Source organism: Pipra filicauda, unplaced genomic scaffold, assembly GCF_003945595.2.
Source record: "Pipra filicauda isolate LSUMZ 115617 unplaced genomic scaffold, ASM394559v2 scaffold47_size6085603_pilon, whole genome shotgun sequence".
Classification (NCBI taxonomy): Eukaryota; Metazoa; Chordata; class Aves; order Passeriformes; family Pipridae; genus Pipra; species Pipra filicauda.
Window position 1 is genome coordinate 1,707,955 of NW_024104620.1, and position 243,793 is coordinate 1,951,747.

At 39.4% G+C, this 243,793-nt stretch overlaps 1 protein-coding gene across 1 annotated transcript; it reads right to left on the bottom strand.

Annotated features, from left to right (window-relative positions):
- Positions 1 to 60,662: 60,662 nt before the first annotated feature.
- On the bottom strand, positions 60,663 to 243,452 carry LOC114002759 (von Willebrand factor D and EGF domain-containing protein-like). Its single transcript, XM_039386360.1, has 29 exons — positions 243,356 to 243,452; positions 205,927 to 206,111; positions 196,344 to 196,572; positions 193,403 to 193,635; positions 183,632 to 183,721; positions 182,259 to 182,394; positions 178,474 to 178,691; positions 175,358 to 175,431; positions 168,569 to 168,839; positions 165,434 to 165,612; positions 160,933 to 161,876; positions 146,635 to 146,771; positions 145,455 to 145,610; positions 140,941 to 141,045; positions 132,057 to 132,171; positions 128,238 to 128,488; positions 126,797 to 127,016; positions 121,115 to 121,252; positions 119,070 to 119,210; positions 117,463 to 117,618; positions 103,264 to 104,148; positions 94,792 to 94,887; positions 93,927 to 94,022; positions 91,512 to 91,607; positions 89,848 to 89,943; positions 77,156 to 77,251; positions 75,932 to 76,027; positions 68,728 to 68,825; positions 60,663 to 60,853 (listed from the first exon to the last, which is right to left on the bottom strand). Exons 1-29 carry the CDS (start codon positions 243,450 to 243,452, stop codon positions 60,839 to 60,841), a joined length of 5,649 nt encoding a protein of 1,882 aa, XP_039242294.1. The 3' UTR covers positions 60,663 to 60,838.
- Positions 243,453 to 243,793: the final 341 nt, after the last annotated feature.

Below are 243,793 nucleotides of genomic sequence, written 5' to 3' on the forward strand. Positions count from 1 at the left end.
TAATTTTACCTAATGTCCTTTCCTGTTTCTTTTTTTTTTTTTTTTTTTTTTTTTTTTTTTTTTTTTTTTTTTTTTTTTTTATTGCTTCTTGGTTTTTTTTTTTTTTTTTTTTTCCTCTTTCTTTAATTCCAAAAATCTCCAAGGGGTGCAGTCAAGCTGCAATGGGGGAGGGGGGAGCAGGGGAAGGATAAGAGAGTGATTTTTTTCTCTTGTGCTATCAGCTGAAGAACACCTTGGAATGTTTGCAATTAGATTATTTTATAAATATTGTATTACAAGACTATAAACAGTAAAAAATCACTTTGTAAATACTTGTTTATAAGAATCATGTGTTTAATTCCTTCAGCTGAGAGTCTCTGAGGATAATACAGGAATAAATTCAGTGCAAGGAGAATAAACTACCTATGCCATCAGTTTTCTCCAGTAGTTAATATCAGTTTTAAACTGATAATGCTGGAAATTATTTTTAAATAATGTGCTATTTGAGATATTTGTAATTTTAAAAATTACATTTTAATGTGATCTTTGCTGTCTTGCGTGAGCTTACATTTTGAATGGTGTTATAACTAGAAAAACGAAAGAGGAGAAAAAACTCCTTGAAAAAAATTTCTCTAAGGTCGACAGGTAGGTAAAATCTTAATTTACATTGCAGACATTGCTTGAGACTCAGAAGGGAATAAATACATAGAGAGAGCCTGTTCTAGTCCTTACAGTGCACTGTAGTGCTGTCGAGAGCTGAGAAGGCTGCGACTCCTGCCCTTTTAGTCATTGCTGGTGTAGTTCTGTACATTGATGAGTAGGAAATGCTTCTTTATTTCCAAAATGAATTCCAGTCAGAGGTAAGCTAAAAGCACCATTCATTTAGATTAAAGATCCTGAAACTATCATGTTTGCAACCATTTGTCACAGTTTAAGTAGCAGTGCATAAATGTCGTGCTGTTGGTATACAATTTAATCTCTGCTGACAACAGCTCCATTTCTAAAGTTTCCTCAGCATCTTTTTTTAATGGCTTGCATTTCTTATAAACAAACTCTGCTGCTTATGCTGAACTGGGATGGCTCTGAGGGTTACCAGGCCTGAATCTCTTCATGGAGAAAAAATGGTAAAGCATCAAGGGCACTGTATGTGGAAGCATCAGGCAGTCTTTCATCTGACAGCATGTGCATCCAGCTCAATGCATGGGTTTCCATTCTGCAGGAGCATTTGATGGGTTTTTTTTGCTGTTTCATGTCAGAACAAATTGGGTAGGTTTTGTTTCTGGTCTTCACCTTCTCCTTGCTCCCTCTCATGTCCTCCCTTCTACTGTCCAAAAAAAGGGAAAGGTAACTCACAGGACAAATGTGATTTTTCTCCATGATCTTTCCAGTACCTGCAAGAAAGATGGAAAGAGTCTATTTACAAGTGAATGTAGTGACAGGACTAGGGGAAATGGCTTCAAACTGAGAGTAGGTTTAGATTAGATATGAGGAAAAAATCCTTAACTGTGAGAGTGGTGAGGCTCTGGCACAGGTTGCCCAGAGAAACTGTGGCTGCCCTGCCTTTGGAAGTGTTCAAGACCAAGTTGGATGGGGCTCTGAGCAACCTGATCTAGTGAAAGGTGTCCCTGCACATGGTAGGGGGATTGAAACTAGATGATCTTTAAAGTCCCTTCCAACTCAGGCCATTCTATGATTTTGTGATTCTATGATATTTGGAATTATTCTGTTAAAGAATATGAGCAATTAGTATAATTTTATCAAACACAAATGTTTAACTTCTAATGGATGTCACTCTTATTGTACTGTTGGCAGAATGTTTATAGGTGTAGGCCTTTGCTTGCATTAAAGCATTGGCCCAGAGAGAATAGGTTGTAAATCCCAGTGTCTCTTTCTAGAGATAGTGTCCTTTACAGACCTTCTTGCCTTGTCTTCTGATTCTGTCTGTGCTTGAGACTGTGCCCAGCCTGGAGCAGGTGGAGGTAAAAGTGGTGAATTATGTGCTGTTAAGAAACTTTGCTGAGCTGTTTCATTGCAACTAGGAGGAGTTTTATGGAAATATATCTTAAGGAGAAAAAATTAAGGTGTTGCTACATGGAAGACTAACTATTTATATACACTGATTGTTAGAAACATAAATTGCAGAAGCCTCATTGCTTCACAGTAGCAAGCAGAGATCCAAAAAACATTTACAGTCTAAGCACACATTTACTAACCCAAAGTGATAAGAAGGTACAACTGAGTCGAGGATATCCTGAAGGAACTGGAGCTCTGTTTTAATGGGATACTTTTGATACAGCTGAACGTGGCTCCTGATGATCAGGGTTAACGTGCTTCTAACAAAGTTACTGATGAGAATGGTACATATCAGTACTTCAGAAAAACTCTTTAGTCTGTTCTGCCAGGATTTGCAGTTATCATCTACAGCTTTTAAAATGCCTGCAATTGTTCTGGGTAGAAAAAAACCAGATATACTGGAGTAACCACTACATCCACAGAAAAAAAGTTTCACGAGCATGGAAACACAATTGGTCTCAACTGACACAATTACGTTGTGTCACTGCTAAAAAACATTATAACCTTCTGGGTCTGAGGGAGAGGTGCTGTCTCTTGACCAAAGGTAAGGTTAGCTGGAAGAAGCCGTGAATAAGTAGCAGCATCAAATTCAGGTAAAGAAACAGGATTGACAGAAAGTACAGGTTGAGACTGGAGTTTGGTGGTAGGTATTAGAAACCAGGAGCCAGGCAGCAAGAAATATCAAAGAGATCAGGGGTTATTCTATATATAATAATAATTACCCAAAATGCTATGAGCTTTAATTTGCAGCAGCAAATATTACATGAAAGCAAATATTACATGAAAGCAAATATTATATGAAAGTCCAGAGGATGGAAAGCCAGTGCTACTGAATTTAGCTTGCAATCCTCTAAAATACACCTCTTAGAAGATATCTCTCCATCTTGTTGGGTTACAAGAAGCTTCACAGTGGTGCTTTGCATCTTTTCTCATTGCCCTTTGTCTTTGTGCAGCTGACACCCACACTGACCCATTTTCCCTCCCCAGCCTTCTGCACAAGCTCTCACCACCTCCTCCTCAGCCCCACCAGTGCTGGGGCAAGTCCTCTTCCACCTCACACAATGTCCAAACATGTCTCATGATCTCCTTGGCCATTCTGATCCTCCTTGTCAGTCAGTCATCCTTTCCACGTGCCTGAGCAGGGCTGGCACCCTGATTCACAAGGTATTTCATATGAAGTCATCAAAAGAAGAGACCCTGGTGGCAGATTGAGTGTTTAATGGACCAGCTTTCATCCAAAGGAAACTTCTGGACCAAATAGACTGAGGACCTCTGTTCTCTACTTTCTCATACAGTGCTGATACAGTAACCTTGTCTTAGTTCCATTCTCCCCCTCCCCCCCTTTAACCACTGCCATGTTGTAGTGACCATTTATTTCCTTTCCTTAGTAAGTGTATCCAGTGGTTTTATATGGTACTTCAACTGACATACTTATCTTTTCCTCCTATGAATGAAGTCAAGATCCTAGAATCCTCTCTCTCTGTAAAAGGTTCAGGACTGAGTGAGAAGAGCTGAAATTTTGGATGCGCATTATGAATTTCAAGCAAATCTTATTTGCTCTTCAAAAACTCCCCTTTTTAAAAATTGAAACTTTTATTTTTTTCAAGGTCACTTCAGATTTAATTTACCCATACGATATATGCGAAGAGATAATTTAATAATGTAATATGGCATTTTTAAAAATTGCCTAACAAATACATTGCAAGTATGATCACATCTTTCTGTAATGAAAATCAAGACCACTCAATGTCCTTTTGTCAAACTGATTGTATCTAATTAAAAAAGAAAGAAATCCCAGCTATGCAGCTTTTCTTCCCATTAACATGCACCACACAGGTTGCTACCTAATTTAATACAGAATGTTGTCTTGCATTGCTCCATCCCTGATGAAACTGCTCTGTTTAGATGAAGTTATGTGAAATTCTGAGTTAGAAAAGAACCCCAGCAATCCTCACCCTAATACCCAATGATATATAATTTGACCATTTATTTCCTTTCCTTAATAAGTGTATCTAAGTATGGAAGCAGATGGACTAGCCCTTGGCCTCATACCACTGAGAGCTTGACACTCTGATTTCTTGGTAAATATATAAACATGCCTATAAGATTAAGTGACAAATTCACATCAGTATCCAAAGCTCTTTGATCAATACCACTAATCCATTAAGGATTACAACAAAGCATCTTATGTTTTTGTCCCTTCCTTCTGGTATTAAAAGTGAAGCAAAAAGTAACAGACTGAAATATTTCTAAAATTAAGTCAAAAGAGAAAATTACCCTTTGCGTATTTTAAAGATAAAGAACCCTCATTAATGTGTCTGCTGGCCTGGACAGACTGCCTTTGAAAGCAATTTAAGTATAAGAAAGTAATTTTAAAATTAAAAAAGGAGCAGCAAGTATATAAAATGAAAATGTAACAGGGCAGCCACACAGCCAGATCCAATATCCCATCTATCTCCTGAGTTTGACAACAGTTAATTTGACCAAATGGCAACAACTACACCTGAAGGAGAGAGGACAACAGCTGAATTAAAGCCAAGGCAAACGTCTGTTGAGAACTTAGCATGAGATTCAAAGTCCATTGGAGTAGGTGAGAATTTTTCTATTGACTTAATTGCCCAAATCTGGCCTTCATTGCTTTGAATAAGTGAAAACTTATGATTCGCTATATCCTTTTCCCAGTGGAAAGAGCCCCTGCAAGATGTTTCCCCAGAGTGACTGAATTTCAAACCAACAAGACTTTGCTGTAATTTATTTAAAGTTATTTTCATGTGTGAGAGTATTCTTGGAAGTCAGGTTCTGCAGTGATGGAATTGGATATGCTTGCTAACATAATGATGAGGTGACCCAGGTAGGTGTTCCCTGCTTTATGTGACCTCTTAAATAGTTTTGAAGACATGCCTGGCTATAGAAAGAGGTTTTGTTATTGCTTTTGATTCTCCTCCCTCTGATTTCCTTCTGTGTTCTCGTTTTTATTTTCCCACTCTCCTCTGACAGTCTTTTGCTTGTCACAATTGAAAACAAGTAAGAGAAATGTAACTTTCTATAAACATTCTCCATGAAATAACATTTAAAAATGTAGTGCTTGATGAGCCTCTGAGCCATCTCCTGGGGTTGTTAGATCAAGGTCGTAATGAGTTGGTACGTTTGCTTACTACAGTACATAGGAGCCTAATGGCAGCTGCAATCATTTACTTTCACTCCCTGGCTCTTTGAGAGTTATTTGCTTGGTTACATGAGGTGTCAACATTAATGCAGATGGGGATGAAACCTGGAGAAATTAACATAAATAGTGTCAACGTGCTGTCTTCTGATGTAGTGCCACTTTCTTTAGAATTTCGTTTTATTGCTATGAATATTTCCTTCTGATCGTCACTGCTGCAACATAATTTAAACACTGACACTTAATTTCATCTAAATGTGCTGTCCTGTTCAATCAGAGATGGAGGGTTCATCCAGTCACTCCCTCCTCCCCACTTTTTCTCACCTACTGTGTACGATTTGCTGTTTATGGCTCGTTCTCTGGACTTTCACACCCCCATCATTTGAGAAAGACGGAAAAATGCCATGGCATTTCATTTAGTCTGTGTTAACTCCACTCCCCTGGGTTGTGAGAAAGTGAAAATTACTTTGTAAGAAAAGACTTGGCTAACATAGGAATAAATATCACTAAATGCTGAATCTGAAAATCCAAGTGTGGACAAGGTGTAGACATTAAAGTAATTCATTTCATGATCTTTAGGCATGTCATTTTGTGACCAGTAGCTCTTGAACGCTCCTGTGTGTCTTGGGCTTCCATTACTTTCCTTTTCCTCCTCCATGCTGAACATTTAAAACACAGTTACCGGTTTCTGTGGTAGAGAAAATGGCACTTCCATAGAGTTCCTAAGGAAAGCTGCAATAGGGTGAACACCACAGAGGAAGGACAAGATTGATGTCTTCTCTTAAAAGATACATTTAAATCTAGTTTCTGAGTGGAATTCTGTATCCTGGAGGAAGAGGGAGAAGAAGAGAACCTGGAATGGGTAATAAATTTCACAGCTTCCAGCTAGGGGGGCAGGAGGGACAGAAATAACCCTGGATTGAATGCAGGGACTGTAGTTACTGGAATTTGCTTTTAACCCTTTCCTGGGAGCAGGTATAAATTCAAGGTATTCTGCCCATCCATTCCTCTATCTCGGAACTATTTTGCATGATTATAGTGTCTGTCTGACTCTTTGGAGTGAGTTCCACCATGTGGAGTAAAAAATGTAGGAGGAAGATAGGGGAATAGAGAATAATTAAAAAAGCAGGCAAGAAAAGTAAAATAAGGGGCTAAAAAAAGGGCACTTCAGAAATTCTTAAACAGAGTGGTCATATTTATATCCATGAGTTGCAGCTGCAGTTTCTTAATAGTAGCAGCAGGGCTGTCTTGCTGAGAAAGCAGGAGGCAAGAAGACCCTGGTCTTGTACAAGTCTGGAGTGTTGTAACCTGGAGGAGAGAGGAGCAGGCAGCTGCCACAGCCTGCTAGAGGTGATTGAGAGCCAAGGGCCAGGGCAGCTGTGACAAGGTACCCGAGGGAGAAGTGGACATCAAGGTTAAATCACATCTCCCTGGAGGCTGCAGGTGATGCCAAGCGGTAACATTATTGCCTTGGGCTCTGCTATTTTAAGTCCATTTGTCTGAGTGCTGTGTACCTTTTGACAAAATAAATCATACTTTGTTGTGAAGAATTTGTTTTCTGCATCACAGCCTTTTAGTAGAGCTTCTTGTCTTCCACAAGAAAAAAAACTCTGTTGGAGGGAAGTCTAGCAGGCTGCAGCAGCAATTACCAGCCAAGGGGATATGATTTAGAGACCTATATCAGAGAGGTCCTGGGATCTTATGTCAAACAGAAACCACTTCAGGCAGGTGGCTGAGAGAGATGCAGCCAAGGGGCTCTCTGAGAGTCTGAGAAGGGGCAGGCACCTGCTACTACAATTTCCTTTTCCTCCTATTGGTACTGAGCAGAACGGGAAAGATTCACCTGTAATGTGATTAGTCTGAATTATCCTTGATGCACTGAGCCCAGAAAGATGATGTGGGCACATAAGATGGGATGTAGGGAGAGCTGGAAGTTTCTCTTCAAGAAATTCCACGCTCAGATACTATCTGAGCAAACCCTTCAAGATGTCTGAAGCCGTTTGGGTTCTGTGCTTTGAGTGGCAGCTGCTGTGTATTCTTCAGCTGGACATACTCTGCAAACTTCCTTTGTGCATGGTAGGAGATACTCAGACAAATATTACCCACCAAGGGACAGCACACCTTTTGTACAAAGCTTTCACCCTAAAAGAGAGATTTTGTATTTTTTACTCTGTTTCTGGAAGGAGTAATAACAGTTCTGATAATTTCTGAGTGATAATGATGTTTAGACCACTGTTAGCTAGAACAGAGATAACCAAGAAAATAGAGATGGTAAATCCATATATGTTGATGCCTTTCTTAGTTTTTTGCCTTTGTGAGCAGGTGACTTTAGGGATCTGAGCATTTCTCTGCCTAGAGTGACTCATTACAAGGGCAGTCATTATGCTCCCTCCAGACAGATTTTCTTCCATATAAATTTAGCATACCTTTAATTACAACAAGGAACCCTTTAAATTTCATCTGTGTTGTAGGGGTTTTTCTACATTCCAATCTGAATTCCACCCAGTATCATTAAATTAGTCCAATTTACATACAACTGACCTTGCCCAAACCTATACTAATATTAAGGGGGAAAAAAAAAAAGCTCGGAGTACAAAGTCAAGCAAGTCAAGCAATTAGAAGTCAGAGGATCAAAGTCACCTATGAAACTTTAAATCACCCCTCTCCTAGTTCCAGATAACCTTTGCTTTGTTCAGCACAGAGTTCCTACTGAATAAGTAGTAGGTCACTATTTCCTCTATTCATTGTTCTTTGGTTATTTACTGAGTGCTACTGGAACCTTGCATCAACAAATTAAATAAAGAGTCTTCTAGTGCTTTTGCATTGTGCTTTCAGTGTTGTATCTTGCTGATTGGCAATTTTTTGTGAATTAATTAGCATGGCACCCCTGCAAGGTGAGGCAGTGTTGGCCCCTGTGTGAATATGACCTCGAGCATAGATTAAAAGTGAATGCTAATGTTGTAAATCCAGTTTGAAATGACTAATATTTAGGTTGTGCAAAATAATGGGTCTTCTGTAGCATGTTAAGTGTTCAAACTGCATTTTCTGTTGGTCTCAGTTACAGACGTGAGTGTTTACTTGTCTGCAAGTCAAATTCCTGATGTCTGTGCTTGAATTCACAACCTTATCTTCTGCATGAGGTGGAACTCTTGACTTTAAAAATTAATACTGTCATGTAAATGGAAGTTGTATCAGAAGCTGTATGTTAAAGGCAGCTAGAGAAGTGTCCAAGTGCAACTCTCACTTTGCCATTTTTATTTTTTGAGAACTTGATTTTTACAGCCCTAATAATTTCTTTTGACATAGTGTCTTGTAACGAAACTCTCAGAGGTATTTTTATATATATATATATTTATATATGTGTGTATAGTATATATAAAATGCATATGTTACAAATTATATGTATAATACATATAAAACATTTATATAGGTATACACACACACACACACACACATATATATATATATACATACTTATATGTATACAATTCTTCTCCCCTACATTCCAGCCCAGATTGGCTGTGACCCTTTTCCCCTTGGACAGGGTGGAAACACTAATTGTAGAGAAGAGGTGAACTGACTTCTTTCCATCCAACTGTGCCATGGTCGCTGACAGGAGTATTTGTCTTCTCAAAGGAACAGCTGCATGGAAGAACACACCGAGTTCCTACTGTGTGGGGTTGGTTCAAGGCTTGAACAAGCGTGGGCAGGAGCCTCTGCATGCAAAGTCCACTCAGACTGAAGTAGCTGAGAGGATTTAAGGCACTGAGCTGAGAAATTAGCTATGAAATTCTAGTGGGTTTCTAACCGAGCAAATGTTTTCAGAGACTGAAAACGCGGCCAGATTTGAATAGTTTAATGTGGTGGCAACAGGATTTTCCTTCTGTGCGATTTGTCCCTCTGCTAAAAATTCAGGTCTCTGCTTCCAAGCATAAAAGTATTAAATAAGACTGTCCCGAATGTTAACATGCACAAAGCACATTTTCACCAGACCTCCTTCCAATGAAGCAGCTCAACTGCTTTTCTCAAGAGGGAAAAAAACCCAACCAAGATGCAAAACTAAACGTCCAATTTGGAAATTTTCGTTTGTTACTCTGAGAGAGATTTATTTGCAAGGAAAAGCTGGACCTTGAAAAGAAAATCCTAAATGCTTTACTACAGCCTTCGATAACTATGAAGCCAATGCAAAGACCTTCCTCTGGGTCAGATACAAATTTTTAGGTCATATTCAAATACTCCAGTAATGTGCAAAAGTTGCAAATGTACCATATTTCCTCCTACTTTTTTCAGCAAATAAAAGACATCCACTTATCTGCCTTGTAAGGCTTCTGAGAGATTCCATTTCCTCTCGAATTTAGCTTGGATTAAAGCTTTGCAGCACAGCAATGAATCATGCCAGAAGAAAGTCTGGAGTTCTTACTGGCATGCTGGACTTCCAACAGCATGTTCTGAATTCTGCTGGCCTCAGGCTGGTAAGGCCACCATTTTCCACTTTAGCTTTTTCAAACATTTAGTAGACATGGATGTGTTGAAGCATGACCTTTTCTTTGCCCTTTTTTCTCTGATCTCTCACAAATCTTCCCCAGCCAATCAAAATCTTCTTCCTTTGTAAGTGGTACTTAAGATGATTTGTGGCATACTTACATCTCCAGAGAAAAATACACATTTTAATTAATTAATTAATTAATTGTCTTTACATTCTCCCTCTATGTCACTCTTTTGGTGTTTCCTCTCTTTTGTTTAGGGGACTGTATAACACTTGCAGGACCTTGACGCAGCTCTAGATTCAGTCATTGTATTACAGAATATTCTTCAAAAGATAACTGAGAAAAGTCTCATTCCTTCAAATTCTTATGAATTAGCCTGTAGGAAATACACCACATGAAGCAATCACACATTATTATTTAAATGGCCTAAGATAGATCCTTTTTTTATTTAATGGCATCTTTGACCTCCCTTCTTCCTGTACTCAAGCCTCCCCAAAATTGCATTTTCTAACACATATTTGTACGTGGCACTGTCATTTGGTTATTTCTTTTCCAAGTTAAAACTACGTTTCCCCTCTTTTTTTCCACCACCATCAAAAAGAAAATTGAGCTTCTAGGAACTTAATGTGCAAACTTCGCTGTTACATCCTGCAAAATTGAGATTACTTAGTGGAACCAGAAAAGAAAGATTATTTTTTTTGTTATGATCAAACTTAAGCAATTTTAGATTGTCATTTGCGGTCTAGTGAATGCAGGGAACTAAATCCAGAGTGAATGCCAGAAGCAACAATTACAGTTCCTTTTTTCCTAATTGAATTCTTTCATGATTTTCCCAGTTGACTTCAGAAGCACAAATATTCAGTCTGCAAAATTCAAATAGTTGGGAGATTAAAATTATGAACTTACATGAATATTACAAGTATATTTATGATATTCATGCCAGCTGAATAGTGTGATATGCTACATAGTTGATTTCCTTCCTTTAGAAAAATAAGGAAACAGTAGAGCTGGGATTTTAAATTTTATTCCTACTCTTTTTTAACCTTCAAATTGGTAAATGGTAATCAAAATTATAAACATTTTTCCCTTAGTGGAAATAATGGAAATTTTTTATAATTTTGGTGGATTTTTAAAAAATTACTTGTGAATGAAAAATTTCCCACTTCATTGGAAAATATTTCTGCAAGCTTATCCCCACTGGCTGTTTCTACCTTCACTTAGTACAAAATAATTAGCTCACAGAAAAATTCAATGGGAAGATTTTTTTTTAAGCTACATGATTGGTGTTTGGCAACAAAGAGAAAATGAAACTTCAGTACCTCATGGAAAGCTACTGCATGTGTTGCAGAGATTTGAGGGAATGCTGCTGGTATGTGTAGCAAAACTGGATGGTGCTTTTCGGCTGATTTGTAATGGGATACTGCAGTGTGCAACCTCCAAGTCTGATATAAATGCACTCAGTGTCACCAAAATAAAGAACACTTTGACTCATGCCAACCAAACCTGCCTGCTGTACTAGACACAGGATCATGGGGTGTCTGAAAAAGAGCTGGGGAAGCAGCTGAGAGAGACTACATGGGCTTGGTAGTTTTAATTAGCCATTCTCCTCTCTCTGTTCTCAGGCAGGGTTCTCATCCTTCAAATACATTTTAAAAATTCATAATGTTTACTGCTTTTTCACATTGCAAGCAATTTGATCTTTTTTTTTAGCTTAAATTTTTATAGTCTTGCTGGAAAACAGTGATATTCTGCCTTAAATCCCTAACTACCTTGGTCTTTCTTAGTCCAATTTTTTGGTCATTTGTTATATGTGTCATAGAAAGTCACATGTCCCTTGTAATATTTTCTTTCTCGCCTTCCTTTAGAACATCTTTATGCCTCAAAGACTTTGGTTCTTTATTTCTTCTTAAAGAACCTCAGCCTGATGTCTCTACTAAATCACTAGTCTGCTCAATTCACTGAATAACTTGTTTTCCCTGTGTTATGCCTTTATTTCTGTACATCATTTGTATAAAAATGAGGCAGTTCAGATTTGTCAACATAAAAAAATACTCTTCTGCTAAAATTCATTTAAAAAGGTAAATTGTATGACACAACCTGAAATTTTTCTTTCACATTTTAAAAATCTCTCTGTATTCTCAATGAAGTAATGCTGGGATTTGTGCTTTTAGTGTGTGTTCCCTGGAATTAAAGGGGTTTTAGTGTAGAATTTTCTCTAATCTTTTTTTTCAAGGTTCCGCATTAGCTGTTGCTGCTCATCGACTAATACCTGACTTGTTTCAGCTCACTCAAGGTATCCTGGTAGTTGGGTAATGACAGTTAAAATTCCTTATTTGCTTTGCTTGAATTTCTGGCCAGATCATGTTACAGAACGTGTGGGGCCTGCATGCGCCTATATGAACGTGACATGTATTTTTGTAGGTTCATGAAAGATGATCCTTCTGTTCCTGAGCACTTCTTTCCATTACATTATTATGAGGCACAACAAACCTGTTGTTTCTTAAGAAATGCTGCAGTGCAGACAACCACAGAGCTGTGCCCTGTGCTGGATGCTTTGAAACCCTATACCAAGAATTAGCCATTTTAGGGTGCAAATTCCCCGAGATTATAAGGATATGTGTTTAATGGAATATTTTCATCCTGTTTTTATGAATGAGAGGAACTGAAGCGTTCAGACAAGTGAGTGACTTGCCCAAGGTCAAGAGGGGAACTGGAGCTGCCTCTGCATCTCCCCAGCTGCAGTTTCAGTGACTTAAATGCTTGCTCATCCTCCATGTCAGTTCCCAAGCGTGGTTCTTTGGTGCTTCAGGCACTTTTCTTAAATAAGAACTTTGTAGAATATATAGGTTTTGGTGTTTTTTTTCCCAGTTTGTTTTGGAGAAGTAAATAGACAGTAAAATTAAAGAAAGAAGAAGCGTTGAAAATGATATTCCATAAAACGAGAGTGCAGTAGAAGCAGATGGAAAAATAAAAACATTCTGGCTTTGATTGCATGATGATCTATAACCTCTTCTTTAAAAGTTTGAGAAGATTATGATGTTGAAGCACAGAAAGAAAAAAGTCAAATTCTGCAGTTAGAAAGGACTGATGTTTTAGCTAATTTCAGAAGAAACAGTTTACAGGGATAGACTCAGTTTAGCAAGAGAAGAAGATCTGAATATATATTTTCAAAATGGACTTCTACTTCCCAAAGTTTCTTTTCCTATCACGTGATACCGATGAGATAGCAAGGCAGGCCCTTTTCTGTTGTGATATTTCTGTGTCAATGGATAGCGTGAATGAGAATTTGACTGAGTCAGTGCTCTTGGTCCTCCAGCTTGATTTCTTCTCTACCTCCTCCCGCTCATTTTCTTATTTTTTAAATCTTATTTTTATTTTTTAATACTGTAAAAGAGCAGTCTGGTGGAATTTTAAGGTTTCAGACTAAAATCTGCTGTGACAGGTTATTTGGCCAATATATATGTTGTACAGGAGTAACAATGCTATTTCAGTGCAAATGTAAGCAATTATCCTTACAGTTGAGCTATCAGTAAAATCATCACCAAATATTAACTAATTATATTTATTTTTCCAGGTTAATATTGTTATTTTCCAGTACACAAGATCATAGTGGGGGAACCTCAGTCTCTGTGAAAAGCCAGAGTAAGATCCAGCTGGTGTGATTACACCACAGCTGGTGAATTCCTGTAGCTGTAGCATGTGAGACACGAGACATTTCCCAACTGACTAATTGTTCCTGAAGTTTTATTAAATCTAGTAATTTTATATGTTGGGGGGGTGTGTGTCTGAAAAGGAGGTGCTGCAGTGCTATGACATAAACAACGCAGAAGAGCAAATCGGGTGTGGAGAGGATAATGGTGATTCCTTGTGTTTCGCTGATGGTTGGGACTGACAAAAGTAAGGATAGCCCTGCTGGTGGCCTGATCCCTGAGGATAAGGAATTTCTGTGATGATTTTCAGAAGCCTTGTTGAGTCTTGAGCCAGTAAAATGAACTGTTTCTTGCATTAAATCCAATCATGAGCAAAAACACAGCAAGCTGTGACCTGCTCCATGTTGCTCACGACCAGTGGGGGGGGTCCAGGAGTTACCCCGTGGAACTGGGGTGTGTGTGACCATTTTACAGGTGCCCTTTTCTTTTAGCCTTCACATGTTACAGCTTCATTTAGGATTCCTTGTTAGTAAGAACTCAGTCTACAAACTATTTCTTTTGATGTTTTTTATTTTTTCCTCCATCTCAATTAGTTTGTAAATTGAAGTCTCTTGTTACTGCTAATGTGCTTATTGCAACTTTTAATTTCTTTTATCATTTCTGCATATTTTGAGGGAATCAGGCACTTTATAGTAATTCATATTAGCAACATGATCTATTTTCTCACCCCAAAAATTCAGCCCTAAAATAATTTACCTCTCTAAAAGTTATTTAGAACTGTATCTAAGTGCTTAATTCTGATTTAGCTATATTCAATAAACAGCTATTTATGCAAATTCTGTTACCCTTGGAGTTCAAACATTCAATTAATTGTGAGATTGATGTGTGAAAAAAATTTACTTGCAAAATGATTGGATTTCAAAATGCCTTACAGGAAGGGCTGCAACATATCTCCTGTTTATAGATGGGAAAGTGAGGATTGCAGGAGTGAGGTGCCACTCTAATAGTGAAAAAAAGCTCATTTCAGTTGAAGTCTTACCTCAAATAATTACTTATGCAATGCTAGGAATACTTCAGACAATTACATGTAATGAATATAATATATACAGAGTATGTAATGTTATATATGTAGTGAGTATTTAAGATTTACTCTTGCATTATGAAATTGTATATATCACATGGGTTATAAAGGATATTTCTTGAAAATAGGATATGAGGGTATTTATGCTTTTACTTTAATAATTTATGTAATTTGATTTTAATTTTTTAAAATTTTAAAATATTTTTGAGGTGTAGACACATCCCTTGTTGGAAAAATAAGTTACAATAAGAGTTCTTTACCTCAAAACTCTTGGCAGAGTCAGGGGACTTTGTTAACTCCTAAAGCTAGTTTAGGTGTCAGAGGAACAGTGTCAAGCTGCAACTTCCACTGAATTATAAAGAACCTGTAAGTGAGGTATAAAAGAAATTAGAACTGGGTGAGAAAAAATGGCTTCATCATAAATCAAGTGATATTTCAGGTGAAACAAAAAATACATGTACAGGCAGAATATTGTAATTGAGTCACATTCAGAAGTATTAAAATCTTCAAAGTGAATAATTGTTTCCTCTTGTGAGCTCCTTTCCACCATTAAAGATCATGTGTAATATTGATGTATCACCCAAGTCACCTGGAATGCTCCTTATTGCTGGAGTAAACAAAGTCACTATAATATTTTTGAAGGTTTCTCTACATTGTAAGAAGCATCCTGGAAGCTTATGAAGTTCATTAGAATGCTGAAGAAATGTTAACGGCAGTTCTAAGTGTTTCTTTCTTTCAAAACAAGTTTGTTTGTTTGTTTGTTTTTATTTTATTTTGAGAAGAAAAATACAGGCAGTGAGCATTGGAAAGAGACTGATGCTAGATGAAACGAGGAGAAAAAAATGTAGCCACTATTGCTGTTTGCAGTTGTGGGATCTTTTGGGAAGCTTTTGAGTTTAGGGAGACTAAAGCTTTTTTCACATCATATGAAGAAATTTCTAGCAAGAGACAAAACACTAAAATAAAGTTCTGGTAGCAAGATGCAGCTTTCAAATATCTCAGCAGAGATATCTCAGTTGGGGTGTCTGGGGCATCTGCTAATCTGACAAGTTGCATTATACACAAACAAAATATATACCTTAAAGGACAGTGTATCTCTCCTCCACTAAGATACTGCCTGAAGTTGATGCTTCTCATCTTCAGACAATGACAGTATGAAAAGTTATGCTGGTCCAGAGCACCATCTTACTTTGTTCAGCACTGGGATCCAAGATGAAAGCCTGATTATGTGGATGCACAAGAAAGCCTTTGGAAAAGAGAAAGGACCTCCTGGAATCAGCCTGGATGTGAGAAGCCAGAATCAGGTTTGAGCCAAATGCACATGTGCTGTGCATGTGAGAATACTGCCTGTATCTGTGTTGGAAGTAAGGGTCTTCTGGGACTGAACTGAAAACTTCCTGGCCTTTGGATGACTCCTGGCGTGTAGAGGATGCCAGAGAGAGAACACCTGGGTAGTTCTATCTAAGCTGAGAAGCAGTTTTGTGAAACAGTAGCCTGAAGGCGATTGCAGAGTTCGTGGTTTTGATGACATTATCCAAATATACAGTGAGATAGGAGCAAAAATGGTGACAGGGGATGCAACTCTGTGGAATGACCTAGGAAGTTTGAAGAAGGGTAGAAGGGTTCATTAAAAAAGTAAAGAAGGAGAAGGAATGAAAACTGGGAGGTAACAGGGTCACAAGAGAATCAAAGACAAGAATTCGAGTGAATTCTTCCCTGGTTGCAGGAGGGAGACATTCACAAATGAAGAACTGAGGCTAATTCAAGGTTTTAGAGACTACATTAAGGCTATGTTAGTGGTAGCTAAAAGCTAGATTGAGCTGGGTCTAGTTTGAGACTTTAAAAGGCCAGCTCTAATCAGCTGTTGTAGGCAAGAAGTTCAACAAACTCAGAAAAACGATCAGCTGAGAAGCAACGGGACTAGTGAAACTGTAACTCTCACAGGTTTGTACAGGGGGACACGACTGCTGTGGAGCAATGGCTTGAGGAAAAGAATAAATAAGGAAATGCAGAAAGTGTGAGGAAGATCAGAGAGTGGGATGGGCAAAGAGATTAAAAGAGAAGAATAACAGAAAAGATGAGTTACAAGAGAAGAAACAAGCGTCTCTGGCATGGCAAAAGGAGAGGCTTCAGCCTAGCTCTGCAAAGTGAAATATTGTGCCAACAGTAAGAATCTCTCCTCCCAGTTTCTTCTGTCTGCTAAGGGACTGTTTACTTGATAGGGAGGCCCAAAGGTGAGAAGTATTGCCTAAAAAAGAAAGGTCAGTGTAATACACTGAATAGAGTGATAACAATGGTAGAACACCCCAGCAGGAGCAGTAAAAGAAGAGACCACAGAACGAGACAGATGCTGGTGGATTCATGAAGAATCTTGTGCATCATGGTTACCTACACCAGCAGAGGGTAGGATTTGACCCTCTCATATTTTTCATATTTTCTTTAGTTCATCCTCAGTTTCTGAGCTGGTGATGTGACTCTTAATCGTGGAACCCAGAAGTGGCTCAGAGCCCTCCCAACGACACATTTTCCCTCTGGGCACCCAGTATCTCCAGTCCTTGTCAGCGATTCCCGAGTAGCTAATTACATTGGCTTTCTTTCTTTTTCTTTTATTTTGTTTGCTTGATTTGGGATTTTTTTTTGGCATCGAGCCTCTTGTGAGGATATATGAAGCAAAGATCTGCCCTGTTGTGCCTAACTAGAAAGGAAATCTTTCTCATCCAGTCATCCTTACGTAAGTGTTTTGAGTCCTCGTCGAAATGATGTATTCCCAGGTGGCAGCAGTGCTAATGTGGATATTGAATTAGGAATAGATTTTTATGGCACATACATCAGAGTTTTGAAGATCACTAGGGAGAGTATTTCTACTGACTGCAATTTGATGAAAAGCACACAATGCCCAAAATAGCTGTTGATTTCAGATGCTCTTGCAATTCCAGGTATTAGAAAATAACCAAACAGGTAAAGTAACATTTTTCTTCATTTAATGTGTATGTTCTAGTTTCACTGTCAGATTTAAACAGCAGTGATTGACCCTAAAAATAAATAGTTTTCAGAATAAAATAAATAAATAAATAAAATCCTTTGGAAATCTCTAATACAGTCATTGATTTTGGCTGACTATGGGAGAAATTTTGGAGCAGTTATGACAGTAGATTTACAAGTCTCTGTGATGCAGAGTTTAAACAAAGCCCTATTGATGGTGCAGAGGCTTTTATTTCTTTGTCTGAAAAATGGCACAGAACAAATCGAAAGGTGCCTTCATAGTAAGATATTTTACTCTTTGATTTCAGCTTTCATTCTCTTCAAACATGCAACATTAGCACCTTCATTTAGGTGTTCTCAGTATGAACAGAAAATAGATGAATTCAGAGGGGTCCTATGAAAGAAGACAGTGCCACATGGGAGAAGAATGTTTTCATTATTTATTCTAAGTTTGGCTTCCTGAACATTGAAGTGCTACTGTTCTTGAAAGACAAGTTTTTCTAGTGGAAATTGGTGTAAAAATGATATGATGTAGTAATTGCTAATGGAACACAGTCTTGGGATGCGTTAGTGAAAGAAGCTTCTGTTAGTAAAAGGCAACAAGTCTTCTGGCTGGACTTGTTCTTTACTGTCTCCTTGTTTCAGTTTTCTTATCAGTAAAATGGAGAATCCCATACATTAACCATTTTTTGAGATTCTTGAGTAACATGCTATAAAAATGCACATTTTTATATATTTATTTCTTAGTTATGCATTTAAGATTCCTTAATGCAGACATAAAGAGAACCATCTTAATTTCCCTTTGACTTTTAATTTAAAGCAAAATAGTAATTCAAAAGATGGTACTATGTGAGGTCAGCTACGTTCCCTCTATAGGCTGTATAATTCATTTCTAGAATAGCTGAGTCAACTATTTATAATAGTCTTTAGAGTTCTTGGTAATAAGCCAGGAAGTCAGTCTTCAGAAAGGTCAAGAAGACCAAAACATGATCTTTCTCTGAGTAGTTGCTGCTCTTGATAAATCCCTTTTCATTTGTAATTTATCATTTGCACTGGGTGTGCCTCTAAAATGCCAAGGCTTCTCATGTGCTCAGGATTAATTGCACAAATTCTTAAGTTGAGATTGCAGACCTGAGCACCAATGGTACACCCGAGGAATAACGGAATTGGGACAGGTTGTTTTGGTCTCACAAATCACTTGAATACTTGCAGAACAAATAAACTGTCACCACTAGATCTGTCTGTAATGGTCAATAAGTATCACCTCCACATGATTGCAGCAATGTAATATTTCGCTATCAAAGCTGACCGGTGTTGTTGATTGTCATGCAGAAACTTAAGAAATCAGCAGAATCCATATGGTGTCATAATTCTATACTGTATAGAATAGTGCTGTGGAACTATTTTTTATGTCATACTCTTTTTTTTTTTTTAAATTTTATATCTGACAGCACATAACAAATTACAGCCAAGTAATACCTGTGGAGGTATTATTTTTTATTAGTATAAATAAATACATTCAATCAGGCATAAAAGATTCATTTGTTTGAGAGACTAAGATTTATTACTTTATTTTTTGGTCATTTAGGTAAATAAATAATATTCTATGTGGCTCATAATCTTCTATGAATCATTTCTTTATTTTCTTTCGTTCTAGCAGTTCATAAATGCATTAAGTACAATTCCATATTTAAATACCATTAAAATGGTGACACAAATTAAAACCATAGCAGTGTAAAAAAAAAAAAGTACAGGCTGTCAAGATAAATTTGAATGTCCTAATTTTGATTATTTACATTGCAGTCTAAATGCTGAACATATTTTTGTAATGAATATGTTTGTAAATTTCCAGTGGGACTTCAATTTTTTCAAACACAAATTTACTGAGGAAAAGAAAATATACGATGGCTATAATTTGCTTGCTCCTCTGCTGACACAAACAACTGCACAAACTTTAAAAGTATGTTATTTTATCAGAACACATTTAAGCAATGAAGCACAATGGGTGGTGTTGTTATGGTAAGATAATCACCCCCTGAGGTGCACTGAGGCACAGAGTGGCTGATTACCTCTAATCCTATTGGGACGTAATTATTTCATGGTAATGATATTCTTGGAAGTGCCTTATTGCTGTTATCAAATTTCTTTTAGCTTTATATCTAAACACATTAAACAATGACTTTGTCAACTTCGAGGTCCGTTGAGATGAACCCATCTTTTCACAACGTTTAATTGGCAGTTGAAATATTTTTTTCAAGTCTGGTTTCGGTTTCCTTGTAAGATTCCAGCAGAATTGCAAACAGAAGAGTAGAAGATTGTGATACACCTGAATGAAGCTGCAAAACACAAAGAGTTTTAATGAAATGCATTAAAATTAGAAAAGCAATCCTGTTGACTAGCAGGGATTCCAAGAAAAGTAAGAGTATTAAGAATTCAAATTATATTAACTTATATTTATATTATTTTTAAATTATTTTTAAGTTAGATTTGAATTATTTTTAAATTATATTTGAGTAATATAAAGTTAAGAATGCACTGAAGTCACATCAGCTCTGCCAGCCTCCTGTTTTCAGTGCAGGGTAAATATACTGATGAGTCTGAACTATGGAAGCTCACCATGAGGGCCAGCCTGGAGGTCCTAGCAAGGTCTTATTGACAGGTTCAAGGGAAAATGCAGCTCTTTGCAGGACACTTTATCTTGCTCTTTTGTGGATTTTGCAGTCTGCACTGAGCTCCTTTCTCCTGGAGTAGCCAGCAAAGGTTTCCCAGCCGTCCAGGCGAAACCTGGTTTGTGTGCCGTGGCTGCAAGGTAGAGCTGCCATCAGCCTCTTTTATATAAACCCTTTCTCAGTGGTCAAACAGCTGCCTGACCAAAGTCTGAGCTGCTCAGACTCTTCCAATTCCCATCAGATCTCTATCCCAGGTCAGCACAGTGACATACAGGGAGAAGGTGCAGAATGAGGAAACACTGCAGTCTGAATGCTGACACCCACTCTTGCATCGTCCGTGGCTCGTGAAGGCAGGTCTGACCTCTTCAGCCCAACTGGTTGCCTGAAGGGAAGCTGTTCAAACAGTGGGTACCTACAGACCAGTTCCCTAAATTTCAACTGGGAGAAGTGACACAGAGCAGAAACTCAGAGTAAAACTTCCATTTCTCTTTCTGTCTTTGGTCTGCATCTATTGCCAAATCAAGATATTATATATATATATATATAATATATATATATTAATTATTTAAGGAATATTTCATGTTATATCTGATTTGGAGGTTGGAGGTTATACTTAGACCACAGGGCAGACATTTCACAGTTGAGCTCTTTTGCTTGAAGGATGCAAGACCGTTCCATGGCTCTCCTCCAATGTCCTCCTGGCTGTCCTGCCCAGAGAAACCAAGATACAGGAAGAGGAGACCTCCAACCCCAATGATGAGCTGAAAAGGTGGATTGAGGAGAAGGATGAATTCCCTGTCATACATCTCAGCCAGAGACTGAAGCTCAGAAGTCTCTCTTGGTAGTTTGTAAAACTGAAAAATGGATCTAGGAGTTAAAATGGATTGAGCTGAATTTTGTATTTTAGTGTAGAAGAGGGAGAAAAGCAAGAAATTCGTCAGAATTTCATCACATTTTGGAACTATGGAGCTCTTCTTGGAGATGAAGAATTATTCTGCTAAATCCTCTGAGCCCTATTAACTTGAGCAAGGATAAAGAGTTGAAGAGTCCCTTTGGGGCAGAAGAGATTATAGAATGGAAGAGGAAGATCCCAAAGCAAAAACCCCTAGAAACAGTTATGGGGGAAAGGCTTAGAGTAAGATTCATGGCTTTTTGTTGCATAAATTTATGAAAGACTCAAGAAAACTGAAAAATTTGGACCACTGTTTCTTTTACAGCATGATAGCAAAAATTCAGGTGGCTTATTTTTATTTATAATTATTGTATATGTGCATGTTGGCTTTTAGGGATGATCTTATTACAAAGAAAGGAGGAAAGGGCAAGCAAGATGTAATGCCTTCTGGACCTCTGCCCATTCCACAAATCACATCCTCCTCCAGGCTTTCTCAGCAGATCATCTTTGTTTTCTCCTGAATGGCCTACTCAAAGATGAGTTGCATTCATTTATTTTCTAAAGTAAGGCTTGTTTGCACTCTATTTGGAATAGATTTCTGTCTTATTATACTAATGCACGTTCAGTCCTACTCTAATAATCTGATCTAGATTACTAAGTGCTAACAGAGCTGTTATCTATCAGGGATGAGTTTATCTCAGTGAAGGCAATGATTTCCAGAGAGAATAAGTAAGATTTCAGAGTATCTATGTGAATAATAAATGAAGGTACAGGTAGCACATTTCAGTAATGAGGAGGTAAAATGATAATTGAGTGGCTCAAAGTTGCTGTGGTCTAAAGTAGATTTTAATTGATAGAGATTAGCAAGGTACATGACCATTGTGCAAGTCAACAGTGTTGAACTAAGAGGACAGAATAATTTTAAAAATTATTTTTACAACAGAGGTGGTGTCATATTTCGTTAATTCAACTCAAGTTCCACCTGGTGTGGTGACATTCTCCCTCTCTGAATTCTCTTTGGGGTTTATCTGTAATATTTTTTTTAATTCTCACATACAATTTTTACATAAAGTCATTGAATTTCTGATCTGAGTCATTGAAAATGGTTCTTAGAGCATATTCTAGCCTTGATAAAAACAATTTTCATTATAAAATGAGTGATGAATTTTTCAAAGAAGCATGCATAAAGTCCAAATTCCCAACTCTTGATGGCAATGATACGACTTTTGCAGGTTGAAATGTTGACCTTTTTTTTTGGAGATGGGTTTTGCTTTGTGTCATAAGGTAGCAGGTATTATCCTATGGCCTAATTTAGGAGTTCAGCTTTGATCTGTGAAAGCTTTGTTTGAGATATGGAACCTTGATCTAATATTTGAGTTTTACTTTATTGTTTGCTGAGTTGCTAAAAGAAGAGACTGAACAGGTTTAAAAGCTGCAACAACAAATATTTGAGTAATAAGTTTAGAGTAGTTAATGGGAATATTTCTATTGGGAGTTCAAGTTCCAGTAAGTCCATATTTTTTTGTCAATGATAAGAAGGGAGAAAGAATGATCAGTTATTGTGGCCCTATGGGACATGATGCATCTTCTACCTGTCTTGAGGGGAGAGAAGACTTTGTTTGACTGAAATGTAAGTTTGTACTTCTAATGGAAGAGATGGCTTGTGATCCTGACAAATAGGTGACTGTTTCCCAGCACCAAAGCGATTGAGGATTTCTTGGATCCACAGATGTCATCCATATAAAAGCAGGTCATATAGAAGTGGGTGGAGGAATGAAATCAAGAAGAAAAATAAATCAGGAGGGGAGGAAAGGAAATGTGACTGCTAAAAATGTATCAGTTTCAGAAGCAGAAGGATCTGGAGGCTGCCTTCAGAGCTGGAAATGTCACGTTGCACCAGGGTTCAGGAAAGAGGACGAGCGCTCTGCAGGCTTCAGGAAGTAAGCACATAAATTATAGGAAAGGAACAAGGCGAAGTACAAACAAACAAGGCAACAAGGCAGCAGAAGACACTTTCAGTAAGGATTTGACCTGCTGGAAATTGCACTTCACCAGGCGTGATTACAGGGTTTTGGGAAGAGAACAAAAAGAAACACCTATCTGCATTTGTACATTGTTTTTTTTTAAAAATCCTTTCTGTCCCTTCAGTCGGAGAGGAAAGACAGAAGAAACCACTTCAGCTGAATCCTTCTTAATAAGACCTGCTACCTATTTTGGTTGTGCTTTGTAGCAGATCTTGTACCAGTTTTCCTTTTTAAATTTGCATGTGCGTTTCGATGTGACTCACCAAGCAAACAATCTTGCAACGAATTGCAATAACAAATAAACATTTTGCAGATGTTCTTCAACTCTACTTTCAGTGTGGGAAAGTTTTAGTGGTAGGACAGTTTCTTGTCCTCCTTTGTAGTTAGTAGGAAACATCTTCATTCTTGAAGAAGTTAGAGAATTCCAGCCCTCCTATTATTTCTCTTGACCATGAAAATCAGGGACATATGCTCAGGGGAATGTTCACAATCCCTCCGAGTTAAAAAAGCTGAAAAGTCTTTAAAAAGCTTTAAAAGTCTGTACCTTTTGCAAATAAAGAGGAAAAAAAGATTATAAATTACCAAAACCAATATCTCTGTTCTTTGGACATCACGAATGCAAACATTCAAATGCAAAAGATAGAGCTACTCTTTCCTTGGGTTTCCAGCACCAGAGTCTGGGATTTTGCTGGTGACCCTAATGGCTGCTTTTAGACCAACACCTCACTTGGCCTTACTGAAAAACAAAGCTTCTCACTTCTAAATGTTTTTTATGATGGAGATTCCAACTGAAACCTTGGTCTGGGTAGGCTAAAATACTTTAAATTTTCATTCAAAAATGCAATTTTCCTTACCAAATGGAAAAAAATTTAAGATCTGAATGATTCAATGTAGGTTTTTAATAACTGTTTTCTTAGTACTAGATAATCCCTGGGATGTTCAGAATATTATCCTTAATGCAGGAAGACAGAATGCCTGCATTAGAGAGTTTATTACCTTTGAGCAAGAGTGTTACTATGGTTTAAACCCCATCAGGACCTGGAGGAATCCCTCTTCAAACCCTGCCTCTACAAACTTCCTATTAAACTTGTGCCTCAGAGCTACTTCTTAAAAATAAAAAGAACTGTCTGTTTTACAAATGAGTTGAGCAGATGCATATTTATGAAGGACACTTGTGGTACAGATGCCCTAAAAACCAATGTGTGTTTTATTTGTGGGAGAAGTGCCAGAGGTACCTGGCAGGAGTGTTGCATGATACCTGCAGGAAAGTGATGGCTTGGTGTTTCCTGGGCAGCCTGGTGCATCAGCTGAGGAAGGAGGAGAGCTGGCAGGAGCTGCTGGACTTGACATGACTTGGCTGCCCTTGGATGTGTCAGCAGAGCGAGAGTCCTTGCAGGCCAACCATCAGTGGAGTAATAGGTCTCTTGGAGAATTCCTATCATCTCCTGTCTGTACTCCATTACCATTCCTTTTTTTTCCTCACTTTTAGCATTCTGGTCTGTATGGCTGGCAGGTTGTGGTTGTCATTCTAGGACAATTTCAGTACTCTTAGGGAGCAGAGTACTCTTATTTCGAGAGTATGAGCTGGAGATAAAGGGTGAGTTATAAAGGCACAATTTTACCTGTGCCTTGCATACTTATCACCAAGTTATTGTAATTATTGTTAACCACCCTTCAATTATGTTTGACACTGCTATGGTTGCAGTACCTCACATTCAAAAAGAACATGATCTCTGCAATCTAGTCTTTACATCTATTTTGATGAGCAGACCTCAAATCATTAACCACCTTGCTGATGTCTAAGGACATCACTATTAGTGGTGGGTGAAATGCATATGGACTACATGCACTGCAGAAAAGGGGGTATTCTGCTGGCCTTAGTGTCTGCTCCTGTAGAGCCTCCAAGGTGGAGGGAGTATATGTGCTCCTACCAAAGGGGTCTGCTGCATAGATGGAGAGGCAAGGCAAGGATAATTAAGAATTTGGTAACTGAAATACAAGTCCCGAATGCCCCTTTTTCATTTTACAGTAGCCTTATAGAGGATCCCAACAGAGTTAGAAGTTGTTTAGTTGGGTTTGTGTTTGACTTTAATTTATTGTTAAATTGGACGTGGACTCATTATTTACCTCTTCTTACTCTTAATCTCTTTCTCTTTCTTCAAAACAAGACTCTTACCAAAGTAAGAGTGCAATCTTTAAAATGTGCTCCTTTCCCAATCTCTCATGCCCTTTAATTCTTTTCAAAGTAATTTTCATTCTCCTAGCTCACCTGAGTCATCACTGTTTTATTCCCTTTATATCTTTGTGCTATTTTCACACTTCATTTGCTATTCTTTCATTCCTTTTTTTTTTCTCCCTCAAGCTTCTGACATCTTTTGCCCAATTTCTTCCCTAAGTGTTTCCCATAAGGCCAGCAGTCAGGATCCTTAATCAGCCCTGGTGCAGGAGGCTGGCACCGTGTCCTGCCTGGAGCTGTGAGGCACAGGAGGCTGTAGCACAGATCAATGGATTGTGCAGAGGACGCTCCGTATTCCCCCCCCCGCACTCTGTCCTTGGGCCGAGTTGATGTGTAAGAAACTCAGTCTCACACCACAAACCAAATGAGATTGTTTTCATTAGCCCAGGAAGATCTCAGCGGTGAGACTTACTTTATATCAGAGATGAACTGGGGACCAGATCCTTAGGTGGAGTTATCCCAAATGCTGCTCTGATGAGTGGGAGGGCAGTGGCACTGATTCACTGCAACAGTGAATGTGGACCATGACAGTCTCTGTTCAGTTTTGGCTGTTATCTTTCCAGGTACCTAACAATGCCAGTTTTTTATTATTCAAAGAGAGAACACTAGCAAAGAATATAAAAACCCCTTCCACCACACCAAAAATCAAGTTTATGAGGCCTACGTAAGATTAGTGAGTAACAGAGTAAAAATGCAGCAAGAAGATTGTCAATGATATACCAGAGAAAAGAATGACTGAGTCAAGAAATGAAGTTCTGTACCCAAAAGAGTAAATGAAAAAGCATTTTTGATCACTGACAATAATTACAGCAAATTGTCTGGTAGCACATATGAAAGACAAACAATATCTTATTTCTGTTCCTTTTTGGATTGGATAGAAATGTAAACTGGGATTCTTGACCTGTTTTACATTCTTTTGAGACTGATCTGAGTGCTTGTTTCTATCAGGCACTGTCCAGTTCTGCCAAAATGATGGAAACAAAGAAAATATCTTTCATTTATGTGCAATGTTCTTAGCTGAATTCCTTGGATTTTTTTCCTGTGAAACCTTTCCTATTTTCCTCTTGCTATTTGAAAATTATTTCTTCCTGGGGAAAATGTAATAGAGCAGTTGGTTAGGCTGTCTTTGTAGATTAGCTATTTGCATGTAGGATTCTGGAGTGTACTGACTGTATCTCACATTTTTGCATTGTATCAATTTGAATGACTTTCTCCTGGAGATTAAAAGGTTGTAAAGGTATTTCAGGTACTGAAATGCTCAATAATTAGAAGCCCAAGGGAGGAGAAACACCTACTTTGGACTGGTTTTTGTGGGTGTGTGGATGGGGGTGCTGCTGAAGGAGCAACAGGTACCATTTGTACTCATATATTTTGGTGTATCCCTGTTGAGAAGCTGGAGGTGGTAGCACAGACTATGGGTCTTCAGCTCCTGGAGTTGCCATTTACTTATTTTAGAGTATTATCATGATCAAAACAGGACAAAGAGTTGTCTTCCAGAAAGTCAGGATTCCTGTGTGGTTTTGAATTTTCTTGAGTAAAGGAACTTGTTCCCCAAATATCTGGGACAATTCTAAATATGTCTTCTTTGAACAAATCCTCTGAGGTCACAGCCTGTCACAGGTATGTTAGCTGACAATATGCATTTTGTAGCCTTTTACAATAATGATAACTGAAAATGTCACTGCCATTATATAGTACATTTTATGCTCTTTGTTGAATGCCCTCAAGCTTCCTGTCCTGCTAAACAAAACTGCAAATTACTGGTCCTGCGTAATCTTCCCTTGGTGGTTTGATATTTGTGTTTTTAATTGTCAAACCAATTACCGAGGCTTTCTGCTAGGGATGCTAATATTGCTTTGTGCTTAGCCAGGGGAAAAAATAATAACTATCTTCTAGGAAATTATGTTTTGAAATATAGGAATCTAAAACCACATACTTAAAACTCAGAGAAAAATGTGAGAATACTGGTTTTATTTGACAACTTGTGTACTTTAATCATAAGAGAATTAATACTGTTTTTCATTTCTGGAAATCTCGGTGCATGAAGGGAATTCAAGCTGGTAGTGGAATATTGTGAAGGAACTTGTAAAAGCTTTGATAAATGTAACAGCCTGTGTTGAAAATCATTCTTGAGTTCCTTATAAACAAGATCAATGTAGGTTTACATAGTGTCAATGGGGTCCATTTTTTGCTGGGCTGTGAGGTCTTTTAGCACACTTTTCCTCACACTTAGACTCTGATCAAGGCCCTGGGCTGTTTTAAAGAGTCACTGTAAATGTGAGCATTTACACTGATTGCAAAGAAGTGCCTCTGATCACAAATCCAACCTCTCAAAAACAGTGGAAGAACAGGGGCCAGGAAAGGCAGCAGCTTGAAGAATGCGAGCCAGTTCTTTCAGTCAGAGCTACGTGATAGGTCTTCCCCCCCCCCCCCCCCCCATGAGGTTTAAATGACTGTAAAGCCCAGAAACTTCTTTGGGAAATGTTACTGAATTGTCTTGTATCTGTAAAGGAAAGCTGTGTTCTTCCTGCATTAGGCTGCTGGGTTTTTTCTGTTAAGATATGCAGAAACAATTTTTTTATCAATATTTTCAGTTGTTGTATACAGAGAGGAAATAGTGGGCTGGGCTCCCTTGGCAAAAGTTGCTTAGTGTGAATGAATCATCTGTCTAATTATGTGTGTTCTGACCAGAGAATAAAAAATGACGATCATAGTGAGAAGGATTATAATGGAACCTATCCATGATTTGGGGGTTTATTTGGGAGTGAGTCACAATACTCTGTGGAACAGACGCGTGCACTGATTTTACCTACATATTTCACTTTCAACTTTTAAATAGTGTGACCTGATCATAAAATAAATCCTTTTTAATGATTACTGCTTGCACAACATTTATCTTCCAGCCCATCCAGGTCTTCCTGCAGGGTGGCTCTCCCTTCTTCACTCAGTTTGGCATCATTGGCAAACTCTGTCAGGGTACGCTTGATCCCATCTTCCATATCACTTATGAAGATATTAAACAACATATTGTCTGTAAATAATGAATAGATGCTGACTATTTAGATACCCCACTGAAGTATTTTAAGTTTAAAATGTGATTGTACATTTATTGATAAATCACTGTTTTCCTGCTGATGGCTCTCCCCTCAGCTGCTTTATTTGCAGTGCCATTTATCAGCTCTTTGCCAACTGAAATCTTTGCAGAAATACTGAATGACCACAGTTCAGGTGACCCCTGGGCTGTAGTTCCCTCAGAACCACTTCGTTTTGGAGCTGGGGGGGACATCCAACATTCAGACCCCTTGGATTGGAAAGGACAGAGAGCTTGAGTGAGATCAACCTCACAGTTCTGTTGCTCAAACTTGGACTGTTCTGGGCCAAGGTACCATTGGTACCAGGAGAAGACTGTACACTGATTTACATCCTTAATCCGCATCTGGTTCTGTGTGAGCTCAGCAAACAGGGGGCACAAGCCCAAAGCAAGCAGTGCAGCCAGTCAAAGCAGTGGTCATTTCATATTATTGCTCTGTTTGTATCCTGCCTTTCCTGAGAAAGGGAAGGATGACTGTCTTCTATTAGGAGATGGTTTTAATTCTTTACAACAGAAAATGTAGGGCTTAATTTGTCTTATTTTTACATATCTTTGACAAAAGCTGGAATTTTTTTAAGACACAACCATAATAGTTACAATTAGATGAAATGTTTCATCCCTTGCTTGTTTGATTCTTTATTTTTAGTAAATGGTTTTTTTTTCAGATACTTTTTTTTTTTTAATTGGAAAAATCCAGAGACAGGGATCTGTTACAGTTTTATTTGGATAAGTTTCATATTAAGTCACCACATGGGAGAGGGAGAAGATCAAGAAATTGGCAGAATACTTCTGGAACGAAGTGTGGAGGAATTGTTCACATGCTGGTGTGGAGGCCCATCCAATTAAAAATAAATGTTGATACAGAAGAAACTGTAACACAAAGTGATTCTAAATACTGAGATGACGGAGTTTTACCCACCTTTGCAGTGTTAAAGGAGGATGTCTTCCTTCTTTATGCCCTTGTGGCGAAATGTAATTAGAGACTGATATAATATAGAGAATGTATGGTTGAACATTATTTTTAGGCTCATAGTGCTGTAGATGTTTAAGAACAGCTTGCAAACTGATTAGTTTTAAATCCCATAGTGTGAATAGTTTCTGTATTAAAAAAGAAACCTGCCAGGTGGAAAAGATATTGCTGGAGAAATCCACTAGGAATGGAGTGCTGCTTCTCCACAGGAATACTTTTGTGCTCAGACCCATTTTGAATATTGTCCTGCAAAAGTATTTTGTAATGTTGGAAACTAGTTGACAAAACTTTTCCTATTTTTTATTTGAAAAATTTAATTTAATATTAATTTTTCATCTCATATCCTACTTAGTGAAACTTTTGAATTTCAGTGCATACATTAACTGAACTGAGCAACAAGCTTCAGCCTGCCTGTGGCAACAAGATTGCTTCCTTCCTCCAGAGAATTTCTGGAAAGACAGTGTTTCAAATTGATCTACAGTGGAATTCTGCTGTCATTGGTGAATCTACAGCAGAAACATGTTAGAAACCATTGCACCCCAAATCCCACGTGCCTTTGGCGTAAGGGACAGCATCATATTCTCACGGGCAGGACTCCAGCCCCTCTTGTGTTGCAGTTCCTTGCTCAATCACTGACAAGTGTTCTGCAAAACCAACATTTGCCAGCGCTGCATCGCTCCCTCTGCTTTTGAGTAGCAGCAGCCCAGTACTTGGCTTTTGGGGACAACCAAATTTTTGGTTTAGTATATCCATGACTGAAAGAAATGTCACAGGGGCGGTATCTGCACTTGCCACTTTTCCGGCCCAGGCCATACTAATTTGCACACAGTGTGTTTTTCTCACCTTCATACCCACGTATATATTTTGACCTTTTCTTATTTTCAAAATCTTAAGCAAGGTTTTTACTAGAGGCCTTTTTTTTTCATTTTTTTTCAGACATGAAAAGTATTTGTTCATCTAGAGTCCCTAAAATTGCTGCTCTGGGATCTGAGAGGATCAACAAACAAGATTCTTCATCTTTTTCCCTTTTCTCCCTGCTTCTTTTTTCCTCCCAATCCCCTGCTCCCTCCTTTTTTTTTTTTTAATTTCCCTCTTTTTGAACCTTCTTCCTCTTCTGTTCTCTCTGAATGCAAATAACATGTTTTTTCCAACTATTTTTTCTTCTGGTTGTGACAATGTGACACAATGTGTCAGGTCATCTTAGTCCATCAGAGAATAATAATTTATTTAAGTATAGATTACTAGGCAAAGCTTTTTTCCTAGAATCGTTCCTGTGGAGACAACTACCCTAGTGAAGATTATTTTAAGTGCTGAACTTTGTCCACATATTTATTTTGGCAGAGGCCTTAGAATTCATGCATCATCTTTTAAAAACAGAACTCTGATAAAATGCCGAACCTCTCAAGGACCCAAATATCTCTTCAAATCATATTTTGTTCTTTATTTCTGTGATTGTGTCCCCTGTATGAGCCAGCTTCCTTAAGATTCTTCACCCTTTCTGCATAAAAACACCTTTTAGTAATCATATCCCTCTTGATATTCATTGGCCAGAGGCGAATCTGCCCTCTGGTTCTTGCTCTCCCATTTTCACTTGCGTAGATCAACAGGCCATGGTGAGAAACCCTTGCTCCCCCATTCAAAGTTCTTTCTCACATATCACAAACAATTTAAAGTTTGTCTGAGTCTTTTCTCTCCAGCACTTATGAAAAATCATGTCAAATCGTCACGAAATGTGAATGTGTAACTCTACTTGTGAGCTCCAGTGAGGACTGAACTGTGACTGTAGGATGTATCACGTATTTGTGCTGTATATAATCTGTCCCTCCAGAAATTCCTACACTTTCTGCTTTTTGGCATGTCTACTACTCATCTTAATCCTAATGGTGCATGTGATAATAATCGCATGATCTTTATTGCTTTTCTTCATTTGCATTGCTATCAGGTGTCATGAACTTGAAATTTATACAAGTACTTATATAACTGTAGCAAAAAGGGATCTTATCTATTTTTTATTCCATTTTTCCTGTTCCTCAGCTGGAGCAAAGCCAGCTCATGCTACTGTGGGCTCTCAGCTTTATGTATATCAAAGGAGGGGGTTTAAATATTTTAAATACTTTATTTTCTTGTACAATACTAAAATAAATAAAAAAAAAAAACCAACTCAGTAAATATATATGATTTAAATACCATGTGGTTTGAAATGTTGCACAGAAGTCACCATAGACACCTGACCTGCAGCTGTCATCAGGATTAAAGAAAATCATACCTTAAAATACTTTTATAAAATACAATCTTGCTTAAAGGCAACAAGTGTGTGTTCAACTCCTATTTCAGTGAGAAATGTTTTAATGATGAACTTGCATACAATTTAAGAATAACCACTTAAAAAATACAGCAGAAGTGCATTGTTGTGTCTGCACAGGGAGGCTGGGACTTGCAGCAGAGCCACTGGCCCTGCAATGCCAGAGCTGGGCCTTGTGTAACTTGGGCTCCTGCCTAAACCCCCAGGGATGGAACTGTAAATCAACCCAGGGACATGATAAGCACGTGTTAATTAGACAAAAAGCCAGTTTATTGATGTGGTGAACTTTATCTTTGCTGGTTGCCTGCCTCTAGATAATCCTCTTTGCTGAATAGTCATCTCCAGAGCAATTTAGCCACAACCCTGTTCACATTACTCACTGTCTTGAGGATCTCCGTGCACAGAGAGGGAAAGGACAGCTCGGATTTTTTGCTGCCTCTTGTTCTCCAGCCACGCCAAAGACACAAAACAAATATGTAGCATTTTAGTTCAGGGCAGGGAGAAATAAAGTAAGAACAAAGAGGAAAACTACATTTCTACCTGTCTGCATATCTATGTGAATTATGTAAAATGTCCTTGATAATCAAACCACACTTGTGTTTATAAATTTCATCAGAGACATAAGGTAAACATATCCACAGGCATAAATAGCTGAAAAACTAGCTTTTCTCCTGGATAATGTACTTCCAATTATACTTTTGGCAAAATACTAGGAGACAGTAATTCATATATAACCTCCTGCAATATTTAACTATCAGATATGTCTTTCTAATTAGAAATTCAGAAGGCATTAAAAATCATTAGAGGAATAGCTGGGTGAATGTAAGTGATCTTTTTTCCATGAAGGCCATCTTGAACTTGCTAATGAATTCACTTTGACAATACTTCCCCCTCTTGGAATTTTAAATCCTACAAACATCTGAACAACTGGATTTTAGCATTATGATCAAAACCAGAAAATAAACCTGAATGTTTAAAGCATGGATATATTTTGGATAGGATATAACACCTTGTGTGAGGATAGGGCTTAGAAACTCCATGGCCAGCACTCTAGCACAGACATTAATGTGAGCCAGATATGGATCTTGTCACATATATTGCAATTTGTGCTTAAAAACAGATGAGTATCGAGGAATAAATTCAGACTGGTGACTATTGGGATCTGAGCTTTGCAGGACATGGCTGTGTATGTGCAAGTATAATCCTCATTGCATATCCCAGGTACATCTGATTCCATGCAACAATACTGGAGTGCATCAGAGCAGTTTTCAGGGGTGCTGCTTCTCAGTAGTGGGCAGCCTTAGTTCATAGGGTAAAAGCTCACAGAACTTCTTGTCCCAGCATGATTCTGCTGTTCTAGTAGTTGGCAACCAAACTTTTGTCACTGCTCACAAACATCTGAATGTCTCCAGATGTGGTTTGGCTTTTGCTGAGGAACCTCTCCTAGTTCTCCGGTTATGCTTTGGATTAACTGACCACCTGTCTTTGTGGCCTAAATTGCTGTTTCTCTTTGTAGGACGCAATTTTCAAAATAAACAAGTATTTTCCGGTTCCAATATTATCGTAATGACATCTTTAGTTCAGGATATAATTATTGCACTGCCTGGCATGTGCAAAAATACCACGAATTCCAGTAAATTAATTTCATAATTCAAATACTGTAAATTCCTTTATTTGAGCTAAAGGGAAATTGTGTGGGCTGAAGAAAGTGCAAAATGAAAATAGAAAAAACCACTAAAATTCTGCTCAAGTGGGTGATGGAGTGAAAATACTGCACCTTTATCTCTCCAGAATGTGAGTCATCAGAACCTGTGGTTTTGCTCATAATTTCACTAATCTCCTTTACACATAGATGGAAGATAGATGTACTTCCATCTTTCCAGCTAAGAGCTTAACCCTCTACATTTGCAGTGTGATACTTTTAAAGGAGGGAAAGCTGTCCCAGAAAGCTTTTATTAGCATGTAGTCGTGGCAACAGATCTCTGAGAAAACAGCATGTGTTGCATCTTCTTCTGTGTTGCAGGATATTGTGATGTAGAAAAAGAATCATGTCAATAGGAAAAAGGCTTTTATCTCAATAGAAAAAGGGCATTTTTCTTGCCAGGTATTATTAGAAACCTACATGCCTACAACTGCCAACGCACTTGTTAGCATTCAATGGAATTGTAGTAATAAAATTGGCATTTAAATACGGATTTTTAAAGGAAAATTGAAACTGTTTGAAAAAAATCCAACAACCCAACCCTGACTTCAGCTAGATAATCCTCTAGAAAAATCTCTACTATAAATTTAGGGCAACAAAAAATTGTATAAAAACAGATGGAAAATTAAACTAATATAAGATTTCTTACAGGGATTTAGCTCAAAGTAACGGTTTAGTCAAAGAAATAGCACAAGATGTGCCCCAATGCCAGCAGGGATGTCATTTATTCCCTGGTAGAGTGCAACATCTTTCTCCTGATCTGGTCAAACTGAATCATTGATTGTCCTGAGTGAATTGTTCTTGATTATTGAAAAAGGACTTCTTTCTGGACATAACTGCTCTTTAATCTGGTAAGTTTTTGGCCTTCTCTTTTGAAACTCAGAAGTTTGATCTCAGGTTAAGTATGGTTCGAATTTATGGATTTACTGTAAGTAGATTTAATAGGTCAATACTGACACTGAAACTGAGTTCAGGCCACCGAGATCTCATGCTGGTTTTAGGACTGAGAGTGATATGAATTTCACAGGTTATGACATCTCTTTTTATCACCTGCTCTACAGCTCTTGTCTTAAGGGCCAGCAGCCTGAAGTGAGGATGTGATGGATTGCTGGTGAAGATACGTAGAGGAAGAACTGAAATTCATCTTCCCTGCCATAACTCAGATAGGTGGTATCATATACAGGATCCATCTAATTGCCTAATTGTAATGATCCCTTCTGGAGAGAGTGTACAGTCTATATTTGAAGCATTCCTACAGCTCTGTAAAGATGTGCCTGATGCTTTTGTGCCTCTGTAGAACTCAAACTGCAAAGGTCTGTTTCCAGAGGACTGAATCAGACAAAACAGGTTAAGTCTAAAGCACATCTGAGAACCTCAAATGACAGCAACAAACCGTAGGGGTGGGAGAGGAAGTGTGAAGGTTACAATTACAATGAGGAAGCTCTTCAGGATGATTTGGCATGGATAGCTCATTGTGTTACCACAGCCAGTAAGTCATATGAACATAACCAATTAGACCCTGAGTAATTCCAGGCCTGACAAAGGACAGTGGTTGTTCATTCAGTTTAAAGTGTCTAATGAGCTTTTTGTGCATCAATATTCCTGGAAAGCACCCAAAACAGTCTTGTCAAAGTGAAAATGGTATTTTATCTTTGAAATTAGGGTTAGAGAATTTCATTGCCCTGAATATTCAGCATTTTTGTCATCCCTGCTCTGCTCATTGCTCATGCATGTAAAACATTAGTGGCATGCTGGGTACTGAATTAAATTCAGTCCTTACCATTTGCAATTCTACTCACTTTGGAGGTCATGGAATGTGGCAAGGCTGTCTTTTAGTTTTAAAAGCCATGTAAACCTCTCCCTAGCCTGCTGCAACCTGTCAACCCAGGGAGCACCAATGTATGTCTGCTAGGAATGAAGTGCAGTCCACAGCAAATTAGCTGGCTTTGAAAAAAACCCTCCATGAATCCTTTGAACCTCATGTGCCAGTTGGGTTAGCAATAGGAACCTGCAATGTAAACTGTCCACAAGGCTGCCACAAGGACCAAGGGCTTTCAGTGTCCTGACTCTTTACTTTCCTATCTTCCTTACTTCCACATTTACCTCACCAATGTTTTTTTCCCTTTCAACCCCACTTCTTCTTGTCTTTATTGTGGTGAAGTTAACCAGCACAAAAGAGATTTTCTTGAGATGACACCTTTTAGACTTAGAGCATTGTATTAAACTCAATTATGATTGTTATAAATACCAATTGCTATTAATATATAGTTACATACACATCTGAAATGCTGGATGACATGTAACACTGCAAGACAACAAAAGACTCCATTAAAACTATGAAATTGGAATCTGTGAGGTTAAATATCCTCACACATATCCTATACTGGGCATACCTTTGCCTAAAGACATATGCCTTCCCTCTTATATTTGGTCATTTCTTTTCATTTCTATGGGGAAAAAAAAAAGTGAGAAAGACAGCTAAATCCTCACCTTGTTTCTTAAAAAGTCAGTTAATATAATAAATTGCCCATAATTTCATGTTTGTATGAAACTGCGCTTCCTCTGAACTGTAACAATCTATTTTGATGCCAACAACAAAAATCCTTTTTTTTTTTCTAAGTAAACCCCTCCGTTGAAGCTGAATAGAAACCCATAAAATTAATTGGTGATATTCCTGGGAAAAAAGCTAGAGGCCCAATGATCCAAAGTACCGGAGTCTCAAATCATGTCAATATTTGTCCTGTTCACAACAGTCTAAAACATAATTACAGATAAAAACTTTGGAAAGAAGAAGTCCACAAGCATGTGGCAATAAGCACAGACAATACACTTTGTGTAGTACCAAATGTGCGTTTAATTGACAGCACATGGTAATACAGGCATGGATTGACATATTTCTTAGAGGATTTTAGCTTCCTCAGAATATTTTAGGATATTTTACCACTATTATACTTTACAGAAATACTATTTTTTCTTCTTCTTATACAAACTATAAAATTAACTTCCTTGTTGCTTGAGCCCCAAATCCCATGGCAGGTTAAAGACACGTTTTGTTTTAATCAGAATTAAATCTTACTGAGGTCAAAGAGGGATTCTCAAGTGCTAAAAACTAAGCAGGACTTAAGTGTTTCATTGGAATGAGTCAGAATGAACAGCACTTTGCTTGATCAAGGCCTCATGGATTCAAGGTGGGATTAGTTGTCTGATTACAAGTAAGTCTTTGTGTTTTATTAAGTTAGAATACAGAGAAAATGTTGCAGAAGCTCTCCAAAAAGAGCTTTGGATAGTCTTCTCTAGAGGTTTATTATTTTTTTCTTATTCCAATTTTTTTGAATGATTTGGAATGATTATGCATTCTTTCTGTGCACGTTCTTATTGTGCTTTTTGCCCTTTGTGTGCATTTATTGTTGCTTTTCTCCCCTTATGCACACTAGAAAGTTAAATAGTAAAGCAGGAAAAACAAGCAAGGTATTATGTGATAATTGAACCTTTAATGGCAGTGTTATGATGCAAGAAATGCAACCTGAGGTCTCTTATCCTTCAGTACTAGACTGTAATTGCCTGATGATAATCATGATAACTGCACTCCCTGGAGTTACTCAACTGCTGTTGAGAAATATCTTCTGTATCTCTTGCATGAGAATGATGAAAACGTCCATGTTCAATTATTCTGCTGAAAGTTGAATGATTATGATGCATGTTCCCTGACATGGTGATTTACACAAATAGGAGCTTTATTCTACGAGGAAGGATAATATTTTAAGGTAGAAGTAATTAAATACAATGTGGAAACTTCATTCATTGCTGAATACAGGGTCTTCTTGTTTGCAGAGCAACATTTTATTACCTGCAAATTGCCTGCATTACGTCCCTCAGCAAGTGGGGTTGTACCAATAACTGATTATATTAAGTGGCTATTTTTGAAAAATGCAGTTGCAATGAGTAATCAGCTCAGACCTGCCATGAGGGGTGAATGGAAATACATCCTGTTAATTGTTTTAGCAAGTTTGTCATTGCATGAATGATGATGACTTGTTAGCCAGCACAGCTACAGCCAGGCTACAGCTCACCCACACAGCCCAAGGGGTCCATGACAGCACAATTGTTTACACCACCTAAACCAGGGACAGTTATTGGTGGGTTTCGAATATTGGTTTACTATGAAAAATAATCTTTTTGCAATGGATATTGCAGCGGATTGTGGATAATAAGGTTTAGTTTCTTTATGCAAATTATCAGAAACCATTAAATCTTGGAAACGGACAGAAATATGCCAGGGTATTTTTTATTGCTTCCTTGGGAGGTGAGGAGTGTTGAAGTACAGATTGTGGAACATCTCAGTAACAATGGCTTTTGTAGGAGACTGTTTTGTGGCTCTTGCGTAGCTATTCCTGTAATATATGAGGTGTACTATGAGAATGATGTGCTGGATGCAGGGATGGCAATGGACAAAGGCCATGGAGATGATCCAGGGGTTGATCTCCTCTGCTATGGAGACAGGCTGAGAGAGTTGGGGTTGTTCAGCCTGGAAAGACTTTAGAGCACCTTCCAATGCCTAAAGGGGCTACAGTAAAGCTGGAGAAGGGCTTTGTACAAGAACCTGGAGTGACAGGACATGGGACAATGGCTTCAAACTGACAAGAGGCAGGGTTAGATTGGATATCAGAAAGAAACTCTTCACCACGGGGGTGGTTAGGCCCTGGCACAGAGAAGCTGTGGCTGCCCTGTCCCTGGAAGTGTTCAAGGCCAGGTTGGATGGGGCTTGGAGCAACCTGGTCTAGGGGAAAGTCTCCCTGCTAGAACAGAATGTCCCCAGATGATCTTTAAGGTCCCTTCCATTCCATGATTCTTTGAGTTGGATCATCTATTATTGAAGAATGCACAAATCCAGCAGAACCAAACAAATCTTTTTTTTCCAGCTGACAACAGCTTTCTCCAAGTCTTGAGGCAGGAATGGAGTGTTGCAAACCAGTATTGCCTGTTGTGTTATCAACTGATCGTGTGAGTTTCTGAGCAATTAAACAAGGTGAACTAAATTCTTTGTGCCCTCTTAAGATGATATACTGGTACCTTTGGAAAAGTTTCACCATTTGCAGGGGAGTTTCTTCAACTTGCATCAGTTATATTTTCTTGTGCTTTTCTGAACCTCAAAGTAATCCGAAGGGCATGTATTTGTATACATCACAAGATAAAAAATGTTTATATTCTAAAGTATATTAAAACAATGACTGAAAAAGAACGTGTTTTTCAGTGATTGCAAATGTTATTCATCTCTTTGGAAGTCCCTTGTCTTCTCTGAAGATGATGATGGTTCCAAGGACAACTGGTCAGATGTAAATCCCCTCTTTAGGGTTCACTCCTCTGGAAGTCTAAGGCAGCCTTAAAGATTTGAGACAACATATTTCTTATTGCCAGTGGAGAATGAATTTTTAAGACATGACAATGAGTATGTCCTACAGCTGGATTTGAAAAATATCTCCTGTAAGTCATCCCTGTTTTCTCCCTCTCTCTGTTTCTTTTTTGAAACCATTCACATAGAACTATGCAAATTATTTTAAATAAACCTCAGGCTGATGCCACTGTTTTAAATGTTACAACACCGTGAAAGGTGTCAGCACACTGATTAATTTATTTGCAACACAAGATCAGCATTTTTCATATTTTCTTCATTTTTCAAAAAAAAAAAAGAAAGATTTAATCCATGAGAGAGCAGCAGCCCTAGTATTCTGCTCAAGGATCCATGTCCCCCTCCTGTGTGGGGAGCACTGGGAGGATGAGGGATACACTAATAATATTTTTCTGCCGTAACCACCTCCATTTTCTTCTTCAGATGCTTTGTTTCCTGCACTAATATTCTGGTTCTCTCAACATAATGAATGAGCTTAGGGACTTGCAGAAGTTTCAGTACCATTTGTTTTTTATCCTAAAGGAAAATACAAACCCCTCTGTCAGAGAGGACTCTGCATAAAAATAAGTGCTTTCGGTAATACAGAAGTTGAAGGTGACCTACAATAGTAACTGGCACAAACTTTTTTAAGCTGAAAGCTTTCCTCCCTAGGTTTTATTTGTTCTAGATAACGTTTCCTCTCATGATTTAGGGACTTCGTAGTATTCAAAGCATATGCATTTAAAAGGTAATAGATAATAGAGCATCTTAATGGGCTGTCTTTTAGCTATCAAATATTGTTTACTCATTTGCTTGGTGGGAAAATGATATTGAACTTGCATAAAAATTGATATCTTCATTTGACTTTTGAAATCTGAGAATGAAAGCAAGTGCTTTTCCAAATCAAAAACTGTTAAAATCATTTTTTCAGTCAAAAAAGATGCTTATGTTTCCTCTCTATTAAAGAACTATGTAAAGGAACTATGAAAGGAATAATTTAAAATGAGAACAGAATCAAGAGATCCTATTTAAAAGGTAAGAAGCTTGTGTATTTCTCCCATTTCTTGTATTTTTTTTCTTCTACTTAATTCCATGTTATGTGTCAACATTTTTTTTTCCTTTAAAATTTTGGTGTAAATTTCTTTGCATAGCTCTACCTCTCTATGAGAAAGAACATTTATTGTAATATGACTCTGTGCTATTGATCAATATTTATGCTATTAACCAAGCAGTTTTATAACAACCTGTCTGTTCCAATACTGAACCAAAATATTTCTTTTTTTTCTTTCTATAAATTGCTCCTTTGCATCTCCATTTTATTGAGAGAATAAGTTACTTTATTTCTTCAGTAATAAAAGTCAACCCCCACAACTGAAGATCCTTGGGGAGTTGATAGCAGCTGGGGCCCAGAGAAGTGACAGAAATACCCTGAGCAAAGACAAGAAGGGATGATATTATTCTCCTTCCTATCCAGAGATGTCATGGTTGGTTTAGGAGCTCCCTAGTCCCTTGAATTGGAATTTTCTCTCAGTTTCCATAAAGGCAGGACTGAGGCCCATAGATCCACTAAGTTCTTAACAAACTAATTAATATTCACAAAAGCAAGCCAGGAATTGGAAAGATGAACTAATGAGAAATGATTAAGAGTTAAATATGCATGGCATGGCTTAACAACTATTAAAGCAAAGGACACAGTAGTTGCCTGCAAATACAGAATGTAAATAGAAGGGGCAGAGGAATTAGTGAGGTTGGTTCTGGAACTAATGAAATAATATGCAGTAAAGTTGTTGTCTTTTTGCTTATTAAACTTTCCCTTAAGCTCTAATGCAATAGGGGTTTCTGGAAAGAAAAATGAGAAGGGAATTTCAGGATAAGACTAGAAAAATACCAGATTTTAATGGCACTTTGTGCCTCTGAAATAATTAAAAAATGCAAGAAAGGAGACATAAGGCACCAGAGGAGTGTCAGCCATGAGTGCTGTTCTGCTCAATGTCAGCACAGCCATCAAGGGAAACTCCACCACATCCCAACAGCCAAACTGGAGCAGCAGGGACTAGCTGGGTGGCTTAGGAGGAGGGTGGACCTCGGAGGAATCTTAACAGACTGGAAAGACTGGCCATTGGGAAAATCACAGAGCCCAGCAAAGGCCAGTGTGAAGTCCATCACCTGGGGATATCGATCCCCCTCCTGGGGATGGCACTGGGGAAGCTGCATCCACAAAACCATGTCTCATTTTAGGAGATGCACACAGAAAGGAGAGCTCTCTGTGGAGGCTGCTAAGGTGGATGGGAGCACCTCCTCCTCACTAGCAGAGACTGGAGTGTTGCTTTTCCTAGATTGGAGAAGGGTGGAACGGGGCGGACCCAACCTAATAACAATCTCCCCCAGCTCTTCTCAGAGAGGCACAGAGGAAGGACAAAAAAGCAAAAAACATACATTGCAACAAGGGAGACTCAAACTGGATGCACAGAGAAAAAATGGCACAGTGAGCATGGTTAAACAGCAGGGCAGGAGCCTGGAGAGGCTGTGGAGGTTTTCTACACCCGAGTGGACACCTCTCTGGACACGCTGACCTCGCTGGGAAGCTGGCCCTGCTTCCAGCAGGAGGCTGGACTGGGTGACCTCCAGCCTGAGTTTTCCTGTGATTTTTGCAATGGCCTGAGGATCTGATTGCAGCTGGGCCTCTGCTCAAGGAGAGTGATCAGAGAGACAGAGTGAGCAGGGAGAGAGAGAGCAATCCGATGGATTAATTAAATATGAGGAGGATTTCTGAGTGGAGTCAAGAAGAAGGTTGTGGTCAAAAATTGCACATATTGTAGCCCAACAGAGGTTTGGGGGACTCCATAGAAAGCTCGTAGCTAAGAGAGATGATCCTACGAGGAACCTAAGTCTCCATCTGGGCATGGAAGAGCCATATGAGCTCTGCATTGTCATCAGAAGCCATTTATGAGAGATTTTGTGTTGGTAATTGTTTTCTGTATTGTTTTCACCAGATTAAAAAATGCAAGTCTATTGCATTATTTTTTTTTTGTATTTATTGTTCTAGTTTAGTTGACAAATTGATGCTACTATAGAGCCAATGTTCTGTTAAATCCGGTTTGCTTGAAACAATACAGGTGAAACACCAGAATAATTGAAGTGTGCTGCCTATTATGCTGTTTAAAGTGATTCACCTGCCCTTGCATGCATTCAGCAAGATTTACTTTAATGCCCAGTGTCATACAATAGAACATTTCAGAACAACCTGCATATTTAAAATGCTGTAATTCCGTTTGGCGAGTCAACTAAACAAAGCACAGGCTAACAGAGTGGCAGAGCATGTGCTCACAAAGCCAGATGTCTGTAAAACACAGCTCTGGAGCCCAGATTGCTGGTGGGGTGATACCACAGCTGTGGCCTGGACATACTGGTGAGGTTCAGAGGTGCAAGGTGAGCCCCTACATTTGATCCCGGAAAGCATTTAGAAAATATACCAGCTTAGAAGTATAATTAGAAGTATACTAAAAATCCCGATTCAGATCTGCCGACATAATAGACTTCTGCCACCTCTAGAATATATTTTATTTTAAAATTGCACTATACACGCCAAGTAGCTTTACTTGTGGGGATGTGGAGGAAACACAGGATGAAAAACAGAAGATTTCAGCCCAGCCATAGATTGAATATAGTTGATTTATATTGGCAGTGTTGATTTCTGTGCTTAGAAGTTCAAGAGTTCCTTTAAATCTGTATCTTACTGTAACAATATTGGGTCAGAAAGCATCAACTTCATCTAGGATAAAACCCCCACTTTATGCCTTTCTTACAAGAAATACTATTATTGCAAACTTGAAGTATGGAAAAAACCCATTATTGCCTCCAAGGTGGTATGCCATCTTAATAAGACTTATCTTGAAGACAAGAAAAAATGTACTTTTCAAATCCCACGCGCATTATAAACCACCACTTAAAAAACCTTTGTTCTAAAGTGCTGGCAATTTTACCTGGGGCAGACATTTTACTGCATTTAAAAGGTCTCCACAGGATACTACTAAATCTAAGGTGAACCATAAAGGCCTACAGATACAATGAAATTTAAAGTTTTTGTTTTTACAAGTTTGTTGGTTTTATTCTTTTTTTTTTTTTAAAAAAATCTAACTTCCATCCTACCAATATAATCTTAGTTTATATTTAATATCCTATTTCAAGAGAGAAATGGATAGTGAAATGAATAAATTGATACTTTTTCAAGAAATATCATTAAAAAACATAGCACTGTGGCAATTAAAGCAAATAGAGTTTTGAAGTAAACTAACAACATAACCAGCAATCTACTTGGGTCCTGAGCCAGAAAAGGCCATCTGGCATTCCCAGGGATAGCATGAACAAGAGCTGCCACGTTTTATTGTGTATTGATAAGGTCTGGTAACTGCTGGATTGTTCCTCCTGAATGCAAACTCGCAGACTTGATGGGCAACACTGAATCATGAGTGGTTGTTAGTGCAACAGAACAATAACATCACTGGGCACGCAGCCTTCCCAGTTAGGACCTGCCTACTTTGCTCCAAAGACCTGGAAAATGGAATTCGGCAACCAAAGTGCTTATTTGAGAACAATTTGGGGACTTCTTATTTGAGAACAATTTTGTTTATGCACAAATAGGTTCAATATTTGACTGACTGTCAGGCCTGGCCCGCAAAATGTACCTCCAGGCCAAGGGGGGGTCATCACGAGAACCTCCATACATTTAATCATAGAATGGTTTGTGTTGGAGGGAACCTTAAACATCATCTCATTCCAACTCCCCTTCACCTGTCCACATGCTCAAAAATGCCAGATGTTTCCCATGTGAAAAGAAGGCCTAACTCCCGAATCACAGTCTCACAATTTACATTGCACTGGTCACTCTTTAAAATATTAGAAATATTCATATGACTTTGTTATGGTTGAGAGCTTTCAGTGTAGTAACTGGAAGATCTGTGTTTAATAGCAGTGTTAAAAAAGGAAGAGAAAGATGGTGCCAGAAAGGTTCTTCCTCACCAGTCATTTTCCTGGCATATATTTAGATGTCTCTCAGGCTTTTATACCTAGGAGCAGAGGTTATAATAATGGCTTTAAATGTGTAATCTTGTGCAATAAAACCCCTGCCATTAACACAAGGTTAAGTACCTGATTTTTAAACCTATGAAGGTCAAGAAAGAAAGGAGATAAAATTACCAATGCAATTTAGCTTGGAAGTTTAATGTATTAAACAGAGTTTACAACTGCACACTGCAGTGGAGGAACATCTGTCCCAGTAGAATGAAAAACATGTTTGTAATGACTTAAGTGGTTCTCTGACTGATCTGGACACAGAGAAATCAATACCAAGCTGAGGCAGGACCACATAGAAGGGAAGCTGTAGTTCCTTAGGCCAGTGAATGGTCAGTCCTGTTCCCTCACCACTTGCCTTCCCAGGCACAAAAAGACTCCACTGCACAGTGGAATATATATGGCCAGGCACTGGCTCAATTATCTGGACAGAGAAGAAAAAGGCTTCTTCAATCAGTCAATAGGGTTTTAGCCTCAGGCTTTAGACCACTTTTGTCTGGTGGGATTTCTTGTAGCATCCTGGGCAAAAGTCTGAAATAGCAACTGGAGAATTCTTGCACAATAAGGACCAGTTATTTTTGAAAGGTGATAGCCTGTCTCATCCCATGTCTTTTACAGAACCTATAAAAACAGCAGGAAGAAAATTGTTTTGTTTTACTTCCTAATTTTTTTTGACCTTTATGAAGCTCAGTTAAATTCTTCTCCCTGACAACTTAACCATTCCAAATTTATTGGTTTTTTGAATTTGGTCTTGGAAAGTGGCTTGATTCCTGCCTGATATTCTCTTGTGTGATGCATTTTGTCTGTTATTGGCTGTGAAACATTATGTCAGAATTCCATACAAAAGAAGTTTCCAAAAAGTTCTATAGTCCCTTTGCTTGCAGCACGTCCGGCTACCGCAGTATTTAAAAAGAGGGAACTAAAGTGAAAATCTCTCAAAAGATTCAGTGCAATGATTTTAGTTTGCTTTTAATTAACTTTCCTTCTTTCTCCCTTGAAGCTGAGTCTCCTCTCAGGCTTGGCACGTGCTGTGGAAATAGTCACCACGATTCACATCAGCTCAGGGAAAACTGCAGCAAGGCCCAAATCACATCCAATCTCCCAGAAACTCAAGAGGCACCTCTGATGGGTGCCAGTTGTTTGAAATGAGTCAAAATTCAGCATGAATTTAGTCTCAGTCACACATGAATTTTACTTGTATTGAGCTAATATCCCTAAAAAAAGCATGGGAAATTATGTGTTAATTTGATGTGTATCAATTCACTGTGAGCTTTTAAGGAAGCTCATTCAAGGACTCAGCTTATAAGAGGAGAGAAGCTGCAATTAAATAGAAATAATTTCACCTCTCTTGGGGGGATCTTTGCAACTGTGCTTTTTCTTGTTTTTCACTTCTTTCTTCTCCATCCTGCCATCACCGGAATCATGGAATGATTTAGGTTGGAAAAGACCTCTAGGATCATTTAGTCCAACTTTTGACTGATCACCACCTTGTCAACTAGATCAAAGCACCAAGTGCCACACCCAGGGATTTCTTGAACACCTCCAGGGATGGTGACTCCAGGACCTTGCCACTCTCCTTGCTCAGCCTCTTCCCTTCCCTTCCATTCCCAGACCTCCGGTTTTGGATATCCACCTCCTTCATCCTTACCACTGCAAATGATGGGGAGATGGTCTGAGGCAATAAGGAGGTACCTCTTCATCCCTGGGTTCTTGCACACATTATATCCATGCCAGAGCATTTGATTGCCTGTTACCTCACGGCAGCTCACATACTGGTAAACAATAATTTGGACAATCTCAAAAAAAAATATTGCAGGCTACAGATGTTAGTTGTTTTGCTGGAAGACTACAAAAAATAGCAGGGAAGAGAACTGTTACCAGACTGGATTATCATGTGCCAAGAATGAGTTTCTACTCATGGCACAACTCAAATTCAGGTCAAAACCAAGACTCTGCTACATATGTGGTCTAAAGGCACAGGTGTTTACAGGTGTTTCTCTGGTAGGTTTGATGCATCACTGAGACATGGAGGATTCAAAAACTGTGATGGGGAAGGGTGTGGAAAAAAGTAGAGGAACACAGGGAGGCAGATGAGTTCATAACTGGCCTGGTTCTCTGCCAATCCTTACGTGTGTGGTGCATCTGGAGGGACAGTTGCAGTAGGTGATGATGAGACATACCTCCAGGATTGGTGGACCATAAGGGATTTGTTCTCCATTAATCCTTTCCATGAGGTCATCCTTTTAAATGGAAGATTTTCAAAACAAAGGAAGCTCTTTATACATCTTAATAATGGAAGTTATTGAAGTATAGAACATTTTAGTGCCTTTGCTGAAGGTCTATGGTAAATTTGTGGCAGATATGGGATTAAAACTGATGTTTTTTCTCCCCCTGTAATCCTAAATTGAGTCTCACACAGATCTAACAGAGTTTTTCTAACTCAGTCTTATCTAGCAGGGTCTTCCAAGAAGTGTGTACTGTTAACTCATTCCTGCAATGTGTTCTACTCTCTTCCACAGTAAAGAAGACCTAACCATGTATATTGGGAAATGGAATAAATCAGAATGGGTGCTAATCTTAAAAAAGGCAAATAAATCTAGAGGAGAACAAGTTAAATGTAGACTGACCACTTTCTGTCCCTTGGTGCAAACAAGATCTTGTCAGAAGATTACTGTTGCATAACAGACTTCTATGCAGTCTGTTATAGAAGGCCAAGTGGAAGAATGCATCACACTTAAAGGAGTATTTTCCAAGAGGTAGCTTCCTTCAGCTGAGCCTTGAGTCTGGCCTCTCAAAAATAAATGAATATCCAGCTACATGTAATATTACTTAGCTTGTTGCATAAGAAAGCTGGAAAGATATTATCGGTACAGTTAGTGAAGGCAGTAAGAAGGAAATTCGTACAATAGGGGGAAAGAGATGATAGTTTATGGAAAATGTGTTTATAACCTTAGCGGACTTGTTCATAGTTTTTACTGTTTTCCCCAGAATGGTTGGAGAATGTGTCATAACCTATATTTTTTTAAAGTGCAGCAGTTATAGTGTATTTTTGTGGTCTTTCTTTAAAGAAGCCTTGGGATTCATAATAAAATAAAACAACATTAGTAAAGTTTAGTTACTTTGTTTATCTATTTATCTGAGATCAGAACATTTATATTAAATATAAGTAGGCAAGCATATTATAGCTGTGATGTATGTTAATAATGGAAGTGCCAGCAGGTTTCAGAATGCTTTTAGCACATTTTTGCCTGAATTGTTTGTCATAAGCCTGTACCTGTGTTTAATGCATGTCTGCTCTGTGTGTTCAACACAGAGTTTGAGAACTGAGTGATAGATATTTAAGTCCATTATGGTAATGGACAGAGAGTTTCAGAAAGGGAGAAATTGAACATTATGCATTTTATTGGAGCTTTGTGAAGTTGCAGACTTCAATTTGCTACAAACCAGTGGAGCTAAACCAGTGCTCACAAAGATGAGAAATTTTAGAGAAATAAACCCATGCCTTTTTTTTTATGTCTTAGAGGTTAAAATTCTCTAATACTTTGAGCTAACTGTAAGCTTTATGACATGGATTTTGCAATTTTCAGACTACAGCTGCATTATACTGCTTTATTTTAGCACTGATGCTGGATACCAACTTCCAGGTAAAAAAGTTCTGAAGGATTAGTGAATTTTACACCACAGTAGTATATTCTCATTCTGTTAATAGTTTGTATTACACATAAAACCATGCTAAACTACAATGAGCTCAAGGTTTATTGATAATTCTTTTCTTCAGCTCATGTAGAAAGCAAGTGTGCAAACCACTTTAAGAAGTTAAGAGGTAGTAACTCATTATTTTGTAAATGTCTCTAAAGTAGAATTAAAAATGGCACAACTATTTTTTCCACTCAAGCAAAATAGAATTATGAGAAAAAACAATAATACTTTCTGATAAGCTACGATCTGAAATATCACTTATGTAGACCTCTCTCCTTAAAATTAAATTCTTGCTTTTAAATTTGAAAGTAGTATTTTTTTACAGGTCAACTTTGCATTTATTAATGATAAAAATGCTGAAATAAGTTGTACAGCCTGTAGTAAATAATTTAGGAATAAAAGGAAGTATTTTAATGTGAATATAATCAGTAATTGAACAATTATTCATTATTGTGACATGCATATCATGTGAGATGAATACTGAATGCTATTCTACCATAGTAACAGTGACAGTAGTATTTACCTTCAATATAATCTTTTACTTTTAAAATTATAAGCTTGTCCAACAACTAGAAAATAATCAGATTTTATGTAGCATAGCTCTAGAAATTAAATTCAATAAGTTTTCTATCTGTCTATCTATGTTTAACTGTTTTCTTTCACATAACAGATGAAGTTCAGTTAATGAAAATGATGTACTAATCTGGTAAAATGCCACCTCACTTTAAAGCTTTTCTTGCTTGCAAAATTGACTTGTTCTAAGGGGAAAAACTTCTATCAAATATCCCAGCTAATTGGAAAACTGTACTTGTACTATAATGTGATAGAAAGCAGCCAAGACAGCTGAAGGTCTCTAAGGGACATTAAAAGGTAACAAGTCCTTCTTGTGTGGAGCCGACAGCTGCACTTGAAATTCAAAAGATTAGCAGATAATTCTTTATTGCTCTGGCCTGATTATCATAACTCTACATTTTATTTATATATTTTTAAATGAAGCCTGCAGGCAATGAAGTTTGTTATGTTCCTCACCTCTTCCTTATTTACTTTATCTACATCTCTCTCTCATCCCCTAATATCTCCAGCAGAGGTTATTTCCACAATCTTTTCTCATCTTGCTGATAGAGTTAGTACCATTTTGTTTAGCTATCAGAATTTAATCAGGGAAGGTGCCTGAGTAAAGAGAAGAAAATCTGCACTGTGCTCATAGGTAAGAAATGCCAGATTTGTGACACTATTGCTATCTGAGTCTAACCCCTTCCTGTGTCCATACAGTGCACCAGCTGAAGCAGGATCCTGTGGAAAACTGTGTCCTTGCAATTAAAGCCCATATCACTCCATTTGTGAGAGTTTTGTCAAGGTTTAAAGGTTAACTATTGGTCTGGTGTTATCTGACACTGGCAGCCTGACATAGAAACTTTAAAAAGACAAATGGCTCGTTTTTAGGAGAAAAACCAACTGAGCATAGTCTCAGAAGATGTTCCAGACTGTTACACTTGCAATCCTGATTCTCCTGTTGCCATCGCAGCAGCAGTGGCATTAGGTGGCAGTCCCACGGTGCTGGTGCCCACGGCAGGGAGGAAGGGCTTGTGGGACCTGCTGCCTGCAGAGCTCTTCCCTGGCACGCAAAGTGGCCTTGAAAACACAGCTTTGGCCAGTCTGGAAAAGCCTGGGACAAGATTACTCTTTTCAGACTATTCCTGCCGTGAAGAGAGGTCTGAGGGATGCTTCTTGAACAATGCTATGGTCATTCCACATCCCAACATTTGGCAGGCACAGTTTGCCCCTGTAGCTCCTGCAACTGTGTTCCAGAAACTGTGAGGTGTTCCAGCACTTTGGGAAGCTGGAGACAAACCTAAGCACATTCCTGTGGTCCTGGCAGCTGAGGGCTCACAGGGCACAGTGAGACCGTCCTCCCCCTGCTCCCACAAAGTGCTTCAGACTGTTCCCATTAGACCTCTTATAGAGTTGTGTTAGCACAAACCAGAGTTTCCATGGAAAATAATGTCCTACAGCCAAAATTAAGTTGTGCTGCAGTGACTTAATGAACCTGTGTTACTGAATGCTCCCTGCCCATTTCTGTTTTCTTGGAATGCCTTCTTGCTGTATGAAATCACCAGTGAAACAGAATGCTTTGCTCAAGAAAGGGCTTGACACTTCTAAGAATATCAGTTTTGGGTAGGATAGCAAAAATTCCCAGTGCAGCTCATCAACAGCTGGGTTTTGTGTGAATGTTTCTGTCCACGGCACTTGGTACCCATGAAAATGAGATTACTAAGTCTCTTCATAAATATCCAATGAGCTATAATGTCATCAGTCTTCCTAAAAATAAAATATTAAACACTGTAAATGGTATTTGACCTCTATCACAGTGTCTAGAGGACTAAAAATGCTCCAATTTCAGGCTGTGTACTGTCCCACATGCCTCAATTTTGTGCTGTGTGTTTGCAGTTCGAGCCTGTGGCAGGGGATGCTCGGAAGGAAGTCAGCCTGAGTGAGAGCTGCCTTTCCTCCAGGATCAGTGTTGAAAGCACAGCACTTTTCTGTGCTTTCAGTTGTGTTTTAGACATTTTGTTGGAAATATGGAAAATGGGCTGCTGTGACATTACTCCAGACAGGTTTGCTCACACCGAGCCGTGTGGTGTGGTTGACACGCTACAAGGAAGGGGTACTGTCCAGAGCAGCATGGACAGGCCTGAGAGGTGGGTTTGTGTGAATGTCAAGTTCAACAAGGTCAAGTGCAAGGTCCTACACCTGTGTCACTGCAATCCCAGGCATAAATACAGGCTGGGTGGAGAATGGATTGAGAACAGCCCTGAGGAGAAGGACCCGGGGATGTTGGTTGACGTTAATCTCAATGTGACTCAGTCACGTGCGTTTGCAGCCCGGAAACCCATCCATGCCCTGGGCTGCATCAAAAGCAGTGAGACCAGTGGTCAAGGGAGGTGATTCTTCCCCTCTACTCTGCTCAGGTGAAACACCTGCATCCAGCTCTGGGGCCCCAAACACAAGCAGGACATGGACATGTTGGAGTGAGTCCAGAGGAGGCCACAAAGGTGCTCGGAAGGCGGGAGCACCTCTGCAATTGTGACAGGCTGAGAAAGTTGGGGTTGTTCAGTCTGGAGGATAGGAAGCTCTGGGGAGACCTTAGAGCACCTTCCAGAACCTAAAGGGGGTTACAAAAGAGATGGGGAGGGACTTTTTACAAGGGTGTGGAATGACAGGACAAGGGAAAATGGCTTTAAACAGAAAAAGGGTAGGTTTGGATCAACTATTATAAGGAAATTCTCTACTGTGAGCTAACTGATGGTGGTGAGGCCCTGGCACAGGTTGCCCAAAGAAGCTGTGGCTGCCCTATCCTTGGAAGTGTTTAAGACCAGACTGGACAGGGCTTGGAGCAACCTGGTTTAGTGGAAGGTGTCCCTGCCCATGGCAATGGGGTGGAACGAAATGAGCTTTAAGATCTTTTCCAACCCAAACCATTGCAAAATGCTGTGATTCTATGACTGTGTGACTATCAACAGTATGATATGAAACTGCATTCCATCAGTTTTGCTTTCAATTTTTCAGAGGTAGTGTCTTTTCTAGACTATTTTTAAAACCTATGCTTACAGCTCCCTTCTGAGCACTGATAACACATGTTTAAAAACAAAGATGAATTTGACATGGAGAACAGCCATATTTTTCTTCAACAGCCAATAAATAATATTTCGTGTTGCTGAATGAGTGAAGCTGAACTAGTGCCTTAAGTTATTTGAGAACAGGATTATTATGGCCTAATGTGTCTGTTCTCATTTCTGTCAGAATATCCATCATACTTCCATTTTGAAATCAAAGATAGGGAGCAAGGAATATCATCTGGCTCTAGGGCTTTGCTTTACAATGGGATCTGTTTAAAGAAAGGAAGGGAAAAAAGAGGAGCAGGTTGATGATGAGGTTTTTGTTTCAATATGTATAGAGGACACTAAGAAGAAAATGAATAACAGCCAGCATAAGTTTATTAAGAAAATGTCATGTCAAACCAACCCTTTTCTCTGGAAAGCTGTGTGTGCCTGAACTTCATTGTCTTCTGCAACGGTGTCAGAATTCTTTTCACAAGTCAGCTGAGGAAACCTGGTCCAGGTGCATTTGGTTTGGGAAGAGGAGGGAGAAAATCTGACGAGCTGCTGGTGGTTCACAGTATCTGTGTGGGCACATTTCGCTAGTGAGGCTGCATGGGGTCTGCCCTGTGTCTGGTTGCAGCCTGTTCTTGTTCCTGGCTGGGATGGTAGGGCAGAGATCCTGCTTATCAAATGTGCAGGTAACACACAGCTGCACATGAGCTGGAAGGCAGGGTTAGGATTCAAAGTCAGGTTTATAAATTGGAAAATTTGTCTGGAAAAAGTAGTCTGCTGTTCCACCATGGAAAGAGCAACGTTCCACACACAGCAGGAGTAATTCACAGCCTGAGTGTCTACCACATGGGTAGGTGGCGTTGTTGCAAAAAAAAGCAGAGAGGATTATGATGACAAAATTGAGACAGTAGTGTCCTGCTACGGAGAAGTCAACAAGCATTTAGGGATATATGAGGAAATGTCTTGCATTAGTATTAATGTTGCCTGGCACCAAAAGGCCTCAGCTTTTTCCCTGAACTCGACAGGGAAATTGGACCTCAGAAAAAGTCTTAAACATTACAGAGAAGAGCAGTGAGAATGATCTGAAGGTGAAAATTAGAGCAGGAAGTACAGACTGGGAGACACTGAGCCTAAAGAAGAGATGATAGATCCTAAAACAATCAAGAAATATTGACTGCTAATAATGCATCACTCGGTTATGAAGAGCTGGTAAACTCTGGTTTTAACTGTTAATCCCTTCTTCAGTTCAAATGTAGGCTTTCAACTATTCTCTGCTTAGAGTTTGTAAAAGGGAGGAGATAGCAGTTGAAGTGCATTTAGTGATAATAAAAATATTGCAAAAATAGGAAATGAATCATTTTATCCACATATTATACAAGACTTTACATTTTGAGACCTTATATTGGCTGGAAAAATTAATTTATTTTCCCTCATTTTGAAGATGGATTTTGTAATTTTTTTTCCCCTTTTCATTATACATTTTGATCCAAGTCAATTACAAGTCTTGGTGTTTTGAGCTGATATATTTTCTTGATAGAAATTGTTTACATGACTAGAGAGATAAAATGTAAATATTTTCATTGTCTTGGTAGTAATTTTATAAAATAATGATAAGACACGGTAATATTAAATTAATGTTTAGAAAATCTGACGGCTAAATTTGATCTGATTCTGTCTCTTTGAGTTATACATTATTTTACCTATAAACTACTAATTAAAAAGTAAGTGCATTGTGCTCAATAAATGTCCACTTGGATTTATGTTCTCCAGTAGTTACTTCTATCAAAGAGAAGTAAACAATCATTTTATAATTTTTAATGGAAGTGTATTATTTAATAATGCTTTAGCTTTTGTCTTCGATAACTCGCTGTAGTTTTGTTAACGTAATCTCTGATTAGTTTTTAGGGCATATTAAACAATGACAATATGCTTTTCAATAAAAATACGCTGAGGGCTGGCTTCAAATCCCTATGCCTAGTAGTCATCTTTCTAATTTACAAATAATTCAGCTTTTTCTTTTGCTACTACAGACTGATAAATCCACAGCCTAGAACTCAGCTACAAGCTCTTCTTTTCATACTTCAGTTCTGTGGCTTTTGAATTCTTTATATATAAGCTTTTGAAATCAAAGAAATTCTCTCTTTTGTGAGGGTTGGTTTGCTTGTTAGTTCACTGCAGCCCTTGAATAGTTCCTGTTCCCTGTTCTGGCTCTTGAGGAAGCCCAAGGAGGAAATGCAGATGGTTTTTAGGTAGGTCAGTGGATGCACACCGAATGTTTGCTTCACCAGGTCCACCTTGGCTGCAGGATATACAAGCGAGAGTGCCTGTAACTGGAAATCCAGCACGGATAAAGTGGTGTTGAAAAGCATGTGGAGGGGCTATGGGAAGCTGCAGGAAAGAGAGGAGCTGGAAATACTTTTGGCCTGGCTTCAGTCAGGCAGGCAAAGCACGCGTTTTTCTGGACAGCTGTGTAGTCAGAGGGGATTCTACTCTCCTTCAGACATCTTCCTTTGTGTGTATGAGGGCTGTGAGACTGTTTGATCTTGAGAAAGCTTGACCTCAAAATTAGCCAGAAAACTTTACAAACTCCTGCCTAATTTGTTTTGCTGTTGCTTTAAGTCCTCCCCCCCATTTCTCTTATTAAGTTTGTACAAACTTTGCTAAGGTAGGAGCTACTTCAGCAGTGTACTACAAATCTGGGAGCACCCCTAACTTGCATAAAATTGAGAGTATTGCAGATACCCTCTCTTTCAACTAGGAACATTTAAAGCTACTGACTACAAATCCAAGCATGAAATGATCCAAAGTGAAACTCTTTCTTGTGTGGCCTTTTCTCCTTCATCTAAATTTAGCCCTCAAGTATACAGATGCATTTTGCTGTGCCCTTGCACCCAAGGACAGGACTTAGCCTAGAGCATCTAGTCAAAACACTCTCCAGCACTCTCAGACAGTAACAGATTGCAGTACTATAGTTGTCAGTACAATATTAAAATTGCAGATTAAGATTTCTTTTCATGGACACAGAACACCACTCAAACCTCAGAAGCAGCTTATCCCAGGCTCCTGGCACAAAACTTTTCTCTTTCAGCACAGGGACAGTTTCTCCTCCGTCTATAGAATATTTATTAGTTTTCAGATTGCTAATTAACTAGGATGAGTGTACAAGTGCATTTAGGTTCATACTATAACTTAGGTATTAAAATGTGTTTAAAACAGCTTGAACTTCACTTTTAAAAGTTTCTTTTAGCTGAACTGCGGGCTAAACAGTGGCAGCATGGCCTTGGAAACATTTGCCTTGATTTTAGTTTCTCTGAGTTTTAGCTTGTCCTCATGGTGCCCTGTGATTGTAAACCAGTCATGTAGTCTTTGAAAGAGTTATGACTTTTAAGTAGTGCATGATTTATTTGATGTAACTGGCTCTTTTTTCTGTTCTTCTTTTTTTTTTTTTTTTTTTTTTTTTTAATATGGCAAGACTGAACTAAAGTAAGTTCTTTAGAAAGGAAAAATGTCATCATTGTAAGAGCATTGATCTGGGAGTCTGATTCTGTCAATTATTTAAAAACACAACAGATATCATGACTATACAGATTTTATAAGCATTTCCATGGAGAGATTCCCTCAGTTCAAAATCAGCATATATGCAGCTCCTTCATGATCAATATTTTAACATTTTAAAGAGATATCATAGAATATGAGGTTGGAAGTGACCTCAAGGACCAACCTTTCTGGGCAAAACCATGGTGTAGACAAGATGGCCCAACACCCTGTCTGCCTGCATCTTAAAAATGTCCAACCATAGGGAATCTGCCACTTCCCTGGGGAGATTATTCAAGTGTCTGATTATTTTAATTGTGAAAAATTTTCCTCGTGTCTAATTAGAATCTCCCAGGAGTAACTTCTACCTCTCAGCCCTCATCTTTTCCACATGACTCCTCATGAAAAAAGTGTCCCTATCTTCTTTATAGCCACCCTTTAAACACTCTTCACATGTAAATGTTTTCCTGTTTAGACTGTGATCCTAGAATAGTTTCCTATCATTTGATATAAAAGTTCTTAAACTTTCTTTTTAAATCCAGGTAGTCTCTAGTGTAACAGTTTCTAATTCAGATCCTATCTGCTCTTCTCCCTCAGTTCCTTCCTAATGTTATCATAACCTTACCCAGTTTCTTTTATGTTTGTTGTTGGTTTTTTGTTTTGTTTTTGTTTTGTTTTGTTTTTTCAGACCGTATAATGCAAAAAGTCACCCTCAACTTCTGTTACTTTGAGGCTGAGCCTGGCTTTCCTTTGTTTATTTTGCATGCATTCCTCTCCATCTCTTCTGGTTTTTTTGGGGAAAGGTAAATCATTGTTCTGGGCTGACTTTGTAGTATCTATATACCCTTATGACATAGTTATCTTTGTGCTTTTGCTTTATTCACCCTACTTATTTCACTGTTTTATTTTATAATGACCTGAACCTTGCATGATTTCAACAACTGATGGTTTTGCTTCTTGGTCTTTCTAGCTACAGTCTTTCAAACAATTTTGTTTTAAAATCATTGCCTGCGACTTGACTTGTATCTTTATTCTCAGATGTTTCCAGATAGAAGTTGCAGAGAAACAGTTTTTGTTCTGTATGAAGAAATAGCAAATAGAGCCAGGTTGGAATTTCATTTTGTGTGTGAGTAGTTTTGTGTGGTCATTTTTATCTTCTGCAAGAAAACTCCGCCTCTTGCCTTCATGAACCTCCAATCTTCTTCAGTAATTTGGTCTTGTAAAGTGATGGCAGGTCGTAGCTGTCGAGGGGAAAATGATTGCTTGGTTTATAAGGGCATAAGCTTTTAAAGGTGTTTTAATAGCAGGAGAAAGATTTTGAAATGGTCTCTGTATAAAAGGGCAAATGAACATATGAGGTTGATAGTGGCTTGTGGTATTAAGCAGATCGGCTGCTTCATCTTGTGCACATTGAAATTCTTTTTCAGTGCCACAGACTTAGTTAAAATGGGAAATAAACAGGCTTGATAATCACAAAGGCTTGGATCTTCATCCTCTGAGACATCCATGTTAGTGACAAACTCTTTGTTGACTCTCAGAGGCTTGGTACGGAGTATAGGGAAGGCATGCAGCTTTTGAACAGGGTAATCTAGGCTTGCTGCACCCTTATGACAAATCTGTCTTATACCTGACATAGACTCTAACAGCACTAACAATCTAATAAATCAGTCATGGGTAATGCATGCTGAAAGCTGCTTCAGGGAAAAAAAAAAAAGAAAGGAGAAAGGAGGAGACTTGAAAGCAAACCAGGAGTAGGTTTCTTTCTTCCGTGGCTGTAAGGCAAACTGATTAAAAGTTTCTGTATTGTCTCAGTAAACTTATTGCAAGATATTCTCATCTTCCTGATGCAGTACAAATGCTAGCAAGTTACATGTCTAGATTGAAATTATTTCTAAACAAGGGGAAAAAAAAGCCTTATCCAGGTGTCAAAGGAATCAGCTGGGAAATTGGCTGATCCCATCAGGAACACTATCATGACAGAAGAGTAAAATTTCAAGAGCGAAGGTCGTACAAAAAAAAAATTTTGACAAAATTATGATCATTAGGATAAAAGTTCTTTCTGATTCAGGCTGAGAATTTGCTGAGCTAGGGTTTTACCTCAGAGTCACTTTCCATTTTTTTTGATCACTTTTAATGGAGAGGCTTCTCCAAGCTGGGTTAGCTGCACAGTTTAGGGAGGTGTGAAGTTATCTGACAAATGGGAAAGTCATAACAGAACTGGCTGTGGCACAGGGAAGAGACAGAAGGACGTAATTCTTTGAAATCTGAGGAGATCAACTAATTTGGAATTGAGTTGCCTGTAATCCAGGCAGAGACAGAAAAGAAAGGCACCTTGGGACAATTTTTGTCTTAGTTCAGGAGCACAGAGGAACACACAAGAGGAAAATATCCTCAGAAAAGGAAGGCAAGCGTGGAGAGAAGACAGGCATGGGCTGTGCCACAGGAGCTGGTCTTCACCTCTGCAGCTGGAACTCCTGCACCTCTGCTCACCTACCTCTGTTCACAGGGCAGGGCTCTTATAGAAAAAACACACAATGCATCCATAAGCTTCTCTCCTTAGGGGAAACTGGCTACCATCAAATCTCCCAAATCTCAGCTGATGCAGATAGGAAGCGATTTAGAAGAAAGAGAAATGTCTGTGTCCTTAAAGGCAGAGACCTTCTTCTTTTCCAAACCCACCTTGCAGATGTCCAGGGATTGACCCTGAGCTCCTGTTCTCAAGCACAGTGAAAACTTGTTCTGAATAATGATCATTGATTTTGGATGTGGCAGCTCCTACCCAGAGCTCCTGAGCATGAATTAATTTGCTGAAGTATAAAAGGTAATCTTAGAGGTACATATTGTTATGCACACCATGTTATGCACACCAGTATGTCCTGCTCCTTCCTCAACTGATATTAATGTTAAAAAAATTAATTGAGCATAAAGATGTAGCATTAGGCCCACAGAGAATATCATTAACTACAGCTTTTGTAGTTAAATAATTTAAAGTGAAAATAATTTTATGCATATTTCTATGTGCTTCTTTACGTATACTGAGCATTGCAAAATCTTTCTCGTTTGGGATGTGATATATGAGTTGGCAGAACCTCTCACTGTGTCACCAGCCTGAAATGAGCCCCAAACTGTACTCATTCCAATCCATCACTGGCTGTTGTCTCAGTGATCCATGTGAAACAGGATTTTCAGTCAGGAAGGCTGAACATTAAATGCACATGGAGACCAGATCATCCTTCTCTCCCTTATGGGTAGTCTGCCTAGGTCAGAAGTAGTGGCTTCTGCTGCTGTCTTTATTTATGGATAAATCATGGAATGACATCTGCAGGCCCCCAAAAGAGGTGCATTTGTGGTGCAAAACTGTGCATTCTAAAAGGAGTTAAGACGTTGCATCTAAATATCTACTCTGTGGGGAGTAAACAAGCTTCTTTCGACTTAAATTGTATTTTTTAACATCAGAGAAAAAATCCTTTTAAAATTAAATTGTACTTTTCCTTATGGAATACTGAATAGCATGGTTATTTTTCCATTAAAATATTTTCTTTGCTTTAAAGCAATGTCTATGAAGTTTTGAGCTGATGTACTTTGGCAATACACATATATGTGCATATATACATATGTCCAATGAAACTTGTAACCTGTCACATTTTTTGGCAAAGGTTAATAGTGGCAGAGTAGGTACAAAAATTAAGTCACTTCTACTTTTTGCAGTCTCCTGCTTTCTGGACAGAAAAAGTGTAGGTGACATCTTTTGTCTTGAAAACGACACAAACCCTATGAAAATCCTAAAAGAATAAAGGCAGTGACTTAATGTTTGAACATCCACATAATTGAATATTATAAGCCATGGATGAGTTAAATCTGTCAATTATTGTGCTCTTAAAAGGGTTTATATTAAGCAAAAACGCCCCAAGCTTCTGCTTCTGCCTAATGGTTCTGTTTGCTATTCCCATAACAAGAGATTCGGATTTATTGTACCCTATTTATTTTGGGTTTAATAGGATTTTGAAACAAGTCCTCAGCAAACAATGAATATTGGAAGTCATAATGACAATTAGAAGTTAGAACTAAGTAACTTATAACTTCAAGTAACTGTATGGAGCTGATACATTTTTTTGGTAGAGTGCAATTACTAAGATTCCTGCCTTAAGCTCCTTGCTATATTTTTTGACATATAACAGTTAGAAGTGGCTTATAAGACAAAGTTTAAAAAAATAAGACCCTGTATTTGCAAGGAAATGTCCCAACTGGGTAGTTTTCAACAAGGTATAATACAAGTATAAAGCACTAAGGAATAATTTTTTACTTACATTATTCAATACCTTGTTTAAAACACAATCTGGGAATACAGTAATTGCCATATCCAGTGATTTCTTAGCAAAGTATATTGAACAATCAAGCGAAGAAATTCAGTTAAGTGGTGAAGTGGATAAAGGCAAGAGTGACAAATTCATGCTTCTGAAAGAAGAGTTACACTGACATGAACTGTGAACTAAAGTAACAGTAGGTTACCTATAGTTTGATATCAGATATTGAAACATGAGCTTTGCTATTTATTAAAAATTATATCTGTTTCATAACCATACATGAACATTCCTCAATGATGCAAAACAACTTTCTAATTGTCTTTAAATAGACGGGGATGAATGTTGACTCAAATAGTCACTTCTAGAAATACAGTGAGAAGCTGCAAGGTGTGGAAAGCTGTTTCAGGTTTTCAAATCCAATCCTGGCAAGGAGTTTTGATCATTAGCATTGTCTCTTGCAGACATGGAAGCAAAGCAATAGAAATCTTTTTTATTGGTTGAGACAGTACTTCAAGAAAGGTGTAATTGCCACCCTAAATTTAATCTCGTAGATACTCATCGGGTGCCAATGTTCTGGTTTAGTATTAATGTCTTCCTGGAACTGTTAAAGTGAACACTAAAAACATATTAACATTGCTGACTGTGATCTAGATCGGTATGTAATAGTAAAATATAGAGGATTTCTGAAGTCTGGTGCTTTGTTTAAGTGTTTATAGGTAACTTGCAAGAAGTGGTTAGTGTAATTTGCTTTTTTAATCTTTGGCATTTGGGATCCTACTTACACTGGAGCAGTTGATAACACGACAAGAAATTTCAAAAATGAAGAATAGAGAATAATTTATTGAAGAACAGACTAGATACATTTAAAAGCATTTTGCTACGTTAGTTACACATGGAGAAGAAGCTGCTATTAGGAGCTGGTTGAAAGGGATGAGAAATGTTTCATTGAATTATAGTAGCAACAGTTTCTCCAAGTTTTTTTAAACCCTTAATTTGCAGAATTCAAAGGTCTCACAATCAGGTTTTTGTAATTCTTATAAATTGACAGTAAGAGTCAGATCAAATCTTACATCTGCTGCAGACCTGAAGGTTCAATCAAAAAATCCTTGCTTCTATCATTGTTCCCCTAAGTTGCTTCCAGAAGAGTGAGGGAATGTCATAACTTCAGCATTCCTCCACCAAGGCACCAAGATTTCCCTCTAAATTTGCTCCAAATCTTCTAGTAAGACAAACAAAAGGAGAGGGTGGATGCCCAGAGCATCATTTAGGGTTTACCTTACTGAACCTGAGTTGTCCAAGGTGACACTTTAGGACTCTTTCTTCCCAAGTGAGCTTACAGCTTTTGTCCTTATTCCCTTCCTTGCACTCCTTCCTCCAATTTTTCCACATTACCTGCGTGTGATGAGATACATGACCCCTCATAGGTGAGCCAGTGGTAGAATTCTGTAAATACGAATTTTCAAATTAAGTTGTGAATCTCTGAAAGCACCTAGATTTTCCAGGATCTTATTTATTCATTTTTCTCTGGACATACCTGTGTTTTTTTTTTTTTTAAAAAAAAAAAAAGGAAATTTATCTGTGCCTTCAAATTTCAATGAAATCAGAATAACATGGCACTAGTCTTTTTTATAAAATGGTCTGTACCATGGTCTGTAAAACCTTTTTGATGTCGGGAGCAGTGGTGCTGGTGTCACTACAGCCGTGGATCATGAATTTGAGTCTTGCCACAGACAGGTTTGAAAATAAATGTAGGTTTATTGACATATGAGAAGGGGTTTGGCTTTTTTTTTTTTATTCTTCTCTGTGAGATTATATAAGGCTAAAAGGGAGAGAACTAGCAATTTCTTCAAGCTGTATCTTCCCAAATGAAAAACGTGCTCAGTTCCCGATTACTGATACCCAAACGATTGTCTTCATTGTCCTGTTGTTATCTTCATCCTATTGGGAGCTGTAAAAAAGAAATGAGGATTCAGCTGCTTATGGAACTGCAGAAGAAACAGCCTCATGCAAGTCATGTAAGAAATATTATGTGCAAGTGCTCCAATGATTTATTGTAGTTGCTGTATTTTTCTGGAATTTATGTAATTATGGCAAAATCACAGTCCACTTTTGGGTTTTTTTTCACAATTTTGACTTAGGCAACCAAAGTTTTTATTAACCAGGGAATGAAGAACATGTTTTTGAAAGGGATTAAGCAGTGAAATGATGAATGGAACTGTTCCCAAAGCATGCACATAAAGTGATATCATCTAGCTATGGCTGATTTCTGCTCCATCGCTTCAACAGGAAAATAGCTATATTGCTGAAATGATTAGGCTTAGGCTCTATTATTTGCGGTGGTACTTGACAGTTATGGAGTTGGAATTCAATTTCTTTCATCTAAAGCAGGTGTGCCTTAAAAAAAATCACTCTGCCACTTCTGTATAACGCATGGAGATTGTTGGCTTCTTGCCTGAAAGTGTTTCAGTGCACTTATCCCATTTTCATGCAGCAGAAGTTGTCCAAGAATATCATCCTTGTTTAAATACATGAGCAAATTTTCTTTATCCCAAAACAAGATGAGAGATGATATGAAAAGCTTTATTTTATGCTAGCACATAGATTTAAGAACCCATTTTGAAGGGCATTTTTATAGAAATCTATATTATAAAGCACATAAAGAGGTTGATATTAATTTACTATTTAGGACAAGAAGAAAGGTGCTCCTTAGTCTTGATATATCTGTATTTGATATGACAGGTTAACCTTGATATTAGCATCATGTATCCGAATTTTACTTCCCAGTTTGACTCTAAAATACCCTACCTTAGTTTCTGGTAGTGATATATTCAGGCAGCAGTTGTTTATTTGTGAATAGTACATGGCATGTTTATTTTATATGAAAGGACTCCTACAAGTGCCTGCTGCAATTTAGACAGTTTTAGTTAGAACAAAAGTTTACATGAACAAAAGGTGTGTAATATCTAGAAGAGTATATGTATTTATTGAGGTCAAATATAAATATATGGGCATGTCTCTGCCATATTACATATTTCCATATATATGTATACACATTTATGCAGAAATATCTGTCTAGATTTTAGATATTCATATTTGTATATATAAATTTATATATGTATATAAAATCATAGAATCACAGAACCATTTGGGTTGGGAAAAACCTCTAAATCTGACTGTTAACCCAGAACTGCCAATCCACCACTAAACTATGCCCCTGAGTGCCCCATCTCCGTGTCTTTTAAATACTTCCATGGATGGCAACTCCACCACTTTATTGAGCAACCTGTGACATTGCTTGATCACCCCTTCTTTGAAGAATTTTCCCCTAATATCCAACCTAAACCTCCCCTGGTGCAACTTGAGTCCATTTTCTCTTATCCTGTCACTTGTTATTTGGGAGAAGAAACCAACCCCTCCCTGGCTACAGCCTCCTTTGAGGTAGTTGTAGAGAGTGAGAAGGTCCCCATGTGGGGCTCTTTTTCTCCAGGCTAAGCCCCTCCAGCTCCCTCAGCTGCATATTTTAAGAGTTGTGCTCCAGACCCTTCCTCAGCTCCCTTGTCCTTTGGACATATATATTTCTTATGTTTATATACAAAGTAGGACATATCATGAAATTTAATGTGCTGCAAAGGCCCAGTCCTATTTTCTTTCAGTAGAATCATGTGTGAAGAAAGCTGGAACACGTATTGAGTACCAAATAGGGCAGAGACTTCTAAGTATTCATGTTATACAAACCTGTCTGCAACCACCCCAAAACTCCATTCTGAAGGCATGTGTCAATTCAAGCCAATGTACCTAAGGGAAAACTTTCCTCTGTTCATGAAAAGCTAATGAGAACTAAAGAAAGACACTGTGATTTCCAAATCAGAAGTACTTTTCTGTCTTAAGGAGAATATATAGGGTGCATCCTTTTGTTGCAGGAAAGCAGCAGAAGTCCAAAAGGAACACTTCTATAAGTTTTCTTTCATCATAAGATTCTCTGAAACTAAAAGGGAATTTAAGTATTCACACTGAGCATTACCACAGGTCTTTAAATCCTTTAAGAACCAGACAAGCTTCTGTCACCAATAGGATGGAGCATACATGGACACCCACCCCCGGGTTGGCAGGGACCTGAGCAGGCAGGTTCACTTGGTGGGGCACATCTCTGTGTGGAATTATTTGGACATTCGGGTGCTTCCAGGTCTAGATTAATTAGAGTGTAACATGATACCTCTGAATTCAACCTGAATACATGAACAACAATATGCGTCGAAGGTGTTCAGTTGTATGATGAGTCAGTCTTTTTTCTTGCTCGAATTGCATTAAATACCCTTAGATTCCTTTGTAATGTGCAAATAGTCGGACCAACATACATGTGTAGCTCGATACTTCATTTGACTTTGCCTTGCTAACCTCACATTACTTCCATTTACTTGTCAAATAACTTACAAAGAGTCAAACCATTTTTTCGTAAAACTGCACAGATGACCAACTTGTGTATTGACTGATGCTGAATACAGCTTGTATAACTTGAGCACCCTGATTTGTGGTTTAATGTCTCTCAATGTATAAATGAAGAAAGTAATAGTGATGTGAAGGTCACTAGCTGCAGCAAAGGCTTGCCTAATATGAGAAATTGTTTATTAAAAACATCATGTATTTTCAGGCTGTACTGAAATCAATAGGATGTTTAATCTTCGGGAGGTAGTCACTGGGTTCATTCCTAGGCAATGAATGTCTTGTTGCTGTTCAATTCACTGCTAAATTCCACTGTTAAAAATATCTGCTACAAGATATGCCTGTTCTTAATTATTATTTTCTGTAACAGGCTACATTTCTCAGTACCTTTATACCTTAGAATAAATATTCAACAGACAGACAAGTTTAGCACATTAATATTTAAACTCTTATTGGGAAAATACACCATCACGATAGCTTGTAGTGTAATATTATGTACCATTTATATCTAACTAGATGACATTGTTTAACTTAAATTAATTCTGTCGGCTTAATTAATGCTATTACTTTAATCCATTTAGGAAGGCAAAAACAACAAGGAAAGCATGATGGTATCAGTTAGGACAACAGATACAATATCAATTTCAGCTTTAGGAAAAACTCCCAGTTGTACAAAATGATGCAGTGATTGCCTTGGTCTCTTTTGGGACTAATGCCAAAGTTTTTAACTGTAGTTCCACTGGAAACGAGGTTTGTTTAGTCTGTTTTGTTTGGGTCACTCCTTGCAGCCCCGAATAAATGTGGTCTAATGGCTGCTCTGAATGTGAAAGTCAGCAGGAGCATTTGTCTTCATGTCTGCCATGAAACTTGCTAAATTATCTGGATCTCTCAGAGAGTCAATACAAATTAAAAGTACGCAGAAGGTTTCTAAGAGAGTGATTGCTATTCTAGCAAGTTCATTAGCCTTCCGAGGAATGCTGTTGGCAGGCTTTGTTTAGCAGAAGCCCAAAACAAAGTAAACCAAAAATGTCAGAAAATGAATTGCAAATCAATTGGCAATATAAATGTGAGGAATAGGATGTAGATGATGAATAATTTAGGGATACGTATATTGTTCCTCCAGGAATCTTATATGCACAACGGGGAACGATACTAAAGATTACAGCAGGGAGAGGGGAATTAACTTGTTTGGGCAAATATGGGCCATCCAGCTTTTCCAAATGCACTGGCAGAACCAGACTCCAGGCACTATTTAGATGGTAGGAAAAAAGTTCTGCAGTGAGGTCTTTTTTTTCCAGTTGCCTGCATCTGTCTCCTTAGCGGTTTCAGTCTACACTGTGAAAAAAGAATCTGCTACAAATGAATTTTCCCCTCAAATTTTGTGAGAATAAATTGAAAAACAAAAATTAAGTTTAAATCAGTCTCCTTAACTGATTTCACTAACTCTCCCAACTGCCTAAAAGAGGCAATTACCTTGCATCTCCTCCCCTCATCTCATGACTAGGCTTCGCGAACGAAGATTTGGGAAGGCTTTATCCACATTTGCTACAGATCTCCTCCCCTAGGAAAAGGAGGATGGCAGGATTCACTTAGCTTTAGGTGCAGTCACCTAGAACATCCCTTGTCAGCTGCTGTTGAAGGAAGGGAAAAGGTTGTTCCTCTCCAATTTAATCCAGGTTTTTTTTGACAACTTTTGCATGTCACTGCTACTATATTGTTCCCATTATTTGAAGATTCACAACAGAAACAGAGCAAAGCATGAGTTTTAATTCCCACAGCAAAAGATAGTGGTGAATCCAGCAGGGAGGAGAGAAGGTTGCAGATGACACAGGCAAGGCTAATGTGCTCAGTGCCTTTTCTTCAGTCTTCTCAGAAAGGTTAAATGTGACAAAAGGTTTGACATGATCAGATTTAACAAGGGAACAGGAATGCAAGGGAGAATAGGTAAGGAACTGAGTATTTAAATTCAGAAAAGTCAGATTTAAGGTCTGTTTACAAGGTTAAATGGCTGGGCAATAAACTGGGATTTGAATTTATGTGATACTATCTACTGTGTATTAAATCCCCATATGGAACATCTTAGCAAATAAAAGGGTCTTTGCATGAAGCAGCTTTTCCAGGTCAAGAGATCCTCACAGTTACCCCAGCATATTTAAGGAGGCGGTTTCTAAAGCAGCAGTGATTTGCTTTGAGAACTCCCAAAGGATATAAATAGTCCCAATAAGCATAGTACACCCCTTTAAATGAGGAAAAAGAAGGAAAAGTTAGAGAATGACAGCCAAAGATTCAGACCAAGTTGGTATCTGGAGAGATATTACCATAAATTATTAAACAGTCAATTTATAAGCTTCTCAGTCTTAGTAAGGGAAGCAGTCACTCTGTCCACAAAGAACAGATGTTTTTCACTTTAGAGAGGCTTCTGGTCTGACTCAGACAGTCATACCAGTAAGTATGATTCATAACAAATAAATAAGGAGCAAAGCCTTTTTGAGAAAGCATTATCAAGAAATAATTTTATCAAGTCTGTAGGTCCTGATTCTTCTACTATTCTCCACTTTCATTAATGTCTTAGACAATGAGATGTCACATTTTTGAACAATGTTGCACTTGGATGCTGTGCAAGCAGGCTTAGAATTAAAAATCTTTTTGATAAATGGGTGAAACAGCTTGAAATCCATAAGAGAAAATTAAGTAAAGACAATAAAGATGGTGCTTTCAGAGGAAAAGTCAACTGCACAAATGCCAAATGGGAAATAAGTGATAAGGTGTCAGGACTGTGGAAAAGACTGAGCTGGTTGTAAGGCTGTCACAGCAAAATGTAAATCTCTAGCTGTAAATTTATTAATCAGAGACGGGAGAGCCACACAGGGAGGCATCTACTGGGCTACAGCACATCAGGAAGGATATGGAGAAACTGGAGTTTAAACAAGTAACAGAGAACAAGGTTTGCAACTTGATTGGTTTAGCTTTGGAAAATGGGATAAAATCAGGCAGCAGAGACTCTAATTTTCTTCAGACATGTAAATGTTGTCACTGAAAGAACTGAGCCAACTTTTCCCATCAAGGTTGCCCCAAGAAGTATCAGTTTTGCTTGCAACAGATTTGGTTTATATTTAGTGTCAGGAAAAGCAAAACTGTGCTCAAATAATGTAGTCAAATAATTAAACAATTACTTAGATAAATTGTGAGGTCTCGATGACTGACAGGTTTGGAGAAGGAGTTGATTAAAGCCTACTCAGATTGTTTGCTTAAACCCAGCCCAGTCTGATAAAGAAACTCTTGGGAGGCCTACTGTCCCAACTTTTTTACAGAAATATGGGTATGTGTACGATTTACTATAATCCATGCTAGTAAATGATCTTTGTATTTTGATGTCTCATAATTTTGATTTTTTGCAGGGGTAGCTCATTTGCTTTCATATAACATAAGCCATGTAATTTAAATTAGACACCATGAAATCCATAATTTTAATTACTAGCTTTGATTCTAGCTTTCAGTAAGGCTCTTGGATTGAAGGAAACCTGTTAAGTCCCTTTTATTCAGAACATTTCCTTCTTCACATCAAAGCAATGCACGTCCATATCAGCGTGGCCAATCAGTATTTCTGCAGAATAAGCCCTGAAAATGAAGAGTGCTTCAGACAGTCTTAAAAAATGTGAGATGAATCATTGCTAGAGAGACACGTGTGTTTGCATGTGCCACTGATGACTTGGCATTTTGAACACACATTATTTGCAAAGTTTTTTTTTTTCCTGCTTTATTTTTCTTTCAGGACTGATTTAGTGTGTAATAGTTTATTCATGTGATAAAGGAGGGCTGATTGTTTGTTTTAGTATTTTCTCTTAAGTGCAACAGAGTTCCACTTTATTTGTGAAATGAAAAATATCTTTGCACATCCACAACTAGAATGATGCTCTAAAGCAACACTGGGAATCTTGGTTTGATGGATCCAAAAGGGCAAATCTTGACCCTTGAATGGGAATTCTCCTGGATATAAGCACCAGCAGAGAATAATTCCAGTTTATCTTGTCTTATCCCTGCTTCCATTTAGACTTCTTCTGTTAATTATTTGAGAAAATGTGCACCTCACTTTCCTAGGCCACAGCCAACCCGTTTAATAGATTTTTTTTATACATGGAAAATTACAATACTTACTCATCTTATCTACATCAGCTGCATTTCCTTATTGGTGTAGCAGCTGTAGTTTAGTATGAGAATGTACCTGTTAGGAAAATCTATACAGAACTTTAATTGTGATATTAAAATCTAATTATCATTAACAGAATTAAGTGACTATCTGAACAGATTTTCATGGTTTCTCTTAATGCTTTGTGTAATTGAAAGGAAAATACGTTGATTTTTGCCCCCAGCCTTTCAGTGTAGGTAAATGAAAGGGCAACCCTCCTGTTTGGAGATGTGGAAATTGGGTCAGTCAAGTGGAAGAGTGAAATAGTGTTTGAGTTACAGGAAATGACTGTGGCTTAAAAAAACCCAGACAGTTTTGTCTTAGTGGTGATGCAGGGCATAAACTGGACTTGAGGACATAAATTGATGTGATGGTCAGGTCAAGCCCAGCTGTCAGATGTTCTATAACCTTGCAAACCATGTGGTTGCTGGACATATCTTATTTCTCAACTCAATGCTTCTCAAATTCATACAAAACATATTTGCATGAACTGGACTCATCTTGGAAAAGAGCCTCTAACAACGTTACTCGGAGAAGTAACAAAGATCCCCCTCTGATCATGAGAATGCTTTGGTGTTTTGCCTTCGGGTAGGTAGGTCTGTAGTGATATTTGATGCAGAGTTTGAGGTCAAGCTCAGCATGAAGAGGTGAGCTGTCTGTGGACTTTGGAAACTGGAGTGGAGAAGGAGGGAACAAGAGTAATTTTTGCTCACTGACCTCCTGGGTGCAAGAGCTGAGATTTCATGTTGTGAACAGGAGGAAAAGTTAGGAACGCAGGGCGATGAAAAGCAAGTGAGGGGTGTCTAGCGGGGAGGAGCAGGTTGTCCTTGCAATTCAAAAAGGTTTCAGATTTGCCTGGACTGCAACTGGATGTTTTTCTCCAGGTTTTTCTCTGTAGATGATTAGTGGGTTTGGACTGGCACACTGTATTAAGGATGACCCCAACTACCAGAATAGACACATCTTTTCAGGGTTCTATGTTTGAAATATTAAACTGTTCCATAAGAGAAAATTCTATCTAGAACTTGGATACAGGGCTAGTTTGTGGCTGAGCAGCTATTAAACTCCCTTTAAAATATTCTTATTTACATCTTCCATAAGGTTAACAAAAGTTTAATCCATTTACCCCTAAACAATTTCAGTTACATTTGAATATTTTTGTCCTTACTATAAGAGTCAGTGGGTTTGGACCTTACCTTCTTTTCACATGCTGAACCAGTGTAGCCACTTCTGCAAGCACAGACATTTGGTCTTATGCATCTGCTTCCGAATAGACATTTTTGCTCACAAAGTGCTAAAAATGAAAGACAAAATTTTTTAGAAATACACTTATTCTAAGTCTTTTCATTAGGAACCGAATATTTAGATGCTCTTGAAAATTAAAGATGGTTTTTCACAGGCTTTTTATGCCTGTGTGTCTCATATGTTTACCATTTCCTTTACTTTTTTTCTTTTTTCCCAATGACGGGGAAAGGGAAGACTGTAGCAAAGCAATAACCTCGGCTCAATTGGAAATGGATCAGTTCAAGGCCTAATTTTGAAAGCCAGGATACATTCTGGGCATTGATGTTTGGCTAAGATTTGTGCCAAAACTGATTTTCTTTCGTTCCAATCAAAATCAATAAGAGCTGTTAAAAGATGGGGTCTCGAGTTGAGATGAAAAGATATGTTAAAGATGTACTTCCAAAGGTGATATTAACACCATAAATAAATAAATGGGAGAATTTGATGAACTGTACACTTTGCACCGCTGGAAAACAGGGTATAAGAACATGTGATTTCATGGGAACACAGAATCAGTAACAAGCTACTTATCCCAAGGAAAAAGGAATCAGAAAATTTTTTATCTTATCTAGAGTGCCATAGTCTAGTATTCATAGAGGACCATTAATGTGAAGATATTCTGTTAGTAAAAGAATCAATGGTGTTTTTTTTTTTTTAAGAGAGAAAAAATAATTAATCAAATTTCAGCTAGTTTTTTATGCTCATTAGCAGTTTCTATTGTTATGACATTGTTTTGGCATAGAGGAAAGAGAACAGCCAATTCATAGGGCACCAATTCAAGAAGAACACACATGTCACAGTATTTTAATTAGATCTCATGAGTTAAACCTTCCATAAATATTGCCAGAATATTGTATCCTAGTTACAGTCAGCCAAATTAAATGCCTTCAAAACTGGTCAGAAGTGAATCAACAAGTGGCTTTTTATATTTTCTTGTGTGGCAGAGGCATATAGGAAGCTGCCAACCATGCACCATTAAGACAGAGCTGAAAATAAAGTAGACCCATGTCTATGATCCTACACCATCTCCTTCAACACAGACCAAAATGTTCCATTGGTTTTGAATAATTTGCTGTATCCCCATGAGGGATTTTTTTACAGCTTTAAGATATTCTGGGGCTTAAGGATCAGCTTCCAAACTGTCAGTTTGTTGGACTTAGGTTCTGATTTTGACACAGATTTGAGTTCATGCAAATCCTTTGTGTTGAGATTGGTAGTCTCAGAGCTAGACCAGGGTAGTGAGGTTTCTTTAGGAAACACTATGAGATCCTAAGCTTTCCAAATGTCATTCTCAGAGTTATAATAATTGTTATAATGACCTTGGGAGGCCAATGGCAAGACGTTGAACAACACCTGGAATTTGTATTGGTTTTGTTCTATCAGATTACCATGGCAGCTAACATTCAGTGAGGAGGCTGAGATTTTGCCAGAGTAGGGAACATTAAAATCTAAATATCTACAGCAAACTTCAGACCTGCTAGCTATGGGGCAGAGGAGGACCAGACTTACTACCACTGTACACATCTCAAAGAGGAGAGGTTGTAAACAGCTTTGCAAACTGCTCTTACCCTTACGAGTAGAGTCAGGTACTGAGCGCTCATGTTGTGTCAGAACCACTGACCTATAACATGTCCAGAACAAGAACACACAGAGACCTGCATGTGCTGCTGACCTTCAGGTGCTCCTGTTTGAAAAGTCAGCTGTGTCGGTGGTGATTTGCTGTAGGACTCCAGTGACCTGGAGCTGGGAACTTGCCTTCCTAGTGTATGAGCTAGTTGATGTATTTCTGATGTTTCGAAAAGGTAAAAGTGCTGTTTTCTTGAAACAAGATTTTAAGAAGAAAACACATTTTTTTAGGTGTCTGTTGCAAAACATTCCTTAAGGTCCAGAACAGGCAATTGCAAACTTCTGAATTTCTCCTTCTTCTGGAAGGTGAAGGCCAAGTTTGAATTCTGGGTGTGGATGGGGCAGAGGAGGGATGGAATGACACTCGAGCTAGAACAGAGAGCTCATCAGCTGCTGACCGCTTCTCCAGCTCCTCCATGAACCTTGAAAGGGCTCAGATGTATAAGTGGAAAAAGTTTCATTTGCTGGAACAAAAACATGTTAGCATTGTCAGCAGAAGGGTCTCCTTGTGCCCACTCCAGTTTTGTTCCTCTGCATGATAAGTAGGAAGAGAAAGAACTCAGTATGATACTCTTATTAATGAGATAACTGTATCAATTTTTATTTCTCATTTCAGATGAACTTGGGCTGGGGAAAAATGGAACCTGATTCTCCTGTCAGCTTGATAGTGGATCAAGTAAGAACAGGTAATGCAAAGATTTTTCTATAGACCCCTATATCATCTGGGGGTGTTCTGGTAGACATGGGTAGAAGAAGAGACATTAGATAAGGTACCAGGCTTTTTTTTTTTTTTTGTTTTTCTCCCTGTGGTTTTTCTGGTGCAAACAAAGTAAAGAGAGGGAAACTATTCCTTCCTTTTTTCATCCTTTGCTACCTGCCTGTCTCTCTATGTCCACCTCCTGCTTCTTCCTGTAGTGCTCAGAAAAACAAGAGCTCAGTCAGGAGAAAAGTTAAAAACATTTTGGAGGAAAATTGGAATTGACATCACAGGGGATAATAACATAGCTGAAGTTCAAATGAATATTTCATAAATGTATTTACAAGGGATGCTAAGCCTCTAAACACTAAAAATGACACTGGCTATGTATGCATTATCCTGTACAGATTCAGCAAAGTCATTTAACAAGCTAAGCTTATGTTAAAATTATAATCAATAAATGCCAATTACAGAAAGAGATTTATCCCTGCATGTTAAAAGAACAGAGCTATAATTTGCATGCAAACGACATTCTTTTCAAAAGAATTTTCTGGTTTTTTTAAGGTTTGAAAGGGTTACACAGGAAGGCTGGAAGAAAGCCTGCCTGAGATGTTGTTCAAGGCAGAGAGAGAGCGGGGGAGAATACTGAGGAAATTATAAGGCCATAAGCTTGACACTTATAACATGCAAATAAAGAGAAGATATTCTGAAGGGCAATGAGGAGCCGGTATGGGTTCAATAATATTAGAACAGAAGATAGCAGCATGAATTTTAATGATGAAGATCCTTCACAACTATAACCTTCTTATACTTTATAATTAATTATCAGAATTATACCTTGATCCTGCATTCAGGGCCTTAAAAAACAGATTTATACTCCTGGCTGGAAGCCTTCTGAATGTACTGGGTTGTGTTTTGGCTATATTTGTTGGGATAATGAGATTGTACTGCCAGGTGTTGACTTATTTGGTCTAATGTTTCTTTCCTATCTCATGAAAATAGAGATATGAGTTACCACCATGGGAGGCAAGGGAAAGCCTTGCCTCCCTCCAGCTCATAGGTTGGACCTTTAGACTGGATATCTAATATGGAATGGGAAGGAAATCTCTAATGGGAACACAAGGTGACCCTTGGATACTGTTTCTTTCTTTTTACAGAAGGAAGTTTTTGAATGTTTTTACTACTGTCATGAAAGCTAAAAACAAGAGTCAAACCAGAAAAAAACCCCAACTTCTAATAGAAGAAGCCTAATCTATAATGCTTCTGGTTTCTGCAGTTGAGACATTTTGAATATTTCAAATTACCTTTTTAACCTGTCCTTCCAAAAGTCTATTTCCCTACATTTGCGGTACAGTCTGAAACTTGACCATTATTCCTTAAACTGTGCTCCTCAAAGTCATAGGTATTTATCAAGGATAATGTGTGTATTCCACCATACACCTTATTTGTTGGGACAAATGACCTATTTTATCGATTCTCTTTCAGAAGCCATTCTGTTCAGTTACAGATGAGTGGGGAAGAAAACTATTCTTTTGACTGACCTCTTTATTTACAGTCTGATAAAGGAAGACTATTGTGTTTTATCCATTACCAGTGCCTCCTAGAAGTCTCTTCTTTTAATCTTGCCAAATTCTTTAGTTTAGCTGTAGCTAGAGGTGGGTGAAACTGCAAATAAACAGTCCTGCACAGATGTCTCTGGAATGCCATTGTGAGTTTGGCTGATTGTAGCATTAAGAAATCATAATTCACTGCATTACACGGACATGCAATTTCATTGTGCATCATTGCAAAAGAGGCAGAGTTTTTGCTTGTGTGATTCCATCCCCAAAACACATCAGACCTGTTCCAAATTAGATATGAGTTCCTTAATGTGTGGTGAAGACCTCTGATATTACAGAGGTCTCTCTGAGACATTTTCAAAATATTTTAGACATAAAATTATCCCGACTTAGACATTGCCAATCGTTACAGGAGAATGGAAAATTTGTTCTAGGATAAAACCACTGAGTTTGTCTGATGGAAGGCTCAAGCATTTTGGGCTATCACTTGTAAAAAAGATCTGTGTCTTTTTTTCCTGGTGAAAGGTGGGAGAAAATCTGAGATGTTGGTATTTTCAGTTGTAAATATTTAATTTAGTTATTAGAGACCTAAAAGTAGAGAATGTCAGGTTTTGCTTTTTCTGGTTTTATAGAAGGCTGAAGAGAAAAGATTTAGAGAAGATTTATTGTGGCAGCTGTATCTACTGCTGCCTCCAAATATCTTCTTGAACTGTCCATGTAGGCTTAGAAACTGCACTGATGAAGGTGATCTGTGACTTTTTAAAGATAAATGAAAAGTAGATGTCCAATATAAATTTTTAGTATTGGTCCATTGTCTCTTTTGTTGGCTTAATGGCCTACTCTGGCTATCTCTGTAGAGAGGACTGAAACAATTTATTCCATCTGAAAAGAGTCCAGAAAATAGTAGTGGAAGTCTCTGTAAATCCTTTGGTTTAGTCACCCTATTGGATGTATGTCAGGAAAAAATGAGGTTCAAGGTGTAGATGAAACCTGTATCTGCATTTCCATCTCTGCCATCCCAATAAGGGCAGCTGAGTGAATCCACAGGCTGCAAAGAATGAAGCTTGGGTTAATTAATCTTTTCCTACCCTAGAAAAAAACCCAGAGAAGCAATCCAGACATAATGGATTCTGGATAGTGGAGAAGGTACAGTGATTGCTGAGAAAAGTTATCCGCCAGTTTGTTACTTGTAGAGTGAGGTGAAATATTTTTCATTTGTGAAATGGAAAAAAGTGAGATTAATAAAATGGAAGCATTTGAGATTAATCATATGAAAAATATAGAATTAATAGATAATATAGTATTAGATTCACATATAGTATAATCAACAATAGTTATTGTTTCAATACAATGTTATAGAATAAGTATAAATAATAAATAAATAATATTTGAATATAATGAATAATATGTTACTACTACTTTCTTATCTTAAAATGTGAACATTTTGCTCTGTTGTTGAGTTTAACAGCAGAAGTCTGTAGTAAAAGTGTGCAAATCAAGGCCATCTTCAGCCTTGTTAATGCTTTAGCGAAGCCCAGAATTTGGGCACACACATCCAAGCAAGAAGGGCATGCTGAGCACAGGGAAATCTCAGGAGCTTAAATGTGACAAAGCAGTTTTGCACAGGGGAGTAGTGAGATGAATCAAACACCTCCTTTCCAGAAACACACTGGCTCTGGCAGAGTGTGTGGATTTGGCCCACTATCCCTGTGCTGCTGGGAGATGGGAAAAGGGCCAAAGCAAAACAAGGACAACAGAAAGAGGCAACCAGAGGTTGGTTACAGTCAGCAGCTTGCATGGCAGTGCCAGAGCTGAGGGGAAGGTGAGAAAGGGAAGCACTCAGGAGGCTTTTTATATTTAGGCAGGTAAATACATTTTTCATCGAGTTCTGGATTTAAGGGAGTAACCTCCCATGAAAACATAAAACCTGACTTGCTTTCAGGGGTTACACTTCTGTGCAAATTTTTCTGCCTAACATCTGTGAGGATGAAGACTTTCCTGTTCCCCTGTTTCACCTCTACCTTACTGTAAATACCCTGGAGCAACATTATAAGACCTCACCATCTGCTCTCTTTCCCCTTAAAAACCCAGAAATTCCAACCACTTGGTGATTATTTAGGTTTTCTGTGGGACCTGGGATTTTCAGCCAGATCCTTTTGGACAAAAAAAAAAAAAAATAAAAGATTTAACCTCCCAGTACAGTGAAAACATGGGAAGAAATAGTAAAACACGAGTGATTAGCAAGTGAAGGGATTTGGAGCAAAGTTCCAAAGGTTAGGTAGATCTATAAAAACTTATCTGGGCTTGTGTGCCTGCACAGGACAGCAGAAATTGTTAATGACAGTAAGCCTTACTTGTCTTTCACAGGAACAAGTACCATTTGTTTATTTATTTAATAAACTGAGTCAAGAGTATGTCACCAATGAATAAATAACTTTAAACATCCCCATGTTTGAACTAGAAGGCAGCTGGCACAAAGAAACAATTACACAACCATTGGGATTTCACTGACAAAAGATTTCCATAAGTAATTATCCTCTGCGAGTGTGAGAGGAAAGGAAGATTGCCCTTTAAAGGGGATAATGCCTTGATATTTTCCTCATCTCCTTATGCTGTAAAGCTAATAGCAGACACAAACTGAAGTGACCCCCATTGTAACTGGCAATAACAGGTCTCTTCCTATTTCTGGTCTTCCAATCCCTTCAAATGCAAATAATTCCAGCCATCTTGGTGGTCAGTCTGAACACGGAGGATTTACAGGGTCTGGCTCTAAGGTTGGCAGATAGATAGGATTTCTCTCTGTGCTTAATGGCACCTAGGTATTTCCTTTTCTCCGTGAATCTTTCTTTTTTATCTTATATTTCAAATTATTGAATTTAAAAACTATTTATTTTGTCTGACAGGTTGAGCTCATGATCCACATAATAAAAAGATGAGTCAGGCCTCTTTCTCATGCTGATGTTGAGTCCAGAAATGTCTTTGAAAGTAATAGTTTTACTGGCAGCATAGGGCAGTTCTGACAAATAGAAGGCAGAATTTAGGTGCTAATCATGTTATGGTTGACTTTTACACATAATGGAATCATAGAATCATCTGGGTTGGAAAAGACATTTAAGATGATCGAGTTCAACCATAAACCTAACACGATATACACATAGGAGAGAATTTAATGTGTAAAAATCTCCGGTGCTATGTGCATGGTAACAGAGCTGTGGTAAATGAAGGATCACTTACGGGTCTGGCAGAGCATTCCCACCCATCCTCTGGAGCACTCGCAGATGTTTGGACCGACACATTCTCCACCGTTCAGACATTTCTGCAGGCAAACAGCTGAACAGGTTGACATGAAACAAGTGAGAAGATGTACGTGATATATCTGTGTGCTCAAGGTCTGCCTGAAAGGTGACCTGCTAGGCTTTGTTCCATATGGCTAACTTCCAGAGAAGTGAATGTGTTCTGTTCATCACATAATCAGTATTCAGGATTCCTTGATATTTTCTTCTTAAAAATTTTATCTTTGATGACTGTCTACTGGGAGACTTGCAATTTCTAATGCTCAGTTCACCATCAGCTGAGAATAATCTTCATATGACATATTCATGTGTGTCATATGCCTACTATGTGTTCCACGTCAAAAATAAATATTTTCGTAGTAAAGTCTGATATGTTTGTTGCATATATTGTTTGTTCAGAGATCCTGAAAGAGTGCATGATATGTGTGAGAGACACTTCCTCTCTTCAGTATATCTGAATAAATTATTAATATTATAAATTCAAACCACTGGTTCTGAAATCATATTTACTATCAGGACCCAAAGGGTAAAGAGCCAATATTTTAATCTGGTTTACATACAGGATGTCACCTTGATTGTAAATTTATTCAGTTTATCTGTCAGCTTCATGGTAATGAATATCCATGTAAGGAAAAATGTTCCTTGAAAATATTGCAGGGTGAGAGGGTTTTTTTTAATTACATTTTTATGTAACTGTAGTCAGATCTGGTAGAGTTACAGAGTAAGAACACGTCATTCTCCAAATTATGCACCAATGACCTTGAGAGTACATCAGTCTGGAAAGCTTTATAGCAGGCTTTAAATAGTTCTGTATTTTGAAATATATGACATTTCTCTGCAAAATATAACAAAATATGTGAAGCTGTTAAAACATAAAATCAGTGCTTCAAGTTTAATACTATAAAAATGAATTTCCATAACAAGATGTACAACAGAGCTGCATGAAGCAGAACCAGGGTTCCCCTACACAGCTTTTTCTCCTTTGCAAGCATCAACTGTTTATATTTTACATTACCTGTACTTAAAACCAGCTTTCTTCAAACTGCTGAAGTAGCAAAACAGATTTTTTTCACTATATTGTTTTTTAGTATTAAAAAAAGATTACAACTGATGTTGACTGGCCCAAGTAATAATAATCTGTTTGATGGGCTGTAGAGGTGCTTACGTTTGTTGCAGTGGTTTCCCCTCCAACCAGATGGGCAGTCACAGACATTTGGGTGGACACATTTCCCTCCATTCATGCACGTGGGATCACAGACACCTGCAGGAACATATCAAGGGAAGAATGTGGTAGCTGGGAAATGAGGGAAGGCTTTAGGAGAGACTTACTTGCTTCCCTGCAGCAGATTCATCTGCTTGTAATTAAAAAACTGGAAAGTAATTTGGATTTGAGAATCTGAAACACAAAGGCTTGATAACTCCCATAAATCCTTCCAGAAAATGTTGTGCCTTGTGTGGAAATTCTTTGGGGGAAGCTCCATTAAGAGCTGCCTCACCAGAAAAAGCAGAGAGGTACTGATTAAAAAGATTCTCAGAAAAGCAAGTGGGCAGGCCAACTGCTTGTTAGAGCTTTCTCTTCCTCATTGGAAAATTCCTCATTCATGTTCTCAGATGTTCATTTGGATAAGAAAAGACTTGAAGAGGATAGATTGCTTTCACACAATTTTGGGTATGTTTTTGCATTCAACCAAGTGTAAAGACTAAACAGATCTGTTCCTCCACTGTCTTTTTGTACCATTATTTGTTAAGTTACTTACCTTTTTACTTTATTCTTTCATACAAATAAAATCAAAAGCTGTTCTTTCAACCAGAGGAAACCAGAGATTTTTATTGATTTCATTAGGAATCTAAGCTCTAATTTTTTTGTCTCACATTAAGCTGTATTTATCAGTATTGTCTTAGAACATCCATCATTAAAATCTCACTGTTCTGGTAAGTCAAACATCTGCAATCCCAACCTGCTTTGATATAGGTAGATACCCAAATTCTTCTCCTATTTCTCCTTGCCTGTTAGGGTATGTGTAGGAAGGACCCATCAGAGGCAGGATAATTCAGAAACATGGCAGTGCCGGTATGATGGGAGTAGGAATGATTTGCATTTCACATGGAAGAAGGCATTTGATAAGTGAGTGGAGTATAAAAAGCCATGTTACACAGCAAGTGTCTGGACTAAGGTATGAGAGCCAAGTCAGGAGGAGTCTGGTAGTGAAAGTGTGAGAACACATTTGTGTGGAATGACTCCTGCCATGTTTGAAACTTTACACATACAGAGGATTTGCCAGTGACTCATTAACAGCAGTGGTGACCAGTGCCAGCCCTCCCTGCTTGCAGAGATGGGTGGCTGTGGAGCACCCAGCTCCTCCTCAGCAGGGAGCAGCTTCCTGCTTCTGCAGGCACCCAGGGGCTGACAGCTAAAGCACAGCACTACAGTGCCTTCATTAGCCTTGAGGTTGTGATGTCTTTTAGCACATCAGCAGTAAGAACAGAACTTGAATGCTAATGCTGCAGCAATTCTGATTTTCAAGTCATCACTACATACAGGACTCTGAACTACCACAACCCTCCCTCAGACCTTTACTGTAGAAGGTAGAATCCTGAAAGGAGCTTCAAAATAGGAATGATTACTAAAAAATAGCATGCAAAAATACAGCAACTGTTATTTGATGGGAGAATAACCTTCTGTTCCTCTCTCAGGGACGATCAGGCATTTTTAGGTTGGTAAATTTAGGTTCCCTAATTATTCCTCTGATGTACTGAAATATTGCTTTTGTGGCACTTTGTGTCCTGGTCTATCCCTTCGGTCCAGATGCTGCTGCACTGGCAGCTTTTAGCATTATATTGCTGCTCTTGCTTGGCTGCCACATTTACATTTTGTTCTGTGCCAAGACTCCTGGATCCCTAAGCATAGTGACCTGCCCTTAAGCAGAGCAGACTTGCCCACGCTTATAGGAGCTGCTTGGATCCCAGCCCTTAAACTGTCATCCTCTATTTCCTTCTTTCTCCATCTCTCCTGATCCATGTTGTAATCTTGGCCTCTGCTTACCAAGGCTAACAGGGATCCACAGTTCTTGCTGAGCTATCAAAAAATGCTGCAACCACTAGTTAAAACCTGGGATGAGTTCAAAATGTCATGGCATCCATAACTCTGAAATGATTTAATCTCTTATTTTGCCTCTTCCTTTTTCTCTCCCTTTTGATTTCACATCTCCATTAATAGACTTTTGACCCACAATCTTCTGTTGTGTTGTATTTGACTTGGCATTTCAATTATAAAGCAGCTTGGACATTCAGAATTTAGAAAAGATGATCCCAAACCATAAAGTTTGTTTCTAGATTGCAAATGACCTTATGCTTTGTGATATTGATGGACCATAGTATTCCCAATGCTAACCCGCTGTCCCAAAAACTATAGATTTGGTTTTGAGATCATATGAAACTTGCACAATGTCTTTTGTCCACCTCTTAAAAAGTAAAGTCAAGAAAAAGTAACTAAGGACAGTAGCACTTGTTCAAATGGATATTTCTCTTTTTCTTTTTTCTTTGGTCTCTTACATTTTCTGTATATTTTTAACCTGACACAAACAATCACATTCCTGGTTGTTTTGTGCTGATAGCAGAAATTTTAAATTGTACAACAGAATCTTTCTTCAGTTGCAGGGAGACAAATTACTGTGTTTTTTCATTAATTCTATTTCTCACTATGTGTATAACTGCACTTGTTGCAGCTCAATTTTCACTGTAATTTGGCAAAATTTTAATCAACAGGTGAGGTCCAGTCTTGATCTGAATAAAACACAACTTCAAACTAACTTTCAACTTGGGATCCATTTCTTTCTTTCTTTGTTCAGCTGCCTTACAAATGACCAGGTAGCTATGAAAATATAGGATGAACTGCCTTTATTACTTCTGGCATCTCTGACTTCAGTGATAAATCCAAAGGAGTTCAATTCAAAGGGAACTAAGGGTTCAAGTAAGTTCTGAACTGGAGGAACACCTCTGCCTGCCTGCCCTCCGGAGTAGATCCTTTCTCTTCTTGCCGAGGAATTCACAGCACCTTTATGCGAATGAATGCAGTGTTATCTCACCCCTTTTCCTGCCTGACATCTCCACCTTGTTCTCCTTCTCTTTAGCTTTCTTAAATACAATTCCATCTCAATACCCATCAGGCAGACTTCAACATTTGTTAATGATAACTAGTTCAGATCCTCTTTAGTCCCACTCCTTGGCCTCTGTGGAGGAGTTCCAATTTCAAAATAGCAAACAAAAATGTTACAGCATCTCCCAGGAAAACTAAATAAATTATCAGACACTAGGAGAGCAAAACGAATTATTGCAATCCTCCCAGGCACTGGCATGACTTTGAAAAGACATTTCTTTTTTTGCCCTCCCCTTAAAAAAAGTCTGGCATCTTGACCCAGAGACAACAGTGGTTTGATAAGTTTTCCATCTGCCTTGGGGTCTGGCCCTAATGACATGGATATAAACACGTTTGTCTCTTCCTTTTGATGCACTTTGGTAGGGTGTATCACTGGGGGTAGGGAGAGTCCTGTACTACCCACACATACCGAGTGCAAGCTTGCTGGAAGTCAGTAAGTGTCACTAAAGCCCTAGTCCCGTTCCCCTTACAGTCAACATTGACATTTCCACACAGAATTTCATAGGCAATAGTGACTCAATTCTCTAAACCACCACGATCCTTTAAGGACACTTTTTAAAACTAGAAAAGACTTCCATGATCTTGTGTTTTCCAAAACTGGTGTGTTAGATAAGGTAAGCCTATGTTGAAGGTGATAATGCAGGTTAAAGAAAAAGCATGGTTACATATTGTATTTCATGTAAGGGGTGATTTTGATAAGGTAACAAGCAGCTGCAGGTGTTAAGATAAAACATAGGTGTTGCACAGGACATCATAAAAAACATGTGCCATCTTTCCGTGTGATGAAAGGCATTCACAAGTTGCTGAGCTTTCTGTTTTATGCAGCAACCATTTCTCTTTGATGGCTTTAATGCATTTTGACCTTGCAATCACTTAAAATTTCCTGCGACCCTTTTCATGGCTTATCCCCTCCAGGCTCACTTGACCCAGTGAAGTGCTTCTTGCAACTCTTTTTATCAACTTCCATGAAGCTCCACAGTTCAGCTCTTCGGCCCTAACATCTTTAAGGTAGTCAGTCCTTCTGCTTTTTTAAACAAAGGGAAGAATTTGCCTGCAAAATAAATATTTCCAGAGATTACTAAAACCAACCAACGCCTGCAATGTTGTGTATAAAGTGAAGTCTGTCCTCGTTGTGTAAGTAGCACCAGTGATGGACACCCACAATTTCAGTGTCTTCTGCCTGCTCTTGTTCCCTTGGATCTACACTAACAGTCTCCCTAAAATATACGCAGTATTAAGCAAACTATCCCTGTTACGCAAAGCCAAAAGTGACTTGGGGCAAAGTTAAGCACTGGGTATGCTTTGCTGGACTGCAGATACTAGAAGTGACTCTAACAGTCACACTGTTAGTCTGCAGTATCTGCTGACTAGTTTACAGTGATTAGAAAAAGTCAGACATTTCCTTCAGACTGCCACTGTTTCTGCAGATTATCAGACAAAAACTTTTCTAGTTGAACCCAAGCCACTTCTTGATGTAAGTACTTCATTACACCTTTTCTCACTGAAGGAGATCATGATAATTAGCAAAAGGCTTGTAATTTTGTTGAAATAAGACAGTCTTCACCACTACCCTCTTAAAATAGAGGGAATATTAAACCAGGCTCCTAAAATCTTGGCAGAGAGAGATCCTCTGCAATGTTTCAGAAACTGAAACATCCATGTCCTTTCCTGACCATGAGATTGCACAGACTATTTCTTTCTGAATCAAAAATTACCTGTCATCACGTATCCTGAGCCAGGCCGCTGATGAGGAGACAGCGTGTTACACTGCAGTGATAATTAGAAGATGTAGTTTTCAAGATAGCTTTTCTTTTTCTTTTTCTATTTTTTTTTTTTAGATGCCCTGTAGAAACCGAGAAAACTGACCTGAATGCATCCTGCCTTTGGATGGAAGAGAGAAAATAGCCTCAAGCAGTAACATCTGTGTGGGCCAGCTAAGGCAATGCATCAGGCTGGAGCTTGCTGACAAAGAACACAGAATTGCAGCCAAAAGAACACCTACTGGCACATACATACTTCAATGTATCCTGCAAGTCACCATCCCTGTGCTGACATTTCTAGGTGATTCACAGGCACTGCTTTTATTTCTGGCCGGTGCTGGTTTTGAACTGATGACTTCTCTGTGGGCCTAGTGCATATTTCAACTTGCTCTTTTGCTCTTTTGAGGAGCAGGAAGCTTGATCATTCTCAGTTTTTTTGTTTTTTTTTCTGCATGTACATGTTGTTTTAAGGTTTGTTTCCTCCTTTCTGCTTAGTGGTTATCTTGATTTGGTGTGACATTCTCCAAAAGAATGAACTGTAGCTGGGGAGATACGACACAGTACGGACACAAAGAATGGGAGACATTTAAAAATAACACCAACTGGTTTTGTCAGGAAAATACAGCTGACAGAACTCAAGCTGTGAGCAAACCTGAAACCAGTAGATGTGAAAGCAGTGGATTTTGTATTAAAACTGGCACTTCTAACCCTTTTCTGATGTTTACAGGTAAAATATATCATCTATTAGCAAAACAAAAACGTGGAGAAGCTCTGTGCCAGGAATGGCACAATCATGAGACTGAAGCCTTAAAATGTAGGGATATTGCTGATCTTTTTCATAGGACAAGAACTGGAAGGTCAGATCAGCAGTTTCACAAAACAGCACAGTTCAATTGATCCACTGGAAGAAGGTTTCCTATCTCTCTGGATGCGTTATGAACCCTGCTCAGATAAAATATTGCCCTAACTGTAGTTAAGGAACAATTGGTTGAATGCTTCTAGGCTCCAAATAAAGATTTGATCTTGCTGAATGATCTTCAATCCTTTGGAAAAAAAAACCCCGAAACACAAAATGGGTGTGGTCTGGCCATATAGGATGTTTCTAACAATGGGCACCATTGTTTGGATTGTACTGGCAGAAACCTGTGGAGGTAAACAATGTCATTCCCCCCTTAGAGGGTATAACTGATGCTCAACAGATCATTAGCAAGATGGATGTACCAATATATCTGCTGCTGTGAAGGTCCCAAATGCACATAGCTCTGAAAAACATGTTATGGATTCGGGACACCAGCAATTTCTAGTCTCCTTTTTTCTACTTCCAAGGGCAGTGAGGAACTAGTTTTGCTCATGCTGAGTTTTAGGCACATATGTTGTTTCAGAGTTTGATTTTATCTGAAATTCCTCACCTGTGTTGATTTGGATTTGTAAATAAAGGAATAACTTTCTCTCCAAGCTCTATCAGAGTAACCTCAGACGTGTGATCCACTGAATGTCAGTAATTATAGCCACTGATTAAATTTTAAGAAGAAGTAATACTTGTCATGTAACAAAATTGAAATTTTAGTGCAATGTTCTAAAATTCGGATCCTTATCCCTATCAAGCTACCAATCATTTTGAGGTTTGCTCGTCCCTATTTCTCGCTTCACATACCTCTGACAGAGATGCAAAGCACCTCTTCAATAAATTACCTTTCTGAATAGTAAAAAATAATCTGGTAGAAACCTCTGAGGGATGCAGTGCGTGAGAACAAATTACTACAAGACACAGAGGGAGCTGTAAATGTAATTGTGATGGGTGTGGTGACAGTTTGCATTTCTAATATATTCACTTTACCACACAGCTTTAGCAATAAGAGTTAGTTTGCATGACCTAGCACACATTTCAGAAGAAAAAATGGTGTGAAAAGTTGTAAACCATATAGACAGCAGTGCAACACCAGTGCTTTGCCTAATTATGTCTGGTTTTCATTCTGATGTGTAATCTGATATGCTTATGGGGCCTTTTAGAGATATTAAAGCAGAAAATAAATCTAAGTTAGTTATTAGTTCAGGAAAAATGAGAAGAATAACTACTACTATTTGGGAAAACTACTGAGATGCCAGACTGAGCTCTGAGTCAGTGTGCAGTGCGCTGCATACCTGTTTGCTGTCATGTCCCTCTCATCAGATGATAACGTTTCTATCAGCTAAAGAGGATTCCGATCTCTCTGACTGTACCACCAAAAGATCTCTTGGTAGTGTGTGGTGGGTAAGAGTCTTAAACCTCAGGAAGCTGTGGAAACCAGTGGGGGATTGTCACAGGCAGGGGACCCTCCCCTCTCCTCGGACTGAAATGTCTCTCCCTCTTGGTTTCGTGATCTTCATTTTACCTTATATTTATTGTCAGGTGAAACTCCTTCTTGACATGCAATGGTATGATGTTGAGATAGCTGCAAAATACTTCAGCATCTTTCAGAATGAAAGCCACTATAAATAAAATATGCACATGTAGGTGCACATTTGTATGTTTGGGGAATATTCTGCTAGGAACCATTAGATTCTGAGATCATTAGCAAACCCTTTTTCTCATTTACTGACTGGTTTTAGTCTGATTGCAACTCTATTAATTTGAAAGAGGCTACAGCCCTACTTTATTCTCATCTTTGCAACTGTTAATATATAATTAATGTGGGGAATTGCAAAGTATACTCTGAGCACAGCTCATATTCCCATCTTGTTAGGGGCTTGCATTTGGTAACATTTTCTCTTCATTGAGGAATGCTCTGTGTTTTATTAGGTCAGTGAACCATTCCAGCATGTGCATAAATCGTTCTGTTGAGCTTTCTTGTCATGCCTGAATAAGAAGAGAAAAAAGATTCTCGTACACACAGTTTTCCTCTGTTGACTGTTTCTGCAGCTCTGGGCTTGCAAATATGACCTGACATTTAGGCACGTTCTTGTTGTGCTGAGTTGGTGAAGTCACTGCCTGGGCCTGCTGAAAGTTGGTTTATTTTCATCTGTACAAAGGAAAAGGGAGATTCAGGCAGAGTAACCAAGGAGAACTACAGTGGCCCAGGAGATGAAGTCTCAAGCCAATAAAACCAGCCACAGGCCACTGTGGTCTGGCTGATAACCCAGCCAAGAAGTGAGGACCTAAGGTGAGAGCCCGGTCAGAAGGTTTGGAATAGGACCTCTGTCGGCATTGGCACTGCACTGATCTCTTCATCACCCTGTTATTATCTCTCTTAGAAAGTAAGCTTAAACTGACTTGGAAAGCAGTGCTGGAGGGGATTGTCTTACGAGTGTCTTTTTGTATATAAACAGACAACATTAATCGCTATAACCGTGTGCCCTCTGGGCTTTTCAAGTGGTAGATCCATTGCTCCTTTTTTAAGAGACATTTAAAAAATATTTTAGTTAAATATAGACCCCCTAAAGTATTGTTTCTTAAATCAATTAGTGGGGAAAAGCACTTATCCTAAGACAGAGGCCCACTGCAAAGAGAGGTGCAGTAATTCAGGAACCCCTACTCTTTTACTTTAAAGATGCTTTTACATACAGCAGCAACTCTAGCACATTTCTTCAGTGCCTTTAAGATACGAGGAAAGAAATACTGTATCAGAATTTAGATTTTCTACTCTAGTAAAATTCATGCTGTAGTTTGGGAATGTTTTGCTTATGGAATGAATAAAAAATTTAATAAGGCTTTTGGGCTTATTTAGGATATATATTCAATTCTTACCCAGATGTATTCTTGTTCTCTTCCTGAAAAATAAATTTTGACAGCTGCATGTGCTCAGAACCCTCATTAAAATAAATGCATCCGCTACATATATATGAACAAAATGTGATTTTTAAGAAAGGCCAACTAATGGTTTTGTGACAAATCTTTACTAAGAGTGAGCAGAGAGAAGCACTGCTCTGAGAGCAGACCAAAAACCAGGTGGTACCTTGAGTCTCTCTCTCCTGTTTGGCCCTATCCCTTACTCTGGGAAGTCACAACTCTCCCTGTTCTCCCCAGGCAACACACACGGATCATGTTGTGTTCAGCTGAATGGGAAAGACAGCAGTAGCCCTGATTTTTTTTCCTTCATCTTCTGTTGTATTTCCTGCCCAAGGAAGGAAGATGACATCTAATATGACCCTATTCTGTTACATCAACTGGAAAATTTGGTAAGGACTGAGACCAGTGTTTCCTTTTCCCATATCTCCAGACTGGGCACCAACCAGTCCCCAAGCCAGCCTGCAAATCTTTGTACTTCTGTTGCAAAACTAATGCTTTGAGCACTAAGTTACAAGTTTCTCTGCTATAAGCAGCTGTTCATTTTCTTCCAAACACCCACTGCTCAAGGATATTTGCCATCCAGAAATCTTAGAGAAATACCTGTTGCTTTTAAGCACATCCTTGACATATGAAAAGCAAGTCTAATGCAAATGATTCCTCCATCTGTTTAGATGAGATACACAGTTTGTTCCCTGCTTGGTTTGTGTAGGAGAGTAACCTGGACCTCTGGTTTGCAAACTGGCTGATTTTAGACAGCTTAAGTCAATCTGGCTACTCCGTGAAGGCATTCCAGAGAATATATCACACGGTGTCAAAATGACAACTCGGTAGGAGTCTGATTTGTTGAGCAGTAAAACTTCCTGCTTATGCAGCTGGCGAGGCAGTAATGTACAGAAATATTACATGGGAAGGCTGGAATATGGGAAACCGGTGACTTTCACAATATGACATTGCTTAGCAAAAAGCTGCCTGTGAAACCCAGTGTTCACATTTCCAATTAGTTTGCCTCTAGCTCTCATGCAAGTAAAGTCCTCATGCTACCGGGAAGGAAAAAGGAAGGGGGAGGGAAGAGGAGCAAGCAGAGCTGGAGAAATGAGTGTGACTTATATTGTGCACTGTGTATTGGCTATAAATCCTGCCTGCAGGAATTACTGAAATGGAGAAATAGTTATCTCCTAACTTTGAGATCCAATCTGCAAAGTCCCTATGTCAGTGTGATGATTTATGTGATACAAAGTCGTCAGGATTCAACCTGACACAATGAAATAGATGTGTGCAGGAACATGGTCTCGGTTTTAAACGGTGAGTAAAGCCCAGCTTGCCGACTGTGCTACGGAACGCGGGTCCAGCGTGCACGGTGCCGACACAGGAACAGAGGTCAGGCTGCGGGTGCGCTGGAGAAGGGAAGAGGAGGATGCTCGTCACTGTTCTCCCGTGACCTCTGCTTCCTGATGAGCTCCAGAGGGAGCTGTGGCTCGCCTTTTTGCTCAGAGATGCACTCACAAGAAGCAGATAGTGCAGGATACATGTGCGGTACCATGAATCCCTCCTTTTCTCCCCTTCTCTTTGCTCCAAACATTCATAAAGAAAACTCAGGTTTATGAGATTTTATTTGTAAGAGTTTTTCTGCAAAGCTGTCCTATGCAAATACAGGTAGTAAATAAATGAAACCTAGTGTGCTGTCTTTGTAATTTTAGTAAGGATGCAGTAGAAATCAGTGAGAACCCTGCTTTAGAGCCTCATGAAAAACAGTGACATCCCAGGATTGTTACAGCTGTGCATTTTTCAAAAGGGAATCCAGACCTCTGTGCAAATAGTTCTTCTTTAGCGTTAGTGCTGAGTGTGTTTGTTTGATGCAAAGTTGATCCAGAAATATATTTTCTTTTGAGGTGCTGCCAGCATTTGCCTCTTCCCTCTCAAAAAGACTGATTATACCGAAAACAACACGTAGCAAGTGAGGATACAAGGTTGTAGGATTGGTGAGGCATAACCACACATTTCACTGTCAGTGCTGCCACCCACTCGTCCAGGTTGTGGGCGTCTGGTTTGCATAATCACCAAGCAGTTATTTATCAGGAAACACACCAGAAAAGCCTTATATTTCAGCTGGTAGCCAATCAGACCTCGATGATTTGCACTTTTTTTTTTGGTTTTGAGATGATGTTTATTTAGATACCAAACACAAACTTTCCTGATGAATGCCTTTCTCCATACACTAAGGAAGCAAAGAGGAGTGAGTCCGAACAGCAAAGCCATGGTGCCACCACTCTATCCTGCGCATTTTTGGCTGTCATGCAGAGAGCAGTAGGAATTCCAAACTGTACAGGAATGAAAGTGAAAATCCTACAGCATACTGTGTATATTTAAAATAAACCGATAGCCTATTTGGGTTCAGTTTAAAAATGACCCGTTTTTGAAGGGCCACGTGGATTTTAGTTTTAATTCTCTCCTTCAATTGAGAACCCGAAGCTGCCAAAACCAAACAGAAGCTTTTGTTTCTTTGTCCATGCAGGAGACTTATTAAGAAGGAAAGATAAATGCCTAAAAGCAATGGAAACAATATCAACATATCCGAAGGGTAAGTGATGAAAGCACTGATTGGACTGTGGAGGAAGGCTTGCAGAGGTCAGCTGAGACTGACTTCTGCTGTGTGCCATGCAGTCCTTTGCTCCAGAGGAGCATAAAAATCTAGAACCTCTGGCAGAGGAGAGAGAAGGTATTTCATATGACAACAGTGAGAAGACATACAACTCTAATAGCAACTGCTTGTCATGAAAAGCTTGTGAAAAAACTTGTCCCATGATACTTGTCCCATGTGCTGTTGATTTTAAGCAAGAAAAAAAAAAAACCATTACTCAACAATTTCCACCAATTAACAGTCAGTGGCCAGTAAGAGTCAGCAAATAGTAGCATTTTCCTTCTACTTAGTCATGTTTCTCTTCACTCATCACATTCATAGGTCCTTTATTTAAGTTTTTATAACACTAGGCTAAATAAAACAGACTATGTAGTGACTGTGAAAGTAGAATGGAGGCTTGGATCAGACAGAACAAAAATATTTTCATCATCTCGAAAAACCTTTTTGCAAAAGATTACATCAAGATGGACAACAAAGCCTCACAAACTTTTGGAAAGTGAAAAGAAACACTCTGTGTTGGTAGTGGTTGGAGGATTTCAGAGAGTGCTTTGCTAGACTGCAATCATCATCACCGCGTTTTCCTTTGATCTGTCTGGAGACGTGGCAGGATGTTTAAAGCTGGAAACAGCACTTTTCTAATGTTCTCTAACCTCAAAAACAAGATGCCGAACATAAGGTTTTTTCCTCCTTTTTTCTCCCTCCAGCTCATTCCTGCCAGAACAGACTATTCAATTGTGTACTGTGCATCAGGACTCTCCCTGCTGAAGGAGGGGAGAGCTGTAGTACGAGGAATGAGAGGGCTTTTGTTGCTGGAGGGAATTTTTTACTAGCTTTTTTCTCTGTGTGTGAGAGACATAAAGTGCTCTGGAAATGTACAGATTCTTCCTGCCAAGAACGCTTGTTTTCACAGCTCCCCTTTAGCCAATTTCAAACTGATTAAGAAATAATAATAAAAAAAAAAAAGTTTCCACATACATATCCTAAACTCCCTGGCTGACAGATATTGCTGAGCAATAGAGTCTGTAAAAGTGCCAAAATAATCTATTTGCCCAGAAGAATAGAAGAATCAAATATTAATACTGATGGTAACGTGAAAAGAGACTTTTCAGTGACAAGAATAAATTCAAAGCTGAAGTGTGATTAACCAACTGTCTTAATTAAGCTATAAGTATGATGTACTAGTATTTTTAAGGACCTCATTCAGCTGCTTGGCCTTTGGCTTTAAATTTTTTCCCCCAAAAAACTTTAATGCAAAATAATTAATTCCTCTCCAGATTTGAGTGTTACTCTTTTTGAGTGAAATATTTAGAGAGGATTCTATCAAAATGTTCTACTCCTGACACTGACTTGACTTAATGCTATTCTAATAAAAAAGTAGATTTTGCGTATAATGTAATGCTATATGAGCTCTGATAGAAATATAGGAGATCACAGCATAAATACAGGCTGAATATTCTGTGGAGCATGTACAGAAAGGAAAAAAAAGCTGTTTGGGAGTCAGAGAACATTGGAAAACAAAGGGAAATCTGTAACTCACTTTTCTGGCACCTTCTCCCGGTGTAGCCCTCGGTGCAGGAGCACACGTTGGTTCGAATGCAGTGACCGCCGTTCTTACAAGGGGGAATGCACACAGCTAGTGAAAGGAAAGGAGAAGTTTTGTGCACCAAAATCACACAGGGGATCAACACTGCCTAAGTACAGGTACCTTATTTAGGGGCCTCTGTTGGGAGACTAGCCTGCAGAGGGGTTTTTTTCACTTGGGGCAGGGAAGGTGTCTCCCCAGAGGGTGATTTTGGCAGATGCCCGGATGGAGAGCCTGATTCTGTCTTGTTCATGGAAAGAATGTGGGACATAACTCCTAGCATCTAAGGGGCTCAGATACCTGCAGTTAAGACGTCAGGATATTCCTGAGAATCTCTTAGGTTTTTAAATCTCCAGCTAAAGATCTTCCTCAAGGCTTCTGCCTTTGAAATAAACATCAGTGTTTGACATTTGCTAACTTGACTTTGTTGCTGTTACTTCCCCCTTTCTCAATGAAGCAGGAGGAAGGGTTTTGCTATTCTTCAGCATCCATCCACTATACCCCCATATCAATTCCATATCCCGTACAAGTAGATATTTATTTTCAAGTTTGAACTTTATCTAAACCATAACACTTAAAGGCAAAAATTCCAAATCACCTAGGTGTTGGAAATAACCTTCCATGGTAAATCTCAAAAGGGAAAGATCATCAAGTTGCAGTCTGTATCATTTTGGTATCATTTTTGTGCTCTCCTTCACCCCCAACATCATAAAAGCAAAGAGCTTCCAGCAAGTTTCATTTACAACTAGATTTTTGTGTGCGAATCATTCACTTGCAAAAATATGCATTGGGACTGCATTCATCTAGGAACTCCAGGGAAACAAAAGAAAGAGAGTAAGAATGAAGAACATTTAATATTGAAATAGTTCAGGTTTGGTAATAAGGATGTATTTATATTCCGAGATTAGAGGGTTACTAGAGCTATGCTCAAAAAGAAATGAAAAATGACTGGTGTAAGCACAGGTGCCTTCCAGCTACTTGAGCCCATAACAGAAGTTCCTCTCTCCTACATGTTCTGCCTCAGATAATGGGTCATTAACTTGACTTCTCAAGCACAAAGTGAGCAAGAAACCCAAGATATGGTTTGCCTCAGTTTAGAGCTCAGTCTAGAACAGGGATTCAAAATCAGGTCCTGCTCTATGTCAGTCAGAGCAATATTTGATATCTTTGAGCAGGGACCTGATGGAGTCCTGTTCAAGTCTCCCACCCATGGCACTTTAGGGTGGTCAAGTAGGTGATATTGTGAGCCCCATGTGAAGATGAATTATCATCTGGCTCCGATAGTACCTTCCACAGGGTATGCAAAATGAACAAAGTAGAGCCATGCTTCAATGTTTAATTGAACAGTTGTTAAGTAGTGATATCACTGACTCAGATAGCTTTAGATTAATTATTTAGTTTTCATTAATACCATAACAAATAAGTGCTTACTCCTTCGCAGTACCATTAAGAACAATATAATGTGGATTTATGACAGACTATAACACCAAAGGAGAGCACAGAATTATGACAAAGAGAGTCTCTGGATATGCTTCATGTGGGGGCAGGTAAAAATATAGGTGCTGTTTGTATTTTGAAGCCTGGATCCTTTATCAAGATGATAAATAGAACTTTCTTACCTCTCTGGCACTGTGGTCCGTAGAAACCATAAGGACACGAACACACATTTGGCCGTACGCAGATTCCTCCATTCAGGCACACGGGGTTGCACACAGCTGTATGGGAATATTAGACAACTCTATGGACCTTTGGTCACGAACTTTTTAGAGTAGCCACTCTTTTACTGCTGACTCTTTTACAGGTCATTAGAGTAAATATTTCTAGTAATACTGTGATAAGTTTCATGCAGTCCTTGCTGGTCAGTTGTGCTGTGGCATTTATTTATGGTTGACACAGTGGGAGCATTTCAATGGTGTTTTAACATAGCTTGGGGGATGAAACGGAGTATAATTTAATGTAATGATTTAATTTATTTCTGATGTATTCCTTTAGTTCACACAGTTCATTTGCTTCCATTCCAGTGTCCTCACCAAACACAATCCCGAGGTAGTAACTGTGGTCTCATTATATGGTCCCTGGGGAACCTGGAGTTGAGATATTAACCATTTGCTGCTTTGGCTGCGTTCAGCAGAGTATTGTGGCATTTTCATGAAGTCAAATAGGTGTGCACCCCAAAACCTGTTTGTTCTGCCTCATTTAAATGCCACTTCCTACAACACATTGGCTCATGCATCACCAGCAAAGCTACTGGCTGAGCTCCCTTTGCCTCTCTATGCAACTGTTATTACTGTAGATGATATAACAAGCAGTAGGAATTAAAAGCTGTCTTGCATATTTGTATGTGGCAAGTACCAGACTGGTAAAAAAAAAGACTATTAGAATTGCAAATTGATTTAGCTGAGAAGTCAGTGTGTGAAGAATAAAGAATCTGATAAAGTTTTTATTGTACAGCAGAGTGACAATTTAAACCAGGCTTTTTCCTTCTATTCCGTTTATCTTTCAATATCTTGCAGAATAGCCCATTAAATAAATTAAATGCATTTAAGTTTAAATAAATTAAGGGTCACTAAAATATTTTAGATGAACTAAAGAAGAAATAAAATGTCAATTTGGAAAGAGAAAATAAGTGAAATCGTAGTCTAGATGAGAGGCTTTTTTGACTAAGAAAAACCACTTATGAAGTCAAAATGGACTTCATTCATTCCTAATGGAGAATTTGGATTAGTTGCCTCATTGTCCTGGCTAGTTCACAGATGTCCACAGTGTCAGTCTGTCAGTGTTTATATTTCCATTGGTACAGCCCCCTAAGTCCCTTTTTTTCTTTCATTTCTGTCTCTGTCTTCTTTCAAAAATTCCTATGATATCACTTCAGGTGGGAAACCCCAGCAGTATCCAGAAAATAGTCTGTGTAGTGCACACAAAACAGTGCCAGAGAGGTGAGCCTGATAGTCTTTCCCCTAAGGTGTCAGCAGACAAAAAAAATCCTGCCACTGTGATTCTGGGTTGGAAATTACTGTTGCTTTTGCTTCTTGCACATTCTCTTGGAATAATCCTGTTAAAGCCATGCCAAAATAAAATTGCAGAACTCAATGAGAAGAAAAAGAGGAGATAGTGGGAACCAGAATAGGTAGTGACAATCCCAGTCATTCTCCGTGGATCTTAGCTAGGCTAATTTATGTGTCCTCGTTAGGTCTGTCATTTTAACACTTACAGGAAGAGCAATCTCTGGGAGATGGAGGTTAAAATGACATCTCTCACCTTCCAGGAAAGGTAATGTAGGCTGAAGGTGTCTTAGTCATTTAGCATTCACTGTGGCAGAGCAGACTGCCTCTGTAGCCTTGAGGTTTGGCACTGATTAAGGTGGTCCTCGGTCTTGCTCCTTTTAATATTTCACTATTTTGCATGCCTTGTCCCAGGTGAGTGCTGCAGTTGCTGTGCCTTTGGAAGAAAAATATGTACTCCAGCTTTTAGCACTTCGATCCTGAGAAGGAGATCTGAGCTGTGTCTATTCAAAACAGGGCTCAGAACTGTGAGTACCGTCTAGAAATAGGTACCTAGTTCCAATCCTCACCTTGTCACTTTGTACTGACTGGTGGAGGTGGCTTTTCCCTGAGCTCCCACGTTCTGTGGATGCCTTTGCAGGTGCTGTGCAAGTACGAGATGCAGGCAGGAGGAGCAGTGTGAATTCTGGCAGCAGTGCATTCTAAGAAATAACTCCAGAATCACACAAGCTTAAAAGGCTGTGAAAAGGTTTTGTTTGTGGGTTTTCTCTCCGTAACCCTGATATTTAGATAAACATCTAAACTTAGGAATACTTACATAAACGTCTAAACTTATGAACACTTACATAAACATGTGAGCTTAGGAATACTTACATAAACTCAAAGCCTTCCGAGCTTTTGCCCTTTACTATTCTTTGTTCTTATGCTTTAACTCTTTAAGCAGCAGATACGAATCTGACCACTGAATTACAGGAACCACATGGATTTCAGGCATCAAAAGGCTTGAGAGACCAGCCATTTCTAGCCCTTTACCTGTTTCACAGGAAGGGCTGCTCCACCCACTTCTGCATTTGCACTCGTCTGGTGACACACAGACCCCACCGTTGTGACAGTGCCTGTTACACACCACTGGAAGACACAGAAAAGATCGACATGTCTTATCACTGGCACCAATGCATATCCTAAAGTTGCTCTATCACAGGAAATAACTAATAGTATTGATGCAAGAGGCAAACTGAGGGTTGAATCTGTCCTTTTCCTTGGTTTTCTTTCTCTATTAGAAGCCTTACATCTAAAATTCTTTGGTTTTAAAGTATTGCAGCTACTCTGGTTCAGACATGAAATTATGTTCCTGTCAAGGGCATCCTGATATTTAAATAAGCAGCACTGTAATGATGGAACTGCACATGTTCTGCCATTCAGTTAATATAGAAGGGTTTGAAGGCTGGAGTTTTTTCCTCCAGACGTTCTCTGTATTGAATCTCTTTTTTAACTTGCATTGCAGAGTAATATGGCTCCTAATAGGTATGGTTAGTATTTTGTGTTCTCAAAATTAGCATTTCTACCTTCACTCACAACCTTGAATTTCATAAATGTTACTATAAATAACATGCACGTTTTTACTTCTTTGTTTGTTTTTCCAGAAACATTTTTATGTAGAAAATATTGATATAGATGTGCATATTTTTACATAATACAACTACACTGCTGGTAAATAAATGCTCTGAAATAGTTTAGCTACTGTATTACTTCAACATGTTATATTTTGTTTTTCTTCCTGTATTTATTAATAATTTTAAGGGGAAATATAGAAAAAATAAAAAGTCATTTTTTAATCTTGTAATTTTCTGCTAATTCAAACATGTAATGAGAAAAGCCTGAGTGAGTTCATACGTACTTGTTTCACATCGAGGACCTACAAATCCATAAGCACAAGAACAAGTGTTTTGAGGTAGACAAGTTCCTCCATGCTCACATGGCGGATCACACTGTGCTGCAAGAATAGAACAGGAGACAAAAAAATGCAGTTCAAATATTACATTCTGTGTGGCTCTGAGCACAGCACAGGTTTCTTCTCTCCCCATATGATTTTATTAATCCAACAAGTAATTTGGCTGAGGAAAACACTGCAGGATAGCAGTGGGTATCACATTAATAATACAGCACTAATGAGTAGCCATATAATGTCTGCAAGGGAATGATTTTTGCATAATCATGTTTAACTTCTGAGCATGCACATTTTTAAGTACATATTTTTGAAGTGTAAGGATGGACCAAGTACAAGATTTGCCTGGTGGATGGTCAGTAAGCTTTAACCTGTGACAGAAGTTACATTAAGGCAGAGATGAAGTGTTTCTTCTGTAGAGAAAAGTGTTGTATGGGGATTTACCTGCCAAATGACAAACATTTAAGCAAAAATTTTAGTATTTCATGAGTAGTATGAGCTCTGTAGTCAAAGCAGCAAATCAGATAATGATTTCTTGACTTATTGCAATATACAGTGTCATTCTGTTGAAGAAAGAGGATGAGCAGTTGTACAGTGTAAAGTTGGAATGGACAGCAGCTCTTGAACCAGGATGTTTGCTGAAGAGACTCACCTGCCTTTTAGATGTTGATCATTATTAATCTAATGGTTTTATTGTAGAGGGAGCCTGGAAGGTTTCACCTCTTAAACCTGAGATCTAAGGTAGGTACCTGACACTAGATATCATGAACACTGCCATTTGTAGCCCTCTAATAAGAGGTAATCTTTTTATGGCAAACTCAAGAGGAGGAGGAAGATAACTGAAGGGACAAGAAGATCACTGACACTCAAAAAAGAAGTGCTGTGTGCAGGAACAGAGCAAGACACAGGTGTCAGCTGGCTCTCATGCCTCTGGGGAAAAAAACCCAAAACACCTCACATACCAGAATGAAAAACATCTTTCCTTCTGCTTGGGAAGTGAATACGCAGAAAAATGTTGTGCTTTGGCACACTTTACTGGCAGAGTTTTGTCTTTTCTAATGAATATGAAGCTAAGCAAGCTTATTCCAAGAAAAACGCAAAATGAAGCTAAAGAGATCTGAAACAAAGTGCTTTTCATTTTAAGTATTGTTACAAGGGAAAAGAACCTTAATGCACCACATTTTGTTCTTAAAACTGGAAAACGGACTGTGTAAATGGAAAGCTAAATGGAGGACAAATTCTTGGGGCACCCATAATTTCAATGCAGTTAGTGTGTTGAAGACCTCCTCACCTCTTGTAATTGTCACAAAGCCTTCATGTAAAGCCATGGAATATGAATTTTTCCATCCCAAAAAGTAATAAAAGCCTACACACATTGACCAATTCTAGTTAAAAAGACAAGCTCCGAGAAATCAAACATTTTGACAAAAATAACATTGAAGAAACATATTTGGTATTAGATCTGCTCTTCAGGTACTTTGGTATTTACATTTCCTGTTACCATACAATTTTAACTGTGAAATTTTCAATGCTGCATTATATAACTTTAGGATTTGATATACCTGAGAACAGAAAACTTACTAGATGTATTTTAGATCCATACTACACATGCTGAGAATGTCATTAAGCTAAATTTAGTTTTGATTTGATGGGCTATGAGGTTTAGACATTTGCAAATCAACATATATTTAGCTGAAATTCAAAGTGTACATCTATGAGAAAAAAAAGGATAAAAAAATAATTGTCTGGAAAACTAAATAGATTTAGATAAGTTTAGATTAGATACTACTGTATTACTGTGAGGGTGGTGAGGCACTGGCACAGGTTGCCCAGAGAAGCTGTGTGTGTCACATCCCTGGAAGTGTTGAGGATCAGATTGGGTGGGGCTTGGAATAAACTGGGCAAGTGGTAGGTGTCCCTGCCCACAGCAAGGGGGGTGGAATGAGATGATCTTTCAGGTCCCTTCCATCCCAAACCATTCTGTCATTCTATTATTTGATTTAGACCCATTTAAGCAGCTAACATTAACCTTTCCAAAAGTGTTTCTAATTCAGCCACCAGTAGCAGCCGCTGAAGCAAGTCAGAGGCTCAGGCACCTGGGGGACTCATGCCATTAGGGCAAACTGGAGGTAACAGCCCATGGTGAAATGGAAAGTCAACAAAAGGGGAAGAAATTGAAGCCGGCTTTACATAAATGTGTTATTCCCTTAAAATTTCAGGGCTATGATTATAATTTGTCACTTGTGTTTGGGGGCTTGCACTGGATCTCACTGAAGTGAAGGGCAAGTGTAGGGCTCTGAAAGGAAGGTGCTGCTGCACACATATCCATCTGAACCCTTCCCATTTCCCTGGGCTTGGGTAAGCACAGGGCTTGTTTATAAAGGGATTTCTTTGCAATTAGAAACTAATGGGGGGTAGAAATGGTTAATATTATCTGTGTGGTGATAGGGGAGTACAAAACCTTGCAAAAACGTACCACTCTTTTTAAAGTATGTGAAATATGATTGCCTTTCCTGTAGGATGATGGTTGTATAAAGCCTCCAGGTGCCTAAGTGCTATGCCAAGCACAGTGACATTCAAACATATTATGCTTTATTTCAGTGTGGTTTGTATGTAGCACTTAGAGCAAATGTGTCCGTTTGAATAGAATACTTTCCATCTGGCCTTTACACATTCCAAGATGCATCTGAACTGTCAGAAAAGAACATGGTATTTTGGATATTAAAACATTTAGCTCTTATGGTGACATTTAATAGTAAAATGTTTAAAACTGTTCTATTACTGGGGAATAGCAAAAGATAAAAACTGAGCACTGGCTGGTATGTGAGAGCGAGAGTAATATTCACCTAAAAGACATTTCCCTCTGTAATAGAAATACATTGTTTGTGTCAGATTTTTTTCCCAAACTTCTATCTTTCATCTTCTGGAATGATTTTTTTTTTTCCATAAGCATTTGCTAAACTGTAGAAAGGTATTGCAGTGTTTTTATACTAAGTAGTTTTGGATGGGATAAAATAACAGCAAAGAGGAGAACATTGCTGCAAATGGTCAATCTTGCTGTCAAATGTATGTTTATGTTTATAATTTAAAATCTGGAGATGAAAATGGAGAAGTGTATTATTGTTTTCTTTGAAAAGGTTTTTTGGGAAGTATCCCAAAACTTCTTTTTTTTCTATTAAAATGAGATCATAACCTTTTTATAAGTTTGTCTACGATAACTCCGGGGGCACTCAGGAGTACTAGATGCTGTGTTGTTTTCTCCATTTTCAGTATCCTTATCAGCAAATATCTTCCAGGACAGAGTTATTGCTGGGCATCTCAAGTGAGTAACTCTCTGTGCCATCCAGCACAGGAATTCCTGGGTCTGCACCACTAAAGCCAGGCTTGGAAGTGTGAAAGCATTACCTGCTTAAAATTTTGAACACCAGTCAGATCAGGACAGACTTCACTGGAAGGAATCTACATTGTTGTACATTGTTTCATTGTACATTATTTATTTTCTTTCAAAGATGCATCTATCTAATTTCCTAAATGGATGAAGTTTTAATATGTACAGCATAAGGTGGGTAAAAAAAGGGAAAATAAAGTTAACAGGTTATTGGTTTTCCTTTTGAAAATTGTGGGCTGAAGCATTTCTTTTGCATGCAAGATACTCAGACAAAGGAAAGAAAGCATAGGGTTAAAGCATGTGTTAGTCCAATTAAAATAACTCATATGCATATTTAAATAGTCCAGCGGTCTGGAGCCCAGTTGTGAGAGAAATGCCCATCATGCAGCTAGAATATTAACAAGAGTAACTTGACTGAATAAGTTGGGAATACAAATGCAGACTCTGGTTCTGGTTAGGTTGTACTAATGGATTTTGTGAAATGTCAGCTGAGTGCTCATCTACAGTCAAAAAAAAGCAAATAAAGTCTTAGGAATTGCTAAGAAATGAGCAAAGCACAAAATGTCAGACTTTATTATGGTCTGTGTCCATGGTGAGCTGCATCTGAAATACCGTGTGCAGGTCTGATCCCCCAGCTCAGAAAAGATACAGTAAAAGTGGAAAAAAATTGCAGAAAATGGTGACAAGGATAACCAAAGTTATGGAAGACCTTTTGTACAAAGAACAAGTGAATATATTAGGTCCTTGGGAAGGACATAACTAGGTGGTTAGGATAGAAAACTGTAAGTCTGACATGGCCCAGAAGGGGTGAACAGGGTAATGTTCAAAGGCATTGCCTTGATATTTTTAAGCACATGATCCATAACTTGCTGAGAGACTATTCTGGACAGTATCCCAATATCTTTCCCATATACTACCAGGCAAATGCTGTTGGTAGCTGTTGGAGCTAGGAGAAGGACTTTTGGTCTGATGTGGTAGATCTTTTTTGTGTAAAATGACAAAAGAGACGAATGTCAGCTGCCTGATTTTTTTCTACCTCGTTTCATCCAGCTGTTCATCCTGAGGTCATAATGCTATCCCAGCTACTCCATCTTTCCTGTTATTTTAAAAATTATTTACTTCGAACAGTGGTTTTTTAATGTCAAAGCAGTGCTGTGTTTTTAACTCTTGAGCAGAAAGCATTACTCCTACTATTCTAGGCTATACTTTCCCTTAGAAAATACAGTGCAAAGCCTATAAAATATCCCAGAGTTTTACTGACTTCACATTTTTAAGAAAATATTTCTAAAGTAGCATGACTTTATCTTCCATAGGAATGCTGCAGTTCTTTTATGACTACTAAAAAACCAGAAAGATGCTAGTTATTAAATGTCAATCTAATCCAAAATAGTTCAAAATAATTATCTGCATTCTACTGAATAGAGACTTTGACTATTTAAATGTATAGTTTCAGTGACCAGACACTCCCTATCAAAGGGTTTTGGAAATATGGAAACACAAATAAAAGGATGACCAGAAATTTGGCTTAAATCCTTATCTTTCTTCAGTCTTCAGGTCTAGGCCTCTCAAAAAGAAGCCCAAAAACTATGCCCAAAGCAGAGTTTCTGATTAAATTCAACCCTGTTATCAAATGGAGAGGATGTGTTCCACCTTAGGGCACCCTGGGGAGCTTAAGGACTACAGCAGCTTCTCTTGGGCAGTGCCATATGCACAGACCCTGGTGAATGAACCAGGGAAACAACAGCATTTGTTTCCTTTCCCTTGTCCAGAGGGTGCAGCATCTTTGAAGGTGCAGGTCTGTGTCCCTGTAGTAGAGTGGGGAACATGGGCAGGACAAAAAGTAATTGCTCTGTAGGGTGACTAACAACATTAACAAACATTCCAGAGCAATACCCTTAAAAGTTACAAAGTGCTGTGTTACATGTGCCACTTGTAATAAACCAGACAAAAACGTTCTGAAAGTAATTCTGAATTGGAATTGTTTTGCATTATTACAGCACTAGGTTTTCATTCCACTGGCATGCTGAGCTGAAATGGGTAAAGCTCTGTAAGCATTCTGAGGCTCCTGGAGTGCATGTTGGCAGATGATATGTGCTGTCCTGTAAAACTGCTGAAAGTATGCTGCAGTAATGCATGGGGTTTTATGGCATATATCCTTGGAAATGGCACTCAGAGTGAATATTAGTTGTTTAGCAACCTCCTTCATCATCAGAGGAACTCTTGGCTAAGTTTACTCCACAAAAGACAGAGAGCATTTTCTCCAAGAGGAAATGTGGGACAATCCAGGGGACTACAGCAGGCCTGATCCCCCCTATTTATATTTTAATTTTTGTATAGGTGATGCCAGCTATCTCCAAAACTGTATCTCCAAAACACTACTCTGAAATGAAGCTTTTAAAGCTGGTCTGTTTGGGAGACTAGTCTTGACCTTAGGCCACTAATAAATGGCCATATTGCCTTTGTGCAGGAAGGTGAAAGAGCTTTAAGAACTGAGAAGCTGGTGAGCCTGCAAGAAGAGACAGGGGAATGATGAGTAGAGCCTTGAGGAACTGCTTCATCTCACCTCATCTGCAGAGTATGTAGTTGCCGTCAGAAGTGAAAGAATTAAGAATCTGTAATCCTTATTGCACCAAAGCAAGATGAGGAAAAACAGGGTTCTACTTCTTACAGACAACATAGATGTCAATAGGGTGATCTAAATGGAAATTGCTAACAGGATCTGAATATATCTTAATTTAGATGCCTGAATGCAAGCAAAACACATTGATATCTAGCTAAGTTCTTCTAAGAGAAGGTAAGAGGTTGTACCTGATGGTCCCCAGGGATCTCTTCCAGCTTGTGGTCCTGTGAGCCTGTGATTCCAATGTCAGAGTAGAGGGAAAGGACTTCCAATTAAACCATAACAGGGAGACTGAGGGGCTTGTCCAAAGGGATAAGAATATCACAGATATAGAATGTGTTATGATTTACATTAGAAGAGAAATTAATTTTCAGGATGTTTTTTTTTTCCCTGCAAGTCCTCTGAGCCTGATTTTGAATCTGCACAACTGGAAAAAAAAATATTACATTCTCTCACAAGACAAATACCACTCAGAAAAGTATTTATTATCTTAGAATATTTCCAGACATTCTTATTAAACAAAGGTCACATCGCCTCAAGCACCACAGGTATTAAAACTTGCTACCAGTGGGCTGTTTCTTTTATCTCTGAATTTGGATATCAAATGGGAAGGTGACAACTATCAATAGTGTCTGAGTCTGTCGACATTTTTGCTCACTTGGCAAGGATGTTGTGTTGAAGCCTGAAGATTTTGCAAATGTTGGTCTCATCTAAGCTTTGATCCCTTGCCCAATTTTCCTGCCTGCTGTTCTTAGAGGGGGCCACTGTCTTGAAAGGATTCAGTACAGTTTTGTCCGCATTGTAAGGTGATGATAGCTGAGGTTATGACAGGCCTTAATCCAAGAAATTTTCCTTGTTTTTCAACCTCATCTGTCATGATGAATCATCTGCCTCTGACGTGGGAAGAGACATCCACGGCTGGAGGTACAATGGGTGCTCTTCACACTACTGGCCACGCTCCAAGGTGCTGCCCACAGGTGGGCAGAGGAGCTCAGGATGAAGCAGAAGAGGGAGCAGACAGGCTAATTATTGAGTCAGGTGTCACAGTCAGTGACAAGAGACAAATAAAGGATGTTTGTGTATCATGTCATCAAGCCCCGAGACACAGAATGATGTTGGTAATAAAATAAAATATTTCATCCTAAGGACTCTCTGGAGAGATTTTCAGTAATACCAGTAATTGAAGAAAACATCTCATCTTGCAAGATAGTAAAAGGCAGAGGGAGATTTATATTTTAAGGTAGACTTATCTTTTAGGGTTTATACTGATGGGCATACTAAACATAGACACAGCAGCTGTGTAGTCATATCTCTAAATATTCTTTTGTACCTGGGTCTGGTCTTTGAGGGGAGGACCTTTGGGGGTCGGACTTGCTTTGGGCTTCCCAGTACTAGTAGCTAGTTGGTGCTTTTCCATCTCCAGGTATAAAACAGAGGTCAAAGACAGGATCTTTTGTGCCGAGTAACCTTAAGTCCTTTAGAAAGGGCATTTCAGAAATGTGCAAACAGGCGAAAAATTATAGCGCCCAAGATAACAGTAACCTTTTCTTGTACATTTTGTAAACGGTCTCCAGCAGCTCTCTGAGCTCAGAGGACTGCAGCAATGGTGGGGGCTTTACACCCCCACAAAGCCTTGTTTACAGCAAGGAATCCCTGAAAGGTCCTCCACAGCACATCACAGCTGAGACCCCCCTACTCCTGTCTGCTCTGGGCATGGAACATGAGAGACCAGTAGTGAAAGAGAGTGAAACAGATGATGCAAATGCTTTTGCTTTGTGCAGTGAAAGGTCAGTTACGAGATGAACTTATCAGAAGCATGTCAACAAAAGGTGTGATTAATGATAGCTAAGTCAAGGAATTCATTACTTCAACAATGTGCACAATTCAACAATGTTTTACAGAGGTATTCTCAGCTGTCTCATGAATAACTCAATATATTGTGAAAACCCTTCTGGTATTATACATTTCAGAGGGCAAACTCAGTTTCGTATTTAAGATATTAGATAAATATTTACAAGTAATTCGTAAGGTAGTAGAACACTTAGTTTTCATAGAATATGTGTTGTATAGAGAAATGGAGTCAATTTTACTCTTTCCTACAGAAGTTTGATATGTTTTCAAATGTGATGAGTTCAGTAGAATGAACCTGGCCTTAACGCAAGGGTAAGTGAGATGACAATCTGTCCCTGGTTTTAATAGATTAGATATTATCAAATAAACATGTCATTTTTGTAAGCAGAAAGAGCTTTTTCAAAATTACAGACTTAGTTTCTTATTTTGAAATATAATTGATTTTGAAAACAGAATGATCCCAGCTACAAAAATCTCTGAATTTATAATAAAAATTAATTTTTACTTTGGAGAATTGTTAGACCTGAAATTATAAAAGAATCTTAGAGAGGATTTTCCCCCTTACCTTCACATGTAATTCCATCACCCTTGTATCCAGAGGGACAAGGGCCACATTTAAATCCTCCATCTTCAGCTGGCTCGCACCGCACATCAGGAAAGCACAGTATATCAGCACACATCACTTTGTGATGCATCCCAGCGCTGGTTTTGGGCGGTTCCATGTAATCCATTGCTTTGCTGAACAACTTTCTGGCTGCTGTGGTCTGTATTGGAAGCCTTGCTATGGAAGAAGACCCTGCTGGGTCACTCTGAGAAGCTGTATCAAGAGAAGAACCAAGGAAGTGGGAAGGGGAGGGGAGATGTTTTGCCAAAGGTGATGCTCTCGGCTGCTCTGTTGGGAAATCTCGGGATGCTTTAGTCCTCAAGACTGCAACTCTACCAGGCCATTTCCTGGGAGAATAGCCATACTTGGAGCGAGTTTGCTGAACGGCAGGTGGCCTTGCAAAGAAGGAACTTGCGCTTGTGTTGCGATGAGAAGGAACAGTCTGTGTTGTAGCTGGTTTGTGTTGTTTGAAATGGAGAGGAGTTTGGAGTGTCACACTGACAGCTGGGGCTCTGGGGTCTGGCTCCTCGTGCAGAAGTGGGGAGTGTGTATCACTTCTTTTTTCAAGAAAAGATTGTTTTTTGGGTGCTGTGAACTCCACATCAGGTTTTTTTGCTGGCAGTGTCTGAGCTTGGGAAGTTTTCCTTTTCACTGCAAGGGATGGAGTGTCAATGACTGTGGGGTTTCTTTCCAAAAAGTATGTAATATCTTGTCTTGGAATTTGGGTTTGGGAAAGAAGGGAGAATACATTTCTTGATGTCTTTAATACATCTTCCTGGTGAGAACCTCTTGCATCTTCAATATTTCTTCCAGGAAAATCCACGTGGCTTTGGGAAGATCTTGAAACTAGGACAGAAGGAAGATCTATATTAGCTAAATTTGGTGGTCTGGAGTTTAAAGGAACCACAGTGAACACTTAGCTTAGGAACAAAAAACAGAACATCAATTCTAGAAGTAAAGGAGTTAATTATCATGATGCCAGGGCACATTTATGCTGACTGACATAGGAATGACATGGGTTTATCTGATATGGGTGACACCGGTGCTGCTGCAGAGGGAACTGCAATGCTGAATCTTACAGGGTGGTAGATCATGAACTTGAAGTCAAGGAGACAAGACATTGCAGTTTGTGACAGACAGATATGGGAGATGGAGAAGCAGACAATGCTAAGATGGTCCTTGGCAAGACTGTGTCCTAGAGAGACTCTAGTCCAGTGTATGTAACGCTTCTGTAGTCCTTATGGCAAAGGGAAGCTTTAGGAAAGCATTTAAAGGAGACAAATGGCAAAGCTTTGTTGATGCTGTGTACAGCTCCCTGCAGACGTGAGGGGCAGCGTGTAAGGGAGTTGCTGGTTTGTTACTGTCACCCACTTGTTCCAGAGCCAGCCACCTTTTCAGCTGTGTAAGGAGGGATGATAGATGGGCAGAGGGGAGTCTGTGAAGGGCCTGGAAAGTGGAGACGAGTAGTTTGAATCAATACTTTCAGGAAGATTAATGGCCATCTGCTGACACTAATGAATGGAAGAAGCTATTTTTAACAGGTTCTGGCATACTCATTCCATAGGATATGGAATATATTGGATCCTGGACAGAAAACCTCACTTGGTTCTAGGGTTAACCCCATGCAGGATGTACCTCTTTCTTTTAAATATGAATATTAATCACTTTCTAAAAACTCCCATTGACGTGGAACTTAGCCATAGTTAATGAGGAAAGAGATTCAGATGCTTGGCAAGAGTCAAATGAAAGTTAGAGTATGGACTAAGCAAATCCTGGCAGCCAAAGTTGTGTTTATTTGGCTGATAAACAGTGTCATTTTGCTGGCAGCTGACGAGTCTCCATTGCCCTGAAGAATAATGTTTTGGAGTCTTACAATGGTACTGGATGGAGCTATGGCCATCAGTAGGTAAATATATGGTATTTAGTAGAGCAGTAGGCAAAGAGAAGGATTTCACTGTCCAAAGTAAGCCTGATAAAAGATAAGGTACGCAGAATGGATGAAAAGAGATGATGAAGCAGGGAGGATGTCAGCAAAAGGAGCATGAAAGGATAGGAGAAGCCAAAGGATTTTAAAAAATGAATGGAAGATGAAAGAAATATCTCCATAGAAAATTATCGGTAATAGATGATCATTACTGCCCCTGGAAAATTTGACTCAGGGACCAGAAATCAACAGGAATGACAGTGAAGGGCTGAATGACCTCTCTGATAAATTTCCAAAATGAGCCCTGATTATAGCTTTGAGCTCCTTCCACTGTGTCATAATTAAGTGGGTCTTCCTCCTAATTAAATTTGAGTAACTAGTAAGGAGATCAAACTGACTACCTGAGAAAAGGAAATCTTTTATTTCTTTAGCAGGTGATATAGGTGATATACCCATCCCACAAATGAGATTCATCTTTCCCTGTAAGGCAAGGGAGAGCACACTGTTGGAGTGATTCTGTGTTTTACATCTCAAATGACACTATCAATGAGGAGTAATGATACATTTTGGTTGGTTGTTCATTATAACATACACTGACCAAGGTCCTTCATCCACTTTGTAGAGGCCACTGAATCTCATAAGATGTTGGCACCATTCAAATGTGGCAACTAGAGTGTCTTCTCAGCGTTCATTATTTCAGATATTTATACTGTGTAATTTAGTTCGGATTGGAATATGATAGATTTTATTCTGTAATACCTGAAAATTTCTTTCTGCACTCTTCCAGATAACTAAATAAGCTAAAACAAAGAAAGTAAACCAAAAGATTGCACAATCAGTTGTCTGTAGTCAGCAGCTTTCTCAAATCCTGTGTTACTTCAATTTACTTTCCCTGATGTTGATCAATATCTTCAAATGTATAATCCATTATCAATGCAGAGTGTGTGAATCTGTTTTCCCCTGTGATGCCAAAATATTGGACTGGATGAAAATAACAGAAAAAATGACAAGGCAAAGTGCTCAAGGTTATATGACTAAACAAAAACACATTTTCACTACCTGTCAGTATTTCTGCCTACAGTAACAGCGAAATGTGCAGCAGTGGAATAACTGAGTTTATTTTTCACAGAGGTAGATGAGACCAAGAACCTACTGCTTTGCCCCTGCTGTGCATGGCAGGACCTCTACTCATTTTCATGGAGCTACACCACTGTGAGCACAGAGTAATGCTGGGATGGTTCAGGGCCCGGGACAGATTCCTCTGTCATCTCCTAGCTGGGGAAAATTAGAACAAGAGTGACAGAGGGCAGATTTCTGAGACACAGGTTTAACATCCCTCTTTCAACTCGACACTGGGACACTTCCCATCCACGTGACCCTCCAGGCTTTGGTTTGCCCTGGTTTGCCCAGTGTTTCAGACATTTTGTGTTGCTCACACCAAGCTCATAAATCAGAACTGTCACAACCGTGGTCTCTAGTTCATGCTTGCCAATGCCATCATGGTGTTGCTAAGGCACAGCAAATTTTGACTTCTTCTCTCCCTTGAATTGCATTTGATAGGGAACTACTAAAGAACATGAAGAGGATCATGTTCATTGCAAAGGGAATGAAATGACTACTTAACCTGCTGAAAACAGTCATTCACAAACACGGAAGGCACTTGACATCTCTCAAACACATGGTGAGATATCAACATTCTGAAATACACAGAATAAATCCAATATATTTTTTCTCTTCTGAGTTTCTTTTTTTTTTTTTTTTTTGCTTGATTGGGGTTTTTTATTTGCATTTACAACCTTTCAGAAAAAGGTCAGATCCAGACCTGAAGCAGGAGAAATCGCATTCCCTTCTGACCCCAGCTATTTCTGTTCCCAGAGGAACAGCACACATTTCATGCTCTGCCTAGGACAGGGTGCACCAGTTTGGTTGCCACATTCCTTCTGCTGTTCAACGGAGTCTTTGTTGGCCTTAGACTTATGCACCTTCACACCTTTCTTCACAAGCCACTTGCCTTGGACACAGCCCCATCCTGACCCAAACTAGCAACTGACACCTCAAACACTTGCTTTAAACTTCCTGCAGACATCAGTATTTATTGCCTTTTCATTGCCACGCTTCTCTTCACAGCTTAGAGTCAGAAACTTGCCTTTTGGTTCTTAAAAGCAAGTGTAACTTTTTTTTTATGCAATGACATGGCTGAGACTCTATAAACATTGCAATGTAATCTCAAGTGCTTGTGTCTCTTTTAATCTAATAAAATGCCTCAAATCAGTACCCTCCAGGTAGAGACTGGTTTCTTCTCCTTAGCAAGCTCCTCTGACTGTGGCCACTTCTGTCTGTCACTTCAGAGGATTATGGGCACCTTTAATTCTGATCAAGCTACAACTGCTTCAGAATTCTGTGGATAGTTTAAGAATTCATTATTAACACAATTCTATAAATTTACAATTTGTGTAGTTTTAGAGCTATTAACATTTAGTAGTACCTACTGTCCAGCACATTTCTCATTCAGAAGTGTGTCGAAAGAGAAAGGCTCTTTTGACATATTACACAGTGTGGGTCATCATTTAAAATTTGAAACATCTACCAGCGCATAAATCTTATTTAAAATGTCAAGAGAGAATAGAAAATTGCACTGGTCTAAGAAGTCTGGCTACCAGAGTATTAAAGACCTTCTCATTTCTTTCTGTATGTTTCCATGTTAATGTGTTTTTCTGCGTTTAGTTGGTGACAAAGGGGAAATGGAGCAGCTGTCAATAGGAGCTTCAGGGAAATTATGTTTTTACCTCAATTCCTAATCTGCTCTTTAATATCATTATGATCTGGGTTTGCTTTCTTCTCTGGTCAGAGCATATTTAATTCCTAAATCTTCTGTTTAGCTAACAAAACATACCCTAATATCTTCCCTCCCCCAAACATGTAGCAATACAGTTTTGATCCTTCCTTCCTCTTAAGCATCCAGAAGCTTAGGTGCTGATTGGGCTTCCCAGTCACCATATCTTCTCTTACAATCACAAGCAGCAACTCTCAGACTAAATTCCTCAGTACCTCTGTAAGTGAGGTACAGTTTTGACTTCCCAATTTTTACAAAGGGTATACTTCTAGGATTACATCTGCAGAAACAAAAGCATTCCAAAGACTCCTTGTGACTGGGATATTAGTATAAATTTAGAAAGGAGCTTAAGTTTAGACCTAATGATCCTTTACCTATTTTTTTATGTAAAAAACTGAAAAGTGAAATTTTCAATTTTTTGTGTGTGTGAACACACAACACACTGGAAGTAGGCACAGGAAAAATTAAGCCCCACTTTGAAAGATGTGGAAATAGAGAATATGAGCAATCACATTTATGTAAGAGACGCCCAAATCTGTGATTCAGAAAGCAGAAAACAATGTGGAGCTGCGTGAAAGCCATTGGCTGCTCACAGGCACACGGAAGGAGCCAGCTAGCCTATTTAGCTCATGCTGGGTTCAAAGAACCAGGCATCTGCCATGCCTCACGTCCAGACAGGTCAGCACTGACTCTGTATCCACGTATATTCAGTCTTTGTAAAATCTGTGCTCTCAAACCACCACTTCTGTGATGGGTAAATTTACTCACTTGATGCTTTAATGGCGAAATTAAAAGGTGAACATCTAGTTCATTGTCCCTGAGCTGTTTCAGCCTGATAGAAAATGAGATTGTGTTGCTGATGTTGCTATCTGGTGAGCAATTTTCTTCCCCTTAACCTACCAAAATCGTGAGCAATGGGGAATAGTCTATGGAGTCTGCATCACTCAGCCACTTCTGATTAAAGCTATTCCTCTGCTTCAGGCTCTTGTTTGTCAATGTGGCTGCAGCTGCATATGTACAATTCTGTTACACCATTCATAATTTGCAAGGCAAATTTGTTTTGTGTCTATGAAACACATTTTGCTGTAACACAACACTTTTGCGGAGGAGAAAACCTGGGATCTCCAGTCAGCTCACCCCCTAAACCTTGTTTAAGAGTATCTCTGTGTTCAGAATAAATGATTACCACAAATGGGATCTAGACTCTGCCATCAAGGAGATCCTTTTCCAGTTCTGGGATGCTGAAATCCTACATAAGAATAAAAGAAAATATTACCTCAGTATGAGATAGTGTGTTTGCTTATGTCCCATTAAAAGTCTTTTGTATTTTTTTGCATCACTGCACAGTTTGTTTGCCTCAAGGTTTTCTGAATATAATTGACATCTCAATTCATTAGCTGATGTACTTAAAGAAAATGGAGATTCTGAGGTGGTTAGTTGGGAAGCAAACAGTTCACAAACATAAAAATTACATAACTGACTACATGCTGGAGAACATTTTCGGTCTTATCTAAGGTATGTCAAGGAACACGTAAAGACAACCCCTTTCATACTGAACAGGTACAAAAATAGTGCCTTAGAAAGATTTTCTTAGGTATAGCTAATTTTTTATAGGGAATATAAGGAATTATGATTGGAGTTTAAGAAACAAAAACCTTTTGTGAAGGTTAAGAGACAGAGAACATTAATTGAAGATTGGTTGTGAAGATTAAGTGAAAGAAAAGACTAGGAGGAGAAAAGAGGGAGCACTTACACTACCTGAATTTATATTCACTTCAGCTAGGTGAATGATTGGCTACTTTTTAAGGATCCTTAGTAGATAATAGTAGTATCAGGCTGTGAGCTGAAGTCCTAGAATGACACTCAAGTCTGAAACTAATAGAGCAGTTTTAAATATGAAATTCATCCTAACCCATGACATTTTCACCTATTATATGTGGTTCTGCTTTCCAAGGAGGTATCCATCAGCTTTTGGTAAGTAAGATTCTTGGGCATCATATACAAGGAAAGTGAAGGAACAGTGCAAGAAGGTGATGAACACAATGACAGCTGCACAAAAAAATGGGTCTTTGAGGAAAAGAATGTGTTTTGTGCACTTTGTTTGCAGACTGTGTTTGTTGGTTTTTTTTCTTTACTTCTTTTGTGATCTTTTCTGTAAGTTTTCAATAGAAATTTTAGCATCAGGGTCACCAGAGACAGTGTTTTCAGAAATACTGAAAGAATTAGTGATTGCAAAGATATGAGCGTACTCCCCAAAGAGGGATCTTTTTTCCTTCTCTATCAACAATTTCCTTTATCAGTACCTTTTTTTGGATTGCATATGGAGATTTATAAACCTGCTATGCTTTTACAAACAATGTTTTCTCAAACACCTCTCCTACCTTCCAGTTTATTTCCAGATTTAATTGAAAAGTTCTCTCCTGGGGGTTGGAAAAACTCAAAAGGTCTGAACTGCTCTCACCCCTTGCACAGGAGCCGTGCTCCCATCACTCCTTTGTTGTTAGGTCTCCTTCAGTGCTCTTTACATTCCTCGGGTCTAATCCCTTCTCTGCTGTTGTTTTCAGAAGTGCTCTTCCTGTGCTTTTCTCTGAACATCCAGCCAATAAAACAGGAAGTGAAGCAGAAGCATGGCTGTGTTTCAAAACACCATGGATCACCCGCTTAATCCCCTCATAACTGTTTTATCATCCTTTCTTTCATTATCCCTTGTCCATCTTGCAGGTCTGAACTTTTACCTCTCCTCTTTGTGTTCTACCTTCTCCAATTATTTGAGCCTGAAACTGTATTATTTCAGAAGCTACAAAGATGGTATTAAGATAGAGTTCATAAAAGTAAATTATATTTTCTATTCAGGAATTGACAGTATATTTTACTTGTCAGCACTGAGATAGATGGAAAAATTAATAGAAACTGTGTTCTTATCTGATGATTCCTCATGGGCCTCCAGACTCTCTCATGGTTAGAACAGGTTGATAGATATATACAAAGTAGACTAAATCAAGGCAGATTGTCTCTGAAGCATCCCTGTCTAATTCTCTGAAATATCTATGTAGAATCCTTTAGAACAGTAATAATAGATTATAAAGAAAGTTCATAACATTTCTTCAAAAGAAGAGCCATAATATTTCTTCAAAGAAAAAAATAGCTTAAATTTGAATATTTTACTGAAATTCTCCTTTTATTCAATTCAAGAAATAAATGGTCTAAAACTATAATTATGTTGTTTTGGGCTGTAAACACATAAAAATGAATTATTTTACATTTGAAAGCCAAGAAACAAACCAAACTATGCCTTACTGGGAATCAGTAATGAATCTATTTTAATATCATATAAGCACATAAAAATACTCTCAGTGAAATCATGCTTCAGTGGAATTCTCCACAACTTCAACTGATTAGGTTAACAACTATCTATAGTTTCTTCCTAATTTAGAAAACAAAAAGCAAGGAATTTCAATAATAAGTTTTCAGATGGCATGTCACAGTAGTTCTTACCTAGTTCTCTGAGAAAATAAAGCTTGGACCAGACAACCTTTTGAGGTCCCTCCCAACATTGCTACTCTATGAAATTCTAAATTTAATATATTATCAGCGTGAGAGATCATTTCCTCCCGCATCCCAGAGGATCAGTTGTCTTGTCTTAGCTTTAGGCTGTCGCTGTATTCCTTCAGAAATAAACTAGCTCTGTTTGTGTGACGTGTAATATTGGGGGCAAAAGTCACGTGATTTGGCTGTGAACGTTACCTGATTCTGCAAGAAAGCCCCGTGAAGTGGGTGCCACTACATCTCTAGGTACCTGTTCATAAACAACAGCAAGATATTAAGGAACTAGCCCTAAATTTGCCCTTAGCAGGGATAAGTCTATGTATTTCACACCTATTTTTACCCCCCTACGCTGGACTGTGCTTTACATTGCTTACGAATCCTTTTTCTTCAGCTCCTGCTTTGCTTTATCTGTTAGTAGCAAAGCTCTTGTGTTGCTTTAATGGGGCCAGGATATTGGTCCAGTATGAGTTACTTACAGTCTTAAAGTGCTTCTAAGTGCCTTTAACAAAACAGCAGTCTTGTCAAATTTGTGCTAACAGGGTTGTCTCTCTTTAAAAGCTGTGTGCTGTTATAGCTGGATGATTAAATGAGCCTGGAAATTCTAAGAGAGGATAATCTGCTCTCTGCTCTGTCAATGTAAAAAACTACTGGGCCTGTATCCTACGCAGATTATTTGTTGAAGACTGAGTTGTTATTATCACTTAAAAGTCATGATGGCACAGTGATTGCTTAAGCAAAAGGTGGCACATTCTTGGTAGGAGAGAAATGTAATCTGTACTTGATGTTCTGATTGAATGTAAATATTATTCATGGCATGTAGCTGAGACCTCTTCCCTAGTGGTTTTATGGCTTGGGCTTCATTGGTCTTCTATTGCTGAGCTACATCGTTTCCTAAATACATCATCTGTATTGGAAGCACTTAACGAGTTCTGGATTGACAGAGTGTATGGATCAGTGATGCTGGAAACCGTTTATCTTTTAAATTATCTAAACATATTCTTCCCACTGTGCCTATTTTGGTTGTTATGTTTGGGTCATAGCATATACGTTACAGGCCTCTGTTGATATTTTTCTGAAAATGCTTAATATTTTATTAGGTATCCCTCAGGAGGGGAAAGCCATCAGAAAGACTCTCCGATCTCCTTTCTGTCTTGACAAGTACAGGAGTGGATTTTCAGTGGCAATTACAGACTCAAAGGGTAGGAAAGGGTCAGAGCTTATGTCCAAAATGTCAGGCTGATCCTGGCCTCATGAGAAGATTACTGGTATACCATTTGCAAAACTGTGTCTTTCATGACACCAAATTTATATGGAATGTCTTCGTGTGGCATTTCTAACTCCACTTCAGTTGCCATTTCATAACACACCCCTTGAAGGACACATAATTACATCATAACTGGTCAAAAAAAAAGAAAAAAAAATGCACATTTTGTCATGATATACACCAACTAGAAACACAGTTTATGAAAGGGATTGGACACTTTCAGCATGCATTCCAAAGATGAGCTGTGGGCAGAGTTTCCATGCCCTGAGTCAGAGCTAAGAGCTGGAAGCCATTGAGATGCAATACTTCCTGGGTTTGGAGCCTGCAAGGAGACCTGAGAGCTATTACCACACAGAGGCAAATCACAGTATCATTTACTATTTATTTGGTATTTCTGTTATGCCTTCTTTGCAAGAAGCTCAGGTAACCTCACAGCTAATGGCTGCAGCATCAAAATATCCCCACCTTCAAGCAAGCCTTGCAACTCATTGCATAAACCATGTCAAGATGGTTTAGTAACTCATTGCAAACCGCCCTCTGACTGCTGAACAGTGTGTGCATTTTATCAGAGTCCATATTTAAAAGTTCTTTGTGGGATGTGCCTACCTTAACAGGTTTTAAGTGGTGTCTCCCAGGAACACTGCTCAGCTTAGTCCATTAGGATAATGGAGTCTCTTATGATTTACACTGGTATAAGTGAGACTGGAATCTGGGCCTTGATCTTTTTAATGCAAATTCATCAATTCTGTTAGATAAGAGATGAAAGGAGTCCATTATGTTCTTCAGTCATGTCTTGAAGCAAAATCATTTGATTGGTTCCAGGCAGAAAGAGGTCCCTACTCCTGCACTTAACTCCAGACATGAAACTTTGGTTTGGTGACAAAAGCTGTTACTGGAGTTATTTATTTTTCATAGAGAGTGATCGGTGGTGAGTGCTAATAATGACAGGGGTTATTTCGCAGTTAAAATTTAAGAATGTAAAATTTATGTTCCTCTGGTGTTTGACTGAGCACCAGGGGTTTAAACACACACATGTTCTTTTACTTCAAAACATTTTATTCTTCTTTTAAATCCACACCTTGATGTTGATCTGACAGTGGTGCAAATGAGAAGGTGACAGAGGTCTCTCTGATGTAAAATCAAAGTGAATCCAGGCAGATACTGGAATGTAAAGCATACAGCACATAAACATAACAAATAGCTGCCACATACAAAGTATAGCAAGTGCCAAATGTCTACAATACTGCAAATTAACTGCTATGACAGGAGATCTTGCAGTGGTGTTCAGAATGGTAAAGCAGAACTCGATTACAGAGATCATAAAATCATCCTCTCCCTTGATCATGAGCTGCCTAAACCAGGAGAGGCAGAAAGAGCTGGCTCTGAACAATCTTTTATCAGTGATGGATGTGGCACTGCTTTGTCAAGTAAAATTGCTGATTTACTAATAGGAAAAAAATAAATCCTGTGTGATGACATCAACCTCTCTAACCTGCTAAAGAAAGTGCAAACAGATGGGTATCTCTGTGACTGTGAGTGATGAAACTAGTCTAGAGAAATACTTGCAGCACGTGATGAGAACTGATATTGCAACATGTAGGAACATCACTAATCCCCCCCATTAGGATATATTCATTTTCTTTGTGCCAAGAGTACGACCAATGATACTGCATGGTTTGATTTAATAGATCTACCTCTTCCTGCAAAAACATAACAGATATTTTATACAAACGTGAAATGTGCCCAGGGAAGCCTGGACAGATTTAAATTCCTTAGACTTTCCTTTTTATTGCAATGCCAGCAGACTTAAGGGATTTTTGGTCCTCCTAGTAAATTTTTAGATAAATATAGGATACCTGCTTGATGGATTTTGAAGGGAGAGAAATAGTTTTTTGTCTCTGATAGGAGAATTTGTTTTAAAAAAATAATAATTTCTCTTTACATATGAAATTCTATACTGGTTTTTCCTTAAGACTATTCTGATGTTCTTCAAGAAAAATTGCAACCAAGTTTGGTCAATTTAAAGTGGTACCAACTACTGATATAAGCCAGGTAAAATATGTAAGAGAGAACAGAATGAGGCTCTGCATTGTTGGCAGAGGAGGTAAATACAGCTCAGGAACTTATTTGTGAAGTTACATAGTTTGCAGTAAGTCAAGTACTTCCAAAGATGAATACCCATCACATATCAATGCTGTGGAAATGGTACTTTTTTGATTATAAATAAAAATTGACGGACTTTTTGGATGCAGCTCATCAAATACTGACTCAGGAAACAATTTTCTTCTGGCATATTTTTCTCCTCAGTAGCCTACAAAGGCAGTTGGGTAATTTTTGTGGTTTTAGTATGAAGAAATACTTATCCTTTAATCCTTAAATCACTGCAATTGAGTATAATTTCACATCAAAAGCAGCCAATAAAAGTACAAAATAGGGATTAGCAGGAGTATTTTTAGATTAAAATTACTAGAGTTGGAAAGAAGTGGCACATAATCTCAGTACCTTCACAAGCACTGTAGCAAGCTGGAGAGGATTTATTCTGTTTCATTTGAAGACTGATACCATAAGTTACAAGGGAGAGAAGCTATTATTCTAAAAGGGAGGATTTAAAAATAATCATAATCCGCAACTGTACGTAAATTTAATTGAAAGCTAATTCTTGTTTTTGTCTGATATCTTTTAATCATCAGTGCTATACAGTGCTTCTGCTTCAACTAGCAAAGCACATGGGAAGGAAAGTTAAACTGATCATTTTGGCCATAAATTAGGACACTCATACAGCTGCAGCAATTGCTTTCATTTCTAAATATTAAACCAAATGACTACTCTCATTTAACCTTAAGGTACAAAATTCTCATTGTTTATATTGTGATATAATTCACAGGAGTGAGTATAAGCTTCTGATGGAACAAAAAGTAATTTCTCTTCATTCCCTTCCCAAGGTGCTCAAGCTGGTTGAATGGCCACATGTCACCATGAAGTTCTGACTCAGTTTGCCTATTCGAGAGAAAAATGTGAAACATCCCCCAGCCTCTGATATACAACTCACTTGTGAAAGAAGCATTGACTAGTTTCACATCCTGACACTTAGGATGTTTCTGAAATCTTGCCTGGAGTTGTATATGACCTGTATGAATCACAATAAATGGCAGCTACTGTCTGCATTTCCCTTTTTAGAACACAGACAAATTTATTGGTTAATGTTTATACAAGCATGATGTAAGTGTGCCTGATTTACTGTACCAATAACTACAGCTGCAAAATATCTGTTCTACTCAACAGCATTTGAAGACCTTTGGGGTGTACAATGTGTATCCCATTATCCCATTAACGACAAGGTGCAGCTTTGGGCAATAACAGAAAAGTTATTTATATGCACAATGATTTTCTTTTTCCTCAACCACTTTTACAGCTTCCCCAAGTTATAGAAGAGTCAATAGCTGACCTAGTGGTGCTGGCAGACTAAGTAATACTTTGTACATACTCACTGCTAGAGAAAGAAAAATGTTGAGTTTATTTTTGTGACCTTTAGATTCGGAGAACTGGCTAAAATCAATTTATAGTTCAAAGAGATTGGATGATACTTACATTAAGCAGTAAAATTGCTTCCACTTTGATAGAGTGTGCTAAAATACAACATCAAGGTAACACTCATTGATTTGGATACAGAAGGGGGAATGAGGTGGGTTGGTCAAGTGTAGGAGGTCAGGGAGCAACTTGACAGGTTTCAAGTCAGTCTGTCTTGAATGCTTAAAAAAAGGTTTAGAAGCAAACCAAGGAATCTGACCCAGCAACTACTGCTATTAACGAATAAACATGAGTTCTCCTGGCAGATGACTCTGTGCAGTAAAAAGAGAACAGCTATCCAGACTGTCCCTAGAGAACCATACATTGAATTATGAGAATATCATTGAGAGGGAGCAGGATCAGATGACTGATGAGTGGTTGCCATGCCATTGTCACTTTCTGCCTGAGGTCAAGACCCAGCTTTTCTTTTACCAAAGTAGAAGACCTCCTCTAATGATCAGCCCTCAGAGATTAATGGGACCAGCTGATTTTCAGAGCTCCCCAAGGAAGATTATTGCTCAGGCTATGAACAATACTATTGAAATGCTTTAATTATCTGTTGCCTTCAGTTGTTGGTGTAGTTGTTCTCACATAACACTTTGTTTATCATTGTCTTCACAGGTCACCTTGCAGAACAGATGCCTTGCAGCAAAAGAATTAGGAAAAAATGGAAAGAGTAGTGATACTGGCATGTGTCATGTTCTGATCTTACTGAGGAGGAAACGTGTTCTGAAGTCCTCTGCCAGCACTGTGGCAGAAATACAGATGTGGTGATTCATACCACTGAGCAAGTCCTGTTGTGAAGAATTCCCCCTAGTAGCAAATGAGGTGGTTAATCTATTGAATTTCAACTCATAGAGCCAGGTATTCCTGAAATAAGACCTGCCAGCTGCTCATCAGGTAAGCGTGAAAGAACACAGCCTTCAGATTGCAGAGTACAGTGTTGTTGTTATGCCATACTAGTTCATACTTCCTTACAGCCTTTGTATGCAAGACATTTTTAAAATTCTAAAAAATTGAAAGTACCTGGTCTGGGAACTTTGGTACAGACTCGACCATTCCCAAAAAACCCTGCTGGACATCGGCCGCAGACGTATCCAACGTAAGGGGGTTTCCTGTCAAAGCACAGCACTCCAGGAAAACATGGCCTGTTGGCACAGGTGGTAACGTGTGACAGTGGTGCTGCACGGCCCAAAAAGGAAAAAAAAAGTAGGTTCAGGCATGTTTAATAATTTCTCAAATGAAACACATATATAAAATTTAACAGTGAATGCCTGAGCCCAGCTAAAGCTTTTACAACTGTTTTTATTCTTTTAAAGTCTAATTAATGCAAAATGTTCCCAAACCTTGAGCCAAACATGAGAATGTCCTGTGGGCACAGTGTATTGGAACAGCTGTTTCTCATTAAAGCAAGATTTATTAGTCCTCTAATTACATGTTTTCAAGTTTATTACTCAAAGTTGTTTGGCATTTATCATGTACAATATAGAAAGTGTAATTTTCAGCATAAGTGAAAGATTAACTGAGTGAGAATCTGCATTATTTGACATCTTTTTGGTCTTCTATAATTGGAAGGTAATTATCAAACTTTACAGCACCTACACCCTACTTTTAAAATTACACTGTCAAGTACATATGTTTCTGATCTAGAAATCATCCCTCATGCATCAAACCCTGTATTACAGGAAACTGCTTTAATTATCTTAGAACTATGTGCAAAATTTAACACTGGTAGTATATAATATTTTATCACTTATGATGTCACTGAACAGCAAGTGTATATGAACTGACTGTGAAGTATTTAACAGTGTCAAGACATAGAACAGATGATGAATACAATCTTAATGATGGTTACAGATCTTTTTTAATTGCCTCCGGTGAGGTCTCCATCATGATTCTCAGGTATTTTCTGCATTATTCTTGCACCTTGATATAGCACTATGATATAGGATATCTGCAAGAGGCAAGGTCTGGTTAGGTGTTGACTGGCCTGGTACAGATATTAAAAAAAGAAAAAAAGGTAAGAAAAAAATCTTTAATTTTACATATGCCTCTACACAACAGATATACCCAGTCTCAATTTTTTTGCTGCCTGCTTTCACTAGAAAATCAATTAAATCTGCAACACTCATTAGACCAGGGCCAACATAAACATTGTGCAGGTGCACACCCATATTTAGGGAGTGTTGTAGTGCTCCCCCTCTGGGAAAAGCTATTGCCACAGTCAAGTTCATACATCAAGTCTACCTTCACTTATGCTCAAAATTATTAATTCAGTAAGTGCTCACTACCGAAATATCAGCATCACTTGGCTATGGCAAGCTGGCATAAGCTGTCACTCTTATCATCTCGCTTCCCATTGACCAGTAAAATTTGGGGTGGTTTTGTTCTACCTTAGAAGTGATGTGATTTCTAGTTAACCCTGACCATTCTGATTGCTATTGCTGTAATGCCTCCCTTCCATGTAAAAATTGTTTAGCAGCTATCTTCAGTCTGGTGTAGTAGGAGGGTTTTTATTTTTAGCTCCAATTTTCCATGTTGTATTATAAACAGCTAGTTTGTATCTGCTGTTAAGATGGCAAAATGTATGATTTCTGAACGCAGAAACTGCTTTCATATCCTTGTTTACCTACCACGTCTATCACTTATGTCAAAATTCTTAATTATGGGAGAATCCTTCGCCTCTAAGGATTGCAGTGGCTGCTTAACCTCGGTCCTGTTCAATTCACCTTTGCCATTGCTTAAAGGTTTTGTAACATCAGCAGCAAGCACAGCTGTGAAAAGACATCGAGGAGACAAGGAAACAAGGTGTTAGGGCTTAGCTGTGATTGATGATAAAAAGCAACAGCAAATCAGGTAACCTGGCGTAAGTTTACTCTGGAAGCCAACCATCAAGCAAATAAAGGCAAATCAGGTGAGTCAGCTGCTGACACACAGCAAAGCTTCAACACAAATATAGGAAAAATTATTATGCCCAAGCTCACTGAACTTTGCTGATCTGGGGGACTTAATATGCACAGTGATCTTTTATTGAGCTCAGGGTACTTAGAAAGCTTCAGGTCAACCAGTATTTGACAACACTGTTGCTTGGATGAGGATGGTACAGTGCACACTGGGACCTGTGCTCTGACTGGTTCCTGCCTCTCCTTGAAAGCTTCTGTCTGAAATCATATTGTGTGTGTTTGTTGGTTTCAGTTAGCTCAGCTGCAAACTTTGTAAGTGTCAAAATACCTGTACAAAGTATATGTGGATGGAATGAGAAAAATGATTGAGAATGGATGGAATGAGAAAAACTCTCAAAAATGTTAATTTTTGCATAATCTTAAGGTAATTTCTTGAATAAATTAAGGATAAAGTCTACATGGATAGTGTTGCAAGTTGAATTGCCCCGGCTCTCTTGAATATTCTCTACTCTTAGTAAAGCCTGAAACTCTGACTCTTTACATCTATTAAACAATGCAATGAGCTGCTGCTCACTCTAAGAGCTATAAAATTACTTCAGTTTTCTCTTCCTTCCTCCCAAAAGCCTTTATATTTGCTTAGGCAAGGGAAGTGTGAGCAGGAATGTTAAATCTGTGTATCAGAAATACAAATAATAATTTCTGTCCTATCTTGGGTGAACAAGGAAACCCTTAGGTTTATTCCTTCTGATAAATGTGCATTTCAGAAAAAGAAATTTATTTCTGTAATTAAAAAATACAAAGTAAGAAATTAATTTTTTTATATTTATCAAAAGCACATTATTTTGCATGTCCTTCTTGCACTGGTCAAATTACCCACAAAAATATGCATTAGTGAAACAGATGCAAAATCACTTTGAAATAACAAATGTAGCCAAAGGAAATATTCCATACAGACGTTTGGCAATATGACTGAAGAGAAATTTGGTAAATTAGGGAAAGGCAGTCCTGCTGGTGCCAGGGTCCTGTAGTTACAAATCAGTCTCTTTACAACAGCTATTTTTATTTTCATTTCCTTAGTGAATTTGAGGAAATGCTAATATCTCCACAGTAAATATCTTTATCTCTTGCTTCTTGGATTTCTTTGGAAATACCAACAAACAAACAAATACAAAAGACTTCAAGTGTGGTTTTCTCTCTTCTGGCCAAAAAAATATTATATTTTGGAGAAGACTTGTGTCTCTATGACTGAAATAAGCAGTGTGTGTGTAAATCACATCAAGTGCACTGGGAAGCACTACTTGGGATCTGTGGAATGACTTCATGCCAACATCTGTGGGCTGTGTCCTCTAGTGGAAGCACACCTTGGAAACAGGTGAAAAGATGGGAAGGACTGGCACATGGACCTTCTTTCTTTTACCTTCCATCCAGAAGTCACCTAAAGCAAAACCAATCCCAGAGGTGCTCCCCAAGTACTTGTTAGTGAATCATATATTTAGTAGTGAAATAATGGAGAACATCTGGAATGTCCTTGGCAAATTAACTAGCTGGCATCTGGAAAATGCTTTTTTGTGTACTATGGGGTTCATTCTAACCAAAAGGAAAGTAGCAGACACCAATTTGCAACTATCCATATTAATAGAACATGACAATAGTCTGTTTTGTATATTGAAGATTTGTACTCAAAACGAGTAGCAAAGTACTTTATTAAGGATAATAGCAGTAGAATTGAACCCTTTTCCCCCCATCTATTAAAATAAATTACATAAAACACTTACATTTGCAAGTTTTACCATTTCCCTCCATCCCACTGGGGCAAATTCCACATGCATAAGATCCAAAGGTATTCATACAAGACACTCCAGGAAAACAAAGACTCTCTTCACACTCGTTCCTGTCTTCCTGACAGGTAAGCCCTGTGGCAAAACAAAGGGGAAGTTAATAATCAGGAAAGATTCCCTGTTTATACTTCAACTCAAATGTTGAAGCAGATGAAAGCTCACTTCTCTGCTGTAAACTCATTACAGGGCATGTCACTCATGTTCCAGCCAAATTCCCCACTGTCTCACTTAAACCTGCTTTTATCACGCTGTTTATTACTGTCGTTACTGGCACCAGAAGTGCTGAGCTGGAGTCTGGTCCTCATAGAAAGCTGTGCATGTTAAATAAAAATGCACATAAATAAAATTAATATTTCCCCTGCATTTCACATCTTTTCTGCTGCTTTTGTTGTCTTGTTTGTCATATACTAAAGAAGTCAATGAGTGTCACCATTTCGGCTTTAAGATATGAAGAGCCACGTACTGACATACTGTGCTTTCCATTTCTATGTGAACCCCACATAACTAATAGATTATTGTGAACTAGAGACTGGCTGAGGGTAAACCTTAAAAATGATGGGATTTTTTAGTGACAACCCAAGTTTTTCTATTTAAAATTAAAATCTGAACAAACATTTTGAAAATGTCACTGAGCCACAGTACTGGTGTTCAGAAGATAAACCACCGTAGGACCCGAACCCAAAACAATATCTCTTGACTATTGCTGATTTTGGAAATAGGGTTTTAAAAATTCCTCAAAGAAACTGATATTAAATTTCACAACTTTGGATGATTTAGTGAATACCTATAGGGGTAGGTGACCCAAAAGTTAAAATTACTATCTGAACAGCAAATGATGCAGAGTAATCACATAAAAACTCCCTCAGGCTTGGCGTGTGCGTGCTGCTGTCTCTGTGCACTTGAGCAAACTTTCTTGGATATTGCTGGTTACAGGATATGCAGCCCTGATAGCAGGTCATAAACTAGCCCAGATCACTTCTATTAAGGCATGTCCTTTGTCCCTGAAGGAATATACAAGGACATTGGGACAACTTCGGGAGAGTCCAGGTACCTGCTTCAAGACATACCACTAGGTACAGAAAGTTTTGTTCCATATCAGATATCCAGCTTTATCATGAAGAAAGGTCTAAGGATAAAATAATTGCTTTTTTTGTTTTCTTCTAAAAAGACATTTGTCACAGTGCAATGAATTATCGGATGATAAAAACAGAACATTGTTATTCATCTCCTACAACATAATCGCTCATTGCTTCAGCATTTCAGACAGCTTCCGCTACTCCTTTCAACCTAAAATAGCCTCTCCATGTAGAAAACTCAAATTGATGTCTCTTTATTGATTGAGCTGCCTAGAAAAACCAGTGACATCACCTTCCCATGCTGGTATTGTCTTGAGGAAAAGAAAAGAACAACAGCACTAAAGTTATATCCTCTTTCCTGTGCTGTCTCAAGCTAAATTGTTCTTGTTTCTCATGCTTCTTGCTTCTTTCACTGAAGCTGGACATCATGTAGTATTGCAGGGCTTGACTGACATTTTTTCCTCCCATATTACATTTTGTATGACTATTCATACTTTATTAATTAATTAGCACACTCGTGGCATTGGGCTGCTTTTCTCTGATACTGATTTCTGATGGTGCATTGGGAAATTATTAGACATCACATTATGGAAAATATTGAATGAGTCACCCTCTGATTACATTAGTAATTATTTTCTTTCTCTGAGTATCATATAAAGACAAAACATGATACTATAAAAAATGAGAATAGGAAAGAAGTTCCCAGTTTCAGTAACAGCCATCACTTCTCCCTCAGTCCCTTCTCCTCCCTCCTACATTCTATATCTTTCCTGCAAAAAGCTGTCCTTCAAATCTCAAAGATGAATTACAGAAAAGCAAAGGAACACCTTAAGTAAAAAGATAATTTTAAAAATTCAGCCACTTGACTGATTTTTCTAATGTAAAGGTGAAACTATGCAAGCACTCCTTTGCACTCAGAGAGATTTTATTTTAAAGAGTGTCTGATCAATTTGGGTGTAATGATAATCCAGGTGAGTCCAATGGCAAATGTTTGCAAACTCTGAAACTGGGCTGAATGTAGCTGAAGAAGCAGCAGAAATGGACAGAAAACTGTCTGCACTGAGAAGTGTCAATTATCCTCTTTGCATGACCTCCAGTCACTGTATCACAGGAGAATCTCAATGCTTTTGGCAGTGTTACAGTACAAATAAAAATAATAGGAATAGAAGTTCTTCAGAGTGCAAGGTTTAACCATCTGTTTGCGTACCAGCTTTATTTCTCCATCCCTATATGGGAAATTGTCTGAGAAGATAAAGTCACGCCTTGAGAGAGGAGCTGACCACCTACAGATGCAAAGAAAGACTTTTGGACTGCATTCACATTTAATTGAGTCTAAAGGAACAGAAAATCTTGTTTAGGGGCTCTATCAGAAACCATGAAAAAATGCTGGGGTTTTCTTTAGTTTCCTGAAAAGAAAAATGAAATGATTGTTCCATCTTTCTCCCCACCCCACACCCAACTTTATACTAATCATCGAGGAAAGAAAGAATGATCATGTTATTGAGATGGTTTTCAAGGATGAGTTCTGTTCTCAGGTGCGTGATGTTCTCCCTTTCTGTGGTCAAAGGAATAGACAATAGGAATTCTTGTTATCTTGGTAACAATGTAGATGAAAAATGAATGAGCTTTGAACACTCAGAGATACAGAAAATGAAAGCAGCAATGATTCTAGGGTCACAAAGACCTTTTCTCCCTGCCTTGTTCCCGTTCCCTCTTCTACCCTTACACTGCCTGAGATACACCAATGCTCCTGCATTGCTTCTTCCCTTGCAGGGGTGTTTGGGAAGATCTAATAGGAATTAACTTCTTGTTTCTACTACCTGTTCCCTGTTATTTCTAGGGATTTGATGGTGAAGTGGTGCTGTCACTTGAGCTGTATAACATTGCCTTCTCATTAGATTATTGATGGTTTTCTGGGGAATTGAGGCATAAACACAGCATCAAGGATGAGTTTTTATTGTTGTCACAGAATCTGCCCTGAAGTAAAATCATCTGCTTCCCAGATGGCTCTCAACTCCACTTGCTTATAATTTTTCACCTGCTATTAAAACTTTAAGATGTATTCCTTTTTCACTCAATCATATATTTTTCCTTTCCTTTTTTTTTTTTTTTTTCCTGTTGCTGCTTGTGTTATAGCATTTTGGGAAGAACAGAGAAGAACAGCAAAACCATTTTACTGGTAAGAATTAAGAGTGAAGGAAAATCTTGTGTTTCTCTGGCCCTCAAGGTGTCCTGTGCCCTTGTCTCTTAAGACACCAGGTCCACTGAAGTTATTAACTCATGGGATTACATTACTCTTTATCCAGTGTTTAACCATAGAAAGTTCCCAAATTTCCCTTTCCTCATAGGAATGGTATCTCCAGGGGAATTCAAGACGTTCTGTATGTGTTTGGTTCCTTTAGGGATTTTAATATTTTGATCGAACTTCCATTTTATAACTTAATTCTCCATGTTTAGGCTTGTGTGTTCTTGCATCAGTGGAGTCTCTGGTTACACAAAGGCTTTTGAAAACAGCAGGCTTTGGCTGCTTTGTAGCATTACCTGGAGCCAATATTGACTGGGTGTCACAGATATTTTAGGCCATTTTTCTAGACTTCCACTTGTGAATGACTTGTATTTTTCATTTCTGCTGGAATTTTATAATAATGAAAACTGAGCTTGCAGTCCTACATGACCAAAACAAAGAAGGTTTCATGAAGTGCTGACAGGCAGAAAAGGTACCTCTCCCTTTTGGTAAAATCTGTTCACTACTTTTTTTTAAATTGAGTTTCTTCTGTATATATGCAATATAGGCAGTAATAATTATGAGCATTCAATGTTACTTCTACTTGATTTTTCAAACCCATATAACTGAGAGCAGCCAACATTATGGGTCTCATGAACGTGAACAGAGCAGGGTGTTTGACTGGTTCAAGGACTGAAATCTGAGCTCAACTTAAGGTGTTATTTTTTTACTCTGTTTTTGAAATGGTTCTGATCCAAGAGATGTTTTAACACAGTTTCAGTTGGCTTCTTTTGCTTGTGAGATACTAATTTGACTCTGACAAGAATGGATGATAGCACAGTGTCTGTACTTTTCCATGACTGCACAGCCACCCGAGTGTGTGGGTGTTTAATAACTGGCCTTTTCCAAAACTAGGCCAGATTTAGAAACCCTGTTTAAGTCCTGTATGTTCAGATTTGCCTTGTACTCCCTGAAGAATTAAACTGGAAAAGAAAAAGAAAAAAATATTCCACGGAACTCCAGAGAAGCCCATTTAGGCCAATGTGAAAATCAGCTGTGCTGGAAGTGAGGGATGTGAGGAGCAGGTGGAGTGATGGTCCCAGCTTGAGGAGGTGGTGGGTGCTCTGTGAGACCCAGAAGTGACTCAGCTCAGCTCAATTTAGATTATTACAGCGAAGAGTCTACAGGCTGCTTTAATTCCAGTCTGTAGAGCACAGGGAAGTCCTTGTCCGTGTGCTGTCACAAGTGCTTTTTCATCTGTGTGAACCTTTCTCAGATGTCCTGAGTGCAGTGAGGCTGTGTCTATAAATTGCATGATAGGTACAGACATGTTCTCTCCTTATCCATGTTATCTATCAAATGCTTCTCTTTCTCCTCACTCCTCAAATCTTTACTCCATTCCTGTTTGCACTGTGTGTCTTGTATCCATCTCTTTGGCCTCACTGCATTTTGTTCTCCAATTTCTCCTCCTGGTGGCTTTCAGTCTTTTTTTTAGAAAAGAATTGGGTTTTTGTTTTTGTTTGTTTGTTTGTGTTTTAGTTTGGTTTGGTTTGGGGGGGTTGTGGGGTGTTTTTGGTTGGTTGGTTGGTTGGGGTTTTTTTGGTGGTTTTTTTTTGGTTGGTTGGTTTTTTTGTTGTTTTTTTTTGTTTCATTTTTGTTAAGAGATCATCCCTCTTCCTTTCATCCCTTAAAAATCATACTATGGACAGCTTTTCTGGTTTCAGCTGGGATAGAGTTCTGAAACCAGTGCAGGAGCCCTGAAGAGCTTGAAAGGTTAGATTTTGTTTTATCATGTCTGACAACCAAATGGACTTAGGATTTTCTAATGCTTAAATTTAATGAAGCTTCAAGTGGGACTAAAGGACAATTTATTTTTTCATATTTTCCATATCTACTTCTCCTTCCTAGGCCTAGAAAAATCATTCATTCCTAATTCTGTCCTCCGCTTAATTAAGTCAAATCCTGTGGAGTGAAAAAGGGTCCTGGATCTTTGACTTTTATTTCTTTCACTCAGTCTTCTCCTACCTCATCTCATGGATGGACAAATCCATGGGAAATAAGCAGGAAGCAACTGAGATCAGCAGGGTTCACAGACTCCCTGAGTGATCACTTCAGGACCAGAGAGCTTTAGGTCATTTTTCGTTATGGTTAGACAGCTGCTTTTGCACATTTTCTGTGTCCAAAGCTAAGCCACGGGAGCAGAAGGGGAGGCTTCTGTATGTGGTCCATTTGACAGATGCTTGTGGTCATGTTGCACTCAAAAAATCCTGTAGCACAATGTCTGTAGTTAGATCAGAGATGGAAACAGTGAAGTGTTACCTCCCAAACCGGGGGGACATTTACAGAAGTAGCTCTCCACGCTGTCCACACAGGTTCCACTGCCACAGGGGTTTGATTTGCAGTCCTTAATGTCCTCCTGGCAAAATTCTCCATCAAATCCATTTGGACACAAACACAGGTATTCACCAAGGCCTGGAGGGTGTTTGATATTGGTAACACACGTTCCACCATTGAGGCAACTGCAGGGCTTCACTCCAACCTGAGGAAGGCAAAGAGGAGTCATGGTAAGCTTCCTCTCAGTAATCACAGCTGGGAGGTATATTGTTACCCTCTAGGAAGGGAGAGATTTGCTCTGTGAACATGTTATCTGGTATTATAAAAACTTATTTCTAACTAATTTCCTTTGTCTAGATAGATTGTCTCATACTCAGTATGCTTATTTATTTGACCGATAGCTCAACTTCAAAGGGATTTCTTTTTTCAACATTTAGGGGCACATTTTAGCATCTTATAAGAACTAAAAAAACCCCCTGCCTTATTTGCTATAACAGCAGTTTTCACATGTTGTCTGAGGGCAGAATTTGTTCCTTATTCTTCAAAGAAATGAAAAATCTTTTTTCTTTCCTTGCCTGCCCTCCTTGCTCTTTCACTTTACAAATGGTTCCCAGGCAGGAACATGACTGTGGCATTCCTTAGCTAGTCTCTCTCTTCAGGGAAGAGAGATCCATAGTTGTATTTTACGTATGTACAAGAACTGCATTTCAACAGATTCAAAGCTCTGTATTATCTCAGAGGGTCTGGTTTGAAATGTTTCCATTAAAACCACATCTAGGCTCCAGTTTCCCCTTTGCTGTGGGGGCTCAGCAGATTGTCATTTTGTGGTTTGAATGAGTAAAAATAGGAATCTTTAGGAATAAAAATCTTTTCTTCACAAAGCTGCTCTTATATCAGGAGTCTGCTTCCTGCTTTATTAGCTCATCCCATCACAGGATTAATGTTAGCCTATACAATAAAGACAAAGCAATGCACAACTCTGCCAAGAGACTTAGAGTGTGGAGTAATGACATAAGAGCAAGACATTTTCTAAAAATATCATTGAGAATGAGTTATAATCTCCCTTTTATAGCTAAAACTTGATCTTTTATGTTATATGCTTTTTTGTGCAATCCAAATGCAGAATGTGAATTTTAAAGCAGATTAATGAACCATTAAAAGTCTCTGCAAGAGTGTTCTTTCAAACAGCAATCAATAGCACTCTCTCTTCTTCCCTGTATATATAGTTTCTATGTTCTCTGAGATATTTATTCCATTAATTGATCATTATTGCTGTGCGGGATAATATACATTTATGAGGAAATAGCTGAAACCTTGTTTTTTCAAGACAGTAACAAATTATTAGCTATGATGACAATTGCATCAAAGCAATGACATGATAAACAGGTTTGTTTTGTTTTTTCCTTTAAAGTGTTCATTTCCTTACCTCAATAGAGTATCTGCTCTGTGCATTGCATTCATCTGACACAGTGAATTCAAAGGTCTGCATTTCTTCTGAATCAACTTTCCAGATAAGAAGACCAGCAGGAGAGAGCCTGGCATCCCGTGGCCCAGCCTCCAAGATGAATAGCACAGCTGACCCTTCTGGATCCACTGCTATTAGCTGGTAAACAAAATTCTCACCAATAAATGTCAGCAGCTGGCTGGAGGGGGCCTGGAACACAGGAGGCAGGTTGTCTAAACAGCAAAAATGAAACCACGATTACATAAATTCCAGTTTCTCCCAGGTAAAGATTCGCAGAGTGGGTCTTCGAAGGAGGGCTCTCAAAGAAAAGGTACAGAACATACCCAGAGGCTGATGGAGGAAGTGATTTGGGTGTTAGGGGCAGCAAATGGCTTTACCAAAAAGAACAGCTTTTTCCTCCTCTTTTTCTCATGCCCAACACTGAATTTTTTTCCCATTCTGCGCTTTGATTTATTTTGATGTGCAATCTGATATAGGGGAAGAGACAATGCATGACTTCTATAACCTCCCACTAGTCTCGATTCTCACTAAAACTTCATTTAATTATATTTCTTATACCTACATATATATTTAATCTATCTACAATTCTGTCTATCCATCCATCCACTGAAATATAAGGAAACTAAATCTCGAAATGCTGAACGACAAATGAATTGGGTGAGCAACTCAGGGGGGAAAATAAATTGCAACTCTCCCATTGAGTAGACACTTTTGGCTTTACCCGTGAGGAGTAATTAAGCCCAAGCAGTTTAAATTAATTCAGTTGGACATTTCATCAGGAATAAAGGTCTTTTCAGTGCCAGCAGAGATACAGCAGTGATGCTGAGATTCTCTATCCCCAGTGACAGTAGTGTGCATCATGTCACCATTGGCACTGTTATTTCTCCTGTTGCTGTTTACATTCAGTATTTTCTTAATGGAGATAAAAGTCTAATTGTACAAGGGTATTTTACAACAAAAGACAGACACTACCTGAAGATACTTTCAATATGCATAGGTAAGGAAGACAAGGTAGAGAAAATTACTACATTTTATATTTAGAAACTCAGGAAAAGTAAGATCAGATGAGTACCCTGAGGTGACAGGAGCTCTTTGCAGGGTCGGGAATTTCATCTCTGTATCCTAAGCCTGCTCAGTCTCAAGGCATCTTTCCTCTTTAACCAGCAGTACAAATTGACATGTATTGATATTTAAAGGAATCTTCTCACAATGCAATTTGACCATAGTTATCTTTAACTTAAAGCACATTTCTAATACCAAGGATTAATTTCAAGTCACACTCTAAAACTGTGAACTGTATATGTGTTCTCATAAGGACTCCTTGCATTATGCTCATGGGAAGTTATCATTAGGGGTTTTTTTGTGGTGCATATCCTTTTATCAAACTTTGCTTTCCATAGCCTGCCTTATATTATGCAATTATTTAAATATGTGTCTCCTTTATTGCTACTGTGCTATGAAAACTTTCTAAAATGCTTGTCCAGCAGATTGTCCTGGCATAACTGTCGAAAGCTTCCATCTATTCATTAAACCTTTTATTTCCCAAACACTAAAGCCATGGAGCCCATAAAATTTGTGCCCAAGGTAATCGATGAAATATTGATGCTGGGTATGCATTTACAGATAAACACAAAAGTGTTACTGGATGGATGGTAAGAAGAAGTGATAGGCACAAAATAACATAAAATCAGATGTTCTGAAAAGAGTTCGTGAAGGAGTGTTTCTAATTCTACAGAGATCTCCTTGCCATCCAGTGAACAGATATAGATATATATATATGCACTCCCTATTATTGCAGAACTTTTAAAAAGGTTTTCACATTTTTCAAAGCAAGTCTGACAAACCTTTTTTTAGATATTTTTAAGTTTTGAAATCATTGAAAAGGGAATGATGGTCTGTTTCAGATTTCCCAAATCACTTCTAGCTTTATAAATTTCAAAACAAATAGAGTTTTTCCCTTTTATACCATTTCCTGAATTTTAAAATTGAACTGTCTTGGTATTGGTAGTGAGACTGTCTCTATGACAATCAGCATCAGCTCATCCCTGGAGGTGCTACTGCTTTGGCCAACACAGTGGAAGGCCGGGCTGGATGGGGCTTGGAGCAACCTTTAGTGGAAGGTGCCCCTGCCCATGGCAGGGGGTTGGGATGAGGTGATCTTTAAGGTCCCTTCCCATCCAAACCTTTCTGTGATTCTATGATTCTATGACAGAAAGGAGGTAAGGTTTGTGAGTCAGAGATAATATCTCTCATTAGACTTAAATATTTTTCTGGGGGGAAACACAGAGCTTTCAAGTGTACAGGTTCTTCTTCAGGTCTGACTTACCCTTAGGCTTTTTAACTACTCATCCAAGTGATCTAAAGGGATTTTTAGTTGGCCAACATTTGGGATGGATCTGCCTGCACCTTTTCCAGACAGAGAGTTTTAAATTTCAAAATCTGGAGTTTTTAGGACATAAACTAGAGGAGTGTGATTTTAAACAGAGAAAATTCCAAGTGGCTTCCCTGGAACAGGAATTAAAAGGGCTCGTCAACAACTCTCTCCCTATCCACTGTGTTCTTGCTTCCAAACTTCATTTCAGACAACTTCTGACTTCATGTGTTCCTGGAAACTCTCGGATCCTTTCTGAACTTTCTCGAGGGCCTTTCTGTTATGTCTCAGCAGTGTGTGTGTCCTCACTACTCTCCTTAACAGCGTCCTCCAAGCTGGAGCTGGGAACTCCAGCCACTCCGATACAGCTCTTGCCGTCTCTGCTGCCAGACCTCGCACTCTCTAGGAGTCTCTGTCCCTGAGCATCCTTGGCTATTCCCCAAGGACAAGAACAATCTTCCTCTCCTTCCAGAAGGGTTCTGCTGACCTAGTCATCCTGAAGGAATATAAAACTGCAAACAAACAAAGCAAACTGGTCCTGTCGTTCACACACCTTCCTGTAATTTGCCTGTGTTTACAGAACACAAAAGTGCAGAGAAAATCTTTCTAGGGCCAACACATGGATCTACATAAAAATAGTAATATAATCTTTATATTGGCCAGATATAAATGTGTCCATGTAAGAGGGGAGATAGACCGTGAGGGTAATGCTGGTGGAAACACAGATTATCTGTAAAATGTTCAGCAAGCAGTGGTTGTTGTTTGAACTGGACATGTAGGCATGAAAACACTATGATTAAGTCTTCAGCCTTCAGGAGGTGCTTCAAAAGGCAGCCTTCTCCATGACCCCTGCCTGGAGGGACTGCAGAATGAGCCTTTAGGTTCCGTGGCAGTGGAGGTAATGAGTGACTGATCCCTATCACTTAGACTCCCTGCCAAGCCAAGGTCTGTTGTGTGGTATTTCTTAGGATTTGGCTCAGGAAAAGGAAGCAATTCTTCCAGGTACCAAAAATACATACTAGTGTTTTAAAACCAGTGTTTTCCCCAAATAGTACCCTTAAAGATTTGTACTTGCAAGATGATGCAAGTAAAGGAGCCCATCCCCTTTAGCTGACAGACTTGGGCACTTCATGGAGCACTGGGGTATAAAATTTAATTTTTATTTTGGTTTATTAATTTGAGATTTGTTAGGTTTCAGACAGAACAAGATGCATACCCAGATACATAATTCAGAAAGTGGAGTCTGCATTTCTGGTGCACCCAATTATTCCCACTGCAAACCATCCATGTTCATTACACAGGATACATTTGTGTTAGCCAAAAGAAGGAATGAAGTATTTCATTGACTCGGTCATAAATTCCCAGGTAAGCATTTCTAAATTATTATTTAGGGAAAAAAACTGTCTTACTTTCATTAACAGACCAGGTGAACTTAGAAATGTGAGGTTCACAGAGAAGACAAGGACTGGTAGGGCTTGACTCTCCTTCACCATAGCAAAGTCCATCTATATTGCAAGTATCTTCCTGCCAAAAAAAGGAAATAAAAATGGGTGGGACGTGGAAGCAATGAAAAAAAAGAAATAAGAAAGATAAGAAATTAGCAATTAATAATTTTTGGAGACAAGCAGAAATTCACTTGTCTCTCGAAACAATAAAAGAGTAGCAATTTAAAAACAATAAAAGAGTAGCAATTTAAATGTTGCTGCTTTCTACTGACAGGGAAAAAAAAAAATCAAGCCCTGTAAGTTTTCTAGTTTCAGTTTGAGATCTTTGTAGCTTTGAATGTTTTAGCCTAGGCAACATGTGGTGTTGCTTTGTCATAGATGAATGCAAAGAATGTGACTCTTTTCCCATTTCCACATTCATGTAGTGCATGTGATCATTATTTCCAGCTGTGACTGGTAGTATAATGAATATTAGGTATCAGTCAAAGGTGAGCTCCATGAGACTCACAAAAACTAGATAAAAGTTCCATTTGAACAGAATCCTGTTCTAGTAAGTTATTTCTGGAGGTTCTTCATAAATATATGAAAAATCAGTGCTATAAAAGCAGAATACTGTTAGAGTTTACACTCCCATGAGATAGTTGTAAATAACAGCTGAACACAACCATGGTGCCAAGACAGGTCAGAACATCCCAAAATAAGTTCATGAACTGTGGGCAGAGTAGCCTTTCAGGCTGACTTGGTCCTTTCCCAGTTAGGGTGCCCACCAGGGCCAGTGAGCCCCTGTGACTTCCACATGGGGTGAAGACACTTGGGTTGTCTGAGAAGTGAACACAGGGATGTAATTAACAGACCTAATTAAACATCTACACCACAGGAAGGTCCTAAGGCAGAGTTATGCCTTTTGCTTGTAGCCTGTATTGGGTACACAGGCAGATGGGACTTTATCTGACCTTGCAGACTCCCAGCAAACCATGGTGTGCTGTTGGGAACAGGGGGATGTCCCTACCACAGTGGGACAGCAGGAGGGAGTACCTACCAGGACCAAAGACATTTTTCCTTTTCCTTCCTTTCAATACACATTGTTTTTCTGGGACTGATATGTGTTTCATTACTGGCCTTGTGTTTTCTCTCTGCTGCTTTATTAGTGTCTCAAAATTCTTCTGCAAACTGTATTAGTCAATATTTTAAATAATATTTTAAGAGTAGAGAAACAAAAAAAGGACTCTCATAATCACCCCTACACAATAGAACATGATAGATCTTCAACATTAAAACTTGGATATTACTTAGATTTTATTGCATTGTTATTTGCAATGTTTATTTGCTCTGACAAAAAAAAGATGCTTTTTTTTTTTTCTGATGTGAAAGTGTAGTTCAGAATGGGCTCCATAAAAGAGGAACACAGAATGTGAAATGGCCAGATATAAAATGTCCCCTAATTGAAACACCTTTTCTGAAAGCAATTTAGGTATTGCAGAGTAATGTTAAAGGAGGGATAATTAGAATATGGTCTGCTGCAATTGGAAGCCTAGTTCAAATAGTCCCTTGAAGCATTTTAAGATAGAAATTACTATAATCCCTAGAGAACGCCAGCATATTGAGAGACCATATATATTTCTGGGTTTCAAAAATGTATTAATAAGGAGAGCCTTTGACAAAAGAAAACCTCACCCTATCTTTAATTGAAATGGTTCTGACACAATTATTTTAATCTGAAATTTAAGTGGGTTTGCCCTCATTTGGGCTGTAGTGGGTATGTGTGGCAAGGGTGTGGTAGCCGAGGAGCTACAGGGGTGGCTTCTGGGAGAAGCTGCTGGAAGTGGAAGTTGGAGCAGGTTTGCTGGCAGGACTTGTGACCCCACAAGGGACCCACACCGGAGTAGTCTGTGAAGAACTGCAGCCCTTGGGAAGGACTCACACTGGAGAAGTTGGTGGAGAACTGTCTCCCGTGGAAGGGACCCCACAGTGGAATGGGGAAAGAGTGTGAGGAGTCCAACTCCTGAGGAAGAAGGAGCAGCAGAGAGAAGGTGTGATGAGCTGGTGCAGCCCCCATTCCCAATCTCCCTGCACCCCTGCAGGGGAGGAGGGAGAGAAAACTGGGAGTGAAGATGAGATGGGAAGAAGGGAGGGGTGGGGGTGTTTTAAGATTTGCTTTAATTTTTTATTATCCTACTCTGGCTTGATTGCTGATAAATTAATTTCTCCAAGTCAAGTCTGTTTTGCCCATGAGAGTAACTGGTGAGTGATCTCTCCCTGTCCTTATCTCTCCCCATGAGCCTCCCACCACATTTTCTCTCCCCTGCCCAGCTGAGGAGGGCAGTGATGGAGTGGCTTTGGTGGGCACCTGACATCCAGTCAGGGTCAAACTCCCTGTGAAGGGGACTATAAAGTAATTTCTATTAACTGATTTACTTGAAAAAAAATGTGAACTTTTTTATTTTGATAACTAGTATGTGCTTTCAATCAGTGCAAGGTTTTAAAACTGTATTTTCCCATTAGTGTTAATGAGAACAGTGAGGAAAATGAGTTAAGATGTACCTGATTAATCTTCATTTTATAAAAACACTGACTGGTGGTCTCCTATTAATTCATACTTGCCTCAGGGTAGGAAAGCAGAATCAGCACACTCAAATATCCCACCTAATACCTTTCAAAAGTTACTTTTGAAGCCCCGCTGAATAACAGACAATTTTCTTAATGTAAGTCTCTAGAAAATAAGAGCAGGGAAGCTCCTTTTATGTGGCAGGAAGAATGTAGCAATGAACCATGGGAGTTGTGGTCTCCCGGGTTCTCAGACAATATTTGATTGTCATTGGTTAGAGGGTCACGTGACATGTTCAGGTGTGGTATTTAAACCTTGGCAGTTTGAATAAACGGTAATTCTGCTCTGGCACTTGTTCGTGTCTGAGTGGGGTTCGTGCCTTGAACAGCACCTCAAATGGCCGTCCGGTAAGGGACTTCAGCAGGTTACCGGCAACCAGGAGCAGCAGCTCTGGGGAACCTGTCCGGGGGTGTCCATATCGCCAAAACCAAAAGGAAGAAAAGAAAGAATTCAGCGCGCTGGATTACCTCTGCAAAAAGGAACAAAAAAGGAAGAAAAAAGGACCAGAAGAAAGGACAACAGAGCTTCAGCACAGAGGTAACCAAAAATTGGCGAATATGGGAGGGTGGTTTACCCGTCAGGAGGGAAATACTCCAAAAATCAAACAAACAGCTGAAGCTATCTCTCAACTTTTACAAGAACAGAGTATAACCATAGAAGAAAGTAAGTTATGGGACTTGTTATATTGGATTTCGTTGCATGAACCTGCACTACCTCTGACTGGACCTTGTCAAGTGTCATCTTGGAGGAAAATAGGGAACAAAATTATTGAAAAAGCCAGTGAGGGAAAAACAGACGCCCTCAAATATTTGGCTACATGGAAGGACATTATGATAGCCTTGAATAAGCACTACAGAAAGGCAAATGCACCCGGGAGAGCGGACTTCCCCCCCCCTCACTCTTTTCCCCTCAACCCCCCCCCTTCAACCCCAGCCCCCCCTTCGACCGAGTGGGGCAGGGGGAGAATGCACGTTGGTCAGGGGGGATGGGGGGGAGGAGGAGCCCTTGGGGGGAACAGTGCAGTGGCAGCGTGTGGTGTGGAGGAGCATGGCTTGGGGGCTGGCAGCATGAGCATGGCAGCAGGGGGGGATGCTGGCTTTATGCCAGCGCCCATGGCTGCAGTTGAGACCATGCCATACAGAGCAGCAAGCGGTGCTGCTGGAGCCAGGGACCGTTACAGAGCAGCGCCTACCCCTGGACCGTTACGGGGTGACCGTTACACAGCAGTTGCACAGTCAACGTGCAGAAGGAGAGTGGCACCGGAGGCACCGCCATGTTGCCCCTCCCACGCAGCGGAAGTGAGGCCGCCTCCCCCAGGTTCAGGTGTTTCGCCGGGAAGGGGGGAGAATGACTATGATGGACAAATGGACAGCGAGTCTATAGAGGACACAGAAGAGAATCTCCTAGCTCCCTTTAGCCAGGGCGGTCCACTAACACCCTTTGACTGCGCAGCAGCCATGAGACCGCTGCAGAACAACCACGCAGCAACATGGACACAGCAAGCTTACTCCGGCCGTGAGGCGGAAGTGAAAGTGCCTCTTCCGTCACCACCAGTTCAACCAACTCACAACAAATGCACAACAGTTAAAGCATCACTGTGTCTCTCCTACCCAGAAACCAACCCACAGCCCTCACCAGCCTCAAAACAGCTTCTATGCCGAAGATGGCCTGATGGAGAAGGAAGAAGAGATATTGACTCCCTAGAAAGTTTAGCTGAGCTGTGGCAAACTGAACTCAGCGAGACAAGAGAACCAGAAAAAAGACAAGCAGTTTTGAATCCTGCAAAAGAGGAAGAACAGCAAACATGGCTACAGCTACTATTTCAGCTCGAGGAAGAAGATGCAGACTGGGAAAGCACACAGAACATCTGCCTACCCAAGCCCAGACCATCAGCAAAGTCAAAGCTACCGACGTTGAAGTGGACAGCACATGTACTGACTGCGTTGCTGGCGATTACAGCTGTTGGTTTTGTACTGCGAGAATTTCAGCTGGAACAACACCATCCACCTCCTGACAGAACCAACAACCTAGAGGTAACATTGCAAAACACAGCAGACATACAGCTATCAACTACCATGTTTAATTTTCTAAGTCACAAAAGGACAACTTTACTAATTGACACATTATCTGCTATTATAAAAAGTTCTTTTGTGTTCCAGGGGGTAAGAATAATAATAAGAGGGGCCCCAAATCAAGTATTTACTTCTCACTATTTTAAAATGCTGTTGGACAATATGCCATACACAACATGGAAAGCCAAACTTAAACAAGTAGCAAACAGACAACCAGTTACAATTTCAACTGCAGAAACACATAACTCTTTATACACAGTCACTGCAAGAGCCTTGAGAAAGCAAAACAAACAAAACCCTCATACAACACAAGCCCAAAGATGCTCCACAAAGTTGCAACATACAACAATACACACCTCTAAATCCACTCAAAATACAAACATGCAAAGATACCACTGGACAGTACTGCCTCAGGGCATGAAAAACAGCCTGATGATTTGTCAAACAGTGGTAGCCAACATCATACACCCTGTTCAAAAACTCCACCCTTCAGCCATCATCTATCATTACATAGATGACATCCTGATAGCAGCAAAACACGGGACCGAACTACAATCCACCTTGACTGCCTTAACTGACGCCATCCAAAAAGCAGGTCTGCAGCTTGCCCCAGAAAAAATTCAACGCACCCAACCTTGGACCTACCTCGGATGGAGGATCACTCAGCAGGAAATCATGCCACAACCACTGACTTTCAAAGTAACGGACACTATGACCCTGAATGATTTGCAACGGCTTTTAGGAGCCATTAACTGGCTGAGGCCTGTCTTGGGGATCACAACAGAGGAATTGCACCCCCTCTTCGAGCTACTTAAAGGTGACCCAACTCTCACATCTATTCGATCCCTAACCCCAGAAGCAAAACAAGCTCTGGAAGTATGCTCCCAAGCTGTCGAAAACAGGCAAAGCAGACGACGACACCCTGACCTGCACATTCGCCTCGCCATCATATCCAGCAAGTTCCAACCTTTTGCTGACATTTTCCAATGGGATCAGGCAGAATCCGACCCTTTGAGAATTCTAGAATGGTTATTTCTTCCCCACTCTCCACCTAAGACTGTTTGGACCATTAATGACATGCTTGCTAAGCTCATCATGAAGGGTAGAGGACGTCTGCAGGAGATGGATGGAAGGGATCCTGAGACGATCTACATTCCAGCCACAAAAGACAACTTAGACTGGCTTCTTGCAGAGGACGCTGGGTTTCAGACTGCATTAGTGGACTTCCACGGTAATATTTCCATTCACTTCCCGAAACATAAACTCTGGGCGGAAATAGGAAATCTACCCCTGATGGCCACGCGTCGCTGCAAACTACGGCCAGTAAATGGAATCACAGTCTTCACTGACGCGTCTGGACGATCGAAAAAAGCCGTCGTGACATGGAAGAACCCTGCCACAGGACAATGGGACAATAAGGTACAAACCTTAGACCAAGGTTCTGTACAGGTTTTAGAACTAGCAGCTGTCCGCATGGCATTTGAATTGTTCCATGATCAACCTATGAATGTTGTCACAGATTCTCACTATGCAGCAGGGTTGGTCTCACATCTCGAAGCCTCCTTCCTTCGAGATGTCACTAATCCTCACTTATTCACAGAAATTCGTACCATATGGTTTCTTATCAACCACAGAAAATTTGATTTTTACATAATGCACACTTGGTCACACACAGAACTTCCAGGACCCATAGCAGAGGGCAATCAAAAAGCTGATGCAACTGCTATGGTAACTACAGTTCCCAAAATTCTGGAACAGGCTAAACTCTCACACCAGTTCTTCCACCAAAATGCACATTCATTAAAGAGACAATTCCAAATTACAATAAACCAGACCAGAAACATAATTATGTCATGCTCTGACTGCCAGCGAATTACCCCAATGCCAGCTAAGGAAGGGGTTAATCCCAGGGGCATAACAACCAATGAAATCTGGCAGACAGACGTTACACATATAGCTGAATTCGGTAAACTAAAATATGTCCATGTTACAGTAGACACACATTCCAGATACATTAATGCAACAGCACACACAGGAGAAAAAGCCAAAGACGTTATCAGACACTGACTCAGTTGTTTCGCAATCCTAGGAATTCCAAAAACCATAAAAACTGACAATGGCCCTGCTTATTGTTATGAAAAAATCAAAACATTTCTCACAGATTGGGGGGTACTCCATTCCATAGGCATACCGCATTCACCCACAGGACAAGCGATTGTAGAAAGAGCTCACCGTACACTAAAAGAAATGCTTCAAAGACAAAAAAGAGGGGAGTCGGTATATAGTCCCCAGGAACGCTTATGGAAAGCGTCATATGTCCTAAATTTCTTAAACTGTGATGATACAGACCATAGCAGGTACGAACGCCAACATAAAACTCAAATACTTTCATCTTCCAAACCACCAGTTATGATCAAAGATCTAATATCTGGGCAATGGTCAGGACCGGTAGATCTCATAACATGGGGAAGGGGATATGCCTGTGTATCCAAGGGTACCAAATTGCAATGGGTCCCTTCTAGATGTGTCAGGCCTTATATTAGCCCTCCACCACAACAGGAACAACCACCTGAAGAAATAAGTGAAGGATTTGGATTAGAAGAAACATGACCAACAAGAGTAAACACATCACACAGTGGGGAAAAAGAAAAAAAAGGGGGGAAAGAGATATGGGTCTGTTCCCTATGTGTGTAAATCTACATTAACATTTCCTTAAAACAGGGATAATCACAAAGAAGCAATAAATGATACAACAGAACCAAAAGAAACATATAAACAGTAACCAATACAGAACCAAAAGAAACATATAAACAGTAACCAATACAGAACCAAACCTCCATGAGTCAAACACAATAAAGGGTTTAAGAGTGCATGTGTAAGGAGAGAATGAAACGGTGGCCACCGGAGTATGAATGAGAAAGTTGAGAGGACGCATATATGTGTGTGTGAACGCAAGTACACTTTATAGCAAGACGTCTTAAACACTACTTCATACAACACCACGTCAGACACATCTACAACCCAACACATTTCCCTTTTTAATAAAGATGATGCCATTACACAAAGTCACCCTCAGATAAAAGGTTATCCACACCTACAAACCCTGGGTAATTTGAGATTGTTTGAATATTGCACGAACCAATAAAGTTGTAAACAGTTCAATAAAGGCCTTGTGACGATAGGCCCTGTTTTTTATAATTAGTTGAAATAAGATTGGTTATAATAAGAATGTTAAAAATGTATTGTTTCTCAACTTGTTAATAAAAAGAAGGGGGAGATGTGGCAGGAAGAATGTAGCAATGAACCATGGGAGTTGTGGTCTCCCGGGTTCTCAGACAATATTTGATTGTCATTGGTTAGAGGGTCACGTGACATGTTCAGGTGTGGTATTTAAACCTTGGCAGTTTGAATAAACGGTAATTCTGCTCTGGCACCTGTTCGTGTCTGAGTGGGGTTCGTGCCTTGAACAGCACCTCACTTTTAAGCGTTGGAGGATGTTACACAAATAAGTCCACAGGAAAAAAGAGGGTAATAGTGCTCTGCAGACAGTTTCTAACATGTTGGCAGTTTAAAACGTAGCTCTAGACTTTTGATTGCGGTTTTGAAACTGTCAGAATTCTATATGTTTGTACTTAGCAGTTTTTAATGTAAGCAAGAATGTTTTATTTTCTCTCAAGGGTGTTCTCACACGACAAAAGCCGTATAACATGCATCTTTGTATACCTCTTGCTAAGGCAGAAAATGGGTATAGAAATGATATACCTTTCAGCTACGGTGCCCTCACCAAACAGGTTGGGAGAGGGAAAATAGCAGAAACACTTCAAAAGTGAAGGTAAGCCTTTCAGGGGACGCTCCTCACTCTTATTTACTTCCCCTAACAGCTGCAAAGTATAAATATTGTCAGCCATGGTCTTTCTGGAAGTGTCTGTGTGAGAGTGGTCCATCATAAAGCAAGCTCTGCCAGGTGTTCATACCCCACGTAAATATGAAAAAGAAATAAAATATCACAGACCTGAGATTGTGAAAGAGAAAAGTGTTAGGCTGTGCAGCTGACCTGGGAAATAGATTTTCCTCTTCTAGAGCAGTTATTACACACAGTACATCAAAGGGAGGGAGAGGACTAAGGAAGAGATGAACGATCCATATTAAACCTTTATGATCCTTAAATTACCTTTAATTTACAAAGTCCGGTTGGGTGGAATTGGCAGACCTGGCAGACAGCGTCGAACAGGGTCAGCACTCTGGAATTACTGTACTGGAAGCCATCGTTAGTGATCTAAATGATACAAAAATCATCTTTATAACTAATAATGTTCCATATGGAGACTGTCTGCTCATTTTGGAGCATATATCGTTGCCCCCTTGAACTGGATGCCTGCCAGCAAGATAAATTAAACCACTTGTGAGTGGCTCTGCTGCAAGCTAACAAATTGCTTAATGCTCCAAACTGGAAACTCTTCATTAGTAACCAAAAGATCTTTTGGCTCAGCTGGCATTCAGCTTTTCTGAATACAAGAGGTATACAAAATTAAGGTATTCAGCTGAAATTCAGGAGCACTTTCTTAGTAATGACAAATCAGTAAGTAAAATCCTTGAGGTAAAAAAAAAAAAAGAAAAAAGAAAATGTGTATTATATAGGTGATTTAGAATTAACCTTAAAAAATGTTCTAGGGTGGACAATATGAGAAAGCAACAGTCTCATTTCCATAGGAAGGTACATTAGAACAGCCACCTCCTGTCCAAGATCACGATTTCCCATACATTTGGATATTTCAGGAAGCCTTGAGCATGGCATTTCTTATATAAGAAATTTATATAAGACAAAAGAGTTAAATAAATTTATATTTTAATTTTTCAGCAATAACAATGAAAAGATACCAGACAAGTGTGGAATGGGTTAGCTTTTGGGAAAGCATTGTGACACCTCTTGAGAGATGTGAATCTTAAAGAGCAAACAAAAACCCCGTGGAAAGCCATGCTGTAGACTCTGATGAACACCAACAGGAAAGCAAAGCCCTTATGTCAGGTATTTTTCAGGTTTTGTCTTCTCACAGTCAAAATAAAGCAGCTGTTTAGCAGATCTAACAAGGCCTTTGCTTTGGATCTGTCAGGTACCCCTGAGTCTTCTTGTTATGAAAACAATCCCCTAGCCCTCCCCCATCCCTCCTGTGACCCCAAAGCTGAAACATCCTCATTCCCTTTAAAAGGAACGTTTACAAGATCAAGGGTATAAAGGTTTTTGATCAGTCAACAAACTCTTTCAGTTCACAGAAAGAATGCATGTTAAATTGAACAAAGATAAATGGAAGTACAGAGAGCAAAAATTACTCAATAAGTTTCATAAAAAGCACCGATTATCATAAGTTCACTAAGAATGATCTAAAAGCTCGTGAAAGATAATAGAGCAGATTCTCCCACAATATCACAGGGATGGTTGTCAGCTCAAAATGCACTGTGAGCTAAGAGTGTTTGTGTCTACAGAAACCACCACAAGGAGAGAAGCAGTCAGTATTGATGGATATTTGCAATTTGAAATTGTGGAAGGGAAACAACTTCTTTGGACTAATATAAATTTGTCCAGAACTTCACTAAAATACATCGGTCCAGTAAAATTCATCAGTATAGCTTTAAGGAAAAACATAATTGAGATATTAGCTATAGCATGTTGTACTAAAGGTAAAAACTCTTTTAAAAGAGGTAAAGAACTTCTTTTCTGCAGTTTGAGAAAAGAAAAAAATAAAACAGGTAACTCCCCTCCAGACCTGCTCTTCACTGAAAGACAGTGGCAGCAAGGCTTCCATTAAGAATATATTATTCCCAATGCAATTTACATTTCATTTAATTTCATTCTTTTAGCAGTGTCCAATGTTGTCTCAATACCAGTGCACTAATAATGGGTGAAGAAATGGGTAGACAGGGAAAAATATAAAAAGCTATAAAGTTCCACTCAGTGTTCTGTCTGAAGTGAGCATTGTAAGTGAGATGTAACTCTTGCAATTTGATTATTTTTTTTTAATGTTTTTTTTTCTACACTCTATTATAAACTTCCATTTTGGTGTCTTTTTAGAATTGGGTTGGTTTATAGCTATTTTAATTGCTTTTCCATTAGTTACCTTAGTGATGTGGAACAAATACTTCAATGAGACCTATGCTGAGCAAACATTTCCTTTAATTTGGTTGGCCCTCAAAAGGCAAAACCCCACTTAGAGCTGGGCCTTGTTTGCTTGAGCATAAATATCATCTGCAAAGAAAGAGCCACTTCTGGATAAATGGTAAGGACAATCAGGAATTCTGTCACTTCTGCCTCAAGTATTTCATCCATCATGAAATGATCTTGGCTATTGGCATCACTCTACATAGAATTTGTATGAATGTTTCCAGATGAATAATGAAAGCTATAAAACTGTGCTGAATTCAAATTCAGTTTCTGCCTCACTAACTTTTTAGCAAATACTTTTTCTGTTCTTGACAAATACAGGCAACAATAAAGACTTTACAAAAAGGAAGAGACTGCTTCCCAAACTAGATAAGTGCCTGCCAAGTTCTCTCACCTCTTCACCCAGGCATCTGTATGGACAGCTCAAGTCATCTGCTGTCCAAGTAGGGGTTTGTATTTTGATATCTCAATTAATTATACCAAACACTCTGGTGTAGCCTCGTGTACTTTCTTATCTATGTTCAGCAGCATGTCATGGAAACAATGAGCAAAATCTGAAACATGAATACAAGAGCAGATAAAATGAAAGAACACAGAGAAGAGCTTGTCAAACCTCAGTTCCCCAAATGCTGGTAGTGAAAAAAGCTTTTGTGAAATTTTGCTGATTCCTTTCAAATTTGATTTGGGAAAGGGGAGAGATTCTGAAAATATTGAACAGTGATATTTCCAGAAAGAGTTATTTTGATCTTTATTGCTGAAAAAATCTTTTACCTACATTTTGAAAACTGCCAATAGATACATAACCCAGACCATCAATGTTGCATTAGATCTTATCAGGGATTTTCCAGGGCACAAATTTTTGAACATCTGTGGAATTAATTGAAAATCATTTTTTATCTTGTAAAGCTCCACAGTTGTGTTCTCTGTGCTGCCATGTAAGGCCAGCTGCCTTTGAAACTGAGCGCTGGGCTCTGCCTTCCCAATTTGATCATCAAAAAGATCCACAGGAGAACTAGGATTTGTGTGTGGGCTGAGATGATTTAATTGTGCGTTCTCTGCGTAGCCATCAGCCTGGTTTTTTGCAGGGTTTGAAGGAGAGGGAAAGAGCAGAAGGCCCACAGGTGCAGAGGTCTTTTGAACTTAAATGCATGGAAAGAGGCATTCTGTACCCGATTTTGAGGGGGAAAAAATGAGAAAAATTGTACAGACCTACACAGGGCTGAAAGGCAGCCCTGGAACACAATCTGGATTGTACTAGAACTGAATTTTGAGGAATCTGTCCTGGTAACACAGGGGGAACATTCCTGTGCACATGCAAGGATGTTCACTGTCCTCCCGGGCCAGGAAAGTCGAGGGTGCCTCCCTCTCAGATCCTTCCACCGTGAGGCAGCATTTTATCTCACAATTGGTAGAATTCAATCCCTTTTTCAAGAAGTTTTGGAGCCTTAAGCAGAGGAACTTCCCTCCTGGTTCCACCTTGGTGTGTGCTCACTCTGACAGCACCTCTTCCAGAAGGAAGGTCCAAGGTCCACCCCAGCAGCAAACTGTTGGGCTCTGCTCCCACAGAGAACTTACCCTTATGACTTAACCTCCAAATCCCTACCCACTTAAAATAAATGGATGACTAGAAAATTTACATTGCTAAGCATCTTTCTGTCCCCCCCAGGCCACACGGCAGCACGAGTCCCCAGCTGGGGGTACAAGCAGCTGTGGGGTGCAGGACAGGCAGTAGCACCGTGGTGAAATGAGTGTTTTACGTGTTTCATTTTGCATGCTGCAATTTTCAAAGAACATCTGCAGTCTCCCTGCAATGGCAATATATTCTTCTCAGTTACAGAGCCTTTAAAAGATCTCAGTCTTATAAAGAACAACAAATCTGCAGAAAATAACCATCCAGACTGAGAATGAGACCAAGGGTAGCAGGTGTGCAGGGTCAGGAAGGCACTGATTTCCTGGAAATATTTAGAAAATTGGTATCATTTTGTGAACAAAAGGGGCTAAAACCGCAGCAGAGAACCCAGTATGAGCTGACACGGCCCACACTTCTTCCTGCAGTCATTCAGACCTTGACTGTGACCATGACATCCCAGCTCAAGCCCTGCCAGCCCTCACCTGCTTCCCAGGAGACACCCAGTGACCTCCTGCACTGCACAACTATCAGCCCTGCAACCAGGGAGTCAAAGCTCTCTTACACTTTTTGCCTAATCAGGAGTGTGAGCTGAGGTTTCCAGAGGTGGAATACTAATGATTAACTAATACTAATAATTAGTATATTTGAATCAATCTCAGGTGATTACCTGGAGAAGTGGTTGTAATTTGCACTTTTGGGTTGCCTACAGAAACACCTGGGTTCACTTCATATTGTTTTGGTTGGTGGGGTGTTTTTTTCCCTACATGACATTAGCATGAGTATTTCTAGAGGCATTTTCATTTCTGAAAGGGAGAAAATTGTGCTTTGCATTTTAATTTACCATGACAACTGATTTTCTCCTCCTAAAACATTTCTTAGAAACAAAAGAAACTCCTACTTTCACTTGCCATCTTGCGAACGGCTTGTCCCAGGCCACAAAGTGCACAACCTCTGTAATGTTCAGGACAGGGATCTGGCAGTCAACAGCCTGAGAGCTGAGAAAATCTGCTTTTGTGGTTTCTTTTTCTCTTGATATCCATTCACCATCGAGATGCTACAGTAAAACAGAAGGAAAGTGCAGAAACTGAAGGCTCATATAAAAGAATTCTAGTTGTCAACATATGTTTCTATTTCTAATTAATAACGTAAGGCATTCCCAGATGGTTTATTTAAAAGAAAGGATGCTGTTACTACAGGCACAGGAAAGGGGAAGCGACGCTTGTCTGCGCGTGCAGGTGGTCTATTGATTTAGGAAGTGCTGTGGTGGTCTGCACTTGGGATGAGAAAGGGTAATGTGATGGAGCAAATTTGTGTTTGCTCCTGGAGCTCAGCAGCCAACTCCTTGTTCCTTGATCTACTTCTCTAGATCAGCTGCATGAGACATCATGACTTGCTAAGTGCCTACGGAGCCAAAAGTGGGCATGGCAGGCAAATCTCAGCTGTGCCTCATGAACACTGACTGGGAATCAGGCTGAATGTCTTTTCTGAGGTGGACTTATGAGTTTAATCAAACATTTCATATCTGTGTATGCTGATCCACCAAACTCAGTCCTAGTGTTTCATGTGTATAGTTGTTTATGATAAAATTATAGTGGTGATGTAAAAGATAGGTTTAATACTCATTAAAACTTCTGATTTGGTATTGAACTATGACTAAGAAAATTCAAATAACAGCCTCTGTAACTATGTTGAAGAAACCTCATACTCAACCACAAAACTTGGCATTTAAATGTGTTTAGGAAAACAACCAAGCATGCTGATTCCAGATGTACAAAATGAGAAATAATATTGTGATTTCAGGCTTCAATGGACAACAGCGCAGCTGAACCAGACAAGAGTTAAACAAAACCCCTCAGAGAAAATAAGCAAGAAGTCCCAGCTGTGCATTTCCAAGGAGCCAGCCCATGAAAAGGCTGAGCCTCTTCAGCTCCCCTTGACCACGGCAAACACATTGGCAATGGAGTTGGAAGGTATTTGTAGCCACCTGTAGCAGATAGTGGTGACAGTTCAGAGTGAAAGAATTTTATATAAACATGCCAAAGTTTGGCTGTATCATCAATATTTTAGGAGCTGCTTACAATTAACCTGGTGACCTCACAGTGCAGGTTGGGCGAGTCTTCGAAGCCGAGGCCAAACACCCGGATCCTGGTGCAGTCGGAGGCACGGACATCGCAGAGACCCCCATTTTCTAAGCCTGTGATCTCCAGAGCTTGCTCTGAAAGGGTGAGATAGATACAAAGCTTTAGAGAGTAGCACTTACATGCTGTTCTGTTCTGCTTTATCAGAGATATTGTTTTTGTTGTTCCTGGTTGCTCTGGTTTAATACTTTTGACTGAAGATGTGGATTCATGCCTAAAGGTCTCCAGTGGTAATACATCTGTTGATTCAAATATCTGGTGGTAATGCTTCTCCTCTGATGGGAGCACAGCTGAGAGGACAAGGCCTCATGCCATAACACAGAGAAGCAGGGGAACGAGATGTGGAAATATCTGAAGATGACCATGCCACCAGACTGCTTGTGGTGTGAAACAGCAATGGAATAGAGAGCCTTTTTTTTTCAAAAGCTATGAAGTCAATAAAAGGATCCTTAAAGAAAAGCTTGCCTGTGAGGGTTAAAACATTAATGGGTATCTCAGCTCTTCACTGTGTCAGACACAGGTCTTGCACCAGTTAAGTTTCACTTAAATCCTACTCTGAGACCGTAAGTAGGACTTAAGTGATGTACAGCCTGTACTGGTCCCCTTACAAGGCTGACTTTCACCCATTTTGTTTTTAAAATATTTTATGATTCTCTGGGAGAGTTTCATTTGGGTTCTGTTGTACCTTAGGTATTCATTATTTAAAATTACTCATTGCTTTCATATTGGGGTTATTTTCACAGAGGAAAAATGCAAGCCCACTGGATGGCAGTATTAAAATCTTTAATTTAGAAAAAATATAATTTAGTAGATATCTAAGGTAGCACAACACTCAGAAAGTCTCCTATATCCTCGGTCAATAACAGCAGCCAGTCAGGATCATGGTTTCATATTTTTGTCAAAAAAATTTGTAGTTCTAATGGTCAGGAGAAGCCACTATGTTGACAAATAACACAAAGCAGAACATTTGCTTCTTGTTTTCTGAACAATACTTAATGGCAGGGGAATGACCAGGAGCCCTTGGAGGGATGTCACACACCAGCAGGGTGTAGTTCAAGTTGTTATTCCTGCTACGTGGCAGGGAGAGGCTGCCAAGCTTCCTCTTCCCTGCCCCATCACCACTGCTCTGGCAAAACAATATTGCCCATCAATTTTCTCTGAGCTGTAGCTTAGCTAAAATAAGAGAAGTTTTGTGTCACTTGGTATTTTAGTGGTACATTAGTTCAGCTCTTATTTGCGGGGCAAAATACCCTGAGCTGAGTTGATAACCTTCCCCAGTACCCCACTGTTCTTTAGGGTTTTGCCATTTAGGCTGTAACTACAAGAATGTGGTTTAAACACTGAGATCCCACCAGACTGCAGCCCTTAACAACAGAGCTGCATGGCTCGCATTTTTCCAGAGAAAGGAAGGAAGGAAAGCAACAAAACCATGAAAAATAATGAAAATACTTCTTCCCTCTGTTCTTCTGAAATGCTTTTATCCTTTCTTTCACTTTTTTAAATTTATTTTGCTGTGGCAGTATTACCAAAACTGCTGGACGCTTTGCAATATTTACAAGAAGAGAAACCATTTACAGCTTATCAGCTTTCATCAGTTAGTCGTGGATTCCTGTAATGCACAAAACTATTAGTCAGATGTGGTGGCTGGTTTTGATAAATTGCCTTCTTCTGCGGTTAGTGCATAAAAATTAAAAAAAAAATGCTTCATTATGTTTTTCATGAGATTTTAATAGTTAGCCCCACTAGTACTGAGGTAGCTCACATTGCATTAACGTTTTCATTATCACTGCAGATTTTCAGCCTTGTGTGGTTGAAGTAGAATCTCAGAGTCTGGGAAGGATTGAGGCACAGAAATGTGCTCCTGCAGCCCTTCCTGTTCCACGAAAGCACTCTCAGGTCAGTGGCTTGTTGATGAGACCCGTGCACTTCTCCAGGGGTTTTCTGACATCTTTGTGAGCACATAGCTGGGTCAGGGTCAGGACAACATTACCCAGCCTTGGTGGGTAATCTTTTTTTCGATGACTTACAGTATGAGCACAGAATTTCATATTTATTTCTCTCAAACCTCTCTGTGCACACTTGTCAGGGCTTAACCCCAACCAGAAACTTAAACACCACACAGCCTCTCGCTCACTGCCCCTCCAGCAGGATCAGGGAAGTAAAGGGTAAGTGTGAGAAGATGCATGAGTTGAGATAAAGACAGTTTGATGGCATAGAAAGGGAAGAAAATAATAATAATGATAACAATCATGACAAAATATTTAGAATATAAAAGTGATGTACAATGTATTTGCTCACCACTTGCCAATAGATGCCCAGCCAGTACCTGAGCAGCAGCCCCTGGCCAGCTTTTCCCCCCAGTTTACATACTGAGAGTGATGCCACATGGTATGGGGTATGCCTTTGGTCAGTGGGGGTCAGCTGTCCTGGCTATGTTTTCTCTCAGCTCTATATGCACCACAGACTACTCACTGTCACAGCACGAGAGGATGAAAAGTCCTTAATATAAACACTGCTTGGCAACAACTAAAAAGATCAGTGTCTTATCAACATTAACTCTGATGGAAAATAAAATTATAATGTCTCCTTTTTTGAAGAAATGGATACTCTAGTTCAGACCTGAGACCTCAGTATAGGCAGTACCTAAATATTGACAACAGCTGTTATTTTTGTCTGTTTTTTAAAAGGAGATATCACATGTCAGTCTCTTCTGCCAGGCAACCAGCAATAGGACAAGAGGGTATGGTCTTAAGCTGTGCCAGGGGAGGTTTAGGTTGGATATTAGGAAAAAATATTTTTACAGAGAAAGTAATCAGGCATTGGAATGGGCTGCCCAGGGAGGTGGTGGATTCACCGTCCCTGGAGGTTTTTAAGATGAGACTGGATGTGGCATCAGTGCCATGGTCTGGTAACCACGACAGTGTTGGATCAAGGATTGGACTTGGTGATCTTGGAGGTCTTTTCTCCATGACGTTGGCTTTGGAAAAGTCTCCTGATGGTCGGTAGCTGGGCACTAGAACACACAGATCCTGCTCTTGCTGGGGGTAATGAAATCAAGGCTCAGTTGTCCATCATTCCATGTGTTAGTGGATGGGTAGTTAATAAGCCTGTGCACAGCATACACTCGAAGGCCAGAGGGGTGAAGACATTAGAAGGAAATATTGGAGAGCCTGAAATATCTCAGCAAAATTGCTGCAAGTAGTTCAGCAGAAGACTGGAGGGGAGAAAGACAGGAGCAATAAAAAGACCTGTGAAATGTCATAAAGGTGAGAGTGACAGCAAAAGTGCAGATATCCAGAGGTTATGGAGACTTGGGATGGATGTCTGATGTCTATAGAAAAGCAAGTTAGAGGCAGGAGAGAAATCTGTAGGAAACCGGGTAGTTCAGGGAACAAGTTAGGGGAAAGTATGATCTATTTGAACATTAATGATTTATGTTTAGGGAGTATGAATGTCAAAATACAACAAAATCCAAGACTGAACATTCTCCTTCTTTTCTCTGTATGGCCTGTAGGCCAAAAATGTACTTTGACTTTTACAAGTAGATTAAAAACTGAAGCTCAGGCTGGCACCTGAGGCTCAAATGGTTGACAGGGTACTGTCATGTTATGGTGGAGGAATTAAGAAGCTGTGTGTTTGCATCCTCTGGCTCAGGCATGGGCATCCCACTGCATTTCTAATGCCTGGTCTGCACACATAGCAAGTAGACAAGATGCATCTGTCACCTGGCAGAGCATCGCAGTGGGACACTGATGAACAGCAGGAAATATTGTGGAAAACAGTAAAAAATCACGGGTTTTAATGAAACTGTCTCAAGACAAAAAAGAGAGAGGACTCTGAAGGTGGAAATCTCAAAGGCCTCCAGACCTCAGATGGTCAGATGGAAATAAGGCATCTGCCCTGTTTCATTTGTAAGACTTGTGTTGTGCCTCCCTTGAGAGACAGGGACCCTTCCCCTCCTTCTGCTTTACCTGCAGTAGGAATTTTCAGGAAAGAACAGTAAATTCAGAGCTGCTGACACTGCAGTTTCACTCTGTAAGCATTTACATGAATCAAACCTGACAAGAAGCACAGGCTATATAATAGACTGAACCTCCCTCAACACCCCACCCACCAAATACATGGTTGGTTTTATAGGTTTCTGTTGCAGTGTATTATGTAAATAATATGCACAGATGTAGAAGTGGACACAGTCAACACAAGATCAAGAATCTTGCAAAACTACACTTGTTGAAGTCTTACTGATGAATGGATATGGTTCATGTTGGATTTGCACTTTTGATTAGAAAAGTATCCCAGTGCAAATAAACATTCTTCTGCAGTGTTTGAAAGCTACACATGTGGCTTTGGGCTGGAGCAGCAGACCTGGAATTGAAACCAGCAAAAATTTTGTTTGAATAAAGAGAAGGAACTGAACTGCCCTGTTTTTCTTGAAGAGGATGGTAAATAAGCAATCCAAGTCATGAAGAGCAAATCAAGAACCAGATCATATGGGGTGGGTTTGGTCAAAGTTTTGCTGAGTTGCAAAAGCAAATGACCCATAGTGTCCAGTTGCCTTATAATTGAAATCATGCAGCTGACTGAACAAGCTGCCATGCCAGAGCTTGCTGATGTGGATGTGGAGATCCAGCTACTGTAGCTATGAGGATTCGGTATCAGAGCAGCCTGATGCTTAGTTATCTCACTGCTTGGGCAAAGCAAGACTGAATGTGCCTCCATTCAAGTGCTTGCACAAATATTGTATTTGTTCCTTTTGTATGTAGAGTTATTACAGCAGTCATAGACACAATCACTGATTGCATTATCCTGGAACTCATGCTATCCGTGACCCAAAGCTCATTTGATAATCCTCCCTAAATAAAAAGTGCCAGCAGCCATGCTGTTTGCCAGGAGTTTTGCACATCAGTGACCTCCCTGGCTTCTAAATAAAAACTGTGGTTTTTCCTGCTTCCAAAAGCAGGTCTCAGAGAACCAGAGCAGCTGAAGGAGCTGGGGGGGGGCTCAACCTGGAGAAAAGGAGGCTCAGGAGAGACTTATCACTCCCTACAAATACCTGAAAGGAGGCTGTGGCAAGGTGTGGGTCAGTTTCTTTTTCCAAGTATCAAGTGACAGGACAACAGGCTCAAGTTGCACTAGGGGAAGTTTGATTGGATATTACAAAAAATTTCTGCACCAAAAGGGTGATCAAGCATTGGAACAGTCTGACCAGGGGAAGCCATGGTGTCACCATCCCTTGAGTTATTTAAAAGACCTGTAGATGTGGCACCTGGGGGCACAGTTTAGTGGTGAAAATGGCAGTGTTGGGTTAACAGTTGGATTCAATGACCTTAGGAATCTTTTCCAATGTAAATGAGTCTATGTTTCCATAGTACCAAACTGTAGACCTATGATCATTCTTAACATGGAGTGAACCTGGTTTTCTGCTTTGAGGGTCTCTGGTATCCAGTATGGATTGCATAAACCAGCCCTGGGAGAGTGTGAGAAAAAGCATTTTGCAAGAACTCCCTGCATGTGAGAAATGGCCTGGCTCAATTTCACACTGAAAGCATCCATGTGCTGCAACAATATGGTAGATTATTTTTTGCTTTAGAAATCTCACTATGACATTTTAGGTTTACTTAATCCTTCTATTTTTAAAAGGCTTGCTGGCAATTTACTTCAGCAATAGAAAAGCAGTGTGCTGTTGACTACAGAATATTTGCCTCTTTCCTAGATGGCCTTGAGAGGTGACATAATGTAAGATTCTGGTTGTTCTTTCATGGCTCTTACACCAAAGAAGCTCTCAGTTTTTGTCCCTCAAAGGCACTTCAGGGAAGAATCCAGGGCAGCACATTGAGGCTTCCTACAAATGACTACAGTGATGCCACTCAAAGGGATTTGGGTCATTGTGGGTGTCATCTTAGTCCTTATGTTAACAGTAGTGTCCAGTTGATTGTTTTTAGTAATTTTCCCATCATTACAGTTATTGAATTAGAATAAAATCTGGTTGTTGCACTTGAGTTTTGTTCATGATTGGTTGAACATTCTCTACTGGTAGATTGTGGGCTCTTTACACAACATAAAGCATGATATAAAGGCATTACAGGTTTGCTCTGAATTTTTGGATTTGGCCAGTTTAAATCACACCTTAGAATGGTTTGCAGGTTTTAATTCTATTGCTCAAAAACCATCGTGAATTTGTTATTTATTTTGTGTGCATGGGTATGAGTATTTGGAGAAGGAGGTTGTTTGTTCAGGGCCTTTTGTTTTCTTCTGGATTTAACAAGATTTAAGGCTGAAATTTCCTGTGGTGCCTGTAAACAGCCTGATGTAAAGAAGTTATAGGCATGCTTCTGGAGTGTCTGGCTTTGGTCAGTTTAAATCAGACTTATAATTTTGTAAACTTTTCTAGCAATTTAATTCCATATACTTCAGAAAATGGTTTTGTTTAGCTACATGTTTCACTGCACGACTTTCACTGCTTTGCATTAAAGCAAATAAACTAATCTCCAGGTAAGACTAATCTCCCTGATCTGGTTTGCAGGGAATAGTATGGATCACTGAGCATGCAACCTTCCATGTCCCTTATCATGAGGATTTGATATCCTTCTAAAATTTGGTTTCTATTGACTTTGTAACTATAAAGCTAATAGCCCTCTTCCTGCTCAGCCATGTCTGTTCTTCGAATGGAAAGGACTGGGAGTTAAAACAGTAGATTAAGGCTGATATTGATGTTTGCCTTTTCAGCTTGTTTATTACATCTGCACCATCAGAAAGCAATGTAAAATTGCTACGAAAAGAAGAGAAGCTTCAAAACTAGCATGAACTTTGTGAGTCCCCGAGAATTGCCCACAAACATATTTTATGTGACCCAGAAAAATGAGTCTCCATCAATATAAAGCAGAATACCTGGGTGTCAGTCAAGATGCATCAGTGGTAGGTAAAGTTCATGGTTTTTTCTCTTTTAATACTAAATTGGGGTTTTTTTGTAAATTTTGTAGTTCTTACCAGAATTTTTGTGGTTGGAGGTGTGCATTCCTTCTAAAAGCACAAAAGTTCTGTTTTCAAAAGTGGACAAGTCCTATGTTTAAAAATTTATGTTCTAACAAGTAATCTCAAAGCTTGATATTTACTCATTATAGACTTTGTAATTATGACTGCTAATACCAACTCTGTTTTTAGCCTGAAAAGAATGTAATTGTGTAAATTTTTATGGCCCAGACCTGAGGACTCTGTGGAATAATTTTTTTCATACAGGATGCTCCAAGCCCCATCCAACCTGGCCCTGACACTTCCAGGAATGGGACATCCAGAGCTTCTCTGGGCAACCTCTGCCACTGCATCACTGATGATGAGAAACATTCACTTTTAGGTGTCTGATAGAAAGAAAGTGTACTTTGTAAATAAACATTTAAAAGATTCCCCCCCCCCTCCCCCGGTTGCTTTCAGTATTAAATCATAAATTGTTTTAACTAGGAAAAGGCTGAATAACCAAACCCAATAAAATGTCGAATTGCATAACATGTATCTTCATATTTATTCTTTATCTATTTTCCAATACTTTTCAGTAAGCTGAGGAAAAAAATTGATATTAAGTGGAGATAACAGGTCTCAAAAGAAAAGTTTTCATTTTCAAGTTATATAGAACCTCTTTTACAGAGTATTGATATCTTAGTGAAACTTCTTTAATGTCAGCTTAAAGGAAATAAGAATATATTCTTAATACCTTTAAGTTCTGTGTAAAGAATGCAATCCCAGTGGGATGGAAGCTGTGTATTAATGTGTGGTTTATGTTGCAGCAGTACATGGAGATCTGCTTGAAGTGTTCCCTGCTTTATAGAATTATTTGCTGAAGAAAAATGTATCTCATAGAAACAGATGCATTAGCTTGTAAACTTTAATAGAAGAACACTGCCTCATGCACACACTCGAGGGAATGTGGTGGGGACAGGAACTGGAAACTTTCAAACCTCCCTCAGCTGGATAGATAGGAAAAGTCAACATTGTGGAGCGGGAAAGGCAATAATTAGTATGAGAAAAAAGGAAAAATAAATGAATATTTGTAAATAGAGATCTGATTTTTTTCTTGATAGTGTAACTTCATCACAGTAATAGTAACTGTGACTTTGTTAATACCACATCTGCCAAAGTCAATGGAATTGTTATAATGAGGAGGAGAGTTCAGCCCAATGTCTCACTAATTGAAAACAAAAAAGCCTCTTAAAGAATAATCTCATTTAATAAAGGGGTTTGGGGGTTTTTTTGTTGTTTTTTTAATTGATTTTTTTTTTAATAGCAATTGCACTCTGTTTGGCCAGAAAAGTTTAACAGAGCAAGTAAGCATGGTGTTTGCTGTTCTCACAAGCATGTTTGACTCTTCCTTTGAAATCCAATTTTGAAAAATCAATAAAATTGCTAAAGTGTATTGCATCCTCACTGCCATATAACGTCTTTTGCCATATTAATGAAAAGCTTGGTTGTTTTTTCTTTGTTTACTAATCTAAGCAATTTGAAGAAAAAAGGATCAATTCCTGTGGAGAGGGTCAGGCAGAAATTCCACATTTTCAGGTAACTCTATTTCTGGGGCCCTCGTGGTGCTATAAGATGCGATTCTCCCTTGAAGTTCTGGTCACGGCAGCACCACAGGCTGGTCCCAGAGACAGAGGCCACCAGCATTACACACAGTGAGTAGTTATGTTTCATTTTAGATATCCTGGCGATTTAGGGAATGAACTGATTTTTCTTTGAAAAGTCTAATATGCACTCTTATACTTTGTATAGTCTAATTTATTTGTGGAGGGCACCTATTGACCCAATACACCCTGATGGCTCTGTCTGCAGCATCGTTATGCATCATGTCATCAAAACACATATTGCAAAGGCCAAAAAGCATTCATTTACTTACCAGACTAACAGCCCTTAAATAAGCACTATGATCCGGAATTTAAAGATCAACAAATTGATAGAAGTGGGAGAAGAGTGTTTAGTTCAATCTGTGTGTTCCTATACAAAGTCTGCAAAGCAGATTGGAGTTTGACATAGAAAACTGACTGAAATGCTCTGTCCCCTTTCACCTGAGGATCTCAAAACAACTTAAGTCTTTTCTTTAAATGTTTTCCTCATGTTGTTTTCCTTGAGAATGGGAATTATGCTTAAAAATAAAGTAATTATATAAATGGTGAGATTTCTATAGCATGTACTTTATCCTCACCTTCATTCCTGATCTGATTAAAAAGCACTAAGCTTATTCCTCCATGAGGGAGAGACATTTTCCATCAGAAGACCCCACCTGAGGAACTGCGATAGCTGACCCCATACTTTTGTTCATTATATTTTTTTTTAAATATTTAGTGCTTTAATATATGTTATATAATTAGAACACATGAACAAGACTCAGCCCAAAGAAGTCTGATGAATTCAGACAGGTCTATGTAATAACTAAAAATACCAGGGTGTAATCAATACAACTGCTGTGGCAGATGGATCTGAGGGACCTGTGTGGTTGTGGTTCACAGCTCTGGAAATGCAGTTGGGTTCACAGGACTCCTTTATAATGTTACTGAAGTGTATTGATACTAAAATGGGATATCCATAAGTGAGGTAGGTAAGTGTTAACTTCTCACCTTCTCACTGTCATTTTTGCTCACTTTAATTTCTGTGCTATTTTTTCCCCCCAGAACTTTCCGCGCAGAAATTTAAACTTCAAGTGTCATTACTTCACTGAAACTAATTTGTCCCTATTATTCCTCATTACCTTTTGTCTTGTAACTGCTCTTTAGAGCTTCATACAATCTGCGTATTACATTGCTCTATGTGTGCTTTACTAGTCCTGATTTATTTTTTTATAAGCAACATGGTCAATATATACAAATGGTGAGCACCAACCTGATTTGCTATCTGCCGTAATTGGATTCTGCCTTTAATTACAGGTGGTAATGACATTTTAAGCACCTTATACAGGTGTTGGGGGGGTGGGGGTTATGAAATGTTAAGCAACATTAAGAAAGTCTAAGCTTCTGGAGCGTTGCCAAATTTCAGAGGTGCCTTTCAACTCCAAATTGCGATTTTCATGTGAGGGTAATTATAGCTCTGGCCACCTGGACTGCTCCTATTGGAGTCACGCAGAGCAGAGGAGAAAGCCTGTCTGCAAGCCACACTTTGTATCTTCTCTCTTTATACATGTTTTCATTTTAAATTATTCCAAATATATTATAGCTTGTATTCCAATTGCTAAAAACACTGTATGGCCATCTTTTTGTGTGTGTTTTTGCTGGTCAAAACCAGTGGCAGAATATATTGTTATGCATTGGTAGCATAGCTGGGATTGGGTGACCTTGGGAAAGGTATTTGAATTATGTTGATGGCCTCCTTGATCTTGGGGGAGTTTTAATTCACATCTATAATTCCAGCCTGAGAAAATTAGACGGAGATTTGTTTTGGAACTGATGGGAAAATATATAGCCAGCAAAAGGAGTTGCCTTCTCCTTCATTACTCACGTAACTTCTCCTGGAAAATAACTTTTTCCTAACAATGGCACTTAAAACTTTCAGCATTTCCAGGGTCAACGTATATTCCTCTGTTTCTTTGGTCCTGCCTTTTTAAAAGAAAGTGAAAGAGGCAGCAGTCTTCTATGTCCTGTGGAAACCTAATTCAATTCTTAATTTCTCCTCCTTTTCTTCCCTTCCCACAGAACCCCTGCTTATTAGTCACAAAGCCCAAAGGTTTATCCCTCCTGTGCTTGCACAGTGCTGATTGCCTGGTGCTGCCAGCCAGGTCAGGATGCCTGAGCTGCCAGGGAGGGGGGCTCAAGCTGTTCTGGTTGGAACATGCAGCTTTATTTCTGAGATTGATCTTAATTCTTCATCTCTAACAGCCTTTTCTGGTGTGAAATCCAGGGTTTAGTGACGTCAACAGGATTTCAGTTCTGAGGGCTTCCAATCTTTTGAACTGCCGTTTGGTAGGTGCATTGTTGCTGTGTGATACTGCTCCACATTTCCCTGAAAAGAGGTGTCACATCCTACACACACCTTGGGGTATGTATGTAAACAGCTCTGGAGGTGTTTAGCCTAGAGAAAAGGAGGCTCAGGTGGGGACTTATCCCTCTCTAAAATTATCGGAAAGGAGATTGTAACCAGGTGGAGACTGGTCTCTTCTCCCAAGTAACAAGCAATAGGACTAGAAGAAACAGTCTCTGGTTGCCCAAGAGGGGTTTAAATTGGATGTTAGGAAAAATTTCTTCGCCAAAAGTGTGGTCAAGACCTGGCACAGGCTGTCCAGGGAAGTGACTGAGTCACCATCCCTGTAAGTGTTCAAAACCATCTAAATGTGGCACTTGGGGATTTGGCTTTAGTGGTGAAGAAGGCTGGGCTGTGTTAGTGGTTGGACTCGATGGCCTCCCAGGTCTTTTCCAATTTGAATGATTCCATTGTTCTGTGCTGTCTGTGTAGAATGTTTCTGCCCACAAAATGTGAAAACAAGCAAATATCTTTAGACATAATGTGAACAAAATTCAAAAATCAAGGTGAAGCTCACACTAATGCTTATCTTGCTTGTCTGGACCAAATTATCTAGATGACCTTTTCTAAGTATTATAATGTCAGAGAGATTGGCGTGCCAGAACTAAGATTTTATTTCTCCTTGTAGGGAGTCTGACCTCTGGCTGGATGTATAGGTCTACTTTACATTGCACTTACGAGATCAGGTAACTTTATATATATACAGCTTCTGGGTTTTTGTATATAAAGAAAAAATATTCAAAATAACTCATAAATTAATTAATAAGTAGTCTGTAATACATGGAGCTCATTGCAGTTCATCATATCAATTCACTTTAGACTGTGGCAATACTTTTCCCTCTCCGTAGTTAATGCTGAAACAAACTTATTATGTGAAGTTATCTCTTAATTTATCTGCATTTATACCGAAGACAAGGGAGAATATCCTGAAAATTAAGCATGACAAGAGTTACCTTGGTTTTGTTTTAATTTTTCTGTTTTTTTTTTTATTCTCAATTTTGCTCAAAGTCAGCTTGAACTTCAGGTGGTTTTCCATCCTGTTGTCTCCGTGACAGTGTTACAAGGATGGCCTTGGTGGCCAGGTCCTGCTCTCTGCTGGCACCTGGTATGGAGCCACCCAGTGTGGCTGTCTGAACTATTACCCTCCCAGACTGGTCTTTCACCAGTCTAGTGTAAGTTTGTACTGGAAAACTGCTGGAGCTGTTCCATGTTAGTTTTGCCATGACACTAATGCACTCACCCCCAGCAAATGGAGCAACACAAACAGCAAGGGGAATTTATCCTTTCCTGATTGCAGCAGTGCATCTCCTTTGCAGGTCCAACACCAAGCTTCCTTTCCCCAGGGACCAGACTAAGGAAGAAGATGCTTGTGCTAAAAAACTCAGCCTCTCTGAGCACTGGAGCAAATTTCCAGGTCAGTGGCTCTGGAGGGATCAGGAGGCTGCCAGGGAGAGGCAGGATGTTAGTTACTGGAAAACTAGAAGGAATAAGCTGATGTACTGGGAGCTCTAATAAGCCAGACTCACAAAAGGGAAGTGATTTGAAGCAAAGACCAACTACCACATTTGCCTCAACTGGAGAAAAGTGAATCATAGGACCGTGCTGTACCAGGTTGGAAGGCATCCCAAAGACCATCTGCTCCAACCTCTCCTAGAAAAAGCATGGTCTAGACGAGATGGCCCAGCACCCTCTCCTGCTGAATCTTAAAAGTGTGCAATGCTGAGGCAGCAAGAGACAGATAAAGCAGTCAGACCAGGGGATAGTAATGGCTTACAGTGTTCACCAGAGCTGATGTGTGTTTGTTTTTCAGTTCTCACCTCCCTGTGCAATCCCAGGCCATGCTCTTTATTCTGTCCTGGTTTATATTGGATGTCACAGCAAGAAGACAAGGTGCCATTAGCTTTTACTTGAAAGGTTATATTGAAGCTATTTTCCTCTAATCTGAGAGATTTCAGCCATAGGAAAATAAAATTTTAAAATCTGGCCCAAGCAAGCCCCCTAACCTGTCCATATCACAGAGAAATGAAGTTAAACATTGAATTGTGTGTTGGAAAATTACTTCAAAATTGCTTAGCTTGCTTTTCAGTCAATTGCTTTCAGTCAATTGCTTTTTTGTCAATTGTTCTCTCTGTGAAAGAGAATGAATTCCTCCATATTTAGGAAATTATTCTGCAAAATTTTAGCCTGCCATTAACAAAACCCAAATATTAAGATATATTTTGGCCACTTTAAAACCTCAACACTGAAGACATGTTTATTGTGAAGTAAGTGGGTAATCCCATCCCAGCTAATAAATGCATTGGGGTATCAAATGTGCCACTGAGCTCCTGGGAGTGGTTGGATACTTGGATGTCTCAGCTAAGCCATGGTGACTGACACCAGATATGAGCTTTACTTGCCCTAAATACTGAACAGTGTAGAAAAAAACCTTTCCCCCACATTTGGGATGGGTTAAAAAAGCACACCTTGTCATCTCAGTTTAGCTGAAGTACTGTGACTCCTTAAGCTGCAGGAACTAAGCTGTATGGCTGAGCCTTAAGTATCTCTTTGTACCTTCAAGCATAAGCTTATGTGGTTTGCTGAGGCAGGGTTCACATTTTGAAATCAAGGCTCACATTTATGCATGTGCTTAGTTTAAAGTACTGTCAGTACTCATATTGGACTTGGATTTATCCATTGAGAATCTGAGCTATAAGGAAGAAATAAACCCAGTGGGATAGTCTCCTGTGTAAGTGTAATTCATAAATATTTGCAGAATCAGGTCTGCAGGTTCGACTATGTCCTGTAGCTATTTTATGGCTTAGGCAGGGTTACCTGCTCATTTTGTCACTTTTAATTTTATTTTGATACTAGTACAGTGTTTGAAACTAATGTTCAAACTTTATTCACTGTTGATCAGGAAAAACATGCACTGCTAGCATGAATATTGACCACAAGGTGAGCAGGACACTTTTTTTTGTCAGAAGCTTGCTTGTCAGCATGCTGGTGATAGATCAGATGTAAAGAAAATCACTTCTGCAAAACCAATTTGCTAAGAGGCCTGTAAAATCCATTTTTAAAAAGTTACTGAGGCAAAAAAAGTGAAGGACCAGCCAACCAGACATTTTGATTGGCTCTTCAAGGTCAGAACGTGATTACTAATTCATCAAATACCTTACTGGTAGCACTGTTTGAAGAGCAAACAACTCTGTGCAGATGTTCTACCTAATAATTTCAGTATCACGGAAAGAATTTTTTACTTACTTTTGGCAATGCTACAGTCATAGGAGCTGTGGCCTTCAAAGCACTGGCAGCCCAATTCCGTGCAGTGTCCCTTGCTGTTACAGAGAGCAGGACACCGGAGGGCGGCGAGGATTTCCTCCAGGGGAGCAGATGGCTGGTTCCCAACACGAAACACTCTGTTTCTGCTTCCAAGCACTCTTCTTTCACATTCATTTTCCAGAAGGGCTATCAGTGCCTTCACCCAAGCCACGTCATCTTTGAGCTGCAGGTCCAAAAGGCATATTTCAATTGCCTCATCCAGCTGTTTTCCGAGGAGGTCTTTACAGGCCAAGCCAATGGTGGAATTTGCAAGAATTTGGTGGCAAATCTCCCGAGCTCTGGTGGCAGTCAGGCCATTGGGAGTGGGCCATGTCAGTGGAAATTTCATCCGAACCCCTTCAAAGTAATCCTCAGGGAAAAAATAGGCAAATCTCTCCGAGTCTCTCTGGGTTGGGCCATGCAATGGGTGAAAGGATGAGTGTTCATAATAGTCATCTTGCCTTCTCACTTTCCTTAGGTCTCCTGTTGGTTTGGTAGAGTTAGTGGAACTGTTGTTATTCACAGAAACATTGTGTGTGAGGGGCTTTAATTGGACCTTGGGGCTACCTCTCTTCTGGACTGATTTAGGCAGATATCTTCGTTCTAAAGGCTTGGTCAATGGTTTCTCAACTTTTCTTAAAGCAGACTCTGTTTCTGAGCGAGTGACAAACTCGGATGTAACATCCACATATGGGATTGCAGAGGTGTAATCCACAGGATCATAATGGCAACCAGAGGACTGAGGGAAAGGAGTCTGAAAGGCATTCAGAGTGTTTGCCACAGGCACAGACTTAGTGTTCCCCTTCTGACATCTGCAGTAATTTCTCCTTTGTTTCCCCTCAGAAGGTGCTGGAGTCCTGTCAAATAAACTCTTCCCTGGAGGTATTCTAATTTAAAAATAGAAAGGGATTAGAGGGAGAAAACTTTCAACAAATTAGTCTATAATACCAAGTAAACTTTCTTTCCCTGAGACTGGGGTATGTACAAATTCCCAATGTACAAAAGTACTTGAGAAAATGCTTAAGTTTGGTCTCTGTTTTCTTTAGTCACTTTTGCACTGCCCTTCTTTAGTTGTTCTGTATGTTTTTTAGCACTACATGGGGACTTTTTAGTAACAGATGCTTAGGTGTTTTTCTGGAGCACTGCCTAACTGCTTGACTTCTCTTTGCAGAACTTTCTTTGAGGTGCAGGTTACCCTTTGTGTATTACACATGAAATAAGGTTTTAGATTTGTCCCTGGTGTGACCCAGATAACTCTTGGAGAACCACAAAAAAGTCATATTTGTTTCAAGTGCTGTATTACAAAAACCACCTTTATCTGTCTGTGCTTTGCTTACCACGTGTTTCCTCTAACATGTGGATCACTTTTTTCTTTTAAATGTTTTGTTTTTCTTTATTTTTTAATTTTATGCATACTTAATTTCATTCTTGTCTTTTAATGGATTTTTTTTTGAGTTTTTCTTTCAACACAAAGCAATTTTCTATTGATCACAGGGCTAGGCTATCATATAAGGTGAGGTGATTTTTTCCCCCCCCTTTTTAATTTAGTCACTCTTTAGTGATGGATGAACTTCTAGAGAGTTCAACTTGAATAAACAGCCATGATTAAAGATTCTTCAGAAATTTCATATCTCTTATTGATCTTATATGTGCAGCACAAGAGGAATCCTAGAGCTTCATAGAAAATGATGTGTTTCCTGCCCCAATAGTTGGCAGTGCATCCTTTCCAGAAAAATTTGAAATAGCACCAAAAATTTAAATTATTTTGGCATTAATTTTGTCTTGCAGCCAGAATCTTGAGGTTTCAGGAAAGTGAAAGCAGTTGTCAACATATTGGAGCCAGACGCTAGATATTGTTGTTGGAAACTGTAATTTCCTTTATCCAATTTTTCCAAAATATATTGAAAATGGCATGTGTGCTATTACTAATTTAGTCATTGACACAACTCTAACTTTTAAATAAAACCTCTCAGCGACACTGGCAAAATGAACCAATTTCTCCTCCTGAAACATGAGCACAAACATATATGAAATCCTTTTTCCCAGTGTTTGGGTACAGCAGAATGGGTTGGTTTTCAAGCTCATGGAAATGCACAAGCTATTTTGCACTTTAATACAATGGAGGAAAATAAAACATATTAGATATTGAGGTGGTATTAGCCCTTTGGACAACACATTTTAGTGTCTGAGTGGTCATCCTGCACACACCGTTCCTCCGGCTCTAAAATAGAGGGGTTACCTGCACCTGAACCTTCTTAATTGCAAACCTAAACCAAGGCAGCAGAATTAGCTCTTCCATTGGTATAATATTGCATAAACTAAAGGCTAGGGTAAATATAATTTACTTAATAAATAATCAAATAAATAAATAAAAAAAATAACTGTTCCAGAATCAGGGCAGAAATTTAACACAGAAATGAAAATTTCAGTACAATGAAACTCTTTTGCCTTGAGATTCTTTCTCAAACCTGTGTGAAACTAACTGCCTTCTTTTGGCCAGCCCTGGTCAACAGGATGGAATGGAAGGCGTGGAAAGGATGGAGCCACTGGAAACCCCATCCTTACTCAGAGCCATGCACATAACCAACAACACCTCAGTGAGCTGGGATGGGCCTTTTGTGCCCTGCATAAGATGACCACACTCTCATTCCTCTGAGCTGCCCACTACAACCAAGGAAAAACCAAAGGTAAGTTTTTCAAACTGAGCTGGATAATATGATAAAGTCCAAAATTACTAGTGTTTCTGCTTCTTTCTTGGTATATTTTAAAAATGGTTTGAAAAATTATTTCACCTGCTTAAAACACATGCTTTAAAACTCAGTTCTTCTTTGCCCGTTCACTATTTAAGGACTGGGAAGCTCTAATGTTGTTTTATTTTTTAAAAGTTGCGTTGGAAAGCTGATGTGTAAACCAGATCTGTGTCATTCACAGCCCTGCAGCTGCTTGAGAGAGGTGGGAGGCAGGGAAAGCACCAGATGGTGGGCACTCAGGGTAGCTTCAGGTACTGGAGAAAGCCTAACACGCTTTCAGGGTTATTTAAAGTGAAATTAAAAACAGCAGCAGAAAAATCACCCTCTAGCTTTTGGGTTTTTCTGCACCATTTCTCTGTGGGTGGATCAGAGAATGATCCAGTCTCCTCAGGAGATGGCCTTAGTTTCTCCATTGGCTTGTTTTTTTAACCAAGTTCTGAAGGGTACTTGAGAATCCATCCTTGGAAGGACTGGAAGATGAAACTCATCACCCCTCTTGCCCTTCTCACTTAGCAGGAGTTTCTCCTGCTTTCCCTGAAGTATCTCCATCATATGTGCTGAGCCCTAGAAAATTCCTCAGTGCTTTACAGGTATATTCCTTTATATTGTGCTTTGGCTTCAGATCTTCCAACAAATTTGATCAGAATAGGTCCTCTTAAGGTTCTTGTTAGCACATTTTGGGTAGTGAGCTACTGGTTGGTTCTTGCACCAAGCTATTTGTCCATCTGCCTTCCGAGGAGAAAGCTCTGACTGACTGTCACATTTTTAGGATATTAATGATGGTTGTTGAATTCTAAATATTACAATTTGCAATGGCAGGTCAAAACAGATATTAGATAGCCACTGCTTAGGCCCATTGAAGAGAACTAGGACATGGTAGAAGTGATTATTTTCTGAAATGCAACAGTTCTAAAAATTCGTTGTTCCTCTAGGATTGCACTGAGTTTCCATGTACAGAGTAAATGGTATGTTACGGTGTTTTGCCTTATTTTTCCTTATTTTCAAAACATACTTTAAGACTACACAATCAAACCCATTTGGGTTTTAGGAACACCTATTAGGCACGTTTAAAGTTCAGCAACAGGAATAAAAATGTGGGATAGGGATATGGTTACGGACAGGGATAGGGACAATGACAAGGATATGTCAGAAAGCCAGACTCCTGGTTCTGGTTCCAGACCATCTGTCTCAGAAAGTGCAAGTTTTCAGAGCTCACTGTCGTCATTAGTCGAGTAGATATTAAGTTTTAACATGGTACATATATTACCACACTTTGTCAAAATGTAACATTTAATCTATACTCACGTATTGTAATTAGTGTTCAGTAATGAACACAGGAAATACCAAACCCTTAATTAATCCCTATTGTCAGTTATCTGCATTTTCAAGTGTGGGTGAGAACTGCTTTTTTTTTTTTTTTTTTTAAACAGCTAAAAGGGATCTTAACACAGCTGTTAACATGACATCACTTGTGAATATAACTTCTGTCTCAGTAAGTGCTGATGTGTATTGTGCTGACTGAAAATTAAGCCCCTGTGCTGTTGGGATGGAAATGGGTCTCTTGGCTTCCCCTCCAGGTTAAGCAGATCTCTCTGTCTGGTCATTAGGGGAGTGGGTAATGAAATAAACGTATCAAGACCATTTGTAACAGGGCTCAGAGTGTCTCACGGGTGGGATCCTCTCTGGCTTTGTACCTCCACTCCTCTATGAAGTCTTCCTCGGGAACATTGCTCAGGTCGTTGTGGCTGATCCCGTCGAAGAGGCCACACAAGCCCCTGGTGCTGTTGAAGTCCCTGCCTGGTGTCCTCACTGTCACACCCATTCCCCACTCGCTCACGTCGGCTCGAACAAATGCTCCCGAAGGGAACAGGATCTGAAGAGGCAGGAAAAAAACCCCAGTGAATTGACGCTCTTACCAAGCTTTTTATGCAATAAGAAATGTCTCTTTCCATAAATGAAAATATCAAAGGAGGACGTTAGAGGCGGCAGAGGTAATTTAAGATCACTTAGAAACACTATAAATATTTGTTTGTGCTATTATTTTTCTTGCTTTCAGATTCCATGGTATTAATATCTGATAGCATTACATAAATATGAAACTGCACAAGTACTTTCTTTTTAAATTAATAATTGAACCCATTGAAGTTTTCCTACTGGTAAGTTACTGGCTAATTTTTGAAGTGACTTCCATGACAATAAGGCCACCCTTGTGTCTTTGCCTGGGAAATAATTTCTTTTAGATAAACTGCCAAGTTTGAAAAACAGCTTTCTTCCCTCTGAAAAATTTTTTCATTTTCCAAGGCCGGATTGCCCAGAAAATGATTGTGTTTTAAAGTAGATAAAGCAATTTTCTCATTAAAGAACTAGTGGTAGGCTTACACTGACCTTTAAAAGAAAAAAAATGGCAAGGTTCAAAACCAGAAGTAACTGTGTGGATAATGGATTTTTCAGATTGGTTTACTAGCCAAGAAATAAAAAGAAAAAAAGCAAAAAGAAAATATCCGTTCAACTGAAATGTATTCTTCTTTGTTTGCTTTATTTTTATTGGTAAAAAGAAAATTATTTGAAAATTATCTGGGCCAGGAGCAGGAGTATACTATCCTGAAAAGTAGCCTTAATATTTTCTTTTTATCCAAAATTAAAAGTTTTCAGTTAATCTTAAAAAATACATTAAAGACTTGCAAATATCTCATTATAATAATTTCAAAATAATTATTTATCTTTTTTTAAGAGGCCTCTGCCTAAATATAATTTATTCAGGCAAATAATATCCTTTGCTTTTCTGTCTTTGTGGGGATTTTTAGGTCCCTTCTAAGCTCCTCCCCACCAAATCTATTCGTATCTGTGAAGGAACAACAAGCTTATATTTTTATTCCTGTGCTGGAATCTAGAGTTTACATATTAGCTCCACTAAATAATAATGCTGCCCCTTTTAGCTTCCCAGTCATCATTTCAGGCATGCAAATACTTTTTTGAGGAGCTCTCCATGAGCAGAGCAGCAAAGTGCCACCGAGTGCAATGGCAGCTTGGGACACAGTTTTGAACTCAGTCTCTCTGTGTTTTGATCAGGGCATTTAAAGCCTCCTTTTCTTCAAAAATTATTTGCCTTGGGGAATAATGTAAGGCTTCATATAAAAGCAGTACTTTGAACACCTCAGATGTTCTTGGCTGTCCCTCCGCTTTGGCTGTACCTATGTTTCACTTCCCAAGGTAAGTATAAATAAAATCCCAGTAATCCCCCAACATAAAACTCAAATGGCCTGATGGGTTTAACTTTTTTTTCCGGTGGTTTAATAGGTAGAGCAGGAGAACTGCAGCTGACACAGTGCTGGGTAGGATTTGATTTCCTTCTTCACATAAACGCGTGTCTTCTAATTACATGCTTTACTGCAGGGAGGAGTATTTCCTACAAGACTGTGTGTAAAATCCTTGCAGTCAGAATTGCATGAGCTGTTCAGTCTTCCGTCTGGATTAATATTTCCAGGTGTGGATTTATTTCAGGAGTCTGGAGGGTTGTAACTCTTTCCTTTCCTGCTGCTCCAGGCAACATATCCCACCTGGATTTAACGTGGTTGATCGAGGCTTCAAAGAAGCTTTTTTGAGAGATATATAGTGACTGGCTTCTGAAAACTGTCACCTTGCACAGAAAAACATGACTTAACCCCACTCTAAGCCTCCTTGAACGTCACGGGACCCAGGGGAGAGCCGGCTCCTGTGCTGCACGAGGCTGATGATGGGCAACTGCTGAGCAAACCAAGATGCTCTGTGGTGTGATCAGGGATCTCTGCTGCACAGTTCCTATAGATTCCTGCTAAGATAAGAGCAGGATCCATATTTGTGTCCTGATTTGTTTCCCTGAGATTTACCTCAGGTTTAAATGAGAATCGGGTTTCCTTGCTAAGAATATTCTAGTAATAAAACAGTTATTATATTGCATTGAGTTGCAAAATGAAATGACAGCTTGATTCCTGCTTTTTCTCTATTCTATAATTAACATACTCTCAATTACTACCTTCCTGAGATCTATTCCAAGAGAGATCACAAGGAGAGCCAAGCACACGCGCTCCCTGCATCATTCTGGCTCTAGTGTGCACCAGTCTTCATCCGAAACATTTCATGGCAATAAATCTTGATGATACAACTCTAGGACAAAATTATCTTCTTGGCCATAATTTGTGGCTCTTCTCCTCACCAAACCCCCTGGTGCAGTCTACTCTTATTCTTCCAGTGATTTCACTGGATTAGTGTGGACAAGCGATACTTATGCAAAGTATGTTGTGGCCATATATTTTTTAGGCAAATGCTTTACATTACACCAAATGCTGCACATTTGCAGCCCATTTTCATAGCTTTTGGGGGCTATCTGGATCTGACTAATAGTGCCTTACTACTCCACTCTAAAACTCCATTATTCTGCTACCTGTGATGTTTCCTTGAATATTTATATCACGAGCTCTGCAAAGAAATTTGCTTTATGTGATGCGGTTGGGTAGTGCCTGGCATAAACAAACAGGGAGCTGGCTGCAGCGCTGCAGAGAGTAAGTAGCAATATTAGTGCTCTGCTATGTCTCTAAGAAATTTCCAGAGATGCTTGTTTTGTTTTGTTTTACAGTTTGTTAAACTAACACTTTAACCAGCTACTTCCCTGCACCTTGTTTCGCGGTGCATTTTGCTGCGGGCGCTCTTATGGCTTCAGGTAGATGTTTTTGCAGCAACTTTATTAATAATTCAGAAATATTTAACCCGTGTTTTCAAAGCACAGCAACAACAAGAGTGCTCAACCATCCATGTACTGTTATTTTTACAAAAATGCCGAACCATCCACGTACTGTTATTTTTCTGCCTCTGTAAGACTTTAGGATTTTAACGCGCGGCAGTGCCTCGGTGCTTTTGATGGTCAGCTGGGGTCTGCTCTCCCGAAAGTGGCCATTGCAAGTGTCCAGAATCACGGTGTCACCCCCTTCCTGGGCAGCTACACCACAGTTGCAGGCGGTGGCAGAGCGGTGGCTTCCGCAATCCCATTGCCGGACGTGCACCTCAAACACCCGCGACACACTCCGGCACAGAAGGAAGGTCCCGATTTTGTAGTTGTCATAGCGCCTAAACAGCCACAAAGAAACAGAAACAAGGATTTAGAGACTCTGAGCATCCACCTGCGTTGGTTATTTGTTGGTGGTGGCTGGCCTTGGAGGAGGGAAAAATCCCCACAGAGGGAAGCGTTTCTCCAGCGCTGTATCCAAGGGAAACACCGCCGCAGTTATTAGCTGGAAGTGCATGAGAATTCCCGTGAAAAGCGGGAGCTGTCTCCCAGCTGCTGCCATGGCAATGGGCACGGATAAAAAGGATAAACATTTGATATAAAGCAAATGGGAAGAAGTCCCTGCCTCCAGGTCTTAATAAATATGTTTTGGTTCTAACCAGATGCTTTAGAGCACGATCTTCCTCAAAGAAAGGAAAATCAGTGCTAAAATAACCTCTTCTGTGACCAATCACCAATTTTTACAAGTCTGGCTGTGGCTAGGTAAAGGCTTCCTGTGAAAATCTGGGATTCTACTGAAAACCTGCTAAAATGAAGTTGATATCTTCCCCTAAACAGCTTCCTTGTAAGCACAACTATCCCACTAAATGCACTGACAATCAGCACAAGGCAACATGGTGAACAATTTAGGACTTTCATTCTTTTTTGTAAGGAGCATCCTTGTTCCATCTGAGTAGGACCAGGAACAGAATAACTTTAACAATTTTGGAAGTGCTTCCCCTTTGTATGAGCCACCTTCAGTCCCTGGGATTTTCACAACAGGAGATGGGAGAGGATCCTCTTCTGTTTGTGCTCTCACTGCATAAACTTGTCTTATTCTTACTTTATTTTATTCTAATATGTTGTACAAAAGAAAACAGTAGCCATATACTTTATATATGTGTCTGGAGTTTTCTCTCTACAAGCCAACAACTTCCATCTTAAAAGCAATGGATTAATCTCCTTTCCTTTAAGGCACTGCAATTAGTTTTAAACACAATTTTTATGAAATTAAGTAATATGGAAACCAAGTTATAGGCTTATAATAATAAGTATTATTCTTTTCTGGAATAAAAAAGATGTAAAAAGGAATGTATAAAATATCCCTGCTAAATAACAGGATTATTTTTAAGCACTGCCATATGAACATCAATATTTTCCAGGCCATTATTGTTTCATATACAGAGGAACAAACAGCTTGAGAACAGTGATTTTTTTAGGATGTATATTTCTACATTTTATTTCTCTTTAGAATAAAAGACATAGAAAACTATGTAACTTGAAACACAGTAAGAATTTAAACTTCAATGGCTTTTCTATGCTAGAAAAGACATCTGACTTTATCTTTCATCTTGAAAAACTTAGTCAAGTTGGCCATAAAGAGATAAGATTTTTAATGGTTCTGTCTCATCTTATTTTCTAATCAGGTTCATAAATCCTAAGCACATGGCAGAGATGTTGCTGCTAAGATTGATCAGAACCAAGGACAATATAAAAAAATAGACAATCTCTTTTAATATCATTTTCTTATTACATTTGGACGTCTTCAGAGGAGAGTGAGAGGGGAGAGGGCATTTAATGAGAGCACTTTCTGCAGTTTCCTCATATGGGATCAGCTTAGAAGGAAAAGTGTTTAGGGAGACTGATGGAAAATAAGGCACCACAATGGCTGTACCCAGATTAATCATCTCCATCTGGTAAATAAGACTGTATTTGCATATGCCATTGCATTATGGGAGCTGTTTTCTGCTTGCTAAGCACTGACAGTGGACCCAAATCCAACCCTTCTGGAAGTCTCTTCAATCAGGCCATGGCATAGATTGCACAGCACATAAGGAACCTGCTCTGTGTCTAAATTAAACCACCTTTGATTCAGCTGAATGGATTACTGAACATAGTCAGGTAAACTCTTGTGATGTTTATACAACTGTAATTGTGATAATGATTCTTTGGACAACATTTGAGAAATTACTTTTGTCACTAAAAGCATGAGGTAGACTTACTAGAGCTCTTGCACAAAGAAGTTCTGCATGTTCTTTGTGAACCAGGCACCACTGTTTGGGTCTAAGTCATCCTCCCCATTGCCCTCCCCCATCCTACTTCCTTAATAGTCTGAAGCAATGGATGGACTGGAGTTCTTCCCTCCGTATCTGTGTGCTTGGGTTGTTTTCCAAGGGGTGCAGCTAGCTTTGTCACAGCATGAAGTCATAACTCAAGCTGTGCTCTTTACGCAAGAATTGTAAAACTCTCTTAAGTCTTTGGTTGTGAAAGTGAGTTGCTATAGGAATACTTTCTGTTGGTTAATGGTAAGAGAGGGACAGAAGGGAATATAAATGTATGTGAACAATTACTACTAGTAGTGTAAATTAACTAACACCATGCACTTCCTCTTCACCAAGCTACACTTCTTTTTATTAATCCAGTGTTTATTGTTGCCATTCCTGAAGATTTTCCACCACAGTTTTGCCACCAAATTATTTGATTTGTTGACATGTCCGTGCAGGCTCCCTCTTTCCTTGCTAGTAAGAACTATTTTATGATAGTTCTAACCCCATGAAGATCTGGGTAATGGTGAAGGATGTTCTCTGGTTTCAGAGCGCTCATCACGTTGTTCTCAGGGAGCAAAGCTGTTGGATTACTTTGAGTAGTCACTGGATGCTTGGGGATATATAAACTTCTACAGACTATCAAAAACCCCAGAACCTGCCAGGAGTTAGTTGTGGGCTAGTATGACAAAAGCCACTAAAGCCAATCAGCACTGCAAGCTGAGAAATTTTTCCATAGTGCAGAAAATGGTACCATTCCCCCAAAGATAATATTGACGGATGGATTAGTGCAAATGCTTGAGAAATCTGAGAAATCTTCTTACCTTTTTTTTTTTTTTTAAGGTTAAAATGCAAAATAACCTGGATGATGTATATAGTTCACCAATCAAGACATATTTCCCATTTTACTTTACCTTAAAAGGATTTTTTTGCATGTTTAGTTTTAAGCTAGGACTTCATATTTAAGAATCTGCAATTTATGGCATGAAAAGCTTTTATATTTATAATGTGCCATAACTAGTAATGAGGGCTATACTTCTTTACCAGGCTTTCACATTTGTTTAATTTAGAAGGTACTTTGCTATAAAAGGAAGTGCTCTCTCTGGATTTTAGCTGGTATAATTAACGCTATTTCACATCTACGCTCCAATATACACAAATTGATTGTGCTTATGCTGTAAAATATGACACATTCTTCTTTGATTTTCAGTCACTGCCTTTGGTGAAAAGAATGAAAAGATTACAAGATAAATATTTCTACAGACGTATATTAGCAGGAGGAATACCAAAGGGGAGTGTTGTCATTAAGAAGTGGGAGTTAGGTATTTCAGTTGTCTAATGAGTAGCTAACTACCTCAGATGTAATGTGAGCCATTGAAAACATCACTATAGAAGTTACAAAATACATTGGAAGTGACTGTCTCAGCAGGAAAATTCTACTACCAAAAAGAGCAGCCTTTTGATTTTTCGATTTTATCAATTTTCCAATAAACCTGATAAACAAAATATTCAAATAAATATTTTTAAATAAGTTAAAATTTTAGTTTTTAATGCTTTTAATTTAAACTTTGAAAAAGTAAAGTTTTCAGTTTTCCATTTTCATAGTTTTTATTTCATCCTTACATTTCCCCATTGTGTATTTTCACTGCTGCTAATGGGAAGTCAAAGAAGGGAAGCAACTCGAACTGTGGAAGGTAGGACTGTGTTTATATAAATGGCTGTTTGCATAGAAAACACTCCTACTTTTTTCTCTTCACAATGTTCCCCATCTTCAGGCTTTCTCTTGCTTTTCTCATGACAGGAACCCGTCCCCAGGGCTCAAGTGGGTGGCAAGGGTGCCAGAGAGACAACTGATCACCACTCATCCACAGCAATTCTGCTACTACACTGTGATCTTAGAGTCTGCTGCCTCCTCCACAGGCTTTGGGGTCAGGCAAATGGATTTCCTTGGATTTTATTTGATGTATGTTCTGCTATGGATCTCAGAAGCAGTTTTGATAGCTTATCAAGCTTTGTTTGCTTACAACTTTGTATTCATACAGGGGTGGGTAAAGGCTGTTATTTCCTTCCCTTCCCTTTGACTAATTTTGAATGTTTCTTTTCTTTCCTGTGTAACACCCTCACCTGAGCCTGTCTACATATCAGTCATAGTTGACATAGTTCCAGATGCCCAAGAGCTGATGCTCCACTCATCCTCTCAGCCTAATACTTCTTTGTCCCTAAAATTTCTTTTAGCTATTTCTCTTCTCTTCCTTCACCATTTACATTCTGCAGATCAGTCTCTTTCTAATAATTTTTTTATTCCTGAAGAACACTCACATAGTTTCTTACTTGAGCCCAAAAGCTTTTTCTGCAGTTCTTCCATTCACAACACCTAACGCACACATAGTTTCAAACACATTTTCCCACCACATTCCCTTTCATGACCAAAGGGACATGCTTCAGTGCCAGACCTCTGTGTCAGCCTTTGCCTTCAGGTTATGATTTTGTACCAGGACAGAAGCAGGAACAGCATTCCCTACTCCTTAAATAGAGAGCTATAAAATCATTTGCTAATGTGTTAACATTTTTTTGGATAGGCAGACGGAGAAGTTGCTTAACTGATGTGTAATAAGGTAGCATAATCATTATAATAACTGAAAGAGAAATTATTTACAATAATAAATGGGAATATAAGTAGGAGTAATGGAACTGTGAAATGATGGGTAAGAAACTTGGCTGAATATCAAGATGTAATATATCTTAGTGAAATAACCTAGTTATTGAGATGGCAGAAGCCCCATCAGCTTGGCACATTTAAGGCTGCACTGGACAGAGCAGTAATGAAGGTCTGCACACAAGGAAGAGACCTGCAGTTACCAAGGGGCCAAGTTAATCCTGGGATTTTTCTCTTTCAAGCTTGTGTGACTCTGAGTCAGGATGACACAAAGGGATGGGCTTTTCGAAAATCCCAGTGCTCAAAGAGAATATAAATTGCTTAGAAGCATTTTTGTATGCTATCAATAACAAGATTAAAAAATGAGTTATTCAAGTAAAATTACTTTATTTCACTTTAGACCTTTTTTTCCCATGGAAGTAGTGTAAAAATGTATTATATGGCTGAGAGGGCGTCTCCATTCCAAGAAGCACTTTTCAGTAATTTATTACTCCCTAAACACAACAATCTGGCAGATCACTGTCCATTCTTAGCCCTAAATCAAAAGGGAATATTTTAGAATATAAATGTATAGAGAGATTTGAAATAATATTCCAATCTAGTTTAATATCCCAGAGTTGAAATAATTGCAGATACATGAGGCATGGGAATGTCTTTCAATCTCTTATAATTCTTCTGCAGCTTCTACATTTCAAGCAACCAAACTTGCATGAAACAAGTTCCTGACTACATTATAAATTCTGTTCAGCAAAGCAGGAGGGAAACTGGGAAGCCGTAGATGTGCAGAGATAATCTCTGAGCTCAGAGTACCCAGTTTAAGTGAAATCTTTATTTGAGGCAGATGTATAATTTTTGATGGGATCACTGCCTTTCTTGCTCATGTTTCATCAACAGACTTCTTCAGATGCACCTCCAGAGCCTGCTGGACTGAAATTGGGACATTAGGACATCAGGATTAAAATATCATGCCTGCTGAGCCCCTGTGGACCCTGTGCATCTAAAGTCATTATCTGTGCCATTAGGAGGTTAACAGTGGAATGACAAACCTGGAATGTGATCTGAAATATTACCAACTTTGGATCAAACCTGCCAGATTCAAACTTTAAAAAACTTTCTATGTTGCCAATTAGCTGGGATAAATAGATCCATTAGGGAAGTTCAACAAGGAAAGTTCTGTACAGTTCAGGCTGTCAAATACAAAAGTACCACTTTGTAAGTCTTTAAGTAGCTTATTGCTGGATAATATAGAAGGACATTTGGACACTACAGCAGGATGTACAACTTTTATTTTTGCACTCTTCCCTTGTTATTTGCCATTTATCATTTCTGGGCATCTTTCAGCCGAGACAGTATGGCCATCTGTATGTTTTTTTTGGGTAGGTTTGTGACTGTCAACTCCGGCTGTGCATAAACCAGCTCTAGAAGTAGAAGAAATCAAGAACATCCTGGTGATGAGTGACTTTACGTCTGTTGTTAATAAAGTGATGGGAAGGACCAGGCTGTCCCTGTGTGCTGTGCTACTCCAGGGATGCAATGGCTCACTTGTGTGGCACTGGGGTGTCACTAACACGGTGGCATATGGTGTAGGCACCTTCTCAAATCATTAGTGGTGGTTCTGTTTGAAGAACATTTTGGAATCTGACTTTTGTCTTGTAAAAATTATTCAGACTCAAACCCATTACTTCTCCAAGATTGATCCATTTTTAATCCTTTTCTTAAAAGGAGTAAAAACAGCTGGAAGGAAACCATGTATGTTATTGAAGCACGACATTCCTCACTGTAAGCAAACTAGTACAATGCTCTTTTGATATTCTAATGCATGTAAAACCAAATGCATGTCACATCCACAAACTGGTAACTGCAGTAATTGAGCCAAATTATTTCAAAGTAGAATACTCACCATCCATCAAATGTGATAATGTGTGGATCAGTGAAAGAGTAGCAGTTCCCTGTTGGGAGGTCTCGAACTGTGACCTAGTTAAAATGAAATGTGTAATGAATACAGTCTACACAGCAGTTTTTCTTCATTACTGTTTCTCACAAAACATAAGGGACAGGATTCATGGGTTAGGTACAAACTACAGTCTGACTTTTCAAACATGATTGTGGATGGGTACAAAATAGGCTTCACTTTCAAGCAATGGAGTTTAATCACATGCAATAAAGGGAGTTCAAAGTGCTCCTATTCACCTGATGTAATGTCTTTCTTTTTCTGGTACAATATGAAGGTTTTTTATTAAAATTTTTTGCTAAGAAGTAGATCATTCACTGAAATTATCAGGAGAGTAGAGTGCTCATTAAATTGTACAACTTTTAATGCCTGAAGTATGGTAAAAGGTATGCTGTAATTAAGTAGCATTAGCATGTTTTAGTAGTAGCTACCTGTCCCTAATTTGACCTTAGATTTCCAGTTACAGTGTCTGATTGGCTGAGTTATATATTTGATGTGGTTATTGATCAGAAACTGGTGATAAGGCCCCACATCAGGCTGTTGGAGCTGCCTGCTTTAGGCACATGTAAAAAGAGAGGAAAGGATCTACTATAGCAACAGAGATCATCTGCATCAGTTCTTGGTTATTTGGGCACTAGCTGGGTCACAGACGAGGTATGAGAGTCTTGGTACTCTGCAAGTAGCCTGCAAAAGCCAGAAACAGGACTTTGAAGCTGTAATACCTGACTCTCAGGCAGTGATGGACCGACATTGCCACATCTGCTCAAGGAGGTGTTTTCCCATGGCTGAATGCTCAGCTGTCCATTTCTCAGAAATGTAATTTTGGGTTGTGTAGTGATTTGTAATATGAAGAGCTCCCAGTCATTACTGGTGGGAGTGATGAAGTGCTATGGTTTTCCCTTATCCATCCTGCCAGGCTGATTTTTTTGGACAGGGCTGTTAATTCTTTGCTCTCTCTTTGCCTGTGAGAAGTCCAGAGGTGAACTTCAGTTAGTTCTACCAGGATCCATGGAGCGGGGAAGAGGAATGGGTGCTCTATCCATGTGCAGTCTTTCAGTGACAAAGCAGAACTTAACTTTTGGGAACAGTGGTGAAATTAAATACGTGAATAAGAGGGTGAAGATAGAACGATGGTTTCTGACAACATTCCTCACCTGTGCAATACATCATCTGTGTTTCAAAATACCCCTTAACCTTGGCACAGAAACAATTCTAAGACACCCCTTCAGTGTCTGGCACACCAAACTATTAGAGTGATGGTCTTGAGAAAAGAGAAACTGAACACCTCTTTGAACAGCTTTTTGATCTGAGGTAATTTGTATCAGATTTACAGTGAAGAAGTGTCTGAGAATTTTCCCATTTTCTCCATGGCCTCACACTTCCTAAGCAAAACTTTAGCACAAAGAAATCCGTGTGGTCCTTTCTGCTCTGCTCTTTCATGCATGATATCAGCAGAAGATGCAAGTCCTGGTTGCAGGCAGGTGTAGTTTGCTGAGGAAATCCTCTTTATCGGGTGCCTGGATGTGTCAGGATGTTCTGCCCACCATTTCCGTTCAATTTTCAGATAAATCAAAAATATTTGAACAAGTCAGAAGGACTAAAGATTATGTGAGCTTTAATACATGAGATTTTTCTTGCTTTGTTGCAGGAACTGTGTTACATTAAGGCCTCTAATTAACTGCAAAACAGCAACAGGAAAATGGGGGGGACGGAAGGTAATGTCTATTATGTTTCCATAGATCAAGTTTTAACTGAGATAAATGGAATTTATTATTACAATTGGTTAATTCAATTTCACATTTGCTACATTTTCATATTTTGATGAAAGAATTTGTAACTTCAAGAAAAAAAATGGGTGAGTGCATTACACTGAATTAACTGTAGTTTCTGATTTAAGAATCTTAAAATGTTCAAAAGAAGCCTGTGCTGGAGAGGAAAGGTTATAGTTCCACACTTGGCATTTTACCTTTGAAGACAAAAATTCTTTTGGTCCAGTTTAATGTCATTCTCTCCTGAGCAAATCCACAAAAATTAGGGCAGAGAAATTGCGGATTTCACTTGGGGTTTGTTTTCAGTTACTTAAAATATGCCAAATTAGATGTGCCGCTGCTCTGAGAAATTTAGCTTAGTCAAATCTGTGCTCTGGTTATTTCTCTGGGGTGGTGGGATTACAGCTCTCAAACCACCCAGCTGAGGCCCTGAAACAGCTTCACAGACATGGGACTGGTCCCTGCTCACCATGTTTCTTTAGCCAGGCTTTCTGCAGGGAAAGTGTGGCTTGCCTCCCTGATTGCTTCCTATTATTTTTATTTTGCCCATTTTGCACAGGGATAAATGAAAAGATGGAGCAGCCACATGCATTGTCAAAGGTGTCCCGGTGATTCCTAGCAGAGGGACGCACTGAACATAGCGCTGCTGAGCCCTTTTCTCCTCTCTCATTTCTGAGGCACTGTCTTTCTTCTGCTTTTTCAGAAAATGTCCTCCAAACCCTCATTTTCCCCCCTCCTTCCTTCTTGAAAAGGTGCTAATTCCCTAACCCACACTGCCCCTCTCTCCTCTTCCAGTGTACAGAAACATGCCTGCTTACATCTACATTCCAGCTCTTGGCCTTATTGATGTGTTGGCTGATAACCAAACCTAAATCTGCTAAAGCACCTGTTAATTTTCTTGGTGTACAAAGAAACTCTTTTGGTTTACTCTGCTGACAGAGGGCAGGGTTAGATTAGATATTGGGAAGAAATTCTTCACTGTGAGGGTAGTGAGACACTGGCACAGATTTTCCAAAGAGGCTGTGGCTGCCCCATCCCTGGAAGCGTTCAAGGCTAGGATGGATGCTGCTTGGAGCAGCCTGGTCTAGTGAAAGGTGTCCCTGCCCAGGGCAGTGGGGTTGGAATGAGATGATTTTTAAGTTCCCTTCCAATGGAGACCGTTCTGTGATTTTATGATGCCATCCCAAACATGTTATGTGGTTCAGGGTTATCAGCATCGCGTTTTCTTTGAGGGAGAAAAAAAAAAAGCCTCTCATTTAAATTTGACACATTTTCTAACTTATTTTAGGACCTGACCTTCACATCCTTGGGCGCATGAGCCCTCCAAAGCAAATCCCTCCGTCCGACTGGCTCAGCTCTGACGTGGCTGACGCGGTTCCCGTCCTGAGCGAAGTCTGTCACGGCTGTCACTGTCACCGCGGCTGCTGCACAGCTGCTTTCCGAGCAGGGAGCCTGCAGCAGATCCACCTGGCACGCCGAAAGGGCAATGTTTGGGGGCCCTGGTAAGCTGCTGTCTAAAAGGAACACAAACACAGCATCTGACAAGAGTTCTCCAAACAGTTAACCATACCCTGTTTACCATTCAGCATAAGTGCCTCACGTTCCAGGACACACATGCCTTGAAACCAGATGGGGTTTGCATGAAGACAGTTGTGACTGACTGAATCTGGCATCCCTCTGCACCCGCTGCTGTGCTGTTTTTTTCCCCCCATGTGTTACAAAGTTTACTACAACTCCACGGTGCCTATTTTTCCACAGGTGATGATATTTCTGGACTGACAGTGTTATCTTTATGGGTCCATGCCCAGTGAATGAAGACAAGTAGTTCTCGTGACAAAGAAAGAGATGAGTCTGTGTTTCTGAAAAACATTTTTCTTTCACTAACTTGAGGATAGGGAGGTATATGCTGGGAGTTATTTATTTTAAAATAAACAGATTTTTTATGTGGAAGGGGAGGATTCTTGAGTTAGTTTTTAGTGAACTATGGATCCACAACAGAAAGGCAAGTGCAGCAGATCTGTATTTGTATTTTTGGTTTAGTTAGGTTGCAGTGTTTTACTTTCCAGTCTGTAAAATGGTGATAGTTTTGTACCCTTCACAGAGGTATTGAGAGGATAGATTCACTAAAAGAATGAGGAAAAATAAGAAGCTATGGAGGTATTGGCTATATAAGTGTCTGTGATGGGTAGGGAAATGATGGGTGGTGGCAAAATCAGTATGACAATGGCAGCCCAAGTCACTCATGCAGCTCTGCCTCTGAACATCACATCTTTCCTAAAGGGATCTCTACAAGCAGCAAGAATGATAATGTCCACCTCTCATGGGTGCTGACCCTGATGAGGTCTCAGGTAAAGGGCAAACCTGAACTTTTTATTTCCACAGATGTGTTTTTCCTTACAAACACTAAATTATGATAGCATTTAGTTCTAAACCACCTGGTCTGCACTGCATATAAGAAGCCACCCAACCTTTCATTAATCCTTTGGTTGACAAAAAATGAAATTATGATTCCTATTGAAGCCAGTCAGAATCTCACTGCTGATTTCAGGACTTACAGCATTTTTTGAGGGATATTTAGTTTGCTGTCTCAGACCATTAATTATCATCTGATAAGGTTCTAGAAATGGTGGCAATGCAATTAAACTGACATGAAAATAAGTGATTTTCTGATATTAAAAAAAGCGATTTTCGTATAATTTCTCCCATTTGTAGAATTGCTTAATAATTTATAGAGGTGGCATTAAGGTATTTTAAGATGACATTTCTAACACATTCAAATAATCAATGTTTTATTCCTTATGGAAAAGTCTTATGAAATATAATTTAAATTAACCATGTAGAGTACTATAGGAACTGAACTAAAACCTACAGATATTAATAACATATTATCTCTCATAATGCCTCACCTCACATTTTATAGAAAAGTCGTGGCTCATATTCAAGGCTCTTGATTCAATTAAATTGGAGGTTTCTGTGAGGAATAGTTATTGCCATTACAGCCCCATGAGCTGTGCTCACAATCCAGAGCAAAAGCTTAAAATCAAAGAAAATCATCTTGTCAAAATAGTAATGATAAACTTAAGAGAAGCCAAACTCCCGTGGCTCTGCTATGCCTTGGCATTCATTATGATATTGTCTGAATGTGGAAAGATATTTCTGTGCTTGTAATTAGCTTTCTTATCACTTATTCCTACATAATTAACACAACTGTGTTGTTATATGGATTCAGTCAGAAAAGGAGCTTGTCAGTTATTTTCTTTGGTATAAATGAAGCTTAACTAAAATGAAGTTTATTTTTAATTTACAGCACTGTGGCCAGCACATTTTTCGGAAGCCCGTGGTGTTCCTTCAGATAAACTAATGGACCCTAAAGACAATAAAGGCTCAACACAAACGTGGTCATGCAAACACCCAGCAGCAGATACTCAATCTTAAGTATATATAGATAGCTCAACTGATCATAAACAGCCTGAGTGTCATCCAAGGAAACAGCCTCAGGACGGAGCAACCAGGGGCTAAAGCTGGGTTTAGTTTAAGCTGCAGAAATGAGTTAATTGAAACTAACAGAAATTTTCCACTTCAGCAACAACTTCCTTTAAAGATTAGTTAATTGGATGAGTTGTGCCTCCATCCTGACACCTCGTGGCACCGACACATCAAACCCATTGACAGCTTGAAAGTAGAACTGCTTCGTCAAGTCTTGTATCCTCTCTTTCTTCCAGTCCAGTGCACACTGTGGGATTGGGGAAGCCCATGACAAGAGGTCGGGCTCAGTCCAATCTATCAAGCTCAGCCTCCCCATTTGAGAGCTCCTGGATCCTGTTTTCAGTGTCAGTGAGATTTTAAAAGGCTTTATTGATGCCTAAGAAACTGTGAGTTAAAAGCAATGACCTTGACTGGGACTAATTCTTATTTGATTCTCCTGGCAGTCAGTGCCTAAGTTACTTGGACTCTGTGGGGACGTTGTACCACCCACTAGCTTTGGCATCCTCAATCCCTCAATATGAGCAGGATCTTTGCTGCCTCAATATCTAAGAAAATCTGTTCCCATGAGCTCAGTGGATGTTTTCCTGATGGGCCAGCGCAGACTCTAAGCCAAGAGCAATATGCAGAACAGAACCATGGAGAAATGCAAAGCACTCCACGTACCAGAGCCAACACAGCTGCTGGAACCATAAGGTGCTGCTCAGTTTAAGATCATTGTGTTATGATACCATTTGAATGACTTATTTTTCCTTCTGTCTAAGCACTTGGCTGATGAGGAGGAGAGTTAGGAGAGGGATTTAAACAGAGAAAAATATCAGGAACTATCTGGGTTTTGCCAACATTTTTTAGAGCTGGGTTTTTGTGGGTAGAGAAACTGCAGCTGTAATCCTATCTCTGAAAGTTTCTCTCATTGAGTCACTTATGGAAGAGAAATAAATGCCTTGTTAGAAAAAGGTGTGCATGTTTTATTTAGTGTAAATGAAAGGTAAATAGCAATGGTATTCCATCAGATTGACCTGAAGAAATCATTTACTGAATAAAAGGGCAAGAGTTTTCTAAGTGACTTTGTCAAGGTTTTCAATTAAAAAAAAAAAAAAGTTTAGAAAGCAAAAAATATATAAGCATAAGAATTTTTTTTTTCATTCTGTATTAAGTTAGAAAAAACTACAAGCCAGAAAAAGGCTTCAGTATACATTTACTGAATAATAAATCAGCACAGGAGCTTTTTATTGATAATTAATGAAATTGTTCTACCTAAGAACATTGCTGCTACAAAAAAACTTAAAATGGAATTTTACACTCCTGGAATTTAAAATAAGTTCTTCTACTCACAGTTATTTCATCCATAAATCTCTACAGAATACTGTTCAGGTTATTGCTAGACAGATTTATGTTTTTGAGGTTTTTTTCCTCAAAAACCTGTCTGATATTATCAGCTTTTTTATTTTGCAGATAAATATATGTCCTAGTGTGTTGATTTTATGGCTTCTACCCTTTGTTATTATTTACATATCATATTTTCTATTAGAATCCATTGTAATTTAATTCTGGAAAAAGTAATCCATTGATTTGATGCCAATATGTAAAACTCTTACCCAAATCCTCAGTACTTAGCTGCAAAGTGATTTTACAGGAGTCATCCTGTCCAGGACAGGCAATGGGTACCGTGCTCAGAACAGTCAAAATATGCTCTTTGCCATCCTCTGCAATTTGTAGTGATTCTGGTAAAAACTGGAAAGAAGTAAACAATTTTAAGATAATTTTGACAGGCAAGACAGATGACAGATTAATTAGACAACGCTTGATATCTATGAAATTTTAAGTGGTGTTAATCAATTACGAAGATGTATAATTGCTTGCAAAATAATAATAATCTTTATCATAATCCTCTTAATAATAATAATAATTTTGTAGTAATGATCTTCAACAGTCTAAGGTAAACTTGTTAATATACTTTAAAATTCTTGGCAATTAAGAAAATGTTTGCAGTTTCCATATATAGTGTAATTGCTTCTCATCTCCAAATCTCAAAACAGGCTTTTATTAGCCTGAAAATATCATGATACTGTAGAATTTAATTAATTTTTAATATCCATGGTTTAAAGGACTGTCTATTCCAATTCACTGGGAGAAATACTGTGGCATAAAGTATGGCATAACCTCTATCTTTGTAATCTGCCAGAGGTGTAAAAAAAGTGCAATTTTTGACCACTCCCCTTCCCTACTATGGCAGGAACAGGGATTTCTCCACATGTAATATATTACAGATTCAGGGACCTGTGTGCCAGTGAGAGAGCTCAGGTTTTGTCATGTCTGTCTGTCTGTTCTCCCAGAGAAAGAGCAGAAACAGCACTAAGGGATAGTCAGAAATGGGAATTTCCCTGGGAAATTCTGACATTTCAAGAAAACCCCTCAGAAACTGTTCTTCAAATGTCACACAGAATGGGCAGTCAGATTTTTCAAACACCATTCATGGAGGCATGAAGCTTAGATACTCAGAAGATCTCAAAACCTCCTGGACTGCCAGGCTGACAACCTAATCCTTGAATGGGATTAGACCCGGTTCTTGCACTCAGTCTGAATTTATCTTCAGCAGTTTCTATTTTGTAATGCGACCATAAGAAGATGATGGATAGAATATAATTTTTTGTCTTTGTTTGTTCTGGTTTAGTTACAACAAAATTCTGCATCCTTGCAGGTTTGTAGGTGTGTCTTCCAATTAAACCACCAGAGAACTTTGGGGCACACTCACTATAACATGTAATTTTGCTCATCTTTGGGATACATCAACGTGCACATGGTGCTGAGGGGTGTTTTAGGATGTTTTAGCAACAAATTAAAAGTCATTTTCTCAAAGCGAACATAAAAGCAGCACTGGTTATGATGATCAGACTTACATTTCTGCATCCTGATTTTCAGAGGCTGCACAAATGTTCCCTAGTCATTAAATCAGGGCCATCAGCATTACCTTAATCCCAGCATAGAAACCTTTGCTGTCCTCAGGCAATGACTGCTGCTCAGGAGTGTCCCTTGTAAAAGCTGTGACAGTGCAAAAAACCTGTAATAAATAAATAAACAGCACACGCTATATAGCATTTCTTGAATAACATTTGTGTAATTATGCATCTCTCTGTTGCTCAGAGTTGTTAAGATTTCTTTCTGCTGTTGAAATATGTTTTGGGGATTTAGGCTTTAGGAATGTTTATGCATAAATTCTGAGATTTGGAAGATCTTTTGATTCGCTTAATAAGGGAAGAAACATAGATTTTGTCTCAACAATAAATAACACTGAATGTTTACAATGGGTTTTCTTCTGCAGTTCTTCGAGTACCTTGGTTTGTGATTTTAACTCATTTTACTTAGGGAGAACTACATTGTTCACAGATGTTACTGTCAGGATTAAGACACTTTCCCTTGGGATTCCAGACTTCAGTCTGTCCACTGAATCAAATATCCTCTCTCTGTACCTTGTTTGTAAGCAGTTTATTTTAAAATTTAAATTATTTTGACAGTTATCCAGTCTCAGAAATTGTGTTAGCAACATAAGGATTTCCTTTTTTTCCCCTTATTGCATTATAAATATGATGCAGATGTGCCTAAAAGGTTTATATCATAAAAGAAAAAAAAAGGAAAAAGAAAATTCCCTCAAACAAAAAACTCCCCCAAACACAATGTACCAGGACACTTATGTTTTATTCCTAGCACAGTCACACAACCTTTATCTCTGCTGAGCCCGCACACCATCTGCCATCTTAATGTTTCATTGGTTTCAGAGAAACCAAATTGCTAAAATCATTCTTAGGATCATAAGATTAAAATACAGAAATTTTCCTTAAAGCATATGACAATAGACTCTCAGAATGTAGTTCTAAATATTTTTTGGGCCTCTTCTTGGAAATGGACTAACAGATTGTGACATATGAAATCAAATTACAAATAGTCAGAAGACATATTTATAGCTACTGCCTTTTTCAAGCCTCAAGTAACCCATGAGAAAGAACTGGACCGATCCACTTTTTTTCTCCATTGTGCTAAACTCCCTTGGGTGGATTTTCCATCATCATTCACTGACCATGCTGATCTTGGTAGCTCTCACATGCTGGCTCAGGCATGACCCTCATGATCACCATCTACAAAATGGGCTGAAATCCAGGATATTCGCTGAGTCCTGCGGATATATGGGCATGAGTTGCACACAGCCTGGAATAGTTCTTTTACCATCCTAAAAATCCCTCTTTGTTACCATCAAACTGAAGAATCTTCTTCCCACACTCATTTATGCACAACAAAAATTGCCCACCAGCAATACAGAGTCGTTTGCAGGGCTGTGGGGAAAGACAAGTGTTTTCTGGGCTGTTCAAGTGGATTATTTCCAGTCCAGGTCAGTCCCAGGCTTATGTGCCCTTTGGGATATTTTTACCTTCACCATTTTTCTCACTCTTTTGCAGACAGCTCCAGCCAGTTTGGCCCAGTGAAAATGGTGTCATTTGTTACATTAATGAGATGGAAGCCTTGAGGTCGTACTGGGTGTACTGGGGAAAAACAGACCTCACCTCACAGAGGTACTTTACAGTTAAAATTCCTCAGATATTTCATAGTTAGTCAGTTTGCCTCCAAAGTAGAGCAAGTTGTTTTCTCCTCAAGGTAATAAGCCCCTGTTATCATTAGATATTTATTATCTCCAATCATTCCCTAAAGGCTCGTGTTCAGCTTACAGACTTTTCAAAACAGTTCTTCTGCTGGGAAGGCAGAAGGCAAGTGTTGATCATCCTCCTGTAGCTTCTCCTGCAGCTGCCACAGGGAGAGGCTGCAAAATCAGGCTCTGACAAGGTGGTGACAACAGAGAGAGTTCAGATAGCGTATACTCCCCCTACCAAAAAATAACTAATACTGGTCCCCTTGCAGAGCTCATGGAGCAGATTATATGCATCTGCATTTCAGACACTATATTTGCTCTCACTGAGCTCTTTGAACTTTTGGCTTCAGTGCTTTTAACCAAAAATGTTCACACTAAGGTTTCCCTCTGAGCATTCCATGCGGAGCATTCGTGCCAGGCAGGAATCTGTAATGACAGGCACGAGGGACACGCACAAGGATGCCCAGCACTGATGAAGACATCGGCCTGGTGATCTTCCCCAAAGTGACATTCTGGGACATATCAGAACCCAGCCCTGTTGTATTTCCTCTCATATATATTTTAGAGATATATTTTATTGATAAAGCACTCAAAGAAAAATTTACTCCATGATGATACACCGAAATACTCTTAGACTATCAGTCCATCCCAGCTCTGTCTTCAGCACCCTTAGAGATCTTCAGTGCTTTTGGAGATTAGCACAAACTTTGCAAATTCGATATGTATTGACAGCCATCACAAGTTACATTTTATTTCTGTCTTTTATATCATTCCTCCCCTTGTAGTACCTTTACCTTGTTAGGTGCATGCTTCACAATCAGCAGATATGTTCATCGGCTACCAAGCTACAGGTTGACAGTTTGTCACATAATTATGATGATAGTCATTCTGAGGAGGGTTGGTTTTTTTTTTTTTGCCTTCAGCTAAATACTAGCTCTTTTTTCTCCAGTTCAGTAATCAACTTTTTCTTTCTCTTTTTCTCTCCCCCACCCTCCACCCATCTCAGGATGCAGCCTTTTTAAAACATAGAGATAAAAGCATCACTGATAGCAGTATGCTGATGGCCATGACAAGTTAGGCAGTATTTTTCCACAAACTCACAGGATCTGTTAAAAAAATCAAATTATTATTTTTCATCATCCCTTGTAAAGGGACAGAAATGTAAGTGTACTCTCAGACAGGATGGCTGGATTTCTTCTCAGCATGGGCTACTCCCTTTTCCCCTTGTGCTGGCAGAACTTTGCATAGGGCAGAAAACTACTTCTAGACAGAAAATTCTGACTAAAAAAGGCCCTTTTTATCTAAGAAGTGTCTCCTTTCCTGTACGTTGGAGCAATTTCCCTCTTTTCATGGGCTCAAGCAGATTCCTTCCCATTTTGACACGAACCCAATGAGCAGTTTATTTAGCCAAAAGCAGAATAATTCAGTTATTAATTTGGTGAGAGTCAGGTAGCTCTGAGAAGCAATTTGGGAGAATATTTTAATCCTAGGACTTGTCACCGCCTCCAGCAAATTTCTCCCTAGCAAAACCTGCATGTTAAAACATGGTTTTTTTCCCCCATAGCTTTCAGAGTTCAAAACTCATCAAAATCAGTTATCTATACTTATTTTGACCATAAAAATGCCTCAAATTTCACCTTTTCCTGTGTCCTAATTAATTCTGAATCTACTGTGGGGAGTGCAGGCTGGGGCACGGAGGGGAATGTTTGCCAGCACATCCAACGTTGCCATGGCACTTCTCTTTCATCAGCCTCTCCCACTGTGCTCATACAAGGGCTTGGGTTCCTAAAGGCCAAAGAGGAGTTACTTGTGTGCTCAAAACCCATCCCTGCTCATCAGTAGCTGTGAAGGCTCCTGGATTTGCCAAAAACAATTTCAGGAGCTCTCAGAATGATGCCAACCTCAGGCACATGCTTCTCAAAGCACTGGCAGAAATGGTGCCACCACCCATCTCCACAGTTGTCTCAAGGGCAATGCCACTTGTCCCCAAAATAGGAAGAGCTGGCAGATGGAAGTATTGGGTTTTTATCTCTCTGTCATGATGGCTTGAAAGTTTTACCTAAACAGCCACCAGAGAAAACAAGCAAATGCAAGTGCCAGTCCCTGGCTGCAGCCCCTGCTTCCTCTCCTAGTGCAGCTTGTCTCCTGGGGGTGGGACACTCCCTTGGGAAGGGCAGGACGTGTGCAGCTCACAGCCAGGTGGGCCAGCTACCCATTTGCCATCTCCCCAGCAAGTGCCTGAGCTACATTGTGATGACAGAGGCCAGACAGTGACAACAGCAACAAAGCTGAAATATTTGCTTTTACTGGTAGTGGTCATTCAAAGCCCACACACAGCCAGGTACACCTCAGTAGGAGTGGAAAGTCTGAATGAAGAGGTAGATGGAGGCACTTTCCTGATCAGGACATACAATCTCCTTAGAGGTGTGGGAATTCAGGGATGCTGACCCAGTTAGTTATTTATGCCCTCCACTTGTGGGAAGCTCCCTTCTCAACACCAGGTACCATTTAGGGTTACCTACTTCTTCCTGTTCACTGGGCAGGAAAGTCTGGATGCTGCTGGGAAGATGCAGGTGCCCAAACTGGGGTGATTATTAACTCCGGGATTGGATCTACCCTCCTGTAGCTACATCAGCCATATCAGAAGGCAGGCTGGGGCTGCAAGGGTGAGAGTCACTCAGTAGCACTCATGGCTTGCAGCTGGAGGGTTGGGCAGAGAATCATCACACCGGGTGAAAGGCGTCTCCCGACGGCTGTCAAGGCACAGGCGCTGCCATTGCCTGCTCCATTAAACACTAATGGGCTGGGGTTAGAAAAACCTGGAGTCTCCAGTCTGCTGGGAGCTGGGGGTGCATGTGGGAGGGAGCTGTGGTTTACAGCCTTGATGAAAAGAGAAGGGATGAGCAGAAGTGAAGGATGACATTTCTAGGGGAGCCAGAGGAAAAGAGAAATAGTTCTCATTAGCTTGAGGAAATGATCTGGCTGTAGGTATTTGCAGAAAGGTGTAGGAACAAAGTTTCTGGAAAGGCTTTCCAGAAGGGTTAGCAGGAAGGGGAAACTAGGGAGAATCTGACTTTGATTTAATTAATGAACTAGGCCTTAAATCTTTAGAAGACAAATTGCTCCCTGTGAGGGGCCGTTGGCTGCAGAAGGGAGGGAGCTGGTGCAGCAGTGTGACCTGACACTGCAGGGAGTCCAGCTCTGCTCACTCTGTTACTCATTGTATATAAAGAAGGCAGCTCTTCCCAGTTGTCAAATGGCCAAACAGTATGTGGAAGCTGACTGTAGGTCATTATTCTGCTAAGGAAGGAAATTTTCCCAGGGTAGTAGTAAGGTGTTTTATCATCTGCAGAGTTTTGCTCGTCAACTCTCTGACCCTTTCTGCTTTAAAAGCTCTGTTAAAGTTCACCCAGAGTTCTGTTTCTGTGGGGATGCTCCTCATTTTCTACCTGAAGGCTGAGAAAGAAATTGTAAACTCAGGTGTGACCTACAAACAAGCAGGTCTTCCTATTTGTGCTGTTGATTTTGACAAGTCCAGTGGCTGGGAGGGGATTAGCATTTAAGTGCGGGGAAATGCCACTTTGGCACTTTGCAGTTCAGATGCCAGTGCAGAATGAACTGTGAAGTGGAAAAGTCTGAGTCAGTTTGAGAGCTGTGCCAAGAGCATGAAGTAATTGAAGAGGAGAGATGTTGGGTGTTGGTGCTGGCTGGGGGTTTATAAACTTGGAGCTTATTATTTTTGGGAAAGGAGAAGGGGCAAATCCTAAATATGGCCTTCTAAGTGCTTGAGGATATACATAGATATAGACTTAATATGTTTTAACATTTATGAGACCATATGCCAGGGATTCTCCATCTAAGCTAAGTGCAATAAATGTACTGGATCCCTCATCTGGTATGGACTTCTGCAGGAGATTAGCAGCTGCTTCTCTCCCATGAGCTGAACTGGGACCTCTTCTATTAGAAGTGCTGGTAATGAGACAAAGATCCTACTTCCCTGAGACATGAAGAGTAAGTGCTCTGCAAGATCTGTCTTTAGCACCAAGAACAATAGGATAGTAGGATCTCTTTCCCCATCACTGGAGGTGTTCAAGGCCGGGTTGGATGGGGCTTGTAGCAGTGTGGTCTAGTGGAAGGTGTCTCTGCCCATGACAGGGAGTTGGAACTGGAAGATCTTTGGAGTCTCTTCCAATTCAAACCATTCTATGAAATTTCACACCCTTTCCCTTGTGAGGGGAAAAATAGTTATTTTATATATTGAAGCACTAATTTACAATTTTTTTTGTCTGGGGCATTATCTTCTGTTGTGCAGAGTTCCATGCAAAGCAGCCACTTCTATCACAGAGCTCAGAAAGGCTAGTTTTGCTTAAACATTCTTATTTTACAATGTGCATCATGGTTTATGTACAGTGACAATTGCTCCTCACTGTGTGAACTTTTGGATTGCTGGGCTGAGCAAAATCTGCACAGTTTTCTTCTAAACACCTTTCTTTCTTACCATAACTCATTACTCACAGTGCACCACTATAATTTATAGATGGCTGTGCCTCGAGGAATGAAATGACCTCTGTCACTATCACATAAATAAGGCTTAGGAGTGCCAGGATTTTCATATCAGATGGAGTAGGCTTCTTTCACAGTTTATATAGAAATAGTGGCATGTTATAGATTTATTTAAGGCTGCAATAGTTTCGTGAACATTATGCTGCCAACATTACTGTCTGAAATAACAAAATTGGAGCCCAAAGATGGGAGGAAAAAAAGGACACATGATGGCTATTAAAAAATAACTGGCTGTTTAGTCAATACAAGTTCAGGAATGTCGGCCGATAAATCTCAGCTCTTTTCTAAGGTTTGACTGTGTATTAAAATATATCAATAGCTATTCTATTATGGGACTGACCTATTACCTGGAGACTTTTTTACAGATAAAAAATAGCATAGATATCAATCACCTTTTAGGTGATTAAAAAAAAAATCTTTTTGCTTCGCTGTAGTTTTTTTATCAAGAAATGAACAAAGATACCAATTTCAGGCCATGAATCTGTTGGAACCAAATGCAGATTATCGTGCAGGTAGAGGTGAAGAGCTATAAAGGTTAAAAAAAGGAAGCAGTTTTCAAACACTACAAATTCTGCATCCTTGGGGGCAAATTCTGTGCCCTGGCAAACAAATTCTGCACTGATTGCCACCAGTGCACCCTGGCAGTGCACAGCCATGGGGATGATATCACTGGGCTGTGCATGGAGAAGGGGAAACAGAACTGGAAAGTGCCCCCAGTTCATTGTCTCCTCTCTCATATGTCTTCTATCAGGGGAATCTGGCTTCCCTTTCATGCTACCTGAGAGAATAGTCTTCCACCTGCATCTTTCATGGCCAGGTGGAAGCTGCCAGCTGCCTCTGTGCAGTGGAGTTTGGTACTCAGGGTTTGATTCTCCTTTTAGTGCCATCACCTTTCCTCTGGGGTAGCCCTAGCAATGCTAAATTTCTTCAGATTTACACCACTGAAGGGAGGGTCTTCTCCTTTGTGACTCCTATTAGACATCCAGACTAGGATGGAAAACAGGGTGAAATGTTTTTTTTAATCTTTATTCTGTAAAAACAAATTCTCAGTTACAGCTGAAGCTTCGTCGCTTGGTTTTTACCCATGATGATTTATGAATTATTATAATTAGTCAAATAGGCCATGAAGACCTTTAAAGAAATCTAACAAGGAAGAGAACATTTTAGTCTCACTAAACCCACTAAATTAAACACGTAGTTTCAGCAGAGGACAAAGAAGGGCTTACTGAAAACTTAATATAATAAAAATGGTCTTATAAAGATTTGGCAATGCTACTAGTTAACAGAACCATATTTTCTCTGAATCCCTCAGGATTGTTAAAACTAGATTTGAAGTGATTGCAAGTGAAATTATTTTGATGAAAATATCTCTTCATAACACAAACTTGTCTTAAACTGGCAGAATTATCTGTCTCATAATATGTGAGGGCATCATCAGTCAGATTCTGAACTCAGGAGGCATAATTATGAGAAGAAATGACAAAAACAATCCTATCTAGATTGTGCTGCTGTTATAAATGACTTATTCTTTCAAGAACTGGAAAAAAGTTTAGAATAATTTCTTCAACATCTGTCTAGGGAAGGATGGGATCCACCTGTCTAAAAGAGGCAAGGGAATCTTTGGCACCAGTCTGGACAACTTGGTGAGGTGGACATTAAACTGAAGGACTCAGGGATGGGGTCTGAAGTGGCAACACTCTCACCCTTGAAACCAACTGGGGAGCAAGCCAGGCCAACCAGAGCAGTGAGATACTGGGCCCAGTGCTGTTCAATGTATTCATAAGTGGTCTGGAAGGTGGGATCAAGAATACTCTGACAGAGTTTGCCAAGGATACCAAAGTGAGTGGGGAAATTGACATTTTGGAAAGGAGAGCAACCTGTAGGAAGACCTGGGTAGGCTAGAAGAGAGGGCTAATAAGACCCTCATGAAGTTCAGCAAGGAGAAGGGCAAGGTCTTCCACCTGGGAGAACATAATCCAGGAGAGTGGTACAGGCTGGGATCTACCCAGATGGGGAGCAGCTCTGTGGACAGGTACCTCGGGGTCCTGGTGGACAAGAAACTTAATGTGAGTGAACAATGTTGCTGCTGTAGCAAAGAAAGCCAACAGGATGCTGGGCTGCATCAACAAGGGCATCACCTGCAGAGATAAAGAAGTCATCATCCCACTCTACCCAGCACTTCTCAGACCACATCTGGAATACTGTGTTCAGTTTTAATCACCACTACACAAGTAAGATGTGGGCAGGCTGGAGAGGGTCCAGAGAAGGGCCACAGAGATTACCCAAGGCCTGGGAAGCTGCCACGTGAGGGAAGGCCTGAGAGAACTGGATTTGTTCAGCCTTAATACAAGAAGGCTTAGGGAGACTTCATCACCATGTTCCAGTTTTTAAAGAGTGGCTACAAAGAATATGGAGAGTCCCTTTTTGCAAGAAGTAACATGGAAAACATGAGGGGAAATTCTGGTTAGACACAAAAAAAATTTTTTTTCACAAAGTGAACAATCAGCCATTGGAATTATCTCCCCAGGGAAGTGGTGGATTTCTCAACATTAGAAATGCTTCAGGTTCAGCAGGACACAGTGCTGGGCTGCCTTCTCTAGACTGTGCTTTTACCAAGAAAGTTTGGACCAGATAAAGCTTGAGGTCTCTTCCAGCCTGGTATTCTATGATTCCATGATCTCAAAGAAGAGCTGCAAAATGCCAAGACTATTTCCAACCTACTTTTAACACAAGACCATTATCCCTGTTTATTTCTTTAGTTTGTTGTAGCATCACTAATGGCCCTCTGCCTATAAAAGTTATGAACCTAATTTAACTTTAAAAGTCTTGTTTCTGTAGCATGAAAGGCCATGAATTCATACACAAGTCAATTTTTTTCACATCTTGTATTGGTTTCTGTTTTGTTGTTGTTGTTGAAACTAGATCTGTGTTGCTGTGTAAGCCATCAAATATACTTCTTAAAGATTGTTTTGTAATGAACTCTATCTTTCAGCGTGCTATTGAACCAAGAATTTGGAATCAGAGAGGCAGAACACCATGAAAAAGACCATAAAGTAAACCTCCCTCTATTTTAAAATGTGCTATCCTTTTTTTCTGTGAAAAGATGTGATTGTGTCTCTGATCCATGGATATAAAAATTACTGAGCGCATATAGCTGAGCCTGCCTCTACCGCAAATTCTCACTCTTGCAAGATATGAAAAGTAACAAACAAAAATTGGCTCAGGCACATGTAGCTATCACTTATACAAACTTCATAGCATTAAAGCTGTACTGTAAGTGCAAATATTCAAGTTGCCTTTGGAAAGTGGTAAAATACCTTCCATGAATTTACTACAATTCAAAGAAACGTTACAAGTCCTGAATCTGGTTAATGTTATTTAATAATCCTGTTATGAAACACTTTCAGTACTTTCTAGTGCAGCAATTGCAAGCATGAGGAGTGAGGAGCAGCACTAATAAAAACACAGGAAAGGTTTAAGAAAGGGATCTGATCCCCCCAAGTGTTTGACCTCTTTTTGCTGAAGGCAGGGTGGCGTTACCGTGTCTCCCAGTCTGAGATTTGTGCCGTCCATCTCTACGTAGGAAAATGACTCCAGGGTGGTCTCCCGGTGGATCTGCTCTCTCTTGCCAGGGCTGGAGAGGCGTGACCAGAGCACCACGTACTGCAGGGAGGGCTTGGAGGGAGGGTGGCTGTAGATGCACTTCAGGTGGACACGACCTCGCACGAGCTCAGGAGTTATCACTGGTTGCAAAGACAGGCTTGTGAGTCTGTCTGGAAGAGGGAAACAAATGAAGGATGTAACACAAAATGTTATTTTAACGTTACAATTGTTCACCTCACTAGAAGGTGTCAGTATAACTAAAGGTGGGAGAAATGTTACATTTTATATTCCTGTGATTTATGAATCATGCAAGCTAGAAAATGTGTTTCATGTGAAATGCAAAAATTGCTAATTGTGTACTGGCTACCCACTGTTGCTGTAGTATTTGACCTGCTTTTTTTTTAATGTGTGTGTGTTGGGTTTGTTTTGGTGTTTGTTTGGTTTTTTTTTTTTTTTTTTTTTTTTTTTTTTTTTTTTTTTTTTTTTTTTTTTTTTTTTTTTTTTTCTATAAGAGAAATTTTATGGAAATGAAGCACTCAGATTAATACAAATTAATTAGTCTGGCAAAGGCCATCAGCTTTGCATTTCCCTGAAGCACAGCCTTTTGATCCAAGTTTTGCAATAAGCACAGAAGAGATATGAGAAATCGTTATGTTGCAGAGGTAAACTGACTCTCAGAGAGCATCCAGCCCATATTGCCATGCTGTGAAGATCCTTCCAGGCTGTTTTGGGATGTATCTAGGCCAGGTCTGCTCAGTTTAGTCTCCCTCTGCCCAGAATAATGTCATTGCTCTAAAAATACAGCCTGCTTTCTGCAGGCTTCAACAGGTAATGAAGTCTGAAACCTTTCTTCCTGTTAAACTCACCTAGAAAGTAGAAACAAAAAGATGTATAATAGCGTAGGGGGATGTTCTTTCATCTCTGGAGACAGGGACTCAAACAGAACATGAAGCTGGTTCAGATGCCTTGAAAGGATAAATAAAGTAACTTTTTTGGAGGAGAAAATATTATGGGAGCCCAAGCGAATAAGTTATGAACAGAACGGAGAACGAATGTGTTAACATCTGTCCAGGGCAGATAACAAGAGGAAAGAAAAAGAAAGAAGTTACTTTAAATATGAGTAAAGACCTGTTGTTTATACCCTTTTCTATTTTGTTTCTAGAGAAAAGCTGCCTCAAGCTGTGGCTCACACCATGACTTTCTGCAGGAAATTCTCCCAGAAGGACAGAGTTAGGTGATCAGCTCATGGGAGGATGTGAGCAGAATTGCAAGCACAAATGCTGCTTTTGCCAGCTGTGTCCTTTCTGACAAGTTGTGAAGCTTTAAATTCATTTTGTTTTGCAGGTCAGGAGCGCTGCCCAGTGTCCTGCTCCCGAGCCTCCAGCAGAAGGGGCTGGGGAATTGACCCCTGCACGGAGCCGTGACGATGCCAGCTGGACCCAGCTCTGGGCCTGCGTGAGGCTCCTGTGGTGCAAAGTTTACAGCTGAATTTAAGACACTGAGGTACCCCCCCCCAGTAAAAAATGTTGTGCGCTTTCCATGCAATGCATAATACTGCAAGAACATCCTAATTACAAGAAAAGGCTCGGGAGGACTGGCCCTCACTGAAATGTTGAGGAAAAAGGTGAAAGTTTCAACAGCAGTGGTAAGGAAAAGGCAGCAATTCGCTGGTTTGGGATAGATGGGAAGGGATAAATTTTCTTTTATGAAGAACACAGGCAGATTTACCTCACTAAACAGGTATGAATCAACAGAAAGGACAAAATTAACCACCCAAAAGGTATTGGCAAAAAAGTTCTTTGAAGAAGGGTTGTAGAAATCTTATAGTTTATAAAAAAGCTAAGCTTAAACTGAAAAATTACTCTATTCAGTTAAAAAGTAATTTCTGAGAAAGAGTCAGTTTCATTTATTTTAATGGATTTTTTTTATTTAAAATAGTGAATTAATCTCATATTCTTTGAGCCTTTCTTCCTTCCTCTTCTTTATGTGGGAATGCTAAAATATTGATAAAGATAAGAAAATAGTTATCTTTCTCTTTAAAATTTATTTAAGCTTGGATTTTGCCTGATTGAAAGCTGATAACTCTAGTTTCTCAATGTGTCATATCTCTGTCCAAAACACTGAAAGGAAAGTATAAAGGTAATTTATTTCAGTTTTAGAAAGAAGTGTCTTTTCTGATGAAATCTATATGCACCTGAACACGCTCTAAAGTTCAGAAGGTTTAACTGAATGAGCAATTCCTTTCTGCTTTTCCTTTGTTTCCTAGCTACCGAACAGGGGATGCACCTCTTGTAGTAGGCTGAAAATTATTTCTGATGAAAACAATTATATAAATGTCATGAAAAAGATGTTATCAGTTTGTGGGGTTTTGTTGGTTTTTTTTGTTGTTGTTTTTTTTGTTTGTTTGTTTGTTTTTTGTTGTTTTTTTTTTTTACTTACAGAGTTTCAGAATTATCTGTTATTTTTTTTTTTTTTTTTTGAGGGGGGTGGTACTAGATTATTAAAGATAAGAACAGACCTTAGAGACAGTATCCTGGATACAGTGCTTCACTACAGCTGAGATGCTCCCACTCTCTAGCTTTGCAACTTCAAGCCAAAGTAGAGCCAAAGACAGCAGGAAAGGTTACATGTGAGCTGTAACCAAGCAAAGAGCACTTCAGTAATACACACCAGATTACATTTTGTACTGGTAATAAGAGCTATTCTTCAGGAACACCTTGGACTGCCACTGATTTATTTCCTACACGGTCTGCATCTTACCGGGAGTGACGCTTGACTCACAAGGTCACCGAGACATGCACTGCAGCACCAGGACCTTTGAACACCCAGCCTGAGAGGCATAAGTAATCTTATTGATAAATACCTCACCAGCCCTCACCTTCTGCACAGTAGCCCATGCATCCTTGAGTGGGCTGCAGGAGGTACACAAAGAATTCCCCGCAGTTCCTGACGGCGACAGGTATCCGAAACAAGCAGCAGTCCCTGGTGCCCCCAAAGAGGACCTGCCAGGTGGCACAGGCCGTGAGCCTCTTGCTCTCTCCAGGAACTGGCAGGGATTCAGACTTCAGTGACAGCCACACCGGAGCTTGTGTCCCACATTTGTTCATCTGAGGATGCACACAAAAGAAACCATTTGGAGCAAGTGCCGTAAGACTCCATGGAGAATCACTAAAACCCAAGAATTTGAGTGTGGTGAACATGGAGGGTCAGAGAAAAGGATGTGTAGGTGGGGACAAAAATGTCTTGCTCAGTTTAGAGAGGTGACTTTATACAGATAAAACTCTCAAACACAATAACTGGATTTCAAAGTATTTTCCTCTGGTTTTGGTTGGTTCGTATGAAAAAGATGAAAGCGTATAAACAGGTCAGATCCCTTCCCTGGGGAGAACCTTTGGGTCACATCAGGTGGCTGGGCACATCCATGCTTCACCTGTGACAGAGGAAAGCAAAGACTGACAGAGCATGAGGGACAAGGTGTTAGGACCATCCTGAAGCAGCAGGTGATGCTCAGAGCATCACACCTCATCACTTGCCTACAAAACAGCTACAGTTTCAGCTGCCATGGTCCTGGCAGCTCCTGCCCTACCCTTCCAGCAGGTACTAGACACATCTTTGGGGCCTGGACCTCTAACTCATTCTTGAGGAGAGACAAATACGCAGGATGTACAAAACACATGTGCAGTATATGCACGACAATAATTTATCTTTTTTGGTTTTACTTTCGGGCTTTTATCTATTACCAAATTCCCTGAATACCCTGAACACAGGAAATCCCAAAGCAGAAGGAGTTGGTTCTAAGTGGTTTAAGACTGATTTCCCTCTCCCAACTTACAGAGGGATGTTCAGGCATCTCAAATCTGAGCTGCCCTCTGTACCTGCGCTTCTCACTGAATAAAAGAACATGATTCTCCAAGGCTGTCTTTAATTTAAGTACCTCAGTGAGGAGATTAGGTATAATCAGAGCCTTATTAAATATACAAAGCCAATTACAATGGTGACTCGTTATTCTGCATCATTACCTAGCATTTGCCAATATGCAAAGCACAGAGGTATTTGAGCTAAAGTTCGAAAATTATTACCAAATACTGACAATAATTTAAGTCTCAGACATCAGTCCTATTCAGCAGAGTGTGACTGCTGCATTCGTTTGCATTTCTTCAACCAGAGACAGTGAACCATCTCTACCAGTCTGAACTGGGGAACAACTTCCTCCCAGTGTGAATGTTTGGCTATAAATCACACTGAAAAAAACCCCCAAAACAACCCCATTGTTTTTTCCTGTTGGTCCAGGTTTGCTGCTTCACTTTTAAGATCAAAAGTTGTTTGTGACAGCAGAGGAAGCACTGAAAGTTAAAGGATAAATTTATTGAGTCATGCACCAGTGCCCTCCTGCAGTTTGAATTGTATCTGGGAGTCAGATGAGCCAGAAAGCGGGGTCAGGGGACTGGGGGTGCACACCCACAAAAGGAAGGGTATTTGAAGAAAATCAAGCTTATGGCATGACATGGTCTGATTTCCATTTGGATCTAATTATTTTCAGGCTTCTAAAACCAAAGACTCCAGGGAGACACCACTGAAATTGCCCAAAGGTTTTTTCCCCCTGAGATGTGGCAGCAGTCAAGCAGAGGGGCTGACCCTGCCCTCCTGTTTGGTGTCCTGGTGCTCTTGCAGAAGGCACCAGAGCTCACACAATGCAGCTGGTCCCTGGGGAGGAGCAGTGTGCTGTCATTGTGCTAACAAAGGAGAAGAGGGGATCGACATGAAAATGCTTTCAGGTGGAATTTTAGGGCAATCCCTTCCCTTTCTTTCTTTAAAAGTCACTTTGTGTGTAACTTTTTAAGAGGTTTGTTCTATTTATTTATTTACAGCTTTAAGGGACACAGGTGTTCTCTGAGCTGGGAAATATACAGATGACAGGAATTTGTTGCATACTGATGAACTTTTGACCTAGAGTGTGAGATCTGGTGAAGTAGCATGTTTCCAAAGCACATTTATGAGCATACACTTGTACTGAAAGGGCCCAGGAGAATGAAAAAAACCCGATATCCAGTGGAGATGTATGGGAGCAGACAGAAGGATGGGAACTAGAGCTCAGTGGTCTCTGCTTCATGCTCTTCTTGATGAGATATTTACACCTGGAATTTCCTCTGACACAAGGAAACTGAAAACTGCACTGTCTCTGCGTGTATGAGTAAAGATTGCTGGATTGGAACATTATTTTTGAAATTACACTAAAATGCAGGTATTAGCAAGTGCACCCTGATGATGTTTTGAACCACACAAGACAGGAAAGATAAGAGATGTGGGTAGCAGAACAGCAGGGAGGAGTGAGTGCTGGAGCTCAATAGGTGTGTGCAAGCTCACAGACCCTTGAAGGAAATGGTCTGGAAAGGAGACACAGGAGACCCCACCCATCCCTCCCACGGCACTCCTCTGCTCCCACTGATCCCATGGCTGCACTGGAACTCACTGTCTGAGCAGGAGGAGGAGAAGGGATGCTGGCATCACACTTGCTGTGACAAGCGTTCCCAGTGCTCCTAACATCCCTGCAAAAGGCTGTTGCCACCATCTACTGATATTTGGCTGCTGAATAGTGATTTTCATCATTTTGAGGTGACTCAATCTCTGAAACTATTTGTGTGTCAAGACACATTTGCACCTGTGTCTCAGCAAACTGAAAAAATACTCTTAGGATTTTCTGTAACAGACCATTTCCTGCTGAAGATAAGCTATTGTGTCCATCTGATGCTGCCTTTACCAATGTCGCTGGAGCCAACATGTCAGTGCTGATCCATTGTGAGTGTGAGTGTTGGGCTGCCTCTGGCCAGGCACAGGCAGTGCCTCAGTTTCTCTGGTTGCTGCCTGACCTTGGGCAAATAAATCACTTACTCTCTGTGTACCTCGCTTCCTTATCTCTCAACCAGAGGTGGAGGTGGCTGAGATGGTAACAGCACTTCCCTGCCTTGAAGCGGTGCTGAGAAGATAATTCATTAGTGAGATACCCACCTATCTGCTGTGCTGTGGGCCATGTAGATAAATAGACAGATGTGAGTTTGTTCTGGCTGTGAAAAAAGACAAAAAGCATTCCAAACATAACAGTGGGTCTGTATCCCTTGTTAACGCAGAGAGGGAAAAAAAAAAAGCTGAAATAAGAGGAGGGGGATTTTCTCCCTCTGTATTTATCCTCGCCACAAGTCTGTGAGCCATTTCAGTGCTCGAGAAAGTATGGATTAACATCACTGACGTCAGCCCCAGCAATGTGTGCAGGCTTCCTGATAACCCCCCACTGGCATCTCCGGCACCCTGGATTTGTCCTGGCAAATCCTGCACTGAAATCGCATGAGCCAGACAGTTCCTTGTGTAATGTGCACAAATTACAAGCAATAACCAACCCTTCTGACAGATTTTGCACCCAGGAAAAGTCAGACTGTGAGACAGAAAGTTATTGTAACAAGCTATAATGCAGTATTACAGGCTGGCCAAGGAGGAATTTTGTTATAGATCAGGTATTTCTGTTTTCCTGGCAGCTCTGTGGCATACATGAATTTATTTTCTTCTACAAGCTGCATGCTGTCCGTCTGAGTCAGGCAAGTTGCCCCACACAAGCTGAAAGGATTTGCTGCATGAGACCTCTGTGAATTAGAAGACAGTTATAAAAACAAAGTCTAGGAGAAGAGGTTTCAAAGAGCCAAAATTTTTGAGTCCCAGCTGTGGTATAATTAGCATTAAATTTTGTAGCTGTCATAGGGCAAAGTAACCAGAAAATTAAATATAGAGGTAGCAAATGATTGGCATTTAGGATAGAGCATTTATCTGCAATACCTACAACTACAGATACTCTAAGGATGTTGTAAAGCTGTGGGAGTCTCACACCATAATTCAGCAGCATTTCCAAAAGGAAGAGGAATTACACAGCTGCCTTCACAGAGAAGCAAACGCCACAAGTTTAGGCATTCAGTGACACAGCTTGCACAAATAACTTCTCTAACACAAAAGGGAGATTTTAGGCTGTTGCCAAGTTTCTTTAGTATCCTTGCATACTTTATCCAATTATTGTTAAGTGGCGTTTTTAATCTTCAAAGCATTTTGTAAACCTTACCTAATTAATCTTCACAACACCTCTATGTGGAAGGTAAGCATTCATTAAGTATTTTTGATTCATAATTAGTCACCAGCTAATCATTTAAATACTCCAATTTAGCAAACCTAAATAAAAAAAAATAAATAAAATTTGTTCCCTCTACCAAAACAAGGAGACAAACCATTATTGTTTAATCCAATGATGTCTCCTTCCATTAGGTTGGAGTTGGGAGTATCAACAAGTTTGATTGATTGAACACTACAGTTCTTCATAATTGCACAAAGAAATCAAGCTTGATTGTTCTTGTCACTTGGGTATTGCTGAAATTATGCTGTTAAAAATAAGTAGCACCATATGTGAGAAATGCATTGTTTTAGTTGGATGGAGATGGAAGGCTTTTTGGTGTGCTGCTGGTTGGCAGTTAAAGCATTGTGATTTTACATCTGTTATCCACTCAGAACTTTACTTTGCCTTATTTTTTTTTAATTTCTTTGTAGCAAGTTAAAGTAAATAAAATTTTTTATTTCAATCTGAGCCCGAACTCCACAGTTTACGTCAGGAATATCTGTAGTAGCAATTAAACTGGTGCCTGTCTTGTGTTTTCTTTTAAGCACATGCCTCTGAACAATAGAGGCTGTAATTGTAATTTCTACAGAAGGCTTTTTGTATGTCTGAAAAACAAACAAGGAAAACAAAGCCTCTTCATACCTACCATTATGATTTGGAATATTCACATATATGTGTGAGAAAGAGAATTACAGATGAAATAATACCTTGAAAGTGTCACTTTCTTTTAAATTCGTAGAACAATTGCAAAGCAAAGTAGGGTTGGATCCAGAGCAAAGCAAAAATTGAAACAAAATGCTAAATTAATAGTATGCAGCTGAGATATTGTGTTTTTATTGTGAGTATAAAATGCTCTACAACAGGTTAAAGAGGAGGGAATTAAACTGACTATGGGAAAAATAAACCTTCTCCTTCTCCAGAGGCTGAAATATTAAGCATCATAGGCAGGTTAGATTTGGAGAGCTTTAACATGACCTTGTTTTATACACCAAAGATTAGCATTTAAACCTGTGTTTGAACCTAGTACATATATATAAAAGTAAATTTGTGTTGTTGAAAATGCAGCTGTTGAGAAAATGCCAGCCCTTACTGCATAACATGTCCTTCTGGTTACACTTATACAGTGGTACATGTATTTAGAGCATATAAAGATTTGGAGATGGTTTTGCTGATTTAGAGGATCAAATTTCTGAAGAAGGGTGTTGAAGTAATATTGGTACACCATCATAGGCAGGTATTACTGGGCATTTCCCAAACAGAGCGCTGTAGCCATTACTAACCTGTAGGAAAGCTTGTTACAGAATTGTGTATGCTAAAAATTACAGTCACAGGACTGGCTCATGGGGGAGAAATTACTTTACAGTGTTATACAACCCCTATCTGAATCCAGAAGCCCCTGAACCAAGGGTTGCTGGGGATTGTTAATGTGCAAAGGTGAAATTATTCTCCCATTCCTGCAGTTCCCTCTAGAAAAACACATTCAGCTGCTGGTGAGGACAAGCACCTGGGACCAGTGGACCTCCATGGTAAGGCAAGAGGTGACTGAAGGCTTCTGCCATGCCTGTCAACAGGACTGCAGGAAATGGAGCGAACCAAAGGACTGCCTTAAGACTGGGAGGAAACCAAGAGTAGAGCGATTGCTGCTCTGAGAGGTTGAACTTGAGCTGACAGGACCTGGTGCTGTGCCTGAATGTTTTTGCCACCGCAGCTGTGGGTGTGCAGTGATTTTTGTTAATGTTGACTTAACATTTGCATTAATCTCTCCACTCAAGAAATATGGTACCAGGAATCCTCTGTTTCGTGTTTGATAGTGGCAGTTTTTCAGTAGTGATCCTGTTTTTAATCCCTTTCTTTTTAGCTTATTATTTTCTGTGTGCAATTGACTACTCAAAACTGAAAATATGAGCTTTGTTTGAGAAGGAATGAAGCCGACTCGCGTGTGTGGTATCAGGAGTATCATTGCTGGCTCCAGAATCAATTACTCTTTGCATAATCAAGTTCTTAACTGATATTTTTCTGTAAAATTGCAGAGTATGACTCATGCTTTTTTACCCCCACGTAAATGAGGGGAAGGAGTGCATTTGCAGCCCTGTTTCTGGCTTTGTTGTGAGTGTGGTGTGGCATTTGCTTTACAGGCAGCAGTGTGCACTGCTCCACTGTAATCCACAGATTGATCTTTTATCTGACTGTGGAGCAGATTTTCAATAACACTGGTGTGTTATGTTCTGTCACACTTCCTTTTAGTGTTTATGTACACATGAGGCTTGCCCATATGTACATGTATACAGATGTATGCATATAAACTGTATAATTTTAATTCAGAAGCTGGAATTTCTGTAATTGATGTGTGTTTTTCCCATATTGGTTGTTAAATACTCCTCTGTATTTTTAATAGATTCTCTGTTGAGCTTTAATTTTTCTATCACTATTGTTCTTCCTCTGAAGGTCATTTTACTACTAGGTATGGCCATGTCTGTGCATTCTTTCTTGCTACTTAGAACACTGCCTTAATCTTAGTAAAAGCTTCCCTATGCTTTCTTCCTTTAATGTTTTTGCCTTTCACAGAGAACTGGGCAGTTCTTGAAGAACAAACTGTTGTTTGTGGTCTGTAGGCAGCAACCTCAATACCTGGGGATCCAAAATTTACAAGTTTGTGTTGCTTTTCTACTAGGATATGGTTTTAGATGGGGAAGTGGCTGTGGCCAAGAGAGCGTGCCCAGGATCTGGTAATTGGTGTGCCTCTGTTGGGAGAACGGGAGGAAAGATGAGGAAGAAATAGAGGGAGGAAGGTCAGGATCATTCGTTACCCTCCCCACCCCCCCGAGAAATTCAGCAAGCAAAGCCTAAGTTGGAAAACTGTTTCAATCAAAACCATTTTGCCACTGGAGGAATAAGTTTACGTAGAGCAGTTGGATTCAAGGGGTAGAGAGTTCAGGAATACAATTAACATTTTCACTTCCTTTGACACAGAAGCTTTTGGGTTTTTCTTCTGTCTTTTTCCCCTTTGTTTTCCACTTTTTTATTAAATTAGTACATGAGAAGCAGCTCCTTAATAGCTGTTACTCATTTTTCATTGTGAAGTTTGCTGTGGCTCTCAGCTGTGACAAGGTTGTAGTCTGGGGCTCTCACATCTTTATATGACCTGGTTCTCCTCTCTGTTGAATATAATGCTTCCTATGGCTATGAAACTACATGCTGACAGGGCCATATTTTTATTGTGGAGGGTTTTTTATGGCAAGATTCAGAACACAGGCATTGAGAGCCTGTCTGGAGGAGTCAGCTACCCCTGCCCAGGACACACAGCCTGTTCTGGGTGCTCACCTCCCTTGTGTACCCCCAGCAGGTGCCACTTGTCCTTCTGCAACTCTCTGCCACACTGGGCAGGACATCTAAATTTCCATTAGGATTTAAATCCCTTCTAAGCTCAATTGGGTGACAAGAGCCTTTACCTACTAACTTGAATTAAGAAGTTAATCTTATCCACTGATAAGCAGCTAATTGTATCGGGCCAGTATCAACAGGGTATCACCTGTTTTTATTTTACAAGATGCTGGAGTAATGTACTTTTTAATTCTCCACCCACATTGTCAGGCTTTATGTGGTCTCTTTTCTCTTCTATCTGTTCAGGGCTTTGTCTTTGACTTGTTTAATTAAAATCAGCTCACTCCAGCCAGACTGGAATGTCCAATAATAACAGCTTATTAAGGAGTGAAAGCTGTGCAGTTATTAATTTAAATTATTTTGTTCCAGAGGTTTTGCTCAAATTAAATGGAAAACCAAATTAAACAATGATTTAATTAAGTGGAAGAGATAGAATGTAGAGGCAGATTTAGAAGGTGAAGATCTAAAAGAAGCATATTCTTCCAGTTGTGACATCTAACAGATGTAATCCTTCATCAGCATGGCGAAGCAGAGATTTACTGTCATTCAGAGGATAATGAAGAAACCAATGGCAAGCATTATGTTACAAGATAAGAAACTAAACTAATGAATATAGCTCCACAAACTTGAATAAAAAACTCCAGAGAAGAGGTTAAAAGAAACAAAGCATGTATTGTTGAAAAGAAATCTGATACAGTCAAGCATTGCCACAAGCTCAAAATTTCTGAAATAAAATGACAAGTTAAATAATATTATAGAACACATATAAACTTATAGAGCAATTTGTAAAAATATACTTCATAATGCGTTGGTATATGCAAGGATGACCTGCCATGAAATTAATATTTCAATAGTAATCCTGCCAATTTATTCATGTTAATTAGATTTATGGTCTGTGTATAGAGCAAGTTAGAAATCCCACAGAAATAACAGCTCTCTCTTAACATTTCATTAAATGTTAGATTATTAAGATATACTTCTCTTGTGATGAGCTCACAGGTCCATTTTGAATGGATATAAATCATATTTTGATAACTTTGAGAGGTTTCTCCAGCTTGGGTAGCATTACCTGATACCAAATCTCCTGGCACTCTAGTTTGAATATTTAATTTCTAAAGTAATTTACGGTAATTAGTTTATTATTTTGAGAATAATGTTGTTTAACTATGCGTTGAAATTATTCTAACCTCCTGCAGCTGAGCTGTCTGAGGTGGCAATGACTTTAGTTGGGGGCTCAAGTTGATCTGGAAACAACGATTGCAAGTTAAATGTTATTGTCATACAGATTAAACACACCAATAATTGTCTTATTGGTTTGTCCCTTTTAGAGAGCAGTCTTATGTGGTGGAGGGTTTTTGGCTCTGGAAAGCCATTAGCATATTTATGAGACTAAAGAATAGAAGAAATTGTAATAGCAGAAAGAGACTCAAATTTATCTTTTCCTTCTGTATCACTACAGCTCTCTTTAAATCACGTTTTCTGATTTTTCCCTTCTGATTTTGTAAGAAGAACATATTCCTAACTCACAATAAATTATGTGGGGAAAGAGCCAGGTCACAGAATCCATTCTTAAAGCAATAGAATTGCTTGGAAAAAATACAACTTCCAGTGGCATATGTGGATTAATAAACATCTCCCTTTAGATTTGGTAAACACCTGGTTTTATATTTGACTATTTCCAAGTGCACAGAGGTCCTAGTCTCTGATTTGGATGTGACAGTGCTACTATTGCTGTTGATTTTATTGTTGTGGTTGTTGCTGTCGCTGTTATCATTGTCATTATTATCATTATTATCATTATTAGAGTGGTTGTCCCACTACCACTCAGTCATTGCAGTCTACCGGTTATGAAAGTACAGAGATGGATAGAGAAGAAAACTACACCAAAGGGTTTATTGAAGTTCCCCAGGGTTAGTGCTCAAGTTTTACTGACTTCGATGCACCTGGTTGGCATCTCTGCGGGTCTGCCATGGATCAGGAAGCGGTACCATGCTGGTGGCAGGGAGTGGTCACACACCAGGTCCTCACTTGCTGTTCTCTGCAGCTCCAGGGAGTCAAACCTGGTGCTCCGGTAGGGATTGCGGAGGATCCGGTGTCCTTCTGGTGAGCACTCGGGAGCTGGACAGGGCAATGATTAAACAAGTTGAATCAACTGGGTACTGTTAATAGATGCTTAAAGAGGGCTGTGTCCTTTTATGTTTAGATGCAGTTCAGGATTGGGCTAATTTTCGAGGCAAACACCAGGAAAAGATCAAATTTGGAATTAAATATGTAGAATTGTAAGGTTGGTAACATAAAGATATTGGTTGTCTAAATTTTCATCATACCTGAATCAAGACCAGAAACCTTGTCCTTTTAACATGATTTCAGCCTACTTTTAGTGATTAACAGTCACTCCCCCTCAGAAATTAAGTAATGTTTTGAGGTTCCAAAGCCCTGTGACCTTTGAAAATATATGCAGGTTTAATTTTAATTTAATTTTTAATTTAGTTTACTACATGCATGAGCATTTTAAACATGGTATAAATTGATGGTCAAGCATAAAGGTGCACTTCACATACTTTTAAATATGCTTTTAGAAGAATCAGAACAAGAAATGCTAAAAGGGGGGAAATAAATGATGTTAAAACAACGGTACAGAGTTTTTAGAAATCAGCTCAAGTTAGGCCTGCAAATATTCAAGCTACAGGTAAGACTCACTTGAAGCATAAAGCCAAATACATCAGAGCTTCTGTGTGTGCTCCTCAAAGTGTGAATCAAACCTGCTGCCCTTTGGTATGTGTTTGTTTACTCACTTGCCCTGTTTATTTTCATACAACTCTTGATTTTTCTACAGAATATTTGGTTCTTATCACCTAATAAAAAGAAGCCTTGCAATGATTATTTTAGAAGTTCAAAGAGCTGATCGTGTAGAAAAAAGGGTCTTTTCTTGGTTGTCTGAGACATTTCTTGATGAGGCCAAGCCCGTTTTCACTGTGTCAGCAGTGATAGAGGGTCACGGGAGCAGACCGAGGTGGAGCTGCTCTGCATCAGCAACAGAAGGCTCAGCTAATTTCTTGCTGCAGTAATCTTTAATTGCTAATGATGATGTAAGAGGCAGAGGCCACGTTGCAGGAATTGCACAACCTGGCAGTGAGCAAAACCCCCTTTTCGTTGTAAAAAGGGCTTATTTATGTGACAGCGTTGACAGAGAATAAGACCCCTCCCCATAACATAATTTTTCAAATGTCACTTTTCAGATTGTGACTCTACTTTAATACTATGCCAGTGGCACTCTGAAACACATTTATCATTTTTATTTTATTGACAAGATACTCAGAAGGTCAAAGTCAATCCATTTATGGAACTATTTTTAAAGATTATTTTGATTGTGCCAAAGGCAAGGCAATGGTATACAAGACAAATGGGGACAAAATGTAGCATAACAGAGCCTTTATTGCAATTTTCAGGGAACTAAACTGTCAAAGCCATTGCAATTCCAATGCAAAATTCAGCTGAATTAATACAATTGCCTTTTTAAATAAAAAAAGAAGCGCCCTAAGCTTTTCTTTTCTACAGGTAAGAGCCATTTTAGAGAGGGAACACTGGGAAATATTGCTACTCTAATTAAATCTGGGATCTGATTCCCTTTCTCAGAGGTTCTTTCTGGGGACCACATGGAGACTGTCCTTTGCTAATTCTAACCCAAGGGAAGAAGTGACATTTCAGCAGAGCAACTATTTTACACAAATGAAAAGTTTACCCATATTTAAAAACCCTTAAAAAAATGCAGACCTTTGCTGACCCCTTCAATATCACTCAGTGCTTTGGGAGTGTTAATGGGAACAGAATCTTGGCTCATGATGCCTTTTGCTTGCCTGATTTAGCTTCTTTCTGAACAAAAGACAAAGGAGTCTGAAAGCAAACAGCTCTTTGTACAGTATTGCCACAGGAATCCTGCAAAAACATTGTAATATAATTAATTGCATTCACTTTCTCAATAATAATAATAATAATATCAAATAGTGCCTTTAAATGTAATTAATAGCCTTCTACTCAATACGTATTAGTTATAATTCAAATTCACAGCACATGTTATGGTCTTACCAGTGATTAACTACTCTGTCTAAACAATGCAAATATATTAGACTCTGACACACAGATAATTATTTTTGATCCTTTGCACAGTTTTGTTTGCAGTTGTTCAGAAAACACTGTTTCTCGTGTTCACTGAACACTGCACATAGGACTGGCAAGGGGCAGGGAGGGACTTGGAGGAGCACACAGGACAGGCATGCAAGGTCCCTAAGGAGAGGGGTCACCCATTAAATTTAACAGAAGCTGGGACTAGAGCCATGTGTTCACTCCCTAAGGAATATACATATGAAGCCCTGGCTCAAACAGCCGCCACCTCTAAAGGCCCATTTTACCCTCTATTAGCTGTCAGAGTGTGTTTATATACCTGTGATTGGGTTTAGTTATGCTTGGAGGCTGTCATCCAAGAGGCAGCAAGGCAAATTGATCCACTGTCAGCTCCCTCGGAGTCAGCTTGACGGATTTTGCTCCCTCCCTGATGCAGATCAGACCGGAGCACATGGAGCTGATGGCATTGCAAGAGCTCACCCAGGTTTTGCAGAAAGCCATGAGCAAAGCGACCCCTCAATTACCGAGTTTTCCTTGTTAAGCACTGCTTATTATGGCCCTATGACAGAATGATTGTAAACTTTAACGTGCAAATTGCAGGCCATGGTACAAGTTAATTACCACTGGCTTTCCCGCAGAAATAAATGAATCGCTGTAATCAGACTACATTATAAAAATGTTATTTAAAAACAGCAAGAGGACACAGCTGAGCCCTTTTGGTTGCTCACCTGAGAGATGTCCACCTGTACTGTATGGTGGCTGCAGCTTCACTAATCAGAGGAAGCCTTCCTGTTCATTTTTAATTCACAGCAAAGTCAGGTACAGATGTCAAGCTTGTGTACAGTGATCAAGTGCTCAGTATCCCAGTCATCCCCCCCTGTTTTGGGGAAGAATAAAAGTCCACATTCATGTCTCGTATGGAGTCACTACTACTCTGTTGTATGCAGGTAAGGTTGTCTTTAAAAGGAAATATTTATTTCTTTATGTAAGAGAAACTTAGAAGTTTAATTTAATCCAGCTCTGCCCCTATAATTGTATTAAAAAGACTTATGAAACAAATGATGGCTTTTCAGGGAAGTGGTCATGATGACCATTCATGTTTCCTTCAGGAAGGAATTAAACTGTGCAGTGAGATTTTGTGGCTCTCAGTCCAGAGCTGTTGGAATTAAATGCTGGGTGGTAGCTGGTGCTTTAGTCTCCTGCTAAGAGCTGCTTCTTCAACCACCACCACCCTCGATAAAGGGAAGGAACTGTTGCTCAGACAAAAGGATGTTTTGCTTTACTAGACTTAAAAGCTTATTTCTTTTTAAAATATAACAATTTTGCAGTGGCAGCTTGTGGCAGAGAGACACTGCGTAGCTCTTTTCTGACACAAAAAGCAAACAAATAATAATACCTGTTGTAGCTGCTAAGTGAAAATGGCATCTGAGTAACTCTGGTGACATGATAAAGCAAGTCCTGTGGGGAAAAGCCTGTCTTCACTGAAGCCCTAAGGAATCTTGCTGTTAATGCCTGGAGGTTGAGACTCACACAAAGTTAATGTGTGGGAAAGGAGGGGCTGCCTATGGGCTTGCTGAGAAGGTGAGAGCTTCCTGCAGAAGGCAGAGGCATCCAGAAATACCCAAAGGAAAATGAGCAGGAAGTGAATGTCTGAACTCTTGTTTCCCACTGAAATACTGCTCTGGGCATGGGGTTTGGCCCTCAGCTAAAGGAGACATTGATGTGACCACAGCTGGAGGAGGATATATGTGTTCTGGTTCTGGGAGCAGCAGCCTGGAAGCCCACTCTTGGTGTGGTGATCAATATTATATGAGATGGCACTGAGGCTCCATCAGCGACCAGCCAAACAAGAAAGCAGAAAGTGTTTTTAGGGTATTGCTCTGGGATGCCCCCAGCACAGACCCACACATTTAACACCTTAAGCATCTGCTGGCTGCAGCTTATTTCAAGCAGGTTGGTAACTGGATGGTCTGGAAGCAGCTGAGCCACCTGTACAATTCTTGGGCAGAGGTGTTCGTGGAAAAGATGCTGTTGTGGGAGCACCAGGCATTTGCTGAAAATCTGTCCACCCTGGCTGATGCTCATGGCCATGGGAGGAAGCATCAGAAATATCAGGGAGAAAACCAGGAAAATTGGAGTGGCAGGTTGAAAAATTGAAAGGAAATAATTTGCTAGACCTTTGCTTTTGTTTCTACAGGCAGGTGATAGAGCTTTACCTGTCACTTTTGCTCCCAGTAAATATCAGTGGCTTATGTGGAAGAAGGTTTAAGAAGCTGTGAGATTTTGTTTGTTTGCTTTGAATAGCAGCTGCAAATCAAATAATATCAATAGGTGATGGCAGCTAGAGAACCCTGAAAGAAATATAGTCCACAAACCTGAAGTGCATGTTTGCTCTGGGCAAAGTGGTGCCAGCCACACAATATATCTAAAGGGCATTCTAAAGCCTTGTGAAATAACTGGCAGATCAAAAAATAATTTTTGTGTGGAGAGTGAATGAAAACACAGTGACAGATCCAGGTAAAACTAACCAGCAGCACCATTTGGAGATGGGATGTAATAATTCTGTGATGAGGAAAGCTGGGTTACCAAACTCAGATTTCTTTCTTGCCATCACCTCCCATATCATGGGAACCCACCTGGAGGTTTCCCCTAAAACTGCAGTAAGGACTGGAAAGTGGGGCTGCCTAACAGCTTTCACATGGCTTTGCTCTAAGGCAGAGCAGGGAGGTGCTGGGGAGATTGTAAGTATGACATTTGACAATATACATGTAGGTATATGTCAGTATGTATATCTGTATATTAATATATATATACGTTTCAAATGATGTATAACAGTACTCGTATTTTTGACATTTGTATGACATACAGTGAATTTTTGAAGTCCCTCCCTCCCTGGCAGATTTTCAGATTTCCGCTTTTTGTTTCTTACAATCCACAGTGGAACAAACTGTTTCCCAGAGTGTTTGACTGTCTCTTCACAGGAAAATTATGGAAGATTTTCGTCTGGAAAAATCAGTCCGAAATGCCGAGGCTGTTAAACCATAACTCCAATTAATTGCAGACAAAGGATGTGTTTGCTTTACTTTCTTTCTACTTTAGAGACAGAGGGAAACCTTTTAATCTCCAGCCACTGCCATGCCCAGGGGCTGCATTTCACTGATGCAGCAGAGCTCAGGTGAAAGCTCCTGAAGCTTTCAGCGTGTCAGTGCCATCACTTCTCCATAATATGATTCACCATCCATTGAAGTAGAGTTTGGGTAGAAAAGGAAAGCAGATGTTGAGAAAGAGAAATTCTTTCCAAGGTCTTAATGGATATGTTCAAAACAACAGTAGAAACCAATGATCTGACAGCATTTAAAAATTCCTTTTGGTGGATGCAAGTTCCAGCTGAACAATTATTTATTAATAGAGAAGGCACTTGTAGCTAAGGAATACCTGACAGTTTATTAAAGACAAAAGTTGCTGCCTTATTTCACCAATACTTACTAAGACTTTAATGCAATTATTCTGCCTGCTGATGACAAAAAATTTATTCCTAGCAGTATTTAGAAGCAGAAATTTTTTGTGAATATGACAGTGATCACTAAATTAAGATGCTTGAACCATGCATGCTCCTCTGGTAGATAAAACATAATAATTTTATTAAAAACACCTTGATAGTTAATAAATAAAACTATTTTCAGAGAATTCAGAAGCAGAAGAATCTCCTACTGAACTGAAATGATAAGAAAGCCCATTGTATAAATGCCACATACTCATAATAGCCAGGTCTTGAACAAGTCATAAAACATTCATAAGGTAAAATTGATAGAGATAAATGAACCATTGTGCAAAATGAATGTAATTATAGAAAAATTGACCCAGGAAGAGGCTTTAGCACCTGCTGAAAAGAATAAGACATGTTTGAGACATGTTATTTGTACTGAATAACAGACAGAATTGAGAAGAAGGAAAACCAAGCCAAGTAGGAACATGGTTTTCCAGGATTCTGCTGCTTAAGACTTCCCCTTAGAAGTTTTTAAAAATAACCCCCTTCTTGTAACCCAAGGATCTCAATGTGCAATTAAAGACTCTCTAACGTGTATGTCTTACAGAGTAAGCACACTTCTTTCAAGGCAGGCTTTAGACTGTTCCACTCTAGGATTCCACTGTGTTTGGAAAAAAACACAGCCTGTATACATCCTTCTGCAGTGCCTGAGTGTGGTCCAAGCACCAATGACAGTGGCAATGATATGGGAAGAGATCCCTTTCCCTATTCCATCAGACCCAAGGATGCTCTATGCTACATCTTTGATATTTTATATTTATGGTATATGGAACTGAAACTCTTACTAGAGTTTTCTCCCATCAGGCAGAATTAGTTAGTTTGTTGCTCAGTTCTTAGGGAATTCTGTTCTTCTGCACAAAGATAACAGCACTTTCCCTGATGGAAAGCACAGTTGAAAAAAACCCTCCTACAATCTGAAGGTGTTGTCTTTATGATGCATCTGAATTTCATTTGTCTGGGAACAAGGTCACTTATCATCCTGGTCTTCTATGAAGTAAAGAAATGTACTATTGACAAATCAAAGGCCAACATTCAGTGCCAGAGCAAACATATATTTATTCATGCTTGTATCTCTTATCTTGGCTTGCATTTCTATTTTTAACTTGTGGTTTAGAAATGAGCAATTGATTATGTGAAACTTTTCATCTAGTCTTTGTATTCCCTGAATACTTTGCAGAATAATAAGCTGCATATAGCTCATACAAGAGGATGCAGAGACAGGCAGACAAGCATTTTGCATGGGGCCAGAGGAGGTGTCAAGAGGGGCTGAAAAAATAGGTGACAATAAGGGGTCCCTGGGAGAAGTGTGAGCAAAGTCTAAGGAACTTCTAGGCAGCTTACTGTGGAGTTTGGAACACTGTCACAGGAGATGGGATGGAAAGCACTTTCTTCAGTTCTCCATAAATAGAAAGGATGAAGGCACTGAGTGTTTATTTTCAGGGACAAGGCCTGTGTGGCCAACTGATGTGAACGAGCCAAGAAGTTTCCAGCAGGACTGTTGTCCTTTAAAATGTTTCAGTCTCCAGGATTCACTATCTGGCGCCTCTCATCAATGTGAAAATTGTTCACAAATACCGTGGTGGACACAAGAGGGACAGCACACATCATATGGATAAAAAGCAATTGGCAGCTGTACAGGACAGGTGAATTTGGTAGATACCCTGCTTTGTGAAATACAGACTCATCTATTGAATGTACCACTTAGAAAAAGCAACAAAGCCAAATTGTGTCAATAGCTCTATTATATTTTACCAAGTCTCCTCCTTGCTCATTCTGGCTCAGCCTCACAGCCAAGCAGGCTGAGAATCTGAATATAGAAATCACTTATTATTTCTGTGTCAGAACAGAATTAAAAACCTCATAAATTTTCTCAAGTTATCTCTGAGTTAATGGTGATTCCTTTAAGGACTTCTGAGCAATCAATAAAAAGAAAATTATAATTATTGTTATTGATTGATCTGTTTTGCTCTCATCCCTCAGAATGAAAAAGTGAAACCAAATGCAAAGGATCTTTCTTACCTCTCTAATCTCAGTTGTGCATACAGTCACAAATGTACCTTTACTAAATAGCAGCAGCAAAAAACCCCTCACATATTTTGATTTTAGAACTCACTGGACTCTATTCAAATGGAAATTTGATTTCCATGCCTTACCCCTCTGAGAGCTGAAGCTGTTTCTATACCTCAACCATGACACGGGCTAATTACAATTTGCGAGCCACACATTTTTCCAGACTGCTCCCATGGCTAATGCTGAATTTTGGCTACATTTTCCTCCACTTCTTCGATGTAATTCTGTGTATGGATGACATTATGTTGGGGAAAGTGTCACCACCAACTTGCTGTAAGTGCATCCAGGATGCAGCAGAGACTGGAGAACAGCTAAGGGGACTGACTGTGAGCAGCTTAGCGCTGCCAAATGCCAGATCTGTTTGCGTGTGTCCTGGGTGTGATTTAGTTCCTAATGTATTCAGGGTGACGAGGCAATTTTTCCTGCTATTGTTTTGCTATTATTCATGGCTATTATTCATTCCATTCACTGGCACAACAGTGGTTTCGGCAGCCGCACACTCTTCACGTGTTTATAATGGGCTTTTCTGTCAGGGGTTTGACATTTAGGATGAATGGTTGGGTTTGCTCTTGCCTTTGGAGTAAGGCTTTATTCATTACTGCTCTGCAGTAATGCACGTGGACATGCTCCACTTCCCAGCTACTGCACAAACCTGCAAGGATCTCGCCGCCTTCCTACTAAAATTTAGGTCTTCTTTGACCCAGTCCTTCATCCTCTCGTAGCCTGTGCACCCTTTGAAACTTGGACAGAGTTGATACAAACCAGGCTGAGGCTCATAACAACTCCTGCTGTGGATGCAAAAATCTCTTCTCATGCATTATAGCACTTTGGATGGATTTAAAAAATATTGAAATAAAAGGTCATGAGCTAGAAATAGCCGGCAGCCTGCCTGGCCAGCGTGATAAGATAAAGCTGTGTACTCCCAGCCGTGGAAGTGCGACATTAAGCCTAATAGATTTCTAAAATCCAAATTTATCAGCAATCCTCACTGTTTGTTTCTTCAAAATTCGAAAGACATGGTTTCTGTACATATAGTCATAATATCTTCAAATTTAAAATGCATCATTATCTTTCCCTTATAGAAACAGGATGGTTCCAGTTCCAGCCAGCAGTTTCCCTCAGCTACGATAATATTCCAGGGGAATCTGGTTGTGTGTCCAGCACCTGATAGAGATCTGTTGAAGCCTATTTATTCCACGTAAGAACAAGACTTTCAGTTCCTGTATACAAAACCTTCAGATAAATGCATTTGCTATTTTTATTTAGTGGAATTTAGCTCCCAACTCACTGTTCTAACAGGCAGTTATTTTCCTTTTCGTTTAGGGTTGTCTCTGCTTTGCTTGCTCCACAGATCTCTGGTTATTTACCAGTAGTAGTGGAAGCATCCATAAAAATAGCAAAGATTCAGGAACCTCTAAGGCCATCAGTTATAAGCTGCTTTTTGATGTAAAACAAAATTCAGCTCAGCTGGTATCAGCTAAGTCTTCATCATATTTACGGCTGCTATCTGCACAACCTTTTAGGATGTAATTACTGTTATAAGAAAAAACATCTCCATAATTATATATGTGTAAAGCAAAATGCTTTCTGTGACCATCCAGCTAAAGCTGCAGGTACAGATATGCATGTTCACAGGGAACACAGGGGATTAGGAAGGCACAGGAATAAACAGGAGACAATTGTTGCCCCATATGGTGCATATTATAGGCAGATGTGTTTTGATCAGGATCAGCCGTGCAGAAGGTAAACCGACTGATTTTTTTCTCATTTACACTGAATTAACTTTAATCACAGTGTAGGTTTGTATGTTTTAAAGCTTCTGATTGCTTAAAAAATGTGCTGGGGAGATGTGTGTCCTCAGAAAGTCTTCTGAGCCAGAAATAAGCTCTGTCCCTCAGAGGCTAGTCAGGCTGTGGGAGGGCTTCCCGTACAGGGATGGGTTGGGATGGGATGGGGATTTCCTCCACCACGGTCGATGTCGTGCCAATGCTTTTTACAGGAGGTGCAGCACTGACACTTTCTAGTTCTTTAGAAAACAAAGTAAAAGAAAATCAGATTTGCAGATGGAGTATTTTTCAATGGGAACCACTCTCCTTAGACACTGGTAGCACAGTACAGTTTCCTTTCACCAGATGAGATGAATCCTAGAAATTTTTTATTTCCATAGAGCCATTTCCGTGCTGAGCTTTCAATTCTACTTTTCCAACTCCTTCTTGCCTGATAACAGTGAGAGTATACTTTTAGATTATAAAATAAAGTTGTACCATTTAATGAAAAACATGATTTAAAAAATAACATTACCGAAGGAGGAAGCAACCAGATCTTAATGCTTTCGTTAGGGAATAATTCAACAGAAAATGTTATCTGTGTATCCCCATTCATAGGTAAAACAAGGTGATTATAGGCAGACATGCACTATTTCAGGCTTTCTTCCATCTTTCTGTTATCAAAACCAGACTCAATTTTGCATTCTTAGTTGGTAATTGGCTTACAACGGTAATTTTCATCTTAGGAAAATAGACTAGAAACCAGTATTCAAAAAAACCCTACAATATGACAACTGATCGATTCTTCATTAGACTTGATACGTTCAGTTTATAACAGTCATTTCATTTGTAATTTGAGCTAAGAAAAAACAATCGGCAAAAATCTAGTCAAGCAATTTCAGATTGGAAAGCCATAACAGAAATTAGTGCACAAAGAAACAGCAGGCAATCAATTTATCATTTGCTACTTTATTATTTAGCAATTTGCAGTCATTGCTGAGTTGCTTTTGAAACTTGTAAAATTTGATTAGGAGAAACCTGGTGAATGTCAGGCTTTGGTCACTTCTGTGTTGTGTTTTATGAGTTGTTTTATGACAAAAGGACATAACCTCAAGCTGTGCCAGGGGAGGTTTCAGGTTGGACATAGGAAAAATTTATTCACTGAAAGGGTTGTTAAGCATTGGAATGGACTGCCCAGGGAGGTGGTGGAGTCAACATAGCTGGAGGTGTCCAACAATTGACTGGACGTGGTACTCAGTGCCGCGGTCTAGTTGACAAGATGGTGATTGGTCAAAGTTTGGACTTGATGATTTTGGAGATCTTTTCCAATCTTAATGTCTGTGAGTCTGTGATTCTATTCTAGGAGTTGTTTAGAGAACAGAGGATTTGTATAGGTAGATCTGTCTGGCATCTACCAAGCACACTAATAGCTAAAATTTAGCATGGAAGCCTGGCAGCTCTATTTCTGTTTTTTTGGGTTTTGTTTGTTTGTTTGTTTTTCCCCACTGTTAACCCAGTTCAGAGAAGATTTAGTTACCACTAAAACTTCAAATGCCACTTTAAAAGACACCCTATGGACCTACATCTCCAAATAGAGCATGAGTCACTGTGGTCCCATGTGCAAGAGTGACTATTGCCTCTTTTAGAGTACCCACTGTGTGGGTGGAATAGTATAGAAATGTAATGATGTTTTTAACCCCATGGTTTGGATAACATGTCTATCAGCCCATTAATAAAAAGATGTTTGCCTGTGATAGACTGAGAAGTGGTGGTGCCACAAGCTGCTGTGCCACACCTGTTCACATTTATTCATAAGTGACCTCAAGAGCACTTTGTCTTTTTTATCCCCCATAATGTTCATCTTTCTGCATTTGGAAATGAGGATCACATTAACCTCTTTTAGTCTTGATGTTGAATTGAGTTGTATAAATATTGTTTGCAAGCAGTGGATATGCTCAGAGAGGCACTGGATATCTTTAGAGCACAGTCCACAGAATAGACCCAGCAAAAGAATAACAAAAAGCAAAAAAAACAATTGAGAGGAGGGGGGTGACTAGAGGGCATCATCTGCTGGAGTTGAGCCTCCTGGGCAGGTTTGGAGCTGGCTGATTCTCCCTGACTTGAAACCACGACTGCCATGTGCTGGGGCAATGGCCTGAGCACTTGGCTATTCTATGGTAGATCCCCTCCCACTGAAACCACACTCTTTTTGTACTTTTGTTAACTATTCACCATAAATAAGAACATGTCAACTTTACCAGCTTCCAATGATGTTTTCCTTCCTTTAATTTTTCTTTACACTGATGCATATTCAATTCTGTTTTATACAATGCATGATTTCATCAAGAAAACCTACAGATCTGATGCCAAAATGTTCTGCTGTCTCATGATTTACCTGAGGAGTAGAAACCAGGGAATGAGATAGTAAAACCAGTTTCTTTGCCCAAGCTCTGCTTATTAGCTGCAATGAGATGGAAAATATTTCTTTTTATTTTTTTTTCTCAGATCTAAAATTTCTGTTGGAAGCACTTAGCTGTGGGAGAGGGTTCCGCAGATGAGATTTCTGAAGTGGGTGAGATAGACTCAAAGTCTCAGAAGGACAAGGTTTACCTGCTGTCCCTGCTCCAGTCTCACTGAGGGAATTCAGGCATTTCCCTGCTCAGCCTCCTGGTTGTGGTGCTGCTGCCCTCCTGCCTGTCTGGTCCTCATGTTGTGCAGCAAAGGAAATTGCTCCTCATGGGCTATAAAACCTGAACTGCTTTGGATAAGGCATTTTTTTGTTTTAGAGATGGGCCAGGTACTTTATTCTGCACTGCAATATGGGTAAATGTCCTTACTGGACTCTCACTCTCACCCCATGTTATTTAAAAAAACTTACCCTTTTGGCAATTCTACAATGATCTCTCAATTCTCTCAATGATCCTTTGGGGTCCCTTCCAAGTCAGGATATTTTAGGACTCTTTTTTTAGCCAATATATACTTTCAAACATGGTGTGAAAGAAAAGCCAGGGTCCAAATTTACTGTGAAGATTTTTGCTAGCTATTCTTTAGCCTCTCATTCCTCCTCTGTCATGCCACTGTAAAATTGTAGGCTAAAGTCAAGTTTCCTCTCATCCTTTCTATTATTTGCTAAAGGAGTACACTCAAAACTGGGTTATTCCTTATAGAACATGTAGATTCAGCAGCATAGCTCAATATTAATAACAACTGAATGGCTAAATCCCTGCAAAGTGGGGTAAAAGTTTGCTCCTAGGGATCCAGCAAAAACACTTAAACCACTGAATTATCTTAATTTTAAAATAGCCTTCCAGCAGCACCACAGGGCAGGATACACTTCGGGTTATTTTGCTGTATCTGGAATTTTGAGGTTATTCCAGAGACTTGCAGGCACAATGAAAAGCAGAGTTGGACAAACATGTGAAAACTTGAGGTATAAAAGGATTAACAGATGCTAATGTTCTACATTTTTCTGCTGCAATAATATAAGTACAGACAGCACCCAGAGCAAAGCAGAAAGGAAAAGATTGCATGTAGGAGGGACAGAAAGACATGGCTATAATGCTGTGCTGCTGTAAATTTTGAAAAAGGCCACTGTTGAACAGATGTTACCGGCACATGGAAAATTTAGTAAGTAGATGATTTCCAATTTGATGGTCCAGTGAGGAAAAGCGACTCATTTCAGTCTAAAATGAAATCTTTCCATTTTTTCCAGAGAAATAGAACCTCTAAAATCACAAAGAATGATTGATAATATTGACATTCAGACTAAACTCCTCTTCAACCCAAAATTAAATATCTTGGAAACAGGAGGCATCGAGCCATTTCATTTGCAAAGACATCGAAAGAAAAAATTTCAGCTTTCAGAAAAATATACCTCTTTTTCTCTAGGCTAAATAGTTTGTCGGATTCCAAATGAAATGATGGTGGATCTTGCTGATGTGGAGAAAAGTGTTGCCAATGCCATTTTAACCCTCTGTTAACCTGAAACATTCTCCCCAGGGTGCTCGCTGCATTGGGTTTTCCCTGTCTCCACAGGCTTTAATTCACATGCGCTTCTTTGTATGATGAGCTGTTATGTTTTATTCTTTTTATTCTGACCTTGGGACAGCCAAATCCAAAACAAAGGTCTCCTGCAAGACCCCCATCACGTTACAAGGTGGAAGTTGCATAGCTCTGACTGCTCTGACGTCAGGAAAGTGATGTCTGCACATGGTATAAATGTACAGAAGAAAGAAATGTGCCTTGGCATGGCACTCATCCCAACCCTGATTATCCAGTTTAAGGAGTACAAAGGCATGTTGGCATGAGCAGTGCTGAAAAGAGGGTCAGACTACTGGTTTTTTTGATAATCCTTCTTATCTCTAAACTCTTCCTGCAGCGTCTGCATGGGAAGATGAGGTGAGGAGACTGCTTCAGTCTCTTGACAGTCCTACAACAGAAGTATTTCCCTGCCCTCTACCTCAAGCAAGGATGTCTAATTCTGATTTATCTCCCATACTGTAATGTACAGCCACATAAATGAATGACTTCTCTAGATACTCTTCCAAAGCGCTCTGTGTCCATGTCTCCTGCAATATTTTTCCATATTTCCTCAACAAGTCACAGTCTTCATCCATCCTGAGAGACAACTGCCCTTCCTACAATTTTGCACCCTTTTAGGTTGCAATTCTTCTTCTCCACAAAGCAAATTTGTGCATGTTGCCAGCAAATCTGATCTGCCATTAGAGTCTCAGTCACTGATATGGATAATACAGGGTAGGTCTGACTCAAGGTGGCCATCTGAACCAGTCAATTTCTGTATTTCTCTCAAACTAATTTCTTGATATTTGTTACTTATTCATTATGACTCCTTGACTACAGGGAGTACATCAAAGTTGAATATTTCTCTTTAATCAGGGACCAAAAAACATTATCACTCTGATCATAGGATTACAGCTTTCATATTTTCTTTTCAGACCTATTCTTGGAATGTGTCCCACTGTTTAAAATCCTCTTCTAAGATAGGAAAAATGACCTTTTCTCTTTCAAGGCAAAGTTTTTCTCAGGATAGTCCATAGACTTCATGGGTATATGCCAAGAATGACATAGATTTTTATACAGATTGAATCTCATTTGCAACAGTAATTTGCAGTATTTTCACATCACCAAAATCCTTCCAAAGATTTCTTACAACACCAGGTTATTTTGAGTGTGATTCCATGCAAAATGGCAGTCCAACTCTTTGAAAAAGGCTCTGCAAATAGTCTTTAAGCTAAATGTCCTTTTCCATGAGAGTGGGACGTAAAAAATTGAGATGTGATCATATGTTTGTGCACACAATATATAAGGAAGAGTCTGTTTTTCAGCCCTTTTATAAGATAGCTCTATATGTATGTATAATAACTAAAACAAAAGTTGATGTTTTTCTGCCAGATCAAGCAGGATTTGAACCTGTTAACAATCAGTGTCAAGATTAAAGAGAATAAACAAACCAATTAATCACTTCTTCTGGCCCAAGTAAAATTGACACTACAACTGAGTTATCCCCTCTTACACTGACAGGTGGAAAAAAATCCCAGTCTACAAGGCAAAACCTTACTAAAAGGATAGAGAGAGAAACACTGGGGAAAACAGATTGTCTGTCCCTGCTGTCCTGAGATCTAACCCGAGCCAGCAGCAAGGAACTACAGGACATTTGGGCAGTGCAATAGAAGGTCAAAGCAAACAGAGCAGGAAAGGACTGGGGAAGGTCATGTAATACACCTGCATTCAACAACACACACCATGGATTATACAGTCCTATTTGTCACACATGGGATAACATTTGTGAACTCTAGAGATACTACAGTGGCTTGGTCTGCGCTCTTAGCGGAGTGCATTGCTTTGAAGCAGAACTTATCTCTCTGAACAGCTCCCAGAAATTCCCTAAAAACTTTGCAAATTAATTTTCTCTAGGCCTCAGGTGCTGCCCTGGGGGAATATCTGCAGGTCCCTCTGAGGAGAGGGCTCCAGGCAGTCCCCTGTTGCCTACAAGGGGGGCTTGTTCACACCCTTGCTTATTTAGTGCTTGGCAGGGATTTTACATGCTTGTTTTACTCTCTCCCTGCTAACAACTTGCCCCTGAGTATTTGGATTCAGTAGAAAGCAAATAGAGTGAGATACCATATGTTAATTCCAGTGTGCTTTTTGGCTGATAAAAGTGAAAAGTATAAGCTCTTTGCAAGATTATTGCATATAAGTGGGCTAAGGCAATTGCATGGAGAAGTTAGCCAAGAAGTAGCTTCACCCATTAAGATTTTATCTAAATGATCCAATATTATGAAGAAAGGAAAAAAAAGTAGAAGGCTGGGTAGGAAGATGAAGCCACCTAAAAATCTGATCTCTGGTCACACAGAGATTTTGAATGTTAAACTCTTTAGTATGTCTAAGAGATGCTTAGGCTATGGTGGTGCGTCAGAACAGTTAATCTCTTGCTGGGGTGCGTGTGAACACTTTGCTACTGCACATATTTCTCGAACAAACAAATATAAGTGGCAAAGGAAAGGATGTCGTTCCTTGACACAGTTGTTCTCCTGACACTTCACACTATGAAATACACTCCAATTTCCCAACAGAGCGAAACTGAAATTATGAAGAAAAAGATTGACTGAAATGGATGACAGTGTTTAAAAAATGTTAGCTGGTATTGATGTTTTGGAGGAAAAAAAAGTACTCCGAGAACGCTGCCCCGAGGAGGTGATTGATACGGCTGCCACAGGGGCGTGTGTCGTGCTGGATAAGTCGCTCCAGCCATGTCAGAGGTGATCATTACTTCTATGCTCCGTGTTTTCTGGGTGCCTGACTGACGACCCCGATATGCAGAAATATGAGGCACTTAAAGCTCAGCTGCTCCTGAAATCTCGATGTCGGAGCCGGCTGTGAGCTTTCTGATGAAAAATTCCTCTGTTGGAAAATGTTGACTCGCCACAGCTGAGATTTTCACAGAGTGTATTTTTCCACTGAAGTTTTCGTTGTGTGATTTCTTAGTACAGAATTGCTGGAGGGAAGAAAGGGAGAAAAGAAAAGGGAGAAAACTCTGCACTTTGGAATAATCAAAGCACATGAGAAACCACAAAATGAGAGGCTTGGGCTCTGCTCTGGGTCTTCCCGAGCAAAATTTCCCAAACTAATGTCACTGTCTCCTGGGCTGATAGCTATTAGGGGGTTGGGGTAGGGAGAGAGGGGAAGGAAAAGGGGATCTTTCTCCTTTCACTCTTTTTCTAAGTGCTTTTACTAAACATTTCAAAGGAATTTTGTTTCATTGCAGTATGAAAGAATGGAAAAAAAGTCTCTGTACTTTTCACGAAAGGGAAGAGCAGCTCCGTGCCTGGCTCTGCTTTGGGTTCAGAGTTCAGACACCTCAGCAGTTGGGACACTTTCAGCCCCATTTCCCTGTCTCTGCAACCATTAACTTGTTGTCCTGGAGATGTTGTTGAAGACAGGATATACCAAACCTCGCACTTGCCTCTTACTTGCTAGACAAGTAATGCTGTAAGAGAAGAAAATTGACTCCTGTGGTGCAACTGGCTCATAATAATCCACACCAGCTTTTTCCAATCACCTAATTTTCACCTTTTCTGAGACAGGATTTAGTCTTGCTAAGCCATGCACCTGGGGGATTTGCCTATCTCTTTCTAGCTCCAGGTGAAGGGAGTTTTGTTGACACTGATTTCCCCAGAAGTGTCCCACCACTTAACTCATGGCTAAATTCTTCTTTCTCTACTATCTGTGGATATGGGGAATAGGCAACTGCTGCCTTCTCTGCTCCCCATAATAGAAGACTAAACACATCCCCTTTCAATGCTCTCTTCTCTAAGGTAAGCCTATTTCTTTTTTACTTTCCTTTTAGGTCACGTTTCCAAGCTCCTTGTTAGCATTTCTGCTCCTTTTCTGAACTGCCTCTAATTCATCCAGCTTTATTTCAGGAGGATGATCAAAATTATTCACAGTACTCCAGCTGTGGCCTCTCAGATCCATGTGCACAGGTCTAATGAGTTGCTGTGCTTTATGTGCACTACCCTCAGTAACAAATTTCATTCTTAATTTTTCCTAATAATTCTGCAAGTTGCAGATCATTAGGAACCTGCATGGAAGGCAGTCTGGCTGGTTTGTGGGTTCTCAAAACATCCTTTTTTTTTCATTTTTTTGTTGTTAACCACCAAATTTTTGCCTCTGTTTTTGCCCTTTGAATCTCAGAGGTTCTTCATTAGTTTTTGAAGGCAACTTTTAATGATTCAAGTAATGACTTGGCTGTTATTCAAAGTGGATTCAACAGTTACTGTCAACCAGGATATATCGATTTTTAGCTCTTTCCTTTTTTTGTACTTTGTGTTCCTATTATCATTTTGAAATTAACTGTGCTAAATATCCGATTGTAATGAAATGTCTCTGAGAAGAAAGAAGCAACAAAGAAGCAACTGCATCTGTATTCCTATGTAATTTTACCTGCTCTCCTTTCCCGTTAATGGACCTGCACTACTTTCCTTTGCCTTGATAACATTGATATTATTTGCCCTATACCCCACAAAGGCTGTGAAAGTAAATTAATGACTGCAAATTAAGCACCTACTTAGTATAATAAAGAAGGAAAAAGCCTATCAGGAAACAAATGGCATTTCCAAGATGGGATTTGCTACTTTGAGCAATACATGCATTAAAGCCACATGCTCACAAGTAAGAATGACATGAAATAGTGGCTCACTGCTCTGTCATGGAGTGCCATCTATTCTGGGCACTGAAGGAAGCACCATTCCTTGAGGAAATCAGTGAGCTTCCCATCATAACTTTGTGTGTTGATAGATGGAAAGTGAAATATTTGCTCTGGCCCCAGTGCTGGGTAGTGTCCTGTCAGGTTCTTCAAGGCACTGAATGCTTCCTTGCCTTGGAAGAAGTTAGATCTTTCACTCCTGTCTGGGATTGTAACTTGCACTGTTACTGTTCTCTGCTTTTGTAGTTCCTTATCCATAGGGGGACAGAATAATACTCTCTTAGCGATTACATACATTTATAGAAATTTCTACTGCTGTAGTGTCTGATGACTGTATGATTGTACCAGGCAGTCTTGCTGTCCTCTGGGAACATTTGGAGATGGTACCTGTGACTTGCACAACTCTTTGTGAGCATGTGCAACAATGTGAATTGTAAATGAATTCATTCTGCAGTGAAGTCAGGCCTCAGGCCAAAACAGAACCATGAAAATCTGAATGGCACCTTATAAAGGTGACCAGTAAGTCATTTTTGCCAGCTTTCTGTTCCCCCAAGATATTTCCTTGAGTTTGCTGGGGACCAAATGACACCCTGATGTGATGTGAACCCCAGCAGTCTCTGCACCAAACTGCAGAAGTTTGTAATGACTCTTTATGGATCGTTCTTCCTTGGAGAGCACTACAGTGCTGATACTCTGGCTGCCCCATAGCTCATATGACCATCTGTTTTGTGATTTGTGTCTTGTTCTACTCAGAGGGAACAAATTAAAGTAGGCTGTGTTGTCTTTGTAGCAACTGAGATTTTCTTCAATAAGGATATACTTACCTTGTGACTTGCAGCAAAATTAAGACCTTGTTCTCTGCTGAAGAGGTGTGAACAATCACCAGAGTGAGTCCAGACTTGACCTTGTTTTTGTCCCAAATACTTTTTTTTTTTTTGCTCTGTTGTCCAGTCTGGCTGCTGGGGATTTGACTCACAGGCTGTCATCTGACCTTTCTGCCCACTACTGTAAAATTAATTAAACATGCTTTTCTTCATGCATGCTCACTAAACAGACTGTCCATTCCAGCACTAGTTAGTACAGCGTTCACATCAATATTAACAGGAATTATCTGAATTGGGGGCATGAAAATTTTGCACTCTGCCTGCTGTACAAGTCAGCTCATTGTACATCCTCTCCATGTCCTATATGTGTAGCCTTTTGTCTGCTGTGTCCTTTTGACTTAATTTTAGTTTGCCCTCTTCTTTCACCTCCATTACTGTGTTATACATGGGCAGTTGGCTATGTGACTTAATCATATCAGCCTCCTCCTGCTGTTTTACTTCAATCATCTCCAACCTTTCTCCACTGAACTGACAAAGGTACTTTCTCCTGCACTATGGAAAACATGATCTAAAACAATATGACAGTGTTAGAGTTCTGCATGCATAATTTCAATAACGTCCCATGTAACCAGTCACCTGGCTGGGCTCTTTTAATGAAATCACCCTTGTTATCAGCCTGTTTTCATTCAGTTCTCACAGACGGATTGCTCACAGCATGAGTCATGCCAGACATTTCAGTATCTCTCTCAGGAAGATGGTAAAGATAATAAAAAAGGTCTAAAAGCAGCAAAATCTTTGGAAATACAACATTTAAGAGCAGTGATGCTGCTGATAATTTTCAGACATTTTGCGGAACATTAAGGAAGAAACCAACCAAACCCCAAAAGTAACATTAGTTCATTAGTGCTTTTGTATTTCTCCCCACCACATTTGCTTGCATCATTATGTAACTATGAAGGTTCCAACTTTTTTTTTTTCATTTTAAGGTCTTCTGCTCTTTCAACTTTCTTCTCCAAAGAGTAACAGAAAGCTCAGCAGGGCAAGCACAGTCACTCATCTAATGACATAAGGCTGGGGACAAGCCTTCTGCCACAGCTCCTGGGAGGTGGTGCTGAGGGGTGCAGGGAATGTGCCCTCTTGCTGCCACCCTTTGGGACAGAGGTGAACAGTGGAACCTCTGTCAAGGGAGGTGCTGTCTCATATCAGACCCCTCCCCTCTGAATAAGAAACAGAACTCTATCACATGCACACAAGTGTATGCTGAGATCTTCTGTTGGGCTTTGCCTACATGTTTCCCTCCTGAAAAGTACATTTTTTTTGCAAAGTCAATTGGCAATATCTACATCATTATGAAGCTTTCCTGGCAATGCGTCTGCTGATTGATGGCTGTGAAAATGCAACATATTTCGTTTTCTTTTTCTAGACGTGAAGCCAGCTGCTAATAGCTTTCCCAGGGTGAAGCTGGCAGCTGCGGGATCAGGTCTCAAGGCTCTAAAATGTACATTTTCAGGAGAGCCACCTGGGCTTTTGGCTGTTTCATTAGTGGCCATTACTGCTCGTAAGAGAGGATCTAAGCAAAATGGGTGCTGAGCCTGGCTGTAAATTCTGGGCTTTGATTTGGGAAACCGTAGCCATTAGTGTCAGATGGAAGTGATCTCAATGATCTCGGAATCTTTCTGTGTGCAATTAAAACTTCCATCGCCTGTTTCCAAAAACATATTAAGTCCCACAGACTAACAGTTGATGTTTATTTAGTATTATTCATCTGCATCTTCAAGTCAAATACAGAAACTAATGCGTAAGTAGTACCCTTTTTATGTTAATTGTGAGTGCTTGCTGAGGACTGAAATAAAGCGTGAATGCCAGAGCATCATTAGTCTGAGATGAGACTGTGGCTCTCTGCAGACACCAGACAGCAATAAGTAATCTTCTCCTACAAGTCTTGAATAAAATTGTTATCTAACTCACTCTAGAAAAAGGCTGTTTGATTCCAACATGTTTATATTTTGTCCAATTTCATACACAGCAAGGTGTAGGGGACTGCGGTGGCTGCCAAGGCCACCCAGGCTATGGAATTTCTGTCCTGCTGCTTCAAGCCCCATGAAGCACCTTCTTTTTTAATAAAATCCCTCCTGAATAGTGAAGAATGAGGTAGGATTCGTCCCTTCTAGATGTGTAGATGGCATGTTCTTCTGATAGGTTGTGGTAGAAAATCCTCATGAGCTTTGGCACTGCTGAGTGTTACTCCCTAAGCTGATTTTTAACAAGGCAGGCTGGATGTCTTATCTTTCCTAGAGGAAGATAGACTCACCAGGATGCCTGGGAAAAAAAAAAAAGGCAGAGCTGTGAAGAGATTCCCCATCAGTTTTGCCAGCTGCTGTCAGGCAGGAAGCAGGAGGATCTGCATTTCCATCTACATTTTGTGGAGTGTTTCACAACTTAAATGGGAAAGAGCAAGGCAGAAATGATCGTTTCTATTGGAATTCCTGAGACTAGCAAGAGGATTTTGTAATCACACAAAGTCACGCAAGCACAAATTTTGCATTGTTGGCCACTGACAGAAAATTGACCTTGACATGCATTTTAACAATTTTAAACAGGAGAAAGAGGTTCCGTGAGCAGAAACACTGTAAACCAGAACCTTCCTTCCAGGCAGGAAAGTCCTGATAGCTTGATTTCTAATCTAAATTATCAACAACAAGCATGTATTATTCCTAAGTGGCTGAAAAATGGGCACAGATTGTACATCCCTTTCTCCTGTGAGACTCTGGTGGGTTGAATTCTCTCTCCTCAGCTTGTGCCACAGAGGCTTTAGATAAGGAGCTGCTGAAGAATAGCCGAACGCTGAAAGCTATTATCCCTAAAGACTGATATTTACTGGATTCCTGCTTTTTGCTTTTCTAGCTGAGTCACAGAATTTCCTTTGTTGCTGCACATTCGTTTTCCTCCTTTTTATCACAATTACCATTGAATTGAGTATGCATAGGTCTTATATACTGTTATCTAGAATTATCTCCAAAAACCCTTTTAAGTCCTGTTCACATACAAATGAGACTTGAGCACTTCCAGGGCAGAGCACCACATTAGCAAGCCCAAGATTTAACAATAGAATTGGGTCAATAAAAGAAGGATATACTATTTGATCACAAGGTGACTGTTTCCACTGCAATATGAAAAGCTGCTTTCAGTGCTAAAAATACAGTAGAGCAGCAGATAAATTAGTGCCACTGTACAGAGCTCATTTGGATCCCTGTGTACGTGTTCTGATTTGAGCAAGCAGAAGGAATGACTATTAGGATAATCAGGAGAGTAAAGAGTTTGCTTTTAAAGTACAGATTAAAACTGATTTGCTTAGCCTAGCAAAATGGAGATGAGGATGCACTTTGTGTTGCTGATATGTACAGAGCAGGAAAGGGAACTCCAGGCTAAGGGAGAATGTTGTGAAAACATCTGCTTAAAAGCGACATCTATGAACATATTTGGGGTGGAAAATAGGGAATTTCTACCTTTTGAAAGGTAAAGGCCTAGGTGATTCAAGCCAAATATCTCTTTTACGAGACGGATTAGATAGCTGCCTCTGTAGCAAGGAACTTGGAATGAGCAAGAGCAACTGTACGATTTGTACAGGAGGGGCTTTTATCATGTGACTGAGAGAGCTCTGCGTGGTGCCATTTGGAAAATCCTCTTTCCAGTCCATCTTCTCAGATGGACTGGAATGGACAAGTCTGTCATACCACCCCCTTTCTCTTGTGGATATAATACCTGAAAATCCTGCTGGAGACTGAAAATGCGCATGGTGCCTGGAATCTACCCCCCAGCTTACTTGGGAATATTTGATGAAAGGAAAATATCTGCATATTACCGTAGCTACTGCAGCAGCAAAACTGGAAGGTTCTGGATCAGGGGATGAGAGAGCTCTGAAAGTTTTGAAATGTTATTCTTGCCCTCTTTCACTGCAGATTTGATTAAACGCTTACAGAGCATATTATTGTTTATAATATTTCACTTTTTTGATGCAAAAATTTTGAAACCTGTTATCTATTTTGTTATTTTCTCATTAATTATTGAATTACCATTGGGGGAGGTTTATACACTCACCATTTTATCATAAATATCCTGGATTATAAAAATGTTTGATTTGTAGACTCTTGCTGGGAATAAATTGAGTTAGATTTATGATACTTATGGCCTGTTCTTCCTCTGTTCTTTAGAGGGTTTTGTGAATGTGCAATGAGAGCTCTTATTTCTTATTATGGAATTTTATAGCCACCATGTAACTGGGTTAATACAAGAAGTATAAATAAGGATATGCATTTGCCTGTGAGATGTTTTAATATGGAGAAGAGCATCTGAACTTCAAAAAATATGAACTGAAGTACAAACTGTATATCTTACTCTGTAAATAGGAAGAGAAACCATTTCAAGTGCTGAAAAAAGAATGGAGTGTGTGGGAATTGTCCCCTAGGAAAAGTAAAAAAGCCATTGAATTTTTCTTTTTCTTCTTAACCCATCATGCTCTACTCTGTCACTACATTTTAGCAAACATCCTAAAGTGCTGCAGTTGCTTCCTCTTACCTGCTGGTCTCCTGCAAAGACTTTCATAAAGTGAAAGGAAAGGCATTTAAAGCAAGAGAAGTTGGAAAGGTGTAGCAGCCAGGATACTTTGCCTTCCAATTGTTCCTCTTCTCTTTGTCTACAGGAACCTGGGTGATGCCAGTTCGTGTAGACTGAGACAATAACTGCATCCTACTTTTAAAAGAACTAAAAATTGACACACAGAAAAATACTCTGTTAATTCAAAAATACAGGCTAAATCCTGTGATTCTCTCTCCTATGCATGAGCAAAAAGTAATCTTCATTCATCCCTGTGCCATGTTCTTATCCTTTACATATTTCACTGCTATTTTAATATCACTAAGTCCACAAGGATGCAAGCGATGTCCATGAACACAAAGGAAGGGAAGGCAGGAGGCTGCTGCCAGCAGAGGAGGATGGAGCCAGCACAGCTGTGCCGAGAGAGATAGCAACTGGAAAGGACTGAGGTGGCCACCAAAAGGGAAAACAGCTGGAAAACCAAAAAAGAGGTTTTAAAAGGAGGCACACAAAAAAACTGTCTTAAATGAGAGAAGCAGGTATTGGGTCTGGAGAGGTGAGATTGTCTGGCAGGCTGCAGGAGCCCTCGGCAAGGGAGGACTCTGGGAAAGGAGCTAGGAGATAGGAGAACAGGAGATAGGAAGGAGAAGGAGGAGTTTGTGCTTCACACAGGTTGGGGGAGTCACCTTTCTAGCAGCTCTGCAGCCTTTGGCCTGTAGTACTAAAAAGCCACGAGGAAGGGGCTTTTTTTACCCCCTTCAAAGTAGAAAGCCATTTTGGAAAACAGCTGCTACCAATGGGCCATTTCTGCTCTCAATCCTCCTGGGCAGATTCCCTTCTGTTGCTAACAGGATTTGCTGTAGGAATGGGATAGGGACAAGTTCACCATCAGGCTGAGTGTAAAGCTCAGTATTTTGGAGTAGGGGTTCACTGCTCTTTGTACGATGCTATGGATGAGAACCCTTTATTCTCTTTTTCAGAGTTAAAAGACCCATTTTCCTTTCACCCTAAATGTGAGAGTGCAACAGGGATTCTAAGCACAACAGGCATTTTATTTAAAAGGTTAAAAATCACACTAATCTAGAGCAAAATGGAGATTTCCCACTGTTCCTCACTGCTGGCCCCATCTTTGCTGCTCTGGGGTATCAGATGGAGAGCCAGTAAGTTATGCTGTATTATGCTTTGCTGTGAAATCCAGTCAGATTAATGACTTTGGGGTCACTTGAGATTTACATAATTTATATTGATGACTTGCTGTTTAAAGTGTTTTACAAAATCAGGAAATAAATTGTAGGTTTTATAAAAATATAATTAAAAATTGACTCGTGCAAACTGTTGGTTTCAGGAACGTGGATGAAGTTCAAGTATGATGGATTGTTTTGCTCAATGAAAACTATAAAAAAATGAGGAGAGTCTTATGATAATAAAAAGCAGGTTTTTTAGGTGGTTACATTATCAATCTTTATATTGAGCCAAATGCTGCTTGCATTTCTTGTGTGCATATTTTATTGACTTCATTGTGACCCACTGGGGAAGGACAGAAATATTTGCACTACTGTGAAGAAATATTGTCACGTTCAAAATCAAGACGTGTTCTTGAACCAAGTTTAAAACTTCAAAAGACAGAAATCACTTGTCTTAAATATGTCTTTAATATGACTTAATCACTCCACTGTTTAGCAACCTGCAATAAATCTTTCTGCTATAAAAACAGAAGGGAAATTTTCTTACCTATCCTCACATTAGTAATACAAATATTAGGATGGTGAATGTTATTTTCTCAGTAGTTTAATTTAGGAGGAAAAAATGAAAAAGTATGCAAGGGGAGTCTGTGATATGTAAGGCTGGTCACAATGTTTTTTTTTAAGGAAAATAAGTTTTAGGACAACTGTTACAATGCACAAATGAGCCAAACTCTGCTCTCTGTTCTATCCCCAGTGAAAATCAGAGGAGTTGGACAGGACCAAGGATCTTGAATTTAACATGGTATTACAATGTTCGTAACATGAGATCCCTGTGTTAAAAATTAGACACACTCTTCCATTTTATTTTGTATAAATAAACTCAACTGTTTGAGCAGGATACTGAAGCATGTAAAAGGACTGATAAAATCATCAACTTTTACCATGCTGCAACAAGTAGAGAGATGAATAAGAAATGCTTTCCCACCCTCTTCCCCTGGAACAAGGGTTCTGGGAAAGACAAAATGTCCAAGCTCCAGCCGATGCCCAGAAAAGACTGATCAGGAGCTGGGTATGGGGAACAGCAGATGTTGAGATGGGGTGGGCTCTGGGCAGGGTGAGAGGGAAGCAGGGTCCTAGGATGAGTATAGATGGCACAACAGCACCAAAACATCCTGTTACAATTCCTGACTCAAGCGGAATGAATCAGGCAGACAAATGTCTCTTATTTGTATGAGATGTACTGTGCGATGGTAGAGGCTGGGCAGTGATAGCTGGAGGCTTGTTCTTTTTAATTTAAACCTTTCCTGTAATGCAGCAGTCTGTGCACAGCAAGGAGCACTCTCTCATGATGGAATAACACGTTCAACAAGCTACACCTCACGGTCATAGGGTAGAACGGTCTGGCCGACAGGAGAGAGACACCCTTCTGAGGCACCTTCATGAAGCGAGTTTGAAATGAGTTTTGATCTGTATGCCACACAGCTATGATGATAAAAATTAAAGTCTTCTTAATGGCTGCTTTTTCTGTCGTTTTGAATCCCAGTTCTGGTTTGTTTCACCGTCTTACCTCACTGAGAGGCCAAAGAGAAGCCAAAACAGGAAGGGAGTTACTGTGAATAAAAAAACCTGAGAGTATGAGGAAAAAGGGCAAACGTGAAGAGATATGTGTAAAGCTTCTTGATGGTAAGCACGTCATGTAAGTGGTACCTTAAACCCAAGAGGCTGATTTTAGGCAGCGGCTGTCCTACAAAGGCTCTTCTACTTGGTGCTGTCACTACCAGCTTGCAAGTTTTTCTCCACAGCTTCACTTGGGTTTCAAATCAACAACTGCATGCTGATAAGTTTTCTGGGCCTTTATTTCCCAGATCTCTGAATTATGGGATAGTGGAAAAAAAATCACATAGATAAAATCTTCCAGATGCCTTATCTGCGTTTCAGAAATAAATAAGTTGTTGGGTTTACTCTTGAACTCTCTCAGAAAATGCATCACTAGGAGTCACCAGAAAGAAGCAAAACTTTGTTATTTAATCTGGAATGCTTATGAATTTATATAGTGTTTTTCAGCTAATCTTTTAGAGGGGATAATTTAGTTTTCAAAAACCAGGACAAATTATTTTTCTACAGACAACAGGTATTTCCTGCTAATGAAAATGTCATTACAGAAGGCCCATGTTAAAAAGGAAAAAAAAAAAAAGACTTATGTGCAATTTCCCACTTCCATAATTGCATGCTGATACTGAATAGACACTGTGATTTGAAATTTTACTCCAAGTTAAAATAAGGTGCTTGCCTTTCTGTTTTGGTAACCTGTGTCAGAATACCGGCTAATAGCAGTCTGAATTTTAATTTTTCAGCTGGACTTTAATAAAGCAGTAATAACTTGGCTTGGGTAAAAATTTACTGCTATGTCTTTAAGCTCATAATTGTAGAGATATCAGTTACAGCTTTTTCAGAATTTTCCAGGTCTATGCTTGCAAATCCTAGAAAATATATCACATGAGGTGATGAGGAATTTATCCAAGGATGCTTGAAAGGACAGTTTTCTCAGATAGAAAGAAGAATATTTTGGTATACTTTGGGAAAAAAGAACAAAGGTAGCATAGGTGGAGTTCAGTGGGGATTTGAGGAAGAATTTGGCTCAGCACTGTTTTATTCTTTTATTCATTCTTAGTGCTGAGCAAAGGCAAATTTTCCTATGTTTAGCTAATAGTCAGTTTGGCTTTAACAAAAAGTGAGAACAAGTCAAGAAACACATCACTTACTAAAATACATATATTTCTGCATTTTGGCAGTTGCTTGACGCCTGTCACAGGACAGGCCAATGTCTTGTGGGGTTGTTTGGTGGGGTTGTTTTGTGTTGCATAGTGAGATCAGAGACCTGCCTGTGCCCAGCAACCTGCACAGTCCATGCTCCTGCCAGTGCACATTCATGCATAGTCTTCCATGCTTTGTCTTGTCCTCTTTCAATTTGGGTAGAACTGATATTCTTCCCCCCTCCCTTCTTGAATGTATATATTTTATAGCTAATGAAAAAGCCCAGGAAATATAACTGTCTCTCGTATTGATTTTGCTTTTATGTAGTGCCTTTTCCCCAAATGGATGCCAGAAGGCACTCTTAAAATCAAACTATATAGAACAATAATTTCTACCAGAATGGAAAAACATGGCAGCAGCTTAACAGAGCACTTTAGTGCTAGGCAACACTTTAAGAAATGAAGGTGGCTTTAAAGAGCAGGAATAAGCTCGTGGCCTTGAGGAAGTTATTGGATACGAGTATGGAGCAAGATCCAGAGCAGCCTTTCTCACCACCAGTTACCTGCACTGGATGTAGGGAATATATTGCCATACCTTGCTCAAACCATCTGATAATAGAGAATGGGTGTTTTCAAGCATATCTTAGAGGCTGAAATATTATTTAACTTGTGAGGGCTCTTAAGATGTCAGATTTCAGTTCATGAAGCAAAGAGCACCCAGCTCTTCACACAGAATTTACTCAATTATAACCATACAGCCCTGTTTGGCTGTGCTAATGGCTACCTCCTACCCCAGCTCCAGGGCCCTTTTCAGTACCTCAAAAATTAAGGAGTCCCTTACCTTTAGTAAAACTATGATTTTTATAAACAAAAAACTAATTTCACTTTATCCTCTTTTCTTTATGCAAAATATCCCTAATGGCCTCCCTTAAGAATAAAACAGTAAGGGATACAGGACACTCCATGGCTTTCTTTTGGAAGAAAAGGATCTTTGATTAAAAGAACATTTGAAAATCAGTGTATTAGGACGTTGTTTCCCAAGCACAAATTAACATAAATCACTCCTTTACAAATTGTTGGGGACTCATAAACAAGTGTCATTACTGATATTGAATTTTACTGCCCCCTTTATTCAGCTTGTTTGTTCTTCTAAAAAATGTATACTTAGGTTAGAGCTGGTCAGGAATTTTGAATGTTGATTATTTTATATGCTGTTAATGAAACTTTTCACAGAAATTTGAAAGTTTTGAGAAGACCTGTATTCCTTTGTTGGTGCAGGTTTTGTATTAGGAGGGGAGAAATTTGGAGGCTTGTACTCTGGAACATAAGGTTTTGACCAAAATAATGTGTATTGACCAATTGAATGATCATCTACTCATCTAACTGTACTGGGATTCCTTTATTTTTTATAAATAACATATATGCCTTATGCCATAGAGTGAATGAAGCTGCTGTCCATCACAGGTATTTATACCTTTACAGGGGATGAACACATGGCACTGACACTGAAGTCTTCATTTCAAGATGTATTTAATTACTAATAGAAAGTGAAACAATTCAAATAAGAGATCTAAAGATATTCTTCCTGGCATAATCGATAGACCAGTTCTGAGGGCACTTGTCTGTGACAGAAGAGATTGATCTGGCTCCCCTGTCCTAAAGCACAACATCTTTCCTGTCAGTAGTGATTAACAAAATACCAGAATATCAGTTAGCACTTTGTTTTTTTTACTGGTTATATCTCAGTGGAAAAGTAAATTTTTAATTGTTTTCAATTGTTAAAGCAATCAGAGAGAAAAAATCTTCCTGTGTGGATCAACAGCAGTTACTCAGCGTGGAGTAGGATATCTTTGGGAAGTCATATAGTCTATAAACTGTTATGCGGATAATCACAGTGAGGAGATGGGTTGTAACAGCAGCGATGGAATTCAGAGGCAAAAATCCAGTGCACTGGGTGGATTTGTGTGGTGAATTTTTTGGTACCACCATAATTTTTCTCACATCATTTCTGCAGCACTAATTGCAGGAATAATTACATGAAGCAGTGATAACTGTGGTGGTCAAAGTGATGCTTCCTGTGCTTACGTACACACGTGGCCACCTGTTCTGCCTTTTACAGGATTGTAACATTTTAGTGTTATACTCCATTTAGCCACGTTGAAAGAAACATGAAGTTATCTGCTTAAGGGTCATAAAAAAATAATCTGATGCCAGCACAAAACCCAGACTTTGGGAGACAGCTCCTTTTCCAGCTAATCATTGTGTATGCAAGTAGTATTTAGAGTCTCTGCCACCAGTTTTTCTGAGCAGTAAAGATACTTTTTCCTCATTCCAGAGGTTTTTTTGTCCTTGTGAGTGTTTCTGTGCCAGGGTCCTTGGCAGCAGCATGGGGCTGACCAAGTACAGCTCCCCTCACATCCTTCCAGCACCTAATGAGGATGCTTGGTATTCTCGGGAGACAAGCTGCAAGCTCAGACCTAAGACAGAAGATGAAGTTGTTTGGAAACAGCAGATGAATAATATTGTCAGAGGCATTTTAATGAGAAAAAGTGTCTCCACACCCATGCAGAGTACAGGTAATAGCAAACAGAAAAATGAATATTAGGGGATAACAAACGTTAGGAGGCAGCAGGAATGACTGTGGGTGATTTTTCTGACTAAGGTATCAGTTATTGGGAAAATGTGAAGCAGAAGCAAAGGACTGAGGGTGGGTAGTAAATTTATGATTTATGTCAAAACTATTTGTATTGCAAGGCAAGAATCATGTCAAGAGGAGAAAATAGTCATAAAATTCCTCTGGGAGATGTATAGTTTGTGCTGGGATCATAGTCTGCAACCTGGATCCAGCTGTCCTGAAGCACACCAGTATCTTTAATCCTAATGCCCTCACACAGGCACACGCCAGGGACAGGGATTAAACCTCATCCTTCCAAATCCAAGCCTGAGAGCTTCCACATGGTCACAGTCTTTGCCAATTATACATTAAGGGTATACCAAACCTTCCTTCCTCTGAGGTCTGTTGCAGTGGGCAGGACACCCCTGGTGCTCTGCAGGGATGTATATGGGGTGTGGGCACAAATGAGTCCTGTCTGCCGCTGTTTGGGCAGATTTTGACCCCCAGGTCATGACTGGTACTTCCATGCAAGGAGGGGAGGATGAACAAAAGGTATCTTTGCTCCAGACTGAGAATGCTGTGAGCTACTCCAGCTTTCCCAGCATACCTGTTCACAATAATCTTTTACAAGATCAATTGAAACAACAAGCCTAGACAAAAGACTGAAAATCATTTGAAATGGGAGGATTGATATATTCAATAATTATGAGTGAGACTTTTAAAGGATATTATAGGAGAAAAGAAGCCCAAATACTTCAGGAATATTGTGGGGTGTGGATGTCTGAGTCCCACTGGCACTTAGAAGACTCTGTTGGAGCCAAAAACTTCTAGTTATGGGGTAGCTGAGGGAAAAGGATAGATTTCTTTTACTTTTATTTTTATTCTGCTTTATACACATTCAGAAAATTGAATGTCCACGTATTTTAGCACTTGAAGAATGAGTTGTAAGTACAATGGGGTAGGAAATAGCCTTCTCTTAATTTTCCTTGTATTTCTTGCAAAAGAGAAACTAGGAATTAATTAGATTTCACCCTGTTTATGTCTTTGTTGCTAGCTCTAATCTTAACATCTAATAGAAGAACAGAGCAAATGGCTCAGGGAATTTTTATATATATTTTTTCTCTAGTCCATTAAGAAAAGAAGAGAGCTGATGAAAAGGTAGCCTGAGTGAATCAAAGTATCTATGCTCTGTTATTGAGGGAGGCTGAGTCACAGTCAACTAGTTTTATAGCATGCCCACAGTTGATTGTAAAGTAAATAATTGGAGGAAAGGGACAGAGAAGGTGATTAAAGTAATCTCTGAAAGATGTTTGTGGATCTCTCTGTTCTGGTAGCTGGACCAGATCCACAAATAACACATCTGATGAATGAAGTTTAATAGTGTTAATTCTAAATAGATTTTTAATTACAAAGTTATGAATAACGAAACATTAGCTTAGCTATTAAATAAGCTACTGGCTGAATTTTATCTTCTCTTGCTTTTCATACAGGTCTGTAGAAAATCAGTGAGATAAAATTCCATGAAAACTTTGCATGACAGTCAAACATCAGCAAAATACAATTTTCAATGGAGATGAGAAGGAAGCAGGTGTTGACATAAAATATGTTCCTCTCTGTAAAGAAATTGTCTAGTTCTGATCCCAAATAATTTTCCACATTTACCATTAAACTCATTATAGAGCTATTCAGGAACTTCTGAGAACACTCATCCCCCAGATTTTTTTTTTCTGCAAGACTTCTGCCTTCTGAGGCATATTGAACATAACTTGATCAGCCATTTAAAAAATTGAGAGAAAGTAAAAGTGTGAGTCCAGGATGGGAAATGTTATGCTTTTTCTTAATAGCATAAGGAGGAGGAAATTTGAGGTATCCACCAGTTCATGGAAAATGCAAGAGCTACTGAGCTGATGAGGCATTAGTGAGATAGCACATGAGAAGGCCTTTACTGAAACAGTCAACACAAAGCTGTCAAGAGACAGTTGAGTTGTAAAATGCTCCAGCTACCACAGGAGATGCATTACATTACTGTGGTATGCAGATAAATTGCTACCCAGCTCATGGAAGCTGCTTTGTGAAAAAAGTAGGGGAATAAGTAAACTCTGTTTCAATCGATGAATTAATATAAAACCTGCAAAAGGAGCAGAGCACACTGCTACAATCCCTCAGCTATATTAGGCAATCATTTTTTTTTTCCTTTCAATATGTAGAATATTCCCTTGCGGCTCCCCGTGGATGCCATGCAGTGTGAACACAGCAATCAAAGTAATAGACGTCAGAGTAATCAAAATAAGATGTGTCAGAAAGAAGCAAATGAGTACATACTCTCATTAAGTAAATCTCCTAAGAGCTTAACACACAAAACTCTTCCCAGAAAAGCTGTACAAACAATTGCATGCACTAACACATGGGTTTATTGGTGTTTCAAAGTCAGATAAAAATATTCTTCAATCTAATCCATGCTTTTCAGATTTCACCGCAAATAATCTCTACCTAAGGCAAAACACATAGTGTAGCTGCCACAATGACATTAATAAAGGTCATAATTGAAGGTAAAATATAATTCTTTGAAGAAAACATAACAGTCATTAAACAAACAACACATGCTGCCAACACTGTTAAAGACAAAATCCATTTCTGCAGAGGATTGGGCATCAGCAATGTCCAACACTGAACTTCAGTCTCTGAGGTGACAGGAAAGACACTTGACCCAGGGAGAAAGTAGTTAAAAAGTCAGAACAAACCATCCAAGAGAACAAACTTGTAGACAAAATCAGACAAGGCAGTAATCTGGCTGCCTTGTGAGCTTTTTCAAACAAACTTTTCAAAGAAGTACAACACAAACACAGTGAAAAACCAACAAAATGGTACTTCCGCAATATTCCCAGCCTTTTGGAGGAACCAGCCCAGATCACAAAAAAAGAAGATGGAGGAAAGATATTTCCAAAACCAGAATTAATTTATTAGGCTACAGAAATAGTTGAGGAAGAAGTAGGAACAATCAGAAAAGAAAATCTGTCTCTAACGAAACTAGTGCAGGATTGGCTTTTCCTTCTTTTCTTCTTCTGTATTTGTGTGATAAAGACATATAGCATTTTGGAAAGAGAATGGATCATTTCCCATTGAAATCAAAGGGGATTTGGGGAGAATTTCAAGTATTGGCCACATGTTAAGCAGTCTAAAATCCACCAAAACCACTCTGTGTCCCCTTGAGTTTGTGTGTAGCCATTTGACTTCAGAGTTTACAAGGAAGATGGAGAGAGGTTGAGCATTTTTATTACACTCAATTTCCTATATTGGCTTTTGTTCCAGTTATGAGCTGTGCTGCAGCTAATGGGGCTGGGTTGTGACTAACGAGGCCTCGGCACAGATCTCAGCTTCACCAAAGGATTTTGTGCATGACCTTGAGCCTCTTCACATCCCCATCCCATCTGTAAAACAAAATGATGATGCTTCCTCTCTGCAGAAATCTGTCTTGTCACCTTAGGAACAAACACTGATTTGTCTTGACTGCTCACAGTTCCTATCGATTGCAAAGGAACTTGGATGTGCACAATACTTCTTGAGATTTGGCATTTGGAGACAAAATAACTTTGAGGAACCGGAACATTAAAGGAAACATTTTGGCCATGAATGTCCTATACTCTTATGAGCAGTGTCTAACAAATTGATCCTCAATTTTAGCACAGCACAGGGTAATAAATAGCTGTTAAGAAGTTCAAACAGCTTACATGTTTGGCAGGTCAATGGGAAATAGGCAAATCCCTGAGAGGTGATGGGCAGCCCTCTCACACCAAACTTATTTTTTTAAGCAGGTATAACTTTGAAAACTGTCATTAATTTTCATCGGAAATTAAAAGGCAAATGCTTAAGCAAAAAAATGGTTCTCTGCCAAATTTCAAAGCCCTAAAATCTGATAGTGGTGGACTGATACAGCTCAGGAGAGTCACAGACATATCACTGTAAGGTGAAAGATGTTCCCTCACCCCCAGACTGCAACAGCTCCTGATTTTTCCTTCTTTATGAATGAACTGTCCCTGCATTAAGCACAACCCTGTTGTGCTTTTTCATGTGAAAAAAGAGTGGAACAAAAAAGTTACCAGCGAACAGAAATAATTGTAAAATCTCTGCTTCACTTTGAGATCACAAAATCAAATAAATTCAGATTTCAATCTTAGTTTAAAAAATAAAAACTAGCTTAATTTGGACCAGTTACCTGATCTAGTGGATGGGATCCCTGCCCATGGGAGGGGTGTTGGAACTAGGTGATCTTTAAGGTCCCTTCCAACCAAATTTGTTCTGTGATTCTATGACAATTCCAGACAATGGGGTCATTGGAGTACTTGATATTGACACAATTTAAAGAAGAGAAAATAGAATATTAACTTGTAAACAAGATTTTATAATTAAAAATAATCCCAGTGTCATTTTCAAAGGCATGGGAATGTCCCTGACCAAACCCACTCATGACCTGAGAGCTTGATCCCTGCAAGTTGCTTCCATGCCAGATACTGGGGATTCCCTGTGGTTGCTCACACTCCTACTGTGCTGAGGGACACTGAGGGTGGAAGAAGCCCTGGGGTTCTGGGGGTTGCTGAGGACCTGGGTGACATGTTTGAGGTATGACCAAGGAATGGGAGAGGTTGTCATCTTGAAGCAGGTGGGAGAAGTCCTGAATAGTTTGAATTATTCCTTTTGAAATACTTATGGTGAAATGTTTCCCTAGGTCCAGCTTTCAGCATGGGCAGTCCCTGGCACTCGAGTTTTACAGCAGAAGCTCTCAGTGAGATCATGGGTTACTTGTGGGTAGCATACAAAGCAAATTACACACCCTGCTTTTCATTTCATTCTTCTATGGAAAGCAAGACCGGGTCTTATAAAATTGCAAGACATACTGAGTGATTTTTGCCATGCTAGACCATTCTCATTTACTTTCTTAAATCAAATTAAACTATTCAGATCATTGGAGAACACACTATCTTTCCATGCTGGCTGTAGGCACTTCACCTTCCCCTGACACCATCTTCTCTCTTCTCTTTCTTCACCTCTGGATATGCTTGAATATTTTCTTCTGAGTTTCAGAGTTGAGGGAAACACACAGGACTGAACTTAGAAACAATTAGTTGTATCTGATTTTACTATATAAAGTAGTAGCTTCATCTTGTAGTGAAGCTCCAGTGGATTTTGTGAGCTTCAATGATGCCTTTGCAGGAAACTCATATCTAAATTAAAAACTTTTTCAATTGTGCATTATGAAAAGGTTCCAGAGGGGATGGGAAGCAATTCCATCTCACTGGTGATGCTACAAGCAACTATCTATTCTAAGATAAATGTTTTTGTTTAAAATACCCCTGTAAAAATCTATTGTCTTTTTCTTTTGATTGACTTATTTACAGAATTTCATCTGAGAGGAGTCTGACAAGCTCTGTTTTGTGTCAGCCCTCCCACATCCATGATTCACTGAGTTGCTTTTGTCCCTGATGCTTTATTTAATCTTCTACCAGAGAGCATCTACGGATGTTGTTGTTGGTAACGCTTTCATGTTTCTCAGTCATAGGAAATCATGTAAAAAGCCCAAATATTCAGAATATCCTCAGTCACAGGGAGGTTCATTCCCTAAAATAAGACTGTAGAAGATGATAAAGCTCTTCCTTGGTCTTTAAAGGACTTTTCATCTTCTCCCTCTTAACAAGGCATCTGCAAAACCCTCTTTGGTCAGATATCCCTTATTCACCACTAAATTCTTATGGGATTAGTACGTTTGTTAGAGCACAAAAGTAAACAGCATAAAGTAAACAGTTAGTATCCTCATAATGTCACAACACAATCTGTCAGAATGTAAACTTTTTGAACAGGTTCATTTATTTCAAGTTCACACTACAAAAAGAACTCACAACAACAAGCCTTATGAATCCTTCTTCATCACCTAAGAGACAGCACTTCTTAATTCTTGTTTTGTATTCCCAGTTTCATAAGGATGTCTATACATATTACCTTCAGTTACAAAAATACAGTGGCAAATACAGTTACTTAGTTACTAGGAGTTAAAAGGTCATTTCCCCTTGATGAAAAGCTTGTTCTATAGATAAGTAGCTGCTACCCTCCATAAAACTGGCAACCCTTCAAAAGGTTTCAGAAATTAAAGGTATTGTTTGAAGACAAAGGCGATAAGGTCATTTGCTTTGTGTTTAGTCCTGCAGAACTTTCTGGGTGACCCTCTGATATCCAAGTGAAGAGGGCTTTAAATTGTTTTATCTTCATAGAGCTAATGAGTGCTGGCTGACAATCACTGTTAAGACTAGTTGGAACTCTACTAGAATTAAATTTTGTAAAATATTGCAACATTTTTCCATTAAGGGGGAGTGCCTCCCTGGAGTTTGCCAAAGCTGAATCCATAATCACTCACAGCACTGCACACTTGTCTGACTGCTTTTCTCAGTTTCTTTTATTAACTCTGTTTTCACTAGTTGACTAATGTCTAACATGATCCTCAATGTATTCCTACAGGTAACTAATAAAGCTGTATAAACAAGCCACATATGTAAAATCTGTGTCCTCTTCGAACTCTATGCTAGAGTGTAACAAGCCTCACATTTCTTGTGTACAGTAGTAGAGAAATTACTCATGAACTTTTTATTGCCAGAGGCCGTATAGCTGTGTATTATTATATGTGTAATTAACTAATCTGTAATGTTGCTCTGATATATGGTGTATATAATTCCTTCCCAGAGGAATAGATTGTTATTTTAAAGTGGTTTTTTTTTCTTTTATGGTTCATTTCACGTACTCCATTTATGGGAAAATATTATATATACTCTTTAAATAGTTTGATTTTTTTTTCCTAATAGTAAGTAAGAATTTTCATAGGTCTTCAATTTCTTTAAAAATAAAAAAAAAGAAGTAAAAAATAAAGTGAAAGTCCTGTTATGATCCAAATACATCATGTGCTGCAAGTATGCTTGGCTATCACTGTGCCCTTCTTCATTACCTTGGTTGTTTATTTTAACCTTACTTCCATTCTATTTTGGAGGCTCTTTCTAATAATAGCCCTCTGTCACTCCAATCCACATTCAAAAATAAATCTAAGCAAGATCATCTCAGTTTAAAATACACATGAACTCATCACTCGAATGACTGTCAAATAATTAAAAAGTACAAAATCCTTACCTAATGTGGCTGACTCAGCACTAATGGCCAGCAAGGGAATCCAACAGAGGTAGGCAACAAGTTGGAGATGCTGATGGAAAGGAAACTGCTGCTGCATAGTGTCCAAGGTAGGTTTTATCCATGCATCTGCAGTTGCTTATAAGTTAACTTTTGAAGCCCTAAACTTTGCAGGAAAAGCCCATCAGCCTGCCTGCCTGTTTCAATTCTTTTTTTTTCTTTCTTTTCCTCTGTTCAATCCACTCTCTTGGAGAGGGTTTAATGTGTCATTAATCCCAGAATTTCCAAGAGGGAAGCCCTCCAGCCACACACAAACCACACTCACCCCCTCCCACACGCAAACAGAGCCCATGTGTCCCTGCAGCTGCTCCGGCTGCAGCTGCCGGGATTTACGCACCCAGTAACACACCCGCACACACAGGGGGCGAGGACAGCCTGTAC

Bases quoted from the DNA above. Each gene is read 5' to 3' on its own strand.
- LOC114002759 (XM_039386360.1), bottom strand. From the start codon at position 243,452: ATGCAGCAGCAGTTTCCTTTCCATCAGCATCTCCAACTTGTTGCCTAC. The intron at 196,573-205,926 runs GTCAGTAAAACT...GTGCATCCTCAG, and splicing joins TGCCAACCAGGTGCATCGAA to ATGAACAAATGTGGGACACA. The intron at 104,149-117,462 runs GTACTTTCAATT...CTTCTGTCCTAG, and splicing joins TACCAAAGTTCCCAGACCAG to TTTCAAGATCTTCCCAAAGC.